This window comes from Mesoplodon mirus (genome assembly GCF_964341445.2).
Source record: "Mesoplodon mirus genome assembly, chromosome: 10".
In the NCBI taxonomy this organism is placed as follows: Eukaryota; Metazoa; Chordata; class Mammalia; order Artiodactyla; family Ziphiidae; genus Mesoplodon; species Mesoplodon mirus.
The window spans coordinates 25,007,073-25,272,532 of NC_138986.1; the positions used below are offsets into that span (position 1 = coordinate 25,007,073).

Sequence of the window (265,460 nt, forward strand, 5' to 3'; positions counted from 1 at the left end):
GTGTGACATGTTTGCTGTACCTGGCGTCCCTTCAGGAAGGAAACCGAGACCCTGCTGAGAGAACTGACCCAAACTATTCTTAGGACAAAGGTTGCACAAATAACTGCCCCCAAATTTCTCCGCCCCCGCCCCACCCTGCCATAGCTGATTGGATTGAGTGGTCATGTGACCCAAGAGACACAGTCCATAAACTGGCCATCACCCTAAGAGGTGACCTGGAACAAACAGTCCTCACCAAACCGGGACTCGGATCATTAGATAAGCCAATCAGATTCTCCCTTGGAAATGGAAAGGGGAGAATACAGAGAATGAGCTATCTGCCAGGAAGGCTGAAGCTGAGAGGGCTTGAGGCAGAAGTAGAGAAAATGGGCCGCCACAAAGCAAACACTGGAGTAAACAAAAACCAAAGATGAAGTAGAAGGTGGATGGGGGTGGAAGTGGTAGAAATGCCTCTATGGGAAGCTGAGACCCAGTGGTATATTAAGAACAACAAAGACCTGCTCCCCAGGAAGATATGAGTATCCAGGTCCCTAGGGCTGCACTGGGTCCCGCCACTTCCTAAAGAGCGTTCTAGTTACCCTTTCACAATAAACACCTATGACTTTGGGTGTGACTTCGAATGAGTCTCTGTTCCCTACCACCAAAAGATTACTCTTCAACAAAGGTCTGATTCGTCAAGGTTTCTCATGTTACATGAAGTTTAAAGTGATCCCACCATCCGTTTGAGGACTAATATTTTCTCACTAAAAGAAAGCTGAGAGGTAGTATTTTATATCTTTCAAAGTCTACATAATGCAAAAATTATAATTCAAGAAACAATCATATTCAGCTATTCTCTAAGCAGGACCTGGCTACTTTGGTTTGTGGCAGTGACCACAATTCTTCATTCGGATAATATCCAGTGAAATGAATAATCAGTCTGTAGTTGAGCCACTTCTTTATAACTAGGTAGTGTTTCACAGTACTTTGCCAATGGGGAGAAAACAAAAGAGAGAGAGAGAGGGAGAAATCGATTACTTTTAGCAAGTAAAAGTCCCTGTTACTATAAAAATGGATTCACTCTTTTAAAATACTTTGTTTATGCATGTTGCACTAAGCGTAACATAAACTTCCTGTAATTTACAAAGAATTACAATTCAAGAAAGTTGTTTTGAGTGAAAGAAATATCAAAATCTCGCCAAGTAATATTTTTCATACCTAATTCCTACTCTTTCAGTTTCCATGCAGGTTTTTGCCATTATCTTTCCTTGTTCTTTTACCAATATTATCATCATGTAGCTAAGCGATGTGGAATTTTAACCTAAAAAACAGAAAATAAAGTTTAACATTTAAGAAGTACTTATTAACTATCAAGCATGCACCGGCAACAATGTGCGAGAACTGAAGGGTACAAAGTAACCGAAAGCATGATCTTTGTCATAAAGAACTTTCAGCGATGTACATATAAAATTTTAATTTGTCAAAAAGAACTTTCAGGGCTTCCCTGGTGGCGCAGTGGTTGAGAGTCCGCCTGTCGATGCAGGGGACACAGGTTCGTGCCCGGGTCCGGGAAGATCCCACATGCCGCGGAGCGGCTGGGTCCGTGAGCCATGGCTGCTGATCCTGCACGTCCGGAGCTTGTGCTCTGCAACAGGAGAGGCCCCAACAGTGAGAGGCCCGCGTACCGCAAAAAAAAAAAAAAAAAAAAAAAAGAACTTTCAGCAATGTACATATAAAATTTTAAGACAATCCTTATCCATTTATTTAATTACATAGTATAGACCAGCACTGTTTAATAGAAATATAATTGTGAGCCACTAATGTAATTTAAAATTTTCTAGGAGCCACATTAAAAAAAGAAACATGTGAAATTAATTTTAATAATATGGTTTTATATAATGTTTTCTTTAACCCAGTATATCTAAAATACTATAATTACAACTTGTAGTGAATATTTTTAAATTATTAATGAGATATTATAAACTTTGTTTTGTACTAAGTCTTCAAAGTTATTGTGTATTTTACACTTAGAGTGCATGTCAGATGCTCAATAACTTTATATGGTTAATGACTACTGTATTGGTTGGTGTAGTTACAGATAATTCCAGAATAAAGCATGACATATAGGCTAATAAATTTACTTAAGAAATTACATGTTCCTGGAATGAGGAAAATAATAACACTATATTTAAAGGTTCATTTAAAAAAATATAATTGTCTCTCTTGTAACGAATAGAAAAAAATCTTTGTAAAGGATCTTCAGGGCAGCAATTCTATCCTGAGTATATACCAATAGAAAAGGTACCTAAATCCACCAAGAGACATGTACAAAATATTCACTGAGTATTCATGGCAGCACTATTTATAATATTTCCAAACTAGAGCCACCCAGATGCCCAGTAACATTAGAATGGATTAATAAATGGTAGCATATTCAAAAAACAGAAATTACCCACCAAGGAGAAGGAACAACTAACAACTACATGGAAGGGTATGGTTGAATCTCACAAATACAGTGTGGAGTGAAATAGCCTATTATTCATTTTACATAAAGGTTTAAAAGCAGGCAAAACGAATCAGTGGTGTTAGAAGTTAGGATAGTGGTTATCCTTGTTAGGTGGTGGGAGATAGTAATTGGGATGGGGCATGAGGGGGGCCTTATGGGGTGCTGACAATATTCTGCTTCTTGATCTGTCTACTGGTTATGCACATGTTTGACTCTTCAACAAGCTGGCCAATTAAGATAAATTTTTTCTTCCTGTGGCTATGTTCTTTTTAATAACATTTTCTTAAAAATAAAGAAGAGAGGATCTTGACCAAACAAAGCTTATTCCAGGAATATAAGGATTATTCAACAATATTAGGAAATTTTATAATTCCCTATGGCCAATAGTCTCTCATTTTTGTCTTATTCTTTAAATGAGGTTTATCATTTGGATCTATCATTCTAGTTCAGACTGTCATCACCTTGTGCTCATGTTAATGTTGATTTTTATGGTAATAATAATGATTATTGCATACCTTGGGCACTAATTTTGGATCCAAGTATAGTACTGTTTGAGTGCTTTGGGTAATATAAAGATGTAAAAGTAAAATCTGTGCCCTCGAGAAATAATGGAAAAAGAATTATATACCATGAGTAAGTGAAATTTATTTGAGGAATGCAAAGTTGGTTCAACAAATGGAAAGTAATCAATGTAATACACTATATTAATAGAATAAGGGGAAAAGTCCACATCATCATCTCAACAGATGCAGAAAAAGCATTTGACAAAATCCAATACCCTGTCATGATTAAAGACACTCAACAAACTAGGAATAGAAGGGATTTTCCCCAACCTAACAACAAGCACATACAAAAAACCCATAGCTAACACCACATTCAATGATGAAAGACTGAAAGCATTCCCCCTAAGGTCAGGAACAAGACAAGGGTGTCTGCTAAGGAATACACAAAAAAAGCTAACAATCAATAACCCAGTTCAGCGAGGTGGCAGGAAATAATATCAATATACAAAAATCAGTTATATTTCTATTTTTTCTATATATTAGGGATGAATAATCTGAAATTGAAACTAAGAAAACAATTCTATTTACAACAAGATCAAAAGAATAAAATACTTAGGAATAAGTTTAACTAAAGAGGTGCATACACTTGTACAAAATAGTATTGAAAGAAAAAAAAATTTAAACCCAAATAAATGGAAAGACATCCTACATTCACAGATTGGAAGGCTTAATATCGTGTAGATGGCAATACTCCACCAATCATCGACAGAGTCAATGCAGTACCTATCAAATTTCTAACATCGTTTTTGCAGAAATTGACAAACTGATCCTAAAATTCATATGGAAATGAAAGGGATTCAGAATAACCAAAATAATCTTGAAAAAGAGAATAAAGTTGGAATATTCATATTCCCTGATTTCAAAGCTTACTACAAAGCTACAGTAAATGGTACTAGCATAAGGATAGACATATAGAAAATGGAATAGAATTGACAGTCCAGTAATAAACCCACTCATCTATGGTCAATTGATTTTTGACAAGAGAGCCAAGGCCATTCCATGGGGAGAGAATGGTTTTTTGTCTGTTTGTTTTTGTTTTTGTTTTTTGGCCATGCCGTGCAGCATGTGGGATCTTAGTTCCCTGACCAGGGATCAAACCCATGCTCCCTATAGTAGAACCTTGGAGTCTCAACCACTGGACTGCCAGGGAAGTCCCAAGAATGATATTTTTAACAAATGGTGCTGGGACACTGGTTAACCACAGGAAAATAGCTAATTGGATCCCTATCTCACATCATACACAAAAACTTAAAATGGATCAAGGACCTAAATGTAAGAGCGGAAACTATAAAACTCTTAGAAGACATAAGTGTAAATCTTTATCATCTTGGACTAAGTAACATTTTCTTAGATGTGACACCAAAAGCACAAGCAATCAAAGAAAAAATAAACTGGGTTTCACCAAAATTCAAATGTCAGTGCTTTAAAGGACACCATCCAGAAAGTGAAAAGTAACCCACAGAATGGAAGAAAATTTTTGCAAATCATGTCTGACAAAGATCTCATGTCCAGAAAATGTAAAGAACTCTTACAACTCAACTATGAAAAGACTAATAATCTAATTTAAAACTGGGCAAAGAATTTGAATAGATATTTCTCTACAAATGGCCAATAAGCACATGAAAAGACGCTCCACATCATTTGTCACCAGGGAAATGCAAATCAAAAACACAGTAAAGGGCTTCCCTGGTGGCGCAGTGGTTGAGAGTCCGCCTGCCGATGCAGGGGACACGGGTTCGTGCCCCAATCCCGGAGGATCCCACATGCCGCGGAGCGGCTGGGCCCGCGAGCCATGGCCGCGGAGCCTGTGTGTCCGGAGCCTGTGCTCCGCAACGGGAGAGGCCACAGCAGTGAGAGGCCCGCGTACAGCAAAAAAAAAAAAACACAGTAAAATACCACTTCACACCCAGTAGGATGGCTATAATTTTTAAAAAAGGAAAATAACAAGTGTTAGTGAGGATGCAGGGAAAACAACCCTCAGACAATGGTGGTGGGAGTGTAAAATGAATGGTGCATCCTTTGTGGAAAACAGTTTAGCAGTTCATCAAAAAATTAAAAATATATTTTAAATTCTTTGACTCAGCATTCTACTCCTAGTTCTATAGCCAGGAGTTGTACATCCAGAGCAGACAAATCCACGGTAAAAAGCAAATGGATTATTGTTGGCTAGATACTAGGGAGAGGAAGGAAAGAGGACTAATGAGCATGGCGTTCCTTTTTAGTGATGAAAAATACTCTGGAATTAGATAATGAAGAAGATCACACAATCATGTGAATACACTAAAAACCTCTGAATTGTACACTTTAAAATGGTAAATTTAATAGTATGTGAATTATATTTCAATTAAAAAAATTTTTGAAAAAGAAACAATGGAAAGACAAGACTAATAAACAATTAATAATTTTAAAACAAACCAGGGAATTCCCTGGCAGTCCAGTGGTTAGGACTCCACGCTTCCATTGCAGGGGGTACAGGTTCAATCCCTGGTCGGGGAACTAAGATCCTGCAAACCACAAGGCACAGCCAATAAACAAAACAAAACAAAACAAAAAAGAGAACAAATGAAGATGCTTTGGCTGAAAAAAAAACTGTTGCACAAAAGGGTTGATAGACTGCCCTGGGAAGATGCTGCCTTTTCCCATTGCTCATTTATCCATTCAACAAATATTTATTGAAAACCGTTATGGGCTAAGATTTACATGTCTCTTTCTCAAAGAGTGGTCAAAGAGAACAAACTTCCCATGTGAAAGAGAACCATTCTTTGTCAACTGAAGAACAGGACTTTTCTAAACTGGTTTATTAGACAATATATATCATCATTATTTCCAGGACTTACATTAAGATATTTTTCTAATTTTATTTTTTTCTCTTTTTTTCCCCTTCCTCCATATCTTTCTTTCTTTCTTTTTTCTCTTCTCTTCTCTAACATGCAAATTAGAAACAATGGAGTTCAACAAAGCTCAGGTAGTATGTCCATCACTCATCTGAAGTGATTTATTCCCTCTTTCCCTCCTCCGCCCCCCTTTTCCTCCCCTCCCCCACCTTCACTGCAGAGTTTCTAGTCTCCACCCCAAAATAACTTCGGGTTGCACAAAGCTTTGAGAGTCCAAGGCACAGGCTCTAGCACCAACCCTTCTTGCTCAGCTCACCACTACCAAATGGATGCAGGCTTTCAGTATGTCAATTCCAGATTCTTGAAAGAGAAAATCCAGTTGGGCCAGTTTGGATCGATTATTATCCCAGAGTTCAATCTGCTGTGTCCAATACATAGGGTTGCCCTTTCTCTACAAAGGAGGTGTGGGAGATGAATCACCCCATAATGTCTACCATAGACAATAGCAACTCTATAGTACAATAAAGATAAAGCCTTGTACAGTAAGTAACTACTAAACCCATACAGATAGTTTCATTTTCATTTAAATTAATTGAAATGAAATAGCATTAAAACTTCAGATCCTTAGTCAAGGTAGACTCAATTCAAATGCTCAATTGCTACAAGTGGTTAATGGCTACTGTATTGGACAACACAGAATATTTCTATTTCCTCAGAAAGTTCTTTTGGACAGAGCTGTTAGAGGTGGTTAAAAAAAATCAACAAAATCTGGAAAATTATTAAGGATCTTAATAAGATAACTACTATTTAGTTTTTGCATTTCTTCCCCCACTCCCAACCCACCAACCAAACAAATGTACAAATCACCTCTGTTCTAGGCCCCCTACTTTTCTGACAAGCAATCTAAATTCTTACCCGAACGAGGGGCTAAATGCTACATGCAAAGAGCAGCCAGGCAGGCAGCTGTGATGATCACAGGGGAGACAGCTATCAAAGTGGGCACTAAGAAATACAATTTCTAATCCAAATATCCAAGCTGTTGTCCGGGGGTGACAGAAAGCCTGGAGTGGAAGGGGTTAATGCCACAGAGCATGACAGTTCGAGTTAATCAGGCTACACATTAGAATCACCTGCTAACCTCTAAGACACAGTGCCCAGGACCCACCCAAACCAATTAAATCATAATCGCTGGGACATCTGTGTTTTAAGGTCCCAAAGTAATTCTAATGTGCAGTCGAGGTTAAGAACCACCCGTTTGGACAAGCTTTGAAGCCAGCTGCCAGGGAAAGCTTGGGGCAGCACTTGCTCCAAGGAATTCCAAGGGACTTCTGCTGCTTTTCAGCTATAATAGTTCATTGATGTCTTCTTAGTCCATCCCGCAGCATATAAAGGGTCTGCTCTGGTCTCTGCCCAGGCTCCCTCATGGTGTCTCTGGTAGGGACACTTTCCCAGAATGAGCAGAGGACAATCTGATCCCTAGGCAAGGTAGGGACCCAACAACATTATCAGATTTGAGGAGTACTTAGGAAAGTCTCTTTTCCCCCATCCTCTACCATCATAATTTATGCCTGAAATTTCAATCCGTATAGATTGCTTTAAAACAGGCATTGCAAATTCAAATGCTTTTAGAGACAGGCAAATAATAAATGACAGCTGTAGGAATGTTTACCCAATGTTGCTAACTCTTACCATTTTTCAAGAGATGACAGAAATCTGGATTTGTAAATATATATGTGTATATATATATATATATATATATATATATATATATATATCTCCCATTTTTTAAAAAATGCAATTCACTGAAATGCTTTTAACACACTGTCCAGGTAAAATGAAACTTGTCTGCAGGATGGAAAAGTCCCTTTCCAAAATGCAAATGTCCCTAGAAGTAGCCAACAGAGGATTTCTTTTTTCTCAGGTCTCTGTAGGAGCATTTGTCTCTTTCTACAATCCTGATAAATCCTCTGCTTTATTCACAATTCTTTCCCTCAATCCTGCTGTTTGCTGAGCTTCTGTTTTCTCTTTTTCTCGACATATTTCTTCAAAGAACACTTTAAATTTGCTGCTTCTAGCCCTCACCACCCGCTATGTATTTCACTACTTATAACATGGCTTTTGCCTTCACCTTTTTGCTAAAAGTATCCTCTCCAGTCTAAGGTCACTAATGACTCATGACTGGCAGACACATTTACCTGTCCCCAGTTCTCATTGACCTGCAGATCTCCATAGCACTTGGCATTGTCACCCATCCCCTTAGTCATGATCATTATACAGTAAGGGAGAGTAAGTGGCTCTAGGCTGCTGGAGATCAGAAAGAAGTGGGATCCTCAGAGTGGATCTGAGGGTGCAAACAGGAGGCAGGGGAATGCAGGCAATAGGGTCAACTACAGTCTCCTGGGAGAAAAGTGATATTCTAAGGCTGAGTTCAAAAGAAGCACGTCTAAAGCAGTTCAGAGTTGGAGTTCTGATCTGGAAGTTTCAGGTCCAAGAGAGAAGATATAAACCTGTATGCCTAGCACAGAAAACACTAAATAATCGTTTACAGAACAGGAGTGGTCTTCACCACATCCCCTCACTATACTCTGGACCCGATGCAGAAACAGAAGCAGATCTTGCCACTGGGTCCAAGACTGGGGATGGAGGGGAGGAATGACAGCCAGAAGCCAGGGCTCAGGCAGAGGAAATCAGGGGTCAGACCCCGCAACATGCATACCCTAAAGCTCTCGGCAGAATGTTGGTGAATACTGCCATGCTGATGGGCACCCTCCCCCGTGGAGGGGACTCTGGGAGAAACTGGAGTCAGATGGCCTCAAGTTCCTTTAATCAGCTGTGGGAAAGGAGTGGGATGACAAGGAAACACTCGCATGTGTGCACAGAAAGGTTGGGGAGGGACAAAGCAGTTCACCAACTCAGACCCTTTCCTGTATCAAGGATGGATAAAGAGCTACCTCGAGGCTTCTCCCATTGCCATTTCTTCCTTCTCTAAATCCTTCTCCTCTCCTGAGACTCTAAACAAAGGAAGAGTTCCCAGCTTGAAACTTGTCACTTTCCCTCTAGTCCATCCTGCCAATGCTTCTCTATACAGAGTTCTCAGATCCCTGAACCCAACCTAGCCTCCCTGGGTCAGAATCTTTAAGGCAGAGAGCTTGTTAGAAATGCAGAATCACAGACTCTCTGAAACAGAGTTGGCATTACATTCAAGTCTGAGATGCCCTGCTCTGGGCTATTCTTCACCTTACTGTCAGGTTAATTTTCTGAGTACAGCTTTAATCATGTCACATCTGTTAAAAAAAGAAGCAACAGGCTCCAAATGGAGTCACTTGTGCTAAGCCCCACATCAGCAAACCAAGGCTTAATACTTAACCTAATTGCAGTTACAACCTCTCCCAGGAATGTAGTCTTAACTGGTCAGTATAGAATTTTCTGGTCAGCTCCAATGAGGTAATCTGCCTCCTTCCATCCCCCATAGGTAAGTTACCTAAGCCTGAAACAATCCACGCTTTTCCCCCTTCTGCCTATAAAAGCCTTCCATTTTGTACAACTCCGTGGAGCTCCTTTCTACTTGCTAGATGGGATGATACCTGATTCATGAATCATTGAATAAATCATTCAGTGAAACCAATTAGATCTTTAAAATTTACTCAGTTGAAGTTTGTTTTTTTTCACACACCCTTGCTCAAAATCTTCAGGGTTTCCTCATGGTCCACTAAATAAAGTATATAGTTTTTACCATGCCTTTTAAAACCTTCTACAACCCCTACTACCTTCCAGATTCCTGACCCCCCAAAACCATCTGTGAAAACCATGAGTCATTCAAATTGAACTCCATCCCCTTCCTTCACCTGGTCCAGAGTATGGGGAAGAGATGGAGATCAGTTTTGTTCTGTAAAAGTTTAGTTAGCACTTTCTGTGTGCTTGGCATACAACCTGTACCTTCTTTCTCCTGGGCCTGAAATCACAAAGTCCTCACTTTCTTTTTTTTTTTTTTTTTGAATTTTATTTTATTTATTTTTTGTACAGCAGGTTTTTATTAGTTATCTATTTTATACATATTAATGTATATATGTCAATCCCTATCTCCCAATTCATCTCACCACCACCCGCCCCCCTGCCACTTTCCCCCCTTAGCGTCCATACTTTTGTTCTCTACATCTGTGTCTCTATTTCTGCCCTGCAAACCCATTCATCTGTACCAACCAAATCCCCACCTTCTTGCCTTTGCCTTTTTTTCCTCTGCCTGATGAGTCCTTCTTTCCCACCATGTCTTTGCCTACTGAAATCCAAGGCCAAAGCCGAATGCTGGCTCTTTCACCAAGCCCCACATGTTATCTACAAGACAGAGGTTATCCAGGCACCCAGTGTGGCTCCAGTCCTGTCTGTGTATGTCCTTAGGAAAGGTATTAACCTCTACAAGTCTCAGTTTTCTAATCTAAAAATTAGTGATCCTAAAACCTACTGGCAGGGTTGTTGTAATGAGTAAATAAAATCGCGTCTCTTTCTTAAAAAATACATTTATTTTATTTATTTATTTTTGGCTGCATTGGGTCTTCATTGCTGCGTGCGGGCTCTCTCTAGTTGCAGCGAAGGGGGGCTACTCTTCCTTGCAGGGTGCGGGCTTCTCATTGCAGTGGCTTATCTTGTTGCAGAGCACGGGCTCTAGGCATGCAGGCTTCAGTAGTTGTAGCACGCGGACTCAGTAGTTGTGGCTCAAGGGCTCTGGGGCGCAGGCTCAGTAGTTGTGGCGTATGGACTTAGTTGCTCCGTGGCATGTGGGATCTTCCCGGACCATGGTTCGAACCCGTGTTCCCTGCATTGGCAGGCAGATTCTCAACCACTGTGATACCAGAGAAGCCCAAAATTGGGTGTCTTTTTGAAGCATCCTTCCTCTTTGCAAAAAACCTTGGGAAATGAATTAATATAGCAACGTGCCCAGCCCTGCGTCTTCTCCTTCATTCCATTCCCCTCTGTCCCCAATGTGTCATATGCCTCTCTTGGGAGTCCTCCAGCACTTTGGGTATCTTCTAGGACAGTTATATCATGTCACCTTATGAAATGCAAATATCACCATCATCTTTGAAATTTAATAAAATTAATTCAAGTTTACTACTTTAATCCTCTAGGAAGTCCAATGATCTTCTCTTTTTGCAATTCTCAGGATATATGTTCTGCTTTCCACTGGTTCTGAGTTCTCTAATCCTAATTACAACTCACACTTCGTGAATGTTTAGCCATTCTACCCGAAGCAGACACGGGAAAGCTTCCTTTCTTTATTCACCCTTCACACTAACTCCTTCCCTCCTCCTCCCCAAAACTAACCTTTGGCATTTGTGATGAATGTCAGGCTTTCCCAAAGGTTTAAGGATGTAGGCAAGGTACATTAAAGCGAAGCAAGCAGTTTATAATGGAATATGAAAGTCTCGTTTACAAGTCCCCTCACAGCCCTGTCTCTGGAATTGCTCGCTGGCCCCCCTCCCCATAGCTCCAGCCTCTCCATCTGCTGCCAGGGCTGTCCTCACATCTCCCAGCTGCTTCCTAAGGCCCTTCCCCGGCCCCAAAACCTCTAGTTCGCTTCCTATTGTGCAGAGCAGTTTAGCTTTCCGGTCCAAACTCCAAAGTCTCATTAATGTGCTCTGCTGAAAAAAAAAAAACCTTCCTCTCTGACCCTTGAACAGCTTGGAAGACCTGGCAGAAGCTTTAGAATTTGCCTTTTTCCTTTTTTGTCTCTCTCTACCACTTACTAATCCCTATGAGTGAAAGTAAGTCTACAGCCATTTGTTTTCTCAGTGATGTGAGTAACAACAACTCTCTCAGGGAGGCAAAAGTTGCTACGGTATATTGTTCTGAATAATACATTTATGTAAATTTGTATGGAACTTGTGCCATAGTCATTTCCTCTTAGTAGACTCTAAAGCTCTTGAGGGTGGACAGTGTCTTATTCATTTTGTATCCTTTGCAAAGCTTGGCACCGCGCCTGGCAGGGAATGGGCACTCAACAATTGCTTAGTTGAATGAACTTAAAGGTTGACTTTCTAACCTCTTGACTCCTCTCAGGGCTATTAAAATGAGAGATTAGATGTGTACACCAAATACCTTGGTCATTGTAGACTGAATATCTTTTTCACCTTCACCAAAATTTAAACAAGTTTCTAGGGAAGAGGTAATATAAAAAAAAATTAGTATGTAGTGAATACATATAATTACCAGCATTTATATTCTATTTCCATTGCCTTTTTAATGTGAGATTAATGCACCTCCGCCCTCAGTATCAATGCCTCTGGACCATATTCAATTGAAATAAGCCACTAAAACATGCAAAAGTTAATAGAATGCATTTTTAATGGGATAGAGTGGCAAGCAATCACGACAATGAAAGTTTCATTGACATCATTTCCAACGTGATGTGAATTTATTTATTTATTTATTTATTTATTTATATTGAAGTATAGTTGATTTACAACATTATATTAGTTTCAGGTGTACAACATAGTGATTCAATATTTTATAGGTTATACTTCATTTAAAGTTATTACAAAATGATGGGCTACATTTCCCTGTGCTGCACAGTATATCTTTGTTGCTTATTTATACATATACATTTTATTTTATACATAGTAGTTTGTATACCCTTTAATCCCCTACCCCTCTTGCCCCTCCCCCCTTCCCTCTCCCCACTGGTAACCACTAGTTTGTTCTCTATAACCATCTGTTTCTGTTTTTTTACATATATTAGTTTGTTTTATTTTTTAGATTCCACATACGAGTGATAACGTAGAGTATTTGTCTTTCTCTGTTTGACTTATTTCACTGAGCATAATACCCTCTAGGTCCATCCGCACGGTTGCAGATGGCAGAATTTCATTCTTTTTTCTTTTTTTGGCTGCGTTGGGCCTTTGTTGCTGTGCATGGGCTTTCTCTAGTTGTGGCGAGCAAGGGCTACTCTTTGTTGTGGTATGTGGGCTTCTCATTGCGGTGGCTTCTCTTGTTGTGGAGCATGGGCTCTAAGCATGTGGGCTTCAGTAGTTGCGGCACATGGGCCCTAGAGCACATGGGCTTCAGTAGTTGTGGTGTGTAGGCTCAGTAGTTGTGGCACATGGGCTTAGTTGCTCCACGGCATGTGGGATCCTCCTGGACCAGGGCTCGAACCCATGTCCCCTGCATTGGCAGGTGGATCCTTAACCACTGCGCCACCAGGGAAGTCTCTCATTCTTTTCTTTGACTGAATAATATTCCATTGTATATCTATACTACATCATCTTTACCCATTCCCCTGTTGATGGACACTTAGGTTGTTCCCGTATCTTGGTTAACATGATGTGAATTTTAAATATTATTAATTGCATGTAAAATTCTTTATAAAAGCTACCTGTTAACTATCAATTATCAGTATGTTTCACAGTACATATTTTTAACTCCTCAGAGAAAGAGAGGAGAAACGTAGTTTGATGTTTTGTCAACATAAATTGAAAAGATCTATCTACAAGAGTAAATCTTTAAGTCTTTTTGGCAGTTGTTCTATATGTTTAATTAAGGGATAAAACAACAAAAATTTGCTGGGAAGGCACATATACCACATTTTCTTCTTTCTTGGTCTTAACAGTTGGGGGAATTCCCTGGGGTCCAGTGGTTAGGGCTCTGCACTTCCATTACAGGGGGCACGGTTTTGATCCCTGGTCAGAGAACTAAGATCCCACAAGCAGCAAGGTGCAGCCAAAAAAAAAAAAAAAAAAAAAAAAACTATTTGGAATGTTCTAAATAAGCCATAAGAATTCTTTGATAAATGGAGATTTTTTCTTCTAGAATTAATTCCAATCTTTTCATTGATTTCTTAGGAACTCAGAACATGGTTTTTATTGCCACAGATTTCCTTAAAATAGCTAATTAGTTCCATGGGCTTACAAAGTCTGATTGAGTTTGATAGGTTATGTCACTCAAACACTTAGATTTTAATTTAAAAATTCAAAATCCAGATGTGTCTACATGGGCTTCTCTTTTGAATAGTTAGGTGGCTTCAGGGTGCTCCTCCAGCTATGCCACAAAGCAGGAAGAATGGCTAATAGTAACCAAATATGTAGAAGATTGTCTTTGAAACATCAGTATTAATACACAGTAAGAACTGTCACTGTACAAAAAGTTAGATTAGTTATCCATCTAGGGGCATCCACAATTTACAAATGGATTGCTGTATTTGCAAAATCAGATTGGTTTTCACAAAGCAGCTTTAATAATCACAGAAATAAAGACAAAACAATGGGGATTATCCTAGAGGTTGTCTAATTCTTGGCACATTGATAGGAATTCAAAGTTTATGAGAGAAAAGAAAGATGAGTGGTAGTGTTATAGTCATGCAAGACTTTAATACTAATATTTTTTCAGTTCAAACAGTTATTTTTGTCATTGGTAATTATAACCATTAAACAAATATTTATTAAATATTTATTTTTAAATATATATATATATTTTAAGTGTTTATCTAGTACCGACTATGAATTGATAGATTGCTCTTTCCCCAACAGGGTTTTTTGGTCTGATATCTAGAACCATTTCCTCTGTTGGGGAAATATCTACAAGATAATTCCTGAGCTGAGATTGTGTAAGTCCCTTATCAAATGCTCTCTTTCAGTACTTTGCAATGATCTTCAGAAGCTTCTGTTTGTAGCTGTTTTTCTGTCCCCCCATGAGTACAGAGGCTCTAATAGCTTGCTAAATGTAGCTTTTATTTTCAACTATTATTTTCAAACCAATTAAAAGTAGAGAGGCCTTACGTACACATGGGGTAGGCAGCCATCACCGTGGTAAAATTTGAGATTAGAAAGCATAATGGTCGCCATACTATGTTTCAAAGCACCTACTTGTATTTCCACAGTCAAAGCACTAGAATTTGGCCATATTAGGAAGGCCACTTTCTTAACAGTGAGGCATCAGCATTACCTTGTGATGATTCTTGTTTTCAGTTACTGTTAGTCTGCTTTTTAATTACTGTAAGTGTATTATCAAGTATGTTTATGATTCATTATAAATGACTTTTAATTAAGTACATCATAGTTAATTTAGTGTGTATCATTATATCTTTGCATCAGTTTTATTTCAGGTTCATAATTTTCTAATAAGCTGCTGCCAAATGACATGTACTTCTGAAAACACCCCACATTTGCTGTGTGGTAACATTTAATTCATTATATGCACCCAGTGAATCTACACTATTTAAATAGCTTTAATAACACTAAGTTAAGTATAATAATTTATTCTGTTATTTTATAATTTATATATTATTGTCTTAGGATATATGTTATATATTTGTTTTTATGCTTCATAAAGTAAGCTAAATGTTTCAAGCTACATGTTTACTGTAGCTTTTTTATTCTCTCCAATTTTTTATTATCAAACAGTTCTGGGACTTCCCTGATGGTCCAGTGGTATAAAATCCACCTTCTAAGTCAGGGGACGTGGGTTCGATCCCTGGTTGGGGAACTAAGATCCCACATGCTGTGGGGCAACTAAGCCCCCGTGCCACAACTACTGAGCTCACGCGCCTGAACAAGAGAGCCCGCCTGCCACAAACTACAGAGTCCATGAGCCCTGGAGCCTGAGCCCCACAATTGGAGAAGAGAAAACCCACACGCCACAACTAGAGAGAAGCCCACGTGCTGCAACTAAGACCCGACAGAGCCAAATAAGGAAATAAATAATAAAAAAAATTTTAAATGAAAGTTCTTTTTTCACTGGGAAAAAATTGGTCCAGTAAAGCTGTGCACTCATACAACAGTGATGAAAACATTAAAGCACAGACTTTGGGGCCCAACATGCTGTGGATGGAATCCCACCGCTATCACTTCATGTGTATGAACTCCATCTCTCTAAGACTTAGATCCTTCATACATAAAATAAGAATAATAACACTTTCTTTGTAGAATAATTGTAAGGCTTACCTAGCCCAAAGCAGTCATTCAATGAATAGTAATTATTATTATTATGTATGTACAGTGGGATTAAATGATGGAGTTTGTCTTTCCAGGCCTTGGGAGGCAGATGTGGTCAGAGAATTAAAATCCCACGAGCAGCGCAGTGGGATAAAGCCAGGCAGACTCTTCTGGAATTGATGGGCAGGATCTGTGTGTTACAGCTTAGTTTCAAGATAAGAAAGTGGGTACCATGTCCCTTTTGCTGACTTGCATTTTGTAGGGACCCAGGAAGCTGAAAGAAATTGCCATGATATCCCAGCAGGAACTTCTGATCTTGCACAGATACAGTAACTCAATTTTCTATTTAGCTTTAAACAAGTTAATCTGTAATTTAATCTTGTGTGGGTGATGGAAATCCCCTTCCCATCGGTTGGATGAGACATTTTAGGATATGCAAAGGGTTCCTTTCAAACCATATCAGGTGCTCAAAGGGACAAGTACAGGTGTGTCTTATGCCCACAAATCTGAGCTCTCATAGTTACCTGATGCAGCGGCTTACCCAGGGCCTGGTTTTAGAGCAGAATACAAGTTCTTTCCACCTTTAGAACAGAATAGAAGTTCTTTTTCTGAAATCGCCAGAAAGCTACTATGGTTCAGGAAACACATTTGTGTGATACCTCAAAGGAACCTAATAGGAGGACCTTACAGGTAAGCTTAACTGGAAACAGGGCCGTGGTAACAGTAACCTGGACTTTGTCCTAAGGCTCAGGAACCCGGTCTGAATCTCTCCCTTCCATTTAGTGAGGGGAGAACATAGCCTGATTAGGGCACTGGTCAAGGGGCAGGAGTTGACCAGGGCTCCATGTAGGGCAGGAGACACAGAGGCTGTAGGAGCAGGAAAATTGAGCCCTCCTTGAAGGAAATTCAAAATCATGCACGACAGCCAAATTCCAAAGAACCAAAAGTATTAGGAGCACCAAATCTGGGGTCTAGTATGAAGGTTGAGTTCAGAAAAAAAGGCAGAATATAAGCAAGGTGGAATCAAATGTAGTAGAGGGCTGGATAAAGGGAAAGAAATAAATGTTTTTTCCTGAATTTTTTTCTAGAATATTAATTGACATTGATAGTTTTCACGGAATGGCTTGCCATATGGACTGAAAAGGTGTCAGTGGCAAATGAGTGTGTGGGTGCTCACAGCTCAGATGGCCTGGGGGAAAGCAGACAGGTACTGGTGAGATCAGTTATTATCTGAACCCAGGCTGATTTTTAACTTCTTTGGTTCCACCCTTAACCAAGTGTGAGGAAACCTCCCCTTTCCCCCCATGCCAACTAAGAGTAGAGCTTTTGGGGTCTCCCCTGGTGGCGCAGTGGTTGAGAGTCCGCCTGCTGATGCAGAGGACACGGGTTCATGCCCCGGTCCGGGAAGATCCCACATGCCGCAGAGCGACTGGGCCCGTGAGCCATGGCCGCTGAGCCAGCGTGTCTGGAGCCTGTGCTCCGCAGTGGGAGAAGCCACAACGGTGAGAGGCCCGCGTACCGCAAAAAAAAAAAAAAAAAAAAAGAGTTGAGCTTTTGCCCTTCTCTCTCAGATGTATGGATATTCGGTGTCTTCACAAGAGCGGAGGGCGATCTCCTTGGGTAAGCCTGAGTGGGCTCCACTTGCTGGGCAGTACAGAGTGCAGACAGAGACAGTGGCTGGTTTGGCCCCTGTTCCTACACACGGGGCTTTTCCAGTGAAATCAGGGGTTCTGAGTTTTATGACTCTTGGGCCTTCAGACAGCACCCCTCTTGGTTGTCCTTCCAGCTCACCCTGCTTCTCTTGAGCAGTGGCCTAAAGCCTTCTGACTGCTTCTCCAGGATCAACCCGCAAGCTCCCAAGGGGCCCTCTGTAAGCCCCTCTCGTTGGAAAATCCCTCCTCTCCTACTTCCCTTTTCCCTCAGAAGCGTTATCTCCCTTCATGACGACTTCTCCTGTGGTGTTTTCACAATAGACCTTGACAAGTTAGAAAGTAATTTAATTAAAACCTGAAAATCTTGCTTTCCTTGAGAGCAGGGAAAGCTTAACTCCAAATCCTCCCTGGAAGTGAGGTGAAATGTTTGCATGCCATCTTTCCAGTGCAGACAAGCAGGGGAAAACAAAGCATTCATAGAAAACAGCCTGAAATGTCACAAGCTACTGCAAAACATTCACATGAAAGGGGATCAAAGGCCATTAAAGGAGAACCAGACATCCTCAAACTAGGAACAAAGCCAACTTGGGACTCAGAGGTGTTGGGTGTGGGTGGGGAGGTGCATATTGTACATTAGTACAATACAGGGGACAGAAAAGGAATCGTTAGGTAGTATTCACATGTCTCCTCCACTGGATTCTAAAGTCCTCAATGGCAAAGATCGTGTTATTCATCTTTCTGTTCTCAGCACCTAGTAGAATTATTAACACTTAGTAGGTGCTCAATAAATGTTTGCTTGAAATGAACTAAACTTACCAAACTATTTTCATGACAGATATTTGTAGGTATGAGCAAAGCCCCCAGGATGTCTTAAAAGTTCCACGCATCTCAAACTACTCAAACCTTTAGAGGGTTACAGATATATTGGAACATTAAATGAATGCATATCAATGAAGGTCCAAGAAAAATGAAGAGAAAGACAAATATAAAGGAAATAGGCAGAAAAGTACCTGGATGTAAAATATAAACTAACTGGTAGTTCTCTTGTTCCAAAGCTCATCACATCAAATAATTTCTTTAAAATAACTCTATTTAATCTAATTAGAGCAGACTTAGAAACATTGAGTATTAGTCTTATTTCCAAATAAACCACCTTTTTCTCAAAATGATGAAGGCAACAGGGCAGATAATACAAAACGGAAAATGTCAAGTAAATTCTGGGGTCTGGCAGATTCTCCGTAGAGAATCAGGCATCACTCTCCACTAAGGTTCAGCCTGGTCAGCACAAGGATTTGTACTGTGGGAATATTGTTGTTATTTTTTTTATTTATTGCCATGAAGACGCTTAACATTAGTTCTACCTACTTAACAAATTTTCAAGTGTATGATATATTATTGTTACGTGTGCAAACTTTGTTGCAGAGCAGAACACTGGAACTTATTCCTCTTGTGTAACTCTTTCATTTTTGTCTCCTTTTTCTCACTGTCTTTCACTTACCTTTGCCTTCAACATCACCTCTAGTTCCATTCTCCATTTCCCAGCTCCAAAGACGTAACTGGACATGTCCTTGCTTTAATCTTGTTAACTTTCACGTGTCGTTTTCTATCTAATCAAATTATTGATCATCATCCTGCAGTTCTCTCCTAAAGAGAGAAACAGCAGGTCAACAGCAAAAAACTACATTGAACTTACTTCTCACCACTCCAGGTCTACGCAGGGAAAATTTCCATATATTCTAGGAGTATTCTGTTTCTCTCTCTTAGACCATGTACCACACTGTATTATAATTACTTGTTTACCCATAGTGAATGTCACCCTCACTGACTTCTTACCTCTTTAAAGGCAAGAAATGTTTTCTTGAAATCCTCAAACTGAGCACAGTGCCTGACATATAGTATGTATTTAATAATTGATGAATGAAAGTGGGGGGAGAGAGAGAAGAAGGAAGCAAAGGAAAAAAGGAAGGAAGGAGGAGGAAAACAGTTAATTTGTTAGTTGGAGAATTCTAGTCATAAAAGAGAAGAATATATATTAAATTTGTGGAAACCAATCATTCATATGCACTCTCACAACAAAATCCCTGTAACTACTCCTCAGCCTGGTCACTTGAAATAACCTGGCTAATTGGGGAGCATATCTTGAGTTGGGGGCAATGGGCCAGTTTAAGTAGCTATTTTTTTTTTTAAAGTTTCCAAATTCTACAAATACAACCATCAATAACAAACATTAGGCCAAACTCACCAAACAAAAGCAAATTTCATTTTGGTTACCAGGCAATTTCAGGGAAACTTTTGGTTTTGATTCCTCACCTGAATTTCTCTATTTTTTAAATTTCTTTTTGTACATAGAATGATTATCTTAATGACTGCTTTCTAGTAAATAATCCTTTGAAAAGTATTCTCTTTGAGTGAATAAACTGGTTTATTGAATTACTTTGGGAAAATAGTTTTCTGTTCTTAAAGTATTGATCCAGGAAACATGAGCATTGTGAATTCTGGGATCACTGAGACTGAATCTCAGTGAGTTTATCGACTTCTTGTGGGATTGACCTTTATGAGTTTCTTTATTATATGCTACAGAAAGTAGCATACACTTAATTTTATAGTTCTTAGCTCAAATAAACTTATTTTGGTAAAATTAGCTTTGCTACTATCCAAACAGTACATTTTCACAATGACAAAAAAAAATTTTTAAGACACTATAAATCTCTTTCAAAATAATCCAAGAAAGTAGTTAAACTTATCTTCTATCTTGAAGCTTAATTGTGTCCTGTCTTTAAAATAGTTACAAAAGGCACATTAAAAAAGATTTATGTCAAAAAAAAAGATTTATGTCCATTTAAAAATCTTAATGCAATGGATAAATTTTTGAGGAAAAAAAAGAGTTATTCAACAAGAAAAAGAAAACCTGAATAGGCCAATAAGCTAGGCAGAAACTAATAAATTTGGCAAAGAAACACCACCCAAAAATATCAAGTGGTTTTATAGGTGAATCATCCCCATGGTAAATAGAAAAAAATTTATCTAGTAAATGTGGAGACCTAAACATAATCTTGATAGGAAAGTGGCAACAGTACAATGCCAACTACAGAAAGATGTTAGATTGATTGAGTAACAGAGAAATCCAAACTAAAGTAAAGCCCCTGGGAATTCCCTGGCGGTCCAGTAGTTAGGACTCTGGACTTCCACCACAGGGGATTCAGGTTCGCTCCCTGGTTGGGGAACTAATATCTCACAAGCCGCACGGTGCAGCCAAAAAAAAAAAAGATATAAAGTAAAGCCCCTGGTTAGTTGTTTTCATTTTTTGTCATTTATAATATGTATAGTTTAAAAAGGCAAATCATTTTACGTGGCTTATTCATTATAATGAAAAACAGTGGATCCTTCCATCAAAAGGTGGGATAGGGCTTCCCTGGTGGCGCAGTGGTTGAGAGTCCGCCTGCCGATGCAGAGGACACGGGTTCGTGCCCCGGTCGGGGAAGATCCCACATGCCGCAGAGCAGCTGGGCCCGTGAGCCATGGCCGCTGAGCCTGCGCGTCCGGAGCCTGTGCTCTGCAACGGGAGAGGCCACAGCAGTGAGAGGCCCGCGTACCACAAAAAAAAAAAAAAAAAAAAAAAAAAAAGGTGGGATATAATTTTCATTTTATTAAATCTGCACTGGCCATCATGACTCACCTGTAATCAATAGAATGCATTAAAAAGCTGTTGCATAATTTCTGCCTTGATCTCTTGGAATGCTTGTTCTTTAAATACTCCCTCCATAAACCCAAGCACTATGTTGTAAGAAGTCCAAGCAGATGGAGATGCCATGAGATGCTCCAGGAGATAGCCCCAAATGAGTTCCCAAATGAGTCAGCATTAATTACTACCCACATGAGTGAGTCATCTTGGACATCCAGCCCAGTGAAGCCTTCAGATGACCGCACATAGAAGATACCACAAAAGATATCTGCTTAGCTGAGCCCTTCCCACATCCCTGACCCACAAAATCATGTTTTCTGCTGTTCAGTTTAGGGATAACATGTTACACAGCAATAGCTAACCAAACCACCTGCCAGTTCTCAATTCTAAGAAGCACCCCTACCCCAAGTTCCTACATGGACCAGTGGAACTACTACAGAAGTCACCAAATGCAGAGACTTAATGATTAGAGGTTAAAGGCTACAAGTGATTTCATGATACCAGCCTGATGGCCCAAAAGGCCGGACTAACTCTGAGGATACCTCAACATAGACTAAGGGACCAGGCCACAGCAGCCACTTTGCAGTAGAACCAGAGACAGCACAAGGACTCCTGCCTGTAGATTTGAGGCCCCTTCTCTCTCAGAGTCAAATCATTTTAAGCTGATCTCCATCTTCTGTCCTCATATTCCCCCATGACATCTGGGAGGAAAACAGAGAAAAGAGGAAGAAATATGAAAGGGTGAGCATTTAAGTGAACGAGACTGAATTACTCGTGATTACACTTTAACAGGAAGATTCTGAGATACGATAACTGACAAAATTAAGTTCAACCCCATGCAGATACTAATGAAGATTATAAGTATTAGAGAAAATTAAAAAGCCACATATAGTGTTTAAAATGTTTGATCCCACTACACGTATATAATCATTAAAGAAAAGAAAAAAGATACATAGATTTTAACCACTACATGCTTAGTGACTATAACACTTGTTGAATATACCCAAAGCACTAGACACATCAGTTTTTCTTTGTCCAAAGGGTTTACAGTATAGTAACAACTTAAAGACTAGGAGGAAATGGATATTATAGCTGGTAATCATATGTTGTAAATAATTATTTATATCTTAATAAAGGTTATCAGCCCTAGCCGTTTGAATTATTTGAACAAAGAACAAGAACAAATATAAACAAACAGATTTTTTTTTTTTTCTGTAAGCAGGCCTCTCACTGTTGTGGCCTCTCCTGTTGCGGAGCAACAGGCTCAGGACGCGCAGGCTCAGTGGCCATGGCTCACGAGCCTAGCCGCTCCGCAACATGTGGGGTCTCACCGGACCAGGGCACGAACCTGTGTCCCCTGCATCAGCAGGCGGACTCTCAACCACCACGCCACCAGGGAAGCCCAACAAACAGATTTTTAATGATCATGTTTGTCCCTGATAATAGCTGCCAGTAGTTAAATACCAGTTAGATAACAACCTTTTATATTCATTCTTTCTTGTTCTTATACTGGCCAAATAAAGCATCCCATTTTACAGAAGACATTGAGACTGAGAGATGTTAAATTTGCCTTAGATTACACAGCTAATTAATTGTCAGAATCAGGCCTCAAACCTATTTTACCTCAAACTAGGATTATCTGTTTTCATTACAACTTGATACCTTCCTATTTCTGTAGCCATTAAGACTTATATTCATTTTCAATTTATTCATTTTTAGTTTTTAAGAATGCACAGAGATAACCTCTAAGCATCCTTGGAAAATGAAATATTGGCAACAGCAAAGTATGACAGAGGATTAAAATGAAAATACTTCACAAAGCAGAAAACCTCTAGCTCTTAAGCACCATGAAAGGTTATGGAACCCATAACACTGTAAAATGTTTTCATGGCAGGGCAATGGGAGTTAAGAGACACTAATAAAGATTGTAGATGTAGAATTAAAGACAGGTTGCTTTATTTTTGTTAAATTACTGGTTTAAAAAGTTGCAGTTTTTGGAGGTGACCCTGCCCAAAATGCAAAAGTTTTGCTTTAGAAAACACTACTAATAAAAAAAAAAAAAGAAAGAAAGAAAAGAAAACACTACTAATGACAAGCAACATGCATTTAGTATTTTTTACAACTACCTCTGCATGCTTCAGTTTTTAAAGAATAGGGAAACCATTCAGACTCTTCCCATTTAAAAAATTTAAAATATTGAAAGCACGCTAAATTGAGAAAATGTTTACAAAGGAAACTTAGGGGGAAAACTTCCTTGCATAGAGTAAATAATAAATATTTGTTGGTTTGATTTTTATTTGGAGAAAAATGCTTTTCATTTTTGGTTAGTCTTCCCTGAGAACTTTATTTATACAAAGAGTTGATTTATTTTTGCTGTGCCAACAATTTTGTGTGGATTTCTATGCCTTTGCTCCTGACGAACCTCATGCTCATATGAGATTTTACATTTATCTGGCATTTTCTATCTCATTATTAAACCCCAACTGCAACATCTAAAAAAATAATCATTTTATGATTCTCTCCTAGTTAGGTAATGAAAATAGATCCCATTTGTAAGACAGTGTAAGATTGCCTCCTGTGGTTTCTGGAAGATACGGTTGTGGTTTTTCAAGTTAACCTGATTATATATCATTTATATTGATGACTCCGAAAGAGGAAAATAAATAAGATTCATATTAAGTTTGAAAGAAAAGGACAACTCTTTTCCAAGTACAATCTATAGTTGAGTGAAAAAGACCTGCTGCAAAAGATATAACAAAGAAGTAGGCATACAAAATCAAATACATGGATGGAATATATATATATGTGTACATATATATATAATGCAGGAATAATATATAGGAATATATAATGCATCTGTTGATTTTTTAAATTATATGTTTGTAATGTATATATATAACATATTATATATAAAATATAATGTGTGTGTATATACATATATATACTATATATAAAATGCATCCTTTTACTTGATATTGTATGCCTATCTTTTTGTGTGGCTTTTAAATAAGTGATGTCAAGAAAAAAATTCATCCAAATGTTAATAGAGGTTGCCTGTGGATGGCAGAATTCAAGGTAATTTTTTTCTTTGTTTTTTTCTGAGTTATTTTGTTTTTACAGAGAGTGTGTATATTTTAATAAAAATAATAGATTTTTCAAAAATAAAAAAACAGGAATTTTGATTACAGGTAAGAAACTATATTCCATTCCAAACTCTACATCAATCAAACAAGAAGCACACATTGAATATCCCATGTGTCCAACCCATAGATACCGTGTTGTTTTTTGCAACTCCAAGTCTTCCTCCACGAGTTCCACAGCTAATTCAACAGCCACTTCTCTTAGCAATTCACCATCATCACATCTTCCCACAGTATCATTCTTGGTTTCCACAGAAACAAAAACCATCTTTCTGTTTTCTTAATTTGTTTATGTAATATTTAATCCAATTATAACAATTACAATATTAAGTGCAACAGGTTGGTAAGCACTCATTAAGTCACTTAATAGGATCAGAAGTGCATGAGTGGTTGAGATCGGGTTCCCCAGGAAACACACTGAAATGAAGATTTGCATACAGGAAGTTCCTTGATAACTCTTGTCGGGAATAGCACCCGTACGAAGTGAAGAAAGCCCATAATTGGGCAGAGGGACAACTGCAATGAGGTAACAACAGAGGCCCCCTCCCATCCCTGGAAGAGATCTGGAACTGAGATGGCTCTTCAGAGTTGTTCCTAAACAGTTCAAGGACTTTTAGTCTCCTTTATCCACTGGCCAGTCACTGGATGTGGGCTGCCCTTGGGGCAGGGGTGTAACCTGGGGGAGGCAAGTTCCTTCTCCCAAGGACAATTCCTGGCAAGGGATTCCACTGTGGGCCCCTGACAGTTCAACATTCTCAACAGCTGGAAAAATGGGTGAGGTGGGCAGTGATCTGGGTAGTTCACAGCAACCACATGGTCCATACTCACACCACTCAGATCCACTTGCTTCATATAATATAGTACCTGATACGAGAACAACTCCCCCAGGACTCTGATGGGTCTCATTTCCTGGGAAATTTCACAAAAACAATGTGAGTGAACTATATCTGCCACAATAGCAGCTCATTTCAAGGCCGCATCTGACACTTATTGTCCCTTCTTTACTTCAATAGAATAAGCCGAGAAGAGTAGTGAGAAGCAGAATGTCTCCTCACCCTCAGCTAACACCTCTGTTGCTCTAGGTGGCTTACCTTGTGGGGTGACACAGCCCCTCATCCCTGAATGGTCTGAGTGCCTTTGTCACCATGCCCTTCTCACTCTGTGGCAGTTATACTTGTCCATTTACCATCAAACCTAAACAGGGGAGACCAATACACCCCAGTGGATCTTCTGGGTGTGAAACATATTCCTTCTTGCCTCAACTGTGTAAAGTAAGTACTATTACCTCCTGATGAGTAGGTGCAATACCCTCCAGTATGTTGATGCTTTTATTCCCTACTGATCTATTGGCACAAGGAGCCCCAAGTGACAGAACATCCTTCGTGGCATAAAGTTTAATGGGACTAATAATAACTAACTAATAATAAGCCTCCTAGAGGAAGCAATTCCGTGTGAGAACCAGGACCTTCAGATGCTCAAAACCTAGGGTTGAAAACCATAATTCAAAAAGACACATGCACCCGATGTTCATTGCAGCACTATTTACAATAGCCAGGTCATGGAAGCAACCTAAATGCCCATGGACAGACGAATGGATAAAGAAGATGTGGTACATGTATACAATGGAATATTACTCAGCCATAAAAAGGAACAAAATTGGGTCATTTGTAGAGACGTCGATGGACATAGAGACTGTCATACAGAGTGAAGTAAGTCAGAAAGAGAAAAACAAATATCATATATTAACACATATACGTGGAACCTAGAAAAATGGTACAGATGAACCTGTTTGCAGGGCAGAAATAGAGACACAGATGTAGATAACAGACGTATGGACACCAAGGGGGGAAAGCGGCAGGGGGTGGTGGTGGTGGTGTGATGAATTGGGCGATTGGGATTGACATGTATACACTAATATGTATATAATAGATAACTAATAAGAACCTGCTGTATAAAAAATAAATAAAATCAAAAAATAAAAACAACCTAGGTTTGAGGGGATGGGAAACTCCCCCAAGTGGGTCATGGAGGGCAAAGGTAAATGGGGCCAGTTTTATTTCCATCCCTTGGTTCTCTGTCCCATATTGTCTACCTATTGGAGACAGAGTAACATACAGGATCGTTAATTTAGGGTGCTACTGCATCCTGGAGTATGGGGTCCCATCTTCACAGAATATCATCTCCACGCTGACACGTCAGCTGCACCTTCAAAAGGCCATTCTATACTCTCTGAAGTCAGCAGCTTCTGGATGATGTGGAATGTGAGTTTAGTGGGTTATGGTTATGTGTCCACTAATTCACTTCTATTGCTGTAAGGAGGGTCTCTTTGTCTGAAGTCGTGTTATGCAGGTTACAAGTTGGTGATAAAAACAGTCTTAAACAGTTAGATGGCTAAAGCCCTGTGAACAGGAAAGCAAACTTATGCCCAGGATACATTTGATTCCTATAAAGATAAATCAACTTGTCACCAAACGCATGACTGGTCTCCTCGAGGGATGATGTTACATCAGGAATTGAACTTGGTGTTGAGCTGACACTAAGGTGAGCTGAGCTGAACTCAAGTGTTGCTGGCAGGTTGGACATTTGGCCTTGGTAAGTGGAAGCTGTGATGTGGGGCTCATATATACTTTCCATTGCTGCCACAATAGCTGCTCAGTTCCTGAGCCAATGTGCCAACGCTGGGGTGGCTGCTTGCAGAGGCTCCCTGACATCATCTGGCCAGGTTGTTTTGTCTACTTATGGCTCCTCCATAGTGGATGCTTTCTGGTGGGTGTGAACACATGATGCAAAGATAGTCACACTTCATGCCCCTTCCCATAGGTTCAACCACATGATTTCCTCCCAGACTTCCTCTTCCTTAATTTTCCAAACTGCCTCCTACCAAGCCCCTGCCCTACCAGCCCAATCATTTGTCACTGTCCATGGGTTTACTGTGTATTCTTACCTTGGGCCACCTCTCTGACATTAAGTGAATGAACAGGTGCACCAACAGAAACTCTCTCCAATGGATTTCCCCTCACTAACGTCTTTCAGGGCCACCCCTGAGTTGGACTTAAACCAAATTTTAACAATTATGTTCGGTAAAAGTGAATAAAAAGGCAAGCCACAGACTCTAGAAAATACTTGCAAATTATGTATCTGACAAAGAGCTTGTACCAAAAATGTATAAAGGATTTTCAAAACTCAATGATAAAAAAAACAAATAATCCAACAAAAAATAGGAAACGTTTTGAATAGCTATTTTACCAAAGAAGGTATTCGGATGGCAAATATGCACATGAAAAGGTGCTCAACATCATCAATCTCTGGGAGAATGGAAATTCAAATCACAGTGAGATACCACTGCACACCCATTAGAATGGTTTGTGAGGATGTAGAGAAACTAAAATTCTATACATTGGTGGTGGGAGTGCAAAATGGTACAGCCATTTTGGAAATCAGTTTGGTAGTTTCTTTTAAAGTTGAACATTTAGTTACCATATGACCCAACAGTCCCTCTCCTAGATATTTACCCAAGGGAAAAAAAATGAAGGCTTAAGTTTGCAGAAAAACCTGTACACACATATTTATAGTATCTTTATTAATAGTCACTCAAAATTTAGAAGCAACCCAAATATCCTTCAACTAGTGAATGGATGAACAAACTATAATCATCCATACAATAGAATACCATTTAACAATAAAAAAATGAACCACTATACAAGGAAGATCATGGAGGAATCTCGAATGCATTATGCTATGTGAAAAAAATTCAGATTCAAAATGCTGATTATCGTGTAATTCCATTTACATGACATCCTGGAAAAGGCAAAAGTACAGAAACAGAAAATAAATAGGTGGTTGCCAGGGGCTGAGGGTAGAGGGCAGAGTAGTACTAAGGGGAAGCCCAGAGGAATTCTAGGGGAGAGTCACAGAATGTTTCTGCATCATGATTTTGGTGGTGGTTACATGACCATTATGCATTTGTCAAAACTCACAGAACTGTATACCAGAAACGACGAATTTTACTGCATTTAATTTATTTTCAAAACTTCATTAGAGGTTTCCAGTTTAAAACAGTTGATATTTGCTAGCAGTAACCGACTATTTGATCTTCCTGAAGACCAGTATCTTTACATTTGTAGCTATATAATATAGCCCAGCTGTTTTAAAATAGCTTTCTCATAATGTCACTTTTTAAAACTGATATATCTAGAAACATATAGGAAAGAAATTAGAATTGGTCTCAAAGGGCCTGTTAAATCATTTTTTTCCCCCTTGTACGTGAAAGTATAAATTTAAGTAAGGGATATAGAGAAAAATCCCTTTCATTTGTGAAACTGTCAAGCCCTTCAGCACCAAGGCAATCCAATACCTGGCTGGGGGGTGGAGAATGTCCCCCACTTCGTGCAAAACTTTCTGGTTTTTCAAGTGTGTGTATGTTTGGAGGGACTTTAAGCAGATACAATGCTCCTTATAAGCACTGATGTTCAGGACTCCCCCCCCCCCCATAAAAGATTGTATGTCAATTGTATCTCAGTGTTAAAAATGTAAACAAATATACATGTTAATGCCAGGTAGTGAAAAGTGTTATAAAGAAAAATAATTCAGATAAGGGGATAGAGTGTGGTAGTGGGGCTATTTTAGGTCGGGTGTTGAGAGAAGGTCTCTTTCTCAGTACGTGATATATGAACAGGGACCTGAGGTGTGAGAGAACAAGCCATGCAAAGGTTTGTGGGATGAGTATTTCAGGTGGCAGGAGCAAAGGCCCTGGGGGCAAGAAAGAGCTTCAAGGCCTAGGAAAGGTGGTGGAGAAAAATATGCTGAAGACATTGTAAGCCAGTGCCTACCTCATGTACTCCTCCCTTTTACACCTTTGGAAGACAGGCCATCTGTGGGCCTCTGATCTCCTCTGGTAGGTGTCCTGTAGGGACATGTGAGGTACTGCTGTGGCAAATTTAAAGTTTTAGAGATGGAGAAACTTGAGATTAATGGCATGTTATATATGTAAGTGTACAAAGTGCTACTATTCAAATACAGCTCCACAAACCCTCTTCTTTTTTAAAAAAAAGAAAAGTAATGCAATGCCTATAACTGTGTGTATATTAATATCCCATTAAAGCCTGGAGTAAAATGAATAAATATTGACATTAAACAGCATACATAAAGACTATAAATAGTCTCATGTGAGTTGAGTTGAGATTTTGCCTCCAAATGAAACAGGGCAGGTTTTGCTGACAAAGTGTTACAAAAAACCCTTTGGATTTTTAGTGCTCTTTGAATTTTGGAATTCCAGATAAAAGATTTTGAACCCTATAATATTACTTTCCTTTTATGGGTCATTTGTAAGATCAGCACTCTGGGGAGTAACCTGTAGCCGACAAAATAAAAACCCAAACTGAAAAATCTGTCTAATTCTGCCCTAGCTGCTGTTTTTGAAATATTTCCTATTTGCTAAGGATAAACTCTTGTTAAGATATTCTATTTGAGATATCTTGCGGATCACTTCTCAGATAGGTGCAGAATAGTGCAACCACATGATTTTCGTAAAGGAGGAAATTGGGGGTCGCAGGAGTGAGCCCCTGTGGTCTGTCCAGAGCCTAAACAGCTCTATAGAGCTGATGCTATATATTTATAGCACTAAATTCCTAGTGATCAGAACCACCTTGTACAAAGAGAAAAACTTTGCCAGCTTTTCCCCCCTGTTCAACAACTTTGTTTCTCAGGTAAACACGGGAGCAAGAGTGGGAGTTAGGTCTCAGTGCTTGGTGTCTGATGAGAGTTCTCAGATGGGTTGGATGTTCATAGCCCTTCAGAGCACAAAGAAATATTGAATTAATCCTCAGTAACATCTGACCTCAAAACGGTACGACGGATACAATAATAACCTGAACAATGTTCCCCTTTCACGCAATGTTTATTAACCGTTTAGTGCCAGAAGCTTTGAAACAGTCCAAACTACAGCCGGTTTCTAAGTTCTCCTGGTCTTAATGGGCAGCGTGCTGTTCCCCCCGGTCTCCGCTCCCGGGGGTCGCAGTTCTTCCCGCAGGGCGCCAAGGGCGGCTCGGCCCTCCGTCGCGGGACCCCGACCACCAGGGGGCGCTGCAGCCCCCTCTCCAGGGAGCGGCCGAGCCAGCCCGGTGGGTGTTTCTCTCTCCCTCTCGCGCTCTCTCCTCCTGGCCTCACATCCGGGTCTGGAGCGCGGCAGCCGCTGTCAGTGTTGGTGCGGTCGCGTCGGGGGCCGGGCCGGGGCGCAGTAAATGGCGGCGGAGGGAGGCGGAGCGGCGGCCGCGCTCAGCTCAGAGCCCCCGAAACTTTAGACTAGGAGCCCCACAACTTTTCCGGGAAGTGCTGCCTCTCCGGGGGCGTGGACGGAAGGGGCAGGCGAGGCGGGAAGTCTGGGGGGAAGCGGCGGGTAGCCGGGGAGACTCGAACCCGCGGCGGGGGCGGGGGCGGAGTCCGCCCGGGCCTCGCGCCGCCGCGGCCCCCGCCTCCTTCCCCGCGCCCTCCCCGCGGCCGCCGAGGCGGAGCCTCTTAGGCGGCGGCGCGCCGAGCCCAGCCGGGCCCCCTCCCCGCGACCTCCGGGCCCTGTGGCTCGGACGCCCCCGGCGCGCGCGCGAGGCCGGGGCTCCCCGCCGCTTCGGGGGTCGAGAAGGAGGCGGCCGGGCGGCGCGCAGTCCCCGCCGTCCCGGGGTCGCGGGGCCGGGCCCCGGGTGTTGCATGCGGGGCGGGGTGGCTGTGAGCGGAGGCGAAGATGGAAGGTTTAACGCTGAGCGATGCGGAGCAGAAATACTACTCGGATCTCTTCTCCTACTGCGACAGCGAGAGCACCAAGAAGGTGGCGGCCCACGGGCGGGTGCTGGAGCTGTTCCGGGCCGCACAGCTGCCCAGCGACGTGGTCCACCAGGTAACGCCGCCGCCGTCCCCATCCGCCGCGTCCGGGGGGTCGGCCGGCCGCCGAGGGGTCGCTTCCCGGCGGCTCGGGCCTCCAGCCGCCAGCCTCCTCGAGGTGGGAGTGGGCGCCGTTTCCAGAAGGGCCGGCGGTGGGCAGGTTTCCCCGGGTTTCTCCGCTGCGGACCGGGGCCGCAGGTGCCCGGAAGGCCCGGACTCGCGAGGGGAAGGGGGTCGCTCTTCGAGGACAAAAGTCATGCAAAGATACGATGGGGGTGGGGTTGGGGGGGGTCTGTGTATTATCTCTGGAGAGCGTAAGTCCTGTATCTCTCGGCTGCCGCTCAGAATCTGTGTTTTTCAACACTGGAAGAGCAACTTCAGATGAAAGATCTTGGATTGTTAACCATGTCTTTGAATCCTACATCCTGGTATCTACTTTTTTATATTTTAAGGACGCTCAATTCTTAGGGAGATTTAAAAATTTGAACTTTTAGCTAGTAGTTTGCAAGTAGCTATGAAAAGAACTTTATAGGATGCGTGGCTGATGTAAACTGGATAGTTTTTCGATTGGCATTCGATAGCACTTGGTGGAATTTGTGGATTGGGTTGGGAGATAAGTATTGAGCAACTGCAAGTCAAAGGTGCATATTTGCCTCAATCTGTAGCCCTAGAGGAGCAAGCAGAGTAAGTCTTAAGCTTTCTTCATCACGTCTGCTTTTAAAATAGAAGGCTTCCTGGAAGTTCTTCTCTAATGTATGTGGTGAGCATTGATGTTACTCTGTGTTTAATGATGCAAAGCTGCTAGTGAGAGTCTGTCTAAACAGTATATCAGGAACAGGTTTTAAGCTTCAGCTGTATGATGATCCAAGCCAGTTATCCAGATCTCCAGAACTTAGAACCACGTGCATAGGTATGATGTAGTGCACTGCGGAGAGCCCTGAATGAGGACTTTTCACACCTGGGTCCTTGACCGGACTCTATTAACCCCCAGTGTGGCTTTGGGCCAGGCGCTCTCAACTCTTCAAGCGTAAGTGTGCTTCTAACAAAAATTCTGGGAAATATAAAAATGTCCCCAAGGCCTCTGTTTTAGAAGTTACCTGTGCACTAGCTATGACTAAATTGAATGAGTTCTGTCTTTTCGCATAATCTTGTTTGTTTTACGTTGCTTTTTAAATATTTTGGGAGGAAAAGTTCAGTGTCTTACATACCAACAGCTAGGAGTCTCATATTCATTCTGCTGAAAACAGACAAAGTAAGTATTTTACGCTCTGCTGGCCACATACAGTCTCTTTATGTATATTCTTTGTTTTATGTATATTCTTTGTTTTCTTACAGCCCTTTAAAAATGTAAAAATCATTCTTAGCTCAAGGGCATACAAAACGGGGTCCGTGGCTGTGCGGGTACTCTATGCTCCCCATATGGCTTTGGAGTTAGACTTATAGGAGTAGTCAGAACATGCTCATTAATGATTTGCTCCTTTTGTAGAAATACTTTTAAGTCATTAAAAAACTAAAATTAAGGGGAAACCTCCCTTAATAGACGTGTTCTATTTGGCTTATTATGTCTGGGGTGGGGGTAGCTGAAATAAACTGACTCTCATATTTTTAAGAGTGCATGTTGTTAAAAAAAAAAAAGAGTGCATGAAGACTTTAAGACTTTGTTACTCAGGATGCAAATTAGCATTAATTAACCTTTGCTTAAAATATGTTTAATGCAATCCAAGTTATTTTCATGTTGTGCTCAATTTTATTAACACTCAAAAATAAATTTCTGTTGCCTTTTTGTATAAAGAGAGAACTTAAATAGCGTAAATAGTCAGGATTCAGTTACACGTTGGAAACTGGGAACTCCCTGAAGCAGAAGCAGAATTCTTATAGCTTTCTGGGTATTTTGCAGGCAGTTAACTTAAAAATTGGCCTAACACATAAAATGTGGAACAAAAGAGGAATATGGACAATTCCCTTATGGAAGTTCAGCATTGTCTGAAAACACAGCCCTCCCTTACTTCCTAAGCGGGAAACATTTGGGGCAACTCACGTGTAATGTTTAGTTTTTACTTAGCACTGGGCGAGGCATTTCAGGGCATCAAAACAGGAGTAAAGTTCTCAAGGACCTTGTAAACTACAGGAATACACATGTGTAACATAAAGCAATGTGAATGCCCTAAGAGAGGATAAAGGAGGGTATGACCAGGAAAGGCCTCTTGACTTAATTCAGGTGGACCTTAAATTAGTGTGGAGGGATGAAGAGGACTTCCAGGCAGAGAAAAAAACACGACTAAAGGTGGAAAGTGTGGGAAGGAGCCTTTGCAAGGACTAGCAGATAGACAGGTTTTGCTGAAGCTAGAGTATGTTTTGGGGATACTGGAACGTAGAGTCAGAAAGAGACCACGGTAGGAAAGACTCTAAAGAACAGGCAGATTTCATATTTCAGTAGGCATTGGAGACTCAGTGATAGTTTTTATTGTTGTTGTTGTTTTGTGGTACGCGGGCCTCTCACTGTTGTGGCCTCTCCCGTTGCGGAGCACAGGCTCCGGATGCGCAGGCTCAGCGGCCACGGCTCACGGGCCCAGCCACTCCGCGGCATGTGGGATCCTCCCAGACCGGGGCACGAACCCGTGTCCCCTGCATCGGCAGGCAGACTTCCAACCACTGCACCACCAGGGAAGCCCCAATGATAGTTTTTGACTTTGAGTGAAGGAGAGAGTAGAGGGTGGGGAAGGAGGCTCGAGCAGTGGTCTGGACTGGATGCTAGGTACTGGGCACCCAAACCAGGGCGACAGCAGTAGAACAGAAAGGAGGGACTGGATGAACAGGTCCGTGTTATTGAAGGGCTGCTGGGTAGCCACAATGTGAGGTGCTTTGTGGGATAATGTGTCATTGAGACCAGATTATCAAGGCTGGGTGGAGAGCTCTGAACTAATTGTGAAGGTGGCAGGGAGGGAGTTGTAGATTTAAGAGAACTGACTCGTAAAAGTAGTGCTTTAGGAGGCATTTAGAAGATCAGAGCATCTGGAAGTAGAGGAAAGAAACTGGACGCATTTGGGGACTGATTGTCTCGCACATACCTGGCTATGGGACTCAAATGTGGGAGTGGGGGAGACTGCGGGGAGTGGGATTCTGCCCCCCAGGAGGCACTTGGAGACAGTTTTGCTTGTCGTAACTCAGGGAGAGGGAGCATTTCTACTGGCGTCTAGTAGGTAGAGGCAGGAGCGCTGCTAAAACAGCCTGCAATGCACAGAACAGCCCCTACAGCAGTCACCTGCCCCAAAACGTCAGCAGTGCCGAGATTCAGAAAACCTGATGTGGACTCTGGTGCTGACAGTGGGACAGAAAATGAGGCTGAAGATAAAGTACAGATTATGAAGGTAGACCTGATGGGCTTGGGTTGCCTGGTGGTGATATTTTGATGAGATTAGAGTAGGGCAAGTGTTACTCTCTGTTGGACACCCCTCACAATTAGAAAAGGGGCAGGAAGAGGGCCTGATTTTTAAAAAGTTGATAATGAGTTCGATTTCAGGCATTTTGAGCCGGCAGTGCAAATCTCCAGGGGGTAGTTGGAAATGTGTGATTTGTCCACCCTGAGTGCCAGTTATGACAGTGAAATTCACGTGCTTGGGGTCTCTCCTCTTTCTCACCTGAGTATCTTGGAGGTAGAGGCCAGACAGCTTCTCACACGGTAGGCGTGCATTTACACATCAGGGCTTTGACTGATGTAGTAGTTTTCAGCATTTGTTAATAAAAGTCATGAGAAGGCTGAGTCATCTGGGGGAATGAGAATAGAGGACAAAGAACAGAGGGCCCAGAACTGAGGGAGGAAGGAGCTGGCATTTATTGAGTGCCTGTTATGTTCTTTTACTGGGCAGATCATTTTCATGCAGGAACTCATTTGATCCTTGTAAGAACCCTGGGAAGTGAGTATTATTCTTGTTTATTAACTAGGAACTTGCTAGGCAGAGAAGTTAAATAACTAGTTAGTTGTATACACTGATGTGTATAAAAATTGATGACTAATAAGAACCTACTGTATAAAAAAGTAAATAAAATAAAATTCAAAAATTCAAAACAAAACAAAACAAACAAAAATAACTAGTTAGTGAATAGAGTACCTCTCCTTTACCATTATTTCTTGCCACCTCTCAGCTCTTTCCTGCTTTTCACTGTTCATGTGATTGGTTTGCCCATAGTTCTTATGAAGAGTAGAGACTTAAAATTATTTGATTTTGAGTTATATGTGGATTTCCTCCTTTGCAAAATAAATAATTTTATGTATGATGATGTCTGGAAACACAACCACTTAAGAGAAATAGGAAGATTCTTGTAGTTGGTATCCTGAGTTTTACATTGCTACAACTGTCAAACATGTTGAGAAACATTCATTACACTTGTTTTGGAATACCAGAGTAAAACCTGTTCTGAGTTTAAGAGTTTGTTTTGGGAAGACAGTGTGTTAATAGCTAAAGCGAGTGAGCTAAAGCTTTATAGAATTATGCTCCACACCAGAGAGGAACAGGACGAGGGGGAGAAAAATCTGGCTCATAGGATTTAATCATGAGGAATTTTTCTGTCTGCTGAGCGAGAAGATATTCAGTGGCTTAAAAATAATCTTCTTCAGAATTATTTTGTTTTTTAAACATTAGGGAAGGTATGCTATTTACCACACTAATCAGTATGCTTTTCTAGCTTTTACTTAAAATTTTATCTTTGGGAAAGGCTTTAAAACTTCATACAGACTTTGAATGAATAATAGCTTGATAAAAGGTTCTAGTACTAACTGTTCTTTTATTGAAGATTATAAGCAAAGTATCCTGTAAATGAGGCCGAGAAAATCTTTCAGTTCATTTGTGTTGAGCAATATCTTCGTAGAATATTTGAATAACACGTTAGTTAAATGGAGAAAAAGTGATGACGATGAAACATAAACCATTTTGTCTCTCTTGAAATTTGTTCAATTATGTGATCTACTCATTAGAGGTAGGATTAAAATAGAGAAGCAGAGCCTCATTTATGCATTGAAAGTTACATACTTAATACCTAATGAAATAAGTGTCAGGTTTGTTGTTCTGGAGTAGTGATTTTGTTTGTTTGTTTGTAATCACTAAAAAAATTATAACAAACGATAAAAATAATCTTACCTTGAACAGACACTTTACTATACACTGTTGAAAAACATACTGTTGTGAAAGAAGTCACACTTCATGGCTCTCTGTAGTGTCATATTTACTTAAAATTTTTTTCTTTCCTATATCATAATGTACTTTTAGTCTTCTTTTTTTAGCCAGTAGGCCAGAGTTAGAGTCTTAGTATCTTGAGAATTCAAGCTAGGCATTTTGACAGAGCTCTAAAAGAGTGTGAGAAGTTGATGTAAGGAGAACTAACCATGGAAGGTAAGTTCCAGCCCTCACCTTGAACAAATCACTTTAATGCCTGGATTTTAGTTCTCACCGTGGAAATGATTGAATTGGGGTTTTCAAAGGAGAGGTTACAGTGTAGGGATGGCCACTCTGTCCAGCCACATCCTTAAGAAAGTAGCCACACAGACTTGAAATTAGTTGATATGCTATTTTGAAACTGGAATTGATTTCTTTTACACACTTTGGGAGATTTGAAGAGGAGAATCTTGCCTAGAATGCTGAAGTGAGTATATATATAAGAGGGAACTGATGAAAGTGTTTTAAGGTCCGTGGTACTTAGTTCTTCACGGTGTCTGGCCAGTGGGAATTTGAGATGGGTAAGACTTGGCATTTCTGATGTTTTCCCTGATATATGTTTCACTTTCTGTAGCCTTTCCTGTGATAGATTCATCTTGATTTGTCATTTCCCTCTGCCTCTGTGTAAGGAATTTATGGTTGATGGGTTGCATATATAGGCATGACATAAAAATCAGGTTGTAATAATAACTTTGCTTCAGAAATCTTTTAAGTTCATACCGTATACCAAATTTTATTGCAGTTTGATAAATTATAGGACTTAAAACCACATCTCTTCATTTTGTTTTAAGAATTGACTCTATGGGGGAATTTAAGCCTCTCTTGTTAAATGATGAAGACAGAATTTATTAGACTGTGTATTTCCGTCTAACCTCTTTTTTGGTTGTGGATTCCTTTGAGATTCCTGTTGCACACCTAAGTGTCCATCGACAGATGAATGGATAAAGAAGATATGGCACATATATACAATGGAATATTACTCAGCCATAAAAAGAAATGAAATTGAGTTATTTGTAGTGAGGTGGATGGAGCTAGAGTCTGTCATGCAGAGTGAAGTAAGTCAGAAAGAGAAAAACAAATAACCTATGCTAACGCATATATATGGAATCTAAAAAAAAAAATGGTTCTGAAGAACCTAGGGGCAGGACAGGAATAAAGATGCAGATGTAGAGAATGGACTTGAGGACACGGGGAGGGGGAAGGGTAAGCTGGGACGAAGTGAGAGAGTGGCATGGACATATATACACTACCAAACGTAAAATAGATAGCTAGTGGGAAGCAGCCGCATAGCACAGGGCGATCAGCTCAGTGCTTTGTGTCCACCTAGAGGGGTGGGATAGGGAGGGTGGGAGGGAGACACAAGAGGGAGGGGATATATGTATATGTATAGCTGATTCACTTTGTTATACAGCAGAAACTAACCACTGTAAAGCAATTATACTCCAATACAGATGTTTAAAAAAAAAGAGAGATTCCTGTTGCACATGCTGGACATCTGCTTAGAAAACATAGTTATACAAAAATTTGCATATAATTTGAGATTTCCAGCCTTCCCCCAACCTAGACAAGCTCATCCCATGGACCTCTATATTAAGACAGTTTTAAGGAAGAGCAGGCAGACCTGGGAAAGCTGAACATAGGTCATTCTTAAGTGAGTTTTGTATATTTTCAGGAAATATTTCTTCATGGCTACTATTTATACTCAGGGTGTGTATGTGGTGGTGAAAACTCAGAAATCTTCCCTGCCTTCATGGATTATAACTTGTGGTAATGTTAAAAAGGAAAAGAACTGTATTAATGGGGAATCATGGGAGGCTATGTGGACCTACTTAGGTATAAGGGAAGGCCTCTCTGAGGAGACGGGGATGGCGTAAGGGAGTGAGAATGAGATGTTTCACATAGAAGGAATGAGCACTCAAAGGGCCTGAACAGCATGTGAAGAGCTCTGTGTGTTTGAGGAGATGAAAAGCTGGAGCATTATGGGCAAGAGGGGAGAATGGCAGTGGCCACATGCTGCAGGGCCTTGTACACAGGGATAAAGAGTTTGGATTATAAAAGACTGAAAGTTTATATTCAGGGGAGTGGCAGCATCCGAAGTATATTTATCACGGGTTACCCTGCTGTGTAGAGAAGGGAACACTGGGGCAAGCAGAAACAGATTGGCCACTGGATATGCAGTAGTTCAGGTAGGAGACCATGATGGCTTAGATTAGTGAGGCGGGAGGTGGAGAGGAGGGGACGTATTTGAGATATTTGTAGGTGGTAGAAACCGGAGGATGTGATAATGGATTGGATATGGAATATAACCAGGGGCGGGGGGCGGGCACATTCGGGGATGTTGCCGGAAGTCACCATTATTGGATGCCTGGAAGACGAATGGGTTTTTCAGGGTTTTTTGTTTTATTTGGGTGGAAGGTAATGGTGAATTTGGGAGTTTTCTTTTCTCAATCGTAAGTTCTCAGAAGCCTGTGAGATTGTTAAGAAGACCTCTATCAGAGAGGATCATCACATCTTGAGGAACTCCGAGATATTTGGCTTGGAGATGTCAGTTTGAAGCTTATCAGTGTGTTAGTGGTATTCAAAGCCATGCAAATAGGTGAAATCACTGAAGAAGAGACTATAGAGAGGAAAGAAGGATTTAGAAATAGAAACCTGAGGAACACTGCACATTTCTAAGCTGGGTGAACTGGAAGCCCTCCAGGAAGGAAGCTAAGAAGGACAGCCCAAGTGGTTGTAGGGAAATTGGGAATATATATTGGATCATGTCGTAGATGCCAAGTAATGCAAGTATTTCAAGAAAGGGATACTTAACTGTTGAGTTTGGCTGAGAGGTTGAGAAGATATGGGCAGAAATATGGCTGTTGGATTTGGCAACCTCAAGGTCATCAGTGACCATAATGAGCCAGTGTCATAGACTGGTAGAGGTGGAAGCCAGATTTGAGTGACTTGAGGGATACACAGTGGCCCAGGAACTAGAAATTGGGTTTAAAGAAGTTAAAGGAAACAGACATGGGGCCAAAGCGGAAGTATGAGGATGTGAAGGAAGTCTTTGTTTTTTTGAGTATATAAGAAATATTGCAGCATGGTTTTAGTTGTTAGGATTAATAAGGGAAGAAAGGAAGATGAGGAGAGAAGTCCTTGAGAAAGCAAGAATGGTCTAGGATCCTGATCGCACAGGGCAGCAGTTCTTTGATAGGAAACGGATAACTTCCACAATTTCAAAAGGAGGAGAGAAAGGGAAAAAATAATCTAGTCACAGTAGCATCAAAAAGAAGAAAATACTTAGGAATAAACTTAACAAAAAAGAGCACCAAGATGCTTATATTACAAAACATTACTGAGAGAAATTACGTACTTTTTTTTTTTTGGCTGCACCGTGCAGCCTGTGGTATCCTAGTTCCCCGACCAGGGATTGAACCCAGGCCCTCGGCAGTGAGAGCGTGGAGTCCCAACCACTGGACCGCCAGGGAATTCTCCTAAATAAAGATTTAAATAAATGGAGAGATAGTCTGTATTCATAGATTGGAAGATAGAATGTTAAGATGGCAGTTCCCCAAGTTGATCTATAGATTCAGTAAAATACCTGTCAAAATTCCAGTAGACTCTTGTAGAAATTGTCAAGCTGATCCTAAAATTTATAAGGAAATGTAGAGGATCTAGAATAGCCAAAGCATTATTGAAAACAAAATAGGAGACTTACCCTGTCTAATTTTAAAACTTATCTACAGTGATCAAGACAGTGTGATTGGCATAAGGATAAGCATTATAGGTCAGTGGAACAGAATTGAAAGTCCAGAAATTAACCCTTATATTTATGATCACTTGGTTTTTGAAAAAGTGCCAGAACAGTTCAATGGGGAAAGGATAGGCTTTTCAACAAATGGTGCTGGGACAATTGGATATTTGTATGTTTAAAAAAATGGATTTAGACATACTGTTTTATATACTTCACACCGTACATGAAATTATCTCAAAATAAATCATAGACTTTGTAAATTTGTAATTGTAAAACCTAGAACTATAAAAATTCTAAATATTACATAGGAGAAAATCTTTGTGATCCTGTGTTAGGCAGAGTTCTTAGGTATGACACCAAATGCATGGATCATTAAAGAAAAAACTGATAAATTGGACTTCTTTAATGAAGTTTTAAAACTTTTTACACTTCAGAATATACTTAAGAAAATAAAAAGACAAGCCACAGACTCTCAGAATATATTTGAATATTACAAACTTGGTAAAGGTTTTTAATCTAGAATATATAAAGAAATCTTACAACTCAATTATGCAGAAAAAAACCCAATTAGAAAATGGGCAAAAGACTTTTAATAGGTATTTCACCAAAGAAGATACTATAAATGGCCAATAAGCATATGAAATGATGTTCAACATTATTAGTCATTAAGGAAATGCAAGTTAAATCGCAATGATATATTGTAACACACCCATTTAAACGGCTATAATTTAAGACTGACATTACCTGTTACTGGTATTGTGGAGAAACTGGAATCCTGTACACTGCCCTTGGAAAGGTAAATGGTACAGCCATTTTGGAAAAGTTTGGCTTTTTCTTAAAAAGTTAAACACATGCTTACCATACAAACCAGCAGTTCCACTCTTAGGAATCTACACAACAGAAATGAAGATCTGTGCAAACAAAGAATTGTAAATGTCCATTTTAGCAGTATTATTCACAATAGTCAAAAATTGGAAAGCAATCCAAATGTCCCTCAAATGGTGATAAACAAAATATGGTATATCCATACAATGGAATACTATTCTATAATAAAGAGGAACAAATTACTGGTAAATGCTACAACAAAGATGAAAATCAAAAACCTGATAAGTGACAGAAGCCAAACAGAAAAGAGTACGTATTGTGTGGTTGCATTTATATGAAATGTCTAGAAAAGGCAAATCTATACAGAAAGCAGAACAGTGGATACCTGAGGCCAGGGCAGGAGTGGAAACACTCTGGAGGAAAATTTTGGGGGTGATGTGATGGAAAAGTTCTAAGATTGGATTGTAGTGATGATGCACAACTCTATAAATTTTCTTAAAGCTCAGTGAATTGTACACTTATGGTTGAATTTTGTGATGTATAAATTATACCTCAAAGCTGTAAATTAAAACTTTAATAATTTGCAGAGTGAGGGGAATGCATGAAATAGTCATCTTGGAGAATGCGCAGGTGAGTGTGGTAGAGAATAAAGGACTCTGTGCTGTCTATGTAATTTTAATTACAAAACCTCAGTGTAACTTAACGTAATCTGGCATTTGGTTACGCATTTGTGTTTTGAATATCAAATGAAAGGTGATATATCAATAGATATTATGTATGGAAGAGATTGCCATATGAAGATTCATTACAACTGGGTATAAATAAGTACATTATTTAATAGATTAAGAAAGGGTTGAAAAAATTGTGATTTGGAATAATGGAAATCAATTTCCATCTATTGACTTTGAATAGTATGCTGACTTTATATACATTTAACTCAGATATCTTAATTAATTGTATGGAAAATTATAGAAATATACTTCAGAAATCTGAGTTTGAAATCATTGTGCCCAGTAATAATAATTTTAACGAAAGAGTGGTTTCAATCTACAGGACCACCTGTGGTTGCTTTCTTTTATTGAAATAATTACTGTCACTATCGTGATTCTCTCTGTAAAAAAAAAACTTCTGTTACTTAGAGGCACTGATTTGTTGTCTTTGTAGTATCTCTAAATTGCTGTATCCAATTTGAGCTTGCATAAGTAGGTAGATCTTGGGCCACATTATATATATATATATATATATATATATATATATATATATATATTTTTTTTTTTTTTTTTTTTTTAAGATTTAATTTTTTATTTATTTTGGCTGCGTTGGGTCTTTGTTGCTGTACGCGGGCTTTCTCTAGTTGCGGCGCGCGGGCTTCTCCTTGCGGTGGCTTCTCTTGTTGCGGAGCACGGGCTCTAGGCGGGCGGGCTTCAGTAGTTGTGGCGCGTGGGCTCTAGAGCGCAGGCTCAGTAGTAGTGGCGCACGGGCTCAGTTGCCCCGTGGCATGCGGGATCTAAGCAGACCAGGGATTGAACCCGTGTCCCCTGCACTGGCAGGTGGTTCTTATCTACTGTGCCACCAGAGAAGCCCCTATATTAATGTGCTCCTTTGGATAAAAAATAGCTGCTAAGAGTGCTGATCTAAGAGTGATAATTGCTTCTTGTCTGTGGATTATGTAAAATGTTGTATGTGGAAATAGGGATATCTATGTCCTTACGAAAAGAAATTATTGTCTAGAAACTATTCAAGAGTATTTTTGATTTTTCTTGTCTCATTTGTGACTAGAAGGATCAGGGGTTTGACTGCTTAAACTACAGTGTTTATTGGGGTATATGTTATTAATAGTTGATTTAGAAGAATTCATATTCTTTCTAAAGCGAAAAGTATTTACTTACAACACCCTTGTAAGTTTCTGCGTCAGCAAGTATTGAGAATGGTCAAAATTGCATAGACTTAGGAATGTGACAGTTCTAGATTTGAATCTCCACCTCAGTGCTTATTAACTTTCTTGCTCTGAGCAGGTAACTTAATTAACCCCCTTTGAAGACTCCCATTTCCTTATCTGTAGACCGAGGATGATACCAAATCCAAAAGTTTCGTAACACCACAGTGAAGTAACATGTAAACCTAGTGTAGTGCCTGGCTCTTAGAGGGTGATCAGAGAAGTTTCGTTCACTCAAGCTCTGCTCTGTTAAGGAAAATTCATAATTCGTAGGATCTTGGCTTTAATGGTAGTAAAAATCTCCCCATTGTTCTTCAAACCTAGCTTTATACGTTTTGTTTTTGTTGCAATGAACTTACTACACTGCCCTCAATCCTTTGATCCTATCAGTAATGCCTTGTGTTTCTCCCTTTCACGGTGTAAGTAGAGGATTTTTACTCCTGAAGTGAAGTTTACCACCAAAATACTAAAATAAAGGATAATTCTGAGGTTTTGAGCCTACATGGCTTGCAGGATGATGATAACCATTAATGGAAATAAAGAAGTGAGCGGGGGGGCCTAGTTCAGTTGAAGGCAATGTGCTGAATTTGGATGTGCTGAGTGCGCACATCCATGTCATGTTCAGTCCATCTGGGCAGCAAGGTTTAGTGGGCATTTGAAAGCTTGAGAGCAGCAGCTGGGTGGCTTTAGAAGCTTGTTCAGACTTGGTGGTGGTTCCTGAATGAGGCCATTCAATAGAAATGAGGGATGCAAACTTAACTTAGTGTATTTGAAATGTCCTTTCAGAGTAGATGGTAAATTGCACTTTTGTGTGGAGATTGAGGTATTCTCACTTACAACTTCAGAAATTTTCTGAAACTCCTGAGACTGTTAGGAAGGCAAGCTGGATGAGGAAGTGTAACGTCTCTTTACCTGAACTTAGTCCAGCCTCCAAAGAGTTGAACCCTGGTTGTTAAACCCAAAAGGCATTTGCACATTTAAAGTAAGAGGTCTTAGCTGTTTGCACGCAACCTCCAAGGCAAAGAAATTGCATTTAGCTGAGGAATGAGCCTCAGAGCTAGAACAGTCTAGCCTACCCTTTCCCATCAGCGTCTCGTTGCAGCTTTGTGCTTCTCATTTAACACAAGATCTCTTTTAATCTTTATAATATAAGCCTGACAGATATTGTTATCCCCATTTAATTAATAAGAAATTGGATGCTCTCATGATCCTCAACAATTAGTAGATATGTGGAAAAATTCCTTGAGGGTGAGTTATCCTGGAGCATTGCTGTACCATTTCTTCAGGGATGGTTCTATTGAATTCTGCTTTCCATATATTCAGAGTACTTTCCTCTATTTACTATCTTACAATTACATCATTCATTAATTCAAAAAATATTATTAAACACCTATTATGCATCAGGGTATGCACCAGGGGCATGGAGTATGCAGAGGTGAATGGAAGAGACATGGTTCCTGCTCTTCTGGAAAACTTAAATCTTTCTCCTAAGCTCCAAGAACCTAGCAGGGGGTCACTGTTCCTATCTGGTCACAACTATATCTCTGGCACATTGTTGGTAGTTAACATTTGTTGAGTGTTGAATGAGTGAGCATGGATTTATCCTTTTATTTCCCCCAAATATCTTTGCTTATCACTAGCTTGAATATATATTGCACCCAATTCAAATAATAATAGTACTAATAAATGCCGGTGTACTGCCTACTGTATGTCAGGTAGTTTGCACCCCTTTACAAATATTAATTTGTGAAGTGGGTACAGCTTACTGTCCCTGCTTTTAAAATGAAGGTAAAGAAAGGACAAGTAACTTATTACAAGGTCACACAGCTCGAAAGTGGTAGAGCTTAGGTTTAAGGAGTCCTTTTCTTAACCACTGTGCTCTGCTTCCTAAATATTATATGATTAAATACTTGTTATCCCACTTCCACGCTCATATCTTTACCGTCTACTATATCTCTCAATATTCTAAATTCCCCAGTTTCTTCTTTAGAGTTACTTGACATTTACAGGTCATGCTGAGGTCCCCACACCAGCTTGTGGAGTCTCTGTACTGCTGTGAGTCCTGTTAGGTTCTAAGAGTTATTATAACAAGCCCTGTTTATCCATGTCTTTCAGCAGCGCGTCTTGGGATAGTTTTGTAAATAAAACTTAAAAATAGGTCCTTCTGCTACATTTACTTAGATGCCATTGTTTATTTTCGGTAGTTTGCTAAGTAAATTAATAATTTTATTGAAATAAAGGGATACAATTTTAAACTGTTTTTATATAAAATACAAATAACAATCTAAAACACAAATAACATTCTAAAAGATGGGTAAACAGAATACTTTTATCGCTAAGGCCGACTTAGTCAATGTCTCCTCTAGGAAATCTAGATAACATTAATTTGTTTGACTTTATGAGGACCTGCTTCTCCTCATAGGAGAGGGTTCTTGGTAACCTGGTTTGGATCTCCTTAGCATAGGAGTGGCAGTTTATGCCATAGGTGTAAATAAGGTCAGCCAGGATGAATTTGTGGAGTGAAAGAAAGGAGAGAGCAAAAGGCAGCCTGAGGTAGTAGCTGCCTGAGGCATTGGAGGGAAAGCAGAGAAACAAGGAAAGGAAGGAGAGTTATGGAAAGAGTCATCTGTCACGTGCTACCAAACTCAGTATTGAGTTTCATGGATGCATGGGTGGAAGTCGGATTGCTTCCTGACAAGTTGGTACATTACTCTTTCAAAAATGTGTTCTAATTTAGACTTTTGACTAATTCATACTTGATTTTTCTTTTACATTCTCTATGCTGTTACTGAGGTTTTATTCATTCAGTATTTTTCCTTAGGATCCAGAGCAAATCCTTCTCTTGATGAGTTCTCTGTATTGAGATATTTGAGATATTTGCAAACTAACTCATTTTTTATAGTCCTTTAGTTTCCTTCAAAAATTTTATCCCAGATGTGATATTTACCTGAAAAAATCTGGATCATCAAGGAAAATCTTGATGTTCATAAAAGACAATGTTGTACTGTTTTCATGGAATTAGAAAGAAAACGGAAAGCCCCGAATGAACTTTTTGGCCAACCCAGTGGTTTGACATCCTGCTTCTTTGAACTTTCCCCTAATCCTCTCTACCAGATAACCCCCTTTCTGTAATCTTCCCATACTGTTGTATATGTTTGTACTTGTATATACAACTTGTACTTCTAGCTTCCTGTTCGTGTGTGTATGTTATCCTTGATAGGTGACAGGCAATTTGAAGACAAGCGTTAGCTTATCCTTGTTTTCCTCAGATCACTCTGCTTATGATAGGCACCCAGATCTTATTGGACTGGTTAATTGGTGCTGCAGGGCTTCACTCCTCATCAGTACCTTGATGGGTCCTAGCCTAACCTCTTCATTTTGTCATACCACTTAAAAAATTCCAGACGACGACAGGGAATGAGCCTTTTTGAACAATATGGAGCCTCTGAGACCTGATTATATAGATCTTTCAGTTAGACTGTGAATAAGCCAGTTAATATTAATACTTTTGAAGTTGTTCAGGTGGCTTTAGTCAGATATGGTGAGCATGCATATTAATAACTTTTCTTTAAGCTATTGTACCTCAAGGCTGTTCTTTTAATTTTTTATTTTTAAAGATACCATAGTTTACTTTAGTGATAAACTCACATGAGATCCTCTGCCTTTCAGAGGTATAATTTCTAATTCTTGAACATGACAACGAGCAAATAGTGGTAGATAAGTAATCTAAATAAGGAAACAGGTCAGTAGTTTCTCATTTAATTTAGTTGACTCTTTTGGAGGAAAGCATAGCATTCTCGTAAAATGCATGGCCATAGGGAGAGCATATCAAATCTGAGTAGTCCTGCTTGCCCAGCCTTGAAAGTTATCACCAACTCACTCCCACATCTCACATCTTGTTTCTGATTATTCTTCTAACGTGGACTTTGTGTTCTAGCAGATCTGTTTTCTGTTTCTGTTTCTCACACAGTTACTTGTTAGTTTTTTTTCCCTCATCATGTTACTTTCTTCATCTGCAGTACCCTCCCCTGGCTTCCGTGCTTCCATCCTCCCCCTTTTATTAAAAAGGTGCCTTAGTTTTTATGTGTTTGGAAATGTCATTTGAGCAACCTTACCTTCTCTCTGACTCTTTATTTGCCTCCTGCCTATCCTTCTGTATGTGTTTTGCACTGTACTGCTTTTTGTTCATTTATGTCATTGCTCACCTGCTTTTCCAGGATATTTACACCCCCAAAATATTATAAGTAAAAATTATAAGTGAACCATAAATAACATTCAGGTTTCTTTTCTTTCATGACCTCATGATTATCTAGAGCAGCAAAAGCACATAGCAGATGTTTATACAACAGAGCTAGCTATTCAGGGAAGCCAGTTGCTTAGCTCTGCTATTGCTGTGCATACGTGGATGTGACTGGGGTGACAAATTAAGGCACTTCTGGGGCCCTCACCCAGGAAAGTAAAAAGGGGGGGTGGTGAGGCTTGCAGCCTTGGATGTTCCACTGCTAGTGCTGTGGGTACTTGCGCCCCGCCCCAGTCGGTATTCTGGGCGTGAGAAGAGGAGGAGGCAGCGAGAACAGGAACAAGTAGCACAGAATTCTCTGAGTTTTGACTTTGCAGCTTTGCTGACCAGCATTGCCAGTTCCCTCTCCCTCCCTTTCAGGATGCTTTTTTCCCTATTCTTTTTTTTAATAGCAGAATGTAAGAAGTTTAAAAGAAACAAAATAGGAATTTATTGGCAACTAAAATAAATCATGGTGGAATCTGGATATCTTGGCACTGTTGCTTATATTTTCTTTATAAAATATAATAAAGCACAGCTTCTGTCCAGTTCCAGTGTACCTGGCTGAAAGGAGAAGACCACAAATCCACTTAGAGGGAGGGTGCTGGGTACACTCACATGATGTCACACAGCGATTGCACATTCCCTAGCACAGGCCACTGAGATTTGTGCCATGTCAGAATTACAGATTATACTACTTGTCACGGTCAATGTAAGTCTCACAGGAATAGTAGAAACTACTGATGTTAAACCTTTGAAATCTAAGAGCCTACTGTATTCTGTGCCTGCCTTCAGGAAGCTGAGGATTTAATAACCAGAGGAAAGGAATTTATAGTTAGGTTTTCTATTACTACCCACAATTTAAAACTCGTAGAGATAGAAATCTTTTACTTCCCTAATCACATTTCTGTAGATTACCCCTAAGACTTGTTTCTGGAGTGAATCCAAACTTGTGTTTCTCACACCTAACAAAGGGCGAAAACAGAATTGTCAAAGTTACTAATTGTATTGTATAATGGTTATTTTCTAATAGTGTTCCTTTTTTGCTTCCTGTGTTACTTATTTGACTGTACACCCATCTATCTGCCTTCCTATTTTTCTTTTACTGCCAAGCAACAAATGACCCAGATTTCTTCTCTACTGTCTGTACTAGTAACCTAACTTTTTTCTGTTCCTCCTACCCTACCCCTTAAGGAAAAAAAAAGAAAACAAAAAGATATTCTTAGAGTTCACCTTTATCCTAGCCACCAAGTCCAGTAATATTTTCTTAGGTTTCATTCTGTTTTATCATCTCCCTTGTAATTGATACTGAATCAATTCTTGGTGGATATTATCTCTTCTTTTTGTTCTCTGTGGTGCTAAATTATTATGTTATTATATGTCTTTAAGCATCCTGTCTTCCTACTGTGTCTTTCTCTTGTGTAGAGCCAGCTTTGACCCCTTTTCTTACATTCAGCCTACAAAGTCCTTCAGATTTTCTTTCTCTGAAAAACCTCAGCCAATCATCCTTTTCTGTCCTTTGCATTAATTATTTTCTGAGCGCTGACTCTGTTATTGCTACACTACTGCAGTAGCCTCCTAAGTCCTAACTAGCTTTTCTGTAATTGCTAAAGAACAAAAAAGCGAATTTCTAAAAACTTATACGATACTCTTCAGAAGTGCTCAGCAAAGATTAGTCTGGCATTTAGAACCCTCTCCATCTAGTTTGGTCCAGTTTACTACCTAACCACACTATAATCCCTACTTTGACCTGTTGGCACCCCCCCAGTTCGAATGCCCATCTTGACTTACCCAAAAACCTGTCCATTCTTTAACATCCAGGTTAGGCTTTTTTTTTTTTTTTTTCCCCTAATAAATATTTCCAACCCATAGTAACTTCTCTCTAATTCTTACAGAAACAAGTATTAATTACATAGCACCCGCTATGGGTCAGGCATTGAGCTATTTGACATATGTTTAATTTTAAGCTTAGAGAATATATATTATTACCATTTTTTAACTGAGAAACCTGGGGCTCCAGAGGCTACATGCTTGACATAAGCTGGAATTCAGATCCAGCTCCATCAGATGGCAAAACTTGTGTTCAAAACACCAACCATTTCAGTGTATAAGATTACAGCCTTATATGATAGCTCATCTTTGTCATTTGTATGTTATGTTTTCAGCTAGGTTAGAAGTTTCTTAAGAATAGGGGATGTGTGTTAGAACTTTACATGCCTCCTAGGGCCTACTGTGTACTTTGAACATTGTGTGTACTCAAGAGGAGAACATTTTGCTGAGGCTGAGGCATTTCTGTGGTGCTACTAATTACAACAATCTGCCTACATTTCTTGTTAGAGCATTCTCTAAACTGTTACGAGTGCAAGAAAGACTGCAGACATGGCTGCATACTGAATTAAAGGGAGGTAGTAGAGCAACCTCATGATTTGTGTCCCGAAGTGTGGGCTATGTACCCAACAAATGGGAAAGCACATAGGGAGAAAGCTATTCCTTTTGAATTGTTTTGCAAATCCGATTAAGGAGAAAGGTTCGGTTTGTTACTTGTACGTTTTTAACACCTTTCTAACACAGGTAACTCTCTTAATAAAGAACAGGTTTTTTTTTGCAGACCGTGGTATTTTGGCTGAAATTAAACGACAGTTTTGTTTTCATTGAATGTTTTTGTTATTTTCTATATATCTCAGGTGATACTTAATGTCCGTTTATATAGTGATACATTTGCCTTCTAAAATAAATTTATTAAGTTTTTAAAGTGTCTTGATTTAAAGAAGAAATATTAAGAACATAATAGCACAAGTGGCCCGAAGACATGGCAGAGCTTGTGATGGTGGTATGCAAGAATCTGAAGTTTGGGAAACGCATAATGGAAAAAGCCAGGCTTTGGAGTTTCTCAGGGTTGGGTTCATATCTTGGCCCTGCTGATTTCTAGCCTGTGACCTTGGGCAAGGACTTTCTCTTTGCCTCACTGTTTTGATTTATAAAATGAACGTAACAATGCTTACTTCTTAAATTGTTTGAGGATTGTCTTAAATAAGTACTGGTATACCACTCAATAAATAGTAGCTTTTTCATCATCAATTTTGATAATTTGTTGTTTATTTCCTCATTTGGTCAACTAAAAATCTTTAATAGAATTTTAAAGATGCAGTTGAATTCTTAGTATTTTTGACCCTGAAGCAAGTATTTCACTGCCCTGGGCCTTAGTTTCTCTGGGCCTTAGTTTTTTCATCTGCATATTGAGAATAAATTAGCACCTGTATAGGATTGTTTTGGGGACTAAATGAATTTGTAAAGTAAGTAGAATACTATGGTGCCTGATATTTGGAGTAGTGCTGTATAGCTATTAGTTATTACTATTATTATTTCCTTAGAAAGGATGTAGCTTTTTGGAAGATCCTGAGGCTATTTTTCCTTTGTTCTTACCATCCTGAGTTGGGGATGGAAGGTGTTTTGTGATATTCGATATGTTCACTAAGATTCACTGAGTGTAAAGCATCTTGGTACTAGCATCATTGTAAACCAGCAAGGGAGAATAAGGAGGTCTTCAGCAAAACTACTCTGAGCCACCACCCAATTATTACAGCATGCAGTTAAAGAAACTCAAAGGAAGACTGATAAGCCCCAAAGGACTGAGGGGGTCTGACGTTGAATCATCATGAACTTCTGTATGTTATAGCATTTTCTAATTGAGTAAAATGCCATGGAACATTTGATATTGATATGTGTACTTTATCAGCATTTTTTAAAGGCAGTACCATGGGTTCATATTAGTTGAATGGTTATATTTAGTACTATTTTTGTTCTTCAATTTTTATCTATTTTGTAAGATACACCTGGTTTCAGGACAAGTAGTTTTTGTTTTTTATTCTGTGCATTATGTTCCTAAATGTTGGTTATAAAACAAATGTAGTAAGCCAAGTCATTTTCCTATTTTTCTTGAGTAATTACACTGGTTCTCTTCCTATAAAGGGGAAAATTGACCTTAAGGCATAATAAAAAAGTAGAGTACAGAAAGTTTTTTGTTATCAAATATTTAATACAAAAAATATGATAAAACACTCATTTACAAAGCAAAAGTACCGATGCTTGAATTTCACACCAGATATCTTTCCTTCGGAGGCAGATTTACAGGACAAAGTTTAGCAAGTGACTTAATTATTCCTACTGAAATCCCCAACACAGTGAAATTAATTCCTTATATATTTTGCTCATCATAACAATTCATATTTTAAAATGTATTTAAATATGTATCATTTTTAAAAGGGGGCACGTAACTAATCTATGTCTGGTACTTTGGCAGAAATAGATTTTTGAAAATTAGATGTTTTCAGAGGATAGTTTGTATTGTGGTTACAGACTTGATATAAAATTTTCATTCAGAGAAATAATATTTTCACTAGAAGGGATCTTAGAGGTAGAATCTAACATTTGCCTTTTATTTACGAGGAAACGAAATATATTATGTAACTTACCTGTATTCACATAGCAAACAGTTATCAAAACTTGATTCTGGGCCTCCCTGGTGGCGCAGTGGTTGAGAGTCCGCCTGCCGATGCAGGGGATACGGGTTCGTGCCCCGGTCTGGGAGGATCCCATATGCCGCGGAGCGGCTGGGCCCGTGAGCCATGGCCGCTGGGCCTGCGCGTCCGGAGCCTGTGCTCCGCAACGGGAGAGGCCACAACAGTGAGAGGCCCGCGTACCGCAAAAAGAAAAAAAAAAAAAAAAAAAAAAAAAACAAAAAACTTGATTCTGTGACCTAGTCACCAAAACTAACAACTCTTGTTTTATGATGTAACATAGTAGAACTCTGGTATAGCACAGCTTATTATATGAATTTACCACTGGGAAAATACGATCGCTATGAAATAATGCAGTGGTTAAGTGCATGGGTTTCAATTCAAGTTCTGTTGTTTGCTGTGTGTCCTTGAGCAAGCTCACTAGCATATCAGTTTTCTGTTTTGAAAGAAGTACCTACCTCATAAGGTTGTTAGGATGATTATGTTAGTTAATATGTTACTGAGCTTGGAACAGTGCTTGAAACATTGTATACACACCATCAATGTTAACTACCATCACAATCATCATCATTGTCATCCTCACCCTTTAATAACCTGCAATAGCCCATAGCACAGGTTAGAACATTATCCTAAGAGTGGGATAAATGGGTTTCTCTTTATCACAAGTAATAGAGGGACTTCCCTGGTGGTGCAGTGGTTAAGAATCAGCCTGCCAGTGCAGGGGACACGGCTTCAAGACCTGGTCCAGGAAGATCCCACATGCCGGGGAGCAACTAAGCCTGTGTGCCACAACCACTGAGCTGGCGCTCTAGAGCCTGCAAGCCACAACTACTGAGCTGGCGTGCCACAACTACTGAAGCCCGCGCACCTGGAGCCCGTGCTCTGCAACAAGAGAAGCCACCGCAATGAGGAGCCTGCGCATGGCAACGAAGAGTAGTGCCCCTCCCCCCAGCTCGTCGCAACTAGAGAAAGCCCACGCGCAGCAACAAAGACCCAATGCAGCCAAACATAAATAAATAAATTTGTAAACAAACAAAACAAGTAATAGATATTTCCCAGGCCTGTGTTTTACTGACAACTGGCCAATGATAGAGAAATATGTACAAGAAATTACAAGACAACTGCTTAACCCTGTTCACTCTAACTCTACTCACTGAGTGCAGACACCTTAGAGCTCCACTCTATTCTGTGTACTTAGGGAAAGTCATGGGCTTCCAGTCCTTCCAGTAAAGGAGCTGTAGTGGTAACATAGTGCAGTAGGGAAGAACATGCCCTGGAATCCTCCGCTTCCCCATTTCCTTTAACCATGGTGGGTTAATTTACCTCTATCCTTTGGTTCTCTTATCTGTAAAATAGCAGTAAAAGTCTCTGTCTTTCAGGGATGAAAGTTTCTGTTACGAAGACTAAATGAGCTAATTTATAAAGTGCTTAGAATGATGCCCAGCCCAGTGTTGAAATGTTTAACTTTTATTATTATTTTTAAAATCTTGATAAACTAGAGTTGCTGTGGCTCTAGAATAGTCAGTTAAGTCTCCATGTAAGAAAACAGAGGGGCTTGATTACTAGTAGTGGTTTCTGAAAAATGTTACTCTTTAATTAAGATTAATATTCAATATGACATATTGTAAGGGAACATGTTTTAAGTGTTGGCCTTTCCTGTAACCTGCCTTCTGTTGGTTAAATGGAATCATTTATCTTTAAAGGTGTTTTGGAAGGGCAGTTATAAGTCTGTCTTTGCTTGAAACTATCCTGGCTTATGCCTCTTGTCCAGGCATACCTATAAATAGTACTCCCTTTCACTCTTGCAAATGTCTCAGGTTGGATGTAAATTTTATGGTCACCCTAAGTATAGTTTATTGGCCAGATGGATTTTACTAGATCATCTCCATGTCTCAATAATATTTTCTAAAGGCAAACACTACTACTTTAAGCCTAAGTTGTAGATGGTTTGTGGGATTTTTCAAATCACTTTTGTATTTTTATTGTTTTTATCCTTTCTTACCTTTAATCTGTATTTCAGTTTTTTAAAAGTTTTTTTGGTTAAGTAGGTAATACAAAAAATTATTTTAATTGGACATGGGGACTTGAATTGAACTACCAATAAACTTTATAGGCAGTCATATAATTTTTCATATTAGGATCTTTACATTTGAGGCCGTCAGAAGTGTTTGTTTAGACAACTAATGACTGTGATACTGATTATAAGCAATAAAATATTTATTGGTCTGTATGTACTACTCTTATCATAGTTGACTGTCAAAAGGAGTTTATATTGCCCAAAGCAAGTTAAATTATAGAATTAGGAATCAGATATATTGCTAAGAGGAATCTTTTTAATTACCTATACCATTCAGAAGTTCAAGTCAGGAACTTCATAAATGTTTAAGATCTACCTCTGTCCTCTTTTATGGTAATTATTTAACTCAATACATTCTTTTTTTTAATTTTTAAATAAGTTTTTTAAATTTTATTTATTTACTTTTATTTTTGGCTGCCTTGGGTCTTTGTTGCTGCGCGCAGGCTTTTCTCTAGTTGTGGCGAGCAGGGGCTACTCTTCGTTGCGGTTCGCGGGCTTCTCATTGGGTGGCTTCAGTTGTTGCAGAGCACGGGCTCTAGGCACATGGGCTTCAGTAGTTGTGGCACTCAGGCTCAGTAATTGTGGCTCACGGGCTCTAGAGTGCAGGCTCAGTAGTTGTGATGCACGGGCTTAGTTGCTCCTCAGCATGTGGGATCTTCCCGGACCAGGGCTCGAACCTGTGTCCCCTGCATTGGCAGGCGGATTCTTAACCACTGCACCACCAGGGAAGTCCCTGAATACATTCTTTATGTTCCTTTTTTTAGCGGGTAGAATGAAATCTGCCTTCCAGTGTTAAGCTTCTAAGTCCTGTAGCAGTTACCTGTATTGTTATAGTATGTTCTTCGATGAATTGCTATGATAGTATTACTAAGGGAAAAAGAACATGTATAATATATTTGAACTTTTTTTCTGCTGAAAAGTTATGGGAGACATTTGTAGTTTTTCTTTACAATGAAAAATATACCTTTTGCAAATACTTGTAGAAAGGGGATTATTACTTATTTAGTACTTATCTGATATTTCAGTCCCTGATATATAGTAAGGGTGCAAGAAAATTCTGATATTGCTATTTAGCTGCAGTATTTGACAAAGTTTATATGTATCTTATTTTTGAGGTGGTCTGCAGAATAATGTGTGCCATCTGTCAGCAATGTATAGATGGTTTTCTTTGTTCTTTCTGAGGACATACCGTTGAGGAAAGACTTGGAGAACTCATCCTTAACTGAGATAGGAAAGTGGTTGAAATATGAAATGGAACTTATGCATGAGGGTATGAGTGAAAGGAAGAAAAGAATCAAGAGAATGCCTGTTTATTTACCTAAGTGTTAGGATAAAATCATAGCAGGAGAAAGCAAAGAAGCCATGTGGTTTTGAACTGTAGGCTTGTAATCAAAAATCATTTGAGTTGTGTAAGCAAAGCAAAAAGCATTAAAGGTTTTGGATAAGAAAGTAATATGGTAAAAGTGAGATTAGATATTTGCCCCAGTGCAACTAAGTATCTCAGAGGGGTTGGTAAGATTGCATTTCACTTCAGACCTGAGTTTAGTAGGAAGTTGGCGGTGGAGTTGGTCACAGAGTGATAGCTAGAGTTGTTTAGGAATGCAGACATGCTTCATGAATCCAGTAATGGATGAGTTACCCACTTTGTTGGACTATGCTAAGTATTTAAATTAAATTGTTTTTGTAACAGGAAAATACTAGAGATTAGTATGTCCACATAGCTTGTAAACAGGTGAAACATGCTTTGTGTTGACAGCAGTATTTTTGAAAGGGAATTAAGTCATGTTGAAATGATTGGGCTTTGATGTATGCCCTTATCTTCTTTGCCACTGACTTTTTTTTTCTTGACCTTTTCTGCTTGCCACAGTGTACTGCAGCAAAGATGATAGGCAAGTGTGCATGGATCATGTGTAATCCAAACTACGTTGGACAATGCAAACTATGTTTATTATCAGAAAATGTTTCATTTTTAAAGAAATGGTAAAAATGATCTTTCCTAGTAAGAAAGATTTAATTCAAATGAAGACTAACAGAATGAACTCGGTAAATCAGGAGGATGTGGGCACCATGGGAGAGCAATTCTCTTCAGCACTAAGTGGCAAAATACAGTGCCAGATCTTTCGGTGGGTTCCAGTATGACTAAGTCACGGTCTCTGCCCACAAGGAGTTTAATGGAGGGAGGAGGTGTCAGGAGTGTGTGGTGTGGTTAACCTAGTTACACAGGTAACTCAAGTAACTCAAATGGTAGAAGCTGGAGTACAAAGAAAGAAAAAGTCATTTGCATATGGAGTAGAAAGGATAGCAAATGTTACAGGAAGGAGGAGCCTGTTATGATGGGTTGTGAAGGAAGGGTATAATTTTAATAGGCAGACATAGGTTAGAGAGTGATCTGGTGAGAGAGAAAAGCAAAAGTATGGAGATAGGTGAGCCCGGTCTCTAGATTGACCAAAGTAAGACTGGAAAGGCAGTTTGGGACGATTTTACAGAGAGTCTTGAGTGCTAGACTTATGAGTTTGTTCTTTAAATATAATATACATTATTCAGAGCTGTACTTTAGATTTGTTAATCTGGTAGTCTGTATAGGAGTAGAAGGAGACTGCAGCAAAGTTGATTCAAAAATATTTCATTCATTCGTGTATCCAACCAACCAATGTATATCAGTACTGTAAATCAGGAGTTGTTCTAAGTGGTGGGAATATAAGAGATCTTCCCTGTTCTTTGGAAGCTCGTTCTTTTGGGAGATGTTGACAGTAAATAACAGTAGGGTACTCAGAGGAAGGATTGCACTTTGAGCTGAGATCTGAATGACCGGGGAAGTAGCCCAGCAAAGATCTGAGGGGCAAACAAACTGCGGATACAGCAAGTGCAAAGTCCTTTGAAGGGGGAGCAGTCTTGACTTATTGAAGGAAAGGAGGAAGAGGTGTTTTAGAGTTCTTGTATTAGTTACACTGTGGGTGTGTGTAAGGACTGGACCTGACACTCCAGGGAAGGGTGAAATAATGCATTTTCTTTTAATTAATTTCCCTTGGTTATTCTTCAGTTGTCTCAGTACCTTGATCTTATATAAAGCCATTGTATAATGATTCATTAATGACCTGAATTAATGACCTGAGAATAATTTGGGGGGCTTCCAGAGTCTTAGCTGAAACACTCTAGGACCATTATATAAGTAGGATAGGTTAATATATAATAATACCTGTATATATGATTATCTTTCATGAAACGGTCTCACTTTTTTCCACCCTGCTTGCTAGAGGACCTGAAGGAACATTATGGTAGTTTTTGCCATTTATTTTATGCCATTTTTCTAGTAACTATAGAATACCCTCTGAGACAGAATATGTAGAAATGTGGTCTAGGTGTTTTAGTTGATCTGCATATTTAAAAAAATTATCTGAATCCACATTAGCATTTAAAAATGAGAACAATATCATAGAATATTCCAGATTTCCAGCTTTAGAAAAATCTGAAGATGGCATCATTTGACAGATGTTCTTCTATAGCAGCAGTCAGCTAGAGCTGAATAGCAGCTGCTCTTGTCACACCTGCTCACCTTAGCTCACTGCATCCCCCATCTGGCCGGTTGCACTGATTTATGGTATACTTGCTTGCGCCTGTAGACATTGTGTTTTCAGTGGCTGCTCTAGAGCAGGGAGTATGTAGCACTGACATCAAAGCAAGAGGTCCTCCTATCACTACCATATAGAGAGTGTGCTCTATAATAGCATTTCTCAGAGTTTGGTCTGCAGAGCCCTGGTCTGATATTTTCATAATAATACTAATATGTTATTCCTCCCTGCTCCCCCGCTTTTTTTTTTTTATCCTGTGTTGACCTTTGCATTGGTAATGCAAAAGAAGTGGTGGGTAAAACTGACTCCTTAGCGCAAATCAATGCAGTGTCACCAAACTGTAATAGTATTGTATTAGTTATACTGTGGGTGTGTGTAAGGACTGGACCTGAAAGAAGAAACAAGAAAGAAAGAAACCAATTTCTTTCTACAAGAAAGAAACCAATTTTACTTAAGAATGTTCTATGTAGAAAAAAAGCCTAATTTTATTAAATCTTCACCCTTGAGTGTATATCTTTTTAGTATTTTGTGTGATGCAGTGGGAAGTATGCATAAAGCACATTTGCTGCATACTGAAGAATGATGATTGTCTTGAGGAAAAGTACTTATTTTATTGTCTGAGTTGTGAGCTGTACTGACTTTTTTTTTTTATGGAGCACCATTTTTCTTGAAGGAACAGCTTACTTGGGTATTGGGCAAAGATTTTCTTGAAAATGAAGCAAGTATGACTGTCACTTAAGGGAAAACAACTAATGCTATTTGTTACTAATGATATAAAATTTGAGCTTTCTGGCAAAAATCAGGATTTTCGAAAACTTAGCTGCAACCATGTGTTTGACTGCTTCCCAGTATTTAATGACTTTTCTGATGAGACCAGTGGTGATATTAACAAATGTAATTTAAAAAATATTTTGTAAATAAAATGTGTCAACATTTGGGAGATCTGCATGACTATGAACCAGTAGTTTACATATGACCAAAGCAGGATGCAGTGCACCAGATACACCAATGGATTTTTAATGTAAGGGTATGCAAAAGAGTTTATTAATATGGCTTTGGATTCTATATTGCAGCTAACCTTTAAGTAACTACCACTTGTAGAGTTTTGGTGTGGTATCAAAAAATGATAACAGATTTATCTGAAAAGGCTTTTTAAATTGCCCTCTGTTGTGACTTCCCTGGTGGCACAGTGGTTAAGAATCCACCTGCCAGGGCTTCCCTGGTGGTGCAGTGGTTGAGAGTCCGCCTGCCGATGCAGGGGACATGGCTTCGTGCCCCGGTCTGGGGGGATCCCACATGCCGCGGAGCGGCTAGCCCCGTGAGCCATGGCCACTGAGCCTGCGCGTCCGGAGCCTGTGCTCCGCAACAGGAGAGGCCACAACAGTGAGAGGCCCATGTACCGTGAAAAAAAAAAAAAATCCACCTGCCAATGCAGGGGACACGGGTTCAGTCCCTGGTCCGGGAAGATTCCACATGCCGTGGAGCTACTAAGCCTGTGTGCCACAGCTACTGAGCCTGAGCGCCTAGAGCCCACGCTCCACAATGAGAAGCCACCGCCACAAGAAGCCCGCGTACCGCAACGAAGAGTAACCCGTGCTTGACACAACTAGAGAAAGCCTGCACATGGCAATGAAGACCCAACGCAGCCAAAAATTAATTAATTAATTAAAATAAATAAAACTGTCCTTTGTCTTCCAACACATACCTATGTGAAGCGAGTGTCTTTAAGCAAAGCAACATACTGCAGTGAATCAAATACAGAAGCAGATATTAATCTTCTCATAAGCTGGACATTAAGGAAATTTGTATAAATATAAAACAATGTATTCTCAATTTTTTATTTTGGAAAAACGTTATTTTCATAAAATTTTATGTTACATGTGATAGGATTATTCTTGTGTTTAAATGAATTCATAGGTGCATGTTTTTTTAATTTCCCAATTTAAATTCTAATATGGTAAATAACAATAAATATAAGCCACAAAAACAAAGGCTTTGGGGGAGTCCTCTTTAATTTTTTTAAGCATGTATAAGGAGGGATCCTGATACCAAAAAGTTTGAATATCACTGCTCTGGGCTCTTAAACAACATTGATTCCCAAAATGTGTTATACAGAGCATCTGCTCTATGGACCACTAGTTCTAAAGCATTTTAATAGATACTAAACCAAAAAGAGGTTTGTTTCTAGGCTGTAGGATTTTTTAGTGCCTCTTATGAACTAAAAATGCATTGTAAAGTCGCCAAGGGGGCTATAATATATGTTTATTCAACTACAGAGCATTTAACTTGACTGGTGTTCTTTGGAATACATTTTGGAACTACTGTCCCATAAACATGCCATGTTGAGAGTTCTGTTTAGCTATGCCTTGGAGGCACCTGGGAACAGAGAGGCTTCGGACTCAGACTAATCTGGCTTTGAACCCTGACTGCCACCTACTAACCTCAGTTTCCTTTCCTATGAACTGGGGATAATGGTAGCCAACATTAGAGGAGTGTTCTGAGCGTTAAGTGGGACAACAAGTGAACAGTCTTCCTAATAATAGGTATTCAGTGTAATTGTTCCCTGTTTTCCTCTAATTTCTCTGGTAAACCTGAGTCTCCATTACAAGTTATTCCCATGTCGGTAAAGCTGATGAGTCACAGAGAGGTGTGGGGACAAGTCTAACAAGTTAGTGGAACAATAAAAGTTAAACTGACTTGGGAGCCAGTGTTGTGCACGTAGGTAGACCAAACTGCCTGGGCTTTAAAGCCAGCAAAAACAGTCAGCTTGTCCATTGACCCAGTCCAACTTAAATTAAAGAATGTTTATAAAAATGAAAGCAATGGAGTCACCTCAATTTTAACTTGATAGTGACTATAAAGGGAGGATCTTACTTTCTATTATATTTTATTAAACATTCATAAAATTTCATTTTGGAGAGAATTTTGACAGTATTCTCAGTGATTATGTATTGATTCTCAGTATTATGTATAGTTTCAATATATTCCTCATTCCATTTTTTTGCATTTTTCTACTTTATAATTCAGCTCTTAGATTCAAGCTGAAATTCTCAGATAACTGCCATATACCTTTCTTGTTGTTAGAATTCCCTGTACCTCATGTTCTGAGCATAGGATTAAAGAGCCTTCCTAATGCATTTAAACTACTCTTTCATTGTCACTTTGTACTAGGCACTCAACTTTTAGGACTTACTGAGGGTACTTGCTCTGAGGCAGCTGACATTATTCTAGGAAAAGGACAGTGGACAGCATGTCTTGGTAGAAGATTAAAAGCATGACTTTGAATTATAGCTCTGCCCTTTTTTGAGCCCTCTGGCCTTAGTTACTTGGCCAGTCTGATTCTCTTACTTCTCCTGTAAAATGATAAAACTACCAATTCTACTCCATTATTTTTAGGATTAGATGGGAACACCTTGAGTATTTAGCACTGGGCTTAGCATTGTGTGCACTCAGTAAATGTTAGCCCTCTCCCCAACATGTCCATATTTTGTGTATCAGAAGTAAAAAATGATGCCTGTGTACATTTTGCTCATTGGAGAGCTCTTCGAGTTATTATTAAAGAACTATTTATTCTTGTTTTCTACAGTATTAAAAGGTTGATTCCTTTTCTAAGCCATGGCATACAGGTAGAAAGGCAACGACTAGAAAGACTGCTGATAGAGCAAAAATGCTACCTTGGCAAAAAGGAAAAAGTCACAAATCATTAAGAACAGAACAAAACAAAAACTCTTAATAGTGCTATTCCATTAGGTGAAGGAAAAAAAACCCCACTTTTTCTTAAGGACCCCGAATACATATGTTATCTTCCAGGAGTTGTATAATTTTATGCTTTACATTTAGATCTGTGATCCATTTTGAGTTAATTTTTGTAAAGGGACTAGGTGTACTTTTTTGGACATTCATTCTACTTTGTGTTCTCTTAGCTTGCTGGATCAGTGGTTCAGTTTCTGGCATTAATTTGGGGGAAACTTTTAGTTATTATTGTTTCAAGTAAATCTTTTGTTCTTTTTATTCTCCTTGTCTTCTTACTACATGTATGTCATACCTTTTGTAGTTGTCCCACAGTTTTCAAATATTCTATTCTGTTTTTTCCTCTTTTAGTTTTAGAGGTCTTACTGAGATCCTCAAGCTCGAAGATTATTTCCTCAGCCATGTCCAGTCTACTAATAAGCCCATCAAAGGCATTCTTTGTTTTATAGTGTTTTAGATACCTAGCTTTTTTTTGGAGGGGGGTGGTTCTTAGGATTTCCATTTCTCTGCTTATATTGCCTGTTCTGTTCTTGTATGGTGTCTACTTTATCCATTAGAGCCCTTCACATATTAATCATAGTTATTTTAAATTCCTGGCCTGATAATTCCAACATCACTGCCATATCTGAGTTTGTTTCTCATGCTTGCTTTGTTTCTTCAAAGTGTGATTTTTTTTTTTGCCTTTTAGTATGTCTTGTAATTTTTTTTCTTGATAGCCTGACATGATGTACTGAGTTAATGTTACGATAAATACATCTTTAGTAATGTGGTGGTAAAGTATGGGATGAGGCAAAGCATTCTGTAGTCCTATGATTATGTCTCAGTCTTTCAGTGAACCTCTGCCTCTGGACTGTGAACTTCACAGTTGCTTCTCCGTCCCACCCATATCCCCCTTACCCCCCTTAGGGGGGACAAGATGGGTAGAATGTGATTTCCTTTCTCCCAGGTTAGTTAGGCTCTGATAAATACTGGGCAGGTTGGGCTCTGGTTAAATAGTTTCTCCTGAAGCCAGGCCTTGTTAAGACCAGAATGCTCTGGTGGGTTTCAAGATGGCTCCTTTTCCCCTCCCCCTGCCAGAAGCATGAAGGGGTTTTTCTCCCATATTCTCTGTGAGAACCTGGTAGAGGTTTCTCCTGGAGGTAAAGCCCCTCTGTGAGAAGGGGCCCCTGTATTTTTCTCTCTCAGACTTGTACACACTGAGCCTACACCAATTCATCAGTTACAGTTATTCTTACATCAGTTATTCTTCCCTTCCTTGGCACTGGTTTTGAGGAAGTTGATGTTGATGGGTTTCTCTTCCAGTAAGTTGTGATTCTCTGTATTTGCTTTCTGTTGGTCTCCAGTTTGGGGGCAGCAATTTGCTGTATGACCTCTGTTCTCTTACAGATCTAAGAAGAGTTCTTGATTTTTTAGGTTTGTTCAGCTAGACCAGAAACCAGAAGCCCATGCCTTTCTCCCTTCACCTTCTTATCCTTCCCCCTCTCAACTTGTTAGCTCTACTTGTACATATTTAATATTGATAACATTTGCACCCTGTTCTAGAACCATAATTCTTAATTGTTTACTGTTTTGACTTCAGATTGACTGTAGAGTGTGCAAATTCAAAGTATACATTATGATGATATAAATTATTTTACTGCAGATCCAGGCATTGTACTGTGATTACATTCTGATACTTTCTCAGCTGCCTTTCTTTTTTTTCCCTTGCACTGTTTGCCTTCATATCCATTCCTTCCCCTTTACGTTGTCTGAAGTTTCCCTCCTGGACCCTTCTGTCAGTTTATCTGAACTGCTGGCTCCTTTGCCCAGTTGCATAGCTGTTTTCCTGCAACTTTATTTCCCCGCTTTCTTGGTGTGTATCTACTTTTTCCTGGATGCTCTGTCTCCAGATTTTGCTAAATAACATCATTTTCCCAAGAAAGAGTTCATAGGAGATAAACTTTTTAAAATTTCTGCGTCTATGAAAGTGTCTGTTCTTGTTATCATCTTTTTTTTTTTTTTTTTTTTGCGGTCCGCGGGCCTCTCACTGTTGTGGCCTCTCCCGTTATGGAGCACAGGCTCCGGACGCACAGGCTCAGCGGCCATGGCTCACGGGCCCAGCCGCTCCTTGGCATGTGGGATCTTCCCGGACTGGGGCACGAACCCGTGTCCCCTGCATCGGCAGGCGGACCCTCAACCACTGCGCCACCAGGGAAGCCCCATATTCTTGTCATCATTGATGCTAATTTGGATACGGAATTCTAGGTTGTAAATAATTTTTCTTAGAACTTTGAGAATGTTGCTTTATTGTTTTCTGATATTCAGTGTTATCAATGAGAAGTCTGATTCCAGTCCAGTTAGTGTTTTTTTCTTAAGTGATCCGTACCTCTCTTCCTTATCGCCCTCCCCTACACCTATTCTGGCTACTCTTAGGATCTTTGTTTTATCCTTGGTGTTCTAAAGTTCCACAGTAATAATGTGTTTAGGAATTCTTTAACCCATTGTGTTGAGCACTCAGACGCTCTCAGTCTGAAAACTTCTGTCCTTTAGCTTTGGGGGTAAATCTCTTGTTCTTTCATTATCACTCTTCTCCTTTCTGTGTGTCGTTTGTAGACCTCATTTTAATAAAAATGTGGCCCATCTGGATTAATCTTTGTTTCTTTTCTCATATTTTCTAATTCAGCTTTCCCCTTCCTACTTCTGGAGAAATTTTATTTTTAATCTTCTAGTATTTTTACTGAACTTTGTATACAGTTAACCCTTGAACAACATGGGTTTGAACTGTGCAAGTCTAGTAACATGCAGATTTTTTCCAGCAAATATACAGTCGGCCCTTGGTACCTGTGGGTTCCTCATCTACAGATGCAGAGTTGTGGATACAGAGGGGCAGCTACAAGGACTTGAAGCATCCTAGGATTTTGGTATCCCTGACAGGTCCTGGAACCAGTCCCCTGTGGATACCAAGGGACTGGCTGTATTTCCATACGTCTTATTCGCTGATCATTCCTTTTTCATAGTATTCTGTTCTTGTTTTGTGAGTGAGACAGTGTTATCTTAAATCTGTCAGAGGATACTCACTAGAATATTTTTCAGTGCTCTTTCTTCCATGAATTATGTCTTTCAGGGTTGGTTTGTTTTCTCCCATTTGTACATTTGGCAGTTCTCTTCCAGTCTGTAGGCTTTCTGCAGTTGCTTGTTGATCTTTGAGGCAGTGGAAAAACTGAGCTCTGTGTGCTTGGGCATAACACCTCAAAAGGCTGCCTCACTGCAGGAGGAGTGGGTCAGACTCTGGTCTTAGTTGGGTTGCTAAATGCTAGAAACGGAAGCTTTTCTCCGGGGCAACAACTCCTATCTACATCAGCTGTCCTAGTACTTCCCTGACATTTCATTTTTTAGTTTTTCGTTTGTTTTCACTTGGAGGGTAGAGTCTAGTTGCTAATATTCTGTGAGCAACTGTAGGTATAGGGAGCTTCATCTCTGTCCCAGTCTCACTCTCAAGTCATACCTAGCATTTCTGGGTGAGTCCCTGCATTTTGCAGGCCCAATTGATTCTTCTCCGTGGATATTCTTGGCACTGATTTCTTCTACCCTACTTCATTAGGCATGACTCCATCTGCTTTCTAATTGTTAAAATCTACTTAAATTTCCTGTCAGTTCATTGTTCCCCTTTCCCTCTTATTTATTTTTAATTTGTTCCCTTATTATCATTTTAATAAGGCTCCTGAAAGGGGAGGAGGTAAATTCCTGTACTCAGTGTATTGTCTTAAACCAGAAGTTCAAAATACTTGTGAAGGCATGAGAACATCCCATCTTTTAGAAGACTTTTCATCAAAAGTTATAATAGAACCCACTTTGGTGCTTAAAGGCATTAGTTCTCAGCTCTCAAGAAAATGTGGTTTTCAGGAATGATTTAGTTACTGAAGTCTCTGACTAAATAAAGTACATTATGATCAGGTAGTAAATAAAAAGTGATAATAATGATATTTGTGGCCCAGACACTGTTGTAAGTGCTCTATTAAGTACAGTCTCATTGAATCTCCACAACATATGAAGTAGTATATTCTTTTCCCCAGTTTACATATGAGGAAACTGAGGCACATTAAAGTTATATCACTTGCTCAAATACTGTATAAATGATACAGAATGATTTCCCAACCACAGTAATCTCTATAGGTATTAAAGTGAACTACAATCTAGTTTATCTTTCCTTCCTAGAATTTAGTGGCTTTTTTGTAAATATTATTAAACAGAGCATTTAGAAAAGGAATTGATGCTATTTATTTAAGGCTAGTATTCCTTTTTGAATCCAATAAAATTAATGAAAACTTTGACACCTCTCTCTCTCTCTCCCCACCCCCCTTCCTCCCTCTCATCTCAGAACAGGCAGCCAGGGTTCTGTGCCTGTCAGTAAGATGTTACAGTCATTCAGAGTTAATAGTACTTGACTGTGTTACATTTTAAAGCATATTCCATTTCTAGAAATTTGTTCTACAGTTGTACAAGTATACAAAGATACGTACACATGAATGTTTATGGCATTATTTGTAATAGAAAGCTGGAAAATCCTAAATGTTCATCAGTAAGTGGTTAATTAATTTGTAATAGGAATATCCAGGCAATGGAATGCTGTGTAAAAAAATGAGAGGGGGCTTCCCTGGTGGCGCAGTGGTTGAGAGTCCGCCTGCTGATGCAGGGGACACGGGTTCGTGCCCCAGTCCAGGAAGATCCCACATGTCACGGAGTGGCTGGACCCGTGAGCTATGGCCGCTGAGCCTGTGTGTCCGGAGCCTGTGCTCCGTGACGGGAGAGGCCACAACAGTGAGGGGCCCGCGTACCACCGCAAAAAGTAAAAAAAATAATAAATAAAATAAATTTAAAAAAAAAATGAGAGGGTCCTATATATGCTGATATAAGAAGACCTTTGAGTAATATTATGTGGAAAAAATCATATAGTATGACCCTACATGTATAAAAAGTGTGTGTGAAGTATGTGTGCTCATATGTTTGTATATATGTAGAAAAAATTGGAAAAACATAAAATAATGGTTACTTTTGATGAGTATTGTAAGAACTTTTAGTTCTATGTCCCAAGTACTATTTTATTTATTTTACCATGAGCATATAAATTTTATAATGTTAAGAAAATAAAGCTTAATCGGTTGTAGTGGCTATCAGTAGTATACCAGCAACCACTCACTGGCCTGGTTTCCTAGGTGAGTTAGAATCTATTGGAAGAGATCTGGGAATCTGTATCCTAAGAAGGGCTTTAAGTAGTTCTCACGATCAGGCAACTGTGTGAGCTTGCACACAAATACGCATGATTTAGAATAAGGGAAAATTACCATAAAGAGGTAATTAAAAGAGGGAGGATACTTTGAATAATGCTGAACTAATAATAAATTTCAAAATTTAGAGGCAATAAATAGTTTTCTAGGAAATTATCAGATATTTTATAGATAGAAAACCTAGTTTATTCCAAATAACTTGGAAGAAACAGAGAAATATATCAGAGATATTGCCTACCCAGTGTCATAGGTGAATTTTCTTCCAAATCTTTAAGGATCATGAAATTCCTAATCTATTTAAAGCAGGAAAAAAGTAAAGCTTGCTAGTTGTGTTTACAAAGCCAGTGTAACACCAGTTCCAAACCTTTCAGGTATAGCTTTTTTAAAAAAGCTTAATCATTTTAAGATTATGGTTAAAATTTTAGATAAATATTATTTGAGAAAGTAATGCACCAACTAAATGGAATTCATTTCAGGGATCAAAGGATGGTTTGATGTTAGGAACTCTATTAATAAGACCAGAGGGAAAAATGATCATCTTTTAGTTTTCTGCCCCCAAGTGCACACAGTAAAACTAACATCTATCTGTGTTTTTTAAAAATATAAAGCCCCAAACAAAACTATTAGAATAGTGGAACTAGCTGAATAGTTTCTTAACAAAGGTGTTGCAGAGTGTTAGCCCTTAATGATAAAACACTGAAGTGGTCTTGTTAAAGTTAGGAACCAGACTGTACATGAATTGCCGTCCCAATTAAAGTCTCAGCTTATTTCAATAAATGATTCTAAAGATTATTTGAAAGATTAAGTAATGTGAGAATAGCAAAGAAAATTCTAAAGAACAAAAAGTGAAGGCTGGGCTAACCCTATCAGGTATTTAAATATTATAAGGCTAAAGTAATTAAAGAAGAATGTTACAGGTCCAGGTTCTATGTAGAACTGTGTCACACAGGGGGTCAGAAATAAATAAGTTACTGGTGAAAAAGATGAGAAACACTCTCATACTGACAGTGAGAGAATAAATTTTGGTAACCTTTTTGAAAGGCAATTGGCTATAGCTAATTTTTAAACATATGTATAGTTTGGTTTAGCAGGTCTCCTTCTAGGAATTTATTCCAAGCATTTCTTTAGAGACGAATTTTGTCTAATTCACAAGAGTGTGATGGTAATTTAGACTTATTGGTAATTTAGTCTATTTTCTTCTTGATAGACTTCTTTAGAATACTTCATCAGGAGTTATTTTTGTAAATTTGTATGTCATAGCTCCTTTCCTTCTCTCCTGTGTTCGTGGGCTTATGGCCTCTGCAGTAGGGGTAGCTTGGGGAGAGACACAGTGACACACATGCCTGACTTGGGCCGCAAAGTGAGTTTTTTAGGTGATGCAGCCAGGATCAGTTGTAGAGGAATAATTGCAGATATTGCCTTTGATTCCTTTTATCTCCTCTTTCAGAACATCTTTCCCGAGTCCTGAGGTGGCAGCTTGGCATACAGGCTCTTAAGATTTTGTTATGTCTGATACAACAGAAAGATAGTATTTCTCCTTTCTCTTCTACCCATCACACCCCATTTCCACCCCACGTCCTGGGAAGAGCTTTGGGTTTGGAATCAAAAGACCTTATTTCTAGTGCCTGTTCTGCTGACTAGCTCAGAGACTTAAGAGAAGCAAAATTACCCTTGTAAACTTACTTTCTTTCAAAGCCAAGTATCTTAACCTGTTTTGTACCTGTCTTTCTACTTAAATTCCTCCTGTTTATTCCTTAACCCATTGCAAACTAGATTTTACCCTACCGCATCTCGATAACGGCTCGAGCAGCAAAAACCTAATTGCAAAACATACAGTACATTTCCCCCCCTTTTTAAATTGGATCCCACTATTTCTCCTTTTTAGAAGTTACCAATATTTATCATTTTTCTGATTAAATGATATTATATATTTTGGGTAGTAAATACAGTCTCATGTAAAGAAAACATAGAAATATCCCTTAATCTCAGCACCCAGAAATAAACGCTGGCGTATTCACTACCTCTTATATGTACATATCATAATAGAATTAGGTTATGCTTATGTATACACTGCTTTGTGTTCTGCTTTTTGTTTTCATAACATTAATGCTATAAGTGAGTTTTCAAGGCTACGTATTTTTCTCTTTATATGGCTATTCCATAATTAATTTCTTGTGGTGAGTTCAGGTTGGTTTTCATCTTGAACACCCTGTACCTAAACCTGTTTGTGCAATGATTGTTTCTTTTAAGGCTTGCTCCCACCTTCCAGAGCCTCTTCCCACCCTTGGCTTCCCACTTCCTGCTGGTACTTTTTCCCACTATCTCTTTCATAGGGTCCTTTTTATACCTGCCTGTTAGGTTTCCTTTCACTGCTCTGGGCTTGCTGGCAGTCTCATTTACTCCCCCAGCTTCGGGCATCACCTCCTGTCTGCTTCCCATCTGTGGAGCATATCTCCTCAACGTGCTCCCTTCTGAACACTGCCTCTGTGTTGCCAACTGTTCCCCAGGTAACTCCCCCGAAAGTCCCACAGGCACCTGAAATGGATGTAACGAGGCTAAAGAAACCACGGGTGATCTCCTTTTAGGTCTTCCTGTTATTTATCTAGCATTTACCTGGAATATTTTAGACGCTTTGGTTTATAAGCCAAAGTAATCCAAGATATGAAATGATCCCTTAAGGGGTTCCAAGTGGGCACAGTAATCATAACACAGTGCCTGCATAGCCTGCAGGGCTGTGTGCTCTTCTATTCTTAACTCTCGCCCTCCTTTTCCTCCTAGTTCCCTTAATGTAAACCTGCCCCTTTATCCTCCTTGCCCTTTAAAATTTACACAGAAGTGATGCCCCTTAGTGGCAGAACAGCAACTTCCTCCTGTGCTGATTGTTCATAGCAAAAATGACTGTCTTTTTTCCTTGTGCAAGTGAACAAATGGTTACTGTTATTGTGATATGTTGCTGAACCATTGATAGGTACTTTTTTGCAATTCTAGTAAATACTTCTGATTTAGTACCACAGCATCTCAGGTACCTTAATCTTCCTTTGAGTGTTTTGGGGAAAAGAAAATAGACAAAATATGTTCCCTTTGTACAAGAAGTTGAGTTTTTTGAGAAGCTGAGACAAGGATATTTAGTGCTTGTTTTAAGATTACTTTATGATGTCTGTATAGTAGATGTTACTCCAGCTTTGGGGATTATAATTTAATCTTGTAACTTAAAATTCTCTTTTCTAGTCTGATACTTGTAGTAGCCAGTCGAGAAATACTTGTTGAGTGATTAGAATGATCCTTGAAAGCCTTCATGCTTTAAAACAAACAAACAAACAAAAATGGTTGTTTTAAAGAAAAGTAGTATAACCACATTAAATATAATCTGGAAAATAAGAGGGGGGAAAAAACCATACTGTTAATCTCACCTAACAAATTTGTTGGCAGAATTTTTATATATCTGGTTGTTTTAAGAGTTGTGTTTATGTAGTTAAAATTATGCATCCTGCCTTTTCCCACTTACTATGTCATTTTATGACTTTCTTTAAATGGCTGCTTAATAATCTATTAGTTGCAGAAACTTTTGGCCCTATTGTATGCACAGTGTTTATGAAGAAGAGTAGATGGCACATTTGTTTCTAAAAGATATGATTCTTAATAAAATGTAGTTGCTTATCACATGAATTTTAATACATAGGAGAATGATAACCCTCTTATTGTAAGGTCAGTGCCTTTTTATTTTCAAACATTTAAACCTGAAACTTGAGGAAGATGGTTGTCAGTTGAGAGTAATATACCATATGTCAGCTGTGTATTTTGGAGAAGTTATAAACAGAAGTTAGATAGCTGCTTATGTGGAGAATTACTGTCATAATTCTTAATGTTAACATTGTGTTCTTTTATAGATTATGGAGCTTTGTGGTGCAACTAGACTTGGTTATTTTGGAAGAAGTCAGTTCTATATTGCTTTGAAACTTGTAGCTGTTGCCCAGTCTGGCTTCCCTTTAAGAGTGGAAAGTATAAATACAGGTAAATATGGAATATTAGTAACTGAAATGAAAATGAACTTCTAATCACAAATGAAGTAAAGTCAGAACTGTTGAGTCTTTCTGATGTTTCAGTGGCATTTGTGACGTTGAGTTAGTGTCATGTCTTTTACTACCATGCTCTTTTCATTTGTTAATATTAGAAAAATATGTCTGTCTTAACTCTGTTATGGCATATATGTACTTCATACATATTTGATGGTAATATAAAAACTGTTAAAATGGTGATTTTTAAAAATTAATTTACTAAAAATTGCTTAGAATTTAGATGAATCATTTTATCAAGGGAAATGATGAATTATAGTGCCCATCTTCATATATGCTTTCCTTATATTCTTTTCTACTAACTAAGTATAAAACAACATTATACTTTGTGTTTTCCTGTTTGGAAAAGCCATGAAAGCTCCATTTGAAATTAGAAAGTATTAGTGACCCAAAACTTTGATTGACAGACACAGTATTAAAAATATTGGCAGACTAAAACCCAAATACAAGCATCTAACCACCTTACAAATGTCACCTAGGATAATTTGTTTTTCTGTTACTTGGAGGCTCATTGATGCCTAAGTAGATGGAAATTCTATAAAGGTAGGCACTTAAATGCAGAGTTCTTTGGTTTTCATAGGAAAGGCGGGCAAGAGAAAACTTGAGGTTTTAGAATTAGAATTAGAATTTTTATAACATAGTTTTAAGTACCAGCTCAGTTTATTAGTCATCCAGAGGTTTTCATTGTGGAGCTCTGGTTTGCCACGTATCATTGTTCTAGAGTTGAGAGTTTACATTCTTTTCAGGTAATTTTGAATTCCTTTACATAAATGCTGAATAAACAATGTTTTCCCTTCTTAATGTGGAGATTCTAAAGAGAAATTCTGGTAATCATGGTGGAAGGAAGTACACTTTCCTCTAAAAATGGTTCTGCTGCTGTATTGTTCTAGTCTAAAAGTGTGCAGAGAAATTCTCAGTCTTTTATCCTCTTCTCTATTTAAAATTGAATGTAGAATATTTGCCTGTAGGAGTGTCATAAGCTAGACTAAAGTGGGTGGGTATAACTAACGCCTTGTTCTGTGTCCTTGGTAGGTGAACAGTAAGATGTTTTCAGGAATTTCTGCAATGAAAATGTCTAGATTAATCTAGCCTCAAACTTAGTGACATATTCTTATTTTGCTTAGAGCTCTAATATCTTCCTTTAGGGAACCAGTGTGAGTAGAAACAGCCTAGGCTTCGGGGTCTGACTCACCTGGGTGCAAATCCTAACTGTCAATGACCTTGGTATCTTGGAGTCTCAGTTTCTTTCTCTGTAAAATGGGGTTGATATGGTTATGAGACGAGATAGATATAAAGTACAAGCATAGGGCCAGACATGCAATGAACATTTAATACAGCTTAACTCCTTAAGGACAGTTTGGTGTTACTACTTCTTTCTAGGTTAGAGTTTCCCTAAACAATCTAAGGGAGATGATCTGAATTTTGTAGAGATAAACATTTTGTGCCTGTTGTTTCTGTATCAGTTTTTGCAAAAATTCTTTCTAATGTCAAATTCATCTCTTATTTCAGTTTTTCGTATGTATACCGTTTTTTATTTTGAAATAATAATTATTTTTGTGGTTAACAGTAAAGGACCTTCCTCTGCCAAGATTTGTTGCTTCAAAGAATGAACAGGAATCTCGTCATGCAGCTTCATATTCTTCAGACTCTGAAAATCAAGGGTCTTATTCTGGTGTAATTCCCCCACCACCGGGCAGGGGGCAAGTGAAAAAGGGATCCACAAGCCATGATACTGTCCAGCCTCGTACATCTGCAGATCAGCAGGTAAGCACTTGCGTGTAAATGCTACCAGTTGATGTCCTGTGCTGATGCTTACACTGAAACATTTATTGAGTGCCTTAGTAATGAAAATGTTACCTTAAAATTTAAATTTTAAAGTAATGATGTTCTTTCTAGGAACCTGTATCCCCAGTAGTTTCGCCACAGCAGTCTCCACCAACTTCTCCACACACATGGAGGAAGCACAGCCGCCATCCCAGTGGAGGAAACAGTGAGAGGCCTCTTGCAGGACCTGGGCCATTTTGGTCTCCCTTTGGTGAAGCACAATCAGGTATTTAGAAATTTTTTAAAGTAACATTTATTAAGGGTTGTAAATTGAAGAAGGCTTGATAATGTTCCTTTAAGAGTTGCCTCCAAGTCAATTTTTAATTATATGTTAAATGCCTTAAAGAGAAGCAAAAGCCAACTGTGAAAGTTTCTAAGTAGATATATCACTTTGAAGAGTGGTAATTGCATTTATTTATATCTATGATGCTTAGACAAAAGTTTACTGGGATCAGATTCTCTGAAGGGTAAAATGAATAAATAAATATTCCTAGGGATATATTCCTAAGTATAGATTATATTAGTGAAGGGATGTACACTTTGTTGTAAAAATGATTCTGCTGCTATATTGCTTATTACAGCAATAAATTGGTTATACCAAATGAGGTATAATTTTAAATTGACAGAAAAGATTCCATTTTGGAAATTGTTAACATTTCTTCAAAGTTAGCATTTAAAAGAAAACTTTTATATGTGTGTGGTGATTTGTTATCATTAAAAACCTTGTAACTTTTATTTTTTTCTCCAAAAATGAGTCAGCATGTTTACCCATTCTGCTTTTAGGTTCTTCTGCTGGTGATGCAGTATGGTCAGGGCATTCTCCACCTCCACCTCAAGAAAATTGGGTCAGTTTTGCAGATACTCCACCAACCAGTACTCTTTTAACCATGCATCCTGCTTCTGTCCAGGTGTGACATTTTATTGGTATTGCATTTTTATTTGCTTCATTCAGAGTATTGCTGCAGTCATTGTTTTCATATTTTGCTGTTGCAAATTTTATAAATGTAAGTTCACTCTTTTACAAAAAAAACAGAACTCTGTGCGTTTTCTTCAAGTCTGTTTTCATTGGAATGTTTCACTGAAAGTTTTGGCTGATTTTCTTGCTGATTCCATAGTGAAGTTTTGAAAGGTTTCTGCATCTAGGAATATATTTGCTTGGCTTTCTTAGCACATTTTACATAACTTTCTGTTGCTTACATATTGCTGTCGTTCTACACATTTATATAATCATTGTGCAAAAACGTTTAATAATCTATATAGCAAATATGTGGTTTGCTGATGAGTTTCTGAAGACTTCTTATTTTTTAAGCATCCACAAAAAATAAGTTTTACTTTCAAAGATAAGTAACCTAGCGATCTTGGTCCATGTAATCATATAGATAGATGCTGTACTGAGGAAAAAATGTTTCATTGCAGGACCAGACAACAGTACGAACTGTAGCATCAGCTACAACTGCCAATGAAATTCGTAGGCAATCCAGTAGTTATGACGATCCCTGGAAAATAACAGATGAACAAAGACAGTATTATGTAAATCAATTTAAAACCATTCAGCCTGACCTAAACGGATTTATTCCAGGTGAGTTGTTAAAAACAGAAGTTCTTCTAGATGGGATAGGACAAGTTCAATTTCATAATCTCAAAAACATGGGTTTATTGGTCAGAGATTATAAAGGATAAATTAATTCTCAAATTACCTAAAAACTTTATAATCGCTGGAAACCAAAAACATGACATGTACACATGTTACGGTTACCTTTTTCGCAGTGACAAAAGTCTTAAGACTCTTACCTCACATTTTATTCTTGGAGCTTTAAGTTCAGAATAACATTAAACAACACTGTTTTACTATTTCAGGATCTGCAGCTAAAGAGTTTTTTACAAAATCAAAACTTCCTATTCTTGAACTTTCTCATATTTGGTAAGTGTGGTATATCATTAGTTGGGTAACGTGGGTTGTTTCAGAGGAGTTTATAGCAGGTAGATTTTTGCACTTTAAAAAATAAACTATTAGAGTAACCTTTTCAAGAATAATCTCAAAGAACTCAGTATTGCCTTATAATAGCCAGCTTCTCTCTCAATCTTTAGAAAAGAAATGTGATAACACTGTAGTAGTTCTTTAAAATGTGCTATAAAATTCTTTAAGCTGTATCACCTGTTTCTTGTTGAAAGCATAATGTGTGGAATAAAAGCTAGTTTGCTCATACATGGTTATGTTTATCACATTTGTTTTTTAACAAGTTTAGTAAGTTCTATACCAAGGCATGATCTTAAGGACATGCTTAGCTGCCATTTAAATATAGACTGAGACTCAGGGATAGCTGCTGTGTAGTTGAAATTAGCCATTAAAACACAAATTACAATCACAGATTATTTTTTAAAAACAATTATTGGATAAACAAATGTTATTTCTACTGTATATCAGTGTATTTCTTTACATTCTAAATTATTTTGTTATTAAGGTTTTTAGAAGCATAAGATGCTATGGTAGGAAGTAGGTAGATAATGCCTAAAACCGAAAAATCAAGAACTAGCAATATGTGCATGCTATTTATGTAGTTTAAGGTAATGGATAAAAAAATGGTTGCATCTGCAGTCAGAAAATCGACATCAGGGTGGGGCTACTCTTTCTTTGTATCAAGCCTTGTAATTCTATTGGATGCTTTAAAGTGCATACATGGAGAAGTTCGATAACAATAAAAACAGTTTTTAAAAATTTCAGTGACTTACTAACTAAGCCTAGCTTTAACTAAATCCTGTTACTAAAAATGCATATGGGTTAAAGGTCATTTTTTGGTGACTTTATTTATTGGGACTGTTTCGTCAGCATTTTATTTTGAGAATTTAAGGCATACAGAAAAGCTTAAAGAATTGTTCCTTGAACACCCATATGCCCGCTGCCTACAGTTAACAGTTTGCTATATTTGTTTTATTACATATCTTTCCATCTATGGAATTTAAAAAATTATAGATTGCTATTTTCTGGGAAAGGATTTCTCTTCTTTTTGAGACCTAAAGGGAGTCAAAGAAGAATATGATTATATTAATAATAAGTTTTTCTTCTAGGGAACTCTCAGACTTTGATAAAGATGGAGCCTTGACACTGGATGAGTTTTGTGCTGCTTTTCATCTGGTAGTTGCTAGGAAGAATGGCTACGACTTACCGGAAAAACTCCCTGAAAGCTTAATGCCCAAACTGATTGATTTGGAAGATTCAGCAGGTAAGATCGGGAGCTGAAGAGACCTGATTGCATGTTTAATAAACATAACACTTGATTCTCAAAGCAAAATAAAGATAGACGTTAAAACTTAGTTTAAGAGCATAAACATTTCATCAGAAGCACGTAGATTTGCCATCAGAATAGGATGTACAGGCTGAACCTGGATTAATGGCTTGGCTTATTTAGTAAACTTTAAATAAAGAGATTAAGAATACATGCCACTATTTCACCTTACACTAGTGACTTGCAGAGATCTGAAGAGCATTTCATAGTGTCTTGTTACTTTGCTGCCTTTAATTGCATTATAAATTGTCTGAAGTGGGTAAAGTAGCCTGTCTTTATTATCAACATTTTTCCATTTAATGCATCTTGATTTGTTGAAGGGAATGCCTGGTTTATCCTTAGACCTCTGCAGTCCGCAAGCATTTTCCTTTAAAAAGCCCACCTCTTTTCTTCAGACTCTAAAGAAATCTGGGAAATTTGTATTTGATTGTAGATAGCGCTTTTTTAAAAATGTTTACAAGAATGCTTTTATAAGTGCTCATATTTACTGGTAACTTTCTTTAAAAGGAAATAAGACTACAAGGGGTAAACAATGAGTACTTTTTTCTTACATTCTGAATGAATAAGAGGACATTAATGCTAAATTCTTAATGCGCCTAATTAAAACTAAATTATTGTTTTCAATTTTTCTATCTAAATTCTCGTATTTTATGTTGGAAGGAATTTTATGCTTTTAAAAAGAGAAGATAGAACGGAATTTGGCTTTTAAAAGGGCAACGTCTGTTTAACTCAGAAATGCAAGTCATATGACTTCACTGTCTAAATTATACGGAAAGAACCATATACATGTCATTTTTGTCAGGAAGAGAACAGTCTCCTTGGAGTTAAGAATCTGAGTGTGCTTCTAGTTTTGCTAATTACTCTGTGACCTTCCTTGGGCAAGTTCTAACCATTTACTCTTATTTTTTCCTTCTGTTTCTCCACCTGAAATGTGGATTTGATGCCATTCATATTTTAAGACCTGAATTGTATCCTGACCTTTTATCAACCAATAGGTTGATTAAATAATTTACTGTTGATGTCAGTTTTTTAGAAACATTATCCTGTGAGAATCCTAGGATTTGCCTAATCATTTCAGGTAGTTATTTGGCATCAGTTACCCTCTAACTTGAGCTGAAAGCTAAGTGGTTTTGTCAGATAATTTTGCTTCAGAGTTCTTTGGTTTACCTAATTAGGAAATAAACAAAAATCACTTCTTTATTTAGCTTTTTGCTAGTAGCCAAAAGGGAAGCTATTTTGATAGCTACAGACTTGCTGCATCATTGATTTATAAATTAGGCTTGTATGTAGAGTTTTTCTATGACTTTAATTTTTTAAAAACTGATAGCATACTAATACAAGAAATAAGTCAAGCTTATTCTGTTGTATGTCATTTTCTAGAGACTTGTCTGATCTTGTTATCTATTGGATTCAGATAGGTGAATCTGGCTTTTGCATGTAGTCAGTAGAGTCTTTTTTTTCTTTCTTTAATTTAAATAAAGTCTGGTTCTTTGTCATGTTGACCTACTGATGGAATTTTAAGGCTGATGATGCAAGAGGTTCTTTCCTGGGCATTTGTCTTTTTACACCTGTTAGATTTGTTTAGCAAAGAGACACTCTGGTTTTTTGCCTGCATGTGTCTATACACTATTGCTCTAACTATAATTTTAAAGGTGTCAAAGACTCAGCTTTTTCCAATTCTAACATAATATTATATGGTTTTCCAGTCAAATTTATTGTAAACATTTTGACCACACAATATTAGATTAAAATCTACTTTGCCTACTTACAAATGATGAATTTGGAGTTCTATTTTGAGGTGGGAAGAACCATTTAATCTTTTTTCTCCTACCTATCATAAGCCTGAGGTTCATGACACAAAGTCCTTTGAATATAGAAATTGTCATGTGACCCTGTGATTCAATCAGTATCCTTAAAAAACATTTTAAAATAGCTGTGTTCTTAGAAGTTCCCAGTTAAAGGAGGCATACCCAAACACTTTCTTTTGGCTGATCTGAGAACTTATCATAAATATTCCTTCTGTGGAGACTTTGTGCCTTACAGGCAAAGGTGGTTTCTATCTTCTCTGATCTTGCACAGCATATCCTATGTGCTGTTCACTATGGCACACATTATGCTGAATCCTGTTCTTTTTTTTTCCTCTTTCTACCACTACGCTCTGAGCGCCTTAAAAAAAAACAGGAAATGTATCATATTCATTGTAGTATCCTCAGGACCTAGCACTTTGCAGGCATGGACCTTAGCTCAGTAAATAATTATTGAGTAAATTATGCTCGGTATGTGCCATTTTTAAAGTAGTGTTTTTTCCTTAACATTTCTGTCTTTGAAAATAGTCATTTGTTTTTGTTTTTTTTAAAATAAATTTATTTATTTATTTTTGGCTGTGTTGGGTCTTCATTTCTGTGCGAGTGCTTTCTCTAGCTGCTTTGAGCGGGGACCACTCTTCATCGCGGTGTGCGGGCCTCTCACTATCGCGGCCTCTCCTGTTACAGAGCACAGGCTCCAGTCGTGCAGGCTCAGTAGTTGTGGCTCACGGGCCTAGTCGCTCCGCGGCATGTGGGATCCTCCCAGACCGGGGCCCGAACCCGTGTCCCCTGCACTGGCAGGCAGACTCTCAACCACTGCACCACCAGGGAAGCCCAGTCATTTGTTTTAACTTTATGATGTTGGGACATATTAAAATATTAGCTCCACAAGTATTCTATATTTACAATTTAAGTAACTCTTACAGAAAAATAGATGATGAATAATGATGACTTGAGTTATAGTTGCTTGAAGTAACAAGCTAAGCTTTCTGTAGGCATGCAAACATAGGTGGGATATATATGTATTTTTTCCAAAGTCATTTGAACAGATTTATAGGATTAAATATACCAGATAAAACAGAACAACAAAGGACCAGAGGTAGAAGTACTTGTGTAGACCTGAATTAAAATAGTTAACATTGAACATCACTGAATTTGACAGCTGGAGTAAATAAAAAGGGAAACTTGACTTTCGTTGTCTTATAAAAGAAAACACACAAGAATTCATCTGTGGAGGCTTTCTGAAGCTGAATTCAAGAAAGAATTGTAATCTTCTAGGAATAGCTATCTTCTTTTCTTCTAAATTTTTAAAAATTTTATTGGAGTATAGTGGACTTACAATGTTGTGTTAGTTTCAGGTGTACAGCAAAGTGAATCAGTTATACATATACATATATCCACTCTTTTTTAGATTCTTTTTCCATATAGGTCATTACAGAGTATTGAGTGGAGTTCCCTGTGCTATTCAGTAGGTACTTATTAGTTATCTATTTTATATATAGTAGTGTGTATATGTCAATCCCAGTCTCCCAATTTATCCCTCCCCCCTCTTAGGAATGGTTATCTTCTATTAAAAAAAAAAAAAAAAAAGATTAAGGTGACCTGCTAGCCTACCACAATTGTATCTTAAAGAAAAAGAAAAAAACAAACACGTTGAGTTATTATACATTTTAAACTCAATCTCCACCTCTTAAACTCAGTTTCCAAAGAATCATCTTTGTAGCACAGTTTCAATTTTACGTGTATTTTTTTGCGATTATTTGGTCAATCTCTCTTAAACTAGATTAGAGGTTCCTGGGCAGATAGTAACCAGATTGGTCTTGTTCATCATGTTTAAGCACCTAGCAGGGTGCAAATTGAGTACACATAAGTAGACGTTCACATTTTTGAAATGACTAAATTGGCTGAACCACTTGTTTAAAACTGTTTCGTGTCTTCACACCACACTGCTCACGTGAGCACCTCAGTAGTATCTGCTTGAGATGCTCAGAGGTAAAGGAATTTGTTCACTATTCTGAGTCCTCCTCCATAATTGCTGCTTTGTACAGTAAACTTGAGCATGTGTTTCACTGTTCTTGATATGGTGCATAGATAGCATAGGTCCTCAAGCTCCTAGTGGTACTTTTAACATGAATATTTTTAAAAGCCAGACTTTTTATTTATGAGTCATATACCAAAAATACATACTTGAGACTAGCTTGATGTGAGTTAATCAATGTTAATAGTTTCTCTTGTGTTCACCCAGAAAATTTTAACATACAAAAGCCTGCAGAAGTAACACATGCAGCTATCTGTTTTTACACAAGTGCATTCACGTCCTTGATTTTTTTCTAATAGTGTTGTACATCTCTGCACTTTGTTACATATAGAGCTGTCACATTCTTTATCATAATTAGTGAATGTTCCTTACTTCAACCAGTTTCTTATTGATGGAATTTTTGGATAGTTTCCTGGCTTTACTTTTAAAATGGTGTTGCAAAAAAAAAAAAAAAAGATACATATATTTCTGTTTTGTACAGAGAACCTCGAATCTTTGCTTTGGAAAATTTACTCTCCAAGTGCCTTTAGTTGCAGAGGAAAATGAAAATAAGCACTAATATTCATCATTAACTTTACACCTAAGGAATTAATTCTCAAGCCCCCCCCCCCATATATGTGTACATTCTTAGCACTCGTGTCATTTCTTTTCAGATAGTGGGGTATTGGAGGTGATGAATCAGTACAATTGTAAATATTGGCAAAGGTGCACCATTTAGTGAAACTGGACAAAATAACTAAACTCCTCAAATTCCTGGCAAAAACAGTGACAAACAAGGCTAGCTAATACTTGAAGGAGAAAAATCTCTGCAAGAATGACACAGTAGGGGCTTTAAAAGATTATGGTTTAAATATCAGTGGATTTAGTAAGAGTCTTTGGGAATACTTAACAATACCGTTAATTATTTTTTGCAGAAATGAGCTTTTTTCTTTATGATTGTGTTGTGAAAGTCAAAATGAAGTTAAGGATGTCTGTCTTGCTCTGTTAGGACGACAACTCCATGGAAATAAATGGGAGCCTTGTCTTCTTGCTCAATACTGTATCTTTGTTTACTATATTTACTTATAGGCCCTCAGTAAATGTTCACTGACTGAATTCATGCTTTTATTAATTTTGCCACCAAATTTCACCCAAAATCTTTAACATCTTTTATGGTTTGTTCTTTATGCTCATTTTCTGTGTAAGTCTTGAAGAAAACGCCCCAGTTTAGTTGTTTTTTCTCTTTATGAAATTTTAGTCCTTATTTTAAGTGGATTAACTTTATACTTAGATAATGGAAACCTCCTGTATATCTGTGGGTAATATTCTTTGAAGTATAATAGCTGAGCCAAATAGTATTTGCTATAAAATGTTGATCAGTACTGCCAAAAAAAAAAAAAAAAAAAGCAACAGATGCAATTTAATTAGTATTTGGGGTAAGTGTTTTATTGTTTTCAAACCTTGTTGGACATGTTTTTACATTCATTTTTTAAAAATCTTTGGTTTTAATTCAAAACTAATAGACTTCTACATAGTCCTTCTTAAAATCTGCTTACTGAGTAAGTTTCCATTTTGTGGAGTATTGGGGAGAAGTGGAATTAATTTTGGAAATAGAACTTAGTTTTTCAATCCATGTAATATCATTCAAGGCAAACAAAGCATATCTTAAATTAAGTCTTTAATTTCTTTCTGCATATGCATTGCTTATCCCTGTCTTTTAAGTGTGAATGAAAAAGGTACTATTTATAGGGGGTTTTTTTAAACTTAAAATTTATCCACACCTGTTTTTTTAAATTTTAAATGTTTTTTTCTTGTACAAATAATATTCACATCTCAAATAAAAGATATAGTTACTTTTTCTTAGATGAAGCTGATAAATGAAATTAGAACCTTGAACCTACATGATTGAAGAATTCTTCCTAGATTTGTTTTGCTACTTGAAAAGAAAATAAGTTTTAAACCATAAGACTTTAGGGAGTGTATATATTTCTATTAGATTGATAATAGCTGGCAGTCATTTTGAAACAACTTCTTAGTGTATTGAGTATAATAGTAGGAAAATGAGAGAAATTTGGGGTGGGTAGATTATAAACCTAGAATGAAACTGAAAGAGGTTCTTTCTCTTTAAGAAAGAGGTTGTTCAGCAGGTACACTGAACTGAACTGAATCTGGGAACTTTTTAGGGTCTATGGAGCCTAGAAGGATGAAAACTACTGACAGTGTTTTTATTTTCTAGTGCGATCCTGAAAATAAGGTTTGCACTTTTCATATTATCATCACTAACTTTTTTTTTTTTTTTTTTTTTGCGGTACGCGGGCCTCTCACTGTTGTGGCCTCTCCCGTTGCGGAGCACAGGCTCTGGACGTGCAGGCCCAGCGGCCATGGCCCACGGGCCCAGCCGCTCCGCGGCACGTGGGATCTTCCCGGACCGGGTCACGAACCCGTGTCCCCTGCTTCGGCAGGTGGACCCTCAACCACTGCGCCACCAGGGAAGCCCTATCATTACTAACTTTTAAATGTAGATTGACAGTACATCAGTATGATCACACTGGGTTGTGCCTTCCAGGTACACTTTTATACATGGAAATACTTTTTGCATAAAAGCCCTTTTGGGGTTGACTTTAACAAATAATTTAGGCTCATGCTCTTCTTTTTCAGCCCTGATGCTCTGATGATGTCAGGGGCAGAGCAGAACCCTCAGAAGGGAGGCAGGGTTGACACAGTGTTCCAGCAGGAGGCTAGGTTGGAACACTGCATCAGGTAAGAGTAAAATTACACCCCTGCCTCCGTAAGGATACAGTCTTAAAGACTAACTTTTGTGGGCAGCTATGAAGCTCTTTGTTGGAGTATTTATAAGGAGCCAAGTTGAAGGAAGTGTAGTTTATTTACAGACATAATGCCTCTTCCCAGACTCATGACTGTTAGTTTCTAGAACATAGGTAATTTGCTCTTTTTCTACTGCCATTTGTTGTTCTATATATGAAGTTAGGAAAGAAGCAGTGTGTAATTTTGCTAATTTATTCCAGAGATAATTTTTGAATTTTCTAGGACAGTGATTTTTTTCAAACTTTCTCATCTTAGGGACCCCTTTACATTCTTAAAAATTTTTGTGGACCCCAAAAAAGGCTTTCTTTTTGTAGATTAGATCTGTCAATAGTAACCCTATTAGAAATTAAAACTGATACATTTTTTAAAAATACTACTTTATTTTAAAGTAACAAGAATAAATTCCTTACATATTAGCATAGGTATTTTTAGGAAAATAACCATATTCTCCAAAATAAAAAAAATTGTGAAAAAGGTGGCATTGTTTTACACTTTTGCTAATCTCTTTCATATTTGGTGTAACAGAAGACAGCTTAGAATCTCAACTAGCTGCATTCTGCATTCAATCTGATGAGTGTGTTACTTTGTTTGAGGTATATCAGCGGTTGGCACACCAAGCCCTGAGGCCAGATCCAGTCTGCTGACTGTTTTTGTATAACCTGCAAGCAAAGAGTGGTTTTTGTTTTCAAAAAAGAATAATATTTATCACACATGAAAATATAAGAAATTTGAATTTCAGCATCCATAAATAAAAATTTATTGGAACACGGCCAAGCCCATTCCTTTGTGAATTACCTATAGCTGCTTTTGACAGCAGCACAGTTGAGTGGTCGCAACAGAGACCTTATAGCCTGCAAAGCCTAAAATATTTACTGGCTAGCCCTTTGCAGAACAAGGATGCCAATCCTTAGTACATGAAGAAAATTTGGCCTCACGTAGTAAAAGGGAGGACTATTTTCAGATAATTTTGGATATTCTTTGGTACTGCACCAAAGCTCAACAAGTGGTAATTTCTTAAAGGTTAATTGCAGTGTAAAAGCTGAAACCATATTAATGAATTGTTTGTACTGTTATATAGATCTGTCTTGAGCTTTGAATGAATCTTTTACCCATGCACGGCTTTGTAACATAATGCACCGATTATTTGTAAAATATCAGTTCATTGAGTTGTACAGGTCTTTCAAATGTTGGGACATTTTATTATAAAATATCAAAAAGTGTGTTTGTTAATATCACAGCCTATCTTATCAAGGAAGTACTGGGAAGCTCTTGAGCTTATAGACATAGATGTACATTTTCCAAAATTCTAATCTTCACTTAAAAGCTCAAACTTTATCATTAGTAACAAATACTGAAAATTGTTATTTTCCTTGAAGGGACAGGGTCACTTAATCCATTTTCGAGAAAATCCCTGCCTAATAGCCATGTCTGAATAATTACAGTTTATCACCTGTTCTTTCAAGAATAATAGTGGCCTGTTCAGCTGACATCTGAGACAACCGTTGCACTTTAATATGGAGAAGTGCTTCATATTTGTTTCCCATTTTGCCACAGAATATTTTAAAAATGTGTTTCCCGGGGTGAGATTTAATAAAATTAATAATTTTTACTGCTTAATGGTGAACATCCTTCAGTGAAATTGTCATGCATATTTATTGATTTATTTATTTTTACATATTTTAACCGGGATGCATGGTGGTAAAGAATACAATGACTGCTATATTGTAGCAGTAATCGCTATATATTTACATGCCGCTGCCTTGATTCTTGCTAATAAGCTATAGCAGTTCTACCCACCATTGCTTTCGCAACATCAGTGCATAGGCCAACACAGAGAAGAAGCATTATTACTATTACAAAATAATTTTGACGTTTTAGACCCCCCTAACAGTGTCATGGGGACTCCCAGGAGTCCACAGTTCGCAGTATAAGAACTGCTACTGTAGGAAAATAACTGTAGTGGAATGACTATGAAGTATAATTATTTGGGTGAATAACACTAAAGTTCTTAGCCTCAAGGGGCTGGACCCACTGCAGCTTGGTACTAGTGAATCAAAGAGGTACCCAGAATCCATCCCAAAACTGAACTTCCCTGCAGTGGGGATGGTGTACACTCTGGCCCTAAATTTGTCAGTAGAAGACTAACAGGAGAACAGAGGTCTAGACATGTCAAATCAGGGCCCCAGTTTGCCTTAAGGTGACATTTGAAACTGAAATAATAATGCAGTATGACTTTTAAATAGGTTCTTTGGAAAATTAATCATCCTATAGTTAATACTATTTTTATTCTATTTTTCTTTTCTTTAATATCTGCTTTGGGAGATCTTTTAAAGACGCTTCTTCATTCACCATCCTTCTGACAGAGTTTCACTTCCGGTAAACTATCAAATCTAAAGCTATTATCCTTTCTTTAACTCCCTTTCCTTTTGTTTTAATTTAATAAATTTATTTGATATTTATTTTTGGCTGCGTTGGGTCTTCATTGTTGCACACAGGCTTTTCTCTAGTTGTGGCGAGCAGGGGTTACTCTTTGTTGCGGTGCACGAGCTTCTCATTGCGGTGGCTTCTCTTGTCGAGGAGCACAGGCTCTAGGCGCGCGGGCTTCAGTAGTTGTGGCACGTGGGCTCAGTAGTTGTGGCTCGCGGGCTCTAGAGCGCAGGCTCAGTAGTTGTGGCGCACGGGCTTAGCTGCTCCGCAGCATGTGGGATCTTCCTCGACCAGGGCTCGAACCCATGTCTCCTGATCTCTGCCTAGTGACATATGTGGTCTCCCCTCACCCCTCGTCCATCCTCTCCCACATTTGCCGAAGTAGGCTGTCATACTGCTCTGATGTAGGGCTCGCTAGAAGCATCTTGCTGGTGAGGTCCAGCTCCAGTTTGCCGTCAAGCGCCTTGCCGTCCTCGCTGCAGTCCAAGTTGAAGCCGCTGTGGAGCCGGGCGGCAGCTGCCCCCGGAGAGCTGGGCTCGGGGGTGGACATAGAGGCCGAGACCGGCAAGTCCATCCGGGAACGACTCTGCTCTGCCACCATCTTTAATATGTAATAACTTAGGCTAATTCATCTCCCTGTGTTACCATAGAAAAAAAAGTCCATGATTTTTGTTCACACTGAAAACCACAAGCTATTTCCATGAGGAATTTGCTGCTACTATTTATTATAAATAGTTTTTTCGTTAGGTTTTCTCTAAGAGCTTTGAGTTAAGAGGTCTTCATAGAACATTATATAAAGCATTTCTGCCTCTTATTTGTTCTATATCACTTTGGCACTTTTACTGAGAAAGAGATAGAATTAAGCAAGAAATAGCAACAATGCTTGATCTTAGAAAACAAAAATTTATCAAAATATGATGCTGGACTACAAATTAGAACTTGCAGTGTGATATGACTATAAAGAAATAATGTCAGGGTGAGTAAAAGGGAGGTGTTTTGAGATAGTCATGTAACAGAATAGGTGAAGAAAAATTTTGAGACTTCTTCAGAGTATCAATAGTTAATTTTGGTTCTAGGGAAATAATGGTAAAGAAGAATGAATTTAAATGAAGAACACACAAAAGTTACTCATTCAATAAATACTTGAGTGCCTGATATGTGGTAGGTCCTGTGCTAGGCACTAAAATGTGAAGGATTTACTTATGAATAGATTGGAAGGTTAAAACCTATACATTGCTAAGTTGTTACATGGCTGTCTGTATAGGAATCTGAAGTATATACTAGTACTAACATTTAATGGCAGATGTCTTTCTTTCTGATGGAGAAACTCAGGTACTATTTATTTTATCCAACTTGCCCATGGTCAAACAATGAGATAGTGATGGATATTAGAGTCATATTTTTGATACAGGTTCTAAACAGATTAGGTATTCCCCATTAATTTGGCAATCAATGTGATTTTCAGACTGGGATTATATTCAAAGCCCTGTAAAATTTGGGACGATTGGAATGAGAATTTAGTTACCATTAAATTCCTTCTGTTTTTAAATTACAATTTGAGAGCTTAGGGAGACCTTAACTAATTAAAATTAGAACATGATATCACATAATACTTTAAAAACCACTTTGAAATCCTGTCATGGATTTGTAGCTCTCTCAGTTAAGTCTGTAAATGCTAGTGAGCCTAATGATAAAAGTTTGTTTCGTGTGGGCTCACTGACTTTGCTTTTTGCTCATGCCTGGGCTCTTTCTCTCCTTTTGCTGTCTGCCTTGAAAATATATGCTGCTTCTTGGTAACAAGGAAGACTTGTAGAGAAAATTCGAGAGAATTAGTGTAAATCAGCAGTTCCCAAAGTATATGCCAAGGGAATATTGAGGGATTTTTGTCTGATAAAAAAAGGTTTATATTTGGGAAAAACTGATTTAAACATGACAAGCCTTTGATATACAAATGTGCGTGGGGACACTCCAACAGGGAATTATAGTATCCCCAGATTTATTTGAATAGAAAACCTAATATTTAAAAATACCTTACTGATTAATATTCCATGGAATACATTTTGGGAACTGGTACAAATCCATCCCTACTAGAAAAAGATTCAAAGTATGTACCCTATTGCATTGCTATGTACAACACCCTTTTTCTACTTATTTCTAACTAGATTTTATTTTCATGGAAAACTCTGGTTTCAGGTAGACAGTAAGTTGCAGGAATAAGTATTGCCTGATTGTCTGATTGTTAAGATGTTTGTTTTGGGAACGTGAGAAAAGGAAATTCAGATTATAAATTACTACTTGTGAAAACCTTCTGTTAGGTTTTTATGAGTAAATATTCCTAAACTAAAATATATTGTTTATAGAGAATTTCTCTTTTTTAAATTGCAGACGTTGGGGATCAGCCAGGTGAGGTAGGTTATTCAGGCTCTCCTGCAGAAGCACCTCCAAGCAAGTCTCCATCTATGCCGTCACTAAACCAGACTTGGCCTGAGCTGAATCAGAGCAGTGAGGTTAGCAAAGCTTCCCTTTTCTCTCACTAACATTCACTTTTTTAAGGTAAGAAGTTCCGAGCAGGGTAATTTCAGCATATAGCTCTTTCAGCGTGTGTGCATAGTTGAGGGACCATATCAAATGTGACTGTGATAGATATTTGTAATTATATGACTCTGAGGTTTTCAAAGTACTTTTTCATATGTATATACTATCATTTAGTTTCCACCATTCATTCCTACTAAATCCCTGTGAGTTAGATGGGGCAGATGCATGAACTTAACAGTCAAAAGGGTAAATGTCTTGGACAAGATATCTTACCGCCAGTAAGGGACAAGGGCTGAGATTTGAACACAGGTCCTTTGGACGTTCAGTCAGTTAGCACACCTGCTGTGTCACACTGCCTTCTCATTCCTGTAAGCAAGGCCTGGGATAATAGATTTGGAATCTTAGCATCAGAAGTGATATGAGAAGCCACTAAACCAGCTTTCCACATGAAAAAAATATTTTCTACATTCCAGGCTATTCATAGTAATTTATTTTATTTAATACAAAATGGAATGATTTAGCCCTATTAAATGCAGCGGTTAAAGACCATGTTATATAAGACCAAGCCCAGCGTGGAAAACAGAATTTGAGAACCACCCCCCATTACTTTGGAACTCCATTATACAAAACAATAAAAGTAGGGCCACTATGATTAGAATAAGGGAAGAGGACCTGAGGCCCTGCCTCCACAAAGCACCCTCTGAGGCCCCTCTGTTAAACCTTCATGCTCTGTAGAACTTCAATTGAAAACCACTGCTCAGCCTGTTAGAGCACTTTTCTTTGTGAACAAGTTATATTTTTTTTCCTTACAGTCTTTTGTATCACTTTTAGATAGTGCTTGAAGCTTCTGTGCTTTCTTTGTCTTTTAAAGCCAGAAAAATACTGGGTTTAAAGAGACACTAGTTAATTTTGGACAACTGAAAAACAAGAGAAGTAATTGGCAGGTTTAAAGTACTTGCTGCTGCTTTATGATGTAATCACAGATACCTGCTTCTGAGACATTATAATATACATCCATCATGCTGTCAGACATAAAACCATTTATATAAGTGTTTTTCTGGAGGGAAGATTTAAGCCTTGAAAGAATTTGCTAGTAGAAAGGCTTTATGGAGAATAGGGTCAGTGTTCTTGAAACCACTGTGTTTGCTGCCTTTATTCATTTCTGTCATTTTTTTTAAAAAGCAGTATCAGATTAAAAGAGTATTTTTACTGATATCTGTTCATAAAAATAGCAACTCTTTCTAAAGCATGTCAGTTCAAAAGCCCATCTTCATTCTAAGTAAAAATCACATGTGATCATTAAAGACTAGCAATGGAAATCCCTTTCACATCTGATGTAAGCAGTTGCATTTCCCTTCTTAAATATTCTTACCAAGTTTCATGTTGTGGTGTTTGCTAATAAGGACATGAATGTCATAACTGTTTTTTTTTTTACTGTGTGTGGAAAATCAAAATGTTACTAAAACTAACATTGATTTTTGACACATTTTAATAATATTTATTTTTTTAAATTTACTTAGGATATGGAAATTACATTTTAATTTTCTACCTCAAAGCACTAATATTCTTTCAACAAATATTTACTCAGCACCTGCAAATATGGATGAGGCACTGTAGGGGATACACTAATAACAATCTGTAACATTTATTGAGCACTTTTGATGTGTCCGTTCTGTTCAAAAAGCTCTTTACATATATTAACTCTTTACATTCTTATAACAGTCCTGTGACATAGGCATTATTAACCTCACGTTACAGATGGTACAACTGGAGCACAGAGAGGTTAGATAACTCGCCTGCAGGTGTGCAGCGTAACCAGGGTTCCAGTCATCTGGTTCCAGAGCCTGTGCTCTTAATCATTACACTAAAGTTACAAAGATAAGAGTGTTTCTCTGCTCTCCAGCTAGCTTACATACAGTCTTGTAAAATCAAGTAAAATCTCATGCCACCAAATAGGTAGACAAATGTCTTCTTTTTGGAAAAAATATTCTGCATCTAAACTTTTTTCCATAGTTAGATAATTAGGATTTTTAAAACTCCTTCTGTACCTATGCAACAATAATTATTGAGGAAACTAATTATATTAACAAATATTGGTAAGTCACTTCCCTAAAGTGATGTCCCAGGATAATGTGGATTTATCTTTATTCAGGAAACATGCTCAATGCATCAGTATTTCTTAGTATATCTTAATTTTATGATTTTAAAACTAATCTTTAGGGAAAGCTGTTGAATGACTGCATTAGCCATTTCTGTAGATAATTTTTATAAATGTGTTCATTTGCTAACATTTAGTTTCTACATGTCTTCTCAAATTGAATATTACTGTTTTAAATAGTAAGTCGAACTTTGAAGCATAAAAATGTATACTTTTCTATACTGAATTATAAAAAGAGGATTTTGGTTAATGGAGTAGGTGTGTCTGTGTGTAAACATTCGTGTGTATATATTGTATATGTGCAGATGTTTTTCCTTCTTCAGAGTATAACTGGTAATTCTTAAGAATCAAATTTTAATGATAATTTTAATATGATTTTGATATAAAATCCTATACTGTTTATTACTAAGATCTTCAAATGGAATTTACTAAAATTAATAATCACTTATCACTCCACCTAATTTGAGGTATGATATTTGTGTACCTCTTTTAGAAGAGTAGTATTTCATATCAAAATACATCTTCTATATATAACACATACTCAGTTGCTTGATTTGCTCTCATTGTGGCCGCATTCTGATTTTTCTAGCATGGGGTTGGAGGTGGGTGCCTGATTGGCAGTTTTGTCTTGTGGTCTGGCATGGCCCTGTTCATAATGCTGATTACAGGGGTTGACTTGCTACAGATTGACATAAGCTCAAACTTACATTAATTCCAGAATTCTTTGCATTTTATCTCAATTATATTTTATTAAATATCTATACATACGTACAGAATATGTGCACATACATAATAGAATCATCTTTCAGGGGTCGCACTGGCAAGTCGCACTGACTTGCTTTGTTTTGACCAAAACTTTGGTACTCAGAATTCATTAGTACCACCAAATCAGTGCATTAACATTTGGATTTTGAAAGAAGGATTTGAAGTTATTCTTTCTCTAGTCAAGACAAACCCCTTTATATTTTTCTTTTGTCACCATTTATACCACTTAGACTCTGTTCCTTTATTGTGTTTTGAATTGAATTCTGTAAGGCTTTGAATCTCTCCCGTAGAGATTGCAGTAAATTGTTACTGTACATTTGATCGTGAAGCTGCTCACTTTACATTACAAGATGACCCAGCATAGATAATGTAGAATGTTTATGGAAAAATAGAACTTAGGGAATTTTGTCAGGCCTACGAAACACAACTTGCAGTGCAACCTCTGAATTACTTTGCTAAATCTTCTCCGGTGATCTTTTACTCCATCTTTCTCATCATGCTGACTTGTCTCTCCTCTGTCTGTTCAGCAGTGGGAGACATTTAGTGAACGCTCTTCAAGCTCACAAACTCTGACCCAATTTGATTCTAACATTGCACCAGCTGATCCTGTAAGTCAATCACTTAGCTTGCTTGTTTGAAATTAATTTTATTAACCCAAATTTTCATTCATTATGGTTTTTAGCTGATATGCATGATTCAGTGGAGTGCTTAGAGGGAAATGGTGGCAGGCTTTTCAATTTTTGTGTGTTTAATGGTGGAAAGAACTTTTTTTTTTTTTTTTACCATTCTTTGTATTTTCTAGTTATTTTAATGAGAGAAATCTATGTTTTTAAAATCTGATACATGTGTCTAAAGGAGCATTTTGTGACAATTGATTTAGTTGACCTTGTTTTCATTTGCTAATTGAGTGTATGTTTTATTAAACATATACTGCTTATTTCAGTGTAACGACAGTAAATACTATTTTATTTGTATGCTTACACATCGTGTAACCTGTGCTATGTATGTAAATATGCAGTGTCATCTTTTATTTTAACAGTCCAGATGGTACAGCTTTGACTTAATTAGTATGTTGAGTCCTGTTACAAGAGAATCAAGTTCAGCAAAACAATAGTGCTGTTGGTCAAAGATTCCCATTGTGCAGAGGAGGCTCCGTCTTGTCTTCCTGTGGTTCACTGTGTTGCTTTGAAAATGCTACAAAGTTCACATCCTGATTTAAAAAATAAATTCTGTCTCATAGACTGAACTTCATATATGCCCCACCCGTCCCTCAAGTTATTTGAAAACTTCTATACTGTAGCTGTTACAGTCTTCTCACTGTTCACTCCTGCTTTTTCTTTTATTTTTCATTTTTTCCTATAAAGAGAAGGACATGCTAATAAGTACCTTTCAAAAAGAAAAGAGGAAGTAAGTAGGAAGGGAAGAAGAGTGTAAAGGTAGGATTTTTAAAAATGAGTTCAGTGAAAAGAATTGGAGAAAGTGACACAAGGCATTCTTTTTAGATGTTTCTGACCAAAGATAGCCAGCATTTATTAATTAAATGTTAAAATAGTCTTGTTATTTAATATGGATTTGGGAGAAGTGGCATTTAAAGATAATAGTACATCTTCAACATTTTAAATTAATGGCTCTTTGGTGTGTTTTATAATTTTAAAGAATTTATATCTGTTTGAAATACAGAGAATACTGCTATATTGAATTCAAACATAATGTATGGAAGTGTTTTAAGTGTCTATTTTTATAATCTATTCATTATTCAGGGGCCAATTAATATGTAGATTATCTGAGTCTTTGGCCTTCTCTTTCCTTACTACTTTGAGGACATTAATCTTTGCTTTTAGTCTCTGAAAAATGGGAGAGAAATAAAAAGGCAACACTTAACAATTTTTCCTGCTTATTAGCAGCAGTAATTAAAGTTTCTTGGGAAGTGACAGGTGCTATAAGCTAAAAGAAAGTTTTACTTCAGCTCTGAGTTTCATTTCTCCATATTATTCTTATCTCCTACTTACAGAGTCAAGTTAATTTTATTTAAAGTACTTAATAAAAGTATTTTACAGGGAAGGATGTAGCATTAGAGACTCTTTTATTCTCTAACCCTTAAGAGATATTCAGAGTAATAATTCATAGTATTATGATCTTTGTCAGGCCAGAAAAGAACATTAAATATAAAAATCTAGAACTCGGAGGCAAAATAAATTGACTCATGACTGGCAAGAAATGCAGGGAAATAGTTGACTTAATAACAGTGATATTCTTGTAACTTCTTGGAAATAATATCCAAATTTGTGAATTCCAGCTCTAGTGTTTTAAATGATATGGCACAATACTTTCTTTTGTTTTTTCTAGTATGGCAGGAGGCTCTAGGAAAGAAAGTTTTAAATGGTTAATTGACATTTTAAACTTGAATTTAGACCTCTAAATTTGATAAAGTTGGCAGTCTTAAATATTTATAATCTGGTACGTAGAAACATCTTTTTTCTTTTACGCTGGCAAACTATAATCTCACTATAAACTTTCAATTAGTACAATGCCCTGCTTTCAGTGAGGGTCTGAGTTTCTTAACCTTCATTTAATTCTTACCTGACATATTACCAGTCTACAGAACACAGCCTGTGGCCACATTCCCAAATGATCCTTTGCAAGGTTTATATAAATAAGGATTATAAGTAAGTAAATAAGGTCCATTCAGATTAGAAGAGACTCACATAGGAGAAAAAGAACACTACAGTTCTGATATGAATGTAACATACCTTACAGTGTCAGAAACACTTAATGGAATAATTTTTAAAAGCCAAATTTTGATAAGTAGGTATTGCTCAATAAAGTTTGTCTGTGAAGGACTCCAAACTGCTCTGTAGCACTTAGAGACAGCCACCACCCAGTGCAGTGACCTCACATGCAAACTGAGATGGTTAATTATTAGGCTCCCAGAATTGTTATGAAACTGAGTTTCTGATATCTCATTTCCAGAAACTTGAGTACTTTTGTTGAACTGCTTATTCTGGTAGAATCTGTTTCCACCAGGAAATTCTAGACTGACGAGAAGTGCAGTGCACTAGTCTCCGCCATGACTTATCTCTGATCTTGAGTGCTGTAGAATGTTTGACTCACTCAGGGTATGAAAAGGGAGTTCATTTGATCACTGATTATGCCCAGCCAACTCAGTTGGTCTGGTGGAGCCCCCTTCCAGGTGCCTGTGTTATTCTCTAGGAATACCAAGATGTCAAAAAACAAGTCCAGTCTTAAGTAGACCACAGCTTAATCATAATAAACTGATGGTTTAATATAGCTGACTTTGATAATTATCATATGTAGCCATGAACAAAACTGTGGGCAGAGAACTGTGGGCTAACTCAGCCCAGTGTGTTTGGGAAAGTTTTCACAAAAGAGGGTATGTTTGTATGATGAGTTTTGAATGAAACCGTGAATTGGCAGAAGTGGACAAGGGCATTGCAAGCAGAAGGTCACTAGCAGGAGCAATTCAGTGCAGTGAGGGTATAGGGTAGACACGGATGGGGGAGTGATGGGGAGCTGAAGAGTGTGGCTGAAACCTGACTGGGAAGATCTTTGTTTCCTAGACCAAGGGTCTGAACTTAACTAGGAGCTAACAAGAAGTACCATGATAAGATGAGGGTGCCAAAGAGGTAGCTGGGGAAGATCGTTCAGGCAACAATGTGAAGGACTGATGGGATCAAGAGAGAGTGAGATGATGAGCACCTGAACTAAGTGACACAAGAATAGCAAGTAGGCAGGGCTGGTTTCAGACAGACAGGATAGTAAAATTTAAGCCAATTAGAAAAGGTAGATATTTGAGCACAATAGAATATTCAATAAAGTACTAAGATGTATAAAATCAAGTACCTAAATATAGGATACAAATGTGCCATGAGTGTTTAGGAATGGGTTTCCTAAAGGCTTTGGGTGATTTGAATAGTTAGAAGAAAGTGAGCAGAGCCTGCCAGTCAGTCTCTTTACTTTTTTCTCTATTTTTAAATATGGGGATGCTGATTTGGAGCAGAGAAAGTGTTACCTTGGCATTTTGTGGCTCAGGACCCAGAGACTTACAGGCATTTATGGTTCTTCACCTGGGTGTTGAAATGTTTGAAGTCAAAGCTCTTTCTTCTGCTGCACGTCACAGTCACAGACCGAGCTTCTGATCACTAGTCTGAGGTGGGGCCTGGTCATCTGTGTTAAAGCTCTTCCAGGAATTGCCTTGTCCTACTGGTAGCAGGATCCACTGGATTAAAGCTAGTGCAGGCTCACAGCAACAATTAGTTATATGACTGAAGTATGCAACAGGAAATTGATTTGCTGGTACAGAAACTTATGCAAATTATTTAGAGAATGAATAGAACATTCATGATTTTCTTTTTGGGGGGTCATTATTGTGACCTCCCTTTATTGTACTGGAAATACATGAAAAGGCTACTTAATATTCCTGTTACAAATTTTATAAATATCACTCTACGTACATATACACAGAATATATATTAGATCAATATTATGAGTTAAAGCATCTAATAAGTTTTCCTTGCTTGTTTTTTCTTAGTGTGCTTTGGGTTTGGAATAAGCATGAATCTATCATGCTTTCTCCTTTAATCTTGCCTTAGAATGTTAAATTCTGATTCTCAGCAGTTATTTTTGCTATTAAAATTGTAAGTTAAGAAAATAGTAGTTATTCTTAAAGCCATGTTTTTCATAACCATAAACATAACAAACAACATCTTGAGTGTATTGTTAATAATTTCCTGAGTATGACTCATTCTTATGTGAGAAATCTAAACTTTTATCCATCTATTATGTTTATCTTTTATAACTGTAACTTTAGAGTTGTAGGGGAAATGTTAGTTTAGGTTTATTAAATAGTACATAACCCTGTCCAGAATCTCACTGGTGTAGGGACAGGAAATTACTGTAAATGGATTTATCTGTTTAATTGCAGTAAAGAATTCATTTGTTATAAATGGGTTGAATTTAGAGATTTTGTGAATAAGCCAAGGAGACCTGTCAAACAGGAGATGGTATGCTAGAAGTTGCAGAGGTGTGGTGTTAATACTGTCACCAAAACAGTGTCCAACTTAAATTGAAAGGTCATTGTCCTTCACACTAAATTATAAACTTAAACTCATTACTAGATATTTGAAATTTAAGGATCTCAAGTTCAGTCTTTAGCAGCAGCACATGCAAAATACGAGCTGACTCCTAGTAGAAGGGGCTGAACTCCTGTAGGCATGTTTTTTAGCTGGTCTGTTGCTGTTAAGCCAAATGCTTGATCCTGTTCTAGTTCCTCCCCTGGGCGTCTCAGCTCCCAGGGCCAGGCCTCCCTGGCTACCCAGATGCACCTTTCTCTCTTCCTTCCCTTTTGGAGAGGCTGCCATACATTGCTTTATACTCTTTTCAGAAGTTGATTCTGTCAGTTCCTTTACTCCTCTAACTAGACTTGCCACTCATGACTTCAGTTGAGAATTATCAGATGTAGTATAGTCACGAAAAAATTTAAGGAAAGTATTAATGTTAGAGTAGGAGTGTTACTTATCCCAACTCTTAAAAAAATGGGTTCCTTTGTGGAAGTTTTATGCATGAATTTTAAACAGTTCTGTAGAACTAATCTATAGAAAGTATCATGCCTACTGTTACAATATGACAGTCATGTCATTAACTTTGTTTTATACGTGAAAAAGAAAAGTGTCAAATTTTTTGAGCAGTTTAGTGAAAATGAATTCAATCTTTTACTTAGTCTTTGGGTTCTCATGAAATAGTTCCTTTTAACCTCAAAGGTTCAGATTTGTATAATTTCATCAGATCATTTCACACTTTGCCTTTGAATATTGTCTTGAATTGTATTTTTATAAGATCAGTTTTTTTCTCAAATCTTTAATCACTCAAAGTTAAAATGTACTTTTTATAAAACAAATCAGATTATTAGGTGTATATAGAAAACTTGATTTTTTAAAATATAATTCTGGAACTTTTATTTAAAAAATTAATTTTCATGCTTGCCTTAGTGTGAATGAGAAACTCTGTCCACCAGTTATTGAAGTGTTTTTAATTTTGGTTATTTCAGGGTACCTGCTTGGCATTTTTAATACAAATTCTGTATTTCCTCCCGTTTGTCTGTAGGATACTGCTATTGTTCATCCAGTTCCCATTCGTATGACTCCAAGCAAAATCCACATGCAGGAAATGGAACTTAAAAGAACTGGCAGTGGTAAGGAAGCTGTTGCTGGGTTGTATTTTAGTTTAGTGGGTTGTATTTTAGTTTAGCATCAAACCAAAATACACAGGTAATCATTCTGAGTTCAGGTTTCTTTTGTTAATTGCTTATTTTTTAACATAGTACTTTCTGCAATTATATTTGTACTGTGTGTGTGTGCTTGTATATTTTTTAAAATTTATATTACAGTTTTAAAAGCAAATTATTGAATTTAATTTATAAAGTTTTTAAATAAGGACGTTTGGAAAACGTGACTTTTCTAATACGCCGTGGGTTCTTATGATCATTCTTGTGAATTTACATTTAAAGTATGTTCAAATTTTAACCGAAGAGGTATATGTTAAAGTGAATCTTGACTTTGAAATAGTATATTTTGCTTTAACTCTTGAAGTTTCTCCTCATTTTAGATTAAATGTTTTAGTTAGGGTCTCTCACAGATAGATTTGTTTTCTATGTAAGTCAACAACATAAATTACCTATTTTACAGTCATTTGTGTGGTGTTTTATTTAACTAATTGCCCTTCAGGGATAAAATTAACAAAGTATGAACATGCAGATTGACTCTTTCATTATAAAGTATCTTCTGTTGTGGCAGAAAACAAAATTCTATATAAATAGGTTTATGTTTGTCCTATTAAATATTATTTTGTCTTACATTTCATGGATTTACTTGCTACTTCTTCGGAGTATTGAAACAAAGTCTTGTACTCTGAGGTTTATGAATTTACTAATTCAGATACCTATATCTTGTATTTTTACCTATTAATTATCTCCTAGATCATACTAATCCCACTAGCCCATTACTGGTGAAAACATCTGACCTTTCAGAAGAAAATAAGATAAATTCATCAGTGAAATTTGCTTCTGGAAATACTGTAGGTAAGTGAAAGATAGAATAGCATCATCCATTTGAGGTTTATTAAGTCTGGACTTAGAGTCTGAATAATTCAAATATATAACCATTTAATATTATCTTCACTGGATAATGCAGAGAATAGTCAGTCATTTTAAACACCCTACCCTCTGTATGAATAACTGGTTGCCCATTGCCACTGAACCGTCTTCAAGGCAGGCCTCCTGTTTGCCATCCCTCTCAACTAGCCAGATTTTGTATGTTGGCTCTTTCCCACTAGCTCCTTTCTTTCTCTCTCACAAGAAATTGGGTATATATTCATTCATTCAGCCAATGTTAATGGAATACTATGTGCCAGGCTCTGTTCTAGACACTGGGGATTCATCAGTAAACAAAACAAAACAAAAAAATCTTTGCCCTTTTGGAGTTTACATTCTGTAGGGGAGGTAACAGAAAAAAAGGACTCCTATCTTAGGAGATAATTAACATCCTGGATAAAAATTAAGTTGTGAAAGGGGAGAGGGAGTGACATTTTGAATAAGGTGATCAAAGAAGGCCTTACAAAAGATGACATTTGAGTTAAAACTTGAAGGAGACAAGGAATTGGGCTGTGTGAATATCTGAAGGAAGGATGTTTAAGGCACAAGGAACAGCCAATATGAAGCTCTGGTTTAGGGAAGATGCCTTATTTACTGGGAACAGCAAGCAAACACCCGAAATAGAACTAGTTAGTAAATTTGGCAGGTAGAGGTAGCAAGTGGGAGAATAGTAACTGGGGAGCAGTGTAAGACTGACTTTTACTGAGTAAGACGAAAAGCCATTTAGAAGGTTTTTTTTTTTTTTGCGGTACGCGGGCCTCTCACTGTTGTGGCCTCTCCCATTGCGGAGCGCAGGCTCAGCATCTGTGGCTCACGGGCCCAGCCGCTCTGCAGCGTGTGGGATCCTCTCGGACCGGGGCATGAACCCGTGTCCCCCGCATCGGCAGGCGGACTCTCAACCACTGCGCCACCAGGGAAGCCCGATTTAGAAGGTTTTTGAATGGAGAAGTGACATAATCTGACCTTCCTTTTTTAGCAGGATCATTCTGGCTGCTGTATTGGGAATAGGCCAGAAGAAGGCAAGAGTTCAAACAGGGAAAGACCATTTTAGGAAACAGTTATAACAATACAGGCAAGAGAAGATGATAGCTTGGCCTAGGGTGGTAGCAGTAGAAGTGCTGAGAAGTGGTCAGATTCTGGTTAGATTTTGGTAGGAAAAGACCACAGGATTTGCTTGAATGTGAAGGGGTGGGGGTGGGGGGGTCATGAGTGGTTCAAGGGATCTTAGCAACTGGGAATTGACAGAGTCTGTGGTAGGAGAAGGTTTGTGGTGGGGGAAGAGTAGGAGTTCAGGTTAGGACATGATAAGTTTGAGATGCCTATTAGAACATCCAAATGGAAATTTGTTAATTTTAGCATCCTTCTTGTACCAATTAAGTAAACTTCTCAGTGATTTGACAAGAAAAAGGAAAGGGATACATTTTGAAATGAAACTAAACCAAATAACCAGTCCCTTCAATTTATCACTCTTGAAAGGTATGAGTAGTATTTCTTCACATTATCCCTAGAGTTTCTATTTTAAAACTTCTTTACTGCTTCACAACTCTTAGTCTGCTTCTGGGATTCTCTTCTCCTTCATAAGACTTTGAGGAAATTGAAAATGATATTACCTCAGGTGAAAAATTGGTACCCTCTGGTTAATTTCATAAATTTTATTATTGTCTAAGCACGTTTTATTCCCTTGTCAAATTGTTAAAAATTTTACATTAACAGTTTTGAAGTTAGCTTTTTTGCTTAAGATATTTCTAATTTATTCTTTAAAAATGAATTTTTTCATTACAAAAATTATTCACACTTGTAGAAATGTAATAAATAAAAATAAGAACATGAAAATTACTTGTAATCTCACTATTCTACGAGTGACCGCGATTAGCATTCCTTGTCAACCTTAATCCTCATTCTGTGCATGTTATATTCTTATATGAAATGAAACTGTAGTACATGTACTGTTTTCTATCCTCCTTCCATGTAACTTATTTTGAATATTTCTCTGTTATTAAATAATAACTTTTTTAGATTGTAACTTGTTCTCTGTGCATAGTATTGTGTTGTGTAAATAGTCCATAATTTATTTGATTTATATATAATTTTTTACAGTTAGTAATACTATGATGAAATGTTAACGTGTTAGCCAATCTTTGAATATCTCTGATTTGAAACAATAATTCAGTTATATAAATGCTTATTATTAAATAGGATATATCCCATTTATCAGCAGATGGTTACAGTAGTTCAGACTCTTTTACTTCGGATCCAGAACAGATTGGGAACAATGTAACTCGTCAAAGGTTAGTGTTTCTGTCAATAAAAAGCATAACTAAAATATCTTGTTAATGTTTTAATATTTAAAATTATTTAAAACCAAGTATAAGTTATTTTTCTCTATTCTTCAGTTCTGCACTTCTCTAAAGGCTGTTAGGTTACCTACTGATTTATGTAAAAGGGAAATGATTTTGATTCTTTCCAACTTTAATAGGAAAACAGAAGGAACCGTTATGTCTTCATGGTATTCTGTGGAAGGTTTAAAATGAGCTGATAATTTTTTGGCAGTAGTGGTTGAATACAGTCCTTTTTGTAGCTCATCAGTGAGAGTCTATTTAAGAAATGTGCATATTTCCTTTCATAGCCTTATGGGCAAGTACCAAAAAAATTCAGTGTTTTAGGGCCTCCCTGGTGGCGCAGTGGTTGAGAGTCCGCCTGCCGATGCAGGGGATACGGGTTCGTGCCCCGGTCTGGGAGGATCCCATATGCCGCGGAGCGGCTGGGCCCGTGAGCCATGGCCGCTGGGCCTGCGCATCCGGAGCCTGTGCTCCGCAACGGGAGAGGCCACAACAGTGAGAGGCCCGCATACCGCAAAAAGAAAAAAAAAAAAAAAAAAAAAATTCAGTGTTTTAAAATGTCATCTGGAAGCATAGCCCAGTGCTGGACTACCTACCCACCCTGAAGATCTGCATTATATATAACGTCTCCGACACAAACAAAAAAAGGTGTGGGGTAGGGTGAGGGTAGCAAGGGCTCTGTCTACAAGGGCTTCACCGTCCACTCAGAACTGTGCACAGGACAGAAGCATCTTTCTCCCCTGCTTTTCACGCATTGTAAGAGCCTTTTGCCACACTTCTGGAGGATATATGGAGAGAGTGGTAATATAGAATCTCTGAAGAGCTCACACAGTCAAAAGGCTGCTTTTTCATATATCTTAGAGTTCTCAGCCAGTTTGGATTTTAGTCTACTTTTTATTCCTAGTAGTGAGGATCAGATTGCTAAAGTCCATGAGACTCTTCAGAATACATAGGAGACTTCGGTGGCCAGTAAGTGAGTCTCGAGAGAGGGTTGAGCATGAGGATAAATAACCACCTCTGAAATGAGAGGGCCTGTGGTAACACAGGAATGGGCATCTCACATAGTTGAGCCACATTCTTCCTCAGCTTACCAAACTTTAAGTAAGTTGAAGGCTAACCGTATGTGAAAGTAGAGTTTCTCTTTTTTGAAAATAGCTTTTCAGACTAGTATTATCTTTAAATGAATGAAAAAACATTACTCTAGGTTAGAAGTCTACCTTGAATTCATGTTAATAACTAACTTTCTTTTTAAATTTTTTGAAATTTTGTTGACTGTATAATTATAAAGAAGGTTATTTGCTATATTAAATAACTACTTGTTGAATGCACATCATAAACAGTACTGTTTATTCATTGTAATACTTGTCTGTCCTCTGGAGAAAATGTCACACCAATAAGATCCTTTGCTGCTTAGCTGAGTTTGAATGCTTAAGAAGAAAAAAGAAAAGCTCCAATGTCAGTAGCATGACCAATTGTAACGGGGCGAATTTTGCAGGTCTCATTCAGGAATGTCGCCTGATAACACTGCACCACCACCTCCCCCTCCAAGGCCTCAGCCCTCTCATTCTAGATCGTCATCTTTAGATATGAATCGGACCTTTTCAGTCACCACAGGTAGGGGTTAGAGAACCATAATATATATTAAATACATTAAATATATTAAGCTAAAGATACACAGTATTTTCTCTTATTTTTTTATATTTATATGAAGAAAAATTTTGAATAGAAAAAGTATCCAATGAGAGGGAATTTTTTTTTTTTAATGACTACCTAAATTGAGTTCAAATGATAACGATGGGAACCTGAGAGATGCCACAAGAGATTTTAAAAGAACGATGTGGAGGTATCAAGGAGGGAAAGCCAATAGGTCTTAAATTACATGACAAAAGAGAAAGAAGAGTCATAACTTACTCAAAGGTTTTAATTTTTATATGACTGGTCATATTGTTATCATGCTGGTGGAAATAGAGAAGTTAGGACGGAGGGTGATGATGTTCTGTTTTTGATAATATGCGTTTGGAATGATGAGAAAAAAGAGAAATAATCAACAGGCCATTGGACTTGTGGGTTAGGGAAGATTGATGTATTGTTTGAGAATCATTTACATAGAATTAATAGGCTGAAGTGTTAAATGAGAGAAAATTTGGAAGTCTTCATATTTGATACCTAAAGAGCAATCAGAAATATGGGAAGAAAACCAAGAATGTATAGTGTCATGGAAATAGGGAGGAGCAAGACAAGAGTGCCTCATGCAGGAGAGCCAGAGAAATGAGGTCTGAGAAGAGGCCATGAGGTTTGACCACATCTAGACAGTTTTGCAAGTTATATATGGCTTCCAATACCATATGTTGGTATTGGAAATCTTTTATCATTTGATCACATTCATTCAGCCTGTCTGTTCTATTAGCAAAGTAATTATATTTTTACAAAAAGAAGACTTGTGTGTTCACACAGGACAGCAACAGGGTGGAGTTGTTGCCCAACCTCCTGCAGTGCCTCCAAGACCACAGCCCTCACAGGTAATTCTCCTAGGTATTCACTACTAAGCATCAGCTATTATAGTCCCCTTAGTCAATTTGTCTATTAGGTCTTTGATTCTATTCTAGAATTATTCTGAAGATCAGGAAGTACATAATTGTCATTCTTAATGTGCATTTATTAATAATTCAGGGAAGGGGACTTCCCTGGTGATGCAGTGGTTAAAATCCACCTGCCAATGCAGGGGACACAGGTTTGAGCCCCGGTCCAGGAAGATCCCACATGCCGCGGAGCAACTAAGCCCGTGCACCACAACTACTGAGGCCCACGCGCCTAGAGCCCGTGCTCTGCAACATGAGAAGCCACCGCAATGAGAAGCCCGCGCACCACAATGAAGAATAGCCCCTGCTCGCTGCAACTAGAGGAAGCCCGAGAGCAGCAACAAAGACACAACGCAGCCAAAAATAAATACATTTATAAAAAAATAGTAATAATTCAGGAAAGCTAGGTCTTATTTTAGAAGATAAGGATTCCAATAATGATTTGAGTTATTTTTTGAAAGAGGCTCAGAAGTGAACCAAAGGATAATGTCTTGACAAAGGAGGGTTTAGAGGAAAGAGCAGTGGATTGGGAGATACGAGGTGTCCATGTTATGTCCTGGATCTAGCAGTGACTCAGAGTAACCTCCCTGCATCTCCCTGGATTCGTTACTGCGTCAGTGAAGGAAGTGTTAGACGACTTCTGCACCCCCCCGCCAGGTCGAAGTTGTTTGCATCTGCATAAAACTGTTATGTTCCAAGATAGATTCTGGACTATAGCTTAGTTTTATGTGACTGACTGGCCTACCTTTTACATGAATGAGTTTGGTTGATTTTTCTGAGTTAGATTCTTATAATGAAGTTGCTTATTTGCAGTTAAAAAGATGGTTTCCTAATCATCAAAGACACTGAAATTTGGATATTCCAGTATTTATTTTATCTAAAGTGCCAACAGAAATGCTTTTACTGTGTGAAGCTGTGAAACCCAGTGAGTTGGTCTCTTGACTCAAGAACCAGTCTAGTGCAAAAGACAGAGCTGTAAACAACACTTACAGTAAAAGTGCTGCAGTAGACTTGTTTATAAAATGCTTTGGCACAGCTTTTCTAGCTGGTAAAGTCAGGGATCACATTGAAAAGGTCTAAGCAAGATGAAGTAAGTTAGACTTAAGCAGAGACTTGAAAGATAAAATGGTATTTCTCTGGGAGAGGGCATTACAACCACAAGGAATGGCATAGAGGTGTAAGGTAAGCCTGGCATATTCTTCAAGGAAAAACCATTGAGTTCAGTACAACTGGAGTCATGGGAGAGGAAATTAAAGAGGTGGAAAAGGGGCAGAGCATCTCCTATATCATACTAAGAAGGTGGAGTTTTTCTTATAGGATATAGAGAATTTTTAAAGGGACTTTTTGAAGAGACTTCAGATTTATTCCTGTAGCATCCTGTACTTCCTTTGTCATAAAACTCCTCACACGGTATTTTAAACCCTTGTTTATTTATTTCTTGTCCTGCACTAGGCTTTATTAGGGGATGGACCTTACTTGTTTATTCACTATTATATCCATAGTGCTTGGCCAAAAGTAGATACTCGATAAATTTATCGTTCGATTGAAGACTTTAGAAGACTTGATCTGGCAAAGGAGTGGAGGACAAATTGAAGAAACGTGCATTGGAGTGTCAGAGAGTAGCTAGAGCACGGCTTTGCACACTTTAAAAATAACAATCTTTTTAGAAACATAATGAAACATTTTAAAAAATAGCTTTTTTATAGAATGAACAATTATGCAGTAGCCCAATTAAGAAAAAAAATAGATGCATGGGGAGAATCAGAGATTAGGGCCAGAACTTCCCCTCTCCTGTGATGCCCTTTCTTTGCAATAAGAATTTTGTAAAAGTATCTTTTTTATTGGAGGTTTGTCATCTTAATTTTTTTAGCGTCTTAGCATTTCACTTAAGGTTTTTTAGAGCTAAATGTTACTGTAGCTCACCTCCCTGAATTTCCAGCTAGTAAAAAGAGCATCCTTATAATAAATTTTCAGAGAAAAAGAAAGCTCCTCTCTGACACTGGTAACACCAATAAAATGTCTGTTCTTCTGTCCTAAACCCTCACATAGGCTGCTGGTCCCGTTGTGCATCGCCCGGTGGATGCCGATGGCCTGATAACTCACACTAGTACCTCACCTCAGCAGATACCAGAACAACCAAATTTTGCAGATTTCAGCCAATTTGAAGTATTTGCTGCATCAAATGTAAATGAAGAACAAGATGATGAAGCCGAGAAGCATCCAGAGGTCTTGCCGGTCAGTTTTCAAGGGCTTATCTAATTTTCCGCTGGGAATCTTCTCATATCATGCTCAGAAGCCAGTCTTTAAACAGAGGAACCCCTAAAAGAGCAAATAATAGAAGGGGCCTCAGCGAATAAAATATCTGCTGCTGCTTCTTTTAGAGGATTTATATTCCCTAGGTCAGTGCTTCTCAATTTCTTATTGGCCTCAGACACCTGCTGGTTGCATAAAATGCTTAATAAGAATCAAAATCTGGGTGAGGGGTAGCTGTCACATGAAAAGACACAAGCACAACCATCTGGTCTTGGCTAAAACACTGTTCTGGGAGTTGCACCTTAATGCTAAACATCTCGTGTGATTTGGTAAACATTTCTGTGTAATAAGAGGCTATGGTTACCATAGCTACATTCAGTTTGTATGAGACTAAGTCACTTTATGGGGGGGTTGCATCTTACTGCTAAGCATTTGATTTTGTGATTTGGTGAAGATTGTATGAGAGGAAGTCACGTTAGTTAGACTTAACAGACTACAGGATGTCGAAATTTAATCTTTGCAGACAGTGTTCTGGGAGATTCTTTAGGTCTAGCAGCACGAACTTCTCTAGGGATCCCTGTCGTCGCTAAGTGTAAATGTGGAGTTGGAGGGAATGGGAATTCTGGAGTCCGTTCTGATTGTTTCAATTTATACTGATCTTCTCTTAACACATCCAAAAATCTGCTTGTTTGACTGGCATAATTTAGACGAAGTGTTCTTATAGGTCTGATCCATGGAAAGTTTTCTACTAGCCACTTCTTCAATCCTGCAACTTTCTGCCTGGCCTGGGGCTACTAGGGAAATGGGCTGCACCTCCAGGAAGGCAGGGTGGGCCTAAGGGGAGTGCAGGTGTGTACAGGGTACTGGTACTTAACTCGCCTGGAATGGATGCTTCCCCTCCCCCAACCAAAGAACTTCCCAGACAGTGCTGCATCCTCAGCCACCCCCCACCCCCTCAGAGATTTATTACCTCCCCTCTCTGCCCTTTAGTAGTAGAGAATGATCATTTTATAAAGTATTCTCAAATTCCCTCTCATCTTCATCTCAGGTTTCTTATTGTTAGAACGAATATTTTATAAACATTTAACTCTCTGATTTGTTACATGTATATTTATTCATATATGTATATTACTTATATATAATTTGTGATAATAATATATTCATCTCTAGGTTGAAAAAGCTTCTGATCCTGCAAGTTCTCTTCGAGTTGCCAAAACAGACAGTAAAATTGAAGAAAAGACAGCTGCTAGCGCTCCCGCCAATGTGGTATACAGAAGTCTTTTTAAATATTGATTATTTTATGCATATGAAAAGTTATATGAGATAATTTGAAAACCTTAGAAATAAAGTTCGAGATGATCTAACTCATTCCACTGCCTTTAACTGTAATATGCTTAGTCCATCTCAGAACACAGTCCACCTAGAGATAGAGATGATAGCCTATCATTTGTATTAATGCATGCCACAGGTTCTCAAATCTTATGTGGTTATTACATTCTTTCAGACATATAAAGTAGAACTTCCTTATTTGTCATATTAATTTCTCTTATTGCAGTTATGAGTATAATAGGGGAAAATTATCAACCTTTAAGGTTAATGTTATACTGTGTGCTCTTTTTCTTTAACTGTCTTAGGAATGATTTTTTTTCCCAAAAATTAATTATGAAAAATTTTAAACATACAGAAAGGTTGAAAGAATTTTACATTGTACATTAGTAAACCCACACCTTGATTATACCATTAGTATTTACTATACTTTATTTTTCTTCCAGTTTTATTGAGATGTAATTGACACACAACACTGTATAAGTTTAAGAAGTACAGCATAAAGATGTGACTTACATACATCATGAAATGACTGTCACAATATGTTTAGTGAACGTTCTTCATTTCATATAAATACAAAATGAAAGAAATAGAAAATATATGTTTTTCCTTGTGTTAATATACTTGCTTTATATCTCCATCCTTCTCTCTAACTGTATCAATCCTTCTTATCTGTTGCTTGCATTTCAAAGTAAATTACAGATATCAGGACACTTCCCCTTGAGAAAAAAATTTTGGTAACTTTTTTTTGTCATCATTAAGACATTCCCAGTAGTCATGAAAACAGTGAGTGTTTCTGAAAGTGCTTAAATTCTGCTTTCTGGACACTTTAATTTTTACTACATTAGTAGTTCTGTGATTTTTTTTAATATTGAATCTTATTTTTGTCAGTTAATGGCAATAAATTAAAAGTAGCACTTAACCAAAGAGATGGCATTTGACTCTTGTTTTTATTTATTAACAGGTCAAATCAGGTTATGGTAAATACCAGAATACCATATTTGATTCTGCTGAGGACACATTCACAGTTACCAATAAAATGTCCACTCATTTTCAAAAGTTATAATTATTGTGCATCTTAGTGATGGGTTTTTAAAGAATTGCCTAGTTTTCCACTTCTTTATAAATTGTTTTATTCATTAAGATAATGTATCTTAGGATTTTTGAGTAGGAAAGTCTATGGAGATAATGGATGCATATTTCTGGAGACTCCCTTTTATAGTTATTGAACAGGTATATATCGCGTGTGTATCATATTTATGTTAAAACTGAATATGATAGCTTTGAGTCACAGAATCCGGGCCTCGAGGAGCTTATTATGTCACCCTATAAAAAACTTTGTCTAGTAGGTACCTTTACAATTGTAGTGTCACTAGGAACGTTCTTCCCCACTGCGATTTAAGTCAGTTGTTGCCACAGATACATAAATTGTTTCAAAGTAGGACAGGTGACTCTTAATTTTTGGAGAATGAATGGCTTAACAAAACCATATGATGTTGGCAAAGTGCTAACTAACCGTGAATGTCTTCAAGAAATGCTCATTATGAATGGAATTCTTGTCTCCTAGAGCAAAGGCACAACACCTCTTGCTCCACCACCTAAACCTGTTCGAAGGAGATTAAAATCAGAAGATGAATTAAGGCCAGAAGTTGATGAACATACACAAAAGACAGGTGTCCTAGCTGCTGTTCTTGCATCACAACCTTCTATTCCTAGGTAATCAAAGCCATTCCTGAACACATGTAACTACTAGAAACAAAAAGCACAGCAATTAAAAATATCAAACGGAAAGGAATTATGGTCAGACTAGTCTTGTAGGTGAGCATAGGCTTTTCACTGCTCCTCTTGGAGAGTTTTCTCATTTATGAGCGGGTAGAATATTCTTCCCACTTTCTTCCCTTCTATTATTAAGTTCAATTCCAATTCCATTTTTACACTCTATTGCAAATCCTGGAGCAGACTTTAAAATTTATAGTGCACAGGGACTTCTGTGCTGGCGCAGTGGTTAAGAATGCGCCTGCCAACGCAGGGGACATGAGTTCGATCCCTGGTCTGGGAAGATCCCACATGCCACGGAGCAGCTAACCCCGTGCACCACAACTACTGAGCCTTCGCTCTAGAGCCCGCGAGCCACAACTACTGAAGCCTGCGTACGTAGAGCCCGTGCTCCAAAATAGGGGAAGCCACTGCACTGAGAAACCCATGCATCACAACGAAGTGTAGCCCCCGCTCACCGCAAGCAGAGAAAGCCCAGGCACAGCAACAAAGACCCAACGCAGCCAAAAATCAAATATAATAAAATTTTAAAAAAAATCTTAACCTTAAAAAAAAATTACAGTGCACAGTAACACTGATGTTTTAACTATGGTAGTTCTAGACCAGGAATTGGCAGACAAGGGCTCATGGGCCAAAGTCAGCCCATGGCCTGTTTTTGTAAGGCCCGTGAGCTAAGAATGGGCTTTTACATTTTTGTAAAACAGAGAAGAGAAAAAGAAAAGATACAAAAAAAAGAAGAACATTCAGCACAAATGGTATGGCCCGCAAAGCTTAAAATACTTAACTGTCTGACCATTTGCAGAAAAAGTTTGCTGATGCTTGCTCTAGACTGTCTTAAACTCAGGTGATTGTACAGAATAATCATTAAAACAATAACTACAATAATTAAGCCTCTGAAGCTTAGATACTTTTGGTGGAGAATTAAAACTGAGCAAGTGAGGTTGAGCTATGCATTCTGGGTTTAGAGATCAGGGAAGAATGGAGAGAATTTAAAGATAAAAAATGAAGGTAATTTTTTTTATCTTCTCAGGTCTGTTGGAAAAGATAAGAAAGCTATTCAGGCGTCAATTAGACGCAATAAGGAAACCAACACAGTTTTGGCCAGATTGAATAGTGAATTGCAGCAACAATTAAAGGTAATGTAGTTTCTGAATCTTTATTTGGGAAGTTCCATGGACTCAGAGCCTCTTAGTGTTGAACTGGAACTTGGAGGAGATCCAGCAATTCTTAACGCTAGTATGAAATTTTACATGTAGCAAGAGAAGTGTAGATCTGAAGTGTTTTATATGCCTTTGAGTCCTTTAATATTAAAAAGAATTTCCTGTACTCAATTCTGGTATGATTGCCTTATCCTACATGTATATAAGGCATCATATTCCTAAAATGTTTCTTAACTTTCATAATGAGGCCCAAGAGCAGAAATGTTGTGACCTCAGATACCTCCAGTATCACGTGTGGCTCTCTACACTCTAAGTCTAAAATGATTTGAGTATTGTTAATTTATCCTCTTATCAAAGACAACTCAGATTCTATTAAAATGACTTAAACAGGTCTAAAGATGAGGGATGGGGGCAATTTAGATCATCTCTGCAGTAGAAAAGACGAGCCTTAAATAGAAATGGTGCTTAGAGCCGGTGTGTAACTACTGTCATCTGTACTTGAGAGGAATGAGTTTGGTTTTCTTACTACTAACCATGATTTCTTTGACTCCCTACAAAAAAAGCTAACAGCCAGAATCGTTTATGACTCATCAACATCATTAAGCATTCATGTCTTAGAAACCAGTGGTTCTCAAACCTTAATGTATATATGCTTAATTAGGGGTCATGTTAAAATGAACATTTTGATTTATATCAGGTATGGAGTGGGACCTGAGAATTCTGCAATTTCTAATAAGCTTCCAGGTGATGAAGATGCTGCTGGACTGTTGGCTCCACTTTGAGTAGCAAGGTTGTAAACCACAAAGATGAGGAAAGAGTCCATGGAAATGTAAAATGAATACAGAGTTAGTTGAGTCCCATGACATTCTTTTCATATTCCTTATCTAGCCTTTATCACATTGTCCATATCTATGGCACATTTGTCTCTCTGTCCTAGTAAAACTGAACTTGTTGAGGGTAACCCATAATCATTTCTGTTTAGGGTGACCATGTAATGTTCAAACCAAGGTACTTTTTTTTTTTGGCTGCGTCGGGTCTTAGTTGCGGCACGCGGGATCTTTTGTAGCAGCGTGCGGGCGCTTCGCTTTGTTGTGGTGCACAGACTTCTCTAGTTGTAGCATGTGGGCTCCAGAGCACATGGCTCTGTAGTTGTGGCGCGTGGGCTCTCTAGTTGCGGCACACGGGCTTAATTGCCCCGCAGCATGTGGGATCTTAGTTCCCCAACCAGGGATCGAACTGGTGTCCCCTGCATTGCAAGACGGAGTCTTAACCACTGGACCACCGGGGAAGTCCCCAAACCAAGGTACTTTTGAGAGAAAAGAGAGAGATGTGTTAATAGGCCAGGACATCAGAGATAAACTGAGACTGTCCTAGATAGATTTGTAACTATCGTGTCTCTGTCCCCAAAACCTCGCACGTTAGGCATTTGATAAACGTATGTTAAAGGGATAATATTCTTGTATTAACTCTCTGATCAAAGAAGATATTCATAGCTGTTCTATGATTATGAATTTGGTCCATTGTAAAGGAAGAATGTAAAACTCATGACAAGCTTGCTAGTACCATACCTCGAAGATGAAAGTTTTATTAATGCATGTTTTTCTGAAGAACTAAGGAAAATCATAGCAACATGTATATAGGAGCTATTTTAAAAATCACTTTTCTCATTATCTCTGAGGACAGAAAATAGGAAGTATGGTACCAAATAGGAAGAGGTCATCCTGGTTAAAACACTATACTATTAGTATGATAGAGAAAAAGAAAAAAGGAAAATGGATGAATTAGAAGTTGTGGGCTATCTGAAAAGTCTGCTCAAAATCAACAGTAATTAGAAATTCTGATTACAAAATACATTTATTCATTGTGAAACTGAAACTCAAAAGGAGGTTCAGGAGTCGTTATGACCAGATGTGATCACCAGGGGAAAGAATCTGTGTTAACTGACTCATCTACAGTTACTACAGGGGGTAGGCGTTTTGCAAAATTCATGCATCAGTAGCTATCATTTGCAAATATTGGCTTTTCTGATAATGAAACAAAAAACATTTTATTACCCTGACTTAAGAAATAAAGATTTAATTAAGATATTTTAACATTACATACATATAAAGAAACTACATTTCTAAAGTAAAGTGTCCTTTGAAAATATGAAGTTGTCCTTCCTCTTCTTAACAAATTTAAATTGTTTTACTGAATGCAGAGCTGTTGTTAGATGTGCCTTCATTTTTATACATGTTGAAACGTAACTTGGCTTTGCATCTTTTTCAGGATGTTCTTGAGGAGAGAATTTCCCTGGAAGTTCAACTGGAACAACTTCGACCATTCTCTCACCTATAAGCCAATTGCCGTTAACTGTGAACATACCCATTTTTAAGCGGTTTTGGGTTCAGAGCCAATTTGGAGACCCAAACATTCAGCTCACTGCTTAATTCAACATTAAATTTTATGATTCTGTTTCGCCCTATGTGTTCACCATTGTATTTAAGTACCTTTTATTTTTTAATTGCAACAATAAAAGGGTCAGGATTACTTCATGGAGGGTAATGTTGTGTTTGTTGGCACAGCCCGCCCTTGTTGCTCCGTAGCGTTAGGTGTACATCCATAACATTGGTCCATTAAACTTACGTGGCCAGAACCTCTCCCTGCTTGGATTTAGAGAACGGGCTTCTCATTTACACCTCAAGCACAGACTCAGAAATATTTACAAAAGGAGACAAAGTTAAATAAACTGTCAGTTTGTCTTTAGGTTTAATACTTAACATAAAGAATCCAAAAATCTTTAAAATGCGTTTCCTATTTAATTTTTGATTTGAAAGAACTGTATGGTATAAGGCATTCGTTAACCATAAGCTCTGCCATAATTAACATTCTTCAAGAGTCACATGGTACTTTCAGACTTTTCCACATCAACTTGGTGGGCAGATTTTATGTTTTCCTTGTGAAAATTTGATCAGTTTCACCTGTGACTTAAACTTGCTTATGTGTGAGATTTTAATTCCACAGCAGTCATGTAAACTTACAAATTAACTGTGAAGACAGGCCTTTTTAAATTGTCCCCTAGAAGCAAAGGGAAAGTGTTGACACCACAAACAACGTAAGTACTGTCCACTTGCAAACATCACCACTTTTTGCATGATTTATGTACTTAACTCTCAATTAGAAGCTTATGCTCATCAGCCTCTACAAGTTTTTTCAAGTAATATGTTTTAAAATTTCTGAGGACCTTAATTATTCACAGAATAAATGGAAATTCCTTAAGATTCCTAGTTTATCTTGAGCTATCTTGTTACTCATTCTTTTGCCATAGAGAGGTTTTTCCTGTTAACAAAGGGATTCTGAAGTTTGTTCTATTCAGGATAATGTAGCGTCTCAGGATTTGTTTTGTATTAGATTATATTTTCATTTTGATCACATTTGTAAGTTTGCATTTATTGCTGACTAACAGCAGATATTCCTTTAACGTTTTCTTCTGTCTGTGGCATCATAGATGTTAAGCTGCATGGATATATCATAAAAGAATCAAAAGCGTGATTTTACACTAATAAAAACAGTATTTTAACTTTTGTACATTTTTTAACAAGAATTTAAATTTTTAAGAATTAGAAGGAATTTGTATTTTGCTGAAAGAAGAAAATGTTTAAAATAGCCTAGTTCACAATCCTAGACTGTACTAGTAAATTTCATTTCCTTAAAGGAGAATTTGAAGCAAAAAGGAGGCTGACAACCAAAAGCTTCCAAGATTAATACAACTTTATCTACCATTATTAAGTAAAAATATTTTTACTACTGCATATATCAGCTAAGGTTTCAAAGTGGCTAACAGGTTATAGCTTCAGTTTATTAAATAATTAAATGAAGGCTTTAAGTGCCCAGAAAACTACTCAATACCTATTTTTATTTTTCTCTGTTTTAAAACAGTTGTCTTAATTTCTTCATTTTTTTACTCAGCAAAATTCCATTACAGGCAAGTTTTGTTTTTTAGAAGGTACCTCCCCCACCCCCTGCCAAACAGCCTTCTAATTTAACAGTGTAACAAATTTTTTAATATTTTTATTTGGAAAGTCTAAGAATTTAATTTTGCAACAAAAGACCACTTAAAATTACAGAAAAATTTTTAGTACTTTATAGTGGTATATTTGTAATGCTCTCTGGAGGAGTACATTCTTATTAAGGATATATGTGACAAGTTTTTAAATAAAGTACCAGTTATATTTCTTTTACATATTTTTTAAATCCATAACTATTTCATGAAAATGTTAAAGATAATTGGTAAATCACCAACAGATAAAGACATTTCTCTGATCATTTAAGAAACACTTTTCATTATGACTTTATTTTTCATTAGATCAGAAAACAAAACTTTAAATACCCAATATCCTTATTCAGTCTTAGGTTCTGTCAGTCAGATTACTCTAAATAATACTGTTCATGAAAAATAACTACCAAAAGAAGTGGTTCAAAATATCATACTCAAATTTTTCTTACTGTCTATTTCACATAATTGAGCATAGGTGATAAAGTTTAAAAGTTAGGAAGAGCTTTATGGGTCATCGTAGTTCATCCTCCCATCATCCATGACAGATAATCTTCTGCTCCTTACTGGATCTTCTGCAACAGAAAATTACATGCTGTCTGTCTTTGCCAGGGCAGATTGGAACTCCTGGTGTTTTAAGTCCAGTCTCACTTTTCCATACTACTATTGATGGTGTTTTGGAGTACTGACAACCACAGGAATTTATCATCCTCAACTTCTGTAGCACAAATCCATTCACGTTTTGGACCTTGAAGAATAAATGCATTCTTGATATCTGTAAAAAAAAAATAATTTGAGGTACACTAATTAGTCTTTGCAGGTAAAAATCAAAAAGAGAAAATGTTTTAAAATGCAAGTCATCTTGAAGAATTTTTTGAAAATTAAAAAGATTCAAACATGGGGCTTCCCTGGTGGCGCAGTGGTTGAGAGTCCGCCTGCCGATGCAGGGGACGTGGGTTCGTGACCCGGTCCGGGAAGATCCCACATGCCGCGGAGCGGCTGGGCCTGTGAGCCATGGCCGCTGAGCCTGCGCGTCCAGAGCCTGTGCTCCGCAACGGGAGAGGCCACAACAGTGAGAGGCCCACGTACAGCAAGAAAAAAAAAAAAAAAAAAAAAGATTCAAACAAATACAAATCCAGTTTAGAAAATGACTTCCTAAATTACTGAATTATTCAAATATAGTCTAAAATAGTCTTGTCTTTACATTATAATTGTTTAATTATAATTAGCAATTATTTTTAAAGACTAAGTGATAGACAATGCAATGTTCTTTAATTCCAGAACATACTGGAACCAGTAAAGGTCTTTACTAAGAGTTAACTGTAGATAAGAAATGCTGAGAGCTAGACCTAGGCCACCTTGGTATGAGGCCAGGACAGAATTAAGCCAGCGACTTAGCTGAATGCCCACTTTTAGCTAACATCATGATGTTCTGATATAGAGCATAACTGATTAAGGGGAGGTGAAAGGAGACATGTCATACATGTTATGGGTAACTGACCCTTCTTAGCTGAGTTTGTCTTCTAGGTGAAATATTTATTCCCACATTTAGTGTTCATTTTTTCTCATCCTCAGATTTTAAATGGGGCTGAAGCTAATGGGAAGCAGACCTTTTTAGATAAGTTCCTTCTCTAAGACCTTGGTTCTGGCTTTAACCTTAAGTCATACCTTCACATGCAGTGAAGAATATTGGAATGAGAGGTGTTACATTCAGATTGCCTGGCCTAACAGAAATACAAGAAAGAGATACGGATCCTTTTAAGATTGGGAAGTAGAATGTAAGATAAAAACTAAAAATAGGTACAGTAGGTTTAAGTAGGATTTCTTTTTGTAACAAATGATATTTCTGTTGAGATTATTATGAATGAAATGTTTGTTATTAAACATCCTTTGCAAATCGATCCTTTATAGAAGAACTCTTAAATATGAACTTACGGAAGAAAAGGTACAGTCAAATCTGCAAAAATCACTTGGTCCTAGTAGAATGGAAAAGTAATAGATAAAAACCTAAAATTGTAACATCCTCAAGCAAAATAGAGTAATGGTTAAGGACTCCAGCTGTCCTGTTAGACTACTTCAAAGAATCCTTCACAACGATGTCGGGTTGTGTCTCCCTTTGTGATTTTTGAAAGCTGTTTTCTTAATGTTTAGGGTGTGTCTCTGACAATGCCAGCATTCCTTTCTTTTGCTATTTTAGAGGTAGATGAAAGTTTACATTAATGAGACTCTAGAAGTATTTGAGAAATTATTTGCAAGCTGTCGAATTCCAGTTCTTGTCCTGCTTTTCTATTTTAATAGTTAATATGTTTTATATAATGTAGCTTTCTAAAGGTATTTAACTCTTAGGAGGATTTAAAGAATACATACATTTGGAATCTGGAATATCTTCTATGAGTAGTCTATGAAGGGCCACTGATGCAATGAACTGGTAGGTTGATTTTGAAGTCCTTTCAAACGGAGTATGAGATGTGCCCCCACTAGAAACAAGCAGTGCATCGTTGAGGAAAAGACTGAGATCACAGGTATGTTCATAGAGCCTGGGTTAAAAAAGAGAAGGAGCAGTTTTAGAAGTTTTACATATGTGTTTTGTTACACAGTTCACCATCTTTACACTAATAAGCTGATAGTCAAGGTTCTTCCCTACCTCAGACCTTTTGAATGGCTTATTGAAGTTCTCCGTATATTTTTCTCCTGGTGTGGATAGTCCCTCTGTGTCTCAGACCAGTCATGTGGGTGGGCCTCAAGGTTCCTGGTGAAATGGTTTGAGTTTATCCATTGGACAAGTATCCAATCAATGCAGGAAAAATGAACACTGCACTTTCCCAACTTGATGACATGAATCAGGTTAAAGCTGTGTTTTTAAAGTTTTGTCAAAAGGTTGATGTTTCGTGTTTGATGTATTTAGGCAATCTGGGGAAAATATGTTTTCATTGAGTTTGGTTTCATCTTTAAGGGTAACACGTTGGGTTAGAAAAAAAGCACAAGAATCAGTAAGGTGCAAGGTGTCTTAAGTAGGAAGCAGCGGAAAGAAAAGCATTCGCTAAGTAGGAAATAGGGATTTTTCTAATTTTGATTGGAGGAAAATTGATAAGTATGAAAAGCTGGAATTAAGTAGCTCTTCATTTCCACAGGGGTTGCTTCCATGGTCAACGGTAGGCATGTTTATCAACAGGCAAAATATTGTGTCCCCAACCTCCATCTAGTATCTTCTGTTGGTGGACCCAGGTCACAGCGTTTAGTAGGTTTCACTGTACTCTAGTATGGGTTATCTCATGTCAGTACTCAATGGAGCCTCAAGTGATGTGCTAGGGAGGAGCTTCGGAGAGCCCCACTGAGGCGCCCCCCCATCTCCACCCCCCACCAGGAATGGCCAAATGCAGCAAGCTCATTATTTTGATGGAGGATGACTGAAAAAATGTTTCGCTGAGAAGCATCAAGCAACCCGCAGGAAGTTACTCTGAGGAAGTGAGTCAATTTACTGGCTTATTCAGAGGCATTGTCTTATTTTTTATCTTCATCATCTTTGTTTAATTTTTAAGTTGTTGATTTAGATCCACATAAAGTTTTATAGCAATGCTAAAGTAACAGTATATACTATGAGCTTTTTTTGTGCCCCGTTCTTTTGTTTCACTTTTTGCTTGGTTCACTCCTCCCTCCACTCAGGTCACCTAAGTTACCAAACTAGTGCACACTTTCCACTTTTCTTTAACCTGTCCAAGTAGTCACTCACAGATGTACCTGTGTATACATCTATTAACAGGTAGGGTGCCATTGTTTGAAGTATTATTCCAGAATTTTTTCTTGATTTTCTCATCAATGGAAATCAAGTTCTTTTTAATGACTAAGTGATAATAGTGTGGACGAACCATGATTTATCCGACTCTTCCCCGTTTGATGGGCATTTGCTTTGTTGTCCCTCCTTCCCTCCCTCTCTCTCTTCCTCCTTTCATTTGTTCTTTCTTAATTGCCACTGTGAGCAATGTTGGGATAAATCGATTTCCTTACATACAAACAAATTCCTTACATGTGCTGTTATTTCTGTCAGGATTCCCAAGGGTAGGATTGACTGGCCAAATGGCATATATATTTTTATCAAAGACTTCCAGATTGTTCTCAATAAAAGCTGCTATAATTCACATTTAGAATCCACTTTATATTGTAATGGCTCTGACATATATAGTACAAACTTTACTGTGCATCTGAATTACCCAGAGATTTTATTAAGATGCAAATTCTGATTCGGCAGAGCTAGACGAGCCTGAGATTCTGCCTTTCTAACAGCTCCTGGGTGATGCTGATATGCCGACCGCACTTTGACTAGTGAGGAACTTAGGTTGTTTATTTACTACAGTCATGCGTGTGACGTAGGCAGAGGACTAGATCGGGAGTTAAACATTTTTAAGGAGTGCTATACTTCAGGTTCAGCTCTTTGGAGAGTGTTAGGAAATACAGGTCACGTTAGGTGTGTGGATAGATAGAAATGCAGTGGTCATCCAACCACTGGAGCTAACTCCCTTTTTCAAACATTTCCTTCCCACCTCTGTGATTATGATTTAGGCTGGAAGGAGTGGGATGCTTCATATTTACTCATAGTTTATAAGGAATAATGTTCTAGATCAATTTGATAGTTTATTCTGAGAATAATGCAGCACATAGAGCTAGGGATGAGGGAGAGGGGAAGCAAGAAAGATGGGGTGCGTTTAAATCGGTGTGTGGTGGGCTGTATATGGTGAATGGCCACTTTAAATAGGCAAAAGAACTTCACCTGTATTCTTGACCCTTTCTTGGCAATATTTTTACTACTGATAAGAATCATCATACCATTTTAGGAAAATGTTCAAAGCTATAATAAAACTTTGCCGTTCTATCTGAATGACTAGGGAATGTGCCTACAAGAGTGTTTTGAAGAAGTAGCTTTGAAAGGGGTGTTTGCTTGGTAAACAGATGTTTGGTTTTTTTCCTTTGGAAGGGACAGCATTGAAAGTAGAGGTAAATGAAGGAGAATTCTAGTTTTGTGACCCACTTGGACTGGGTGGGTGGATGGCCCAGAGGAGGGAAGGAGCAGGCACATTAACTTGAGCTTGGAGTTGAGGCCACTTGTAATCTGAGGACATGAGAAGGGAAAGATAAACGCACAAAGAGGTTTTTGTTATTTTAATCTGATTAGGAAAGTGCTATTTAAATTATATATAAATGAATTTTACCTACAATAAAGCTTTCTGAAAGCCATTTACACCCCCACCCACCCCAAGATCTCCAGTAATTTTCATCCAGAGACAAAAAACAACAGAATCTTTTTTTAAAAAACTTAATTCTTCTGCACGTGTAAAAAATAATTTTGCCCTTCATACTGACATAATGGAGCAACTGAAATGGGAACTCTGGATCCTACTAGAGTTTCATAAAGCTGCTTCTGCTCACATTCAAAAGAACCAACTCCAAGGTTAGAGTTCTTTCCTTGAACTTGGATAGGATTTCTTTGCTAATTCACAAATAGGCTCAATGACTCAGCCAACCATAGTTTAAATTCTTAACACCATTTGAGAAGTGTTTTGTTGTTTAATTACTACATTAGCCAGACCAAGAGACAAAGTACCCAACTTCCATAAATACATAAAACTTTGAAAGTAATTTTCAGAGCACAACCTCTGGCATGAACAGACAACAGTAGGTCATTGGTTCTGTGAGTTGACCTGAGCCAAAACTCTGAATGGTGGATCATTGTGGCTTTTTGGGTTGCCAGGATAAAAGTCAATTCAGAGCCAGAGTCCAGTATCCCTGAGAGGTCTGGGTATTTCTCTTTCCCCAGTGTCTAATTGCCCTGGTAAATGACTGTAGGTCCCTTTGGGTAAGCCAAAAGGAATGTTAACAGTATGCATGCTCGGTAGTGTAGTAGTGTTTTTCCTCAAGAGGACTCTGGGGTCTGAGAAGTGGATGGCTCTATTTGGTGATGTAAAGCCATGCCTGTATTCACCAGTCTTGGAGGGCTCCACTTTTGCATCTTTGGCGACACCCCCATTAGAAGGAGAACAAAAATAAACAAAAATGCTAAAAATCAGCAAGCTTAAAGTCACATAGATGAAAATTGGTGTTTCTGAAAAAAACAATAATATAAAAATTCCAAGGTACATAATGTATTATAAAAGCTTAACAAACCCAGAACTCTGAGAGCCATATCCAGAGAGGGACAAATGCCTCCAGATTTCCTAACTCTAAAATGACTGTGACTTCATCTCTACCCCAGAGCAAATTTTTTCATTTATAGTACAAATATTTACTTGTTCTTTTTGTGTCACCGCTCTTGTTTGTTGGTAATTTGTTTAGTACTTGTTGCTATGTTGGTGAGTTTATTATGAGGAAGTCTCAGTTCATCTTTCCACCTGCTGGTCTAATCAGTGGATAGAACACTGAGACCTGGTTTTGAATTCTAAACAAGCACTTATTAGTAATGTGACCTCAGACAACTTAAGTCCAGATTCCCACGCATAACATGGTTCCATTCCTACCTTCCTCACCAAATGATTGTAAAGAGTATATCAAATGAGAGAAGTTAAAATATGTGGTAAACTATAAAGCTTTAGACTCGTGTGCAAAAATATCAGCAGACTTTCCTCTAAGTAGAAATCCTTGATAGAAATAGTGGAAATGTCATTTCTTGAGTTTCATATGACTTCCTAAAATGACAGAAATCAAGGTTTCAGCCTAAATGTTCTGTGATAACTTTTGGAATATGAACCTTTTTTTGCATTTACTTAATTTAAATATTAATGTAAAATTACATTTGTATTTATTGCTTGGCAAATCACTGAGATAGTGCCTACTTAAACATAAATGTACCTTGTAATTAGAGTGTAAAATAATGTAGTATTCCCCTGTTTTCCTGAAACTCTCAAATGTACTGTTGTCCAAATACTAAAGCAGAAGTCTAAATTCTAATATTTGAGACTTCTGGTTGGACGTGTAAAGAGCTTGGAAGTCATCACTTCCATCGCACAACAAAAAGGAAGCTGAAAACTCAGAATCAACAATTCTTTTTAGATCCATCGAAGAAGTGAGGTTATAAAGTAGATTACCACCCCAAAGCTGAAGAGACAAGCTGATACGTAGACTCACAGCTTACTGGAAGCAGAAACTGCCTGCTGGAGCCAGCATCAGGTAAGAATATTAAAGGGTAGTTGACTAATTGCTAGAGCCTGAGTGTGAACTAGTTCAAGAGATTACGAATTCCTGGAGGCCTAGCACTGGCCCACGCCACACCCCCACACCCTTGCATGAGTTTAAAACTTGCAGGAGTTTTACCTCCAGGAGCCTCACCAGGTTCTCACTGTGAAACTCAGAAAAATACCCTCATTCTTCCCATGGGGAGGGAGAAAGTAACCATTTGAAACATGTCCACAGAGTCCTATTCTATTCTCTTAACAAAGGCCTGCCTTCAAGGGAAACAATTTTACCAGAATCTAACCAACATGAGGAAAGGGAAATACCCAACCCCACAGCTACCTCTAACCTTCCTGTCTCATCTTAGAGGTGACTAACAATAATAATAATAATAATAATAATATAATAAAATAAAAGTAAAAAAGCTGATAGACACTTGTAAAGGTCATAGCCCAGGGGTACAGTCTCACTAAAAACCTGAGACCTAATGATAGAACATACATCTCTTCCGTTCCCCTCACATCTTCCTACCACATCAACAGGACTCCTTATAATAACAAGGTATTATAGCTGAAAAGGACTGCAAGGTTCAAATCCTATTTAAGGAATATCTAGGAAAACCCAAAGACAACAGGGGAGACAAAAATGAAAATTTTAGCCTCTGACACCGCAGCTACAACAAACGGTAAATACAGGCTAACATTTAGCCAGATAAATGTAAAACCTCATACTAAAGACCTATTGACCTCATTGCCTTTCATCCAATACATCATGTCTAGCTTTCAACAAAAAAATTATAAGGCATGCTAAGAGGCAGGAAAACACAGTCTGATAAGACATGGCAAGCATCAGAACCAGACTCGGATATGGTAGAAATGTTGTTAGAATTATCAGACCAGGGACTTTAAAATAACTAAGATAAGCTAAGTTAAGAAAAAGTGGACAACATGTAAGTACAGATGGATAATATAAACAGAGAGACGGAAATTCCAAGAAAGAATTAAAAAGAAATTCTAGAAATCAAAAACACCATAATAGAAAGGAATAATGCCTTTGATGGGCTCATCAGCAGACTGGACATAGCCATGGAGAGACTCAGTGAACCTGAAATACATCAATAGAAAACAAAAGAGTAAAAAAGAAGGGAACAGAATATCCAAAAGATGTGGGACAATTACAGTGGGTGTATAAATGTCTAATGGGAATATCAGATGGAGAAGAAAAAGGATGAAACAGAAGAAATAGTTGAAGTAATAATGGCTGAGAATTTTCCAAAATTATTGACAAGCACTAAACCATAGGTCCAGGAAGCTTAGAGAATACCAAGAAGGATAAATCCCCCCAAATCTATACATATCACATACAAATTGGAGAAAATCAAAGAGAAAGATAAAATCTTGAAAGTATCCAGAGACAACAATGAAAAACAAAACAAAATGAAACATCTTTCTTATAGAGGAACAAAGGTAACTATTACACTGGACGTCTCTTTGGAAACCATGCAAGCAAGAAGAGGGGGGAGTGAAATAAGTGTTGAAAGAAAAAAACCACCAAACTAGAATTCTGTAGCCAGAAAAAGTATCCTTCAAAAGTGAGGGAGAGGGGACTTCCCTGGTGGCGCAATGGTTAAGAATCTGCCTGCCAATGCAGGAGACATGGGTTCGAGCCCTGGTTCAGGAAGATCCCACATGTCGCAGAGCAACTAAGCCTGTGTGCCACAACTACTGAGCCTGCACTCTAGAGCCCTTGAACCACAGCTACTGAGCCCACGCACCGCAACTACTGAAACCCATGTGCCTAGAGCCCGTGCTCCACAACAAGAGAAGCCACCACAGTGAGAAGCCCACACACTGCAACAAAGAGTAGCCTCCACTCGCTGCAACTACAGAGAGCCCGCACCCAGCAACGAAGACCCAACGCAGCCAAAAATTAATTAATTAATTAAATTTTTTTAAGTGAAGGAGAGGGACTTCCTCCTGGCGGTCCAGTGGTTAAGACTTCACCTTCCAATGCAGGGGGTGCAGGTTTGATCCCTGGTTGGGGAGCTAAGATCCCACGTGCCTCACAGCAAAACCAAAAAAACCATAAAACATAAGCAATATTGTAACAAATTCAATAAAGACTTTAAAAATGGTCCACATTAAAAAAAAAAAAAAATCTAGGGCTTCCCTGGTGGCACAGTGGTTGAGAGTCCGCCTTCCAGTGCAAGGGACACGGGTTCGTGCCCCGGTCTGGGAGAATCCCACATGCTGCGGAGTGGCTGGGCCCGTGAGCCATGGCCGCTGAGCCTGCACATCTGGAGCCTGTGCTCTGCGACGGGAGAGGCCACGGCAGCGAGAGGCCCGCGTACCACAAAAAAAAAAAAAAAAAAAAAAATCTAAAAAGAGAAGTGAAGGAGAAATAAAGACATTCTCAGACAAACAAACATTGAAGGAATTCATTGCCAACAGATCTACCTACCCAGCAAGAAATGTTAAAAGAAGTTATTCAGAGAAAAGGTAAATTATATAAGTCAGAAACTTGGACTTACGTAAAGGAAGAGTGTTTGAGAATGAATATATGAAGGTAAAATAAATTCTAATAATAAAGAACTGGAATAATCCCTAGCATGTCTCCTACTACACCAGTGTGTTTAGAATTGCTGGTTTGACAGCTAGTTTCCTTCCACCATTGTAGCTCATTTCTATTGCTACTGACCAGAAACAACAAAACAAAACAACGCTGTGACAATGAGAAAAGTGACACGACTGTGTGATTTGATTTTCATTTAATATCCGCTCGAGGTGGGGATCGAGGTGAAGGAACTGGAAGGGACTGGTTTCTTCCAACCTCCCCCATCCCCCGCCACTGCCACCACCCTGCCCTGGGCCTTTGGGAAACATTCACTGAAATATTCATTGAAATAACAGGCAAACTAATTTTCATTTCTTTTATTGCAGTTAATTCCTCTCCATTTGGTTGCTCTTTGTTGAGTTATTATCTTTGCCATTAATATTGAAAACATAGATTGGCAAACAATTTTCTAAAGCAGGAATTGAAAAACTATGGCCCCACCCCTTGTCTTCTGTAAATAAAGTTTTATTGGAACACAGCTACACTCATTCACTTAGGTATTGTTTTTGAAGATTGTATTATTCATTATGTATTGTATTTATGTAGCTGCTTTTGTGCTACAACAGCAAAGTTAGGTAGTTGCCACAGAGATCATTCAGCAAGAAAGACCTAGAATACTTACCATCTGCCCCTTTACAGAAAAAGGTTGCCCATCCTTGTTCTAAAGGAGGAAAGGGAATGCTAGCACCCTCTCGTCACAAAAGTTCCTATACTGTGAGCACTGTACAAACTAGGTATGTGAGACCTCAATACCATGGTGGTCTTAGGGTGAGACCTTCTGAATACTGACCTCAGTAACTAACTGCGGATAATCAACTGGTCTTCTCTTTCTCAGAGTTGAGCAGATCATCCATGTGATACCCCGCAACACTTGGCTCTCCTCGCAGTAGGAAAGTGACCAAACTTCAGAATTCCTCTTTCAGTGGAGTTAGTGGTCCCGGCAATGACAATTTAGTTTCTCCCATTCTACCCAGTAGCTGACTGGTATGCGAATAAGGTGATAAAGCACCTTACATCGTCTCAGAGAGGGGTGTGTGTGTAACTTTTTAGTTCAACACAAATATTTATCGTAAATTTACAATATGACAGACATTGTACTGGATTCTGGGTACAAGATAAATATGACACAGTCGCAGCCATAGGATAGTTAAATATTTACCTTAAAGGGAAACTTAGTTTCTCATCACAGCAGTGAAGTTGGGCTACATCTTGGACCCTAATCAGATATCTGTTTAGTTCTGATAGAGTCTATGAAATAAAAAACAAAATTAGAAATATATAAATTTTTAGAAAATAATTTCCACTACTGAAGAATGCTTTTATATCCCAGAAGATGTAAGTGTTGAGTAGAACTCAGTTCAATTATGAAAAAGCATTGTTTGTGAAGCAGTGAAAACTATATTTGAGGGTGTAGTCTAATTTTTAAACTACTGAAAACATTGTTTTATTATAAATGCTTTCCTAGCATCAAAAATAAGGTGGGGATGGGGTGAGTCAGAAGGCATCTATGGAGAAGAAGAGGTGAATGAAATGTTACAAATTAAGAAGTCAGGCCCTTTTACTGATCTAGCCATGGAGATGATCACGTGATGTGTATAGTGATCCAAAGGTAAAGTTCTGTGGGCTCTGTGAGTTCCAAGATTTGGGATTTTCTGTAATCCGATCAACTCCACGTCTTTCCCTATCAAAATGTGCAGATCTAAATGAGGCCCAAACAACTCCACCTTGCTTCCCCAGTTTGAGCAAATAACAATAACACTACCAGTCAATTGACATTTTAATTCAATATAATTCATATAGTGAACTCCTAGTATATGCTGAACACTAGAAGACAAGTAAATCATAGTCCATACCTGATGGAGCTCCCGATCTTGTGAATAAAGGACTGAAGGAAAACGTGGCAGAGACCTTCAGGGTGCTGCAGAACACCTAGGAAGGGGCAGCTCACACTGGAGACGCTGTGGGATACTTTACAAGGCAGACGAAGATTGAAATGGATCTTAAAAGGATGAACAGCAGTTTATCCAGTGGAGTAGTAAAAGAAGGCAATTTCTGAGAAGGAAGAGCATGGGAAAAGCACAAATGTGTGAAGAGAGGCTCACGCTATTAAAGAACTGTGAGTAGATTTGTGTGGTTTGATCATAAGGTGGTAGGCAAGGCAGTGAGAAGGAAGGTAGAATGGGGCCAGATGATATCCCATAGGTAACAGCCAGCAGAAGACTTCTAGGATTCCCGCCGATGTCCTCAGTGGGCAGAATCCTGCACCAGATACTATGTGCAGGGAGATATAAAACAGTAAAGACACAGCCCCATTCCTCAAAGGGGATCATGATCACAGTAGTCCCAAGAAAGGGGCTAAGACTGCAGAGAAGTTATGGGATGGGGTCAAGACCACTTGTGCCTCTTCTCATCTAGCATGCTTGCCGATAACAGGGATGTGGAATATGAGAGCTTGGCAGCCCCTGGCACACAGCAGGCACTCAATGGATGTTAGCTGAATCAAAATCTGTATGTCTCCTTTTTGCCAGTGACTTGAGGTTATAATTCATGAGCATGAGACGGAGCAAGTGCATCAGAATACAGACCGGGCACCCACAGATGATTCTATGTCTGACAGCTGATCTTTCATAGTGATGTTCTGCTTCATCTAGAAAACAAGGTGATTTTAGGGAAACTGAAATTGTGATATTTTTATACATAAAAAATAGATTTAAATATTTTATGGCACTTGATAAGGGCACAGTATTTTCATAAACTATTATGAGAATCTCCATTTCCTGTACCCAAAATGTTTTAAAACAACGAGGTTAGTGACAACACTGTATTCAAAAATTTCTTCTGGGCATAATGCACTATCATTTACATTCAGCCCAGACTCCCATGCAGTGTGCACGCCACAGTGATATTTCCAGAATGATGGTACTGTACTCCAGGATGCTGAATTCCTGCAAAATATAGTTGTGAGTGCTGTACTTACTCAGGCAGGAAAGTTAACTAATACATGAAAAAGTACTTTCAGAAACAAAGGGTTTTACTCTTTTTCTTTTCTTTTAGTTATCTAGAAAAATCACCCAAATACTCCATCCTTTTAAACTTTTATATCAATAAAGATTTTACTGTACTTCTACAGGTATCTGAAAACATTGTCTCATGTGATTTGGTTTAGAATAGGTGCCCTCGGAGCTCAAAATCACTGAATACAATGATTTCACATTAAAAGGATGAAAGACTTTGAAGTAAAGAATACCCCAGGAGGATAAGGTATTTCAGGATCTTTGAGTTAAGAGTACACAAAAGCACTGTAACATTTTTAAAGGACACAGGCTCTTAGCAGCAGCCAACCTGATCTATGTAACCTCTGTATTTTTTGATTACTTCAATTGCAGTGGTCAAGTCCCGTGGTCAACATGTTCTGCAGGAGTGTGAAGCCTCAGAGCATAGAGAAGATGAATATATTCTCCAGACCTTCGGGATGGGTACAAAAGCAGCTCCGGAAGGCTGTATGAGGCACAGACAAGGGAGCCCTGGTCTCTTTCTGACGGCCAGAGAACTCCCATACTTGGGGTGCCCCGGCTGTTCTCTCCCTCAGAGCTTACCTCAGCATCTTTGTAACAGTGGTCTTATCAGGCCTCTTCAGGAAAGCTCGGATTGCTGGTATCATTTCTCTGCACTAAAGGTGAGCATTATATTGTCAAAACTCTATAAGACAGTTTTAAAGCATTCTATTCCACCAGGCAAGCACCATCTGTGAAGCACTCAAAAGCAGAAAGGCAACATCTACATCTAATCACAGTATTATTAACATGATAGGTGCCTACTGATATCCTAAATATACTGTTTTAATTACACCATAAACCTAACCCTATTCATTGAACTTAATAAGTATAGAAAACTGAAAATGGGCTTTGCGTGCAGGTAGGCCTGGATTAGAATTAGAATTCTAATTTAAATCTATCTAATTCTATGTGACTTTGTCAAGTTACTTAACTTCTCTGAGCCTCAGTTTTCTCATGGATATCATATCTAACCTTGCAGTGAGTGGGGAGGGGGCGAATCCTATCCGTAAAGTGCCTGTCACACAATAAAGGTCGTTTCCTAATAGTAAGACACTATTAATGGGTTCACCTGTAATACTGCTGTTAAGCATGTTTTCCACAACAACATTAAAAAGGGGCTCCACTGTACTTAATATCTGTTTTAAAATGTATTATTCATCACCATTACAGCCCCCAGGAAGTTACCTCATTTTTCTCAGATGGCAGTAATGCTAATTTCTAGAAGTCAAATAGTCACTGGTTTCAGAAATGTTAAGAGCTAACATTTATTGCGTGCTTACTTATATGCACCCCCATGCTAGTGACATAGATACATTATTATCCATAACTATAAAAATGTTGGCACAAATTTGCCTGTGATAATATGTGATGCTTTGTTCCAATTCTTGTCCTAAAAGTCCGTTCTATGAAACTGATTTATTCATGCAACTTTCACATAATCGAGTTGTCCTGCAGTGTTTAAACTCCCCAGGTGGGGCAGGAAGGACAGCAAGGGGCAATGTCTGAGGTCAGGAATCGTCCAGAGACCTCTCAGCCCCGGGCTTTCCCTTCAGGGCCTCAGTGCAGACAGGTAGACATGGCCACAGTGGACGTGGGGACAGTGGCAGAGTGCACCACCACGTCACAGGGTGCCTCTCCTGCTACCCTTTTGATGTAAACTGAGGAGGGAAGAGAGGTATCCTACTGCCATCAGAGGAAATCCCAACAAGAGCAGCAAGGGGCATAGACGGGAGCTGCATATTCCCGCTTAGACAGTGGATGGCAGGAGTCACAACAGGGACGACTGTTCATAATGCACTCGCTCGGGAATGTAAGACAAAGGAACTCCTTATTTCATCGTGAGATTTCACACATTGAGCGTTTTTATTCCAATGTATGGATTATGAATTCCTTTTCTCCATGAGAGAGCTGGACTCGCCAAGGCCGCCCAGGGCTGTAGTGGCAGCATGGAATCAGGGTTACCAGTCTTGCTTCTGCCTCATTGTGAAGCATGTTCCTGTAACCGAGCCCCAGGGTAACTGGGACAGGTGGGAGTCTGGCAGTTTGCATGAGGATTAGTTCAGTCCCACAACCAGTTCCAGGGTGCTGCTGGGTCAAGCACTGTGCCAGCCCGTAGCGACACAAAATTAGGTAAGTCAGGGTCCCCGTCCTCAAGGAGCTCACAGTAAACCAGAGAAGATCTGGAAGCCAAGAGTAGAGAAGAAGTCTTTCCTGGTAATTCTAGTCCTTTGGGTTACACATGAAACTTCCTCTCAAGCTCAGAAGGGCTAATAAGTGCCTGGATGGTCACTCAATCTTTTACCTTCTCCATAGTTTTCAGAATAACAGGGTAATTGTTGAAGAAATTGGTGTATATGTTCAACTGGCTTCCAAACTTTATGAATATTTCACCCACGCAGTGAGCTGGGCCCCATTCCTGTAGTCTGTCTCTCAAGTCATCTAGAAACCACCTGCAATATGAGGAAAGCCTGGCCATGAAATATTGGCCAGTGACAACCTATAAACTTAAAAAATAAATTCATGGTCAGTCGTTTAGGGCAGGGCTTTTGTCAAATCCTTTTGTCTTGACACTGAGCGGTTCAGATTTGACAGGAAAGGAGGAGATGGGAAGTGAGGAAGCAGGTTGAGTCAGGTGGTCTTCCACCGAAGACCTTCCACCAGTTTCCACCGAAACTCAGGCTGTTCTTTCCGTGTTTAGGGAAAAGTACCTGTGAACCCACCACTCCTGGGTAATTAGGTTGCCAGGTGGTCTATATTTTCTATATATCAAAGTCCTGTTTTTGTAATGCAGAGGGAAAAGCCATACACTGGTGTAAAGAAATCCCACATCCTGATATTAACTGTGCTATGTTTATGCATGGAGAAATTAATTTTCCTTACTGGGACTAGGTAATTCTTTTCCTTATATTTGTACTTTTGAAAAGTTGTAAAATTAGTATCTTTACAATAGAAAACAGTTACAGTATTCAATTTTTAAAAATCTAATGGCCTTGTAATATTTGAGCCTAGGACGATTAAAACTCCTAGAACACAATATCCTCTTTCCCCTCCAGCACTAGGTCTGCCCCACACTGCCCCAAATAAAATAGGACAATACTAACGTGTAATGCCATGTGATCTTCACCTGAAACGTCAACCCTGATTTCATGAACTAAAATTAAAATGTAAAAGTAATTTAAGAGAAAAATCAGACAACTCATTCTGCTTGAAATGCTATAAGCACTGTTCTTGGTTAAGTTTTATCTTTCAAACACATGGTCTGTATATAATGCCTATTTAGACATATCCAATGAGTTAAAAAATACATCTATATCCCACTTGGCAGTTGGTTTACAGCCCACATTATATTTTATGTGTATTTACATATTTTTAAAATACTGGAGTTATCTAAAATTTATCATCATTTTGACTTAAGGTTTCAGCTGTCAAAACTTCTGTTGTTGTCTTAAAACCATTGTCAGGTATTATTACCAATAGTCGGATGAGATTCTATCGTAATGACTTGCACTATGTAAATGCCCTCCTCCTTGGTGGTTCCTGGGGGTGGGTTTGGGGATGAGTGAGCGCGGGGCCAGCGAGGTCCGCGGCGGCACCGTCCACTGTAGGCGGACCGGCCCTGGGTGTTGTGTGACTGGGAAAGAGCCTTGGGGGCTGAGCTCCGCGCTGCAGGGTTCAAGATTCTCTCTTTGCCTGTTGTCTAACCTTAGGGAAATCCTTTAAGTTTTCTGACTTTACTTCTTCCTCTACAAAACGTGGGTCCTAACACCTGACTTACAGGATTCTGAGGTTGAAACGTGATAATAAATGTGGATGTGTGTTGCAGAAATGCTGGACGGCACACACGCACTGTGTGTTACTGTCGCACAGGACCAAGCCTCTGCCTGTCTGCACCTGCTTCACCCACTACTACCCTTTCTAAACGGAAAGACAGAACCCTAAAAGTTATACTGATTATACTCAGCGTTTGAAGTCAGACCACAGCTGATGGGCCGGTTAAACACTGTGAACCTTCACGCCCATGTACCATTTCTTTAAATGCCGTCCTAGTGTCCTATCAGAAAAGCAAGGCGTAGCACAGAGATGGCTCTTGCCGAGATGTTACACGTCCATCCTCTTGGCTCAACTCCTTTTTGGAGCAGTATTTATTCAAAAGAAAAATCTACTGGCTGGATTTCCCCCAGTTATATTTGAAGGGTTCTTTCCCCCTAAGAGAAACCTTCAAGAAAAAAGGAAGAACGAACCAGAATAAACGTTGAAGCTTTTTTTTTTTTTTTTTTTTTGGTCAGGAGCAAAACAAATAGAAAATTCTTATTATGTGATAATTGGCTTACCAACTCAACCAGCAACTCAAAATTTGGACCGTTTTTGCTGAGGCTTGATTTTGTGTCCTGAGGATTATCTTCTATAACATTTCTTTCCTGAGGATTAAATGCAGACTTGGTTATCTGGGGCGGGCCCTGGGTGTCTAACTGCCCAGTCAGCGCCAAGCCCCCTGAGGCTTCAGAAGCTCTGCCCTGCAGCCATAACCATAGTGGCCCTGAGACACAATGAATTAAGCACTCGACAAATTTGATGCCTCTCTTTTAAATTTTACGTTAAAAAAAATAATAACCGTTTGCTTCCTAGGAACTGCATGATAGTTGAGAAACTCAATTCAGTGCAGCTCCCATTCCCCTGGAGTCAGGAGAGGGATTCTGCTCTTGAGCTGCTCCTCCCTGGTGCCTGGGACCAGGCCTCTGCCTCAGCTCTGCTCTCTCACCAGGTAGCAGAGTACAAACAAGTTATCTTGCTTTTAAGCTGCCAGAAGCAAAAGCTCACAGTACTTTATAAAATTCACCTCTTTGTTCACCTCGTGAAAAAGCGTCAGAAGTAATTCACATGCCATTTCTAGATCTGTTTCCACATTAACTATGGCTTATTCTTTCTTCACTTTGCCTTGTTAGTTGTTCTTTTGGCTTCCATATAATTTAGCACATTAAAAAAAAAAAAGCCCCCCCCTTCGGCCTGCAGCATCCCAGGGTCCACCCCAGCAATGGTCCCAGGTTTGTGCTGAGGCGTATGATAACTAATGGCCACTACTGCTGCCCTTGCTAGTCAAAGATGAAACTACCTATAGCAACCCATTGATATGTAGGAGGGAGACTGAAAGAAAAACACCAATTTATAAGCAAGACTCCTTTTGCCTTACTCTACTCAGGCAAAAACAAGTTTTTATTTTGTACCTGCAGCCATCCCTTATGGCTGCCTGAAGCCTTTGTATAAGAGCCCTGGTCCTGGAACTGCACGCAGCCAGCCAGCGCCTGAGCCTGAGCGCTTGCACAGCTGCCCCACAGAGCCTTTCTGCCATGTCCTTTGTCTTCCTCATTTGGGGCTGACCCATAGCGGCCTGGCATGTATTTATACTTAAATCTACTTTGAATTTTGACACAATAATTTCTATGCATGGAACACTCTCTTCTTTCAAAATAAATTATAGTGCTGATAATTTATATGGAGAAATGATAACTTCAACCAGTCAGGGTGACACCCGTAGTTGTGTAGGTAGACGTGGTTGCAGGCGTAAAATGAAAATGAAACTCAACTTGCCTGGCCGAGGTTAAGAGAACCCAAGCGGTACAGATCGGATTGTGGATCCCACAGACGAGGGAGGCCCCCTTATCTGGGATATCATCTTTTTGTACAGGCTCCCATGAGTGCTCAGGCATTAAACTTCAGGAGTGGACTCCTAGACGACCCTGGCTATCCTAGAACCTGCTTGCTCATACTGGGGCTTTGTTTCACCTCTGGCTCAGCAACAGCTTTTTAAATTTTTTATTTATTTACTTTTTGGCCATGCTGAGTGTCTTGCAGGATCTTAGTTCCCTGACCAGGGATCGAACCTGGGCCTCCTGCAGTGGCAGTGCAGGGTCCTAACCACTGGACCGCCAGGGAATTTCCAGCAACAGCTATTTTTTAAATGTAAATTTTTCTCTGTGGCTAGGAAATCAATTTGACACAGTAATTGTGTTTGAACCTAAAAACAGTGAGTTCTCTCATTTTATATTATCCGTCTAATTATTAGGATTTTTAGAGTCTATTTTTTGGTTAAGATACCATCCCCTCTTTGTTTTTAGGGATGAATTTGGATTAAGTAACAGGGGCAGCAAACTTTGCACTTTTTTTTTTTTGTGGTACGCGGGCCTCTCACTGTTGTGGCCTCTCCCATTGCGGAGCACAGGCTCCGGACGCACAGGCTCAGCGGCCATGGCTCACGGGACCAGCCGCTCCGCGGCATGTGGGATCTTCCTGGACTGGGGCACGAACCCGCATCCCCTGCATCGGCAGGCAGACTCTCAACCACTGCACCACCAGGGAAGCCCTGCACATTTTTAAGAAAACAATTATTTGGAGTTGCTGGGCCTTTGCCTTGGCTCTGTCCATGACCCATAAGGGAGACCCTGGATCACATGTTAGGAATTTTCCTCTAGGGTCTTAGTTATTGCTAACATCCTAGTTATTGCTGGTGCTTCTCCCAGAAAACACTTGGCTGCCTGAATTAGGGACCAGAAATAGTTGTGAAAATGACAGGTACAACTATGTCATATGTCATTGTCAAGAACAACTATGATCCTTGCTGTGACTCATCACTGTGGTTGTATAGTATCAGTGTAAACACTATAGGCATATCAAGGCCAGGAGTTAACTACTGACTGGGCAGCAAGATGATAGATAGATAGATAGATAGATAGGTAGATAGATAGATAGATAGATAGAGTGAGTGAGCTATATATGTATCTATCTATATGTATATACGTGTGTGTGTGTGTGTGTGTATTTGGTCCTGGATTTGGCAGACAAGCCCTCTTACACAAGCCCCTGTGGAAGGGTCTTTAAAACAATTGTCTTAGAAGAAGGCATTACTTTCCACTCCTATGGCTGAGAGTCTGTGTGCTCTTCTGGACGAGTATCTACACTTTTAAAAATAAACCCCAAGGTGTGGAGATACTCAGCTTCTCTATTTTATCTGAATTCAGCACCTATGTTTAATCTGTGGTTTTCCTTCCTAGGGTCCCCAAATTTGTTTCATGGGCATCATGCACAAGCTCTCAAGTGTATAACAGAGAACCAAATAAGAATCTAACACCTATTTTTTTCTGATTTGATTTTGAAAAAGGAAGATATCAAAGACATTCCTAGGCATTAAGGTGTTTCACATCTCTGTAGTTTTATTACAGGCAGACGATGTAACAAGAGCAGGCCTGATTTCCAGCATGGAGGCAACTTTAAGCCCAAACTTTCTGCATCATTTTATTAAAGTGATTAGATGATTAGGTTGAAAAGACTTAATTCAGTGTGGGGTTTTTTTTGGCAGTAGAAAGAATGAAAGTATCCTTGAGAGGAAATGTTCTAGGTGACCATTCTTTTAGGGGTCAGAGATTCCAGAAATTGTTCTCAACAATAGTAAGGTCTTTCAGATGTAAAATGAACACTTCACAAGAAGAGGCACTTATAGTTTTGTCCCTTTTGCTTTCTTCAAGCTATCCTGCTCCAAAGAGGGGCATTTCTGGGGCCTGTATATCCATGGTTGAGGGTGACAGCTTCATTCTTAGGAATAAATGTTGATGGAAGAACTTCAGTAAGGTTTCCAGGGAGTCAGGAATGACCCAGATGTTGTAAGGACTTTGGAATAATTTGGAACCTGTGTGATGTGGTTACATGTTGATTATTCCCTTTAGTGAACCAAGGGGAAATGAGTGGTACTGGAGCCCTGGGTGCTATTTTTCAAAGGTTTTCACAGGCTGAAGGAGGGATGGAGACTACATCCACCTTTCTGGGAGAATAATCCCCAGAAATCTCAAAGAAATAGTGGCCACCATAACAAGGCAAAAGGTCTCTGAGAAGCAGAAAGAGCATCTCAATTAGATGCCAGCCCTTGTGCCCCACCCCCTCCTGTGCATTCTGCTAAGAGGCATTAATCATGCTGTGCCATCTATGTATGTGTCAGTCTTATCCACCTCAAAGGCAGAGGCTGTGTCTTATTTTATGTCTATCCCCAGGGCTAGCACTGTGCCTAGCACATGATTGGTTCCTATAAGTGTTTAGGGAACTGCACTGAGAAGCTGGGGACTTGACCTCTGCCTGAGAAGTGGTTTGTGATGGTTAATTTTATATGCCAACTTGACCAGCCCACAGAGTGCCCAAATGTTGGCCAAACATTATCCTGGGTATGTCTGCTGAGATGTTTTTGGATGAGATTAACATTTAAATCAGGAGACTGACTAAAGCAGATTGTCCTCTCTAACGTGGATGGGCCTCATCCAATCAGTTGAAGGCCTGAATGGAACAAAAAGGCTGACCCTCTTGCAAGTAAGAGAAAATTCCTCCTACCTGATAGCCTTCAGACTGGGACATTGGCTTTTCCCTGCCTTTGTATTTTAACTGAAACATCAGCTCTTCCTGGGTCTCTAGCCTGCCTTGCCTTTGGACTGGAGCTATTCCGTTAGCTCTCCTAGTCTCCAGCTCACTGACTCACGCTGCAGATCTTAGAACTTGGCAGCCTCCATAACTGCATGAGCCAATTCCTTATAACAAATCTCTTTCTCTATATATACACTCACATCCTATTGGTTCTGCTTCTCTGGGGAACCCTGATGAATACATGGTCCATGAGCGTTTCCTGAAGAGAGAGATTTCGGGGTGGGGCATCAGGGAAGCAGGGCTCTGACCTCTAAAGGGTTAGATGTCCCTGCGAATGTGTTTATTAAGACTCTTCTCGGGGAGGATGCTTGTGGTTGGGAAGAATAAGCCACTTCAAGGGGAGGAGGGGCCGCTAAGGCGCACAGTCTGCTAATGACAGAGGGTGGGGGCTGAATAACTGCAGGCCTTTCGTTCTGCTGAGCAAGTCTGGCAGAGGGGACGCTGCCTCCAGCGGTCCACCCTGTTTGCCCCTCCCTGTACTGTGCTGTCCTCTAAACCCAGGTGGACAAAGACTTCCAGAATATCAGGTTAATTGGGCAACACACAATTTGCCTGCTGGGGGAACTCACAAGTCTATTCCTCCTAACACTGTTCGTGGTGACTTTGTGTTGGGGGTGGCATCCAAGCCTTCAGTCATCACAGATAGTGATGAAAAAGCATCACAGATGCTTTTTCAATGGGCGTGAAATGACATTTTCATAGAAATCAGCTCTCTGAATGATGATGCAATTTTCAGTGTTTCCTGAATCCAGATTATTTCACTTAACCAAGAATGTACGGATTCTGAATATAGTACTGGCAAAAAGAACTAGCTTCAAACCCACTTTTTTACTTTTATGAATTTGAATCTCAGCTTACATTAAAAAAAAAAAAGAAGAAGAACCATTTTTAGTTTCACCAAAAAAGTGTCCTGGGCCACAGATGAAAAAAAAATTTTTTAGGTTATGTTGGGCAGAATGCGAGTATCCAGTTCTTCCCCCAAAAGCCAACTATTTTTACCCCCGTCAGTGTGATGCCACGTATGCTTGTAAGTGGCTTAGATGTTACTCACATTGTGAAACTACAAAGCATACTTTTTTAATAATAATCCATGAAAAGGAAGTTCTTACGAGAAATGACAAGGTGAAAACTTTCCAGGTAGAATTATCATTTTTGTTTATGAATTTCTTAAGCACATGTGTCTAACTATACAGTGAAGCAATGGCATAAAAATGCAGCAGAAACTTTACCTTCATGAGTAAATTGCATGTTGCCTTTGGGTCACATTTTGTCAGAATAACATTTCCTTCAAAGTCTTTGCTCTTTTTACTACATTTCTTCAGCAGAAAATATGACAAAAATTCCAGAGGGTTGTCCTAAAAAATCCCCCCCCCAAGAAAATTTCTATTTCAAATACAGGTCAACAAAAGTGCAGCAGAAAACACATTTTTTAAGTAGCGTTTTCATCTCTCTACCTAATTAATTTGCAAGTCCAGAAAACAAAGTAACTGTTATTCAATTAGAGTCAGTAAATGGAGCTTTCCAGTTAATCTTGGTTCTCAGCTTATGGTCACAGTTCAGTTAGGATGCCAAGATCTTGTGGGAGGGTCTCAAGATCTTCAGAACCAAAGTGGCCCACACTTTTTAGCCAGATGAGGAAAGGGGACAGGACAACTCTTATGTCTTACAGGAAAAAGAAGGTCTGGGGGAGAGGCTCCAGCAGCAAAATTCCCGGGGAAAACACCCTATGAGACTCCCAAATTTGGTTGCCTCTCTGACTGTAGGTTTGAGCACCACCAAAATTATATCATACAAGGTTATATATATATATATTTTTTTTTAATTTTTTTGTGGTACGTGGGCCTCCCACTGTTGTGGCCTCTCCCGTTGCGGAGCACAGGCTCCGGACGCACAGGCTCAGCGGCCATGGCTCACAGGCCCAGCCTCTCCGCAGCATGTGGGATCTTCCCGGACCGGGGCACGAACCCGTGTCCCCTGCATCGGCAGGCAGACTCTCAACCACTGCGCCACCAGGGAAGCCCCTGTTTGTTTTTAAATACTTCATTTTAAAGAACTGACTGGTTTAGATGAAGATCTAAAGTTGAGACAGGAGATTGTTTCCAAAAGACTTTATTGTGATAATTGGATCATGAGTATGACGTGTAAATGAGAAAACACATTCAGTGATGTCCAGTAGGCTTGTCCATGGAGCCCATCACCAAATTAAATATTTTAGATAGAAAATAAGTAGAACTTAATTATAGAACAATTTAAGTCATGGGTGCTGTGGTCTAAGAGATGCTTAATTGGGACGTTGGCAATTAACTTTTAGAGCAAATTGTAGAGGGAAAAGGACCGAACTCTCTGGCTTAGCAAACAGTGAATTTTGCCTAGGTAAACAATTGACTGACACAGAATTAATAAGATGGTAAAATTTGAACCCAGGAACTAGCTTCAGCATTTTGAAGATGAATATATTTTTTCTTAGTGGATATTCATGATATTTTGAAAGGAGATATGAAAAAGGGAATAAAATTTTACCAAAGATGCTTAAGAGTCAACTTTTACTTGTGCATTCCTACACTTGTATTCACTGTGGACGTGTAACAAGCTTCAAAATTAAGCTGCAACAGAAGTAGCAAGAGTTCTTACCTGTCATCCTGCCACTTATGTTCTTCTGCAACTCCTTGAAGAGAGGACTCCTTGTTACCTTATTGATTTCAAGGTGTCTTCCAGGAAGTCGGTGAGGCTGGACCATGTCTGCAGCTTTGATTCGCTGAAGTATGTGGAAGGGGGCGCCCTTTCCCACTGTCATCCCAGCCAGTCACTAAGAACTGACATTATTTTCTCCTTTTAGCATCGCAGGCTTAAGCTCAGATGAAAGAATTCTTCCTGTTTACAGTATGAAAAAAACTTAATTGCATTTATATCAGCCTTATTATCCTTTCTCATGAGAAGACTAAGATAAACACCCATAGTCTGCTTTCAAAGGTAAAATTAGACACGCAAAAAGAATGCAATGAATAATTTCAAATGCCTATCTACTCTTTGATGGATAAGGCTGACATGTTATACTGTATTTGAAATCAAAAATTAAATAGCTGCTGGATTTTTGCATCAGAAAGCAGAATAGACATCCAAATAAGGATATACAGTTGTATGTTTACATCCTAAAAATAAAAATACAGGAAAACCCCACTCTGCCTGGTTTCCCCATCGTGTCATCCAAAGTCATCCCCATTGTAGCCAAGCCTGTATCTTGTTTACATCGTGTCAAGCTACTCTTTCTCCACAAATATCTCTACAAGACTGTACTGGGTGCTTAAGAAAGTTCCTCTCCTTGAAAATCAGTGACTGAATGATACAAGGCCAAGTGAAATTTGATTTTCTGTCCTAAATGGACAGTTTGATTCTTCTCCCCACATTTTTGCTGATAAACGTGAAAATATTTGTAACATGTTCTTCTAGAAGGAGAAGAAGAAGAGTGGGAAAAGGAGGAAGAGGAGACAGAGGAGGAAAAAAAGAAGAAAACCTGTTTTATAAACAGCAGTGTCTGCACCCCACTGTCTCTGCAAGGCTGATTCCTCCCTGCTCGGGGCCAAATATGCTCCCATTGGATGATGGTGCTGTATAAACTAAAATTAACACACACTTCTGCTACAAAACTATATTAGGCCGATGTGCTTTTTGTTGTATCTATATGGAAACTTTTCCCTTACAAGCCTCCCAATCATGCCAGCTTTCCTCAGTCTTGAAAGAAAGGCCCTTAGCGTTCAGGATTAGCGAAGCAATGCTTTATATAATTTTACATCACTCCGAGTCCTCTTTGATAGAAGGCGAGGGATTTTTAAAGGGGTAAGTGATTAACATTATTATAGCAAAGCAATTTGGCTCTTTCTGTTGGTCAGCCTATGTTACGTTTTGATCCCACAGTTGCAGCTTTAGTATCTAAATGAAATTTTGCTCTCACGTGTATTTTACCTTTGTTCTTCCTCTGGATAATGAAACTTGAGCTGGCCCCTTCACCATCCCTTTATAGCTGCAATTCATTTTTCCAAATGAAAGCACATTGATAATGTTTTACTAAGATAAATTGTTCTCTGTATTTATTATTTCTCTAAATCAGCTACTATACATCTTTGTTTAGCTGTTAAAGCTGGTGTTTTCAACGGAGTTTTTGCAAGTGATGGTTTGAAGCAAATATTTGCAGTAATGATCCCCTTCTGAGCAATAATAATCCCCTTCTGAGTGATGAGAAATGACCTAGTTTGGGAAGTGACAGCATTCCTTCAGAGAGGAATGAACCGTCGCCAGAACCAGGATTAGGAGCTGTGCTTTGTCCTTGGTGATCCTGGAGTTGGTGGGTGTCATTGGGCACGGTGGTCAGTGCCCATATTCCCTTACTGTGTTGGTACGAGCCGGTGGCAATCCCAGTGGGGTGGGGGGGGTCAATAACGTGCCAGTCAGTTGAGACAGCTGAGAAAGAACTTCTGTTCCTGCCTCTGCACAGCCAAAAATACTTTCATGAGTTTGCTCACAGGTTTTGCCATGAACAGTTAAATATTACTTAGAAGCACTAATGAGCTGGCCAAGAAAGGCCACTGGTAGGTCTTGTCTTCAATCCAAATAGCTCATGGAATAGTCCATCAACACTTTGCAGTTCACCCCTAAGTGCTGAAGTCCAGACACTTTATTCAGGAGGACTGACAACAGGGTGGAGAAAGAGGCGAGAAGTTTGACCTGGTGCTTATTTTCAAATTTGGAATTTTCGGGCCAAAGACAGAGAAAAGTCTACGTATATTTTCTAAAATAGTCTGATTCAAAGAAGTCTCATTGTAAGGGGACAGATTTAAAACTGTTAAACACATAATGGAATACAATGGTCAAATTTTAGCATTAATTTTACCCCTTCTTTGGTGACACAGCATATAGGTTGAACTACTTCAAATGAAACTATAGGGTAATATATTTTAATTCTTTGTGGTCTAGGAGTAAATAATTACTCCAACTTGTTTCAGTTGCTTGCAACGAGATGGTAGTGGCTCAAAGGTCGGGGTGTCTCTCACTTATTGGTGTCTAATGTTTTCATTGACAAATAGATCAATGAAATTAAAGAGCATTCATAAGTGTACCTACACATATATAGTCAATTGATTTCAACAAAGATGCAAATGAAATCCACTGGGAAAAGGATGGTCTTTACAAGGAATGGTGCTGAAATAATTTGATAGATAGCCACATGTGTTTAAAAAAAAAAACTTCAATCCATACCTTGTGTTCTATTTTTAAAAAAAAGCATAAATCAAATGGATCACAGACCCAAATTTCAAACTTAAGACTATAAACAATTTAGTTAAACACAGAAGTGACCTCGGTTAGGTAGAGTTTTTAGATATGACATCAAAAGCATGATTTATAAAACTTAAAGACTGATAAATTTGACTTTATCGAAATTAAGAATTTCTTGTCTTCAAAAGAAACTGTTCAGAGAAGGAAAAGATAAGTCATAGACTGGGAGAAAATATTTGCAAACAACTTTTCCATAATATACAAAGATCTCTCAGTAAAAAACGAAAAAAACCTAATTTTTAAAATGAGCAAAAGATTTGAACAGACACTTCACCAAGGAAGACAAATGGCAAATAAGCACATGGAAAGATGCTCAGCATCATTAGTCATTAGAGAAAATGCAAATTAAAACTACAGTGAGATACCATGACACACCCACTTGAATGGCTCAGATTAAGAAGACTGACCCTACCAAGTGTTGGGCAGCTGGAGTGGAAATATAAAATGACACAACCACTTTGGAAAACAGTTTAGCTTTTCTTTTTTTTTTCCTAAAGTTAAACATACACCTATCATATGACCCATTCATTCCACTCCTAGGTATTTTCCCAAGAGAAAAGCAGCTGTTCACAGCAGCTTTACTTGTAAAAGCCCCAAACTGGAAAGAACTCAAATATCTATCAACAGGTGAATGGAACAAGTTGTGGTATATCTATACAATATAATCATTCCCAGCAGTAAAAAGGAATGAACAATTGATAACAGCATGAAGTGGATGAATCTAAAATAATTATTTGGAGTGAAGGAAGCCTGACAAAAAAGCATGCATACTGTATGATTCCATTTATGGAAAATTCTATAAAGTGCAAACTAATATATTGTGAAATCAGTGGTTGCCTTGGGTTGGAGTGGAGAAGCAGAGTGAGAAATTGTGAAGTGGCAGGAGGAAACTTTGGGGGATGATGAATGTATTCATTATCTTGATTGGTTTATGGTTTCACATAGTGTGTAGACAGACATACGTCAAAATTTATCAAATTAGGGACTTCCCTGGTGGCACAGTGGTTAAGAATCCGCCTGCCAATGCAGGGGGACACAGGTTCAATCCCTGGGCCGGGAAGATCCCACATGCTGAGGAGCAACTAGGCCCGTGTGTCACAACTACTGTGCTCTAGAGCCCACGTGCCACAACTACTGAAGCAAGCAGGCCTAGAGCCCGTGCTCCGCAACAAGAGAAGCCCGCGCACCACAACGAAGAATAGCCCCTGCTCGCCGCAACTGGAGAAAGCCCGAGTGCAGCAATGAAGACCCAACACAGCCATAAATAAATAAATAAATAAATAAATAATTTAAAATCACTTTAAAAATTTTATCAAATTGCACACTTGAAATACTATATATCAATTGTACCTTAATAAAGCTGTTTAAACAATTTAAGTAATGCCGAGAAAGATGACTTTCAGGTGTCTGGCTTACACAGTAACTGGTGAATGATGATATCTTAAGTGAGGAATCCTGGGGAAGGGGGAGGTTTGTGCTGGGAGGCAATCAAGAGTCTGCTGTAGGCGTGTGAACTCTGAGATGCCCGTTAGCCATGCAAAATAACACCCACATGAAGATGTCAAGTAAAGGCTAGATATGAGTGCAGCTGAGAGATTTTAGAGCTGGAGACATAAGTTTGGGAGTCTTCAGCATCCAGATTGAATGTAGAGTCATAGGAATAAGTGAGGCTCCCTAGGGGAAGAGTGTAGTCATGGAAAGGATGCGAGCCCGAGATCAAGTCCAGGACACATTTAAGGGTCTTGAGGAGGAGAAGGGGGAGCCAGCAAAGGAGTCTGAGAGGAAGAGACCCCTGAGGTAGGAGGCAAACAAGGAGAGGGTAGTATTGGGGAAAGCACGGGAAGAAGGAGAGTTTCCAGAAGTCTTCATCCGCCTCGAATGCCGCTGAGAGGTCAAGGCCCGGTGAGGATGGAGAAGGGACCGTCGGATTTGGGCACATGAAAGTCACTTATAGTTTTCCCAAAGTGATTTCGGCAGAAGGAGACCACCTGGAGGAGCTTGAGGGGTGAGTGAGAGGTGAGGAAGGTGGAGGCAGTCAGCTGGACCAGCGGTTCTCCAAGTGTGGCCCCCAGGCTAAGCAGCATCGGCATCACCTGGGAACTTGTTAGAAATGCAAATTCTCAGTCCCTGTGCCAGACCTACTGAATCCGAAACTCTAGGCTGGGACCCAGCAATGCGGATTGTAACAAGCCCTCTGTGAGTCAAATACACGTGAAAATTTTGAGAACCACTGGTATAGTCCACTCAGAAATTGCTGAGACAAAGTTTATGGTCTCTCTATGCGGGGGAGCGAGAGGGGAGGAGCTACTACAGGTGTTCTTGATCTGATAGGAATAATCCAATAAAGAAAGAGGACTGAGGCTGTGCGAGAGGATTTGAGCGTAGGAGTGACATCATGGGGAGGTGAAAGGCAATGTGTTACAGAGTCCAAGCGGAGTAGTTGATGTTTGATTCGAGCAGGAGTGCTTCTTCCATCGTTAACAGAAAGGAAGACAGAATGAAGGTAAGAGGTGGGATAGGTGGTGGATTTTGTGGTGGGCGGTAAATTAAGGAGTTTCCTTAGGGAAGTAAAAGGTGAAATCAGGGCTTCCCTGGTGGCGCGGTGGTTGAGAGTCCGCCTGCCGATGCAGGGGACACAGGTTTGTGCCCCGGCCTGGAAGATCCCACATGCCACGGAGCGGCTAGGCCCGTGAGCCATGGCCACTGAGCCTGCGCGTCCAGAGAGGAGGGACAACATAGTCATTTTAAGAGTGGGGAAACGAATTTACCAAGGAAATGTGATAGGACTGCTTATCAGAGCTGCAATCCCATTTGATATTTATGCCATTAAAGTTAGACCAGTAAGAACAGTTGTATTACTCTTTCCAACAGCCTTCAGCTGCTTTAGTACAGGCAGGCATAGATTATGCAGATGGCTGTGTTTTAACCAGCATTGGGCCTTAGCCAAATGAGCTGGGATTTGGCCAGGAGAAAAAGAAACAAAGAAGTTCAGATTCTTTGCAAGAGAGTAATGATAATGACGAACCATTAAATCCAAGTTTAATGAGGAAGGAACCAAGGTCGAAGGCATGGTGATAGAGAGTGAAAAAGTGGGAGTGTGTGCATGGGAGGTCCTCAGACGAAGAACTGATAGAGTGGGAATATTTGAGTATATGATTTGGAAGTGGTACTCGGAGAGACAGATGCTTGAGATCAAGATTTCAGAGGTGATACAGCTACCGGGGAGGACAAGCTCAAGAGTGATGCCTGAGGTGGTGGGAAAGAGATTTGTGACTGAGAAGCCTGGGCCTTCTGACTGAACCAGGGGCTCGATGGTTCACCCAGGTGGAAATTATATTTGACACGAAGTTGAGCGATGATTTTGGAGCCCAGAACGGTGGTGGGAAATCCATTGTTTGAAGACCATTAAGTTTCACTTGAGACCATTCTTGTGTCAGCAAATCTATTATTCTTTTCCCCTTTCACCCTCATTCTCTCGGCCTTTGAATACTTTACTTTCCCTCATCCTTTCTTTTTTTCCAAAACAAATTTTAGAAAATTTGTTTTGCTCTCATTTTAAAAGTAATACTAGTTCACTACAGAAAATAGAGACAAAGAAAAGAGATAAAAGAAAAAAGGAAAGAAAAGAAAGGAAAACTCACTCATCCAACTATTGTTAGCATGTTGGTATACATCCTTCCAAACCCCTTTTATACACACACACCACCACCACCCTCCCCGACACATACACGGGATTTAAGCATTGGGATCACACCTTCGATATTCTTCGTAACTTACTCTTTTCAAACTGATTTTAAAAGTAGGAAATTCGAAAAACACATCCAGAAATAGATGGTCTTAAGAGTTTGCAATATTTCCTCCTAGAGTTTTCTATGCCTATTTTCTACATAGTTGAGATTATATAATTGTAGTAACTGTAAACAAAATTTTTTTTTACAATAATTTATACTTTGTTTTCTTTTAAACTCCTTCCTATCCTTTTGCTTTTTCCTTTGCCTCGTGGAATCCTGCCAGGGTCATGCTTTGTATGTACTGAATAGTTCAGTGAAATCTGAGGATTAAGAACTTTAAAACTCACAGTTCTCTAAGGAATGGGTAGTAAGAAACAGTTTGAGAAACTTTAATTTCACACTCCCTCTCCTCTGCTTGATTAAAAAAACAACAAAAACAGGCAAACAAAAAAACATAACCCATGAGTCCATGAATACAGAGCTTTTATTTAACAGATATCTGTTAAATATGGCTGATATTAGACAGGTAGGCACTTAAGATTATCAGCTACCACACATCTTTACAAGGCACTTCACCGTTTTTAATACTCAGAAGAAACAAATAAATTTCCTGGCTGGCTCTTGCCACTAGTGACTTTATTTCTTTAGGGACAGTTACTCTGACCACTAACCTTGATGCCCTTTCCCCCTAAACACCTGAGTGTATGAAGTATAAAGAGAAAAGAAATAAAAAATAAACTTGGCTGAATCATTTGAACTGACGGCATTTTATAAATCCACAAAATACCATCACGAGGTAGGTATGACCATTACCTCTCAAAACTGACCTGATGCTCCGAGTCGTACAAAGAGGTCCACGTGGCCCCCTTCTTCTCCAGGGGCCACATAGCTTCCTAATTTCTCCCAGAAGTCTCTCACTTCAGGCCTCAGTAAATTTTTAATACCAATTTTATAGCCTGAGGGGGGAAAGATCAAAATGTCATATCTGCTCTAACACTGTTCACCACCATCTAGAAAATGAAACCAGAGCTGTAGGAACCAAAGCCCATTACTTTAGAACACTTATTAATAAATTAAAAACAGTGAATATGTAATCTGTGATTTTTAAAGACTATTGTTTTTCTTCAAAAGCTATAGGAGGAAGATAAGCTTTCCCCTTCATTGGTTCCTTTTTAAATTATTTTGTTTCTTTTCTAAGAGGGGAAATTTAAATGCATTTGTACCTCCACCACTCGGAGAGAAATACTAACAAATTATTTTCCTCTAGCTTTTTTCTTTGTACACACCCATGCACAGAGACATATATACTACTTTTAAAAATAATAAAATCAAGATCATACAATTTTGTAATGGGCTTCTTTAAAAGATTTTGGGGGCTTCCCTGGTGGTGCAGTGGTTGAGAGTCCGCCTGCTGATGCAGGGGACACGGTTTCGTGCCCCGGTCCGGGAAGATCCCACATGCCGCGGGGCTGCTGGGCCCGTGAGCCATGGCCGCTGAGCCTGCGCATCCGGAGCCTGTGCTCTGCAACGGGAGAGGCCACAACAGTGAGAGGCCCGCGTACCACAAAAAAAAAAAGATATTGTTTTCCTCTTAATTATGAATTTTCAAATGATCAATGTTGTTAAATATTTCCCATTTAAATAAATATTAAAACCACTGTTCCTTTAATTCAACAACCAAATAAACCTTTCATTGTGATATAGTTAATTTATTAGCAGCAGACAGGTTGGAAAGTCATTAAAGGCATTGATTTTTCCCAAAACTTCATGCCACTTTCTGGAGGTCACAGTTCAACTGAACAGAGAATCGCCACATGGTTACATTCTGGTTTTTACCCAAACCTCCATTACATTCATAGTCAAATAAGTAATTATGGCATAGTCTTATGTAAAGAAGACAAATAGGAGAATGAACTCATTTGATTCCAGTTTATTCACCCTAATTCTGTCACCAGTTATCCTCTGTGCCCAGCATTATGCATTTTTAAACATTAGAGAAACTATCTATGGCTTACATGGAGATCAGAACTCTGATCTTGCTTTCATGTGGATCCATTAAGCTAGCCAGTTGTAAATGATCAAAGTCAGTTCCTAGATGCCCAAAAAGAAAAGTGATTTCATACTTTGAAAGCAACCATTTTGTTACAAATAAGAAATTTTTGCAAAATTTTTCTAGGTAAGCCATTGAATGTAGTCTACTAATGCCATCCCTTACATATATGCTTATGTGTGTATTAATGCATGTATATACACACATATATACATACATATATATAAATACCTGTTTCCTATGTCTTCTTTGTGCTTCCTTTTTCTTATATTGAAATTTAAAATATATAACTTCATTATAGAAAGCATATTTTCATCTAATGGCACCCTCGTTAAATAGATCACAAAGTAGGATTTCTGACATTTTTCTTTTGAGAGATGGTAGTTACATGATATTATTAAGTTCCTTGGTCATTCCAAAGAAAATTTAAAATAATTTGTGTCACTTTGCTCTTTTAAGGATTAAATGCAACAAATTCGATTCAGTAAAAATGTATTGGACACCAACTAAATGCAAGGCAGTTTGGGTCTTTAATACTTTTTAAAACATAATTTTGATTTATGGTTATTTTTATTGCTTCTGATTTTTAAAACTGTTTGGGTCTGCACATTTTCACCTAGATCAGACTGCTTTCCTTTTAGAAGATGAATCATTTGCATACACATGGTGACCAAAAGATTGCCATACGTCCTCTAGGGGAGATGAAAAAAGACCCGATTCAAAAAGGGACTGGCCTCCTAACACACTCTGTACCTCATATGCAGGAATCCGAGATGATATTAATATGAAGTGTGGCTGGAGAACATGTGAAGAGCTGCTGTCATTTTTATAAACTCCATACCAATTTTTCTTTGATAATAAAGGGTAGGAATTGCATCCAGAAACATTGCTTCTGTAGGGAAAAAGGGAGAATAAGTGAAGTTTTGATTTTCTCTTCATTTGACTTTGACAAGTGAGCACCAGTATGTCCTCTGGACATCAGTTATCCTGTACAAGTCAAGCGGCCTCAGTACCTCAGTCTCTCCCTGCGGTTTTCAGGGACAGCGGAAAATGGGGCTCCTGGGCGAGTGGGTCCAAAGCTGCCCTCTGGGCCTCTCCTCCTGCATTTGTGGGATGCCAGAAAGGGTTCTTGGAACTTACTTTTGTGGGGCACTTAAAACCAATGTAGTGACATACTTAAGGGCTCAAAATGACATTTGTAAAAGGAGCAGCCAAGAGATTTTAAATTTCCTTAATCACCTGGGCGTCATGATTTTCTGAGTAGTGTCCATTCTCTCCACAGTCACCCCTCCCCCATCACCATTCAGATAGGCTTACTCCCTACAAAAAAATTTCTGGAAAAATGTTACTTTTGCTCAATAACTTTATACAGAAAATATGGTACATCCACAGTATAGCTTCTTTGTGGGGTTAAGAATATTTAAAACGTAAATTTTGAATGTTATATATCTCCCTCTACAAGAAGCACGTTTAAGACCACTGTTCTTGAAGATTAAGGAACTATTTCCATTGCTGTTTCATAGGATAAGAGCCATATAATTATACAAGATCCCTGCATGTTAGCTGAATTATTCTAGAATGAATTCTTGGTGTCATAGGATGGTCCTCCACCTTCAGTAGATGGAGATTTGCTTACCACTTGGGCAAAGCTTCTAAAGATGCCAAAACAAGCTGTTTCTCCAAAGTTTCCTGTAATCCCACTCGATCCCTCACAGTTTGGGAGAGACGTGGTTGGCATTTGGATTTGAACAATCTAGAGCAGCATGTTCCATTCACCCAAGGGGGTCGAACTTTGAACAAATCCTCTGAAAAACAAACAGCAGCAGGCTAGGCTGTTTACTTCATGCTTCTCCCAGCCAAGTCTACACAGTTAATGGCATAAAAATAAAGCTGTTCCAAGGCAGTATTCCAGATGGCAGTAATTATAGCCACTTTTTACACACCCTTTGGTTTTCTTATCCTCTCAGCTCTGTGGCTGCAAGTTACCAGTCACTTCAGGTCAAGAAACAAGCTCAGAGAATAAGCAACTCTTTTCTTGTAGAAACCGGTTCATCAATTTGTAGGCTTTACCTCATTTTTGGCCTTCTTGGCTTCAAGTAATTTCCCGTTTGTTACAATCTCACAGAAGGTGAGTAAGTGAAAAAAAAGATGGGAGAACTCTAATCAGGTTTGCTCATTACCTTTACACACTGTGTAAATCAGAAGGCTTAGCTCAGAGAGTGTCTCATCCCTACTCCCTTTCCACTTTTAAAAAAAAAATGTCATTATTCCTGCTTCCGTTTCCATTTTCATTTTTCTTCCTTTTTCACCAATCCTAATTCTTCCGAAGTGTCCTGATCCTATTTATTTGCTTTTGCCTGTATTCATACTTCTCTCTCCTTATTTTTGGTCTCACAGAGGCACTGACATTTGACCTTACATATTTTATCAGAAATCTTTTTTTTTAAATTAATTAATTAATTTATTTATTTATCCATTTTTGCTGTGTTGGGTCTTCGTTTCTGTGTGAGGGCTTTCCCCAGTTGTGGCGAGTGGGGGCCACTCCGCAGTGCGCGGGCCTCTCACTATCGTGGCCTCTCTTGCTGCGGAGCACAAGCTCCAGATGCACAGGCCCAGTAGTTGTGGCTCACGGGCCTAGTTGCTCCACGGCATGTGGGATCTTCCCAGACCAGGGCTCGAACCCGTGTCCCCTGCATTGGCAGGCAGATTCTCAACCACTGCGCCACCAGGGAAGCCCTCTTTTTGTTTTTCTTAATTAATAGTGAAGAAAAAAAGAGTTTGTCCTGAGATACTTTAGAGAATGCCACTTACAGGCTGTTTCAGAAAGACCTCGCTATCTTCTGTGGGAATTTGTATGTAAATCCATTGGTTTCTACAGTACTTGGTTAAGATATAAAGTTGTAAAATGCCACTCACTCTTACGTAGTGCAATTTTCTCCCAAATTATTTTCCTTAGGCACTTTTCTCTTTGCCTCTCCTGTAGTTGCTCATCTTCTGTTTTGGGTTCATTCAGGGTCCCATAAAGAGCTGCGGCTTCCCTAGGGGTTAGCCAATCTAAGTTGGACACACAAGCAATGTAATGGTACTTCCAAGCACCATACTCATTATCTGTTGGCGTATAGTGCAGAAACCATCCAAACTTCATGCATTTGGGCATCCATAAGCAATCCTTCAGAAAAAGAAATGAGAAACTTAAGTTACAAGGACCATTTCCCAGTAATAATCTTTTCCGGTATACAGATCATTTTTTCTTATTACATTGAGATTTCTAGTGCAGTTGACTTGCCATCTAAACTTGACTCTGAGAAATAAGAAGCATACACCTTACTACACAGGAAAAATATTCTTTGATGAACATGTTTGTTATATATGTATATATGTATTAGTCATCTTTGTACACTTATTCAATGCTCTCATAGCATTTGGTTACTTTAACCCCAGATTTTGAGAATTCTCCTTCTAGCAATGGTATAGTAGTTTGTCTCAGACCAACCCTCCCACTGGGGCCCATATGATATTGCTAATAGGCAACCAGTTTTGAGATATGAAAACTGCAAATTTCATGTAGTTTCATCTAATCAAATATCTAGACAAAATACTATAAAACAATGACTTGAGCTACCAATTCAATAAGGACTTGTGCAACCAAGATCTCAGAGAGGAGGGAAACCCAGAGAGGTAATATCCTGATTTGGCCTCACTTGTCACTTCAAGGCACTTGACAGTTCCAAAGTAAAACTAAGGCTGAGAAGCAGAGAAGGAAGTTATGACTGAAAGACTTAGAAGCTGTTAAGAATTTTAGGCCTTTTCGCAGGGAAGAGAGGAAACAAATTTAAATTCAGGGCCCACTAAGGGAAATAGCCCTGGTAATGACACCAGGCTTTTAGCTGAGATCCTTTTCAGTAAGGATGACAAGGAATTAGACTGAAACTAGCTTTGAAATATTCTCTGATTGAATTTAAGTGAGCTATTCCTAGCCTAACCAAATGCCAGAAGCAAAAGCAAGTTCCCTCTGGAGGAAGATAATATCATCCGGCAACTCAAATTATTGCATCGATTTTTTATATTCAATATTTGGTACTCAACCAAAAATATCAGGCACACAAAAAGACAAGAATTGTTTGTTTCTTCTTTTGTTTTTTAATAAATTGAGACCCTCAGAAGATCCAAAAGTTGTAATTATCAGACATGAACTTTAAAACTCTGTAATTACTATGCCTAAGAAATTAAATTGCTGGGTGGAAAATTTTGGCAAAGTAAGCAAATTGACACTCTAGAACTAAAAAATACAATAACAAATTTAGAACTCAATGGACCAGTTTAAGAGCGAATTAGAATCTAGCTAAAGAGGTAATTAGGAAACTGAAAACTAGGCCAGAAGAAAAATCCAGAATGAAACACTGAAGGCCAAAATGATGGAAAAGGCACATTAGAGAATATGAAACTTATGGGACATGGTGAATCAATCAAATGTATTGAAACCCAGAAGAAAAAGAGAGAAAGTGGAGCAAAAGCAATGTATGAAGAGATAGCATCTGAGAACTTTGCAAAACTGATAAAAGACATTAAAACCCCCAATTAAAAAATCAACGCAAAATACAAAACAGGATAAATACACACACACACACATACACACACCCCACCAGGTACATCGTAATAAAACTGCAGAAAACAAAACACAGAGAAAAAGATCTTAAAAGCAGCTAGAGAAAACAGAAATATTACCTTTAAAGGACCAACAATAAAACCCTCTACTTCTCCAAAAAAATTATGAAAGCCAGAGAACAATGGAACATTTTCAAAGTTCTATAAAAAGTTAACTGCCAACCTAGAGTTCAAATTCCCAGTGGAAATAGCCTTCAAATTTGAAGGTGAAATAAAGACATTTTCAGAGAAAAACGAAGAGACTCTGTCAGCAGCAAGGTGCACTAAAAGAAATATTAAAGAGAATTCAGAAGAAAATTGATCCCAAAAGGAAAATCAGAGATGCAGGAAGGTATAAAGAACAGTAGAAAAAGTGGTTACTTCTATGGTGGCGCAGTGGTTAAGAATCTGCCTGCCAATGCAGGGAACACGGGTTTGATCCCTGGTCTGGGAAGATCCCACATGCCACGGAGCACCTAAGCCTGTGCACCACAACAACTGAGCCTGTACTCTAGAGCCTGCGAGCCACAACTGAGCCCGCACGCCACAACTACTGAAGCCCATGTGCCTGGAGCCTGTGCTCCATAACAAGAGAAGCCACCACAATGAGAAGCCTATGCACCACAACAAAGAGTAGCCCCTGCTCGCTGCAACTAGAGAGAAAGCCCACGTGCAGCAACGAAGACCCAATGCAGCCAAAAAATAAATAAATAAATAAATAATAAAATTACTTAAAAAAAATAAAGTATTCTGACCACAATGCAACTTAGAAAAAAAATTTTTTTGAAGTGGTTACTCATAAATAAATATTAACTATATAAAACAATAGTAGTAAAGCCTTGTGAGGTTAATATATATATTTTTTAATATGTGTGTATTTTACATATGTGTGTATGAGTAAAACTAAAATATTTGAAAACAAAAGTGTACAAACTGAGCAGGGAAGCAAACGGAGTTTAAGAGTTCTATGCTCCTTGCATTACCTCAGAGGTGGTAAAATAACCCTGGATAAGTGGTGTAATCTCTATGGTAGCCATAAGAGAACTGCTAAAGAATTTACAATTAATCTAAAAAATATTTAAGCTAATCCTAAAAGAGACAAGGAGAAAAACAAAATATAAAATAATAAATAAAAATAGTAAAATGTTGGACTTAAGCCCAAATATATCACTATTTACATAAATGTGAACAGACTAAATTACCCCAACTAAAAGTCAAAGATTGTCACATGTTAAAAGAAAACCACTACCACCATATTCTGTTTACAAGACATGTTCCTTAAATATAAGGACACAGAAAGGTTGAAAGTAAAAAGAGAGGAAACAATATACCATGGGAACACTAAGCTTGGATTCATAAATGCTCTAAATCCAGGGCTCACAGTTGCCTTTTGCATGTGGCCCCTCCATGGAGAGCCAAGTATTCTCCAAGATCAGAATCTCAACATAAGACCATTCTGGAAAGTTTGTATAAGTTAAAGGAGTAAATTATTGACTTGTATTTAAAGTATGTCTACCTTTACATTTCATTAAGTCTTTTAAAAGAAAAAGAGGAGACAAACAGGCCAAACGCAGAAATAATGGCAGAGGATGTAGATCTAGGTTTATATTCTTCAACAGATGTTAGCCAAAGAGGAGCAGTTAAAGTTGTAGTTGTATAGCAATTTTTGAGGTGGGTTATCATGAATAAAACAATATCATGTAAAAACCAAAGTTTAAGTAATTTTTCACAAAAAAATGGACTTCTTAACCAAGATAATTAGTTTCTAAATAACTAAATTGAGTATTTAAAGATTATTAAAATTACATGAATTATTAGAAGAGTATATATCCCCCTGACTTATAAAATAAATTACTGTATTTAATTACCCCCATTTTTTTATCTTAAGGGTAAGTTAATTATGGTTCAGATACACTCAGTTATTATCTTCAGGAAAGGGAGCTAACCCAATCACCTCATTACAGATGACAGTTGCATTTGGGCCCTATTACTAGGAAATGACAAGTGGTAAAGCTGTTCAGTTAAAAATTTCCAGGGCCAGCTGACTTGTGCAGCTGCACATAAATCTTTTGGATTCAGAAAGGAAAAGATATATAGAGAAATGAAGCGTGGTAGAGAAATCCACTTTGGCCACTTGCATCCTTTCTGAAAACCAGTCTTGGACAACCCTAAAAAGAAAAATGCAGAAATTTAGTTCAGATCACTAATATCTAAAATTGATTAAAATCCAATATAAATATTGGTCACTGTTCTTTCTCTAGTGTTCTACCTATTAAAAAATTAAGTCTTAAATAACATAAGGCTAGATTTTTAAGTATCCACTTTCAATGATCCATTCTAAAGAAGAAGATGAATTACAAAAATATCTAAAAGCCACAGGGGAAAAAAGTCTGAAATAAACATAGTTGTTTGATATAAATCTGGGTTTTTTCCTTTTTCTTTACCCAAATTCAATAAATCAGCAAGTCCTGTTGGCTCTATACATATATATCCCCCAAATATGTCCCCCATCCCAGCCACTTCTCTCCACCTCCCAGCCTTCACTCTAGTCAGGGCACCTCCACCTCTCTCCTGGGCGGTTGCAGCTGCCTCCTGATTGCCTCCCTGCTTCCACTCCAGTCTTCCTAGAGCCCATACTCCACACAGCAGCCCAAGTGGTTTTTAAAAATGTAAATTAGATAATGTCACTCATGCAAGTAAAACCCTACAGTGACTTCCCAATGCAATTAGAATAAAAACCTATAGTTCCATCACACTTAGTAGTGAAATAGTAAACACCTTCCTCCTAACAAAGCAAGATTGACTACACTCTCTACTTTAACATGGAATAGAGGTTCTAGCCAGTTCAATAAAGAAAGAAAAAAATAATGAAAGGTATACGTATTGGAAAGGGAGTGGTAAACTCTCTCAATTCATGTACCATGTAGGTGGAATCTATAAAACAACTATTTAAATTGTTGAACTTATTAATAAAACATTGTTGCTAATTTTTTTTCAGATGTTTATAGAATCTATAGCAACATTCCCTTTTTCATTCCTGATATTACTAATTCACACTTTCTCTCTTTTATCCTTGGTTACTCTTCCTAGGAGTTCATTGATTTTACTACTACTTGTGACAAACCAGCTTTTGTTTTCATAGATTTTCTCTATTGTTTGTTCATTTTCTATTTTATTGATTTCCACTCTTCATCATTTCTTTCTTTCTATGTACTTTGGGTGTAATTTGCTATACTTTTCCCCTAGTTTTTTTTTTTTTTTTAATTATTTTTGACTGTGTTGGGTCTTTGTTACTGCACGAAGGCTTTCTCTAGTTGTGGTGAGCGTGGGCTACTCTTCTTTGTGGTGCGCAGGCTTGTGGTGGCTTCTTTTGTTGCAGAGCACGGGCCCTAGAGCATGCGGGCTTTAGTAGTTGCAGTGTATGGGCTCAGTAGTTGCAGTGCACAGGCTTAGTTGCTCCACGGCACGTGGGATCTTCCCAGACCAGGGATCGAACCCGTGTCCCCTGCATTGGCAAGAGGATTCTTAACCACTGTGCCACAAGGGAAGTCCCTCCCCTAGTTTCTTAAGGGAGAAGTTGAGATCATTAATTTTAAACGCTTTTTCTCATTAATATAAACATTTACATTATATTATTTTCCCTCTAAGCTGTGCTGCAGACCACATGCTTAGCCATGTTGTATATTCATTGTCATTCAACTTGAAATATTTTCTAATTTCCCTTGTGATTTCTTCTTTGACCATAGGTTATTTATAAGTGCTGTTAATTTCTAAATGTTTGGGAATTTTCTAGATGTTTTATTTTTATTAATCCCAAAAGTTATTGCATTGTTGTTAAAGAATATACTTAATAAGATTTCAACCATTTTGAAATGTATTGAGTCTTAGTTTGTGGACTAGGAAATGATGTATAAAGGTATAAATGTTACTTTGCTCATAAAAAGAACACATATTTGGAAATTGTTGTGTCTAGTTTCTATAAATGTTAGTTCAAGGTGGATAAGAAGATTGCTCAGTTCTATATTCATACTGATTTTTTTCTTTAGCTCTATTCTGTCAGTTTTTGTTTCATGTAATGTGAAACTCTGTTATTTGGTACATAAACATTTATAATTGTTATGACTTCTTGATGAATTGTTACTTTTCTTATTATAAAATGTCCATCTCTATCTATCTCTCTGGTAATACTCCTTGTCTTGAAGTCCATTTTGTCTGATATTAATATTGTCATCCTACTTTTATATGTTTACTATTTGCATGGTGTATCTTTTCCTATCCTTATACTTTACCAATCAGTGCCTTTATATTTAAAGTGTATCCCTCGTAGTCAAATACAGTGAGATGTTTTTTGACAACCATTGCCTTTATTTGAGGGTTTCGTCTGCGTGTATTTAATATAATTATTGTTATAGTTGAACCCAAGTCTCAATTTTGTTATTTGTTGTTTGGTTGTCCTATCTGTCTTATGAGCCTTTATTCCTCCTCTCCTGCCTTGGTTTGAGTTAATACTTATTTTTGTATTCCATTTTAATTCCTTTATTAGCTTTTTAGGATATCTTTGCATGTTTTATAAGTTGTTGCTAGGAAGTATGATATGCATCTTTAATTTTTTGTAGTCTCCTTAGAGGTAATGTTCATATAAAACTAAAGACCAGTGCAACAATGTAATTCTCACCATCGTTTGTGCTTTTGCTGTTATCTCTACTGCATCTACTTATGTTATAAACCCCACAATACATTGCTTTTGCTTTAAACAGTCATATGTCTCTAAAATAACTTCAAATTTTTATATCTTCTCACACATTTATCATTTCCTGTGCTCTTCATTCCTGTTTGTAAATCCATGTTTCCATCTGGTATCAATTTCCTTAGCCTGAAGAGCTTCCTTAAGCATTTCTTTACTGCAGGTCTTCTGACAACAAATCTTGTCAGTTTCCTTTTACTTGAAAATGTCTTTATCTCACATTAATATTTGTAATACTATTATGACCCCATTAATTAATTCAAATAATTATCATCCTGTAGCCAATCTGGTTTCTGCTACATCCTATTTTTCTTCTTCCTCCCTCATGCCCATATTATTTTAAAGCAAATCCAAGACATCATATAATTTTTTTTTTAATTATACTTTTTAAAATTTTATTTATTTACTTACTTACTTTTGGCTGCGTTGGGTCTTCGTTGCTGCACACGGGCTTTCTCTAGTTGCGGTGAGTGGGGGCTACTCTTCATTGTGGTGCGCGGGCTTCTCATTGCCGTGGCTTCTCTTGTTGCAGAGCATGGGCTCTAGGTGAGAGGGCTCCAGTAGTTGTGGCATGTGGGCTTAGTTGCTCCGCGGCGTGTGGGATCTTCCAAGACCAGGGATGGAACCTATGTCCCCTGCACTGGCAGGTGGATTCTTAACCACTGCGCCACCAGGGAAGTCCCAAGACATCATATAATTTCATCCATAAGTATTTCAGTGTGTATCGCTAAATAATATGTTGTTTTTTGGTTTTGGGGTTTTTTTTTTTGGCTGCACCTCGCAGCTTATGGGATCTTAGTTCCCCGACCAGGGATAGAACCCAGGTCCTTGGCAGTTAGAGCATGTAGCCCTAACCACTGCATCACCAGGGAATTCCCTATCACTAAATAATAATTTAAAAATATTTTAAACATATACTGCATATAATACTATCATCATACCTTAGCATTCAACAATTTCTTAATGTGACATTCATAAAGAAAACTTTTAAAATATGACATCCAACAAGAAAGACTTGTAAGTGAGGATCCAGAAGAAGTAAACTTCTTACAAGCATGCCACCTAAGCACAGATAGATCTTGAATGAATACAAAATCCACGCCCCTACTCAAGTGGTCATCTTGGCAGCTATATAGATCTTAGGCCAAAGAAACATTTCATGGCCCATGAAGGATGTACTGCTGACTCTTCAGCTAACAACTACACACAAAAAGGGACACTTAATACCTGATTGTCCTCTGTATATAATTAGCAATAAACATCTGCTACAGCCCCAAGCCACCAGATAGCAATCCAGGTATGAGTAAATCTAGCTCTTCCCTGAAACTCCTGATTTCCTCCAAACTCAGCATAATTGCAGATGTTTGTGGCCAGTCTCACAGCTGATTGGAAACTTTGGTATAAGAACCTACCAGAACTCATTTACGTAAGGCCACTGGGAATACAAGACTTTTTCTAACTACTAAGTGGCTACTGCTGCCCAATTACTGGGTCCTAATGGACTCAGATTAACTCATTGAAAGAAAAGTGGTAACTCTGAACAGACTTCATCCTGTAGTGGATCTTCTCTGACCTAAATTCCCATAGAGTGGGTCAAGCCTCAGAAAGTTTCAATGTGAAATGAAAATGACACTTCCAATTAGGTACAAAAAGGACCTTAGTTACCCTCACCAACAGATTGTTGAATATCCATTAGACCCAGAGACAGTCTTGACCATGAATTACCAAACTTTTGGCTTAACTGGAGCCTCACAGTTCTTGGGAAAGGAAATGTTCTACCTTGCAACACAACACCACTTCATACATGTAGAAGGAATTAAGAAATGAGAAAATCACCACTTGGTAGCTATCACAGTAATAAGTGCTTCAGGTAAGAATCATCAATGTATGCTAAAACTAGTAAGTAAAAGTCTGATGAGGAAAAAAATACTTGCATAGATTCAAATACTTTTTAATTAATTTAAAACTAATCACTCAAATATTTTTTAGTTACTTATTAATTAATAAATACAAAATACTTAATAATTAACCATCTTAACCAAGTGGTAAAGTTAAGATCATAAACAGTAGGACAAATTGACATGCTATTCCCCCAACATGATCCACTGAGAAGAACATAGTATTAAGTCTGTGTTATTCCTGCCAAGAATGTATGACCTCAATGTAGTCTTGAGGAAATATCAGCCAACCACAAACTGAAGGTCATTAAACAAAGTAGCAGACCTATGCTCTTCAAAAGTGTCAAGTACGAAAAGACAGGAAAAACTGAGCAATTGCTCCACATCGAAGGTGGATGTAGAGACATGAAAACTAAATACAACAGATGACCTTAGATTGGATTTTGCACTGAGAAGGAAAGGACGATTATAAAGGATGCTGTTGGAACAATCAGAGATATTAAGTGGAGTCTGTGCATTGGACAGTAGTGCTGAATCAATGCTGATTTCCCAACATTGCAGGATGTATTGTGATTTTTCAGCAGAGTGTGTTTGTTTTTTAGGAATCATACTGAAATGCTTAGGGTTAGTGGGGCATTATGTTTACAACTCACTCTCAAATATTTGAAATAATAAGGTAAAAATCGTAAAATGTTAACAATCAAGGAATCCAGATGAAAAGTTTAGAGGAATTGTTTACACTATTTTTGTAACTTTTCTGTAAGTTAAACATTATTGTAAAAAGTGGGGTTTTTTGTTGTTTTCTTGCTTGTTTTTAAGAAGCAGCTACCTGCTTCGGTTCCAAGGTTTAATGATTGCCTGTTATTTTTGTGTGTTTCTACTCCCCTGACTTTAAGTCATTGCTTTTTCTTGGTCCTTGTCCATGCAGCTTTGTCATAACTGGAGACAAAACAGAGTGGCTTAAAATGAACCTGTTGGCAAGGCAGTCTGGAGAGAGGGTGGGAGTTGGAGTGTAAGCATGAGGAAAAAGAACGGAGTTGTGTGTGAGCTGGCAGCACAGGGTACTCACAGGCAGAGGTGTCCCTTAGGGGTCTTCTCAGTATTGAAAGAGATTAACGTTCAAACTGAATGAGACTTGTGACCACACCAAGGACAGTTAATCCCAGTGGACTCGTGACCTTAACTCCTGCTTCATAGTCATTCCACTGGCCCTTGAGAGACAACTTGCTCTCATTTGGAACTCTAAGACAGATCAATAAAATAAGATGCAAAACAGAAACGTTTTCAGCCTCCTTTTCAGAGATGGGTCTCAGTATCTTCAGAGTCTTTGTCCCCATCCTCACAGCATCTACCATTCCATCCCAGCCAAGCAAAAGAGAATTGAGCCTGAATTGCTTTTTAAAGTAAACCTTAATCATACATATTTTATATTTGTTCCTAGTCTGTGCTGCTGCAAGGACACATTCGAGTATAATGAATTTTAAGCAAGAAGGAAAGAAAATGCTTCAGTCACACACACACACACAAAAATCAGTACATGAGGAGCAGAGAACTAGGGTGGTTTGCGGTAATGACATTGTGGCTCGTTGCATTTTAGTTAATGTCGCAAAGTAAGAAATCCGTGAAGAGAAATACCAGCATGTGAGGAGACAATGAAGAAAATGTGCTTCGCTCGTTTGTTGCGACAAAGATAGCTTCATTGGAATAATTCATGATAGCGCCTCGCAGCGTGCTCTCCACGCACAATGTGTGCTTTGCAAAACTAATAAGCTTAGCGATATGGGACTTGAATCTAATTCTCTGCTCTGAAGTTTCTGATAAGAAGTAGAAGGATGCTGCCCGAATTGTGATGAAATGGCTGAGGAGCAGATGGGGGAGGGGGCCTGGAGAGGGCCGAGTGCCTTTGGCAGAGGTCCCTGCACTCTAGTGGCCCAGGCGGCACCTCCTCGTCTTGTCTGGTGGCTTGACACACGCTCCATGGCGTGGGTCTGTGTTGGGTGGATTTCCACATGGAGACCAGTGTCACACAGCATAACGACCGGGTCTGGGGTGGACAGAAAATGCAGAACCATGTGCTGAGCTCTGCAGTGAGTGAGAGCAAAGCTGGGTGTGGGTACAGCAATAAGGAGGGTGACTGCAGGTTTTTTTTTTTTTTAAGATTTAAAAATAATTTGTATATTCTGATTTGTAAATAGTTAAATGGGTACATAAAAGCATAAAAATTAGGTTGCAGGGCTTCCCTGGTGGCGCAGTGGTTGAGAGTCCGCCTGCTTATGCAGGGGACACGGGTTCGTGCCCCGGTCCGGGAAGATCCCACATGCCGCGGAGCGGCTGGGCCCGTGAGCCATGGCCGCTGAGCCTGTGCGTCCGGAGCCTGTGCTCTGCAACGGGAGAGGCCACAACAGTGAGAAGCCTGCGTACCGCAAAAAAAAAAAAAAAAAAAAAAAAAAAAATTAGGTTGCACTTAGTTGGTACAATTATGGGTGATTGGTAGTTTCCTCTTTTTGCCTATTTAAACTTTCCAATGTGTCTCCAAAGGCCTGATTTTACCACTGAATAGACAAAAAATGCCCAAGGCTTTCATGCAAGTCATCCCCTCCAGGTGGAAGGAACACTCATCCTCCAAGTCTTGGCTTGTCTATTTCCTATGCATCTTTTAGAATCCAGCCTAAATGTCAAATCCTCAGGGAAGGCTTCCCCGAGCCCCTGGACTAGGTGAGGCCTCAGTTACTTTTCCTTTGTCACTTAGCATCACCGTAGCTATTTCTTTGATATCTGTTGGGTTGGCCATGCCTGCCCTTGGGTGGTGGAAAATAAAGGATAATGCATGCACATGGGTGTGACATCACTATATGAGTGCAGGATGACTTCGCTTGTGTGATTCTTATTATTATATGACTTGTGGCCAATGAAGCAGTAGGGTCCTGAGGAAGGAGTAAGAAACTTTCTCTGGAACTAGCATGGTAGATCCAAGTCACGTGCCTAGTAAAAAGCTATTTTTGCAACAATGTAGGTAACAATATAAGGCGATGTTAGTGGGTTTTTGGGGTGGTATTTCTGGGGTACTGCCAGAATCCTCTCACATTCCCAACAGGCTGACCATTCCTGCTCCCCAAACACTTCCCTGTGGGAGGATACTCTCACCCACTGAGCCCTGCCTACTTCACGCCATCTCATATTCTTTGCCGAAACCTGTATCCTTTACACTTGATGTGCACTAAAGTGTAACCTGAGCACTATTTTTGTGTTTCCTTTCTTGCTGACCCTCAAATTTAGTCCTTTTTTGGACTCATTCACCATTTAAAGACTTTCTCTTCCACTGGACTGGAATTCCCATAAACAAAAGGTATGGCAGCCGTCTTGTTTGCTGCTGTGTCCCCAGTATCTGGTATGGTGCTTGTAACTTAGCAGGGGGTAAATAGATATGTGTAAATTAGAATAAAGAATGAAAAAAAAAAGTTGAAAAACAGGAAGAGAAAATCACTGCTTGTATTAATTTCCTGTTCATTATAACAAATTGCCACCAACTTAGTGGCTTAAAGCAGTACAAATGTATTCTCTCAGAGTTTTGGAGATCACAAGTCTGAAATCAGTTTCACTGGGCTACAGTCAGGGTGTTGGCAGGGCTGGTTTTTTTCTGCAGGCTCTAAGGGGCGAACTTGTTTCCTTGTCTTTTTCAGGGCCTAGTAGCTGTCTCTATTCCTCGGCTCAGGTCCCCTTTATCTTCAAAGCCAGAAGCATAAGATCTTCAAGTCTCTCCATCTCTCCCATCATCACATCATTTTTTCTTCTGACTCTGATGTCTGTTGCATCCCTTATAAGGACCATTGTGATTATGTTGAGCTCCAGTGATGCAGGATAATCTCCCCAACACAAATTCTTAATCACATCTGCAAAGTCCCTTTGCTGTACAAGATAACACTCATAGGTTCCAGGGATTAGGGCCTGGACATATTTGGAGAAAATTATCCAGTCTACCACAGTGCTCTAACTTCTGAGACATGGAAAACACCCCCAATTATTTCCGGTGGTGCTATGTTGTACTGTCAGATATCCAGTGAATTGCATGAACATCCCTCTTGTTTCATTTTAGGCCAAGTTTTAGTCTACTAAAATATGAACTTCAGAGGGTAGAGGTCTTTTACACTGTTTAGTGTTGAATCCCATGCACCCAGAACTATGCTTGATATACAGTAGACCCTCGGTAAATATTTGTTGAATGCTGCATGAATAGACTTTAGCTTTTGTCATCCATCATTTACTTCTTCTTCTTTAGATAAAATAACCTCAGTTCCTATTTGGTGGTCCATGTGGTTCTACAGGAGCTGACTTCATCCCTGACTCCAAAAAGCACATGGTCAAAGCTAATTAAATTCATGTGGGTCAATCCCATGGCCACAGCCACTGGCAGGAGTGGGCATGGACCCAAACTAGTCCAGAGGGAAACCAAACAAAGAATTCTTTTCTTCTGGACACAACTGAGGAACCATAATAATGACGCCATGACTGCTGAAGGCAGAGCAGAGGGGCAGAAAGAAACAAGTCGTTTAATTACTGAATCTCTGGATCGAGCTTCAACTGCAGCCAGACCTACCTATGGGTTTTCCAATTACATGAGAGTCAAATATTTCTTTCATTATTTGTGTCAAGTTTAAGGTTACTTACAATGAAACATTCTAAAACCACTAAGAAGTATTGCAAGTGAAATGAAAAATCTACAGAAACAGAACAAATACTTTTGTTTTGCTAGTAGAGAATAGGAGGGACGGGACACTCATACCATCTGTGTCCCAGCCTCCAAGAAGGAGCAGACGAAAAGGTGGAAGAAGCCTTGGGGCCTTTAGGTCACCCGGGCTTTGTGTCTTACCCTTGGCTGGGTACCAAATCACCATGGGAACTTAGTAAAAACAGCTTCCTCAGCCCCATCCCAGGTGTTCTGAGCCAAAATGTCTATGGGTGAGGCTCATAGTTCATGTTTTTAACAAACTCCAAGTGACTCTAACGGGCTCACCCTCCTCAACATTGGTGAACTTGACTGCCCACTGGTAGAAGAGGCAGCCTAGCAGATCCTGATGCTGATGCCAAAGTACAAAGTGTTGAATACATGTATGGTGTCCTTAGGAGAATGTATAATCCTATTTGAAGCCCTGAATTAATTAAATACTTAGACCCTGCATGAGGGTCTGACGCGCTCTCTCCTATGTGTAAAGGACATCAGTTTGACTGCTAAATGCTTTTGGTTTTTCCAAACCTGGCTGGTTCTCAGCGAGATTCTGGAGAGTTGGTATAACAAGAGAAGTGACAGCTAGATAATTGGACTATTATGGACCATTTTTAAACCTATTTATCTTTCTTTCACTTTCCTTAAATAAGGGAAATCAGGGTAGCTCCAGGGTTAGTGAATTCAAGAACTCAGTGTCATTAATGGCCAAGGATTTTCTATATTTTCACTTTGCCTGCTCAGTAGTTTGCTTTGGTCCCTCCAACTTGTTCCCTGAGCTGGTTCCCAAATGACTGACTGCTGTGAGCAGAGATCTGCACACAACAGAGATCACAGGCTATAGGGCAGAAGAGGGCATGTCCTTTCCTCTAGTTCCTTTTTAGGTCCCTTTGAGAGTGAAGAAAACTCTCCCAGAAACGCTAGCAGCCACTCTCTTGTGTTTCCTTGGGCAGAGTTAATATCTACATGCCCTTTCCTAAACCAGACACATCAAAGAGGATGGAATGACCATGATTCTGTCCAACCCTGACTCACTCTTTGGGGGTCAGTGTGACCCACCACCCCTGAAGCACATGATACCTGAGGGAAAAAAGGGGCTTTGTCAGGAAGATGGAGAGGAATTGGGGAATGGCATGGGTGGGTGGGTGTGTGATGGACAGTGTCTAGCCCACTAAACAGGAATTGATGCAAGAAGAGGAAGGATCTCCAGCCGCCCAAGCTTCTTTCTGATCTACCCAACCCTTAAAGACGCCTTCCCTTTCCCTTCCCTTCAGAGCACTTACTTATCTCAGTCCTTGCTTCCTTACACTTGAGATACTACATGGGGATATTTCATAAATGGATAAAAGTGGTTTTGATATCTGGTAGTACAACTCTTACTAATTTTTTTCTTTATATTTAAATTTTTCATAGCTGTTGTAGTCCATTTTCTTTTCCAGATTAGCTTTAGAATCCGTTTCTCAAAGTCCTTAAGAAAATGCCATTTTGGGATTTGTACCAAGATTGAATTGAATTGAAAGATGAATGTGGAGAGAATTGGCATCTTGAAACACAGCATATCTATCTATTTACCCAGGTTTTTTTTTTCTACTACCCTTTAATACAAATTTCTAATTTCCTTCATAAGGGTCTTGTGCTTATCTTTTTAGTTTTATGCAACACACATAAGGAAGCAGAGCTGAGAGAAGGGAGAGAGTGAGTGAGCCCTGGTAACACTGAACCTAAGGATCTAGCACAGCCTAAAGTAGACAAATCTTAAGTCAATAAATTCCCTTTTCTTCTTAGGCTGGTTGAATTCCATTTCTGTTACTTGCACTTGAAAGCATTCTGACCATGACATCAAAAGAATACATAGAGAGGGTAGGAGGAAAGATGACAGGCAGTCACCAGGAACTTACTCTGTATGTAATAAGAGCATCCTCCTTCTGCTTCTAAGACTTGCTAGCCGTTTAGGTCTCACAGGGAGCTACGTCTACTCTCATTCTGCCTCAACCCTCCTGAAAATTTCCTAAAGACATTTAAAAATACAGAATGGAGACAAATGGTCTCTTAAAACCTTGTCTCCATTTTCCAATGAGTTATCTGTGGATTTGACCCTTCGCAGAGGGTAAAGGATACTTGGTAGATCTGGAAGCTAATATCATGTCCTTTAGAAATGGCTGGTAGTATCATCAGGGCTGCTACATTTGGGAAGTTGTGCAATGAACAAGTTTAGGAGGTGCCATTCACACAGGTGATAGAGTGAAATAGCATCCCCTGGAGGTGTGCGATATGGCACCCTTGGGTATTATTACTATGCATAATTCCTTTTGGAATTGCTTTATAGAGGTCTTGAATTAATTAAATAATGAAAAGTCTTCAATGAAGCAAAGTATTAGTAATATCCTATATTCTAAAACTTGTCATATCTTGAAAAAATCCTTCCTCTGAGAGAACTACCAAAGGAAAGCTTTGTGCTGATTATCTTTTTGTTATTGTAATTAGGAAGTGTTTTACACATCTTCATTCATTCAAACAAGCATTTATTGAGTGGCTACTATGAACCTGGTATTGTTTTAAGTGCTAGGGACAGGAAGAGTTAGCAGAAGAAGTCCCTGCCCTCATGGAGCTACCTTCTAGTGGAATAGGCAGATGGTAAATGAACAAGCAAGGACTACGGTGTATAACATAATGGCAAGTGGAGCTACCATACTGTAAAGAGAAGTGAAACATTACAAAGGGGGAGTAGCAACACTTATAAAACAGGAAGTGGGGACTTCAAGTGCAGGAGCTTTGCCTAATATAAGCCGGTGACCGTCCTACGACCCACTCTCCCTCTGTCCCCAGTAAAACAGCTTTGGGGTTTGGCTTCTCCTTTCCTTTCAAACTCCAGGGTTTCCTTTCTTAGCTTCATCCACCCCTAAAAGCCACCCAACAGCAAATGCTAATATTTTATGTGGTTGCCCACGACCATCTGATCTATGTGAAAGGACAGAAATATGTCCAGAGTATGGGGCTGAGGGGAGGGAAGAGTCAGGATGACCCACGTTTCCAGACCTGTCTTGGGTATTTAGAAAACAATGGGTCTCTGAATAATCCCCTCTCCCCTCCACCACCTCCACACAGAAATGTCCTTTCTCATGGACGTCAGTAACTCAGCGTGAGGTAGCTGTTCTATATTTAAGGTTAATCTAGAAGTGTGTTGTCTCTGAAAAATTTATGTACCAGATTTCCTCAAAGATTACAATCGAGATAAACATCCTCAACTGAGCCCTCCCAGGGGCTGCTTGGGAAGACGGGGTGGGTGTACTGAGGCGAGAGTGCGGGGCAGCGGTGTTCCCTCTCAACTATACATGGGTTGGTACATTTTTCTGCCCTCCAACCCCCTTTCCAGGTGACTCTGATGGAGACAAGCAACAAGAGCTAATCCTTGTTTGGTGGTGATCTCCCTCTCCCTACACACACACACACACACACACACACACACACACACTATCCATCCATGTCTTAGGACTGCAGTTACATGAATCATGAATGTTGCCCCACCCACCAGGAAAAGCTACAAGTTTGAACAGCTCCAGCCCCGTAAGGAAAGGTCTTTGTAGGAGGCATTACCTCTTGCTGAACAGAAGCAATTTGAAACCGGTCCCACCAGTGTGACTAGGAGACTGATTCAGTCTTCTCATAGGTTTCTCCAAGTGTGACAGACACAAACAGCCCAGTTTTCTTTAAGGGGTCACAGGAAAGGTCAGCCTACTCAAGTGGCAGGGGGACAACACCACTGGAAACCGTCAGACTTGTGGACAGATAAGCATAATGGACAGGAGAAATGCCACGATAGAGGTTTGTAAAAATGATGGGGGTGAAAGATGAGCAGGAAAGGCTTCCCAGCAGAGGTGACATTTAAGTTGAAGTGAGAGGGAGGACTTGCCAGAGGGAAGGTTTGAGAAGATGAACCTTTGAAAAATATCTTAAATATCATAAAACTCCATTTAAGAAAATATCCAAAGTCTTAACAATATGGAATATTTATTAGGATAGAAAAGAAAAATCTTAGATATTTGAATATATCTCATAGAGATTAAGAAGAAACTTTTAATGAAAACTGTGACAACATATTTCTGACTGGTACTGCAATATCCTGTTTAAGCTTTATAACTGCCTGAATTAAAACAAAGTTATTCAGAAATTATAAAACAAATCATCTAAAACAATGGCTTCTCTGTCTGAAAAGCAAGGTATTGCACAAATATAGCTGAGCTTACATGCAAAGATTTCAGGCATTCGAATAATGCTAAATTCTCTCTTTTATTCACAAGCTTATTCATAGTTATGGGGGAACAGGGACTAGAGGAGTAAATATAATTCAGAAAAAACACTTAATAATTAAAAGTTGATTGCAGTGCTACCATTTGATCCAGCAATTCCACTTCTAGTTATATACCTAAAAGAAGTAAAGCATCCATATAGAAAGACGTATACACAGTTGTTCATAGCAGTATTACTTACAGTAGCCAAAATGTGGAAACCACCCAAATGTCCATCAACTGATGAGTGGATAAATAAAATATGGCATATCCACACTATGGAATATTATTTGGCAATAAAAGGGAAAGTCTTGATATATGCTACAAAACAGGTGAACTAAAGGCCACATATTGTATGATTCCATTTATATGAAAAGTCTGGAATAGGCAAATTTATAGAGAAATAGAATAGATTAGTGGTTGTGCAGGGCTGGAATTGAGGGGGATTGGAATGGGGAGTGATTGCTAATAGATAGGGGGTTTCTCTTGTGGGTGATGAAAATGTTCTAAACTTAAATTGTGGTGATGGTTGTACAACTCTGTGAATGTACTAAAACCAGGGGTCCCCAACCCCTGGGCCATCAACCGGTACCAGTCTGTGGCCTGTTAGGAAGCAGGCCACACAGCAGGAGGTGAGCGGAGGGCAAGCGAGGGAAGCGTCCTCTGCCACTCCCCATCGCTCGCATTACCACCTAAGCCATCCCCGCCCCCCCCACCCCCCACGTGGAAAAACTGTCTTCCACGAAACCGGTCCCTGGTGCCAAAAAGCTTGGGGACCACTGCTAAAACCATTGAACTGTGTCCTTTAAATGGATGAATTTTATGTATGTGAATTACATCTCAATAAAGATGCTTTAAAATTTTATTGCATTAACTTTAGGCTAAAAATGAAAATAAGTTGGGCTTTTAGATTTGGTTAAAATCAAGCACAGCTCAAACTGGATTAGACCATCTGCACATGGTGTCTTCAGCTGTCAGTAAGAGATGGCAGGAAGTCATGTAAGAAAGACTTCATCCAGACTGTAGGGAATGACCTGATTGATGTTCAACATCAAAAGCCACTGCTACAAATGAAAGACCCTGGTTTCAGGATACCAAACCCAGAGACCAGAAATTGACATACAACTTCCCCCGAAATTAGTAGCCCAGAACATGTAATAACAGCTTCATGGGACTATGAAATACATATAACTCTGCAGAAACACAGCTGCTGTCAAACAAAGCAGAGTAATTTCACTTAACAGGTTAGTTCCATATCCTTCTCCCACAGAAAGAAGAATTCAGGTGCCAGACAGTGAATGAAGTTTCCAGTGAAAAAAGGTCAGGCCTAATGTTGATGAGCCTCAAAATATACCACAAGATCACTAATGACCTCCAGTGGTTACAAGTAAAATTGCTTGGTTCGTGATACATGAGACTAGAACAAGATGGCCCACAAAGCTATTATGGATATAGGGCTTGGTCTCTTACTTTCTTATCTTGAAAGCTGCAGAATTGGAGTCAAAGGAAGCCTACCCAATGACTACCATAAAAATCTCCCTTCCTCCTGATTTTTTTTTTTTTTTTTTTGCGGTACGCGGGCCTCTCACTGTTGTGGCCTCTCCCGTTGCGGAGCACAGGCTCCAGACTAGCAGGCTCAGCGGCCATGGCTCACGGGCCCAGCTGCTTCGCGGCATGTGGGATCCTCCCGGACCGGGGCATGAACCCGCATCCCCCTGCATCGGCAGGCGGACTCTCAACCACTGCGCCACTAGGGAAGCCCCTTCCTGATTTTTAAGCATTGACTGAAGAGCCTCTTTGTCTGTGGCCTGTCTTTGCAGCCTCTTTCGACATGCCTGGAAGATGGCTATCTCCCTCCAGTGACTCGGTGACTCCATCAGGAATAATCCACTAGGAGCCCCACAGATGCAGAGAAATCTGACAATGGAGAAGGTGCGTTCGTAGGTAGGAGAGATGAAATGACTGTGTGAAAGTGTAAGAAAGACTGAGAGAAGCAGGTGCTGTGAACTAAAATTACCCAATTTGGTCTTGCACAACTCTGACACTTTTTGGTAAATATCTAAGAAGTTTGAGGGTTAGCCTGTCCCCCAAGCCCCACCATCAGGTTGTAGTGAAAGCAGCACCAAATGATGCCCTACCTGGAGTTTCACTGAACAAACTTTAGTAAATAAGCCCAAACCACTTCATACAGCCTCCTCTGTAGGCCTGACAAAATCCCAGCTCTCTGCCCTTTGGGTGAAAGATTCATTCAACTGAGAAAAACAATGTTCCATAAACAGGATTCTATTACTATCCTTTTTGTTGGCCTCAGGCTACCAGAAAACCCCCAGTCAGACAAGGCCATTTTTTGGAGATGAAACCATCCTTAATAAGCACCAACTGGCCTGGCTGGATTCTTCAAACAGGTCCAGGCATGCCAGAGGGCTCTCTAGAATTTTGGTCAGTCCACATATCTGAATACCTTTAATTTCACCAAAGACAGGCCATTTCTAGCATTCAACCAGCATGTTAACAAGCCACTAGTTGCTCTGATAATAACTAATATCTAATATTTGCTATGCTAATTAGCAAAGTATCTGGTAATAGCTAAAACACTGTGACCTTTCCAGTACAGTGCTAGCTAATCACCCCTAGCGTACTAACTCTTGATCAGAACACTAGCTGCCCCTGGGTGTAATTCCAACTAACACCTTCACATGTCACACCAGCCATGCTGGAGTATTTTAAAATAAATTACAGATATAATAGGACGCAAGGGAAGGAAGAAGAACCTGGACTTAACGGCAATCAGTGACCACTGCCATGTAAGTCTTGCCCACATTCCTAAATGTTGCTGCCACTGTCATTTCTCAGATATTTTTTGGATCCATTCATTCATGTAACAAATATTTCGGAGTACCTACTTCAAATATCTTATCTGTCTGAGAGTTCCAAGGAGAATTTAATATACTAAGAGAATGTTAAAAATTCATTGGCTGAAGTTATTTATAACTTTTTGCAAAAACTAAACATTTTGCTATGGTATGAAGGTATTCAACTCCCCAAGGCTCCATTTTACCCACGAAGAAGCAGCAGCACTAGAAAAGATTGTTTATAAGCCTTAAAATATCAGTTGCTTTTTTTCTGTGGAAAAAAAGAAACTCTTAAAAGTTATATGAACATTTTATGATATTTTATTTTCTTTAAGATAATTACATCATTAGGCTACATTTACCTTAATTGTGATTTAGTGCATCATAAAAAAATCGTGAATAAGAATTCTTGGGCTTCCCTGGTGGCACAGTGGTTGGGAGTCTGCCTGCTGATGCAGGGGAGGCGGGTTCGTGCCCCAGTCTGGGAAGATCCCACATGCCGTGGAGCGGCTGGACCCATGAGCCGTGGCCGCTGAGCCTGCGCGTCCGGAGCCTGTGCTCCGCAATGGGAGAGGCCACAGCAGTGAGAGGCCCGCGTACCGCAAAAAAAAAAAAAAAAAGAAAGAATTCTTGATGTTGCTTGTTAGTCCAGAGGTCAAATCAGTGACTTATAAGAGCAACTCTTTCCTGAAAGAGCTATAAAGGAGAGAAAATGACATTTTCCTTTACAGTTCGATATGTTCTTAGTTGCTAAGCAATCCATAGGCAACCTAACAACCTCACAGCTAATATTTGCATTGCACGTTACAGTTCACAAAGCACTTTCACATATGTAGTAAGGGTCTCTGCCTTCAGCTTAAACTCCTTTTATCTAGGGATGCAGGCAAGCCCAGGCTTGTTGGGTGGGCTGGTGGGAAAGGCTGGCAGGGATGTAATTGCAGAGGGGCTCAAGGAGGGCCCAGAGAGGTAATGGATGTTCACTATTGTTTCCACCTAAGCTAATGTGGTCTGGGGAAACAGATCCCAAACATTTCATCTTGAAAACACATACTGGCCACTTGCTTAATTGTGAAAACAGGGCCGTGTGAAGTAGGTGTGATTTTCCTAACCCATAGTCCTACCTCTTCATAGCACCCACCAAAAGGAAAGTTAGAAAATTTTGCTGAAGAGCCATTGTTAGGAGTGTCTCCATGAAAGACATACACCAGGACCAGCGTCCCCCCAAACCAGGACTTCAGTGCAGCTTGGCTCAGAGGACATATATAAACCCACTGTCTTTATTACTAGTCAGGCTTTGGTCCCAGCCCATCTGGTCTCCTTCCCTTGTGAATGCGCCTGGACCGTGCAGGAGCTCTGAGGACCCAGGCAGCCCCCTTTTCCATGAAGGTCTGGCAGAGCTGCCTGGGCCATTCCAGTAACTACTTCCTGCATTATCTTTCAAAGGAGGGGCATCCCCAGGCCCCAGGGAACCATGCAGTTGGCACAAGAGGGAAGAGAGAGTTAAAAGAAACACATATCAACACTCTCCACACCAAAATACCACCAAAGCACCTTCTCTTGTCTGCTCCCCCTTATAGCAACCAGGGTGTGTCCTGGAGGTTTCTGTTTCATCTCTGGAGGTGCTGCCAGGGCAAAAGTGCGAGCAGCTCTTGCACCTCCCATAAGATTGGAGTCGTGGACTGGGGTGAGGAGACTGTCTTTGGGGTAGGGTTATTTTTGTTTAAAGTGACTCAAAAACTAAGTTCTTTACAAGTATTTATTTTATTCTAAATATGGCAACATGAGACCCACTATATCACAGTAAAATTCACCTTAGAAATCTTGTCTTATTCTAGAGTATGTGACTCACCTGTCGATTTAATGACTTGTTGCTAAAAGGTGTCCAGGCACTGAATCTTGTGTGGAAGCTCTCCGTTTCCAAGCTTTCCCTGGGAGAATTCCCAGCTGACATCTCAGCAAATTATTTTCGTCCGGTCTTAGAAACTGTAGTTTCATTTCATAAACTGTAGGTTTAATTAAGATCACCTAGAACATCCAGTGTATTAATGTTGTCCATATAGGAATAATAGAATTACAGCAATTCATTTACATATATTTGTTTATATAGATACAATTAGAACAACTCATATATATATATCCATACAAATATACACAGAGAGTTCATGAACACTGCCACTGGGATGGTCCCCAACCCCTCCTCTTTACTCTCAATCCCCGACTCCCCCTCAACGCTGCCAGCCGGGATGCTCCACTCATTTACTGGTCCTTGCCACCCTACACACAGCCTCCCTGATCCTTAGCAGTTCCTAGCGTCAGGAACTGCCAGTGGTACCAGTTTCCTTCATGCATTCAGCTTTGGTTGAACAAATAATAGCACGTACATGAAACTGAGTGTTGACTGCGTTCCAGCAATGAGCAAGGCTTTTGGAAAACAAAGTTAAGACTTCTCTAAGACAATGTATCCTTAGTAGTCATCAAAAATCATCATCGCAAAAATGGCCCTAGGGTGCTGGCTGTGCAAGATGGAAAAACTAGATTGAGCTGACATTAGTATAAGTCTTCTCCAGCTGCATACAGAGGAAGAACAGGGTGCAGTAAGGATATCGGAGGCAAAAGACTTACCTGCAGAACCCATTAGAATGGCCTGGGCCTGGGGTTCCTGCAGCAGAACAACAAGCCCTGGGCTGCCCGGCTGCCCTCTGCTGTACCTTCCCTGGTTCTGGGCGGCTCTGCCCTGCAACAAGAGCCTTAGCCTCCTGTGTTCCCGTCCTCTGTTTTCTGCCCATCCATACCTGGGATCTGGGGACTGCTGTCCTAGAACAAAAACTGTGACCCTGGACATTCAGCACTTATTTTAAATAAATACTCATATCAATACTAAAAAAAAAAAAAAATTGCAATTATTCTCTCCTCAACTACTTGCACCCAAATGTGAATCCAAACCAGAGCTGTTTTTTACTTTGCTGGGAAAATGACTCAGAAATTGGAATGATTCTTTTTTTTTTTTTTTTTTTTTTGCGGTACGCGGGCCTCTCACTGCTGTGGCCTCTCCCGTTGCGGAGCACAGGCTCCGGACGCGCAGACTCAGCGGCCATGGCTCACGGGACCAGCCGCTCCGCGGCATGTGGGATCTTCCCGGACCGGGGCACGAACCCGTGTCCCCTGCATCGGCAGGCGGACTCTCAACCACTGCGCCACCAGGGAAGCCCTATAATAACTTTTAAAAATCCAGTTTAAATCAGAGGTACAAATGTTCTGCATAGAATACTAAAAATTTTATCAAGAGACATTTTTAAAGATCTAAGTAACAGTAATGTCTATATAGATGTTAGTTGTACCAAATTAATCTATTAATCAAAACCCAGCAGTGGGGTGGGGTGTTTGTGTGCACGTGTGTGTATGTGTGTTTGACAAACTAATTATGAAATGTGTATGAAAATGCAAAGGGTCAAGAACAGCAAAGACAACTTTAAAAAGAATAAAGTAATAAGACTTACTCTACATGGTATCAGGACTTATTTACTATAAAGTTAGTGTAAATAGAGCACGAGATATTGGCGTAAGAATAGACAAATAAACCAGTTGAGTCCGGAAGCAGACTCACAAATATATCTCCCTAGATTTGTGACACTAGTGGCACTGCAGAATAGTCGGAAAGGAAGATTCTAGTCAGCAGCACATGGAGTAGAGCCGCTGCGTTCCGTTGGGCCCAGCTGATCCTCAGAATCATAAGAGTAAAAGACTGTTTTAAGCCACTAGAGTTTGGAGCGTTTTGTCATTCAGCAATAGAAACTGATAGAAAAAGTTCATACCTGGAAGTAGAGTATTGCCGTAACATAACTTAGAGCACATGGCAATGATGTCGAAAAAGAGCAGCAAGTGGGAATTGGAAGGGTGGTGAGGAGACTGTCCGTGGAGCCTAGAAGAACAGTGAAGCTGCTAAGAAAGGCTAGAAAGAGGATCACCTGTGTTATGTAGCAGTGGAATGTTTAGTAACACTGTTGCCTGCATTAATGTGGACAATAGGAAATCTACCAAGGCATCTGCAGACCTGGCTAAAGAGATTCCAAGCAGGATATAGAAAGTTCTGACTGGCTTCTTAGCTGAATATGATACAATAAGAGAGACATGAACTGACCTGAAAATCTATTTAGTTTTTTAGCAGAATCGAGCAGAAATAAAGAACATCTAGTACAGTATCTCCAGCCAGCAAAAAGTCTCAAAGTAATAAATGGCTTCATTTCAAAGACCTCCTTGGTAAGGTCTTTGAAAGGTTTAAGGTGGTGTGTCTCATAGACCCTCTCATTTAGAAGACAAAAGAGTTCCTAAGAGTCTTAGAGACTTGGTCCCACAGCACCCTGATTCATATCCCAAGGCAGCCAGGGGCCTATCGCAAAGGGATTTCTGGATGCAGCTTTTGTTGAAGAGAATGGATTATAATAAGATACACAGAAAGCCCACAAAATTGTCAAGAAGATCGTTCTGGTGAAAGCACGACCAGCTTGAAGTAAAAGGGACTGAGAAGGCCTGAAATAGTCTCTGAGCCTCCAACTTTCTACAGGTAAGAAGCAGGCTGAGAAAGCTTTGCAACTGCAACCACAGATAATTTCTTATTGAAAAAGATGGGTGACTCAGAGGACAGACCCAAGAGAAGCTGAGAACAATGGATTAGGAGACTACTCCCAGGGAGCAGACCTGGACCATAATCAAGGAATTATTGGGACAACTGGTCCGGCTGAATTTCAGAAGTGCTGTGTACCAGAAACTGCCATGTGACTTCTGTTCCCTGCCTGTGTGAATAGGAAAGACTGCTGTGGTCACCCTTTTTGTGTTTCACCAGTGTAATCTAGGTGTCTGGGAGACAGCTAAATTCACAGGTCTCCAGTTCAAGAGGAGCGACAGACAAGGAGCCTCACGTGCAATTGGACCTGATGCAGATCACGAGAGACTGAACTTCTAGACTGATACCATCATTGGATGAGACATTGGGTGTCTTGGGATGGGGTAAATGTATTCTGCTTGTGAAAGGCATGGGCATTGTTGTGACCAGAGGATGCAACGTGGCATGTTGTCTGTACATACGGCCAGGAATGATTGGTCCCATCCAGTTCTCCCATCAAGAAGTGGAGTCTTATTGCCCTTCCTCCCTACAAATCTGCGCTAGCACTGCCTTGTTATAACCAATAGGACGTTATGGAAGGGAGGATATATGACTTCTGGTCTTGGGCTCTAAGACCTGATGTTTCTCTTTCTGCACTCTTGAGATCTAGCTGCCGGGTAAATAAGCTCAGGCTAGATTACTGAGTGAGGTGAGACCACGTGGAAGGACAGAGGTTGAACCAGCTCTCACCTATTTCCGCCACCCCAGTCAGAGCACCAGATGTGTGAATGAAGCCATCTCGGTATTCCAGTTCCAGCTGAGCTCTCAGGTAAATGCAACCAAATGAATGACCCCAGCCGACAACAGCAAGTGGAACCACCCAGATGAACTGTGAACCCACAGAATCGTGAAAAACAACAATTCCTGTTTCAGATTTGGGGATGGTTTGTTATCCAGCACAGACTGACAAAGTTGTGTGTTGGTGAGCATCCAGAACTCATATATAGCTGGTCAAAGTGTAAATTAGTATAAGTACTTGAAAAACGGGCATTATTTCCTAAAGTTGAACATATGCATACACTTGACCCAACAGAAAAACATGCACATGTGGACCAAATATATCCACAAGAATGTTCATAGCTGCTTTGGATAGCTCCAAACTGGATACAACCCAAGCATCCATCAACAGTTGAATAGATAAATATATTGTCATATATTCATGCAATAGAATGCTACAGGTCAATGAGCAGGCTGCTGCTACACACAACAATCAATATGCATGAATCACACACCTAAGACATTAAACAAAGGAAGCTGGAAACAAAGTAATACATTTTGCATGGTTTTATTTATACAAAGTTCTACGCTCTAGTGGTTGAAGTCAGGATAGTGGTTACCTTTGGGGAGGAAAGAGAAGGTAATGACTAGAAGGGATATGAGAGGGGATTCTGGGGTGCTGGTATTGATCTAGGGGTGGGAGCCTGGGTGAGTTCACTTTGTAATTCATTGAGTATTACACTTATAACTTGCATATTTTTCTTTATCTTCTATTTTGATTAAGAAGTTTTAAAACAACATCAAATACTACTAAGTACCTAGAAAAAGTAAAAGTACAACTTTATAAACATAGAAAACTTTACTGCAAAACAATTTTTTTTTTATTTTGTTTTTTTGTGGTACGCGGGCCTCTCACTGTTGTAGCCTCTCCCTTTGCAGAGCACAGGCTCCAGACGCACAGGTTTAGCAGCCATGGCTCACGGGCCTAGCCGCTCCGCGGCATGTGGGATCTTCCCGGACCGGGGCATGAACCCGTGTCCCCTGCATCGGCAGGCGGACTCTCAACTACTGCACCACCAGGGAAGCCCCTGAAAAACAATTTTTAGAGACCTAAATCAATGGAGAGAGATGTTTAGAGATATATATTAGAGATTCAGAAAAATGAAAAGACTAATTCTCTCAAATTGATCTACAGATTCAATGCAATCTCAAAAAAAATCCCAAAGTGATATTGCATGTATGTAACTTGAAAAGCTGATTCTAAAATATTTATGGAAATTTACAAGGCTAAAGTAGTCCAGACAGTCTGGAAAAGCAAGAGAGGGAGATGTGTTTCTAGATATCAAGACTTATTATAGGGGAGGAGGGATAAATTGGGAGTTTGGGATTAACATATACACATTAACTGAATCACTTTGCAATACACCTGAAACTAACACAACTTAGTAGATCAACTGTACTTCATTAAAAACAAACAAACAAAACAACAAGGATATATTGTATAGCTCAGGGAATTACAGCCATTGCCTTGTAATAACTTTTAATGGAGTATAATCTGTAAAACTATTGAATCACGATGCTATATACCTGAAACTAATATAATATTGTAAATCAACTATACTTCAATAAACAATTAATGTAGAAAAACTTATTATAAAGCTGCACTAATAAGATGACATGGTATTAGCATGGGGACAAACAACTAATCGGGGGAGCAGAAGAGAAGGGTCCAGAATAGACTCATGTATACATGGGCCCGTCTTAGATTTGAAATCAAAGAGGAAGAGAGAGATTTTTCCATTTATAGAAAACAGAGTATCTATTTAAACAAGAGAAAAGCAAGTGGACCACTTTCTCACACTGTACCACAGGCACATCAATATCTGGAGGCTTTTTTACATATAAATTCAATTACACATGGCTTGTGAGTGCCCAGAAGACAAAATGAAGAACAATGGATGAGGTCAGAGAGATGGATTTTGGCTCAGCCTAAGTGGGAAAACAATCACTTCAGCAGCATTAGCTGTCTTGAGAGGTTATGTCCATTACAGAAGACGTTAAAACACAAATTGGATGACTGCTTCCACTGAAATTCTAGCTGAGATTCAAGCATCAGAAATGTCTAAGTTTCTAAGCAACCCTCTGTTGCTATAAATACCAAGAAGAGAGGGAACAATGTGAATTTCTTCGGCTTGGAGTAGCTGAAGAAATGTTACTGGCAAGTCAGAAGAATCTGAGAATAAGCCAAACACTGGTGGTGCCTCTACGCTTATTACACTTCAATGAGACAGAAGCACATTTTAAAAATGAGTATCTCGGAAAGGCATGTAGCATATTAGGAACAGTTTTAGAAATATTACAGAAAGGCGGCATGACATGGTGAGCACCAAATTTGAATTCCTGCTCTGCTCCCCTCAAATTGAAGCCTTAGGGACTTCACTGGTGGTCCAGTGGTTAAGACTCCATGCTTCCACTGCAGGGGGCATGGGTTTGATCCCTGGTCTGGGAACTAAGATCCCACATGCCGCACGGCCAAAAACAAACACACAAAAAACCTCAACCTCCCCCCCCAAATTAAAGCTTTACAAGTAATTTCATCTCTGAGCCTCAGTCTCCTCACGTGTGAAGCAAGGCAGTGATGTGTCTTGGCAAACTACAGTACAATAATGTTCAGATAAAAACCTCATGGCAATGTGGAACATTAAATACCTCCCTCTGAATCAACATTAAATCAAAACAAATCCTTAGTTTCATAAGATGCCCAGCTGTTGTTATGTGAAATCTCTCCAAGAGCCAACATAAGGGATTTTTATTTAGCAACTTCTCAAAATTGGTATTATCCTCTGTGGTAAGGTATTACTGAGTTACAAAATGAGTGGAACATTACGGAAAGAATAGTTGCTATCTCTGCTGGTGGGCTTCAATATGTGAGTACAGTACATCATATATAGATATAAACATAGACACAGATACAGATTCCCACAGGATTATATGCATTCTCTTAGATGAATATGTTACTTTATTGACTAGTTATTTGATCCAGGGAGAGACGGCATGCTGGCAATCACTACTTCTTTAAATGGAATGATTTCTTTTCATAGTCCAGCATTTAAAATCTCTCCAGGGACTTCCTTGGTGGCCCAGTGGTTAAGAATCTGCCTGCCAATGCAGGGGACATGGGTTCGATCCCTGGTCCGGGAAGATCCCACATACCCAGGAGCAGCTAAGCCCGTGCGCCACAGCTACTGAGCCTGCGCTCTAGAGCCTGTCAGCCATAACTACTGAAGCCCGTGCACCTAGAGCCCGTGCTCCGCAACAAGAGAAGCCACCACAGTGAGAAGCCCATGCACCACAACGAAAAGTAGCCTCCACTCACCACAACTAGAGAAAGCCCATACGCAGCAACGAAGACCTAACGCAGCCAAAAATCTAAAAAATAAAAATAAAATAATTTAAAAAAATCCTTTCAGCCTCTTAAAAAAACCCCACAAAACTCTCCAAATAGTAGCTCCATAAGATATTAATAGGTATTTCCCAGAAAAACAGCATCTGTGGTTAAATATGCCTGGAAATGATTGATTGAACAAAATTAAAACTGTTTTTTTGTAGGATGTTTTGTAAATTTAGTATATTGATGCTCACAGTCAGTCTCCAAGAGAAGGAGATAATATGTAGCATATCTCTTGTTCATTGTTAAAGGAGCCTATCATGAAGTGTATTAGTTGTCTAATGTGGGTATCATAGTGGGTATCTAGTGCTGTGTAACAAACAGTCCCAAAACGTAGTTGCTTTAAAAAAGCATTTATTCTCTCATAGTTTATGTGAGTCAGGGGTCAAGCATGGCTTAACTAGGTCCTCTGGTTCAGGGTCTCTCACAACCGAAGTGTCAGCTGGGGCTTTTGTCATCCCAAAGCTGAGCTGGGGAAGGATCCGCTTCCAAGCTCGGGTAGGGGGTTGTCAGCAAGGTTCAGTTCCTCACAGACCGAGGAACAAGGGCCTCAGTTCCTTGCAGGCTGGAGGCTCCCCTCCCAGGTGGGCTTCTCCACAACTTAGCTCACAAAATGGCAGCTGGCTTCCACCCAAGTAAGCAAGCGAGAGGGCAAGAGAGGGCAGGCAAGATGGAAGCTAGAGTCTGTAACAAAATCTCAGAAGTGATATACCATTGCTTTTTGATTCGTCAGAGCAGGGGTCAGCAAACATGGTCAGCAGGCCATATTTGGCCCACTGCCCATTTTTGTAAATAGTTTTACTGAAAGACAGCTAATCATATTTATTTACATATTGTCTGTGGTTGCTTTTCAGTACAACAGCAGAATTGAGTAATTGGGAAAGAAACCATATGGCTCACAGAGCAAAAAAAATTTCCTACCTGGCCCTTTACAGAAAAAGTTTGGCAAACCCTGCATTAGAAACAAGTCTAGCCTCCACTTGAGGGGAGGAGATTCCAAAGGGCATGAATACCAGGAAGCTGGGGTCGTTGGGAGTCATTTTAGAAGCTGCCTACCTCGTAGTGCCTGGCAACAGGTAGGGACTTGGCAAGTAGTTGCTGAGTAAATGAATAATTGTTCACATCCACCAATTTTCTAAATTCAAGGGCTGAAAGAAAAGTCGCTAGCCAAGAAAAAGCCAAATCCCTTCACTGATTATTAGGATTTGACAACTGCATCACAACTGTAACAACTTATCAACTTGTGTGATCTTCTTATTAGTAATTTCCATCATTATGTCAAGTGAGTTAGATGGCAAAATAAGCTTAGAATTGAATTCATATGTAGATTGGACAGATTATTCTTTCACAACATCAGCAAACTGGAAGAAAGCGTACGTATTTGAGATGAGAATTCACTCTGGGGGCAAGAATATTTATTGTGAATTATGTTTACAATCGGACAGCTACAGTATCTTCTAATACCAAGAGAGACTCAAAACCTAAATGTACAAAATCAAATTCTCATCCATTTTTTTCATCTTTTCTCCATGTGCTTTCTCCAAAAGCCAAAATACTGTACCACAAAGTTCTTCCTTGATCATTTAGGATCTCTCTTGTTCTAATACAAAGTAGCGAGTCATTCTTGGAAGAGGAAATGTCCCGCTGCTGCTTTGCTTACAGACTAGTTTTCCACTGAATTGAAACTCCAGCGTGGGTGACACAAACTGGAGAACTATTTCTTACCTCACTGTGTAAAACAAGGGCTCTAAATATTTCTAAAGTTTGGTGCAAAAAGGGAATAAAATAGGAGACCCCAACCTGTGGCTCTTCTCATGTGTTACTGGATCCAACAAACATATTAAGTAACTAAATCAAAGTGGGGAGGGGGACCCGGAATAAAGGCTATATTTAACATCCTGCCTTTTGTTGAGTAGCTACTCTGACTGGCACAGTGCCAGTAAGTCTCTTTCCCATACACGAGCTCATTTATTTCTCACATTCATCCTGGGAGTTTGATTACAGATGAAAAGAACAGGGTAAAGAAAATATTCCAAGGTCACACAGGTAGTAACTGGTATCAAGTTTAAAGGTTATACTGGATTTTTCCTAACATGTGAGTGTAACTTGAATTGGATGTATGACTGGTATGGGTTAATTTGGAAATATACTTTCTATCCCATGACTTATTATTCTTTATAACTGACATATCAATGAGAAACTCAGCAATCGACACTTGCACCTCCATGCTTAGGGAGAAAAAGGCGGGTGGGGGGTGGCGGGGGGTGCCTGTTGTGTGACAACCAAAGCCAGGTTAAGGGGTGAGAGGGCTGGACAGCTGCCAGTCCATACAGAGAGCTAAATCATCACTGGGATAAATCAGAACCGTGTTGTCATTAACTATGTTTCCACAGGTGATTGGTTACACAGCTGGAGGAATGTAAATTACTCGGGTCCTACTCCACTGTGCAAGACACTGACTTGGAGTGAACTGGAAACAAAACATTGTTCCCTGGCACAGAGGTACCTACATTTGAGTACTTTGGCAATTCACATTGCAAGTTGTACAATGATACATTTATTTTCTAAAAGTTAATTCCTTAAATATACCTCCTCAGAGGTTGTGTGGTTCTAAAGATTGCAGAAAAGAACTGGTATACAGGAAGTGAGTGTGATTTGTGAAAAAATAGAAATGAAAGATAATTCCAGTTAAGTAAAATGTCCTATATTCAGGGCATGTAAAAACATGACATTTTGAACATAAAGTGGTATATAATTTTTATTAAATGCACAAATAAATAATAAATAATGAAAGCAATAGCATGTTTTGAGGCACAGGAGGAGTTTTGTGAGCCCAAACTGCACATAATCAAACGCTGGATTTGCTCACAGATATAGAAGTTTAAAGCTGTAACATTAAAATTATAACAAGAAGTGACTGTACTATTTAAATTCATTCAAGAAGAATAATCAATTATTGTTGTTCTAAAACTTCCAAGTCCCAACCCCTACTTTCTTTCACGTAAATAATGGTTTTTAGAGCACAATTTTTGAGGTTCCTATGATGCACAAATGTCAAGATGGGCCTGAAAACAATTACACGGGTTGTGCGGCACTTGAATACGTGTGTTGTTAGGATATTCTGTTCTGATACATGGCAAGGTTGATGAATAAGCAGAGCACGGGTCCTTTTAAAAAGATAAAATAGGGCTTCCCTGGTGGCGCAGTGGTTGAGAGTCCGCCTGCCTTTGCAGGGGACACGGGTTCGTGCCTCCGTCAGGGAAGAACCCACATGCCGCGGGCCCCATGGCCGCTGAGTCTGCGCGTCCGGAGCCTGTGCTCCGCAACGGGAGAGGCCACAACAGTGAGAGGCCCGAGGACCGCAAAAAAAAAAAAAAAAAAAAGAAAAAATATAAGTATCACGATTTTAACTAAGATTTGATCTTATTGATCTATATATGACTATAACCCTTTTCATCAAATCTTAGCATATTAACTTTTCAGAGCTATACAGTTCTAACCACGAGGTGTATTCGCAGTAGATTCTTTGTATTTCTCTTTCACTACCTGCCCCCCCATCCCTCTCGCGCCCCCCACCCTCACGTGACCCCACTTTTCGGACTCTGGCCGGAGGAAGAGGGTGAGAACTGCCCGAAGGAGGGAGGGAGTCGCTGTGAGCCAGCTCAGAATCCTACGAAGATCAGTGTTTTCCAAACTGCTCAATAACTCAATAACTCAATGACTTCATCCCTATCTCAAATGCGTGCTCTGCAGGAGATAAGAGTTTACTGGCCACAGCCCAATTCAAACCTGACCCTAGGCAGGGACCGTGGTGTTTCTCCCAAGCGCCACTTCAGCGCTGTGGTTCTCCAAGGTCACCGAAGGGGAGCCCAGCGAGAGCGCTGCTTTGGGTCTTCCCGAGGCTGCACCGGGAACTAAACCTCCCGGGAGCTGGGCCCCCATGGCCCCAAGAAGAAGCTGTGCAGCCCAGAAGGCAAGCGCTTTGCCTCCGGGAGGTGGCGGAGAGTCCCGGCTCCGGACGTCTGCCTCCTCTTTGGACCGCGTGGTGCTGCGAGAGCAGGACCCCCGCCGCAGCCGGGGGGCAGGGGCGGGACTGGCAGCCCGCCGTCTCCATAGAGACCGACCACATGGCCCCGCCCTCCCCCGCAGCTCCCTGGCACCAGCACCCACACAGGGTTCCAGAGTGGCTGGAGGGACCGCGTGACCGACGCCGTCTTCCCAGCTAGAGGGCCCAGAAGCCGGGCGGACCAAGCCCCGAGCGCCGGCGCCCTGCCGGCCAACGCCCCCTCCTTAAGGGCTGCACCGGATTCCGGCCCGGGCAGCGTTCCCGCTTCTTTGTCACCCTTCAGGGAGCCTGCGGTGGGATCCCGGGCATCACTGTAGTTCCAGAAGCCCCTGAAGACACGGAGCAGTGGGGCCAGACCCCGACAGGAGACTTGGATACAGAAGCCAACGTTTGCTTGCTCTCAAAGAAAGCCAGCAATTTTAAGGCTGTGTGATGGAAAAGGTGGGGTTTCTTATCTTCAGCAAATCCTCAGAATATTTTAATACTTATTGCCAATTTTCACATTATACAGGAGGTACCAAAGCCAAAGCAACATCCTTCTTAATTTCTAATGGTTCTGGTCAAAATGCCTTTAAGTATTTATTGTGAAGGCTGAAAGTTTTTTTCATTTATATGTAGATGAATAGTTACCACCAAGGAAAGATGTTCACAACATGAAAAGCAGGTTAGAAAACCGTATGAAGAGTACTACCTAATTTTTGTAAATAAACGTTTGTCTAAGAAGTCTGGAGGTATGTAAACAAATGTTGAATGGTTTGCTCCGGTAGTACTTTTAAAAAATCAATTTAAAAAATTTCTACAATAAATATGCAACATCTGTATAATAAATATTAAATTTTATTCTGATCCAAGCACCTCATTTTTTTCCCCCTGTTGCCTTTAACATGTTTTAGTCGTGTGAAAGGATACAAATTAGATAAACTAAAAATTTGTTACCTGGGACCCACATGGGGTTCACTGACACAAAGGACAAATGAACCAGCTGAATAAACAAGGTCGATCTGCTGCTCTGTCACTAAGCCACAGGAAACAGCTTTTGCTTTACTCTATCTCAGGACCCATCCAAGAAAAACACATCAATTGGCAAAGTTTCCTTTTGCTCAGTCAGACCCTAGACTGCTTTTTCCCTTGGAATCCCTATTTGCTCAATCCAACAAAGCAGTTTTGAAGGTTACATTTAATGTTCTGATGATTTTCTGTTTTAAAAGGGGTATTAGAAAGACTGATTAGATAAACTGATCAAAACTCTTGGAACCCAGAATGCCAAAAATGACTGAAATTGAGACTTTTAAAAAATATTGTTCAATGGGTCCCCACCCTCCCCATCTCCCATTAGGTGCTTGTTTCTGTGGCCTGGAAACAAGGAGGAAGAAGCATGGACCTATTCTACAAGGTGAAGGCAAGTGAGCTATAAATGGATAAACAAAGTGTGGTATATCCATACAATGGAATGTGATTCGGCCAGGAAAAGAAGTATTGATAACATGCTACAACATGGATGAACCTTGAAACCTTGAAAATATTATACTAAAAGAAGCCAGTTACAAAAGCCATGTATTGTATGATTCCATTGATAGAAAATGTTCAGAATTGGCAAATCCGTAGAAACAGAAAATAGATTACTGTTGTCAAGGGCTGAGGGGTTCGGGAGATAGGGAGTGACTGCTAATGAGCTTTGAGGTGATGAAAATGTTCTAAAATTAAATTATGATGATGGATGCACAACTGTGTGAATCTACTATAAACCGCTGAATTATATACTTTAGAAAAGGTGAATTCTGTGGCATATGGATTATTTCAATAAAGCTATTTAAAAACTAATGTTAATGTTCAGCTACTGTTTGCTGAACATTACTGGTGTCAGCTATTGTGCTAAGCATCTTATATGTACTTTTTTACTTCTTCATAACAACCACTACAAGCTGGTCATTAACCTCATTTTCTAGATTAAAAACAAAAATTAAAATAGAAACTGAGTAAACACACATGAACCCAAAGCTAATGGGCAGAATGCGGATTCAAATCAAGGTCTAAGTAAGGTCAAAGACCATGCTCTTTTCATTATGCCAATATTTAAATGTGCATAAGTTGCAAGATTTGCAAGAAAGTTACAGAACCTCAATTTTCTAAACACAGTTTACCTTTGAGGACTGAGCCCTTGTATTCCCAGATTGAAGACTACAGGTTTCTCCAAAACAGAGAGAGACACTAATTTAAAACAATCACTTTATTAAAAATAGCAATTTCACAAATACTCATTTAACATTTTGTTGTCACTGGCCACTGGAAAACACACCGGGCGTGTGTACTGATTGTCTAACGTAAACTGAAGCTGGGCTCCCACAAAAAGCCTGGGCATCATCAACTTATGATCAACAGTGGAATAAGTTTGGTGAGCTCAGGAAGGATAAATCCTTCAGCCCTATCAACAACATTTAGCACAGTGCATTTCAAGTATAACCCGTAAGGCAACAATATAAAGCATAGCAGCAAAAGCTCTGTATCACATTTCCTGATTACGCCTTCCACAAGGCCGAGGCCTCCAGTTATGGTGAATTATGGCAAGTCGAGTTCACTGAAAGCAGCATGTGAAAGCAGTCACTGCACTTGCACTTTAATTAATTCCTTATTGTGGAAGATGATTCTGCTACTGGATTCAGCTAGAAGAGTAAAGAATGCTGCTTTTCTTCAAACCACGAGAAAGCGACTGCGTTTCATTTTAGCCGGCAGAAGTATTTGGAACATCTTGTGCATCTGCCAAATGGAGTTTCTGTCTGGATTCATCAGTTAAGAAGATTTTCATTCTCTAGTGAGTGCTTCTTTTAAATTTCTGGAAATTACATTCAAGAGCTAAGAGACAGAGGTAATAAAAAAAGAAGTATGTTTAAAGGGAAAGTGCCTATGCTGCTATTGAGAAACTTGGATGTGGTAAGACAATCTTTAAATGGAGTAAAGTAATTTTACTATGTCTAGAATTTGAAGATTTAAAAACAAATCACTGATTCAAGACTATGTTCCAGGACTTCCCTGGTGGCACTGTGATTAAGAGTCCGCCTGCCAATGCAGGGGACACAGGTTCGATCTCTGGCCCGGGAAGATCTCACATGCCATGGAGCAACTGAGCCTGCTCTCTAGAGCCCGCGAGCCACAACTACTGAAGCCCACATGCCTAGAGCCCGTATTCCACAGCTACTGAGCCCACGCGCCGCAACTACTGAAGCCCGCGCACCTAGAGCCCGTGCTCCGCAACAAGAGAAGCTACCATAATGAGAAGGCCGTGCACCATGACGAAGAGTAGCCCCGGCTCACTGCAACTAGAGAAAGCCCACGCGCAGCAACGAAGACCCAACGCAGCCAAAGAAAGAAAAAAAAATAGGGCTTAAAAAAAAAAAGACTATGTTCTAGGTTCTAATAGAGCACAGAATTATTTTAATGCAGCAAGAATCATTTTCATGGTAAGAAGCTGATTAGAGGCAAATATGAAAACTTACTGGATTAACAAAATTCACTTGAGAAGACAACACCACTTCATTTCCTTGGGAAAATAATTTCTTTGTGAAAGTCCAAGAGAATGAAATAAAAGCATCATAGCTCTAAAACCTTTCCTATAATCCTCTGAATTGTTCTTCAAGAAAACTGGAAATAGGATAAAATTCCTGCATAGTTTATTCCATTCCCTTCTTATCACTGCCTTTCATTTTCCTCTTTCATCTATATGATCCACTTGCCACCTGTTTTTCAAGACTCAATTCAAACAATGATCTGGATATATTGAGGACAACTAAATGCTAGCAATACGTGTACAGCAGACGTTTGCAAAAATGTACAGACATGAGCTGTGCCGTCAGAGATATTCTTGTTCAATTGGAAGGCTGAGATTTAACACATATCAACAGATAATGAAATAACGCAGAATGCTAGTTTGGGGTACAAACAAAATGCTTTATGGAAATGGTCAGCTTGAATGTTATTTGATAAGGAGAAGGGGGAGGCCAGAGCAACTCTAGGTAGAAAGTACAACCTGAACAAAGGCATTAAGGTGAGCATGAACTTGGGCGTCCAGAAAGCCAACTTGGTGGGAATGAAAAATAATGAAAACTATAACAGGGTGACTATGCCGTGATCAAATTACTGAGAACCTTTTAAAAATCTGACATAGTAAAAAACTTGGTGAGAAACAAGAATGGCAAGATGAAAGTGATGTTTTAGGAAGAATAACTCAGTGGCAATGTCTAAAGTCTACAGCAGTACTGTCCAATAGAAATATAATGTAAGCCACAGACATAGTTTTTAAAATATATTTTATTTATATTCATAATCATGAAATTATCATTTCAACATGTAATCATAAAAATATTGAGATAGTTTACATCTTTTCATTCTAAATCTTTGAAATCAGGTGTGCACGTTATACTTAAAGCACATGTCAATCCATGTTGCCAACACTTCATGTGCTCAGTAGTTACTTGGCTAGTGGCTGCCATATTGGACAGTGCAGCTCTAGGGTTTCTAGAGAACAGAAATTTGAAAGGCTGTGGAATCAGGTGATGAGGGTAGAGAATGAAGGAAGAATACAAAACAGAACTGATAACACCTGACAACTAACTGTAATTAAGAGACAGCAAATAATTTCGTGCCCCTGTCCAGGCTAAACGGCAGATAGTGCCACGACTGATTAGCAATGTCTGCTATAGTCATAGGAGGGATTTTTAAACAATCTTGAAGATTAAAATAATAGGGGCACTTGAGAAAACCATAATTCAAAAAGAGACATGTACCACAATGTTCATTGCAGCACTATTTACAACAGTCAGGACATGGAAGCAACCTACGTGTCCATCGACAGATGAATGGATAAAGAAGATGTGGCACATATATACAATGGAATATTACTCGGCCATAAAAGGAAACAAAATTGAGTTATTTGTGGTGAGGTGGATGGACCTAGAGTCTGTCAATACAGAGTGAAGTAAGTCAGAAAGAGAAAAACAAATACCGTATGCTAACACATATATATGGAATCTAAAAAAAAAATGGTTCTGATGAGCCTAGAGGCAGGACAGGAATAAAGACACAGACGTAGAGAATGGACTTGTCAACATGGGGAGGGGGAAGGGTAAGCTGGGTTGAAGTGAGAGAGTGGCATGGACATATATACACTACCAAATGTAAAACAGATAGCTAGTGGGAAGCAGCTGCATAGCACAGGGAGATCAGCTCGGTGCTTTGTGACCACCTAGAGGGGTGGGATAGGGAGGGTGGGAGGGAGACGCAAGAGGGAGGGGATATGGGGATATATGTATACGTATAGCTGATTCACTTTGTTATACAGCAGAAACTAACACACCATTGTAAAGCAATTACACTCCAATAAAGATGTTAAAAAACTAATAGGGGCACTGATGACAGAGAGGAAAATTAGGAGGGAAAAGTATGAACACGGAAAGAACATTTATTACAGATGAGGAAACTAGGGTTGCTAGGCTTTGCTCAAGGTTACATAGCTGCTTACCAAGACCTGAGACCAAGCGGTCCAAAGGCCATGCGCTTGCAGTCTACCACCACAGCCTGCTGAACCGTGGGGGCTGAAGTGAGGAAAGCGGGAGACAAATGAGTCTAAATGTTTAACAGAAACTCAGATAAGAGGAGAGGAGTTATGTGTCATAAGCAGAGAGAGAATATAAAGCATAGAATATAACGTAAAACAAATACAAAGAAAAAAAGAACCGGGAACTACTCCTAAGAAAAGCCTCCTAATTAACTCCTATCTTACCCCCATATTAAACTCTTTCTTGGCAGTGGTATCTTACATTAATATCTCCTACAGTTTATGTGGCTTCTCAAAACTGTATTTTCTTCATCTGTAAAATGGGGAGTATAACACCACCTACTTCCAAGAGTAGGATCAAATGAGATAATGCATGTAAAACACTTCATATAATGCTTGGCAAATAGTAGGTATTCAATAAAGGTGAGATATTAATTACTATTACTGGATTTGTATATATCTTCCTATTTCTTCGTTGTTTTTACTGCACAATTCAGCAGTTAGTATATGTTATTGCAGTAAGAGTGATTTTTAAAAAATATATATTCTATATAGTTTGGAAATTTTCATATACACATGATTACATGTAGCAGTTACCCCATATTAAAGACGATACTCTGAAATGTTAAACAATCTACCCAAATTTACATTAGCAAAACATGGAACCAAATTTCGAAAATCAAATCTCTTAACTCTACAACAGTATCCTTTCCAGTATCTCACTATTTGGTTCAAAGAGATGTCTTACCACTAAAATTATTTTACAGGCAGGATCATTTTTTATTTGTTCTTATATATCTCACATTGTGCCTATCAGTATGTTCAAAAATACATTTTTAAAATTTCTTGAAATAATTGCTCTAAATTGAAATGTCAAAACATGAATATTTTACATGTGCCTTTGTGATTTCCTTTAAGTTAACCCTATAATACACTTTAATGCATCTAAAATATTCTAGTTCTAATACTAAATTTAGAATACTGTATTATGTCTGCTATCCCACTTCCATTTAGCTTAAGAATCTAAGATTCAAAATAATGTATATGGCAACTAGCCTAATTCTTTTTTTTTTTTTTTTTTTTTTTTGCGGTACGTGGGCCTCTCACTGTTGTGGCCTCTCCCGTTGCGGAGCACAGGCTCCAGACACACAGGCTCAGCAGCCATGGCTCACGGGCCCAGCCGCTCCGCGGCATGTGGGATCTTCCCGGACTGGGGCACGAACCCGCGTCTCCTGCATCGGCAGGCAGACTCTCAACCACTGCGCCACCAGGGAAGCCCTAGCTTAATTCTTAATTCTCTTGATTAAAACATTTTAAAAATTTGTCTTAAAAACCCAGAAACCATACAGAGCAAAGCACAAACCGCAGAAAAACAAAATTTCAGCATACAAAACTACTGGGAAATTCCATTTAGAAACTAAAGGGAAAGATGGCCCCAGTAAATAGCAGTAGGTTTCTTCACTTGATTGGGACTATTCACCAAGAATTATAATCTGCGAACTTTTCACTGCTGATGTTAAGCAAAGGATACATGGAAGAATTCAATTCTTCTAGCTGTAACACAAAGTAACAAATTTAAGTTTTATTTTTATAAGATAACTATCATAGATAATTGTTAACCATACATTATTAAAGACATTATTTCACATTTAAGCTTTCTTTAAACAAAAAAGTATTAAAGAAAAAACTTTCTAAAAATTTCCAGACTGGGAAATTCACTTATGCAAAATAATAATAAAGTAGCTTTAGTATTTATGAAATAAGAATATAAGAGAATTAAAACCATATGATAAAAACTGAAGTTTTATAAGGATTCTTAAAACCATGGTTAATTATAATCATCTCTAATAATAGATTTTTTTAAAAAGCTGCCATTTTAATGATCAAAATCTTTAAAAACTTTAAGAATTACAAAAACAATTTTATGTGATATTCAGTTTTTAGTATGAGGTAGAATTAACCACCCCTATTTTACAGAGAGAAAAATCTGAGTTACAAAAACATTAAATTGCCCAAAGTTATACAGCTCTATTGTAGACCCTGGACTAAACAAAGGCTCTCTGGTTTCAAATTCAGTTTTCAACGTACCACAGTCACAATTAAAAGTACAGGTTTGAAATTTTTAAACTATGGGCATACAATTTCACTCACATTTACTTATTCAAAAGATAGAGAAAAGCAATAGAAATTAACCATTTCTGTTACTGGTAAATATGGAATCTGAAACTAAAGAATGTTGAATTCAATTTTTATTTATTTTTGTTCCAAAAAAGATTTAAAGAGGCAAATTTAATTAACACTTTTCAGTATATAAGAATGCTATATGGTGTTACTGGTTGAATTATATCCTCCCAAAATTCATGTTTTAGTCCTAACCCTTAATACTTCGTAACATGACTATATTTGGAGACAGGTTCTTAAAAGAGGGAATTAAGTTAAAATGAAGTCATTAAGATGGGCCCTAATCCAGTATAACTAGTGTCCTTACAAAAAGAGGAAATTTGGACATAGGGACCCACACAGAGAGGAAGAATGCCATGTGAACATGAAGATAATCTTCAACAAGCCAAGGAGAGAGACCTCAGAAGAAACCAACTCTGCTGACACCTTGGTCTCCAGCTCTCAGCCTCCAGAACTGTGAGAAAATTAATTTCTGTTGCTTAAGCCACCCAGTCTGTGGTACTTTGTTACAGCAACCCTTGCAAGCAAATACACATGGCAACCTACTAAATTACCATAAACACCAAACACACTATAAGTAACTACCACCTGAGTAAATAAGGCAAAATGCATTAATCATGCCAGGATCTTTTGACCTACTATCTTCTATATCTTAAGATCTCTTATGTGTACAGAAGCAAGTATTTTCCTTTTAGATTTTCCAATATCCCAGAAAATATGCTTAGATGTAAATATAAGGATATACTGGATCCCAATATATCCTTTGGATATATTGCTTTCAAGAGTATAAAGTCCAACATGGATAAAACTTGAAAACATGACACTAAGTGAAAGAATCCAGACATAAAAAGCCACGTATTTTATGATTCTCATTTATATGAAATGTCCAGAATAGGCAGATCTATAGAGACTGAAAATAGATTGCTGGTTGCTGGGGGATAGGGGGAGGGGAGAACTGAGAGGTACAGGATTTCTTTTTGGAGTGATGAAAATGTTCTGAAATTAGATGTGGTGATGTCTGCACAACATTGTGAATATACTAAAAATCACTGAATTTATACTTTAAAATGGTTAAAATGGTGAATTTTATCTCAATAAAAATTTTGATTAAGAAAGGAGTAAAGAAAGAGGACTGTACTCACATCAGACAGAAGCCTATCCAGATTGGAGTCACTGGCTGCTTTTCTCTTATCCTCAGGAAGTTCCTCTAACTCCCCATAGAGCTCCAAATTCAAGCGAGCTAATTTCTCCTGCATTCCCCGAACATGTTCCATCTGTTCAATGGAACATTCATTTCCTGGGGGAACATTCCAGAACATTAATAAAGATTAGGATAGGTCAAACTAACTGTCTTGAGGAGAAACTTCTAAAGTCAAGGTGCTTAAAAGAAATTGGTTTTCTTTCTTTTGTAAATTACATTAATGACTGCATATTTTCTGTGTAAAATTATAAATCAAATCTTCAACCAGGAAAACAACAACAATCTAAAAAATAATCATGAGCATTAAAAAATGATATAGGGCTTCCCTGGTGGCGCAGTGGTTGAGAGTCCACCTGCCGATGCAGGGGACGCGGGTTCGTGCCCCGGTCTGAGAAGATCCCACATGCCACGGAGCAGCTGGGCCCGTGAGCCATGGCCGCTGAGCCTGCGCGTCCAGAGCCTGTGCTCCGCAACGGGAGAGGCCACAACAGTGAGAGGCCCGCGTAGCGCAAAAAAAAAAAAAAAAAAAAGATATAGAAAAAAATTTAAGAATGAAAGAACCCTTTAGGTAAAAAATTTTTTTCAATAGTAATATATAGAGAGGTGTTAACACCATCTATTCACATCCTAGTTGACAACTGCCATTAAAACTGAGTAACCCAACATTTTATAATGATCTGAGTGAAACTAAGAGTCCTACAAGGACTTCAACCATGAATCATTCTGCCAACCAACCGTGTACTCCTCCTTTAAGAAATATAAGTGAGGGCCTCCCTGGTGGCGCAGTGGTTGAGAGTCCGCCTGCCGATGCAGGGGATACGGGTTCGTGCCCCGGTCTGGGAGGATCCCATATGCCGCGGAGCGGCTGGGCCCGTGAGCCATGGCCGCTGAGCCTGTGCATCCGGAGCCTGTGCTCCGCAACGGGAGAGGCCACAACAGTGAGAGGCCCGCGTACAGCAAAAAAAAAAAAAAAAAAAAAGAAATATAAGTGAAAATATTAATAAAGTGTGAAGAATGTAATGAAGAACCACAATGTATACATAGCAGAGAAGAATGTAATGAGAACCACAATGTATACACAGCAGAGAAAGAAAACTTATTGCTAAAGGACAGGTCTTGCATTGTTTATTGACTAGACTCCTCTGAGGTAGCATTATATGCCCAGAGCAACTGATGTATATACATGAAATATTACAAATTTTCATTCAGTTTCAGTACAGCCTCTCCAAATTCTTGATACTATCATTTTCCCCTCCCAAAACCTCTGATTTTTCTCAAAGGTATAATATAGCTCAGCTAAAGTTGAAGTATGTATCTTGAATAAATATGAATTAATGTAAATTATATTATCTTTTCCTCTAGCCAGCTTTTTTTTTTTTTTTTTTTGCTGTACGCGGGCCTCTCACTGTTGTGGCCTCTCCCGTTGCGGAGCACAGGCTCCGGACGCACAGGCTCAGCGGCCATGGCTCACGGGCCCAGCCGCTCCGCGGCATATGGGATCCTCCCAGACCGGGGCACGAACCCGTATCCCCTGCATCGGCAGGCGGACTCTCAACCACTGCGCCACCAGGGAGGCCCTCTAGCCAGCTTTATAACATCTTCATAAATTGACTATATTACATTATGTTAAGGACTACTAATAATTTTAAAACTAGCTACAGCTCTTTCAAAATCATCCTTTCTTCATAGTAAAATATCTCATATTTCCTCTATTTTAATGATGTTTTTCAACAGTTAGCAACCTGGAAGGTCAAGTGGAAGAACTACCTCAAGAGATGTATATGTATGTGTGTGTGTGTATACATATAAAGATGTACATATATTATATAGACAGAGGAAAACAATATAGAGTAAAAATATAGAGGTAGAAATCACAAGGAACAAGAGAAGAGATTCAGGGGATGGACCCAGGTGACCTAACATGAGAACAACAGAATCTCCAAAAGGATAAAAGGGAACAGATGGAGGAGAAATAAATGACCAATAGAAAAAAATGTTCCTTGAGATGAAAGATGAGTTGGCAGATATGAAGGGCTCACTGATTTCCAGACAGGGATGATACAGTCCTAAGCATATTCTGGTAAACGCTTAAACTTTAAAGACAAAGAAGGATATCTTTCAAGCATTGAGATTGAAAAAAATTACTTGGTAAGAAAGAATCCAGGGACTTCCCTGGTGGTCCAGTGGTAAAAAATCCGCCTTACAATGCAGGGGATGCAGGTTCAATCCCTGGTCAGGGAACTAAGATCCCACATGTCGCGGGGCTGGTAAGCCCACACACCACAGCTACTGAGCTTGCATGCCTTAACTAGAGAGCCTGTGTGTTGTAAAACTACAGAGCCTACGCCCTCGGGAACCTGCATGCCACAACTACAGAGCCCACGTGCCCTGGAGCCTGTGCGCCACAACTAGAGAGAGAAAACCCTCATGCCACAACTAGTGAGAAGCCCGTGCACCACAACAAAGAGCCCCTGTGCCACAACAGAAGATGCCGCGTGCTGCAACTAAGACCCGACTCAGCCAAAAATAAAATAAAATAAATAATAAATAATAAATAAATCTTTAAAAAAAAAGAAAGAAAGAATCCAACTGGCAATCAACTTCTCATCTGCAATGCTTATATATAGCAAACCATCAAATAACAGAGACTTCAGTCCAAGAATACAAAGTCACTTAAAAGTTAGGGCAGGAAGGGTGTTGGGGAGAAAAGTGAAGAAGTAAAAGTGATCCAGAGGTTACATCTCAAGGATGGGAGAGAAGAGAGGGGAGAGGGAAGTGAAAGTATTCTAAAGATGCCACCTTACCGGGATGGAGTAAAGCAAGGAGGAAGGGATGTCATAAAACATCTTTGTGAAATAAATAACATGTTTTAATGTCTTCTTTTCAAATAATAGTATAACCATGACTGGAAACCCAGAAACTATAAGAAAAGATAGACATATTTGAGTATACAAAAATTTAAAACTTTTATAAGGCGATGTATACCATAAATTCCAGACACACTAATGTTGCTTAAAAAAATAAAAACAAAAGAGGTCAGAGGGTTAGTACCTAAAATATGCAAAGGGCTCTTAGTAATTAACAACAAAAGGATAAATAACCAAATGAAAAACTGGGTAAAGGTCCTAAAAAAGAGCAATCCAACCGCTTAACAAACATTCATGGCTATTCAAACTCAACAGTAATAAAATAAAACCGTTTACACCAACAGGCTGGCAAAAATGAAAAGGTTGGTAATACCTATTAGCTGGTGGGAATTCAGGGAAAAGAGCTGTTTCATAAATTGCTAATGAAAACTAAAAGTGCAAGAGCTTTTCTGAAAAGCAATCTGGATACTTTTATTAAAATTAAAATTCCCTCTATGCTTTGACCCAGTGATCCCACTCATGGGAATCCATCCCAAAGAAATCAAAACAGCCACACATGGATACGTGTAAAACGATGTTCACTACACCATTGAGTTTAGCAGCTCCAAACTGGAGACGAGGTACATGCCCTTCAACAGAGAAATGGCTGAATACACCAGGGTATATTCACAACTTGAAAATTATGTAGCCACTAAAAAAAAGAATGAATTAGAGCTATACCAGGTGACTCAGAGAGATTTTCATCAGGTATTGTTTAGTGAGCAAAGCAAGACACCGAAAAGTGTATATAAGATACTATTTGTAGAAAACAATGAAAAGAAAAATCTTTGTGTGTACGTGTGCGTGTGTGCGTGTGTGTGTCACACAGTTAACTGGTTGGGGCTGGGGGGAGGCAGAGGCAGTAGAGGGCGTGAGGGAAGGGGTACGGAAGCCAAGTAAAAGAGCTGGGGAGGGGAAGACGGCACTAAAAACACAATATTTATGTTGATGGCATTTATGCTTTTGTGTGAGATTCCATATGTGTGCACTCAATAATTTTTAGACTGCTTTTTAAAAATGCAGGGAAATAATTTTTATCATCAGAAAAAGCTTATAAAGTGAGTTGGAAGCTGAACATGAAATATCTGACCATACACTTTGTGAACACGTACACAGAAATACCTATTCAGAGTTTTATTGGGACGATCAGTTAACTGTTCTTACGTCTTCATCAAGCCAGATTCTTTAATATTCGAAAGTCAGGCATTGTGAGCAAGACACAAGTTTAGGCTTGAAAGGGTAAAGAAAAATGATCTCGAGTCTTTCTAAAACTGAAACACTAAATCTAAAATATTTCAGTTGACAGAGAATGTCCCTTTTGTTTGTTACACTTTCAAGATACTTAGTCCCTCAACAGCAATCCTACTTTAACAATTCAACTAACCCTCCCTTTTTAAAAAACTTTTTTCCTGAAATCTTACAAGACAAATTATATCCCACAACAAATGAAATCTAGGTTGATTGCATTTTATGCCTCTGGACTGTTGTTTTTTTTTAAATAAAAGAAAATGACACTTCAAAAAGGAATTGCAAAATACATGCAGAAAATATGATGCAAACATCTTGAGAAGAAAAAGAGTAGAGAGAAACATCTATGGATTACCGAATGCTTGGAGTTTTCCAGAGTGGAAGTCATTCAAAAGGCTGAGGAGCCCCCTCTCCATCTCCTGGACATCAGAGACGTCGGTGAGGAAGGAGTGCTGGATCGGGGTTGACTGAGCGCCTTTGCCTTCTCCACCCTGAGGTTTGGTCTTTTCTTTCATCACTCTGTGAAAAGGGTGCAATAAAAAATTAATTGCCTATAATTACCTTTAAAAAGAGATACTTTTTCAGGCTGTTCTAGATAAAGGAAAAAAACAAGACATCCGAATAAAATCAATACTAAATAAAAGCAGCCATTTCAAGGCAGAAACCAAAAGAACAGGCTATGAAAATCTCAAACAAATGTATAAAATAAAACTACTAAGGTATATAAAGAGTTTGAGTAATGTACTTTTACTCTATGGTAATTCTTTGGACTGCAAAAAAAACTGAAGAGAGAATTAGTAAGTCTTTTTACCAGCCTGTGTTTCATATTTCACTTCTCCGTAAACACATTCTGCTTTCCCATCTAACTTTATCCTAGCTGTTCCCTGAATTATGGGCTGTCCAACAAGTGGTTATGGGGCCCCTACTCTGTAGCTGACACAGTGCCAGACACTGAGTATATGAATGCGTGCAGGCCATCAGTGACTGCCCTGAAGCACGCCCAGTCTAAGGAGAGAGACAGACAGAAATTCACAGTCAACATGTGACGGAGAGCTAGAACCTGTTATCCTTGACTCCTCCAGCTTCCTAAGGCTCCCACGTGCAGTCACGAAGTCCTACTGGTCACACCCATAGAGCTGTCTCTAATCTCTCCTCCTCCACTGCCACTGTCCTATACGTGACCCAACTACTCCAGCAGCTTCCCAGCTGGTCTCCCGGCCTCTACGTGCTGTCTCTGAGCCCACAGAGCAGCCAAGTCAATTTTTAGAAAGTCAAGTCAGATCACATAACTTACTTAATGCAAACCTTTCAGTAGTCTGATAACCTGAAGAATTTCTATCCTCTCTTGTATGTCAATGCTCTACACATTCTGAATCTCTTTTGCTTCCTAGAAATCCCTTCTCTCGTCTCCTTGCAGCTAATCCTCTGCCGACGTTAGCACCCTGCCCCTCACTGCCATCCTTGCCAGGCTACCTCCCACACATGCTTCAAGTCTCAGTTTAAATGTGATCTGCTCAGGAAGGCCCTTTCCGAACCCCTAGACTAGGCTAGTTCTCATTACACATGTCTAGCATATGCCAGGCTCTCAAACTCTGGAGTGATGGTGCTATACATACTGTAATATGGGAGCAGAGAGAAAGAACAGTCTACTCAACCTAAGGGTAGCAGAGAAAACTTCCTAAAGGCGATACGGGAGTGAAGGCTTGAAGACTAGGAGTGAACCAGGCAAAAATGGGAGGGGGGGTTGTGTGTTACTTTTATAACCCCGACACGGGCTACAGATCCTGACGTTAACACATATATTCAGGACTCAGTTAATTTCTACATAACATGGCATGAAGACCTCTTCCCCACAGGTGCACTCGCCACAATGTGGGTAAGACAAATAGGGTGTACTGGGGGGCTCTGAGTGTGCGGGCAAAGGTGGCAAGACTAATTAATTCCCGTGAAAAGAAATCAACTTAGAACACGTAGGCCGTTGACACTAGGTCACTAACAGTTCTTCACAAAGCGGGATTTGTAATTTTACATACATGATATTAGATTTACTATCACTATCTAGTATCTTGCTACTCAAAGTGCTGTCCAAGACCTGTACCATCAGTATTACCTGTGAGCTTATCAGAAATGCTTAGCTGAAGCCCCATCCCGAACTAACTGATTCAGAATCTACATTTTAAAAACATTCCCAGGAGATCCATATTCACATTAAAATCTGAGATAAACTACTATGGACTATAAGGTTTCAGTAGAGCAAATTTTTTTTTCTTTCAAATTGGAAGCTTTATCCAAGTAAGTGTTTTGCATCAGTTCATCACTTAACAACCTTCTCAAAAAAGAAAATAAAAATCTGTTTCTTCTTACTTCGGTGTTTTTGATCATGTCACACTGTCTCACTTTATGTTAAAATAATTCAATTAAAAAGCACTCACTGAAATTATACTATGTGCAAAGCCCCACTCTAAATACTGTCTGGCACACGAGACCCAGCCCTCAGGAAGCCCACATTCTAGAAGAGGGTAGAGAAATAAAAGTACAAGGTAGAAAAGACAATGAGATACAAATAAACTGATGCAAAAATTTGGGAAAAGGAGTGATTTCCTTTCAAATCTCTTGGCTTTCTTTCCTCATCAACCATAACCATATTCAAAATCTGATTCTAAATTAAACTCCTCCAGGAGGAAAACCCCTTTCCAATCTGATAATATATTCAAAAGAAGGCCTTATAACTTTTGTTCTTCATTTAGTCCTTATTGGAATGTTCTTTTCCAAGGGTCTCTGGCTATGTCCCTTTTGTTTCCTCAAAGACAGTGTGAGATCATCACCAGCAATCTTGTCTTTTGTGTTAATCCAGTGGCTACAAAGTGCTACAAGCATTACTTCCTTAACTAACTCTCATGATGAGCTTGCAGTTAGCTTATTTAATCATAATTATCTAGAGGATTGAGATTATGAAATGCTCTTTTTTTTTTTTTTTTTTTCGGTACGCGGGCCTCTCACTGTTGTGGCCTCTCCCGTTGCGGAGCACAGGCTCCGGACGCGCAGGCAAAGCGGCCATGGCTCACGGGCCCAGCCGCTCCGCGGCATGTGGGATCTTCCCGGACCGGGGCACGAACCGTATCCCCTGCATCGGCAGGTGGACTCTCAACCACTGCGCCACCAGGGAAGCCCTGAAATGCTTTTTCTCTTAAGATATTATCCTGCTTTCCAAATATCTAACCCTACAAAATACTCATATATGCAGCAATAATAGGTAACATTTAAACTTGCCCCGGGCTTCCCTGGTGGCGCAGTGGTTGAGAGTCTGCCTGCTAATGCAGGGGACACAGGTTTGAGCCCTGGTCTGGGAGGATCCCACATGCCACGGAACAACTAGGCCCGTGAGCCACAACTACTGAGCCTGCGTGTCTGGAGCCTGTGCTCCGCAACAAGAGAGGCCGCGATAGTGAGAGGCCTGCGCACCGTGATGAAGAGTGGCCCCCGCTTGCCACAATGGAGAAAGCCCTTGCACAGAAACAAAGACCCAACACAGCATAAATAAATAAATAAATAAATAAACTTGTCCCATTTCCTTTAAAGCCTTAAGACAAATATTAATATGTTCACTAAATATTAATAATGATTACTTCTAGGTGGTAGGATTTTAGTACTCTTCTGTTTCTTCTTTCAATTTTTCCTGTGTTTAAATATTTACAATAAATACAAATCATTTCTATTAAAACAGTGAACTCATTCTTTAAAAAAAAATAAAACTACCAAAGCACAAACACTCAGCTTAAAAAAAAACAACAACCAGATATGTCTTTTCCATTTCTGGCTAGCTCATCAACTTTGTCTGCAAGTTTTCTTGCTCTGTATTTTTTTTTTTAATATTTATTTATTTATTTGGTTGTGTTGGGTCTTAGTTGCGGCTCGAGGGCTCCTTACTTGCGGCATGCAGGCTCCTTCGTTATGGCGGGCAGGCTCCTTAGTTGTGGCTCACTGGATCCTTAGTTGCAGCATGCATGTGGGATATAGTTCCCGGACTAGGGATCGAACCCGGGCCCCCTGCATTGGGAGCACAGAGTCTTAACCACTGTGCCACCAGGGAAGTCCCTGCTCTGTATGTTTTGTTTTTTTTTTTTGCTCCGTATGTTTTAATACGAGACAAAGTAAGAGCCTTAAAGCCAATCATTCATTCTGCATTTTCTAATCTCTATACACTGTAACCTTCAAAAAATTTTTTTCTAAATCACATGTAATATGTGTCTCAAAAGTCAAACCAAGAGGAAAAAAATGTTATAAGAATTAGTGGATTTAGTATTGACTTTAATAGCATTTTGCTGTGACAATGTGAAAGAAAAGAATTCACCTTTTTAACTTTGGTCGCTGTGAAGTTGACTGTGATGCAGGATTTGAAAACCCCGTGCTTTTACTAACTGGAATGGCATTTTTTTTGGCATTAACAACCTGAGTAGAGTGGGCACTAAAAGACTTAGGACTCCTCCTCTTCACTTTGCGCTCCTCCATTGTTTTAAGTTCCTTACTGCACCAAGGCCAGCTTCTTATGACCTAAGGAAATACAGCAAAATTATACACATATGCTATAATACGCCAAAATGAAAGGGCTTCAAAGACCCACTTCACGGGCTGTAAGAGGATCAAGAATTTCAGAGGTCATTAAAGAAAGTTAGAACAAGGATTCTTAAGCTTAGTTTATTGTATTATGTACACAGAAGCCCTAACCAAAACTGCCTGTTAGACAAAAATTTTTTCACTGTTTATTAATTCATCCCACAAAAATTTACTCTCTTCTACATGTCAGGCAGTATTTGGGGCATTGGGGAGACAGTACTGAACAAGACAAAGTCCCTGCCCTCAATGTTCCCTCCATTCTTATAGAAGGGGAACAACATATAAACACTAAACAAATCATCCAGCCTGACTCAAGCTTTATGTGCCCCTTAGGTCTCCTTCTAAAACGTATTCTTTGAAAAACCACCTAGATACAAACAGATATATAATTGACATGGGTACCTGCATTTTAATTAGCAACTAGAAACCTTATTTCAACTACCAAGTAGAAATTCAGTTGCTGCCTAGAGTTAATACTGATTCTAGTTCCTTGATCAAATGAAGTTCTGTAAAATTAAACTTGTCCCATCACAATTTTAAATTTACTTTCTCTACCTATTTCCAATGAAACATGAAACTTTATTACATAAGTTTAGTTTTGTCAATGTCGAAAAAGTTACACTACGAAGTTACAGTGGGTCCTTCCATAGAGAATATGTGTAAAACCTTCTATTTATCCAGTACTTTCCCTTTATGTATTAACCAGCTTTATTTCTCTAACAGCCACCCATCTAAAAATATCCCTCCACATTTCCTTTTTATTTATGCATCATATTAACTTCTTCCTAAATATATGGTTTCATGCATCATGAGATGAGAAATTTATATGGCTCTTCTCATCAGATTGTAAAGTGCACTAGGACTGTTAGGTCTTTTATTGTGTGTTGTGTTGAATTTAATCATTTTATGACCATTCAAAAAGTCTCAAACCCACTGATGTCACTCCTCAAGTAATTATTTGAGAATTTTAATGAAAATAATTTTTTTTGGCTACTGTCTGGACTCCGAGCTACTACTCGCACTGTTACTTAAACCATTGAGCTCAGTTGGCTCAGGCTGACTCTAGACAATCGTAACTGGAGCTAAACCTCCAAAGGACCAAAGGCTGTAAAGGAGAGGCTCTATTGCCCAGTCTCTAATCCCAGATAATGAACGTAAATCCGCTTAAATCTTGGCTAACAATTTTTCTTTTAAGAAGCATTTTAAGTAACAGAGCAGACATTTTGGGGTTGTTTCAGCATGCAACACAAATTAAATGTTTAAAAAATAACTGAATAGAGAAGATGGGATATCAGTTCTCCAAAGAGGCAAGGATCCGTATAAATTTATGATACACATACACACACTGGTTTTCTAATTTAATTATGTTTAGACACAGTTGGTGACACAAGAATAAAAAAAAAACCAGGAAACAATGCAAATAAACCAACAGTGGTCTAAACTATTGATAAGATGTTCTGAGGGGCCAGGGCTCGAAAATTATGCTTTTTTGGTTAGATAACATCACCACTACAAGAGCACCGAAACCCTTCTTGTATACCAAGCAGCAAGGAACCATTCAGAGAAGACCTTCATAGACTACAGCTCATAGTCTAACTCACACATTAGTTTGACAGCCAGGAACCCACAGCCTCCAAGCCGGACCACTAGAAATTCCTCTTGACTTCACCTCATTGCCCTTCCCTAATCAGCCGTCACGGAGGACCTTCCCAGCCCAGAATCCGGTAGCGGCCAGAACCGGTGGTGGGAGGGGCCTACAGGGGGACATTGCGGGGGTGCCTTTGCTTCCACTTCATACCTGGGGAAGAAGGGAAGAAGGGGATCGGGGTCCTCTTCCTCAACCTGCAAGGACGCCGGGGCCTCTGAAGCCACCGCCGCAGCTGCAGCCGCCGATGCTACAGCTGCAGCTTGAGCCGGGGTCACATCCCGGACCTCTCGTCTCCACAACGCCCTTTGTTTACGGAAGTGACGTAAGGAGGCGGAACCTCCGCTTACTAGCGGGGAGCCTCGCCTCTTCCTGTTCCACATGCGCGGCTCCCGTCTCCGGCTCTGGCACCGTATTGCTTCCCCTGTCCTGCATTCAACTGTAAGTTCGACGGGCATGGAAAGGAGGATCCAGAACTGGGCTTTTATTTTGGGCTCAGTGGCCCAGAAGCTGGGAGGGTCAGGAGGGGAGGTGGAGGCAAGAACCGGAAATGTAGTACCTTTTCCGGAAGCTGTCCCGCCCTCTCCGTGTCAGCTCCCACGCACTACAATTCCCAGCACGCTGTTCGAGCAAGCGTGGAGGCGGAACCAGAGTGTCGCCATAGCAACTGTTCCGGATTGTTTCTGACGCCTCGCCTGGACTTCGCAAGGTAAAACAACGTTGGCTTGTAAGGCGGCGTAAAAAAACGTGATTCTGTTTAGCAACCCCGAGGCTGAGCCCCTGAATGAAATGCTATTACTGCTGCTATAAGTAGCTACTGTTCAGGCACTTGACAGACGTCATCTCTAAACCTCACTGCAATCTATGAATTAGGTGTTAGAATCCCCCTTTTAGAAATGAGGAAGCTGACGCTCAGAAAGGCTGCGTCTCTCTGTCGCCAAGACAGTTCCTCCCTACCTTTACTCCCTCTGGAGAAGGAGTTGAGGATTGAGAGAGATTGAACTCTCCTAAATGAGGGGGAGAATCCATGTTTTATTCCCTCATCTGGGTAGCCTTCCCCGTTAGGGGTGGGAGATTTTAGGTTCATAGAGCTTTAGATTGAAGAGACTAGAAAGCACCGTGTACTTCTCCCTCGTTTGCTAATAAGGAAACCGTATCTAGAGGTCGTATCAATGCCCGAGAGGCAGAGCACAGACGAATGCAATTATCCTGGTTTCTAATATGGGATGTTCTACCGCGACCCCCTCCATTTTTAAAATTCTGAAATGTTTTAAAAAGAAAAACAGAGTAAACATTCATGCACCCACTATCCAGAATTAACGGATGTTACGTTTTATCATTTTATATTTTTAAATGAAGAAATATACCATTACAGATAAAGCGGGTGCTACCTATTCTCAGTGCCACTCTACTTCCCTTCTGAGGGGTAACTACGGTCTTAAATTTGATACGCATCTTGCTAATCTAGGTTCGTATACTTTCACTGTTACTATGTGTTTGTAAACAATATATAGAATGACTTTGGGCTTTTGAAGTTTTACATGAAAGCTTTATATTTTGTGTATTGATCTACAAGTTGACTTCTCACCCAAGTCTGTTTTTTGAGATCTATCCACATTGATACAGATGGCTAGACTTCACTTGTCTTAATTATATAGTATTCTATCAAATAGACTTGCCACAAACTATCTGAGAATTCCCATAGTGATGGACGTTTAGGTTGTTTCCCATTTTTCACCGTTACAAACAATGCTGTAGGGGGCAATCTTCTCAATATCTTTTCTCAATGTCTCTTAACTCATCCCTGAATTGTCTTATCTGAATAAGCAGAACTTGCAAACTGGTGATTCACAGGCTACTTTTTTTTTCCAAGTTGGTTACTAACAGTTAAAAGCGAAGGAATTAAAAATGATGTCAGCTCATCCATTTGGCATCCCAGTAATAAATGGGAAGATCTGACCACACTAGATCTGCACAACAGGCTGGTAACAGTAGTTCAAGCCCAAGAGCAGCTGCCTCCTTTAGATCAGTTCAGGTGATCTCTATTTTTCTCTAAGACACAATGTGTTTAGTATCCCTCTGAGCCCTGTGGTATTTGCATTTGCAACATAATGCAGTAATGAGATAGAGTCATAGAGGTACTTTTTCTAGAGTTCTTGAAAGAAATCTTGTTCTTTGAGACTTACTAGATTTTCCTTTATACTGCAAAGATCCCTGCTTTGGATTGTTAAATGCGCACCTTGTGTAAATTAATCAGATACTTTTTTCCTAAAGACAGTATGTATTTCCAGGATAGGAGCTGTGATCAACAAGACCACTCCCCTCACCCTCCACTAATGTACTCTATATAGCATATTTTCAGAACTTCCCTGGCCAGTCCAGTGGTTAAGAATCTGCGCTTCCACTGCAGGGGACATGGTTGGATCCCTGGTCGGGGAAGATACCACATGCTATGCAGTACGGCCAAAAAAAAAAAAAAAGATTAGCATATTTTCAAAAATATTATTTCTTATGGAAAATTTCAAACATATACCGAAGAAGACAGAATGGTATAATGAACCCCTAAGTATCCATCATCTAGCTGTTGACTCGTGGCCAATCTCATTTCACTTATACCCCTCCCCTGACATTTTCTCCTGTCCAGTAATATCTACATTGAAGCAAATCCCAGATATCACTGAATCTGTAATATTTCAGTATGGATCTCTAAAAGACTTTTAAAAACTTTACCATTAGATCACTATTATTCCTAACACAACACTAATTGCTTAATCTTTTCAAATATGCAGTCAGTGTTCAAATTTCCAATAGCATCATAAGTGTCATAATTTTTTTTTTACATTTTATTAAATCAGGAATATTTTCCTGTAACGTCCTTAGGTGATGAATGGGTTTGGAAGCCACTGTTGTACATCTTCATTTGTTGAGCTGCAAACTGGCAATGTCTTTCCCCTGGAGGTTACACTCTAAAGGAGATGAAAGGTATCTCAACCCAAAGCAAATGGCTATTCTACCTCAGTGCCTGGAAAAGAGTCACGCCTTGTTGTCCGTTGTGGTTCTTTTAGGGAAGAGATTTTTGGGTTTTGATTTTTTCACTTGGAAGCCTATCTATCATTTCCAAGGGTTCCTACATCTCCTTTTCCTCCTATACCAGAATGCCTAGGCCAAGATAGATCAGAATCAATGCTTCTTTGCACGCCTGACTCAGGAAACAGCTAATAAACAAGCCTTAAAGCAGAAATGAGCTTGCCATATTCATGGAACTGATAGAATGCCAGTCAGTGTGGTGGTGTGGATTCTGGTCTACTCTGAGATGTACATCTTAAGCATTAGTGAAGGGTCCCAAAATAAACACAGGGACCCTTAAAATTGTAAGTATTTTACTGCTGACTGCTTTGGAAATGCAAACAAGGGGGTAAACAACTGACCTGAAAAGTTACAGACTTAGACATTTACAAAATTCTCACATATATGGTCTTTGATTAATCTGTCTCCCTCAATAGGCTTTAAGTTCCTTGAGGGCAGATATTATTTTTTATAGGATAGATATTATTTTATATTTTTAGATATTTTATAGGATAGATATTATTTTTTGATTTTTGTATCTTAAGCACATTGCATTGTGCATTACATAGAACATGACATAAGGTAGGTGCTCAATAAATGTATGTGTTACGAATGAATGAAGTTCTCTGATTTTATTTCTGAAAGTAAAGTGTTACACATAATTCTTCTTTAAACCCCAAAGTCCATAGATGTAGACCCAGTCATAATGCCAATCAGATGATGTCACTAATCCCCAGGCAAGTGTTCTTTTTTTAGCTGGGCAATTTGTGTTCTGTTTCCCAAGCCTTCATACCAAGGGATCTAATGAAGGAACTAATCCTGAAGCTTAGGGAAATTGTTGCCCGGGTGATTATTTTAAAAACTTAATATTTGGTATAGTTTCGGCTTGTGATTCTACACGATTAGTGTTTTAATATAATTTCATATTCACACTTCCTTTTTAAGGGCAGGAGTAGTTAACAGGATTAGGGGATGGCTGCCAGCAAGATACGAGGACAATTCATCCTTTCTCTAAGTTCTTGTCAGAGGGACACTCCACCTTTAGAAGAAGGCTTACTGTAGGCTTAACCAAAAAACAAAGTATACCGGGACCAGCAAATTAGCTACACTGCATTCCATCAGTTTTATTTCTTTTTGTTGAGTTTTAATTAAGTAGCAGTATTATCATGGAGCATCACAAGATTGCTAAGAAATACCTGTTGGGGTAGCTTACAGAATAGAGGATGGAGGGAAGGAAGGAAGGAGGGAGGAGGGAGGAGGGAGAGAAGAGGGAGGGCGGGCGGGAGGGAGTAAAGAGTAGGAATGGCTCCCATAACACTATTTATATCTCTATTTAACGAAGAAATTTTGAAATGTTACCTAAAACCTAAGCTGCTACCACTCTGTCTTTTGAGTTGCCATAATTCCTATCAATGGGGAAATAAATCTTTACATGGGGGCAAGAAAAGGGATGAGACTGTAGGTAGATGGCCCACGTGTGTCGTAATACAGTAATGAGAATTGGATACGTACAGGTGAACGGGAGGCTGAGTTTGGGGATATGAGGTTGACAAAGGCGAATTGTTCTGTATGATCAAGTGGGGGAAGTTGTTCTCTGTGGCAGAGGGTGTGGGTTGAGAAATGTTGCTCATAGTTAGCAAAAAACTGGGGAGCAGAGGGGGAACGGAGGGACAGAATGGTGGGAAGAAGAAGAGTGATGAGGGCTGTTATCCAACTGTACTTGTTAGTGTGGCTGTAATTACACACACACGTGCTCGACGCTTCCAAACATCAAAATAAATCCCCTACAAGCTCAAGGCTTTGTGTAAATTAGTCATTATGGAAATCAAAGGAAAAGCTTTGTATTCTACATCTTTAGGAGATTTGGAGAACAAGGGCAATATGTATGGGATAGTAAAGTAATCCATAAACTAAACTATGTCAGATGAAGCAGGAGCTAAGAGTCCAAGGTGAACGAGAAAATTACAAGCCACAGTTTCCCCTACAATCTTAGAAAGAGGGAGAGACATGAATTTTCCACCATCTGAAGATTGGAGGTTTATATTAATTTCATTTTAACCTTAAAGGGCAAGGGTACCTGGGATGACACCTGGTAATCTGCTGGTCACTCCCACTAGTCTGTTACCTACCTGAAGGAAGGAACTATATCTTACACAACTTTATATTCCCAAGGTCTAGCATAGTGTCTGTCATACAATAAAAACCTAGAAAATGTTCATAAAATGAGTGAATAAATCAGGAGAAAACTAGACTTATATGATGGCGAGTAGCAGAATGGCATTATTAATTTAATCAAGTGTCACCATAACTCAGATGACTAATTCACAGATTAGAAATTACAAGGATTCTTAGTCATACCTACCTCTGGCCTCCAGGTGGCAGTATTATCTCATATTAAATTGTTTGAGACCAGATTGCATTTAACATTGGGGGGGGGGGGCGGAAATAACCATAAATGAATTAAACAATTCTGTAGCTTATTTCTGTAATTGTACTGAGCAAAAATAACAAATAAAATGTACTTACATGAGATTATAGATTTCTTCTCCAATTTCAACACAAATGAGAATTACCGGTCGTTCTCTAATTCAAGCAGTTTCCAAAACTTTGAAGGTAAATACAAATTGGTGTACTTTGCTTACAAAACACATGTATTTCTTTCAAGTATGGAAATGTGGGGGGGGCAGTAATATGTCTAGAAATAATTCATCTAGCAACAAACAAGGTGACCAGATTAAATACAGGATGGTCAGTTAAACTTGAATTCTAGATAAAGAATACTTTATTCATATATCTCATGCAATACTGGGGACTAAAAAAGTACTTGTTTATCTGAAAATCAAATCTAACTGGTCATCCTATATTTTGCTTTGCTAAATCTTGCCATTTTACCAACAACATTTTGTTGTCGTTAATTACAAAATAAGCAGAACTCTTCCCAGTGCTGTTTCCTTATTTGGAGAGATGAAGAGGAAGTAGCTTGGTAGGGTCGGCTTCCTCGCTCTAAGTCTAACTTTACCGTTCTTTGTACTCTACCCGTGCAGATCAGAGTTCCCCAGCTGAGTAACTTATCTTCAGGAAACTGACCTCTCAAGCAAGTGCAGATGGTATAGCCTAAAGTGGTGATTTTATACAAACACAGTGTTTTATAGCACTTGTGAGTCTGGTTGCAAAAGCCAAACCATGAATGAGATTCTAGACCCCGTCACCTCTGATTTATACTTTTCAGAGGTACCTGATCCATAGCAGCTATGACAACAGAAATAGGTGAATTGCTTATGAAATAAATCCTATTTCAAGAAAGTAAAGAATTTTCTGGTAAATTCAATCATATGTTATAGTTCTATGTACATTTGCATTTTTAATATAAGCATTCCCTATCTTCTAGATAAAATGTGCTTCATAATGTCATTTATAAATATTTCTGAATTTAAAATAAGCTTTCCAGGGACTTCCCTGGTGGTCCAGTGATTAAGAATCCACCTTCCAATGCAAGGACGGGTTCAATCACTGGTGGGGGAACTAAGATCCCACATGCCTCGGGGCAACTAAGCCTGCACGCCACAACTATAGAGCTCACGGGCTCTGGAGCCTGCGTGGCACAACTAGAGAGAAGCCCGCACGCCGCAACAAAGAGCCTGCGTGCCGCAACTAAGACCCAATGCAGCCAAATAAATAAATATTTTTTTAAAAAAAGTTTTCCATAGAAACAATATCATGAATGGTAGCTCTTCAGGTTACCTGGTAAAAGTGTATTTAATTATGTGACTGAACCACTGTATTTTAAATTAAAAACAGTTTTTTTAAAGGTGGTTATAATAATAGTATTTTAAAGAGTAAGAAAGAAAAAAGGTTTAAAAACATTGAATATTCGTGTTTGAGGAAATCTCAGTAACGCCTTGGCTCTTGCTGTGTCCCAGAAGTCATTCTAAGTGATTTAAATGAATTAACCCGTTTAATCCTCATAGTAACCCTAGGCGGTAGATTTTGTTATGATCCCACAAAAGTGGGGCAAGGGTTAAATGGCTGCCCAAAGTCACACAGCTACCAAGTAGTTGACCTGGGACTTGGGCCCGCCCACAGCTGCATTAAGCCCTGTACATCACAGCTGCGTTGGTGTAAATACAGAGTTCAGTGAATTGTGGGAGAAGATTCTGAAGGGGACATCTGATCCACTGTCTAGGGTACTACACCGTATTGTTCACGGAGCCTAGAACAGTTCAAAGTGAAGGGCTGGTCTTTTCCTTAACTTAGGTGTATTTTGAGTGCTCCTTTTGTGCTTACCAACCAGAATGGAGCTGTTTTGGAGTTTATAGATGCAACAAAGAATGTCAGAAAGAGGAAGAAAGATTTACCTGAGGTAACTGGATAAGAGTTAATAAAAGGTGGAAGAAGATTAAGGGGAACATGTGTGTAGGTATGAGAAAGAAATTTCTGGGGTGGAAATAACTGAGTTGAGACCTGAAAAGAAAAATCAGAAGGAGAAGAATTTGACTTTGTTAATTAACTACAGGAAAAGGAAATGGGAAGTGGAAGAGATATTGCCCCAAACTGTTGCTAGTTCTGTCTAACTCGCTCAGATTTGTGATACCTAAGGTGGGTCATGCATGACCCAGTTGTGGCAATGGTGCACTTCCTGAAGGCCGTTGCTCAAGGCACAGTCCCTCACGTGCTGAAGGAAGAGTCAGACTCCAAACCCCACTTAGTCGTCTTTAGACACTCTGTCCACCCTGTACCCTCTCCCAAAGAGATAAGAGGTAGGAGGGTGGAGGGAAAAGAATCCTGGACTTACTCTTTGGGCAACAGCCTTCTGACCTTGCTACCTGGCTAGTTGGATAAGCTTTGGCCTCTGTTTCCTAAGCTGGGAAAACAGGCATGATATTACCCACCTTGTGATATAAGCACCCAGCAAATATTAGCTCTCACCCCATTTAATCTTCATAACTCTATGAGGTAGGTATCATTCCCATTTTACAGATGTGGAAAAGGAGGCTCAGAGGGGTTAAGGTCCTTGTTCAAAAGCACGTGAGTGTGAGTACAGAGGTGGAGATAGGATTAAACCCTGTCATTTAATCCCAATGACTGTTGCTCTTTCCTTTCCAGTATTGCCTTCAGTAGAAAATGCAACCACTGAAATAAAATGGATTACTTTTTTCCCCCTATAGTGAAAATAAAATAAAGCCTTTTTCTACTTCAGTCCTGATAAATAGGAAAAAAATAAATAAAACCCAGAAATATTTTTTTCCTAAGATAGCAAAAATGGAAAGGTTTTCTAGAGCAAAATATACGTTTATAAACATTCCAAAAAGCTTTCAAATTATGAATAAGTAGACACTTGTAGCCTTCATTCATTATAGTAACTTTTATTTTTAAACTATTCCTTATTACACAAGTAATACAAACCTTTGCATTCAACATGTGTTTACTGAGCATCTACTAGGTGTCAGATATTTTTCTAGGCTCCGTGAACAGTACAGACAAAAATCCCCGTTCTCATGGAGCTGGTATTCAAATGTAAGTACGGCAGATTGTACGAATAACCATAATAATGAAATCACTTCTACAGAATAGAAAGGATAAGTGTTATGGGGAAAACAGACTTGGGAAAGGGGAATAGGGTTGTGGGTGGCCGTTGCAGTTTTAAATGGGGAGCTGTGTACGGGAAGGCCGAAGTGAGCAGTTGAGTTGTGAGCAAAGACTTGAAGAAAGGGAGGGGGTGAGTCATGAGAACATCTGGGTAAGAACAGAGCAAGGACCAGTGCAGTGGCAGAAGGTGGGAGCATGCTTGGTGTGTAAAGACCAGCAAGGGGGTCAAGCTGGCTTGAGAGGGTTGAGCAGGGGACAGGGCAAGAAGTGGTGAGGTGGGAGAGCTAAGGCTGCGTGGGTGGGAGGGTGGGAAGAAGTGGCAGATTATGTGGGGCCTGCTGGGCCATTTTTAGGGTTTACGTTTTTTTCCCTTTGAGAAATGGAAGCATCTGGAGAGTTCTGAGCAGAGGAGTTACATGATCAAGCCTCCATTTTGATAGATCACTACCTCAGGCTGCTGTTGGGAATAGACTGTGGGAGCGGAGGGGGGGAGCAGGGAGACCAATTTGGAGACCATTGAGGTGACCCTCGTGAGAGATGATGGTGCCTGGACCAGGATGGCAGCTGAGAAGGAGGTTAGAAGGGGTCAAAACCTAGATCCATTTTGAAGGTAAAAGTAACAAGGTTTGCTGAGAGATTGGATACGGGGTGTGGGAAGATAAGTCAAGAATCACTCCCAAGTTTTTGGCCTGAGCAACTGCAAGGAAGGATTTGCCATAGACTAAGATGGCAAGACTTGTGTGTTGGAAGCCAGGGAGGGCAGGAAGTTCATTTGGAGATATGTTGTGTTCAAGGTGATGTTTTAGGCCTTCAGGTGGAGATGCTGAGTAAACGATTGTATGCTTAAGTCTGGAGCTCTGATCTAGCCCGGATGTATACATTTGTTCAGCACATAGCTAGCATCTACAGCCGTGAGACCTGATGAGCTCACCAAGCAAACGCAGAGAGAGAAAACTCCTAAGGACTGAGCCTTGGGAAAAGAGGAACTGGCAAAATTAGGAAATCAAGACAGAAAAGACTAAAGAAGGAGAAAATTAGAAATACCAGACAATGGCTATGCCATTCACATTTTCATATACATCATTCCAGACCTTTTTTCCTTGCTTGCATATGGCTTCCTTTTTTAAAAGTTCACTTAGAAATATAATCTAAAATTTTACTTTATAGATCCCTTTACAAATAAATTTTGAGTGTATCCATACATGTATGTGATATTCCAATAAAAGGTAATAAAAGTTTCATGATGAAAAGGAACTCTCTCTTCCAGACAGCCTGGTTAGTGGTCTCATCTCACATGTGGACAATATATGAATGTATGTGTATATATACACACATGTATTCACAACATGCTTAGGATATGCACCTTGTTCTGCCACTTTCTCTTAACAATGTATCTTACATTTTGTGCCATATTGACATATGCAGAGCTTGCACTTCCTAGATATACTCGTATATTAAGATTGATTAATATGATAGCTACCCAGGTTATTCTAGTCAAAACTGTCAGGTGATCTTGCCTGGAGAGACCCCCACCACTGCATATGCCAGAGCTTTAGGTCTGTCTTTCCTTTCATCCCCTTTCTCCTTCTAATCATTCAGTTCTTGGTTTCTTCTTTTTCTCCTTATAGAAACATATCTGCCATGGATTGCTTCCTCTCAGGGTTTCTTTCTGCTTTGTCATGCGAAAGTGTAGCTATTCACTCACTAAATATTTATTTAGGATTTTCTACCTCTTCGGAACATAGTGTGAGTCAGGAGACAGAGTCTGCAGGAGCTCCTGTCTAACTGGAGATGCAGGATTGTAAACAAGCGATTACAGCACCACTTTGTATATAGTGCAGTAACAGAGAGAGAGCAATGGAACGCTCTGGGAGCGTGGGGAGGCGGGGGGGAAAGGAGCGACTACCCTGGCATAAAAGGTGAAGCTACTGTAAGAAGGACTATGTAAAATGTATATATAATACATATAAGATATATGATAACATATATATGCTCACACACACACACACACACACACGTATATATATGGCTAAACAAGACAGCTTCTGTCCACAGACCTGAGGCTAAGGAGCAGGCTCCCCGGCCTGGGCGAGCAGGGCCCCCTTGACCTGGCTCTGGGGTATCCACACCCCTTTGCTCTGTCCCTGCCTGCCACTCTCTGTCCTTGAGGCACTTCCATAGCTCTGCTCTCACACACTCTGTTCCCTTGGCCTGGAACGCCTTCCCATATGTGAATACCTCTCAAGAGCACAGCAGTGACGGTGATAATATCATTGTGAGAAGGACAGTAGTCAAACAATACAAATAGCTTTAGAATGTATTACGCACAAATTTACATGCAGTCTCATCTAATCCTTTTTTTTTTTTTTTTTTTTTTTTGTGGTACACGGGCCTCTCACTGTTGTGGCCTCTCCTGTTGCGGAGCACAGGCTCCAGACCCGCAGGCTCAGCGGCCATGGCTCACGGGCCCAGCCACTCCGCGGCACGTGGGATCCTCCCGGACCGGGGCACGAACCCGTGTCCCCTGCATGGGCAGGCGGACTCTCAACCACTGCGCCACCAGGGAAGCCCTCATCTAATCCTTTTAACAACCTTATGAGACAGATACTGTTTTAAGCCTATTTTTAAAATAAGGATGTTGAGGATAAAAGATATTAAACAGCCTACCCAAAGTCACACGACTAGTCGGTAGCACAGCGGGGGTTTTTACCTAGCTCTAGCTAATTCTAGAGCCCACCTCTCAACTTTGCTGCTACTCAAAATTAGCTCTTCAGTAAAATAATCCTGCAACGTAAATATCTTAAGCAAAAATTTCCTCATACGTACTCCAATTATTTTATCGCCTCACGTATTAGTGTAATACCCATTACGATTACTTTTTACTTTTATTTTTCTTAATTGCAAAAATAATGTTTATTATAGAAAAGTCAAAACTATAGATAAGCAAGATAACAAGAATAAGGTAATTATTATCCATAGTCCCACATTCTGGGGAAAAAGGACAATTTTAATCAAAAGACTACATACTGTATGATTCCATTTATTTGGCATTCTGGAAAAGGCAAAAACTGTGGGGAAAGAAAACAGTGTTGCCAGGGGCTGAGCTACAAAGGGCATTGGGGCTGATGGAAATGTTCTAGACCTTGATTGTGGTGATAGTTACATGACTGTATATATTTATCGAAACTAATAAAACTGTACACTAAAAAAGTACATATAAACTATACCTCAGTAAACCTGACTGGAAAATAATTAACATTTTCCTGTATATCCTTCCACACTTTTCCCTATGCATATATATTGTAAATATATATACTTTTAAAATAGTTTATATATGACTTTTATTAATATATTTGTTAGAATATTTCAAGATTTACAGAAAATTGCAACATTAGTATAGAGTTCTCATATCCACCTCCTACATAGTTAACAACTTGTATTAGTGTGATACATTTATTACAGTTAATGAGCCAGGGTTGATACATTATTGTTAACTAAAGTCCAGAGATTATTCAGATTTCTTTAGTTTTAACCTAGTGTCCTTCCTTTCCTGTTGTAGGATCCCATCCAGGACCCCACATTACTCTTATTTCTCATTTCTCTTTAGACTCTTCTTGGTTGTGAGTTTCTCAGACTTTTCTTGTTTTGATGACCTTGACAGTTTTGAAGTACTGGTCAGTGATACTGTAGGATGCCTCACTATTGGAATTTGTCTAGTGTTTTTCTCATGATTAGACTGGGGTTATAGGTTTGGGGAAGAAGACCACAGAAGATATATGCCATTTTCATCATATCTGCGTTATGCTTTATAACCTACTTTTCACTCAAATAATGTATCAAATGCATATTTTCTACTCACTACATATAAATCTATAGCCTTCTTAATGGTGATAATAATATTCTGTTGTATGGGTGTAGCAAAAGTCGCTTACCCAGCCACCACCTCTTCTGGACACTGTAGTGTTTTCACTATTGCAACAAATGCTGCTCTATATATGTGTTCAAACATCTTTGCAAACTTGTCTGAGGATTTCCTTAGGTTAAGTCCTGAGCTGTGGAGCTGCTGAGGTAAATTGTATTCACGTTTTGTTGGTTGGTTACAATGCTTTTGATACATAATACTGAAGTGCCCTCCAGAAAACTTATTATTAATTTGAGCTTCTAGCAGTCATGTTTCAGTGCCTTGTTTCCTCACATTCTAGCTAACGCTGATTATTATTCTTTTCAACCTTTGTTATTTATTATATTAGAATATTTATTTCTTCTTATTATTTTCAACCTCCGTCAACTGTAGTAGAAAATGTATCATGCTGCATTATAGTTGTGTATTATCTTCTGCCAGACAATGAGCTCCTAAAGGAAAAAGACTATATCTTATTCATTTTCCAATATCCAGAGTCTAAGTTACTGCCTGAAAGAAATAGGGAATATGATCCGACAAGAGAATCCATGCTAAAGAGAGAAAGGGTTTTCACCATCCCTGGGTGCAGTTGCATCCTCTGAGCCAATGACCTGTGTGCATTATGTAATTGAAAGGTGTGGCTCTAATAGTGTGAGCTTCAGACCAGGAAGGAGAGAAATCTACACTAGACCAAGAGGGTAAACAGGATCTTGCCGTTTTCCTCAAATAACAAGCATGATGGCTGGGGATTTATTTTACCAACTCTGAAAAGGAGTATCACCTGATAGTTCCTTTAAGCTGTAATGCTATTAAAGCATTACATATCACAGCTTTTTAAAACAATTAGATATATTTGTGATTTTGAGATCAAAAAGAAAAACTTTCAGTCAATACCATCTTATATTTGTGGCCTTACTTAACAGTAAGAGCTGCCAAAAATTTTATTCTTCTTTTTTTTCTGCACACTTCTCCAATATTTTATTTATACCTTTTCTTATAAAACCTTGACTTTCTCCCCTTCCCCATACTTAGTTCTTCCTAAATCTTGATGTCACTTATAAATGTATTATGTAACCATAATGATAAATGTCATTGTTTCAATTTGTTACTGGAAGGGAACACTATACAAAAAGAAAAGGAATCTGTATTTTCATAGTAAATATCAATATTTTTAGTTTTGTTTTCTAGTTTTGCAAGATTGACTCAGTAGGGTCTGTAAAAAGGAAAAATGTTTTTGAGGTCTAATGGTAATTCATCACTCTCCTAAGATTATTAAAATTTTCAGTGGGAGATTTCCTCAAGGTGCTGCTACTTAGAGTATCCCTCACATCTAAGAATTTCCATATGTTCCTTACAGGGGCTTCACCATCCCTCCTAGTTATCACTTAACCTCTTTTGAGTTATGGGAGTTCCCTTACTATTATAATCTAGGCTACCAAAGATGGGGCCCCAAGTTGTAAGATAGGATAAAAAAGAGGGCCATCATCATTAGGGATGATAAGAGAAATTCAAAAACCCAGACAAGTTCCTGGAGTAAGAAGTGCTGTAGTATTACGTAATTTTTTTTTTTTTTTTAATTTTTGGTAGCATTGGGTCTTCGTTGCTGCGCATGGGCTTTTCTCTAGCTGCAGCAAGCGGGGGCTACTCTTCCTTGCGGTGCATGGGCTTCTCACTGTGGTGGCTTCTCTTGTTGTGGAGCACGGGCTCTAGGCACGCGGGCTTCAGTAGTCGTGGCACGCGGGCTCAGTAGTTGTGGCTCGCAGGCTCAGTAGTTGTGGTGCACGGGCTTAGTTGCTCCGTGGCATGTGGGATAAATGCTTTAAAATTATGTCTTTAGCTTTTTCTCTCATGTCCTTAGTAATTTCTCATACTAATTGTCTTGGTTTGATTACTTAAAAATTATTCAGTGATTTTTTTCATTGAAGCATTATTAATAATTATGGTATTTGAAAAAGTAATAGTCTCTATTCAAGTTAGATTAGTTTATGTTTTAATGGCATAGTTTTTGTTGCTACAAGTTATATTTATTATTCACCTAACAGTGCCTAGACAACCTTACTATTAACTCCTAATCTAAAATTTAGTAATGTGTTAAGATGAATAGAAGTCAAAAGAATAGGAGATAGGAAACAATGAGGACTTTAAACATCATTTAAATTATCAACGTTGTCTACCTGAGACTGTAATTGAGAAAGAGGGGGATCCGAATTGAGTTACAAGAAGTAGCCTCTTACTGTTTCTATCTTTAAAGGATCAAACCTGATAAGGACTCTAGAATGTTACCTTGACAATCTGAGGAAAGGAACTTGGGGCTCAAAGTCTCCTCAGTCACGCTGGAGTTTAGGCATTTAATGATCAAATGATAATCATCAGGCATGTAGGTAAACTAAAATGAATATATCTGACTGTGTCCCATCACTTCAATTCCAGAAGGTTAAATCTTTTAGAATAACCAGAATATTACAGCTACATTAAACCTTTCAAATGTGAAGTTAGGTATATAGAATTCCCAATATAGTATTTCAGAAAAGAGGTTCCACAAGGCCTATGAATCTCCTTGACAGAGTAACATGCAGAATGATGTCAGCCTAGTCAAATGTTTTGACAAAACAAGACTTTCAGATGGAATGATAAATTTAGCCATTGTATAAGTCAGTCAAGATTTTCTGAACAACTCTGTGAACTTAAGATGGCAGAGGCAAACTTTCCCACGTGAAACAATGAGAGAACAATAAGTAGTATCCTCTCTTCCTAAACTATATTCCCATCATATCTCTATCTTGCTCAAAAGCCTCCTGTCCTACCCTCTTTCTTAGAGAAGCATCTCCCCAAATCTGTGCCATGGAACACTGGTATTCTAAAAGATAGTAATAGATCTTGCTGAAAAATAGATGCCTGTGGGAAAAAAGAATCCAAAAATGTGTTTTTAATTCTATGTATGTAAGAAAAACTCTAGAGACTTCCCTGGTGGTCCAGTGGTAAAGAATCTGTCTTGCAATGTAGGGGATGCGGGTTCAATCCCTGGTCAGGGAACCAAGGTCCCACATGCCGGGGGGCAACTAAGCCTGCGTGCCACAACTACTCAGCTCGCGCACCTCAGCTAGATCTCGTGTGCTGCAAACTACAGAGCCCATGAGCTCTGGAGCCCATGCACCCTAGAGCCTGCACGCCACAACTAGAGAGAGAAAACCTGTATGCCACAACTAGAGATAAGCCCTTGCACGACAACAAAAGGTCCCCACGTGCCTCAACAAAGATCCCGCGTGCTGCAGCTAAGACCCGACGCAGCCAAAAATAAATAAATAAATCTTAAAGAAAAAAGAAAAACTCTAAACACCTTTAAGAAATTATTAACATGGAATAATTTGCCTTTAAGAAATGGAATGCCAACTTCTGTACATCAAAAATCACTTTAAAAAAGTTAAAAGACAATAGAGACTGGAGAAGTTACATGCTGTACATTTAAGTGACAAAAGATTGGTATCAAGAATATATTAAAGGACTTCCCTGGTGGCGCAGTGGTTAAGAATCTGCCTGCCAATGCAGGGGACACGGGTTTGAGCCCTATTCCAGGAAGATCCCACATGCCGCGGAGCAACTAAGCCCGTGTACCACAACTACTGAGCCTGCACTCTAGAGCCCGCAAGCCACAACTACTGAAACCCACGCGCCTAGAGCCCGTGCTCCGCAACAAGAGAAGCCACCTCAATGAGAAGCCCATGCACCGCAACGAAGAGTAGCCCCCTCTCGCCACAACGAGAGAAAGCCTGCGCTCAGCAATGAAGACCCAAGGCAGCCAAAATTAAATAAATAAATAAAATAAAAAGAATATATAAAAAAGTGAGCAAAAGGTATGAACAGTAATTCGCAGAGGAGAAAATCAAAATGATCAATAAACACATGAAAAGATGTTCAAATTCACTAGTGATGGAGTGAATGCAAATTAAAACTAAAAATACCATTTCATACTCAGATTGGCAGAAATCTGAAGAGTCAGATAATGTCAAGCGTTGTGAAGAATGTGAAACAGAATTCTCATACACTGCAGGTGGGAATATGAGTAAGTACCACCCTGGAGAGTTGATTGGCAATATCCAGTAAAGATGTGCTTAACCCATGAGCCAGTAGCTCTAAGTAGAAGCACATGTGCACCAGGAAATAGACAAGAAAATGTTCATGGCAACATTGTAACAGCAAGAATTGTAATATTCATGTCTCAGTGTGCCTAAATGGAATGGATATATTGGGAAATAGTCGCTCATTGATTCATTAAATATTTCTTGAGCTCCTGCAGTATGCCAGTGCTGTTCAGGGTGTCGGGTACACATCAGTGAACAAAACAAAAAGTATCTGCTCTCACAGAGCTCACATTTTATTGCGGGGGTGGGAGGTGGGGGCGGGAACAGTGAGATGTGTTGAGGAGAAAAAGCAGAGGACAAGGAGGGACCAGGGGGAGGTCTTGGGTGGTCAGGAAGCTAAGACCCTGCAGAGCGAGGGAGTGAGCTGTACAGACATCTGGAGAGAGCGGGGGAGGCACAGGAGGCTGCAAGTGAACTTGAGGCAGGAGGATTCCTGGAGATTCTGAGAAATGGCATTGGTGGGGTGGAGGGTTGGCAGGTGCCTGGAACCAGGTGAGCCTGAGCCCACTTTGAAGACCGCTGCTCTAACCCATGGGGCACTCGATTACTGAGCACTCACGATAATGCTTGGCACCATTCTCAGCTTTTTACACTTATCTTGTCATTTCATGTTCACAGTCTTCTTATGTCTTCTGAAGGTATTTAGCATCATTTCATAGATGAGGCGTGTCATTTAGCATATGCTAATGTATTACAGTGAGTGTATGATGCTCAAGGTCCACTGGAAGTCGAATCTTCCACCATCTGGGGCCTAATCAGTTCTAAGGAGTTTGTGTTGTATCCTCAAAGGCTATGTCATTCCTTTAAGGTTGTGCCCTGCCCCCTTCCCTCCTGTCTCACTACCATTTGGGTGTAAAGATACTCTGTACAAGGACATGAGTCATTGCAAGCAGTGGTTGTCTCTGGGGAGGTGAACTAGAGTAATATGGCTCAAGGGTAGGAGGTAGGGAAGCAGGCTTTCACTCTTGACCTTTTGTGCAGTTACAAATTTTTTTTTTACCAGTATACATAATACATTTTCCAAAAGAGTAAAAACTGAAATTAACAATCTGGAGGTGAACTATTGAAAATATACAGTGATTTTTGGAAGAGCCTATTTCATATATTATAGCATATGCAGTACGTGCTTTGCTATGACGCACCTTGTGAAATGTCATTTTGTTTTGTGAAAACAAAATGAAGGAGCAGACTTGATGCAGCACCTGATACGAGAACCTGACCTGCAACATTACCGTTAGCATCAAGCAGCCACATTATGGGGAAGAAAAGAGCCCCTTTCACATTTAAAAAGATTTTTGCGTGTTATTTTGTATAGTAAAAATGTAACATGAGAGATATTTAACATTAGATATCATTTGTTTTTAATAAAATGTTTTGATTCTATAAGTGGATCTGTTAAAAATGGAAAAAAAATCCAATTTTGATTTCTTATCATTCATCTGAAGGGACATTTTTGGCCACCTATTTTAATTTGGGCAGAAACTGTAACTACTGATTTTCTGATGGTATTACATTAAGATGTTATTACATCAAAAAGCATTTAACTCCTGGTGGTCGTCAGTGAAGACACTGTAACGTTAAAAAGCACTCTGGGGTCAGTTTGCTTTGACAAAGAATAAAGGTGAAACTCCTCAGCCCTCCTCATGGTGGTTCCCAGCCACTGTGCTTTCCCCTTGTGTGAACCTTCCTTTACCCAAAGTATTCTATCTTTTGTACCCTAGTTCCATTTCATTTCTTACATTTTCCAGACTTTGTTCTTATTCCTTCTTTCATTTGGACCCCTCCCACTCCACTTATAAAACTGTGCTTTAAGGGCCAGAATAGATCTGCCTTTTTCTTGAAGCTTTCACTGACTGTCCTCAACTGCAGTGACTTTAACCTCCTGCCCAAATCCTATCATGCACCATTTCTTTACCTCACTTGGTCATTATCATTTACCGGGTGCAGAACGCAGAATAATGGCCTCCCAACGATGTCCACCTCCTAATCCCCAGAACCTACGAGTATGTTAGGTTACATGGTAAAGAAGAATTAAGATTGCAGGTGGAACTGAAGTTGTAAATCAGGAGATCTTAAAGTAGGCAGATTATCCTGGATTAGCCAGATGGACCCGCTGTAATCATGAGTCCTTTAAAAGTGGAAGAGGCAGAAGAGGGAACGAGAAAGATGCAGTGTGAAGACTCAGCCTGACGTTGCTGGCTTTGAAGGATGCCATGAGCCAAGGAATGTGGGGAGCTTCTAGAAGCTGGAAAAGGCAAGGACACAGATACTCCCACAAGAGCGTCTAGGAGGACTGCAGCCCTGCTGACACCTTTATTTTAGTCCAGTAAGATCTGTTGCAGACTTCTGACCTCCCAGACTGTAAGATAATAAATCTGTATTGTTTAAACGACTAAGTTTGTGGTAATATGTTACAGCAACAATAGAATACTAATATACTGGGATTACTTAGTTATCTTTTTAGGTATTTTGACATCATCCTCTTAAGTGATTTTGAGTTCTGAGAAGATGGGTACCAAGCTTCAAATATCTTTATAGGCCAACATTATAACAGGGTCTTGAGCCCAGTGTCATAATCCGATACTAAGAATTCAGGAAAGAGAGGGGAGAGTTAACCCCCTAAGAAACCCTGTACTGATTTTTAGATGTCATATCTACACACACAGGCTTTATTCACAGGGCAATCATTCTCGACTTTACTAGTTCTGATAGGGGCCATAAGTATTTATGCTGGTATTAAACAGCTCTCCTGAACAAACTTAAAGGGGAGGATATAATTTGTGCAGCTTCCTAGTGAGTCATTTATTCAATGCACATGATGTGAAGGGCTTCAGATTGCTGTTTGAAAAATGTACTTCCATAGCTTCACTGTTGCTCGCGAAGCCAGTAGTGAATATTTACAGTGCGCTTATTAAGAGCCAGGTACAGTTCTAAGTGCTTTACATATATTGTATTATCTCATTTCACCTTACAACCCCATAAGTGGGGCCAGTTATCACCCCCATTCTGAGGAAACTGAGGGACAGAGACCTTAAGTTGCCCAATTGCACAGAGTTTGTAAGTAGTGGAGCAGTGATTCATCCCTAGGCAGCCAGTCTCCAGAACCCAAGCTTTGAATTTTAACTTGTGCAAACCCAGCAGTTTATCATAAAATCCTTCATACCTCAGGCCTGTGGTGTTTAGGTGAAAGTTCAAAAAAAATGTTAGTTATAGGGGCTTCCCTGGTGGCGCAGTGGTTGGGGGTACGCCTGCCGATGCAGGGAACGCGGGTTCGTGCCCCGGTCCGGGAGGATCCCACATGCCACAGAGCGGCTGGGCCCGTGAGCCATCAATGCTGAGCCTGCGCGTCTGGAGCCTGTGCTCCGCAACGGGAGAGGCCACAACAGTGAGAGGCCCGCGTACCGCAAAAAAAAAAAAAAAAAAAAGTTAATTATAGGTGGTTCCTTATTCATTTTTCCTACCTCTTTCCAATCAGATTTGTTTCCTGATCAGAATTTGGAAAACATACCCAGTTGGCATCTCTAACTTTTCTGAGTTATTAGCTCTTTTCAAAGTTCAGGTAGGAATAGCATAACTCACCCTATTTACATATAGGATTTACTCACTTGTCAATGTTTGGATTTGAAATTGAATTTGACATTTGCGTTCCCAAAGAATATGTTTTTATTCCATTTCTTTACACTGGATTCTTATCCATAACATAATATACATCAAAGTATAAGCAGTGAATATATCTGGTTGGTGAAATTTTGGGTGATTGTTATATTCTTTGACCTTTATTTTCCAAATTATTTTCATGAATGTGAAACTTTTATGATGAAAAATGCTATATAAATATTAAATCACAAAATGGTTCATACTACATAGATTTTATGTGTTTTTCTTCTATGCTGTTTTTAAAATGTATTCCCATCTTACTGATGCTACTTCAGTGACATCATCCTATTCTATAATATGAAGATATTATAATTTACTTTGCCGATATCTAATCACCTTTTTTTCACATTTCAGTTGTGAGAAACAATGCCACAGTAAACATCTTTGTAACTAAATATCCATGCACTTTCATTATTTCCTTACGATACATTTCTAACTGTGAAAATGCTATGCCAAGGATTTGCAGGTTTTGTAGAGCAAATTTTCGTGGAATTTTAAACATATGCCAAACTTCCCTTCAGAAAACTTGTACCACCTTTCTCTTCCCCACTAGCGGTGTCTGAAAGGTTAGATTTCCCCCTCCCTTGACAATACTGGATATTTTACCTTGCATTGTTTGTGAGTTTAAATATTTCCTTTTTGTATATTTGTGAGTTTTTTTTTGATTGCCTAATTTGATTTTTTTTGTCCATTTAAAAAATCTGTCTATTTTCCTTATTGATTGAGAAAAGCTTCTTATATATTAAAGACATTAGCTCTTTGCCTTATTTTTTTTTTCTTTCTTTCTTTTTTTTTTTTTTTTTTTTGCAGTACACGGGCCTCTCACTGCTGTGGCCTCTCCCGTTGCAGAGCACAGGCTCCAGACGTGCAGGCCCAGCGGCCATGGCTGCTCAGCGGCACGTGGGATCCTCCCGGACCAGGGCACGAACCCGTGTACCCTGCATTGGCAGGCGGACTCTCAACCACTGTGCCACCATGGAAGCCCTGCCTTATTTTTTTAATGATTATTTTCTCTAGCTTTTCTTTGAGTTTTGTTCATGGTGGGGTTTTTCTGCTTGTTTGTTTGACCTTGAATCAAGGAGAAGAAACTGTACAGACCCCTTGGTTCATGGCACACCTTTATCACTCTTTCATTTAAGGCTCTTCTCATGTCTTATCTATTATTTACTTTTTCTGTTTTCCGTTATCCCTTGTCTCCAGTCTTATTGTTCTACCTACCCCTGGCCCTGGACTCCTGCTCCAAAGTGTGATGTCATTAATATATGTCCTTGAATATGTATATATTGTTTAATTATATAGCTAGAGAAATATATATAGTGTTATTTTATGTGCAACTGTTTTAAATTTTCCTAAATTATACTCTGCTATAGATCTTGCTGTGTCCCTTTTCATTTTCACTCAAGCTGTGATTTTAAGATGAACTCATGTTTTAGTATATGTATCTTTAGTAGTCCATCGAATAAAACTACAGCATTTAACTTATCCCTTCTAATGATGAAGACATAGCTTGCCACCAGCTCCCATCTGTGCTAAATAGTGTTGGCTTGACTATCCCTGTGTATGCCAATAGACACCGCTGGGTGAGTGTCTTTAGGACAGGGTTCTCAACCATTTTTGTGCTGTGACCTCTGTAGCAGGCTGGTGAAGCCAGTAGACTCATCTCAAAATATGTTTTTAAATGCGTAAGACAAAATACATGGGATTGCAAAAGGTATGCTTCTTTGTTAATGAATTAAATATATGATAACTAGCCATAACTAATAATGAAAAATGAAAACATGATTTCTGTTCATCCCAATGTCACAGATACTACCGTTAGTGTGGTTTGTTGTTTACATACCTAATCAAAGAAAACACTAGATTTCTATATTTAGCATATATTAGCTCTTCCTTTGGGAGGATTTCCCTTTACCTGCATCTTTTTGGGGCATTCCTGTGTGGAGTTGTGTGTGTCCGCATTCTGTTTTTGGCTCATACCAACATACTGAGTGAACTTGTCTGACAACCAAGCCTCCGTTTTATCTTCCTCCATCATTTGGTCATAGGTGCAAAGTGAGGCATTGGTACAATAAAAATAGGAGATATGGGAGCTTGGACTACCTGTTTGTGTAATTTACTTGAGCCCTGGGGACATGTGGGACCTTATCCTGTATGTACCACTTACCTTTTATGATGGGTTACCACTACACCCATCTGAATTTATGGTTTAGTGGATCTTCTAATCTCTAATTCATGATGGGTAGGTAGCTCTGGTCACACAGTCACTTGATGTCTCATGACAGGAAATCAGTCTTTACTGGGGCCTAACTGTACACCAGGAGCTGCTTTTCTTTTCTCTCTCTTTTTTTTTTTTTGCGGTACGTGGACCTCTCACTATTGCGGCCTCTCCCGTTGCGGAGCACAGGCTCTGGACGCACAGGCTCAGCGGCCATGGCTCACGGGCCCAGCCGCTCTGTGGCATGTGGGATCTTCCCGGACCGGGGCACGAAGCCGTGTCCCCTGCATCGGCAGGTGGACTCCCAACCACTGCGCCACGAGGGAAGCCCAGGAGCTGCTTTTCAAATGACAAGTAGTTCTCTGCAGCCAAAGACATCACTTTCCACCAGAATCCTAGGGTCTGAGTTGCAGCTCTTCTATTGAGGTTCTCCAGTGATCCTTAACATCCTTAAATCCTTAAATATCAAGGATACTTCTAACATCACTGGTTCTCGGTTAGCATATGACTTGAGTGGCTTAAAATTGCAGATGCATGTTCTCCTTCTCCAGGCCCCACTCGCTGGCAGCCCTCTGAACTGCTTGATAAATGGGTTGGGGCAGTATTCTCAAGTTTAGTATATACTGCCTCCAAAATCTAAAGAGGCCCCCCAATCCCTGTGCCCCTTGGTGTGGTGGTACAAGGACAATGACTTGTCCTGTTCCTTAGGTGGTCTGTCTGTGACATCCCAGGCTACTGGCCCTCTGAAAGTTTCACTGAAGTAGGAGGCCTGTGAATCTTGGTAGTGTTTATCTCTCACCTTCTGGCATGCAGGGTTCTTACTACGGCATCCAGAGTACTTGTCACTTTCTATTCACCGAGTCTACTTGGCATGATGTCATAGTGGACCAGCTTGATTTTCCGGAGAAAATCAAGATGATCAAGAATTTTGAGCACAATATTATGAAGAAAGCAGAAGAGTTTAAAAGTCCTGAGTCAGGACAGTAAAATATACTGCTGTCCTTCTCATGTAAAGGTAAATTTTTTGGATCCTCTTTATTGTGGGGCAAGAACTATATACTGTATGCCAGAGCTTGTGTTGATCATTTCTATTAAACATACTACATCCAGCTTATCAGTTTCAGTTGGAGCTAGCAAGTGGTTAAGTTTAAAATATCACCATTAAGCAACGTGATCTATCTGGTTTTTGCGGTGGTCCTACAGGTGAATTAAACAGGGAAACCAACACACTGCATCCTCTAAATATTTCAGAGCTGTGTGAATTCTTGAAATTCCTCTTGGGATGTGTTTGGTTTACTCTCTTGGCACTTAGACTGACTATAGTGGGGGGACATTTTCAAGGATTTCTTTGTAGCCCTTCTTACCATGATAATTTTTACATAGTAGGTCACAGAATGTGAAAGTTCTGCCAATTGATAAGTATGTCCATTCAAATTTCACACCTGGGAACTAGGGAAATAACCACAGAATAGATTATTTCCTATCTTTAGGATTCTATTCTATTCTGCAGAGTTTTGGGGATCACAGTAACAAGGGACTAGTGCCAGGCATCAAAGATATCATCTGGCATCCATAAGTCCTTATCTACCCAGAGGTCTATGATGGCATCTTGGGTTTGATTGTTTCAGTGTCAGTTCAGGCCCTATTATGTAACAGTCCTCAAAAAAGTCTAGGAAGAGGGACTTCCCTGATGGTCCAGTGGTTGAGACTTCGCCTTCCAATGCAGGGGTTGTGGATTCGATCCCTGGTCGGGGAGCTAAGATCCCACATGCCTCGCGGCCAAAAAACCAAAACATAAAACAGAAGCAATATTGTAACAAATTCAGTAAAGACTTTAAAAAAAAATGGTCCACATCAAAAAAATCTATTAAAAAAAAAAGTCTAGTAAGATTCTTTTCTCCAGTGTAAAGTTTCTGTTTTAAATGGCTGCAAGAGGTTTTAAAGAAAGATTGGAAGAATTTTTTTTTTTTTTTTTTTTTTTTTTTTTTTGCTGTACGCGGGCCTCTCACTGCTGTGGCCTCTCCCGTTGCGGAGCACAGGCTCCGGACACACAGGCTCCGTGGCCACGGCTCGCGGGCCCAGCCGCTCCGCGGCATGTGGGATCTTCCGGGATCGGGGCACGAACCCGTGTCCCCTGCATCGCCAGGCGGACTCTCAACCACTGCGCCACCAGGGAAGCCCGGAAGAATTTTTTTTGTGCAGACTTGAGGAGGTATTATAAAGTCCTTCCTCAAGGAGACCCATACCCGCCTTTAATCATGGGATCTGGTCTATGAACTGACTTAAAACTCAATGAGAGACCACAATATTTTTCTATTTTGCAGCTGATGTCAGTCTTCTCAGCAGTTATTTTGTTTTTCATTTTCCAAGGCAAATAAGTAATGCCTTGATTGGGTATCCATCCCTCTGTCTTGCTCCTAGCAAGGTCATAATCTGTAACCATTACAGCTTTCTGTAAAGGCACTGTTTGCCGTTCCAGCCTTGCTGTCAATTATGTTAGTTATGTCCATATTGACTCTGTCAGGTGCCATTCCCAGGCCTCTGCCATTCTAGAATCTTATCACCTCTATTGAACGCTTGTTGCAAGGCAGCAGCTCTTCAACACATAGAGGAAATATCATTGAGTTTCTCAAAGATCCCAGTTCAAACTACTTGATGCATTTCTCATTCCCTTAGTGAAGCCAATGTCCTCTAGGGCTTCCCGGAGAATATGGTCAGACAGTGCGTTCTCAGATCGTATGTACGAAGTGTGGTAAATCTATCTTAACATTTTCACCTCCCTGACCTTTATGACCCCTTCCTTAATATTCTGCCAAAGTAGTTCTGGCATCTCAACCTTGCTTACAGTAAGACATCTAGATGGCCACACTTCAAGAGCCCATCTCAGCAGCATGTTAGGATAACTCCAGATTTTCTTCCCAGGAGGCGTAACCCCAGGTCACAGGAGAGTGCTCCAGTGTCAGCAAGTTCTCCACTGTGCAGATTTATATTCTTTGCCCCTTACCACTACCCCGATCGATAGAGCGCTCTCGAGATACACTCCCACACGTGCTCTTCCACTTCTTGCCAGCATTTATTATTCTGGTCCTGTGATTGTTTTGATTGTATAAGCTATTTCCTCCCAGAGTGGGAAATGATTTTTCCTAGTAAACCCTTGTTATTCCTGAGGCGGTGAAGGTTGTAGTGGCATATCTTAAACAGAAAAAGCATTGTCTTACAAAGCGACTGACTCAGGTGAGGTTTTTGTAAAGCTTCCAGCCATTGTGAATTTTTCTCTCTAGCAAGGGGGAAAGGATTGGTGCTTCTGGCAGAAGTTTCATGGACATTTGGGGATTCAAGATATTCTGATGTATCCACCCAAATGTCACTATCCCGGATGTGAGGATACAGCTTTCCCTAGCTGGGCCCTGACTTTCGCACGGAAGACTTTTTGAGGTTGTGTCTTCACTCTCCTTTGCAGTTTTGCCACTCTTACAGTTAAGTCTGAGGCCTAATTTTTTAAGTGTGTATTGCCCTACAGCTATAGGAAATGAGGGTCATTTTATTTATTTTTATTTTTCCCCTTTCTCTTTTTATTTCCTTTTTTTAAATTAAAGATCTAATTTATATATAGCAAAGTAAATACATATTAAATGTAGAGCTTAGTATATGTTTACATTTGTGTACATGCTTATAACTGCTACCCAATCAACATACAAACCATTTCCAACACTCCAGAAGGCTTCTTCATATCCCCACCTAATCAACATTTTCCCCAGAAAGGCATCACTATTTGATTTCTTTCATCATAAATGCATTTTTCCTGGGAATTCCCTGGTGGTCCAGTGGTTGGGACTCTGTGCTTCCACTGCCATGGGCCCAGGTTCGATCCCTAGTCGGGGAACCAAGATCCCGCAAGCTGTGCAGCGTGGCCAAAAAAACATTTTTCCTATTCTTTTTAGAATAATTTTTTAAAAATAAATTTATGTATTTATTTTTGGCTGTGTTGGGTCTTCGTTGCTGCGCGTGGGCTTTCTGTAATTGCGGTGAGTGGGGGTGCTCTTTGTTGTGGTGCGCAGGCTTCTCATTGTGGTGGCTTCTCGTTGCAGAGCACGGGCTCTAGGCACGCGGGCTCAGTAGTTGTGGCTCGTGGGCTCTAGAGCACAGGCTCAGTAGTTGTGGCACATGGGCTTAGTTGCTCTGCGGCATATGGGATCTTCCCGGACCAGGGCTTGCAACCATGTCCGCTGCATTGGCAGGCGGACTGTAAACCACTGCGCCACCAGGGAAGCCCTTTCCTATTCTTTAACTTTGTAAAAATGGGTTCGTGGTTCGTACTCTTGCTCATCATTATGTCTGTGAACATATTATGTTGTTGTGTGAAGCAGTAGCTCTTGTTCATTGCTGTTTGGCATTCCATCGTTACCATAGTTCATTCATCTGTTCCCCTATTAATGGACATTTGGGTTATTTCCAGTTTGTGCTATTATGATAAAACTGCTATGCACATTACTTCATGTGACTCATGGTGAACATAAACACTTATTTCTTTGGGAAGTAGAGTTTTCCCAGAGTAGAATTGCTCAGTTATTGACCATATGTACATATAACTTTAGTTAAATACTGCTAAGCAGTTTCCCAAAGTTGTTGCACTGATTTAAACTCCCCTACCAGCAACAAATTCCATTTGCTCCACATCCTCACCAGGTATTTACGTCATCCTGACAGTTCTTTTCATTTAAGTCATTCTTGTGGGAGTGTAGTAGTATCAAATTATAGTTTTAATGTGCATTTCCTTGATGAATAGTGAAATTAAATCGTCTTTTCATATGCATTTTGCCATTGTTTATCCTCCTTGTGAAAAGGGTTTTGGAGGCAGTTTTTTTTTTTTTTTTTTTAGTTGAGGTATAGTTGATTTACAATGTTGTGTTAGTTTCTGTTGTACAGCAGAGTGATTCGGTTATACATACATATACATATTCTTTTTCATACTCTTTTCCATTATAGTTTATTATAGGATATTGAATCTAATTCCCTGTACTATACAGCTGGATCTTGTTGTTTATCTATTTTATATATAGTAGTTTGTATCTGCTAATCCCAAACTCCTAATTTATGCCTTCCCCCCACACACCTTCCCCTGTGGTAACCATAAGTTTATTTTCTATGTCTGTGAGTCTGTTTCTGTTTTGTACATAAGTTCATTTGTGTCATATTTCAGATTCCACATATAAATGATATCATGTGGTGTTTGTCTTTCTCTTTCTGACTTTTTAAATTTAGCATGATAATCTCTAGGTCCATCCATGTTGCTGCAAATGACATTATTTCATTCTTTTTTATGGCTTAGTGGTATTCCACTGTGTATATACCACATGGAGGCAGTTTTCAAAAATCCAGCTATATGAGTTTCTTTTTTTCTTATTGATTTGTAAGAATACTTTATGTGTTCTGAATCTAAGTACTTCATTGAATACATGCTCCAAGTCCTTGGCTTGCCTTTTAACTCTCTTAATGGTGTCTTTTGATGAACAGAAGTTCTTAATTTTAATGAAGTCCAATTTATCTATCTTTTCTTTTTTAAAAAAATAAATTTATTTATTTATTTTTGGCTGTGATGGGTCTTCGTTGCTGTGCGCAGGCTTTCTCTAGTTGCGGTGAGCGGGGGCTACTCTTCGGTGCGATGCACGGGATTCTCATTGCAGTGGCTTCTCTTGTTGCGGAGCGTGGGCTCTAGTCATGCGGGCTTCAGTAGTTGTGGCACATGGGTTCAGTAGTTGTGGCTCGTGGGCTCTAGAGCGAAGGCTCAGTAGTTGTGGCGCACAGGCTTCGTTGCTCCGCGGCATGTGGGATCTTCCCGGACAAGGAATCGAACCCGTGTCCCCTACATTGGCAGGCAGATTCTTAACCACTGCACCACCAGGGAAGTCCTATCTATCTTTTCTTATAGTTAGTGCTGTGTATGTTCTGTTTAACCCCAAGGTCATGAATATGTTCTCTGTTTTCTTCTAAAAGCTTTATTATTTTTTTTTTAATTTAAAAAATTTTTATTGGAGTATAGTTGTTTTACAATGTTGTTATTAGTTTCAAGTGTACAACAAAGTGAATCAGTTATACATATACATATATCCACTCTTTTTTTAGATTCATTTCCCATATAGGTCATTAAAGAGTTTTGGGTAGAGTTCCCTGCACTTAAAAGCTTTATTGTTTTAATACTTACATTTAGGTCCATGATCTACCTAGAATTACTTTGGGGATATGGTGTGAAGTAGAGGTCAAAGTTCACTTTTTCCATATGGATATCCAGTGGATCCAGAACCAATTATGGAATAGACACTGACATGGAAGACTTTTTATTTTTATAGTGGGCTTTGCGTTATAGTTGAATGACATGAATATGTTTTCTTTTATCAAGACTGTAAAAGCAGTTAACAGAAGCCAAACCATTCTATAATTCTTGTAATTACTATTGCCATCTGTTCCAGTCCCAAATTACCACATAACTGTGCTATGCCTTCTACTGCCACCACATTCCAGTCCAACATGGGTGATTGCAATTTGCGAAGCCATTGTTATCAGAGATTATAACCATCTCACACACTACCAACAATGGGGTTCTTTTTGCTGCATGACCAGTGGGTGATCCAGGTTTAGAATCCTGTCTTTTTTAAAAAATAAATTTATTTTTAAATTTATTTTTGGCTGCGTTGGGTCTTCATTGCTGCGCGCAAGCTTTCTCTAGTTGTGGCGAGCGGGGGCTACTCTGTTGCGGTGCACGGGCTTCTCATTGCAGTGGCTTCTCTTGTTGCGGAGCACGGGCTTTAGGTGCGTAGGCTTCAGTAGCTGTGACTCATGGACTCTAGAGTGCAGGCTCAGTAGTTGTGGCACATCGACTTAATTGCTCTGTGGCATGTGGGATCTTCACAGACCAGGGCTTGAACCCGTGTCCCCTGCACTGGCAGGTGGATTCTCAACCACTGTGCCACCAGGGAAGCCCTAGAATTTTGTCTTGAGGGTTTTCTTTCTGTGGCTACTTCTGGTATCAACTTGTTTATTCTGGGTTTCTCCCAAAGCAGAGCCTGGGTCTAGGGTTACATGCAAATAGTTTATTTGGGCTGTGATTCAAGGAAGCAGAAAGGAGGGACCAAGGAAATTGAACGAGGGAAGGAGAGGAAGGCAACACTGGACTGCATTATTATGAGACTGATTGGTGCTTGTTCCTGCCGAGAACTTCTGCAGACCTCTGTCAAAGGGAGAAGATGAGAAGCATTTACCCCAACAGCTGGTTTGTGCTTCTGGGTGTGTTGTGTCAGTACCAATGAGCTACCACATTGTCCTATACCACTTGTCCAGAGAAACCCTGCACAGGAAACAAGAGTGTGTGGTCCACTCTCGAGGAGAGATGCTGTAAAAGAAAGAGTGGAAGCCTGTGTGAAATCAGTTGTATCACAATCAGATGTGAGAAAAGGAGATGTACACAAAAGGTTTCCAATGCATATGTTGATATAGTTCATGGACCCAAGAGTAACAATGCAGCTGGTATCAAATGTATATGAACTCAAGTACTTCAAATCTCATTAGGTACTCTCTCCATATCTGCTTTTCTCTGTACACCTCCTTCATTTCCAGCTCCCAGCAGTATAGCTTTGTTTGATTCACAAATGCTGGGTGAGTGGGAAATGACCATCCATGCCTTTTGTGTTTATGTGTTCCCTATTCAATATGGCAACCAGACTGAACTGAAAGTTCTTTATTCCAAGTTCAAATTCTCTGAAATTCAATGTGAGCAGATATGACTTACATTATGTCTAAATAGAAGTGTTGATTACTATTGTGTTTTTTGCCAACTCTCTGTATTCCCTCTACTATGAGAATGTTAAAGAAGAAACATGTGGCAGAAGAAGAATGGCCATCAACCCATGGCTGATAAGCAATGTGAATGAGATATAATCTTTTATTGTCTAAGCCACTGTAATTTGGGGGTTGTTACTGCAGCTTACCTAGTAAAAGTTGACCAATCCACATGCCATGGTGACTGCTGACAATCATGTTTTTTTTTTTTTTTGAAGATGTTGGGGGTAGGAGTTTATTAATTAATTTATTTATTTTTGCCATGTTGGGTCTTCGTTTCTGTGCGAGGGCTTTCTCTAGTTGTGGCAAGCGGGGGCCACTCTTCATCGCGGTGCACAGGCCTCTCACTATCGTGGCCTCTCTTGTTGCAGAGCACAGGCTCCAGACGTGCAGGTTCAGTAGTTGTGGCTCACGGGCCTAGTTGCTCCGCGGCATGTGGGATCCTCCCAGACCAGGGCTTGAACCCGTGTCCCCTGCATTAGCAGGCAGATTCTCAACCACTGCGCCACCAGGGAAGCCCTGACAATCATGTTTTGACTGCAATTATCATCTGGGTATATCTGACTCAGATATCTTTTATAATTACCTGAAGTTCTTTAACTCAAGAATTTTTATAAATAAAGCAAAAAGATTAATTAGAGTTATGGGACCTCACTGTAAACATGTACCACATAAATTTTACTCAGCAGTTATCTTAAATATACTCAAGATATTAAGCTCTTTAGGTATAAGGAAAAGGGACATCTTTTGGCAGAGTTTAGTAATGGCGATTATTATAAAAATATAATTGGCAAAAAGAGAGAGAGAGAGAATCTCAAAGGAACTTAAGACCAGTAGATATCTTCAGGATCTGGAACATGTCCAAGGCAGTACAGGGCTAGTTATGTGTGGTCACACAGGGTTATGAGTGCCCTGGTATTAATATGACTCTAATAATCTTGATCTTTGCTTCTCTTGCTGTCTTCTTGTGTCTCTTTCTGCCACCACCTGGCTTCCTTACAGTCTATTTTATGCACTTTATCTTCCTCATAGCATTTTCTGTATCTATAATTTCTGAATTTTAGTGCCTTCAGCTTGCTCATAAGTTTGGTTTGCCCTTGGTTCCTTCTAGGACATCGTTGAAACTTCAACTACCAGTATTAGTTGCCTCATCTATATTCTCCCATCTATATTCAAATTCCTGATTTTATTTGACCCAGCTGTAGTGGGCTGAATAGCGGCCTCCCAAATTCATGTCCACTCAGAACCTCAGAATACGACCTTATTTGGAATAAGGGTTTTTGCAGATGTAATTAAGGCATGGATATCAAGATGAGATCATCCTAGAATAAGGTGAACCCTAAATCCAATCATGACTGTCCTTACGAGAGACAAAGAAGGATAAGAAATAGAGCCACAGAGAGGGTAAAGGCCATGTGAAGACGGAGGCAGAGATTAGAGGGTAGCCAAAAGCGGAAAGAATGCCAAGAACTGTCAGCCATGTGAAGCCAGGAGAGAGGCATGGAATGGATTCTCCCTTGGAGACTTCAGAAGGAACCAACCCTGCCAACACCTTGATTTCAGACTTTTGGCCTCTAGAATTGTGAGAGAATACATTTCTGTTTTAAGTCATCCAGTTTGTAGTAATTTGTTATGGCAATTACAGGAAACTAATACCCCAGCTTATCTCTGAGGGCTTTTAATAGTCCTAGGCCAGTGGCTGGGCTATGGATTGGCCACCCCTGGGTGAAGTGCTCAGAAAAGGGTCATCAGTAGGGCTGTGAAAAGGGTGATTTCCTTTGAAATGACACTGGACATAGGAGACATGTAACTGGCATGTCTAAAACAATTTAATGCTTGGCCGCCAAGCATCTGTACTCTTCTTCCCTGATGGACAAAATGTCTCAGTTGATGTGATTCAACTCTCCCACGCAGCACTGCCTATGTCCAATCAGACAAACGTCTGGAGGTGATGTCACAGGAGCATTTCAGAATTTACTTGTCATTATCAGAATCCTCATTTTCTGGGCAATGTCCATTTCAATGTCCTCTATTCAACTGAAATTCCGATTGGTATTATGCTGTTGCTATTCAGAATCCTATAAATGAAACTAAAGTTCTCAAATTTGAGCCTGATCTACTTTAAAAGGACATATACAGCTGAAAACCCTCAGTCTTGACTTCAGTCATTTAAACAATAATGCCACCTTACAATGTATTAAAATAAAGCTATGGGTATAAACCTGTAGAGCAAGAGTTGGCAAAATTTTTCTTAAAGACTAAGATAGTAAATATTTTAGGCTTTCTGGGCCATATCATTTCTATCCTGACTATTGTAGCATGAAGATAGCTGTAGACAGTACATAAAATGAATGAGTGTGGTGTCTTCCAATATTTGGGGACAATGAAATTTGAATCTCATATAATTTTCACGTCATGAAATATTCTTCTTTTGATTTTTTTCCTCCAACTATTAAAAAATGTAGAAACCATTCTTTGCCAGTGGCTGTATAAAAGCAGGCAATGGGACATACTTGGCACATGGGCCATACATAGTTTGCCAACTCCTGCTATAGAACTTTGGGCTCTTTGTCCACCCAAAGTCACCCCTTATTTTGCTAATGGGACCCTAATTTCATTTGGGGAACCTTTTTCCCACCTCCACTTGTCATTGAAAACTGTCTGCTTCACGTTGTGCTACAGGAGATATGGCCTTGGGTATAGTGACTGGTTCGACCAGAGTGCATACTGAAGTTGTATGGGGTCTACTTTCTCTTTCCACAGAAACTTGTAGCAATAAGGACATGATTGTAAGCCTGGAGATGCCAGAGGCTACCACATGAATCTTAAGAATGAAGCTGACACAGCAGAAGGCTGAGCCAAGAAACTTAAGAGAAACTGAATTTTGATTACATTTTTGGAGCCCCTGGATCAAGCTCCTCATGACACTAAACAACCCCAAGGCTACATGAATAAATAAATTTTTCTTTCCTATTTAAGTGAGTTTGAGTTTGGGTTCTCTGTCACAACAACAGGATACTAACTGAGGCAAAATCTTTCACCTTGACATTTATTAGAACTACAAAACAAAAACAAAATTTAAAACTAGATGCCAACTTAATTACCAAACCAGAAAAGTTCAAACTATAGACGTTGTTTTACTGAAACTAAATTTCTCTTCCCAATGTGAATATGACATTGGCTAATATGTTGTGGGTTGTTTGGAGTTTTGCATGCCTTTGTGTCCTACACAGAAGGTGTGTGCTCTGCAATGAATCATTTCTTCACTGCTTTTCTCTATTTGAACTATTGCAAAGCTTTCATTCACAGAGCCTGCTGTGACAGCATTCAGTCTCGTCTTGGTACAGATGTACAATTTACACAATAAGTCAGCCTCTTTACTTTCCTCTTTTGCTAAGACAAAGAAGAACATCATTGTGCTTGCCTTGCAAATTATATAGATATCAAATTAAACTTTCATTTTATTAAATTACTTAAGCCAAAGTCTTTGATCTGTGAAAATATTTTTCAACCATGAATGGAAAATAAAGCTTTGTGTTTTTAACAAGAAACAAATTCAGCCGTGGTGATTGTGTCAGCCATTGGGACATGCCAACTGTTGGTGATTAAGCAAGCCTGTGATGTCTAGACCTGCTTCATTTGTTTGTGGCCCTTTTTCTGTACCTTCCATTGACTCCCACTTGTGTCCCTTGATTCCCTTCATTGGTGTGGTCTATTACTTCTGTTAGGGGTTTTAAACTAATTGCACAGTTTGTTAGAGTCTCTTTGTCTACAATTGCATGAAGTTCTTGTATTACTTTTCAGTTGGAATACTATAATCTGTACTTGTGCTACTTGTTTTAACCAGGAATGGTGTATTATTGCTCCAAAAATCCTGCAAAGATCTCAAAAACACTGTGGCTTATAACAGGAAGCATTTCTATTTTTGCTCACAGGCCTGCAGGTTAGCAGGGGTAGCTCTGCTTTAGGCTGCAGGTTGGCTTGTCTTGGCTCTTGGCTTTAGGTCAAGTGTAGGACTGCCTGCGTATCTTACTCTGGGGCCCATACTAATGGGCAGCAGCTAGCTGGTGCATGCCTCTTCATGGCAATCATGGAGTGCTAAAGACTGAGTCAAAGAAGGCAAGGACATTTAGGTCCTTTGTGCATGTCATGTTCACTGACATCCCATTGACCAGAGCAAGTTACATGGTGCAACATCAGTGAAGTAAGGAGATACACCCATCCACTCTAGTGTGCTGTAGGTTTACATGGCTGAAGGATGGAGGGAAGAACTGTGAACAATAATCCAGTCTAATACATATGGCTTCACTTTGTATGAACTCTGTCTCTGCTCCTCCAGCCCTCTGATCTCAATTTCTATTGCTAATATGCCCTGTGGGAGTGAGAAGGCTTTCTATAGCTATTTTGGATTTTAAAGGAAGAGAATAGTTTCCAGATAGCTTAATGGCTATAAATCCAGTAGCTGTTACAGCTGAGTTTCCATTTTGGCTCAACCTTCTGGCTTCTTTGTTGATTTATTTTTATGATAAAATTAATATTTTAAAATATATTAAGATTTAATTTTGTGTTTTAATGCAGTAAAAATGTATATGATTCTATTTTTTTGATGTATCCTTAAATATACAATGTAACTAGTAAGGCAATAAGGGGTCTTATTCACAGCCAGGTTTGTAGGACCTAGCATAGTGCTGAGCATATAAGGTATGCTTGATAAATATTTGTTACTTGAAGTACATTGCTTTCTTACTTACTGATTGTTACTGATCACTAGGTAGTAACTTGTACATGAATAGATATTTTCTTTTTTAATGTATATATAATTAACATCCTCCAACTTCATCCATCTGTCAACTGTACCAAAAAGGTGTTTATGGGCTTCCCTGGTGGCGCAGTGGTTGAGAGTCTGCCTCCTGATGCAGGGGACACGGGTTCGTGCCCCGGTCCGGGAAGATCCCACATGCCGCTGAGCGGCTGGGCCCGTGAGCCATGGCCGCTGGGCCTGCGCGTCCAGAGCCTGTGCTCCGCAACAGGAGAGGCCGCAACAGTGAGAGGCCCGCGGACCGCCAAAAAAAAAAAAAAAAAAGGTGTTTATAATGTTCTGTGTAGAAAGGTGATAAGTTTGTGTTTGCTCTTTTCAGGGCTAGTACAAATTGTTTGCTGTGGTTTTTCTCAGGGTTTTTTTTTTTTTTTTTTTTTTTTTTGCGGTCCGCGGGCCTCTCACTGTTGCGGCCTCTCCCGTTGCGGAGCACAGGCTCTGGATGCGCAGGCCCAGCGGCCATGGCTCACGGGCCCTGCCGCTCAGCGGCATGCGGGATCTTTCCGGACTGGGGCACGAACCCGCATCCCCTGAATCGGCAGGCGGACTCTCAACCACTGAGCCACCAGGGAAGCCCTCAGGTTTGTTTTAAAAATTATTTACATACCCCTTTGATGTGCTAAGAGTCCTTAGAAGAATATCTAAATGGATATTTAGAAATATGTACCAATACAGGGCAAAATCTACTAATTTTCAAGTGTATAAATATCAGCCAGTGAAAATACCATTTTAAATTGCTTTAAAAAAGCATTTAAAATTAAAACTGGGTATGATATAAAAGGATCATAATGCATGAGAAAGGTAGTAAAAAGAATAAGTCCTCCTTGAAAGATTATTTCCTCTTAGAAGGAAGTAAATTAATTCCTGGAGTTGATTTTATGAAAACTGAACACATCATAAAACAAAATGAACTTAATTGAAAGACAGTTTGCTTTTTATAATAGGTCATCTACTTAAGAGAAGAGCAAGACCAAAGTAATTGAATGCCTTCTTGGGTTTTTTTTCCCAATGATTCTGAGAGTTCAGACTATTTCCTTTGCTTTTTTACAGGAAACATTTATTATAGCTTAAACATGCACTAATGTCTCTAGTTATAATCATCTTGCCAGATATACTTAAGGCATAAAGAAAGGAAGGAAACTAATATTCATGAAGTGTCTACTATATGCCTGGTAAGGTGCTAGAAGCAAAGACTTGTTGAGATGAGAAATATTCTTGTTTCAGAAAAGAGGAAACTAGGTTCAGAAGTTTAAATGTCAGGGTTTTTTGACTCCAAAATCATGTTCTTTGGCATGAGCTAAAACTGGAGGAAACTGTCCATTTCATAGTGTAGTAACCTGGCATGAACTCCACTTGCAAGTTCAATAATTGCAGTTTAGTAAAACCAAGTTTTATTTAGAGATAAACAAACAAGTATGTACATATGTTTTGCAATAGACAAATCACAGTGGTTCAAAGTCTTACAGTGGGTATTTCCCAGTGCCACATAAGAGGCCCCAAGGAATGGATCAAATGTGAATCTACCCACTGGACGCTCCCCAGTCCTGGGCATGAGTTGACACGTTGATTCCTCCTGGCTGGAATTTCTGCTTGTGGTTGTCCCTGCTGTGTCTGCAGTGCTGACATTACCCCTCAGCTCCAAATCCACTTCTTCTGGTTGTACCTTGTTTTCCTTGTGCTTCTAGACTCACTTTCCTACTCTGGTGAAGCCTCCAGACATTCTATTTTGACATTTCTTGATTTAGAAGAAGGCTTCCAAATTCCTTCTAATCCCGGCAGGAGGTATCTCTTTCATCAAATACTTCTCCCAAATTAAAGGATTATTTCCTTGATTATCAATTATCAACATTTATCTAGTGTTTGTGGTCTTTACAATCTGCTACTAATGTTTCCATCCTGTCCTCAAAGAATTTGTAATCTACTGAAGGAGAAAAGCTGTTTACATAAAAATAAAAGCTGCCAAATGACAGCTATGGGTAAGAATAGTAAGCATTACAAGACTTCCTAGGAGGGAAGGATGAACCCGGACTGCAGTTCTCAGGGAGCTGAGACTAGAGCTGGCCTTAAAAGGGCTTGTTGACCAGAGGTCCTTCACCCCCCAATCTAATATCAGGCCCTGGCTGGCATTAAAGGACACATCAAAGACGGGAGGAACACAATGGGGCTGCCATTCTGGAGGAACAAAGGCATCCACATACTTTTTCTCCTGTACTGAGTCATCTTCCCTCTCCCCCTGCAGAACTTTAAGGGGGTTTGCTTTCTTCCCGGTCCGTGACTTCACTCAAAAAGCTCCACGCTTATGAGAAAAGCTGGTCTGGTTCTGCTCTGGGCCTAAGGGGAAGACATATTTGTGGTTTCTATCTTGTCTGGCCCAACTCACAGAGTATGAGATAAATCTCAGGCAGAAACTCTAGTCAGAGGAGTAACTAGTATGCATTTCCCTTGAAAGTGCTGTGTCCTGTTTCTCCGGAGTCCTATGCAATGATGAGACAGGATAGCAATAAAAACTGGCTAAGGGCTTAGATTTGGGAATAAAAAAATATTTTCCTTAAAATAGCTGTTCTAAGTATAGCAGTAAGAGTTGAGAGAGGTCTAGAAGACTTCAACAGAGCTAAAGGCAGAATTTGGAAAAATATCTGATTATTATTCCACTTCTCCAGAAGTTGACAGGACTAGGTGCTCAGGATACCTGAGATCAGAGGCTTTCTGTGCTTCTAGGTTCTTCACACATGTTCATAATACCTGGTGAGGTGGTAGCTCCATTATAACAGACTAGAGAAGTTAACTTGCCCATGTTTGTGAAACTGTTAAGTGAGTAATTGATGAAACACTTGATGGGATGTGAATATAGGTTCATAGATTGAACTCATTTTTAATTAATGTAATTGAAGAATTAACAACCTGAGAATCAAATGAATAGTTCCAGACTGCTCCACTGCTCTAATTCACTAGCTCAGCTAAATTTTAATGTGTATGAGCATGCTAATGAATTAATGTTACCTCTCCCAAGTAATATATTTGCATTTGTAACTGGCATTAGGATATATCTTAACCCAATTATTGTTTTTTTTTAAAAGCAATATAAACTTGCTGCAAATGAAAACTTACTCCACATCTCCTTAAATAGAAGTGCCTAAAGCACAGCAGTTCTGGCTCAGATGTGAGATGGTGTAGGTTGTGGGTGGTGGACTTGCAAGATCGTTTTTTCCTCCATTTATTTTTTCCCTCCAGGTTGCCCCTGACTGACTCCAATGGAACTCTCTGCTCTAAATTATACATGTGATGACCAGTCCCAAACTTAATCCCAGGGGGATGAGAACTCTAATCTGGTAGGGTCTCCAGAGGTCTTCGAGTGTTCACCCTACAGGTGGACACTGAGACTTGCATGGCAGCTATACCTTGCCTATAGATCCTAAGTCTCTTTCCTTTTGAGGAGATTGACCTAATCTAGATAGCAGAAATTTTCTCCAGTTTAATTATGTCATTTTGATTACAAAAATTAGACAAATAACCAAGAGCTCTCTCCAAAATTCACATCATCTTATGAGTAGAGGCTTGGGGAGGGGAGTGGTCAAGCTCCATTTTGTAACTCTATCTGGTTCTGAGAGTTGCCCCAATTTACTTACTTCACCTACCCCACCACCGCAGCCCCAGAATGAAAAACGTAATGTAATTATGTTGTGATATTTCAACTTAATAGTGAAGAATGTTTTTAATTTCTTTAGGAGACTATAGCTGCAAAGACTGATTGTATTGTATATTCACAGGCCGTAATTTCACTGATATTCTCTTTATATATTAATTATCCATGAAAATGAAAATTTTTTAAATGTTAACTTTTTTTTCACTAAGTTGATTCTGCTAATAAGCTCAGGAATGCAAAATTCACATTGCACATCGTGAAAATCAAGTGTTTTAGGCATTCCTAGTGCAGTTTGATGAAACATCTTTCTTAGGTCCTTTATAGTCTCAGGAAAAATAAGTTACTAATGTCAGAGGGTAATCTATTTTCCTTGGTGTATTACTTTTATCAGGTGTAAATGTGTTTGCCTGAAAGCAACTGAAAATGCAGGAAAGAGAGGCTTAAACCTGTAAGAGATGTACTTGCCTCAAGCAACGAGATATCTGGGGGCAAGCTTCCAGAGTGGGGATGATGCCTTAGCAATGCCTTCATGTGGCTCTCATTTTCATGGTTGAAAGATAGCCTTACTTCAGGCATCATGTTAGTTACAAGTGGGAAGAAGGAGGAAGAAGGAAGGGCAAAGTGTAAAGGAAGTTGCCAGTCCAGTCTTCAAAAAAACTTTTTTATAAACCTCAGGCAGAGACTTCTGTTTACACTGCATTGACCAGAACTGGATCACAGGGCCACCCAACTTCTATCAGCCGAGTATAGGAAAGCAAGTATCTCTCTTTACAACCTGCATCCTAGTAGAGGAGGCTGGATGGAAAGCTGGTGAAATGGGTGGTCAGGGAGCCAATTACAATATCTGCCACCACTGATTGGGATTTTTCTCTCACTGATTCCTTGTCAAGTGGAATTATTTTAAGCAAACAAAAAGTTTTCAGTTCAGAAGTTCTAGTTTAAGAATGCAATGTCCTCACCACTTATTTCCTCTTTTAAATGATAGATTTGGGCTGTCTTGTCTCTAAATAGCTACTTATTGTAGCTTGTGTTTTGAGAGCAGCATATCTAAGATCAAATGACAAAATGAAGGGAAACATCTTGTGACCTTTTGGTTTTAGTCATTTGGGATGTATTTCTTGCCAGGACAGACGGTTCAGTATTTTTAAATATTCTGGTGTTTATTTGTTCAAGACCAAGACAGAACCATCACGAATAATGAAGATACGAAAAAAGAGCCAAACAGTGAGATATACAAATGAACAAGAAATTCATTTGAGTCTGTTGAACTAAGACAGTTCCAGTTAAAGAACTGTATTATCTTTTTCTTTGGAGGCAAAAAAATTTGTTAATTTCCATGGGTAAAATTTCACACTGTAGTTCTTAAACTCTACTAAAGACATCTAAACATTGTTTATGGATCACAAAAATATCTAATTTGAACAGCTGATCCTACTGTAATTCTAATCATTAGATTATTGCAACTCAGACTAAAAAATGTTTCTTTTTACAATTAGAATAAAACACTCTCATTAGAGAAACTTTGTAAAAGAAGAGAAGAATATTTCTTACATCCACTATTGTGAACACTTAACATTTTGATAATATTTCTGTTTATAAATAGGAAATAATAATAGCCAATGTTAATTTAATACATACTCTAGGTTAATAATTTTAGATGCATTATATAACTTAATCCTCTCAAAAACTCTAGGAGCTAGGTACAGTTTTATCCCTGTGTTTACAGATGAAAATAGTGGTGGTTAAATAACTTGTTCAAAGTCATATGGTTGGTAAGTAACACAGCTAGAATGTCAGTTCAGAAAAATCTTTGGAACCTCAAAATTCTCAAGACCTGAATGGGCCTTGTTGGGTATCTAGGAGGCTGGAACAGACAGACTTGAGGACTTGCCATTGCTTTTGTGTCTTGGTAACACGTGATTCAAGATTCTGATTTCCAGGGAAGATGGCTGAGCTGTCCATCAGTATCCTAGATCTGAGAGCCGCCTTGGTTCTTGTTCTTCGTGAGGATTGAAGTTTCATGGATCCTTAGATTCTGTGAGCCTCTCCCTGGTGTTCAATAAAATTTCCCCTTCATTTCCAGAGTATTTCTGATGCTTCCTATCAAAGAACACTGATACAATAGGTTTTGTGACTTAAGTAGAAAATCTAAACGTTTTCCCATGGGAAAATGCAGTTTCCAACAAGAAACCTGTGAACGTCTTAAAAACAATCCATTAGAAAGTTGGATATTCTATTCATAAATATAAAACATATTATGTTCCTTATATCCTATCCTAACTGACCTTTTAAAAAAATTATCTTTCGCAGTACTATTTGTTCATTTTATTATTGGAAGTTATGTACATAGGGGCCTCATATATTGACCCTAAAATTGTGTGCCTTTAGCCATTTCCATTTGGTAGGGACCTTACCTGTTTTACATAATAGCTAATACACTATTTATGCTTAGTAAAAATTATTCATACTCTCTCATTTGTTTTAGTTAAACAAGTTATAGTGAATTTACTCATGTGTAAAACTTCAAACAAAACAGGCAAACTGGTAAATACTTTTAAACAAAACTGGAATTATTAAAAAAAAAAAAACTAAACTAAAAGGCTCCTTTTAATTCCTCCCGATCTCCATCCCTTCGCTAGAAGTGAATTCAGTTATCAGTTGGCAGTGAAACCTTCCAGTTCTCTTCTATACATTTACCTACATGCATGTCCACATATAGAAATGTAGAGGTTTGCTCTGTACGTTTTATTTTTTAAAACTGAAATGTGCTAAAGAATGCCATTTGCTCGTGTCACACAACAACTTGTCTCTGAGCTCTTTTCCATGTCAGTACATTATGGATCCATCTTATTCTTTTAAGCTGCTACCAGGTATTCCATGATGTGGATCTACATTGGATTGTTTAATATTCTTCTGATGGACAATTTAGTTGTTTGTAATTGTTACAGTGAAGTTGTGGTGAATATCCTTATACATTTCTCCTTGTGCATATGTGCCCGTATTTCTCTAGGATAGATATCTAGCAGTCGATTTCTTGAGTTGAAATATGTGTGCTTTAAATTTTTTTTAATTAATTAATTTATTTATTTTTGTCTGCGTTGGGTCTTCATTGCTATGCACGGGCTTTCTCTAGTTGCGGCGAGCGTGGGCTCCTCCTCATTGCAGTGCGTGGGTTTCTCATTGCGGTGGCTTCTCTTGTTGCGGAGCACGGGCTCTAGGATAATGGGCTTCAGTAGTTGTGGCACACAGGCTTAGTTGATCCGCGGCATGTGGGATCTTCCCAGACCAGGGCTTGAACCTGTGTCCCCTGCATTGGCAGGTGGATTCTTAACCACTGCGCCAACAGGGAAGTCCCTAAAATTTTTGATAGGTAGCAAATATGAGCTCATAGCCAAGTACATGGCCGTATACCATCAGTTCCTTGTGATCACACTGAATCTTTTGTTTCTCGACAGTTATTCTTACAGAACATCATTCCTACATTCCTTTTTCCGATTCCTCTCTCTCATACTTCCATTCCTCTAAATGACTCATATTAAAGATGCATTTTTGGTTGCAAGGAATAAGAAACTTACTCAAACCCGCTTAGACAGAAAGGGTAACTTATTGACTCATGTAACCAAACTGTGGGGAAGGCCCAGTCTCACTGTATCTCAGGGCATTTGAGGCCAGAACACTGCCAGGATGCATTTTGCTTCTCAGTTTTTTTTTTTTTAATTAATTAATTAATTTTTGGCTGCGTTGGGTCTTCGTTGCTGTGTGTGGCCTTTCTCTAGTTGTGGCGAGCGGGGGCTACTCTTCGTTGTGGTGCACGGCTTCTCATTGCCGTGGCTTCTGTTGTTGCAGAGCATGGCCTCTAGGCGCCTGGGCTTCGGTAGTTGTGACATGTGGGCTCAGTAGTTGTGGCACACGGACTTCGTTGCTCCGTGGCATGTGGGATCCTCCCGGACCAGGGCTTGAACCCCGTGTCCCCTGCATTGGCAGGCAGATTCTTAACCACTGCGCCACCAGGGAAGTCCCTTTTCTTCTCAGTTTCACTCCTCTTCTACAGGGCAACTTCTTTCTTTGAAAGTTCTTTATATTCAGATACAAGTCCTTTATTAGATATGTGCTTTGCAAATATTTTCTCCCATCCATGGCTTGTCTTTTAATTCTCTTAACGGTATCCTTCAAAGAGCAGAAGTTAAAATTTTAAGTCCAATTTATTAATATTTTTCTTTTATGAGTTGTGATTTTAGTGTTGTATGTAAGAAATCTTTGCCTCACCCAAGGTCAGAAAGATTTTGTCCTGTTATCTTCTGAAAGCTTTGTAGTTTTAGGTTTTACATTTAGGCCAATAATCAATTTTGAGTTAATTTTTGTATACGGTGCAAGGTATGTATGGAAGTTTATTATTATTATTATTATTATTATTATTATTATTATTATTATTGTATGTGGAAATCTGATTATTCCAGGTGGTTATTCCAACCATTTGTTGAAAAGGCAATCCTTTCTTCACTAAATTGCCTTTGCATCTTTGTTGAAAAGCAGGTGTCCATTTATGTGTGGCTCTATTTCTGTACTCTCTATTCTGGTCTATTGCTTTATTTGTCTATACTTCAGTACTACACTGTCTTGAATACTGTACCTTTACAGGAAGCATTGAAATCAGGTAGAGTTAGCCCTCTAACTTTGTTCTATTTTTTTAAAGTTGTTTTGGCTATGTCAAGTCCTTTGCATTTCCATATGAATTTTAGAATCAATTTGTCAATTACTGTAAAAATGCCTGCTGGGATTTTATTATAAGTAGATTTTTAAAAGTTGAGATAAAATTCATATCACATAAAATGAACCATTTTAGCCATTCTAAAGTGTATAAGTTGTGCAACCATCACCACTATTTAATTCCAGAACATTTCTGTCACCTCCAAAAGAGAGCTTGTATCCATTAGCAATCACTCCCCATTACTCTCCCACCAGCGCCTAGTAACCACTAATCTGTGTTCTGTTTCTGTGGATTTGCCTCTTAGGGACATTTCATGTAAATGAAATCATACAATATTTTGCCTTTTTGTGTCTATCTTCTTTCATTTAGCATAATGTGCACAAGAGTCATTCATGTTGTAGCATGTATCACTTGCTGGAATTTTGATTGGGACTGCATTGAATTCATAGCTCAATTTTTGGAGAATTGGCATCTTAACAATGTAAAGTGTTCTGACCCATGATGAGATATCTCTCCATTTATTTAGGTCTCCTTTAACTTCTCTCAGCAGTGTTTTGTAGGGTTTTTGTTTGTTTTTTAACAGATTGGTTTTAAGCAAATCTTTTTACTGTCCTGATACTTTTGGTTCTATTTCTACAGAGGCCTACTTAACTAGATTATTATTTTTTTGTCTAGAGCTTTTTTTTTAATATGTTTGTGTTTAATGGTGTATCTTTTTAAAAGTTGAAGTATAGCTGCCGTACAATATTATATAAATTACAGATGTACAATATAGTGATTTTAGTATAGACGTCTTGCACATATTTTGTCAGATATATCCCAAAGTATTTTATACGTTTTTGACACTGTTGTAAATTTTTTTTTAATTTCAATATCCAATTGATTATTGCCAATATACAGAAATACAATTGACTTTTGTATATGAATTTCATTGATATTCTCTATTATTTTCATGTTTTCTATATCTTTCTTTCCTCTATGATCTTAATTATTTCCTTTCTTCTGCTTACTCTAGTTTTCATTTGTTTTCTTTTTTCTAATTCCTTAAGGTGGAAGCTGGATCAGTGATTTGGTACCTTTTCTTTTTTCTAATGTAAGCGTTTTAGTGCTATAAGTTTCCCACTAAATTGTGTTTTAATTTTCATTCAATTTCAAATACTTTCAAGTTTCCCTTTTGATTTCTTCTTTGACTTATGGATTATTTAAAAGTATGTTATTTTGGGCTTCCCTGGTGGCACAGTGGTTGAGAGTACGCCTGCCAATGCAGGGGACATGGGTTCGTGCCCCGGTCTGGGAGGATCCCGCATACCGTGGAGCGACTGGGCCCGTGGGCCGTGGCCGCTGGGCCTGCACGTCTGCAGCCTGTGCTCCGCGGTGGGAGAGGCCACAGCGTGAGAGGCACGTGTACTGCAAAAAAAAAAAAAAAAAAAAAAGTATGTTATTTTTATTCCAAATATTTGAGGATTTTCCAGAGATCTTTCAGCTGTTTGTTTATAATTTAATTCTATTGTGGTCAGAGAACATACTTTGTATGACTTGAATCCTTTAAAATTTATTGACACTTTTTTGTGGCCACAGATATGGTTTGTTTAAGTAAATGCTCTATGTGCAACTGAAAAAATTATGTTTTCTGCTGCTGTTGAAGAATTCTATAAATGTCAGTTAAATCAAATTGATAGTGCTGTCCCATTCTATATCTTCCTTAATTTTCTGTCTACTTGTATTATTAATTATTGAGAGAGGGAGTAGACATCTCTGACTAAAACTGTAGATTTATCTATTTCTCCACGTAGTTAGTTCTATCAGTTTTTGTTTCACGTATTTTGAAACTCTGTTATTAAGAGCATAAGCATTTATGATGGTATCATTTTATGATGAAAAAATAACTTTTTTTCCCGTAGCAATGTTTAAATGCTATTTGTATCATACATTTAAATTATGCATGTTATTAAGTCTATAATACACTGTTATGTTTGTTTAAACATTCAATTAGCATTTAAAAATGTTTAAATGAGAAAAAAAATCATATAATTTACCCACATAGCTACTATTTCCAGTGCTTTTTATTCCTTTTTTAGATCCATATTTCCATCTGGTATCTATTTTCTTTTGCCTGAATATTTTCTTTTGCTTTTAATATTTCTTAAAGCGTGGGTCTGCTGGTGATGAATTCTTTCAGCATTTGTATGTCTCAATAAAATAGGAACTTTGTGGTTAAAATGATTTAGTCTTTGTTCTCAGGATTAGTTAATAATTTATTACAGGCTTGAATGTGGAGTATCTGTTTATTCATGTTGACATTTATATCTCTCAGCATAATAATGTCTTATTTTTAAATTGGAACTTTGTTTGTTTGTTTGTTTTACTGCCTACAATGGGCCAGGCTCTGTTGCTGGGTGAAAGGGCTGTCCCAGAGATAACACCAGTTTTGGGGCCTCATGGAGTCTCTCATCCAGCCATGGGATCTCACATTCAGTACATCCAGTTTTATAATAAAATCACCATTTTATTATAATTGTGCCTATATTGTCCCAAGATAAATTTTCCTTTTAAATCCTAGGAAAGCTTTATGAAATTATTTTCAGCTTTTCTCCATTCCCTTCTTGAAATTTGGAATTATTCAATTACTATTTCAGTATTCATTTAAACTTCTTTGGAATCTCCAAGGTTAAAAGTTCTTGTACAAAGAACATCAGAAAAAGAGTAACAATATCTAGTTTTCACAATTTTCTGGTGTGTTATAGTGACTGTGTAACACATTTGTTCTTATCTGAGTCATCAGTGGACAGCTTCCAGGTCTCTATGGAACTTTGTTTAGCAGATGGTTTGTTAATCTGACTATGTCAGAAATTCAGTCTAAAGGGTTGATATAGCTCACTTAGTGACAATGATTAGTTTGCCAATTGCATTACTCGGTACTAGTCTAATAAGTGAATGTAATTTGAAAATGTATACTGAGCAACATTTTTATCCAGTTTGCCCATGGTACCTATCAGAAGTAAATATATAGCTTTGTTTTACATTGGCTCAGCCAGTAAATATAATTGTTTGACATTTTATAGAAATATAAAAGCATCAAAACTAAGCATGTTATAAACCTTTTAAAGGGATGTTCCATTAAAACTGGAAATTTTATTTTAAGAGTTCATGTTGTTGCTGGATCATTGGTGCCTATTGGTTAGGGCACAGGATGAGTCTTGACCTCAGATATAGAGGCCAGAGGGGAAATGCAAGATGGGGTAGAATTAGGCCTGGGTAAGAGCAACATATGGGGTTAAAGATACAGAACTTTGTATTAGAACAGTTCCAAATGGAAAAATGGAATGGGCTCTTCCGTGAAGCAGTGAGTTTCACTAGTTGTGTTCAGTGGAAGCTGGGCTATATGGACTGTCATAGGATATACCTGTATTAAGGAAATGTGACTTCTAAGACCCCCCTCTTCATTTTAAGCTTCTTTTAGTTTAGTAGTGCTATATATTATAGCAAAAGTTTATAAGTATCACAAATGCTCAACCTCAGGGGACAGATTACACAAACTATGACTTATATGCATTTTAGAACATTTAGAACAAGCATTTTAGAACAGAAAGTTACAAGTTTACAGGCTGAGTCATTAATGACAAGCTCTACATAAATCATTTTTTAAAAAACAATCAAGATTGCAAGTTTATATTGATTACAGGAGTGTAAAATATGTTTATTACATATTATTTTAAAAGAATATAAATAATAAAAATTAATAATGGAGTATGTTGATTTTAAATAGCATCCTTTAGAATCTTAGAAATTTTGTTATTAAAGAGAGTATGTATTTTATTTAACAAAGTTTTATTTAGTGCCCAGGGATGAACTAAGGATTAACTGATTAATCCTTACAGCAACCCTAAGAATTATTATTATTATTATTATATGCTTTTAAGTTTAAAAAAAAAGCAAGGTGAAGAACAGAGAACAGTGTACAGAATGCTACTGCTGTTAAAGAGTACAGATAGAGATATAGCCTTGCATATGCATCAGACTTCTCTGGAAGAATAATTCTGTCTCTGTCTCTCTTTCACTTTCTCTTTCTCTCTCTCATACACACACACACACACACACACACACACACACACACACCTGCCTCTGGAGAAGGGAACTAGGGTTCAAGATGGGTTCAATACTTTTTTGTACTATGAAATTAAAAAAACCATTTGCATCTATTACTTTAAAATACTATTAAAATAATTTGAGTCTATACTATATAAAAACAAAAAATAAAAAATTTTTAGTTCTGAAGTTGAAGCCCAGGAAAAAGCTGTAGCAAAACCAGAAGCCAGTGCTTGAGATGGGATAAACTTCATACGTGAGTAATGCCATAAGGTTCAAATAATGATTGAAGGTCCACAAGAAGGAAACCAGCAGCTAGATAATGAAGCGGAGATTAGGATAAAATGAGAAGTTTAGGTTAAATGAGAAGACATAAATCAGGAAGGAGAGCAATTTCTAGGCAAATGCTATGTCAGAGGGTTATAGCCACTGGGTGATCAGACCTCAAGATGGTTAAGAAATTCACAACACAAAAAGAGCATAGTGTCAAAAGTCCTGGAAGTTGATATCTGTGGAGCAGTTGATTTACAAGCAGCAAACCTTTAGTCCTAAGACTGCTTCCTACTGGTGACCCAGGCACCTTTTCTTGTTGAGGGAAATGGCCAACCTCACTTGGCAGACACAGCTCTTACAGAGGAGCGCAAGTCCCACAGCATGTTCACAGGGAAATATTTCTCTCCTTCTCACTCACCTTTCATCATCTATCCACTCCCTGGATGTCCACTGAGCACCTACTATGCACCAATAACCTTTAATAGGTGTAAACTAACATTTCAAACTTTAGGGGAAAGAGCGCTCTTCTCTCTAAACTGTTTAATAAGCCGTCTGACCCTTGGTTTCTAGATAGGTATTGTAACTTAGTACCATCTGGCTTACTGTGTCATCTGTGGCCTAGCAAACGTCATAGGCTAATGTGTTCGTTTCCTGTTGCCACTGTAACAAAGTACCACTAACTTAAGCAACACAAGTTCACTCTTCTTACAGTTCTGGAGGTCATAAGTCCAAAATCAGTTTCAGTGTGCTAAGATCAGGGTGTACACAGGGCTGCATTTTAGGGAAGCTCTAGGGGGGAGTCCACTCCCTTGCCTTTTTCTTCTTCTACCAGCTGCCCACATTCCTTGGCTTGCGGCTGCATCACTCTGACCTCTGCTTCTGTCCTCACATCTTCTCTGACTCTCTTGCCTCCTTCTTTCCCTTTAAGGACCCTTGTGATTACATTGAGCCCACTCAGATACTCCAGGATAATCTCCCTCATTTAAAATCAAGTCATTATGGACTTTAGTCAAATCTACAAAATACCTTCACAGCACTACCTATTGTGTTTGATGGGATACCTAGGGAGATAGACCGGCCATAAGCTGATCACCACATTTACTTAATATTTTCTTTAAATATGCTCACTATTTAAATAAATTTACTGAAAAGGAAAAGTTTGTTTTACTACATGATGAAAAACCCATATCACATTCCATAAATATAAAATATATGAAAACAAATACTATGAAAATACTTGTTAACTTCCAGCTAGATACCACTGCCTGCAGAAGGCTGAGCCTGTGGCTTGGTCTCATTGTTTACAAAAGGAGACCAACAAGCGTCAGAGAGATGTTGACAATTCAACACGAAACTGAGCCTTTCTCCTTGATAGGAAAAGAAGGATTGAAAGACCTTCAAAAGAACGTGACTTCCTCAATATTTAATGAAGCAGCCGTGCACCAAGTAAAATCCTATCACAGATTGCCAGAGATTCTGTTTCAGACTTTGGGAAACATTGACCTACAGTTTTCAAATCCAAGCTCTTGAATCAGGCTGAATATAAATCCAGAGTCTCTCCTTCACGTACTAGCTATGCACCAAATCTATTCCCTTACCTGTAAAATGGCAGTACTACTAAAACCTGTTTGTAGTCCTGTTTGTAGTTATTTAAATGAGATAATGCCTGTACAGTCCTTGGCATAACGCCCAGTACATGGTAGGTGCCTCGAAAGTATCAGTAACTTTTTTTTAAATAAATTTATTTATTTTTGGCTGCGTTGGGTCTTCGTTGCTGAGCACAGGCTTTCTCTAGTTGTGGCGAGAGGGGGCTACTCTTCATTGCGGTGGGCGAGCTTCTCATTGTGGTGGCTTCTCTTGTTGCAGAGCACAGGCTCTAGGTGCACAGGCTTCAGTAGCCATGGCTCATGGGCTCTAGGGCACAGGCTCAGTAGTTGTGATGCACCGGCTTAGTTGCTCCACGGCATATGGGATCTTCCCAGGGCTCGAACCTGTGTCCCCTGCATTGGCAGGCGGATTCTTAACCACTGCGCCACCAGGGAAGCCCAGAAAATATCAGTAACTTTTAAAGGAGAAGTCACTGTTGTAACTCCAGCATCAAGACACTTTCTGATATTGTCAGCTTTCTCCTTTGCCCCCGTCTACCCTCAAGTTGAGATACTTGGCCTTGACCTAATCTCTTCACTCTCAAGGTACAGAAACACATGACTGAATCTTTTATTTTGGCTGTGGAATCAGGACGACAATTCAGGTCTAAGTACCCTCTAAGGAAGGGGCGTGCAAGTTGATCCAGGTGTGGATTGTGGGCGAGGTCGCCTGAGCAACTGATGGTCAGCAGTGGCTTGCCATCATCTTCATGGCACATTACCAACAGATATTTAGTGTGAGCACCTACTATGGGTAAAACTTATGAGAGCTTCGGGGCACTATGCTGGGTGGCCTTTGTGAGCTTGAGGCTGGATGTCTGCAACACACTTTGAGGAGCCATTTGGAAGCTACAGATCATGCGCAGTTGGGCCAGTTGATGGTTGAGAGGCACAAGCTCTAAGGAATAAAATTATAAATTGCTCAGAATTATATTCTACATTTCCCTTTGCCTACCTGTTTGTTTCTCAGTATAATTTGAGGTGTTGACTATGGCCCACAATAATCTAGGTGGTTTGGGGTACTGAGCTGTCTTACGAATTACCTTTCTCTCTAACTTCCTTGTGGTTAAGATTGGCAAGCATAGTTTAGGATTATAATTGCTGAGTTTCAATGACAGAAAGAGTACTCTGTAATGGAAGATACTTATATGTCATAAACATCCTGATTTGATAAAACATTAGTTTTCCTTACGAAAAGGTCATAATGGACATGCAATTTTTTATGTTCAGTTTTTTTTTTCTTAAATGTAGTTTTTTCTAGAAGGGGAAATGTTGGGGGAGACATATTATTTCAACTCTTTATGGGCATACATTAAAAAAAATCTGGGCATGTCTGTGAAATCTTTTTTGCGGTACGCGGGCCTCTCACTGTTGTGACCTCTCCCATTGCGGAGCACAGGCTCCTGACGTGCAGGCCCAGTGGCCATGGTTCACGGGCCCAGCCTCTCCGCGACATGTGGGATCTTCCCAGACTGGGGCACAAACCCGTGTCCCCTGCATCGGCAGACGGACTCTCAACCACTGCGCCACCAGGGAAGCCCTGTGAAATCTTAATTGTATACTGAATTATTGCCAAATTCTAGTTTATTAGGAAGTGTGAGTTACGGGTAAATTATTAATAGAAGTTAAAAGCTAATTATTTAAATTATAGTTGGACTTAGTTGAATATTAAAAAGGGCATTTCTTCAAATTGTATTTCCATATTACTTTAAAAACAGCCTAATATAAATGACCCAAATAGGCACACATTTTTTTCTCAGTCTTATGCAATTAAAACAGTATTTTATAGAAGAGAGCTGGTTTGCTGTAGTTACAGTCTTACTTTGAGAAAAATAGACTGCTAGGTCATTTTCCATTGAGATGAGGCATAGATCCAGGCTTTATGCAGCCCAAAGCTTATGCAATTTTGGAGTCCCTCTTTGAGAAAAAAGAATACCAAATAATTGATTTTTGCAAACTTCACAAAAATATGTGGCCCTGTGAACACATTGGTAAGGTCTCCTCACAGGGCCAAGGAAAAATCACCCTGAGGCATTAGCCTTGTTACCTTCACAGTAAGTTCACCTCTGACTAAATATACATTATTGTGAAAATTTCTGAGAATGCTCCAGTTTCCCACATTCATGAAAAAGCTCTTTGGGTTTGATCCTTGGGGATGCGTAATATTACAAATAATCAGTTACCTACGTAAAATGATGAATTATTCTGTTATTGACAGTGTTCCCTTATGATATCTGTTTATTGAAGCATAATACAATAATTTAAAAATTTTACCATTTTGTATTTTTTCAAAAGATATAGCCAATAGCCCTTTCACAGGATGTGAGAAAAATGGAAACAAAGGAATATATATACATATATATCTGAAAGCATTTTTTTTTTCTCTTGGTATAGATATTTTTCTGGAGACTTAATAAGTAAGAAAATTATACCTTGCTTTACATATTTACATAATTACTTTCTCATAGAATGTTACAATAATATATTAGGCTTAAGTAGTGGTTGAAAGTGGAAAAAAAAAAGAGTAAAACAAGGAGCCTAAACTTAAAATAACTTCACAACGGAGAAAGAACAATTTTCCTGACCATGTTTCTTAGATCTCCATGATCGAAAAGAAGTGGACAATTTAGATATTTACTGCATGTAGGAAATAAAGCAATTTCTATAGATAATTCTAGAAAAAACTTTTTTTCAGAGCTTCTTGAAATAAGAATATTCTTAATTTTCCATTTTGACTATAGAAAATTGGTCTCTCAATTTTTTCTTGTCTCAGTTACATAGTCTTAATAGCCTAATATTTGGTCATGTCTTTCCCACTTCTTTTTTTAAAAATTTATTTTACTGAAGTATAGTTGATTTACAATGTTGTGTTAATTTCTACTCTGCAGCAAAGTGATTCAGTTATACATATATACATTCTTTTTCATATTCTTTTCCATTATGGTTTATCACAGGTTATTGAATATAGTTCCCTGTGCTATATAGTAGGACCTTGTTGTTTATCCATTGTGTATATAATAGTTGCATCTACTAATCCCAGACTCCCAGTCCATCCTTCCTCCACCTCCCCTCCCCCTTGGCAGCCACAAGTCTGTTCTCTATGTCTGTGAGTCTGTTTCACAAATAAGTTCATTTGTGTCACATTTTAGATTCCACATATAAGTGATATCATAGGGTATTTGTCCTTCTCTTTCTGACTGACTTCACTTAGTATGATAATCTCTAGGTCCACTCATGTTGCTGCAAATGGCATTATTTTGTTCTTTTTTTATGGCTCAGTAGTATCCCATTGTATATATCTTCTTTATCCATTCATCTGCTGATGGACATTTAGGTTGTTTTGATCCCATTTCTTCTTTTTGAAGATGAAGAATGAAATAAATGACCAGACGAGGGAGGAAGGAGAGGAAAGAGGCATAAAATTAGGATCCTCAACTGGAAATTGGAGAAGGAAAATAATATGAATTTACTGAATAATATATTCATCTGACCCACTTCATCATCTTATGACACCACATCTGGAGCACGGACACTGGAAAAGAGAGAGGCCTACTGTGTGGATAAGACGATTTGTCGCCTCCAGATGGAGCAGGACTTGCTTGGTCTGTCCAGTCTGGGCAGCAGGGTGGTCTCTGCAATTGCCAGGTGGGCTCACTTGGTTTAGGTACCTCCCCTTATGATAATGCAGAAACTATTTTTGCAACCTTAGAACATTAAAAGTTATAAGAGGGAAGGTACAAACTTTCACATAAGCACTAGGGATGTGATGTACAACATGATAAATATAAATTAACTTTGCTCTACATTCTATATGAAAGTTGTTGAGAGAGTAAATCCTAAGAGTTTGCATCACAAGGCAAAAATTTTTTTTTCTACTTCTTTAAGTTGTAGCTATATGAGATGATGGATGTTTACTAAACTTATTGTGATAATCATTTCATGAGGTATGTAAGTCCAACCATTATGCTGTACACCTTAAACTTTTCCAGTGCTGTATGTCAATTATGTCCCAATAAAACTGGAAGAACACCTGGCAGTCCAGTGGTTAGGATTCTGTGCTTCCACTGCAGGGGGCCCAGGTTCGATCTCTGGCCAGGGAACTAAGATTCCCATGAGCTTCATGGTGTCCCACCCTCCCCTCCCCCCAAAAAACTGGAAGAACAAAAATTTTTTTTAAAATAAAAAAATAAAAATAGTAACAGGGGTTAATTGGGAATTATGGCACCCATATTAAATAACCAATACATAGTTAATTTAAATTTAATGCAGACCTCACCTTTATCAACCAAGGATTTGAGGCAGCTTACCAGGTACACATGTAAAAAAGTAAATATTCAATAAATAGAATTTTGTTTAAAGTATGGTCATGGAAAATAGAGTGGAAAATTAATAAGTGTGGTGGTGGGATTGGGTGAAAATAGAACACATATATCCTGGCCTGGAGGGCACAGGTACTATCATAGGACAATAAATTTGTCATGAAGCTATGGGTCTACGGTCAGTTAAAATTTTTTTAATTAACCATGGAGAAAAAACATACTCATTTCTTCTAGGAAGCAGGGCTTTTCCTAATATAAGTTTTAAAAGGAATTTCCCAAGTGAAGCTGTAGTAAACAATATTCATAGGAAACAAAACATAATAGGTTTATAAGCTGTTTCTTGTATTGTCAGTTGATGAAGAACAGCTGAGTTTTTTAAAAGCTGCTGGGTAAAAACAGCTCTGCGGGGAGTAATCCATACTATAGAAAGAAACTGATACCGTTTACTAAACAGTTCACCACAGTATAAATATGAAAGCAGAAAGCTAAAAAAATACATAGTGTAATACTGGTACTTCCAGTCTCTTCTCAGTAAGATGTCGAAATTGGCTGAGAGAAGTGTTTCTGTCACGTCTGATTCAGGTTTTCTTTTACCTTGTTTTTTGTAGAATTCATACATTATAGTCGAATAACTGTAAAGAAGTTATTTCTAACTGCTCTGGTTGAGATTTTAAAGACTATTTATTTGCTGCATTTCATCTTCTATAGCTGTTGTCTCTCTTTGAGTCACAGTTCCTTCATTCCTTCTTGAGGTGCCTACTTGTAGAACAGAAGAATGGCAACATGATTTCAGTAAGGTCTTTTTTTTTTTTTGCGGTACGCGGGCCTCTCACCGCTGTGGCCTCTCCCGTTGCGGAGCACAGGCTCCGGACGCGCAGGCTCAGTGGCCATGGCTCACGGGCCCAGCCGCTCCGCGGCATGTGGGATCTTCCCGGACTGGGGCACGAACCCGTGTCCCCTGCATCGGCAGGCGGACTCTCAACCACTGCGCCACCAGGGAAGCCCTTCAGTAAGGTCTTTGATAGTCTCCCGTGATCTCCTTATAGACAAGACGGTGGATATAATTTGGGTGGCAGATCTGTAGCCAGTTGGAATCTCTGTCACCCAAACGTTTACCAACAGATGGCTGTCGTTCTGGAGGGAGGGCTCTGTGGCGTGTTGTAAGGGGTAGTCCAGGTATAAGAATCGCTAAGGGAGGAGCAGGTTGGTGTGGTGGAGTAGTTGAGCTCAGTTTTGGATATTTCTGTGCGACTTTCGGGTTGAAATGTCCTTTAGCAGTTGAGCAAATGGATTTGGGGAAGGGAAGGAGGAAGAGAAGAAAAGGAAGGAAAGGAAAGAAGGAAGGAAGGAAGAAAAATTGAGATCTAGTTAAATAACACACGTTTATTAAGTACCAACAAACTATATACCAGGCAGTGGCTAAGCACTTTACAGGTTGTAACTCATGTGGGTATCACAGCAACCATATAAGGATTATCTTGCTGTGATCTCTGCTTTACAGATGAGGAGTGGAGATATGAGTGGTGAACTGCCTTTCCCAGAGCCACACAGCTGGGAAGTGGAAAGAGCTGAGCTGTGAGCTCTGGTGAGAAATGAAGAGCTGGACATTTAAGCAATAAAGTCATAGGTGTAGTTCTGGGAGCCTCTGGGAGCTGAGGTACAGTAACTCCTCCAAGGTCAGTGTGTTGGCCTCTAGAGGCTCAGAAAAATAAAAGCCATATTTCCTGCAAATGTGCATTTTTCACAGTGTGTTCATAGCTTTTAGCCCCTCAAATTAGGAAAATATGATATAGAGTGAGTGAAAAAGGAGCGTGGCAGAAACCTGGGAACAGCTTCAAGAAAGTGGAAATGGTCAAAAAATGGGAGATGCAGCATAGAGTCAAGGGCCAAAGCAAGCACAAGGTTGTGAGTGACATCAGCAGAGCCATTTCACCGGAGGGATGGGTGAGAGAGCAGATTGCAGTGACTTGGTTTGTGGATCTGGAGACCTCAGATGCAGACTAGCCAAGAAGCTTGACTAGGAAGGGAAAGAGAAAGAAGGGTGGGGCGGCTAATTATATAGAAAATCAGGATGAAGGGAAGGGTTTTTAATCTTTTAATGAGAGGCGTGAGTGTGTCTTAAATGCTCAAGTGGCAAGTGGGGATAGAGAGAGAGCAAAGATTCCAAAGAGGGGTGATTGTAGGAGCACGGTGTTGGAGATGCAGGAGCAGATGCATCCGTCCTAATAAGCACAGGGAGGTAGAACGTCCACCTGGAGATGGAGGAAATGATGCGTATGTATACAGGTAAGTCTGGAGGTAGAGGAGAAGCCTCTGTACTGTTTCATCATGAGGAAATAGTGGCCCAGGTAAGCTAAGAGATTGCTATCTGGTCTCACAGCCAGCTTGTAGCGTTTTTGGAGCTAGTAGAATCCACTTTGTTTCCATGATATTATTCCTCTCCCAGTGAAAAAGCCTCCCCTTGACTTCCAAGATACTAGGCTATTTTTGGATCTTCTCAGGCTTATTTGAGGAACTCTTTTCTGGTGTTCTGGATCTTGTTTCTTTTCTTACCAGTTAAATGTGTTCTGGGCCTCTTTGTAGTGTGACATAGTTGAATAATTAGGGATCCTGGGGCGTGACCTGGGTTGAGACTCCGACTTTATTGCTTCCTAGCTTTGAGCTCTTGGACAAGGTACTTAAATTTACTGAGCCTCTCAGCTACCTCATCTATAAAGTGGGTACAATAAAACTTACCTTCAGATTACATGAGGATTAAGTGAGATAATATGCACACAATGCCTGGCACAATCCCTGGTACATAAGAGGTGCTCAGAAATACAACACCCTGTCTCTTCTCTCTCCCTTGGTGAGATCCCTAGAGACCCAGGCTCCTTGCTTCTGTGCAATTTTGAGAAAGTCACTGAATCTTTCTGAATCTATTTGTTCATGTCAAAAAATGGAGACAGTCTTACTACACACCACTGTTGTGAGAATGAAGATGGCTCTATGGAAGTCTCTGGGAGGCTGCTCCCTCAGTCTTTGTTGACTCTAAATCTTACCTACTTCCTGAGCTTCACCTCTCACCCATGATGAACATCTCCCCACAAGCATATTTTCCAGCCTCTTCTCACTTGAGCATTAGGTTCTAACTACTTGTTGGATGTTGCCTGGATCATCTGCTAATGGGTATGATTATTTTTGTTTTTAACTTGTTCTATTCACACTCACCTATGATCTCTTTTGTATCTTACATAGTTGGCAAACTCTTCCTTCTGACCTTTACTTTCCCCGGTGGCAGCCACTTCTTCTTCTATTTCTTCTCATTGTACTGGTTATTTTCTATTTGCTGTCTATCCCCTCCTCCATCCTTCCTGCCTGAGCATCTCTCAGTCTCCCTGGCCAGCTGGCTTCTCATGAGTAGTCCTCGTCCACAAGGGGGGAAAATTGTCTATGTTCTGTTAGAGAACATAACAGTGGTTCTATTAAATGGGAAGCTAAGAGGGCCCTCTTGGTTATTTGGGGCTCCTCTTGCCACTGGAGGTATTGGTTGCTTACTAAAGAGATATCTGGTTGTTGCTACCCAAAACGGTCAATGGAAAGTTACTGTCCAGGACTCAGATCCTGCAGGAATGAAGGTTGGGTTTACCCTAACAGGTGCTGACCAAGAGTAAAGAGAATATGGAGTGGGTGGTAGAAGAAGGCTGCTGTGGTTATCAGCTCAGACCCCCCAAGACTAGTTGTAGAGGTGGGTGCATAACTTAGGCTCATTGATGGTTTTCTTTATCCTCCCCTCCTTTCCTGCTACCCCATATGAGGTGCTGAAGGTAGTTAACATTGCAATTTAGGTCCTGCTCAGAACATAACTGAACTGATATTCTGTGGCTGACAGTAGCGAAGGGTGTTTCCCACATGTTGGGGGTCAGAGTTTCTTCACTGAGGGAAGAGCAGAAATGGATGCTGAGGGGAAAAGGTGGGCTGTTCTGATTAACCTCCATTTGTGTCTGCTCCCCTCTGCCCACCACAACTATTACCCGATCTGTTCCAGCCCAGGATGTTGGGCCAGCTTCCCACCCATGCAAAGTACCGGCAAGAGCTTGAAAGGGGGGAGAGGAGAGATTTGGATATTTCCCCCCCATTCTCTTCCTGCTCAAGGGCTACATTTTTTGGCAGTGAATGCACTTCTTCAGTTTACAAGTGACCTCCTTCTCATGGCCCCAGCTTGTATGGTGCTTTGAGAACACTTCCTTCCCCTGGGCTTTTTTTTTCAGGTCAGGTTCTTTGGGAAACAGACTCTGATACTCTGTCTGTAGAAGGTTTGCTGAGGAGTGAGTGCTTGGGGTTGCTACTTGGGGTGGGGAAGTGAGGGAAGCAGGACTGGGCAGAATATGTTGGGATGGCCCTGCAGTTAGTTGTAACAACTGGGCAAGTGGGCGGGACCTTTATACCTCCGTGTAGACCAGTCATTGTGTGTGGTCGCCTCTAGGGAAGGGCATGTCTTCAGTAAGGAAGTTCCTTTTAGTGAAGGACAAGTCCCAAGGAGGGATTTGGCTGATGCCTGTTGGCCACCAGTACTCCCAGCTGCTGGTGGATGAGGTCAGTCCTGGAGGGGAATCAGGGTGGTGCTCCTCTTACACCCTTCAAACCCAGGGGCCCCAAAGGCTTCCCACTACTACTAGTCCAGGGCGTCTCAGCATCCACTGATGCCTCTCTTAACCTGCTCACACCTCTGTAACATCTTATCTTTGTTCACTTCTCTTAACTGAGCCATCTGAGTTGATTTGTTTCCTTTCAGAGCCCTGACTAATATAGATATTAATTTAAAAATGACATGAATACATAAATACAAGCTCTCATATGTTCAAGAAGGAGAAGTTCAGTACGTGATGATAGGGAGACCTGACCTGGCTGGGGAGGTGAGGGCAGGTTTAGTCAAGGAAGTGATGGGAGTGAACATCTGAAAGGGGAGTCAGGGTAACTATAAAGAAGAGAATAAGCGGGGGGAGGGGAGGAGGAAGGAGAGACTTTTTTTTCTGGCCATGCCACCCAGCATGCATGATCCTCACTGACCAGGGATCGAACCCGTGCCCCCTGCAGTGGAAGCGGGGAGTCTTAACCACTGGACTGCCAGGGAAGTCCTGGGAGAGACTCTTTTTTTTTTTTTTTTTTTTTTTTTTGCGGTACGCGGGCCTCTCACTGTTGTGGCCTCTCCCGTTGCGGAGCACAGGCTCCAGACGTGCAGGCTCAGCGGCCATGGCTCACGGGCCCAGCCGCTCCGCGGCATGTGGGATCTTCCCGGACCAGGGCACGAACCCGCGTCCCCGGCATCGGCAGGCGGACTCTCAACCACTGCGCCACTAGGGAAGCCCCGAGAGACTCTTTTAACTGAAGAAAATGTTGAGTCTGTGTGGCCCGTCCCACTCTCAGGTGAGGGCAAGAGTAGAGGCTGGAGAGAAAGGCAGGACCACACCTTCAGGCTTTAAGCCCCCCATTAAGGATAATTCCAAAGGTATTGATTGGAAATGCTTGGAAGGTTCTGGAGCTGAGGGCCATAATCAGATTTGCTTTTGAGAAAGATCTCTCTGGCTAATCAAAGACCAGTGTCCTTTTTAATTTGGGGAAAATTACCACTTGCCTGCCAGTGTCTGTTAAAAGCAGAAGACTCTTCGGTTTATAGAAGTCTCCAGACTGACTAGACAGAAATTTCTATCACTTGGCAAATCCCACATATAAACTACAGTGTATTTCATGGACGGAATATTACATGTTACACCCCACTGTGCCTATTGTGTCTTTTTCACATTATGATAATTGGTTGCATTTTTCCCTACTGGGTAAGTGATACTCATAGTGTATCAACCATGAGACTTTTCATACAATAACAATTTGTACTATATATAAAAAGTTGGAAAATACTGTATACTCTATCAGGACTTCTGATTTTGCTTTCCACTAGTTTTTGGAGTCTTTACAAAGTATATAAACTTCTACCACTTTGGTTCTGGAGTTGATTTAATAGAATTTCTCTTTATTCTCTCTTCAAATATGTTAATGGAAAAGTGTGAATACAGACCGCTAGTCATGGTTTCATGTACAGATGTAGTCTCGGACCTCAGGGCCCCTTTCTGCTTTCTCAGTTCTTGTTGACTGTTGAGCAGAGATCAACAGAGTCAAGGGCAGAGCCCGATCCCTTGCAGAATTTCTGAATGGAGGAAGAGGGGTGATAGCCGCACAGAACAACCAACAGGAGGGCTGTGACCAGAGCCCAGAACACCAGCCTCACCCAGTATTTCTATCCTGTCGCCCTTCCCAGCACCCACTGCCTCACCCAGAAAGGTCCCAAACTGGGACCTGGGAGTTTAATATGCCATTGCTTTCTGCCTCTAGTAATTTAGGCATGAAGATTCTCTTGATCTAAATAATTAACCTAAAAACAGTTAATTCTGTCATCTCATTGGGTTAGTGTTACTGGTTTAATTGTGTCCCTTAAAAAGGTATGTTGAAGTCCTAGCCCCCAGTACCTCACACTTTGACCCTCCTTGGCAGTAGGATCTTGGCAGATGTAATAAGTTAAGATGAAGTCTTACTGGAGTAGGGTGGCCCTTAATCCAGTATGACTGGTGTCCTTATAAGAAGGGTAGAGACACAGAGACAGAGACATGTGGGGAGCATGTGGCCATGTGACAACAGAGGCAGGGATTGGACTGATGCATCCACCTCTAAGCCAAGAAACACCAAAGATTGTTGGCAAATACCAGAAACAAGAAAGGATTCTCCTCGACAGGTTTCAGAGGGAGCAGGGCCCTGCTGACACCTTGATTTCATATTTCCAGCTTCCAGAATAGTGAGACAATACATTTCAGATGTTGTAAGCCATCCAGTTTGTAATTTGTTATGGCAGCCTGAGGAAATGAATATAGTTGGTGTCGATTTTTATCATAAACCCTGAGGTGAAACTCATATCTATTATCATGTAAAGTTTGAGTCCTTTTTGATAAGACTTACTGACTACTAGAGGGACAAAAAAGATTGAGCACTGTAGAAAATATTTTGTTTCAAATGGGATAAATATTTTATTTCCATTCAAGGCAGATTTTAATTTTTACTTTTTGGATAATCATCAAGAAAAAGACATCAACTGTACATCCCCTAGTTGGTTGATGCAGTTTGCTTTCCTTTGTCATTAAGAACATTTCTTTTTTCCATTCACATAACCATAAGTCATTGTTCCATCTCTGAGGTTTCATATCTGGTGCCCCCTTCTCTAATCACCACGTTCTTGCCTATTTTTTCTGATATTCCCCTGCAGCCACTTCAGGCCCATTCCGTGAAGTTCTGGGCCTTCCCAGGACTGCATGCTGGAAACTCTCCCCTCGAACTCAGGTCATTTACTTATGTTTGTCCGCCACATTCTCCAATCCACCTCGTACTCCACAGACAGCCTTTTTTTTTTTTTTTTTTTTTTTTTTGCGGTACGCGGGCCTCTCACTGTTGTGGCCTCTGCTGTTGCAGAGCACAGGCTCCGGACGCACAGGCTCAGCAGCCATGGCTCACGGGCCCAGCCGCTCCGTGGCATGTGGGATCTTCCCGGACCGGGGCACGAACCCGTGTCCCCTGCATCGGCAGGCGGACTCTCAACCACTGTGCCACCAGGGAAGCCCCAGACAGCCTTTTAATGATGATCTTCATTGTGACCTTGATGCCCCTGAAGTTCCCACTGTGTTAATTTGCAACCGTCTGCTGTCTCTGTTCTGCGGCTTCTAGAGTGCAGAGAAGTTAGAGCCACGTACCTCTTACTCAAGCTGTCCAACTCACCTGAGCTGTCATTCAGTAATTCTTGTAGTCTCCACTTGTTGAGTTGCTAAGAAACTCCCCACATTTCCTTTCTTACATCCCCTCCAAATGGATGGTTTTTGCTCCCGTCTTACTGAGATCTAGGCCATCTGGCAACTTCATTTGTATTCTTGGTCTCATCCTTCCATATTCACTTAATTCTCTCCAGAATCTTCAATCCCTTGATCACCCACTACTTCTTCCCCTCATAAATTCCTATGTATTCAACTGAAGTAACAGAAAAATCCAACCAACAGTTTAGTGCTTCCCAAACTAAAATATCGCAATACATCTGATTCACCTGGGGAGCTTGTTGAACCATCCTCAGTCAATCTGGGGCCTGTGATTCTGTAGTTCTAATGGATCCCAGGTGATGCTAATGTTCCTGGTCCCCAGACCACGAGGATTTACCCCTTAAGTGCGTATGGGGTCATCCTTCTGGGGCAAGTGCAGCATTTGCATGATGGCTTTCATTCTTCTGGGTTGCCTCTCATGGTCTCAAGATCCTGCCGCAGTTCCAGATATCCCATCATGATCAGAGTGCATCCAAAGGCGGGAGGCAGGGGTCTGACCAGAGAGATGACAATGTGAGAGCCTTCTCTTTTCTTTCTCCTCTCATCAAGGAGGTGAATATTTCTTGAAGGCTCCCACTTCCCCTTAAAATTTACTGGCTTAGAGTTGGGTCACACCTGACCACTCACTGTCCAACCAGGATGGGACAGAAGGATTATGACATCTCAAGAGGCTGGACATGCTGGTACACAAGGCGAGTTCTGTCAGCAGAAAGGGGGAGGACGGCCCACTAGGATGGGCAGCGTCCTGGTTTTCATAGCACCATCTTGAGCCAGACCTGGTTTTCAAGCACTACTTTGAGGGGAAAAATGTTTTGATAATAATGCCTTATTGAATCCGTTTTTGAGCTTCTTTTCATGGCAGTTTTCTCTATGAATGTTCCACACACACACACACACACACACACACACACACACATATCCTCTCTATTCATATCACTGATATCTGGCTTCTGCCCCCACTGTCATAATGGAATTGTTCTTTTGAAGGTTGCCAATAACCCCTTCCCCACTTACCTCTACCTGCCTCGTTTTGGCCACTTTTTCAGTCTTAAGCCCCGCTACCCTAGGGATTGGTGAAAGCCACCACTCCGATTTCCTCCTCTGTTTTCTTTCAATCTCCTTTCTTCTCCTCTTGCCCCCTGGCTGGGGCCTTTCCCCGACTTGGACCTTAGCTCTCTGCTCATCCGTCCTTACAGTTAGTCATCTATTAGCTCTTAGGACATCTGTTCTCATGTATTTAAGTATTACCTTTAAGTAGTACCTCTATGGCTCCCAAACCTTATCTGAATTCCACCCTCTGATCTTTACCTACCCATCCCATCCTTCTAACTGCATGTCACACCAAACCACTTCTCTCCCAAATGAGATTCTTTTCCTACTTTCCTTAACTTTGTAGGTGGCATTAAATTCTTCTTGGAATAAATTAGCATAGTTTTTTCTGTTATATATATTATTTTACAGGATGTTAATTGGGATGTTGTGACTGATGCACCAGGAGATGACACCTATCAGATACCAAAATGAGTTAGGATGGAGACTACAAGGTGGAAATCTCAAAGTGCTAAGTGGTTGAGTGATGAGATACCTATTCAGACAGAGGCTACAAAAGAGGTTACTTTTGGGAGGGCTTTGGGAGGAGGATTTGTCTGGATGGAGCTGCCTGGGGAGTTCTGGCCTCACTCCGCAAGGGTAGGGGCACTGGCATCTAACACCAAGCCAGGTGAGGACTTTCTCAGAACCTCTGAGAGCGTGCTGTAGACTCCAAGCTGACAGTGGATGGTGCCAGATTCCCACCCGAGGAAGGTACTGCATCCTATGGGGCAGAGGAGAGGGCCATGTCTGGGAGGAAGTTGTTCTACCTTTCAACCATAAGCTTTCTAGAAATGTGTGAATCTCAGAGACCATATGGGAGTCCACAGTAGGAAGGTCAGCTTGGGGTCATTTTGAAAGGGATTCTGCCTAAAAGGTCTTGCTGGAGAGCTGAGAGGACCCAACAGCAAGAGTCTGTGCAGAGTGGACTCAAGGAAAACCAAGACTGAGGTAGAAGAAGCAGTTAGAGAGACTTCCTTGCCAGCCTCTCAGGAAGCATGTTCCAACATTCCCAGTAGGGGCCACAAAAGTGTTCATGAAAGATTTGGCTTCAAACGTCCATCAGGCCCAGAGGGTGTGATGCCCTTTCTGTCAGAGTACCAGCCCAGGATAAACTCTCCTGCTGCCCCACGCCCCCCTCCCTTATGGTTGTTAGCAAGCTGGCTGGGGAGGGTGAGATGGAGGACAAAGCCCTTTGCCTGACTTCTGCCCACAGAAAGCCCTGCTGGGGCAGGAGCAAGATTTTAATTACTGAAATAAGAGCATGTCATCTCTAAGTAATAGCAGGATTTTCAATTAACTGAGAGAGAACAAAATAGTTATGGGACTGCTTGAGTTGTCATTAAGTGGAAGGGGAAGAACTGATTTTTAATGGGGCGGCAGGCAACAAAAATTGAGTTGCTTTTATGGGTACACTCCACAGATCCTGTTTATTCAATGTTCTGGTTACGTAGAGAGCTTAGATTCAGCTTCTGGAGTACTGAAATCATTGTATTAAAAAGTTCTATTCATATTGCCCCGGGATTACAAATTAACAAAAATGTCCTTGCTCCCCTTATATTAGTTTATGTGATTAAACCATATTTCTTTGCAGACCAAGACGACAGTCTCAAGGGATGAGAAGGATGAATGCATAAATTAATGAACAACACTGAACGACAACAGTCTGCTGAAGCAGTTAGTGTTCTTCATGATAAAGGATGTGTATCTAGACTATGTAAAGGCCTATTCCTTCTTAATAACAAAAAGACAATAATTCAGTCTTTCAAAAATGGACAAAATGGGCTTCCCTGGTGGTGCAGTGGTTGAGAGTCCGCCTGCAGATGCAGGGGACACGGGTTTGTGCCCCGGTCCGGGAGGATCCCACATGCCGCGGAGCAGCTGGGCCCGTGAGCCATGGCCGCTGAGCCTGCGCGTCCGGAGCCTGTGCTCCGCAACGGGAGAGGCCACAGCAGTGAGAGGCCTGCATACCGCAAAAATGGACAAAATTTCTGAACAGACATTTCTCCACAAATGTATGCTATCTTATTACAAAGAAGAGAAACAAATGGCTAATAAGAACATGAAAAGATGCTCCAAATCATTAGCTTTCAGGGAAATGTAAATCAAACCCACAATGAGATACCACTTCACAACCATTAGGATGGCTAGAATTAAAAAGATAGTATCAAG

The 265,460-nt window shown here is 39.4% G+C and overlaps 3 protein-coding genes across 12 annotated transcripts; 1 reads left to right on the forward strand and 2 right to left on the reverse strand.

The window, feature by feature from the left end:
• Positions 1-30,888: 30,888 nt before the first annotated feature.
• On the forward strand, positions 30,889-111,148 carry REPS1 (RALBP1 associated Eps domain containing 1). Of its 6 annotated transcripts, none has more exons than XM_082633376.1 (20): positions 30,889-31,162; positions 70,197-70,320; positions 71,950-72,146; positions 72,279-72,432; positions 72,990-73,114; positions 73,623-73,785; positions 74,064-74,127; positions 75,273-75,427; positions 86,951-87,072; positions 90,551-90,631; positions 96,144-96,231; positions 97,015-97,116; positions 99,407-99,476; positions 101,023-101,141; positions 101,982-102,046; positions 104,156-104,341; positions 105,530-105,625; positions 107,253-107,401; positions 108,492-108,597; positions 110,890-111,148. In XM_082633376.1, the coding sequence occupies exons 1-20, from the start codon at positions 31,010-31,012 to the stop codon at positions 110,956-110,958; spliced, it is 2,388 nt and encodes a 795-aa protein (XP_082489502.1). In that variant the 5' UTR covers positions 30,889-31,009; the 3' UTR covers positions 110,959-111,148. The 6 variants fall into 6 exon arrangements, with proteins under 6 accessions (XP_082489502.1, XP_082489503.1, XP_082489504.1 ...); XM_082633377.1 differs by having other exon boundaries at positions 72,990-73,051; positions 99,404-99,476; XM_082633375.1 differs by having other exon boundaries at positions 30,890-31,162; positions 99,404-99,476.
• Positions 111,149-112,897: 1,749 nt separating this feature from the next.
• Positions 112,898-170,142, reverse strand: ECT2L (epithelial cell transforming 2 like; the record flags this gene model as incomplete). The annotated part of the gene is given in 27 exon segments (XM_082633769.1): positions 112,898-113,429; positions 115,022-115,191; positions 123,585-123,673; positions 125,007-125,072; positions 125,768-125,823; positions 125,826-125,923; positions 126,022-126,095; positions 127,784-127,931; positions 128,583-128,632; positions 129,723-129,899; positions 135,168-135,293; positions 136,500-136,510; positions 136,570-136,626; positions 136,629-136,728; positions 136,732-136,751; positions 138,322-138,361; positions 138,364-138,419; positions 143,825-143,953; positions 145,794-145,938; positions 146,686-146,852; positions 147,964-148,238; positions 151,646-151,807; positions 151,809-151,859; positions 168,771-168,808; positions 168,810-168,851; positions 168,855-168,887; positions 170,041-170,142. Coding segments are annotated over 27 exon segments (2,610 nt in total). The 3' UTR covers positions 112,898-113,301.
• Positions 170,143-183,294: 13,152 nt separating this feature from the next.
• On the reverse strand, positions 183,295-200,981 carry CCDC28A (coiled-coil domain containing 28A). 5 transcript variants are annotated; one of them, XM_082633374.1, is made up of 6 exons: positions 200,572-200,981; positions 198,518-198,717; positions 194,522-194,685; positions 189,954-190,108; positions 188,162-188,184; positions 183,295-183,856 (listed from the first exon to the last, which is right to left on the reverse strand). In XM_082633374.1, the coding sequence occupies exons 1-6, from the start codon at positions 200,881-200,883 to the stop codon at positions 183,802-183,804; spliced, it is 909 nt and encodes a 302-aa protein (XP_082489500.1). In that variant the 5' UTR covers positions 200,884-200,981; the 3' UTR covers positions 183,295-183,801. The 5 variants fall into 5 exon arrangements, with proteins under 5 accessions (XP_082489500.1, XP_082489497.1, XP_082489499.1 ...); XM_082633371.1 differs by having other exon boundaries at positions 200,579-200,704; XM_082633370.1 differs by lacking the exon at positions 183,295-183,856 and adding an exon at positions 185,469-185,614 and having other exon boundaries at positions 200,579-200,704.
• Between the last annotated feature and the right edge of the window lie 64,479 nt (positions 200,982-265,460).

Excerpts from the sequence above, each read along its gene's own strand:
- CCDC28A (XM_082633374.1), bottom strand. The coding sequence starts at position 200,883 with ATGCCCGTCGAACTTACAGTTGAATGCAGGACAGGGGAAGCAATACGG. Across the intron at positions 194,686-198,517 it reads CAGCGACCAAAGTTAAAAAG|AGTGATGAAAGAAAAGACCA; the intron begins GTGAATTCTTTT and ends CCCTTTTCACAG. Across the intron at positions 188,185-189,953 it reads TGGATAGGCTTCTGTCTGAT|CTAGAAGAATTGAATTCTTC; the intron begins GTGAGTACAGTC and ends TTTGTGTTACAG.
- REPS1 (XM_082633375.1), top strand. The coding sequence starts at position 31,010 with ATGGAAGGTTTAACGCTGAGCGATGCGGAGCAGAAATACTACTCGGAT. Across the intron at positions 72,433-72,989 it reads CTTTGGTGAAGCACAATCAG|GTTCTTCTGCTGGTGATGCA; the intron begins GTATTTAGAAAT and ends TTCTGCTTTTAG. Across the intron at positions 101,142-101,981 it reads GACCTTTTCAGTCACCACAG|GACAGCAACAGGGTGGAGTT; the intron begins GTAGGGGTTAGA and ends GTGTTCACACAG.